Raw genomic sequence first — 284,717 nt, forward strand, 5'->3', positions numbered from 1 at the left:
ACGGAACTGAGGCACAGAGAGGCAAAGGGCCATCCTGAGATGACACTGCTGGGAAGTGTGGAGCCTGACTGGCCATGGCTCCCTGCCTGTCCCCAGGTACTAATCTTCCTACTTGAATTCCCAAACCCCAGCAGAGTCAGCTCCTGGAAGTGTTTGCCAAAGGGAACCCTGTCTTAGGAGAGCTGCTGGGGTTTCAGCACCATGGATAGAGCCCATTGACCACCGGGCCCTGAGAAGAACGAAATGGCTCTCAGCTATGGCTGGGGCCCTGGATGGCAGGTCGTCTTCAGCGGGGTGGGACCCTCATCCTCACCGTATGGAGATAGCAGGGCTCTGGATGAGCCAGCAGAGCCAAGGGTCCACCCCTTCCCCTGGCTCAATGAGTCCACTGGATACAGAGGCTCGCCTTCCTAGAAGGGAAGGAGCCAGGGCGCCACTTCAGGTCCCAGCATCACCGCATGCCCATCCTAGGCTCTAGCGTTACCATGGCAACAGGTGGCGGTTGCACACCTGAAGACCTGGCTCTAGGAAACTCAGGGTGACTTGGCCTTGGGAAACCCAGGGGCTGAGTTTGAAGGGGTCGCCACTGACTCAGCTCTCCCTCCAGCCCACTGTATAGATGGGGAAACCAAGGCCCAGAGGAAGGAAAGCTGGATTCCTGGGATGTGCTAGCTGGAAAGTTTCCAGGGATCAGCTGGCCCCACTCCTCCATTATATAGATGAGAAAATTGAGGCAAAGGGCAATCATCAGGGAGATCTGCAGTAAGTCCTCCTGCAGTTGTCTTCTGGAAGCATTGATTCTTTTCCTTCCTCATATGTGCCATAATTTAAAAGCATGTGTTTTTGTGTGTTTGGTGTTTCTTCCCTGCTGGCAGGCAAACTGGGGCCAGGGTCATTTGTTCGTGGCCATATCCCAGGGCCAGTGCACACCACAGTGGTCACCATGGTGTAGACTCTGGGGCCAGTTGTCCTGGGTTCAGATCCTAGCTCTGCCATTTACCAGGTTTGAGACCTCAGGCAGGCCACTTCTCTGTGAGCCTCAGTTTCCTCATCTGTGAGGTGGGGAGAACGATGGCACCTGCCTCACGGGGTTGCTTTGCATGTTTGCTCCGTTGGTAGGAGCACTGAGCCTTGTGGGTGGCAAGCGCCAGCCAATGTCAGCTGTTGTCTTTGTTACTAGTTTGCAGGCACTTCATGAGGGCTTTCCTTCAGGACATCGGGGCAGACGTTTTTCATTCCAGCATATATTTACTCCTCACCTGCCTTGTTAGAGGGCCTTGAAATTTAGCACATACTGAAATCCCTTGGAGAGACTTGACACTTCAGATTCCTGGCCCCATCAAAATTCCTGGGATCTGAACCTCTGTGGGCAGAGTCCAGGGTCTGCATCATTATGAACACCCCACACTTGTCATCACTGGTGGGAGACTGTTGTGGCTGCCTAGAGGGGTTCAGTGATGAACTGCCCTGCAAGCACGGGCTCGTGGGCTGCGAAGGCAGCCCTGTTCACCCTTAGCAGGACCTCGGGCCTCGCTCCACAGACACTGGAAGCCTGAACAAGGTGCTGAGCCCAGGGGAGGGGGGGTAAACCTTAAAGAGGAGCCATCAGGGAAGGCCTCCTGGAGGCAGTGGTGTTTCAAGCAGGCCTTGAAGAGTGGGGAGGATGTTGCCCAGCTGAGATTGGCAGATGGAATCATGGATGGGGGAGCAGCACACGCAAAGTGTTGGAGGTGGGAAAAACAGGTTGTGCCTGGTGTGTGGTGTGGGATGAGCTAGTAGATGATGTATTCAGAGAAGTGGGTGGGGTTTATGTGGCTCACCAAGGACCTCGAAGGCTACACCTTATCCAAGTCCTTTCACTTCCTTTCTCTGTCTTCCTTCCATCACTACAAGGTCTTAGGACCCATTTATTCAACCCCTGACCCCAATTATCCTCCTTCCCAGCCCCAGGTCTTCCCCATTCACTTTCTCCTCTTTCTCATCCATACCCTGACCTTGAAGTCTGTTCCCTATGAAATGGGAAGTCACAATGGCTGAAAATGGGTTGATTATGGCGGGAATGGGGTCCTGGCAGTGAGGGGGTGTGTCTTGTAACAGGACCTTTCAGTACTTTAGCCCAAGACAAGGGCTCTCGTGGTGGGAACTCAGACATGACAGAGGAACAGGGAGGCGGCCAGTGTGGCTGCAGTGCCTTTTCATGGGTCATTATGAGGATAAAGATTGATGATGCCCACTAAGTGTCCAGGGTTCACGCGGGCACATAGTAGGTGTTCAGTAATTAATGTGCCCATGTCATGAGTTTCGCAGGTCAGTTCTGGAGTAATTATTAACAGCTTCCCTTTCAATCTTATAAGCTCTTGGTTTGGAAGATAAATTATACAGTCATTGCATCTATCAATAATTGCTATTTCTTGGGAAGCTTAATTCCCTAAGGTGCTTCTGGGAGAGCAGCATCTCCGGTATCCCCAGGAGATGGCCGCCTTCCTCATACCGACATCCTCCCCGCCCTAGCCCCACTTTCCTGCCCCTGGAGGAGCAGCCCCAACGGGCACAGTGGTGCTCATGCCAGCCCCCCATCCCCAAGCAAACAGGAGTGTCAGCATCTCACAGTTGCCATATTTTCAGCATGGGAGTCCTGGGCGGCTGCGTGATTTCCCCAGCTGTGTCTCTGAAGGAGGTGCCTGGGGACAGGGAAGTGATCTGCTCAGGGAGGCAGGCCGTTGGCATGTGCACAGCCTGGTTTGTCCCCCTTGCTCGATTTGACCTTGGGCCTGGCTGGCTCCATCCCACCCTTGGACCAGTTTCTTATGTGCTGGAGAGGCAGTTCCCCTGTGGATGGTGGGGGCAGAGACGAGGTAGTGGATGAGTTTCTCGGGGCTGTGGGACTTGAGCAAGTGCCTGGGTTGTGGTGAAGACAGTCCCTCCTGGGCAGGGCAGTGGGGGTGGCCTCCTGCGATCTCAGCCATCATCCTGGCCCTGGGGACATTCTCTCTTCATGCCAGCACCTGCCCTGTCCTGACCCTTCTGAGACTCAGAATTCAGCTTCTTTAGATACGTGGATTGGCAGGTGCTTGACAAAATGTGGGCCTCACTTTCTTGGCCCGTAAATGGGCCTGATATTACTCAGCTGTTATTTCTATGGGGAGATCAGATGATATGATGGCTGCCAAGAGGCTTGCTTGCCCACAGTACCCGCAGGTGGGGAGGGAGTGGGTGATGACACCCTTTCGTTCCCACGGTGTCAGCACAGACCTCTGCACACAGTAGGTGATTACTCAGTGCGTCCCAGCAGCAGATGGCAGGGAGGTGACGTGTGCTGAGGGCTCTGTCTCCCCTTTGGAGAGGCCAGAGAGGGATGTAGTCACTGATGCCTGGGCGTGAGACCTCTGCTGCCCCCAGAGGCTGGTCTGGCGGGGAGAGGGGGGCACTGTTCCCATCAGGGTGACTTCACCCTACCTGTCACCTGGCAGCACCATGCGCCCCTAACTCAGGAACCCTGAAGAGCTGAGGGGTCAGATGCCAGGCCAGGGAAGCTAGAGTTGTGGTGGGGTGTCTGTGGGCCCAACAGATCTAGATGTTATGCCAACTCTAATGCATGCTGCCTCTCTGACCTCAGGCAAGTCATTTTGCCTCTCAGAGCCTACAGTTCCCTCTGTAAAATGGGGATAATGGAAGAGGGTTCGCAGAGTTAGGGAGACCCGATTACATTGGCACAGAGGAGCGAGTAGCACCTGCTGCTGCTGGGATTACCCTTATCTTCGTGTCAGCTCTGCCCGTTGGCAGGACCTGGCATGTCATTGTAATGATGCTGTAAATGGCAGATGCCCTGCAAGACATTAGGGCAGTGGGCTCCGCATCCCGGCTTAGGTAATACGCTTTCCTCTTTACGCCCCCCTCGCCTCGGCGCCACAGCCTCCCTTCCTGCTCGGATCCGGGTCCCCAGGCTGGGCGACCAGCACGCACCCATCGCCTCTCCGGAAGAGTGATGATGGTTAGGTTTCCCTTGATGCGAATGAGAGTTGTAACAAATTGTACAGGATTAAATTCAAATGACCAGAGGAAAATGTTATTTAATATTGCTTAAGCTGATGGCCCGGAGGGTGGGTGCCGAGTCCACCAGACGCTGCAACTGAAAAGCCAGGTTCAGAAATGTCAGGTATCCTCCGGGAGCTGCTCTGTGTCTCTGAGAAAGCTGCCAACATCGCCCGGGCGTGCAAGCCCTCTTCCAGCTGCTGATAGAAGAAAAGAAAGAGGGAGAAAAGAACAAGAAGTTTGCAGTTGATTTCAAGCCCCTGGCTGGTGTACTGGTACAGGAAGCTATAAAACAGAGTATGGAGAACAAGTTTCCAGGCTTGGGAAAAAAAATTTTTGGAGAAGAATCCAATGAGTTTACCAATGATTTGGGGGAAAAGATTATCATGAGACTGTGTCCAACAGTGGAAGAAACAGTAGATCTTCTCAACAAAGTCCTTAATGGTAACAAGTTGGCATCTGAAACGTTAGCCAAGGTTGTACATCAGGACGTTGTCTTTAGTGACCCAGCTCTGGATGCAATAGAGATCAACATTCCGCAGGACGCTTTGGGAGTTTGGGTGGATCCTATAGATTCAACTTATCAGTATATAAAAGGTTCTGCTGACATTGAATCCAACCAAGGAATCTTCCCCAGTGGACTTCAGTGTGTCACTATTTTAATTGGTGTCTGTGACATACAGACAGGGGTGCCCCTGATGGGAGTCATCAACCAACCTTTCGTATCACAAGACCTAAACACCCTCAGGTGGAAAGGACAGTGCAACTGGGGCCTTTCTTACATGGGGACCAATATCCATTCATTTCTGCCTCCCGTCTCTACAAGAAACAGCAGTGAAACGCAGAGCCAAGCGACCCAAAACCCCAGCTCTGAGGCGGAATGCTCCCACCCATCCTCAGATGTCATTAGTACAAGTGAAAAGGAGACCATCAAGGCCGCACTGTCACGTGTGTGTGGAGATCGCATATTCCGTGCAGCTGGGGCTGGTTACAAGAGCCTCTGTGTTGTCCTCGGCCTTGTTGACATTTACATCTTCTCAGAAGATACCACGTTCTAGTGGGACTCTGTGCTGCTCACGCCATCCTCAGGGCCACGGGTGGGGGAATGGTGGACTTAAAAGAGTGCTTGGAAAGAAACCCCAACTCGCGGCTTGACTTACCACAGTTGGTGTACCACGTGGGAAACAGAGGCGCTGCTGGAGTGGACCAGTGGGCCAACAAGGGAGGACTAATCGCTTACAGATCAAAGAAGCAGCTGGAGACATTCCTGAGCCTCCTCCTCAGACACCTTGTGCCTGTGGATGCACATACATAGACGAGCTCCATCCTCAGGGACTTGAAACCCAGCTGTGAACCTAGTTTCCACCTCTCTATCTTTTGAAGACAGCTTTGTCCTATTGACAGTCAAAGTTCACCTTCCTCTTTTGAGGAGCATTTTTCCATTATGTGTTCATAATGTTAATGTCAATAAATGACTGATATTCGTGCTGCAAAAAAAAAAAAAAAAAGACATTAGGGCAGGTGCTAGGGCTCATCCTGTCATTTGCTCAATAAGTATTTATTGAGCATCTTCTATGTCCCAGCCACTGGGCTGGGGGCTCCAGATACATCAGTAAGGAAAAGAGATAGTGTCTTCCCTGCTGGGCTTACTTTCGGGATGGGACTCATCGAACCAACCAGTACATATGATGTACTAGAATCCGGGTGGTGTTGCATGCTATAAAGCAGGGCAAAGGGACAGAGAGTGAGAGCACGGTTAGACAGGGGGGTCCAGGTCCAGGATGGCCTCTCAGGAGGTGACTTTTGGCAGAGACTTCAAATAAATGAGGGAGGGTGGGAGTCATGTGGATATCTAAGGAGCAGCGCTCCAGGTGGTGGAAACAGCAAGCGCAAAGGGCCTGGGGTGGGAGTGGATTGTGACAGAACAACAGCTGGGAGGCCAGTATAGGGGGAACAGAGGGTACTTGATGGGGAGAGTGGTAGGAGGTGAGGTCAGAGGGCACATGGAGGCCAGATGTGTTTGGCCCTATAAGCCAAGGCATGGTCTTTGTCTTTTCACTACTAGTGAGGTGAGAGCCCTGAGGGCTTTGAGCAGAGACTTGCATCGTAACAGGATCCTCTGGCTACTGTGTGGAGACCAGGCTGAAGGGATCAAGGTTGGAGGTAGGGAGGCCATGGGGAGGCTACAGCTCTAATCCAGGAGAGAGACGATGGTGGGTGGGACCAGGTGGCAGAGGTGGAGGTGGCAAGGGGTGGTTGGATTCTGGAGATGTCTTGGAGGTAGGGACAACACGATTTCCTGATGGATTGAATGGGAGGAGAGAGAGAATAGGAGGACAGAAGAGGAGGAGGGAGGGGCAGAGAGAGAGAGAGGGTGATAAAAGCCACAAGGCTGGGTGAGGTCACCTGTGTGGGCAGAAAGGGGACTGAGCCATGGTCACTTCAGGGAGTAGCATTTGAGTGACTGTAAATATGTCTGGTGAACTGAAAATCAGGATGTGGGTCTGAGTTATAAACATAACACAAAGACATGAAGAAGAATAAAATATTTTCTATCATAAAAACCATTGGAAGGGGCTACAGAAATGAGCTGAGTGGTCAGGAGGCCCAGGTTCCACGCTGGCCCCCCATGTCTGCTGTGTGGCCTTGCTTAGGCACCTACCCTCTCTGGGACTCTGATTCCTTTTGGAAGGTCTTGACTCTCTGACTTCAGGCATCGCCCATGGAGACACTAGGGCAGCTGTGAGGCTCCAGAGGGCCTGCAGTTGTGGAAGCAGGGAGGAGGGGTGGGCAGGGGAGCTGAGGGTGGGGAGAAAGGTGGCCTGGAGAGCTCCTTCGCTGGAGGATTGCAGACAGGGAGGCCACAGCTGAAAGGAGGAGAGACTCATGCAAAGTCGTGGCAGGTCCTGCTGGGATGACTGAGACGGGGCAGCTCCTGCAAGAGGCACAATGATATCAGGCTGGACCTTTGTCCCAGCGAAGTGCTGAGCCAGCATATAGGCTGGGCTTGACCATATTCCCTGGGTGCGGCTCCTCCAGGGCCTGGCCTGGGAGAGGAGACCCTTTTCCCCCCACCATGGCCTTTCCCTGCTGCTAACCTTCCCAGGGGCGTTTTTTTTGTTTCTACCATAAGGGCAGAAGTGTCTCCGATAAGCACCTGGTCACAGAACTCAGCGTGTGGCAGCCACAAGGGACCCAAGAGCTCATTGTACAGCTAAGGAAACTGAGGCCTTGTGTGGGAGAGTGACTCACCCTGGCCCCAGGAGCTGGGGCAGAACTGGGGCTCCAGCCTGGTTCACCACTTTGCCATTCAGAACTCCGGCCTCCCCTCCCCTCCCCCTCCTGCCGTCCTCTTTTGTTTTCCACACCCTTTGTCAAGGGTCAGTGGGGGAAAGGGAGCAGGCTCTTGAGGCAGGTTGACCTGGGTGCCAAACCCATTTGTGCTACTCACTTGCTGTGTGACCTTAGCTGAGCCACTCAACCTCTCTGAGTCTCATTCTCCTTGTCAGCCAGATGGATGTGATGATGACAACCTGTCAGGGCTGTGGGGAGGAGCCAACTGATAGCTGTGTGTAGAATTGGAAAAATAGGCTGAGCGGTACCAGTCTCATGCCCCCCGGGCTGATGGGCATCTGGGTTATCAGGTGGGGGGGGGTGATGCCCAGACCTAAAGTGAAGGTAGTGTCGAGAAGGTTCTCCCACTTGACATTTCTTTTTTTTTTTTTTTTAACCCTCTATTTATTTGTTTATTTATTTGGCTGTAGCACGGCTTGGGGGATCTTAGTTCCCTGACCAGGGATTGAACCCGGGCCATGGCAGTGGAAGCGCTGAGTCCTAACCACTGGACCACCAGGGAATTCCCTCCCACTTGACATTTCACACAAAGCTGTCACACAAAGCACTCCCAGAATTTGTCTTCGAGGGCCAGGACCCTGTGGGTGTGGTCTGGAGAAAAGGTCGGAGCAATGCCCGAGAGCCATCCTCTGCTCCTTTAAATGCCATCACCTCCATGTCCAGCCTGGCCACACTTGAGATGCAGCCACACTGCTGGTCAGCGGACAGCGGCCAGGGCAGCTTGGGAGCCAGCCCCAGCAAGAGCCGTGTCTCCCCAGTGTGAGTAGCTGGGGTGGCTTGATGGGGCGTGGCGGTGTGGGCGACGGGCAGGTGGCCCGGTTCCAGGAGTGTCATGGAGCTTGGAGTGGCTGCAGCTGCCCCACACCGCCCGTCTCCTCCTCTTGCCAGCCACACCTATCAAGAGTGTGGACTGTGCCCACTGCTTCTGCCTTTGGTTTCCGCCCTGCCCCCAGCTACCCCGCTTCCTCCTTCCCTCGCCAGCTGAGCTTCTCAGCGGTGTTGACTATGCTCACCGACCCCTTGTATTCCTCACCCACTGCAGCCTGGATCACATCTCACCCTTCCATGGTCGTTATGCTCTGGGCATTGGCACGTGCCCTGACTGGGACCTCTGCTAGCTTCTCTGGCTATCAAAGTATCTCATGCTTTTGCCGGTTTCCCTTCCTCTGGTGGTCCACGAGATGTTTCTGCTTCTCAGGGCTCTATCATGGCAGCCTTCTCTTCTCAGACCACACCGTCTCGGGGGGACTCATCCACTGCCACCGCTTCAGTGTCCTTCTGAACACCCACCATCCCCCAGACCCCCAGCTCCATCCCTGCCCTTTACCCGGAGCTCTGCTGGATGGCACTCCCGATGTCCCAGAAGCACCTCCTGCTCAGCCTGTCCAGAGGGACCTCAGCATTTGCCCTCAAGCCTGCCCTTGCCTCTCTGTCCCCTGATTCGTGAGTGGCACCATCGTTCTCTGCGTGGACCCTAATAGCCATAGCATCCTCTTTGCCCCCATTAGCCTTTTTTAAAAACAGCTTTATTGAGGTATAATTTACATACCCTAAAGTTTACTTATGTTATTCATTTGGATGAGATTTAATAAACTTGTAGTGTGCGACAGTTACCACAATCCCAAATCCCCTTGTGCACATTTGCAGTCAATCCCCACTCCCATCCCAGGCCCCAGGCAGCCACTGATCTGTTTTCTAGTTTTACCTTTTCTAGAAGGTTCCTATAAGTGGAAACATAATATGGAGTCTTTGTGTCTAACTTCCTCCACGCAGCGTATTGTTTTTTATGTTCATCTACGTTGTTGCATATATCGGTACTTCTTTCCCTTTTAGTGCTGAGTGGTATTCATCTTATGGATATATGACATTTTGTTTATCTGTTCACTGCTTGATGGGAATTTGGATTTGGGGCTATTATGAATAACGCTGCTATGTATATTCACGTAGAAGTCTTTGGAGGGGCATATACTTTTGCTTTTCTTGCATTCCTCCCTTTTTTCCACCATCCTGCCAGACCCTGATTTTCACTGGGAGGCCACGTGGTTTCCCGGAAACTGACTCTACCGCCCCCACTCAGGGATAGAGCACATGACCCAGGCTTAGCCAATCAGTGTTTTCCATCCCCCAGGCACAGTGACTGGTTCCTGGATGGGCATATGACAAAAGCAAGTCCAATCAGAGTGACACTTAGGACACTGGTGCCTCTGAGCCCAAGATGGGCCTCTGGGCACAGCTGCCCACACTAAACACGGGGCCCGAGAGTCGGTAAGCTTCTGGCGTGAACGGTTTCCCTCGGACAAAGGAGCTGACCGCAACCCTCGCCGGGCTGCATCCGGAAAGACCACCGTGAAGGAGGCGTGGAGACCAGGAGCTCTGCCATCTGGCGTCGCCCAGAGGCGCGTGTAGCCCCAGGAGGGGATCTGAGTCTGAGTCAAGTCAGCATTGTGTTAAAGCGAGTGAAAAGCCGTGTGGCTGACAGGGTCTTGGTGCTCCGGCCGGTGTCAGGCCTGTGCCTCTGAGGTGGGAGAGCCGAGTTTAGGACATTGGTCCACCAGAGACCTCCCGGCTCCACATGATATCAATCGGCGAGAGCTCTCCCAGAGATCTACATCTCAGCGCTAAGACCCAGCTACACTCAACGACCAGCAAGCTACAGTGCTGGACACTCTATGCCAAACAACTAGCAAGACAGGAACACAACCGCACCCGTTAGCAGAGAGGCTGCCTAAAATCGTGATAAGGTCACAGACACCCCAAAACACACCACCAGACGCGGTCCTGCCCACCAGAAAGACAAGATCCAGCCTCATCCACCAGAACACAGGCACCAGTCCACTCCACCAGGAAGCCTACACAACCCACTGAACCATCCTTAGCCACTGGGGGGCAGACACCAAAAACAACGGGAACTATGAACCTGCAGCCTGAGAAAAGGAGACCCCAAACACAGTAAGAGAAGACACCCCAAACACAAAATGAGAAGACAGAAAAACACAGCAGATGAAGGAGCAAGGTAAAAACTCACCAGACCAAACAAATGAAGAGGAAATAGGCAGTCTACCTGAAAAGGAATTCAGAATAATGATAGTAAAGATGATCCAAAATCTTGGAAATAGAATGGAGAAAATACAAGAAACATTTAACAAGGACCTAGAAGAACTACAGAGCAAACAGACAATGATGAACAACACAATAAATGAAATTAAAAATTATCTAGAAGGGATCAATAGCAGAATAACTGAGGCAGAAGAACGGATAAGTGACCTGGAAGATGAAATATTGGAAATAACTACTGCAGAGCAGAATAAAGAAAAAAGAATGAAAAGAACTGAGGACAGTCTCAGAGACCTCCGGGACAACATTAAACGCACCAACATTCGAATTATAGGGGTCCCAGAAGAAGAGAAAAAGAAAGGGACTGAGAAAATATTTGAAGATATTATAGTTGAAAACTTCCCTAATATGGGAAAGGAAATAGTCAAGTCCAGGAAGCACAGAGGGTCCCATACAGGATAAATCCAAGGAGAAACACGCCAAGACATATTAATCAAACTATCAAAAATTAAATACAAATTACTCAACATAAAAAGAAATGAAATTGAGTTATTTGTAGTGAGGTGGATGGACCTAGTCTGTCATACAGAGTGAAGTAAGTCAGAAAGAGAAAAGCAAATACCGTATGCTAACACATATATATGGAATCTAAAGAAATTTTTAAAAAATGATTCTGAAGAACCTAGGGGCAGGACAGGAATAAAGACGCAGAGGTAGAGAATGGACTTGAGGACACAGGGAGGGGGAAGGGTAAGCTGGGACGAAGTGAGAGAGTGGCACGGACATATATACACTACCAAATGTAAAATAGCTAGCTAGTGGGAAGCAGCCACATAACACAGGGAGATCAGCTCAGTGCTTTGTGACCACCTAGAGGGGTGGGACAGGGAGGGAGGGAGGGAGACGCAAGAGGGAGGGGATATGAGGATATATGTATAGCTGGTTCACTTTGTTATAAAGCAGAGACTAACACACCACTGTAAAGCAATTATACTCCAATAAAGATGTTAAAAAAAAAAAAGATGACACTTAGGACTTGGCTGGAAGATTACTCCGTCCTCATGCTCCTGATCGTGTGATTTGTCTGGAACAGCTGCGGCTGTTTGCACTCATATGGGAAGCCAGCCTTAGGATGGAGCTGACGCATGAAGAAGTACTGGGTTGAGAAGATATCAATGAGACGGAACTGGAACTCTGAACTGTGCCTGAAGTCCACCAATTCTGGACTTTTTCAATTATATGGGTTAATCCACTTTATGTTAAAGCCAGCTTAAAATGGGTTTTGTTGCTGTTGTTGTTTATAGCTCGGGTTGGCAAAGTATGGCCATGGCCAGCCTGTTCTTGTAAAAAAATTTTGCTGGAACACAGCCATGCCCATTCATTTCTATATTGTCTATGGCAGCTTTGGAACACCGAATGGTCCACAAGGCTCAAATATTTACCATTGACCTTTTGAGAAAACGTTTGTCAACCTCTGTTATAACCCAAAGCTTAGTATTCAATATGTACCCCAGTTACTCAGGATAGAAACCTAGGAGTCATCCCTGACTCCTCTCTCTACTTCATCCTCTACATCTAATCAGCCCCAAGTCTGATTGATTTTATAGTCTAAATATCTCCTGAATCTGTCTGCTGTCCCCCAGCCCCAGTACCCCCGCCCTAGGTAGACCACTGTCAGCAATCACGTGGGTCACAGCGCCCACCTCTAGGCTGCCCCACAGAACTGCTGGGTGATCCTTCTCCCACCCAAACTTGATGAGCCCTTGGGCTCCCCACTGCTCCCAGGGTGAAGGCCACACTCCCTGATTGACGCTGCAGGAACCTCATGATCAAGTCCCCACCTGCAGTTCCAGCCCTATCTCCCCTCCCGCTCTACCCTCTCTTCCCAGAGCACACAGACCAGCTCCCACCTGTGCGTAATTCCTCCCAGTTCCCCCAACATGGCATGCTGTGTCCCTCTTCCTTACACTCTTCCCCACTTTGTCCACCTCTGGACTCCTGTGCATCCTCCAAGGCCTAGCCAGAGCCTCACCCGTTTTTTGATATTCCTCTGATTCCCCCAAGCTGATCGGGGCTCCCGTGGGCCATGCCTGGGCTTCCTTCCACGGCAGCCCAGTCATATCCGCCTCTCATGTCTGTTCACACATTCGCTACCCCCGCTGACTAATTCATCTTCTCGCTTAGCTTGGTCCAGCTCGGGGCCATACACAGACTAAGGGCTCAAGAAATGTTTGTGGGGCACAATGTTCCCTGCCCTCTGCTCCAAAGCCACCGTGAGGAATCAGGGGTCTCCTGGCTGGACGAGGCTTTGAAGGAGGGACCATCTCGGCTCAGTGTTAACAGAGGTGATGGAAGGATTGGAACTGCCTGGGCCTCCCAGGCAAGAGCGCCTCCAGGAGGTGCAGAGAAATGCCTCCCAGGATTCAGAGAAAGGAAAAGTAGGGCAGGAGAGAGCGGGTCACTGCGGCGGCCCCTTGAGAGTGCGGAAGAGAAATGAAGGGATTACGAGGAAATGTCATTAAAATAAAGATCTTCCTTGGCCTCTCGAGGCACCAAGAGGAGGCCAAATGGCCAGTGAGGGGGCCACCGGGTCCCTTCAGAGCTGCCGGAAAGTTTAGGGATTTACAAGACTGGCCCTTTGGAGGATTTAGGGAACATCTGATTTCTAAATCCTTGACTGAAAACACATTTGGCCACCAGCTGGCTGGGTGCTGGGTGAACCTTCCCAAGAAGCTTCTGTGGAGGATTCAGGGGAGCACTGCCCTCACCCACTGTGGAGGTCTTGGCTTCCACATGCCAGGGCTTAGGGCTGTGGCCCCATTCAGTGCTCCTTCCAGAAGCGGGTGCTGATGTGAATCCAGTACACAGAAACCAGACCAGGCCTGAACTCCCTCATGGGACTAGAGTGAGGAGCAGATGAGACAACGGATGTGAATGTGCCTTGCAAACTGTAAAATGCTGTCACACCCTGTCAGTGTCTATCCTTGATACAGCCTTCCCAGAGACTCCCCCAGCTGAGTGAGTCACCCTGTTCGCCCCAGACTGTGTATAAACCTCACTCTTGCACCTATCCCCTCCGTCACAGACCCTAAGGTAGGACGTGTCCCCCGGCCAGACTGAGATCCTTGAGGACGGGGACAGGTACATCATTCTTCCACATCTGGCTCGGTTCGTGGCCCAGAGCAGGAGTTTGGCAGCTAGTTCTTGAATGACCTTGAGTTGTAGAGAAGCAGTTAACTTGAGGGTGCTGGGTAGCCTCAGTTTGTAAAAACAGGGACCAGGTGGTACGTGGTGGAAATCTTTCTAATAAAAATGACACAATGTTTTGTAAGTTGTGGCTCAAGCAGTGTGAGCGTCTGGAAATGCAGTCTCAGGGTTGAGGATGCTAAAAGCTGTCTGGTCCTGTGCTGTCCAGTAGGGTAGCCACAAAGCACGTGTGGCTATTTCAATTTCAATTTAATTTAAAATTCAGTTCCTTAGTTGTACTCGTCACGTTGTGGGTGGTCAGTAGCTGCATGTGGCTCTTGGCCGCTATAGGACAGTGCAGTTGACAGCATTTCCATTACTCCAGAGAGTTGTCTCGGACAGCACTCCTCAGTGCGGGGAAAATTCATGTCCGTGCAATATCTCAGGCCCTGATCATCTTGGGGGCTTACCTCCAAGATTTCTGGGAGAGAGCTGGGGGCTCTGGAGCCTGACCAACCTGGGTTTGGATCCCTGCTCAGCCATTGGCTTGTGCAGCCCGAAGCAAAGGGACTTCCGCCTCCTCCCTGAGGCTCATCTGCAGACTGGGTGACCGTGTGCCTGCACAGAGCCGTGACGCTTAGAGAAAAAAAGCTTGTAAAGGGCTTCTCAGTGTCCCGCGCAGGAGTGAGTGAACCGGCTACACGGCAGCTCTCAGTGGGGGAGCCTCCAGGCTCCTGGAGCTTGGAGCTCAACTGCCCAGGGGCAAGGCAGGCTGGAGCACTTCCGGGCACTGAGGGCCAGTCTGGGGCAGTGGCTGGTGGGCGTGTCTGGCTGGGGGCAGTCGGTAGGAGAGGGCGAGGCTGGAGCTGGTGGGGCTGAGGCTGGGCAGGGGCAATGAAGCTCACTCCTGAGCCCCTAGCTGTGGAGGAGGACGCTTTGCAGTCCGAGTTAGCATGCACTTCCTCTATGTGAAACTCTCCGCTGTCCACCAGCTGGCTAGAGGATAGTAATTAATAATAATATGAACATAATAGCAACAATGTTTACTGAGCATTTTCTATTTACCAGGCACTGTGCTAAGAGTCATAATACACATATGCATTAGCTCATTTCCTCCTCGCAACAGCCCTGTGTAATAGGTATATTGCTCTTACCATTTTACAGGTGGGGAACACTGAGGACATTTGTTCTAAGTCACACAGTTATGAGGTGGTGGAGCAGGGGTCTGACCCCCGGCTCCAGAGTCTGTGCTTTGGATAAAGTACAGACTCCTTACCTGGTCTTGAAGGGCCCTGCAGAGCCCTGCAAAGCCGGCCTTGGTCACCCTTCCACCTTCATCTCGGGTCGCTCCCCACCTGTCTGGTCAAGTTCCTCAGACACCCCAGGTGTCTCCTTCCTATGCCTGTGCCATTGTTTATTCCTCGACCTAGATATCCTCCCCTCTTCCCCTTAACCCTCCACAGAGTCCTGTTCATCCTTCAGGACCCAGTTCTAGTATGAGCATCTTGAGGCCAAGGACTGGGCCTCAGTCATTTCTGTGTCACAATGTCCAGCACATGGCTTGGAGCATTGGAGGTCTTGGTAAATTATGGGTGGTGGATTGGAGGGGGATGAGTGAGTGGATGGAAGGATGGGTGGAGTAGATTGATGGTGAGTCAAGGGGAGAGAGTAGAAGTTGGTGGATGATGGGAAACTGGATGGGTGGACCAATGGCTTATGCTTAAATGCCAAGGGGGAGATGGGGCCTGAGCTGAGTGCAGGGCAGTGGTGTGGAGAGCAGCGGCAGTTTGAAGACATTTCGGGGCAGAATCAGCAGGGCTTGCAGGGGGCTGAGGGGCGGGGAGGGGTCCAGAGCGATGGCCAAGTTTCTAGCTTGGAGACTTAGGAGGATCATGGTATTTTCAGGGAGGAGCAGGTTTGGGGGAGATGGTGATGAGGTCCATTTCACGTGTGGGAGCGTGAGGGGCCCATGGGGGGAAGGTCTGGGAGGCAGCTGGGGAGATGAGCCTTGGACAGGTTCAGGGGCAAGGCCAGACCTCACAGAGACTTGGAAGGTCATGTGGCTTCAGGACTGAGGGCTAGAGCACAAGCCGTCAGGAAAGGCGGAGGAACCACGGTCCCTGAGGTAGAAGAGCCAGGAGGGACACAGCACAAGGGGGGAGGGCACTGCCATGTCACAAACACCCATAAATCATTGCAGGCGGTGTGCTGCGGGCAGCCAGTGCCGAGGGGATGCGGGCAGGAAACTCAGTGCTGGAAATGGGCCTGAAGGGTGGCGAGGTTTTGACCAGCCCAGGGAGGGGTTACCCTGAGCAGGGAAACTGCACAGGCCGAGACAGGGAGCAGAAATAGGCAAGTTATGTCCACGTACCCTGAGGGCCTCGGAGCCTGCGGCAGCCAGTCAGCTGGAAAACAGGAGGCTCCACGCCTTTTCTCTGCCCCATCTGGCACCCTGTGACCACAGCCTCCAGGGTCTGGGAGGACTCTGGGTTAATCTGGGTGCTGTGCTACGTGGGACAAGTCACCTCCCCTCTCTGGGCCTCAGTTGCCTCATCTGGAAACTGGAATCAGTGCCACCTGCCTGGTTTGCTGAGAGGAGTGAATGAGATGTGGGAGTGTGAGAAGCCCCCAGTTGCATGAGGAAACTCCATAAATGCTATTTTTAAAACCTGTTTTTGCATTTCAATTCCACAGATATTTACGGAACTAAGGTTCGGTGTAAATCCATTTTGTTAATTAAATTTTCATACAATAAATACCATTTTGCCTGGGCCTGGGGTGGCAAGGTTGGTGAGGCCGTTCATTGTTTGAAGAGCCCTGAGTCAAATTCTTTTCTTTTCTTTTCTTTTATTATTATACATCTTTATTGGAGTATAATTGCTTTACAATGGTGTGTTAGTCTCTGCTTTATAACAAAGTGAATCAGCTATGCATATACATATATCCCCATATCTCTTCCCTCTTGCGTCTCCCTCCCACCCACCCTCCCTATCCCACCCCTCTAGGTGGTCACAAAGCACCAAGCTGATCTTGCTATGCGGCTGCTTCCCACTAGCTATCTATTTTACGTTGGGTAGTGTATATATGTCCATGCCACTCTCTCGCTTTGTCACAGCTTACCCTTCCCCCTCCCCATATCCTCAAGTCCATTCTCTAGTTGGTCTGTGTCTTTATTCCTGTCTTACCCCTAGGTTCTTCATGGCATTTTTTTTCTTAAATTCCATATATATGTGTTAGCATACGGTATTTGTCTTTCTCTTTCTGACTTACTTCACTCAGTATGACAGACTCTGAGTCAAATTCTTTTGAAAAGCCCCAGTCGGTTCGTTTTTCGAGTCAATGAGGATTTCAACTTTCCAGGCTCGCAGAGGGAGGCTTTCGTTTGTTCCTTGTGTGTTTTGAAAAGATCCTCCCAGCTGCAGTAAGAAGAGGGACCGAGGGAGACAGCGGGGCGTCCAGGGAGGGGGGCTGGTGCAGTGGTCTGAATGAGAGATCATGGTGGCCTGGACAGGGGGTGACTCTGGGGATAAAGAGAAGGGGATTCGAGAGATGTTGAGAGAGGAGGAAGGTGCATAGGAGTCCTTGGCATCTTGGTTACCGAAGAGCGTGAGCTGGTTCCAGGTACGTGGTTAGATGATGCTGTAAGAGACAAGATCTCTGGAGAAGAGACCCTGGACACGTGGCGTGTGACATGTCCACAGGGTGGCGGGCAGAGCTGCCCGTGGGAATTTGGCTTTGCGGACCTGGCCCTCCAAGGGGCAGGCTGGGCTGGAGAAAAAAATAAATGTCTGTGAGAGGGAAGAAGGGAAAACCCAGAGCTTGTGACAATTAGCCAATAAATATTTTTTCAGCATTGAAAACATTTGTCGAGCGACGCCTTCCCTGAGCACCTCCGTGTGCCAGGTGTTGTGGTGGGCACTGGGGACCTGGCAATAAACCAAGCAGACAAACTCTCAGCCTCGTGGGGCCGACATTTTAGTGGGAGGGGCAGGGTGTAATCAGGATAAATTGCTCATTTGCATATAAGCCTTACAACCTTACGAGGAAGATGCTGTAATTATTCCCATTTTAGAAAAGAGCAGCTGAGTCCCAGAGACGTTAAGAAACTTGCCCACAGTCACTCAGCTACGTAACTGGCAGAGCCTGGATTTCTACCTCAAGCTCATGCTTTTCTGTTAAGAGTCTTACCTATTGTGCTGAAATGCATCTCATTGACAAGGTCAGGTCTCAGCAAAGACCTGAAGGAAGTGACGGGGTAAGACTCACTGACATCTGGGCGACTGACATTCCAGGCAGAGGAAGAGCACATGTAAAGGCCCTGAGGCAGGAGCATACCTGGTATATTTAGGGAACAACACAGAGGCCAGGGTAGCTGGGGCAAAGGGAGTGAGCAGAGAGTGAAGGGGAGAATCGGACGTGGTGGAGGGACCACCCGTGGCACCTGTAGGGCTGTCAGCTTTTACTTGAGGTGAAGTGAGGCCATGGAGGGTTTAGAGCAGAGGAGGGGCAGGCTCTGACTTGTGTTCTAGCCCGATTCCTCTGGCTTCTGTGTCCGGAGCAAGGGCAGAAACAGGAGACAAGAGAGGACGTGACTAATCCAGGCAAGAGGCGATGATGGCTCAGTCCACAGCAGTGGTAACATGCAGGTGGTGCACCAGCTTCTTGATACGTCGTGAAAGTGGCTTCAGTAGGAGCTGCTGATGGCTTGGGTGTAGAGGGTGAGGGAAAGAGAGGCATCAAGGATGACTGCAGGGCTTGAGCCTGAGTGGCTGGTAGGAGGGGGTTCCATTGACTGCGATGGGGGCAGCCGTGGGGAAGCCGCTTCATAAAGTACTTTCCATGTGCGTTATCCCTTTTAATGCCCTGGCTACTCTCTGCAGTAGGTGTTGAAATTCTCGGAGGTTATGTGATTTGCTCAGGATCACTCAGCCAGAATGAGGTGAAGCCAGGACAGGAAGCCAAGTCGCATTATAGCGTTTGGAATTTTGATCCGTTCATTCAATCAGCAAACATTTCTGGAGCACCTTCTGTGTGGTAGGCACTGCACTGAGCGTTGACAATGATGACCAGTGACGATGGCCCTGCCCTCATGGAGCTCCCAGTCTGATGGAGAAGGCAGTGTCATCCAATGATCATGGAAATGATTTCCTCACATCAGCATGATAAGTAGCGAGAAACTGAGGGAGCCCTAGGAGCCAGTAACTGGGGACTTGGACTGGCTGGAAGGTCAGGGAGGGCTTCCTGGAGGAGGCAAATGTCAAATGCAAAGGCCTCTGGGACAGAGGGTCTGTAGGGGTGTTGGGGGATTCTTGGGAAAATACTCCCTGGTTTCCCAGGCCATAGTGGAAGAACCCCAAGGGAATCACAGGCTCCCAGAGGACAGCTGTCCATTGGGAAGTTGCAGAATCTTTCTTTTAGTGTTGGATTATTCTAACAGCTTTATTGAGATAGGATTCATAGACTGTACAATTCTAGATAGAATTCGTATACTGTACATATACTGTACCCATTTAAAGTGTACCATTCAATGGCTTTTAGTATATTCACAAAGCTGTGCATCCATCACTGCAATCCACTTTAGAACATTTTCATTATCCCAAAAAGAAACCACGAACCCCTTAGCTTTCACCCGCTCCCAATCCCCCCACCGGCAACCACTCGTCTACTTCCTGTCCCCACAGAGCTCCCTGTTCTGGACATTTCATATAACTGAAATCATACCCTATGTGGTCCTTTGTGACTGGCTTCTTTCACTTAACATAATGTTCTCGAGGTTCGTCCCTGTCAGAAGTCCCTGAATCTTAATCACCATCAGAGCTGACAAGAACCTAAGAGGCTGTCTTGTAGGCTTCTCCCACCTGTTGTAAAGTGGGCAGTCGGGAGGAGACTTGCTCTGGTCCCTCAGCAAGGAGGTTGGGCGGACTCCAGGGCAGGTCTTGGGACCCCTTGCCCCACTGCCCTGCACGGGATGCGTCCCTCTGCCGTCACCTCTCTTCCTTCCGCTTTGGGCTCCCACTGATTTTGGCTAAAAGTGACAACTTCATCAGGCACGCACTCTCCCAAGCACTGAATTTTCACGTACTGGCAATTTTCACACCCCATGGTGCATCTTGGAATCTTTTAAGAATTTGTGTCTGCTAATTCAGAATGTTTTGGAGGTCAGTGTTTTCTTTTCCTTCTAGTTAAACACTTTTCATCCAGACGGTTATGTTTTTCTGGGTTGGTGATTTCCCCACCTGGGGAGGCAGGGCCACACTGGGGTTAAGTACCAGGTCTTAGAATCAGATGCCCTGACTCTTCCTCCGTGTGGGTAATTACTGAAGTTCTCTGAGCCTCAGTTTCTCCTTTTGAAAAATATGGATAACATTGTAGCACTGTGAGGAGAAAATGAGGTCAAAGGAGGTGTAGATATAGAGAAGTTAGAGATTATGAGGGCTTTCCAGGGCTCTGGTGTAACCAGGAGAAAAAGATGAACCTCCCCCATCATCCACTGCCCCTTTCTCCGTTATTCCTACTGTGAACTGACCCCTGGACTTCTTCTCCCCGGGCTGAGGGGGAAAGCCTGAGTTCAGATCCCAGCCCAACCACTTGGATTCTGTGTCCCCAGATCAGGTAGATGACCCCTGTGTCTCCGTTTCTCCACCTGTAGAATGAGAGAACAGGGGCGGGGGCTTCCACTGAGGCCTCTAAAGCAACCAAGAGGCTCCTGGGAGTGGAGGTGTGGAATGCGGGGGGCCTTTTTCTTCTCCCAGGAGGGCCTGGTTCCTGCTGATTTAAAGATCCAATCAGGGGCTTCCCTGGTGGCGCAGTGGTTGAGAGTCTGCCTGCCGATGCAGAGGACACGGGTTCGTGTCCCTGTCCGGGAAGATCCCACATGACGCAGAGCGGCAAAAAAAAAAAAAAATTAAAATTAAAAAACAAACAAAATAAAGATCCAAGCAGAAGCAGCAGCACCTGTTCAGCAGAGGTGGGTGGAGAGGGACACCTGGCTTTCCTGTGCCTCTCACACGAGATGAGACCTGTGATGTAGGAGGTCGGGGGGCGGTGATGCAGCACCTCCTGCTCTGCGTGCAGAGCACAGGGACCGAGCCTCTTTGAAGGGTCTTTTTCAGGCACATACTCTGGGCCAGGTATTCTACTTGCGTTATCTTAATCCTCACAGGAGACCTCAGAGGTGGTTCTCTTATTTCCATTTGACAAGCAGGGAAACTGAGGCTCAGAAAGGGGCAGGTGCCTGCCCAGTGTCGCCGGGAGAGTGAGGGCTCAACTGGGATTCGAACTCGGGACTGTGTGACTCTGGCCCCTTTCCTGACCGCCGCCATTCAGGGAAAAAGAGGGAGAAGCAAGACGGGGAGGATCTGAGCCTTTGGAACCCCAGCTTCCCAGCTGCTGTGGGGATTCTGTGGGTGGTGGGGAAAGCATTGTAAATATGCATGACATGCAAATACCCCTCTGAAAAACAACGTAGGGGCCCTCGTGAGCCAGGATGCCAGAGTGCTTTGGAAAATGTAGTGCTGTACAAACACTTGGGTTTCTATGGTGATTGCTCCGTGGTGTCCCCCTCCCCAGCGTCCCCAGGGCCAGTCCAGGGGTCTCAGGGTGGAGGGATTATCCCCGGCCACTTCCTAATTGACGTTCTCCTTCATTCTTGCAGGCACCCGTGCCTCCCCGCTTCCAGGGGCCTGGTGGCCGGAACCTGGTCACTCCGGGTACTGGAGGGCCCCGTCCCACGTTGCTTCCCACCAGCACCTCTGACCAAGCGCCCGGAGGGATGTGTGTGCCAGCCCTCGGTCCAGCACCCGCTCCCAAGGTGACGCCTGCTGCTTCCCGACTGGTTCCCATTTCCCCTCCGCACGTAGCTCCGGGGTTGGTAAGTAACTGTGTCTGCAGCCTGGGCACACGGAATCAGGGCTGCTCATCCACAGACCCGTGCTTGGCACAGCTGGGAAATATCCAGCCTTCCCACCCAGCGACACCCACGTGCTGGTGAAGGGACCTCAGTGAGAGCTTTTATACGTCTGGGCTCAATTTATAGTTTAACCACTTGTCTCATCCAGTCCTCCCGACAACCCAGAAGTTGAACACAGTGATTGTGCCCATTTTACAGAGGAAACAGCCTCAGAGAGGAGAAACCACCTGCCTGAGGATGCACAGAAAGCCCAGCTCTATCCATCTCAAAGGCCAGCTCTTACCACACCCAAGGGGCTGGGGGGTTGGTGACACGGGCTCAGAAAGGGAAGGGGAACGTCGGGCTGGGCCAGAAGCCATGGAGCCTATGAGACCCCGGGGGCGGGGGCTGAGGTGAGGCCATCAGAGTTCCTGAATCTTGGGGAGCCCTGTTGTTCCTGCCCCTCCAGCTTGTTCCACCGGCAACCCTCCAGTCCCCAGCATGCCTGACCCCAACATGGATGAGGGGCCCAGCCCTGCAGCATCTCTGATCATCCTTCCCACAACAATGATCCCAACAGGGTGCCCCAACTCAGTGCCGGCCACAGAGCCGGACACCACTTTCCCGCATCTTATTCTCCTACCACCTCCCCAGGTTGTGCAGGTGTGACTAGTTCACAGTTGAGGAAACCGAGGCTCAAAGGAGCTCATGGGGGGACTTCCCTGGTGGTCCAGTGGTAAAGAATCCACCTTCCAATGCAGGGGACGCAGGTTCCTGGTCGGGGAACTAAGTAAGATCCCGCATGCCGCGGGAGAACTGAGCCTGCGCACCACAACTACTGAGCTGGCACGCCTCAACTAGAGAGCCCACGTGCCGCAAACTACAAAGCCCATGCGCTCTGGAACCCGCACACCACAACTAGAGAGAAGCCCATGCGCCGCCAGCGAAGTTCCCACGTGCCACAACTAAGACCCGACACAGCCAAAAAAAAAAAAGGGGCTCGCCCAAAGTCACCCAGCCACCACTCAGCGCTACATGGGGTTGTTGGTTTAAGATCTACCTCCTAGTCTGGCCTCAGCAACCCAAGGGTCAGGAAACATTGCTTCATTCCCTACCGGACAGCCAGCAGCTGTGCCTGGCACGTAGTTGGTATACGTGGGAGGAAGGAGAAACGGAGAGGAAGAAGGCACTCTCACCTCCCTCCACCCAGACGCTAGCAGGACCCAAGAGCCCACTGGCCTTTGGGCCAGCCGCTGGTCCCTGCTGACCCCAGAGAGCTGGCAGTCCACTCAAGCCTTCAGCAAGGCGGCCAGCCCCTCTGGTCCCCATTCTCTCATCTGCCAACAACTGACCAACCTCCCTAATGGGATGGTTAGGAGAAGGGAAAAGACTCGTAAATATGGATAGTGTACCAATGCCACAGGATAATAAAAACCCGGGAAGTTCGCTGTAGATAATGTATATAGAAGTGCTTCTTCAGGAACAAGGGCTGCACGCTCGTCCGGTGCCCCCTTCTTAGTACTAATAACTGTGAAAGGGGTCCTAGTAATTAGCTGCCCCCCGGCCCAGCTCCCCCGATCTGGCCTGGGCTGTTGTAGTGGCTACACACAGCTGTTACATTTGATGGAGCAGCTGTCCTAGGAAAAGACGTGATAAGGCCACCTGGTCTGAGAGCTGTGTCTGTGGGATTTAATCATATGCAGATACTCCTGGTGCTGCCCTAGGCCCTGCATGCCCTCCCTAGGGACTAAGTATGTGAGAGGAGTAACCTGAATGACAGCGGCTGTTTCGTGAGCAGTTACTATGTGCCTGGCATTGTGCTAATGCTTCATTTTCTTCATCATCTCAGTTAAGCTCCTAGTGACCCTGTGGGAGGTCGATGGGGAGACCGAGGCATGGACCTGGGGGAGAGGGCTCACCCGGCAACACTCTGCTCCTTCCAGAAAATTACCGGCCACTCTCCGCCCACCTCCCTGCCCCGCCCCGCACCAGCCAGGCCTGGCCGGAGGGGCAGGATCGTGGCCTCCAAGAACACAGCATAGCTGGCAGCCCCTGGCATGTGTGGCCCAGTGACGGAGAACGGGATTCCTTGGCACAAGCTGGGAGCGCAGCCGTCAGCACTGCGCCGAAAGATGGAGGACTGGGCGGCAGCGAGGGAGGTGTTACTGCTGCTGTTTTGCTAACGAGCTGGTTATTTAAAGAACAGCCCAAGTCGAAGTTGGGAAATTGGATGGGGAGTCTCCGTGCCCAGGGCAGAGGCAGCCAGGGGTCCGGGAGCCTGGCTGGGTAGGGACAGAGTAGCCACACATTCTTTCTTTTCACTTGCTTTCTATTATTAATAATGGTAACAGCACTATAAAAGTCGGGAAAAGGATTACCTTTGTGAAGAACAGAGGATATAAGGATTGAGAGTGGGGCAGGTGGGGTTTCTGAGGGGTAAGCGGTGTTCTATTCATTAACCCAGGTGGTTTTGTGATCATTTATTGCAGCAAACATTTTTGTTTTGTGTACTTTTCTCTATGAATTAGGTTTCACAGTAGAAAGGCTAAAGAGCAATGCTAACAGTAATAGTTAATACTTCTTGAGCACTTACTAAATGCCAGGCTCTTTGCAAAACATTTTACCTTATTTCATTGAATTCTCAGAGTCTATTATTCTACCCATTTTACAGAGGAGGAAAGTGAGGCTTAGAGGGGTAGAGTTATTTATCATGTTGTTGAAGAGCTCTCAGGTGGGAGAGATGGGATGAGAAACAGGACAGACTGACTCAGACCGGCATCACTGTCCCATGTTCGAGATTGGGGGCCAGGAAGTTCCCCCCAAAGGGCAGGGGATCCTCCATTTGTCCCTCAGATGTGTGTCGGTGCCATTGCGTTCTTAAGGCTTGGGAGGCCAGGCAGTTGTCTGTGGCCGTAGGCAACACATGAGGCATCTGAGAGTGTGACAAGGGGTCAGAGCAGACCATTTAGCCATCTAATGTGTTGACGGATAGGAATGGGACCTCCCTAGGGACAGACTAGGGGAGGAGGCCAGGGCTCACCCAGGAATCACTCAAGGTAAAAAGAGAGCATCCAGGTGAGACAGGGTCAGACCCAACCTCTGAACTAACTATACGTGGGGCCCACCTGCCATTTCCTGAGGACCCACTGTGTCCTAAGTATGTCCATTATCTTCCTCGGTCTTTAGAACAACCCCGAGAGGTCAGTGGTATTGACCCCATTTTATAGATGAAGGTACTGAGGCCTCCAGAGAGGAGATGACTGGCTCAAGTCCACACAGCCAGTGATGGGTGGAGCTGCTCCACCAGCTCTGCTGTCTCCAGGGCCCTGTGTCCTGTGTGTGCAGCAAGCACTGCTCGGGGCTGGGGTCCCGGCCCGGCAGGCACCTGGCATGGAAGCTCCAAGCAGCCCATGACTGGAGTCAAGTCCTAAGGCAGACCTGTGGGTCCCCAAACTTGTGCTGGGAACATGGCCTGGAGGGTGGCACGGCAGAGGGTATCTCCAAGCCCCAAAGCAGAGGCGCCTGCTTTGCAGACGGCACCAGCCCCAGAGGCGTTCCTGCATTCCTGGAACATTTACTGAGCACTAGTCCCTGCTAGTCTGTGCCCCTTGCGGAGCACACAGCCTTAGGGAGGGACAGATATTATACAAACACCCCAGCAAATAAACTATTACGCAGCGACTCCATCGATGCTTCGAAGGAAATTAATGGTGACGTGATAAAGATGAAGGGGGAAGGGGGCCTGAGTGACACAGAACAGCATCAGAGGGTGGCTGTGGTGCTTTACTGAGTTAAAACACGTAGAGGGCTGGAACAGTCCCATTGTTGCATCACTGGTGGCAGCTGCTGTCACCACTGTGACCTCCAGAGGTGACACCTACCTGCTGCGCGCTTGTCACGTCCTGCCTGGACCCTCAGTGGGTCCCAACTGGTCCCCCAGACTCGCCTTTCCCCTCGTTACAGAGAGTCAGACTCAGTTGGGGATGAGGCCCAGGGAGGAGGGCAGCTTAACGGGGTGCACATGGCTGGCTGGACCCCGGGCCAGCACCACCCCCCGCCCCCATCCCCAAGCCCCAGCTACATTCCCATCAACTCACTTGCGTCTTCCAATAAGCACTGTCGCCAGAGACACTGCTATGGAGACACCCTGGATTTGCTTTTTTTGATAACCATTTACCCTGCCTGGGAAGACAGATGCTACCTTACAGACACTCAGAGACTCTTAAATATCTGGCAGAGAAACTTATACTGGTGAAGTCAAACTCCCGCAATCACGGAATCTTAGCCATAAATAATCCAGCAAGAGCAAACATACGCGTTTTACAAGTAAGTTCACTGCACCTTTCCTGAAGACAGTGATAAATTAGAAACTACCCAATTATCTATCAGCAAGAGATGGTTAAATAAATTACGGTCCAGCCAGACAATGGTGTTCTTAGCGGCAGTGGAGACAGTGCCGTAGATCTATTCTTGTTGACATGGAAACATGTCCGTGGTGCATTGTTGAGGGAAAAATAGGAGGTTATAAAATGGTGTATGTTGTATGATCGTTTTTGTTAGGAAATGTATATATAAATATATGCGTGCTCCTGCCCAGAAGGACAACCATTATACTGTTCGTAGCATTTTCCTCTGGATGTGAGATATGGACAAGCTCTATTTTTATTTTTGCTTGTATCATTCAGGTACTTTTCAGGTACAAGTGACAGAAAACCCAACCCAGACTGGTTTAAACAAAAATGGAATTTATTGGCTCGTGAAAGTAAAGTCCAGAGGCAAGTCCAGCTTCAGGCTCAGCCGGATCCAGGGGCTCAGACCTTGTCACCAGGACCTGATTTTTTTTTTTCTACCACTGTTTTTTTAAAACATTTATTATTATTATTATTATTATTATTATTATTATTATTATGGGCACACCATGCAGCATGCAGGATCTTAGTTCCCCGACCAGGGATCAAACCCAGGCCCCCTGCAGTGGAAGCACGGAGTCTTAACCACTGGACCGCCAGGGAAGTCCCCACGACCTGATTTTTATTATTTTTTTTAAACACACTTTATTTTTTTTTCTATTTTTATTTATTTATTTTATTTTATTTTTGGCTGCGTCGGGTTTTAGTTGCGGCACGCGGGATCTTCGTTGTGGCATGCAGGATCTTTCGTTGCGGTGGGCTCTGTAGTTTGTGGCACACGGGCTCTCTAGTTGAGGCATGCGGGCTCAGTAGCTGTGGCGCGCAGGCTTAGTTGCCCCATGCACGGCATGTGGGATCTTAGTTCCCGGACCAGGAATCGAACCCGAGTCCCCTGCATTGGAAAGAGGATTCTTAACCACCGGACCATCAGGGAAGTCCCCCCAGGACCTGATTTTTAGTCACCATTTCTCAACTCTGCTTTCTCTGGGTTGTTCCTATGTTCTCATAGGGCTTTCTCATACAGGTGATAAGATGCCTGTCCAGAGGAACATGCAAGACTTCTTCCCAGATAGATCAGACACAAGTCCCAGAACAGAGTCCTGGCATTGATTGGTCAAATTTATGGACACGCCCATTCCTTAATCAAGTGCTCTGATTGACAGCCTGGGCCTATGTACCACCCCACAGCTGGAGGTGGAGTTGACACCCAGAACTTTACCAGTGGAGAGTGGGGAAGAGTAACTTCCCCCAAAAAAATATAGGGCTGTGGCCTAAAGTAGACCCAACAATAGCCAAACACAGCAAATTCCCCCTCCTGTATTTATCTGATTTTCCCGAGATGTATAACTTTCAAATCAGAAAAAAACAATACAACTATTGAAAGGAGTCCTGATCCCAGACCTTACAATCAGAAGCTCCCTGAGGCAGCTTTAGACTCTTGGAATCAGAATGTCAGAATCTCTGAAGTGCCAGTTCAGCTCAGGAGACATCGGCTCTCTCTGTGTCAGAGTCCACTCTGGGCCCAAGGGGGGGCGGGGGAGGGGAGCCGTCCTGGCCTCCAAAGGTCTTGTAGTCTTTGGAGGAGTGAGAGGAGCCCACGGATGATTCATCTGGAATGTGGGTGTGCATACCGGGGCTGAGGGAACACAAGGGCTAGCATGGGAACAAAGAAGGCTTCCTGGACGAGGTGACACCTAAGCTGAGTAGCCAAGAATACAGGAAGAACATTGTAGGTGGAAGAAACAATGAGGCACACAGAGGCACATGTGGTGGGAGAACAAGCAGTGGATGAGCAGCAGCGGGCCCTGATCACAGGGGCTTTGAATGCCAGGATAGAGCTTGGCCTTGATCCTGAAGGCAGTGGGGAGTCTCTGAAGGATGTTGTGGAAGGAGGAAAGTGTCCGCAAGCTCAGTCTGGCTGGTGCTGAGAGTACAGCCGTGGAGGGGTCAGGTTGAGGCTCCATGTGGGGAAGGAGAGAAGAGACCCAGTGGCCCCTTAAGAGGGGGCCTTAGATATCTACTGGTCTAAATTCCTCCCCATCCTGGGTCAGAATTCCTGTCCCGATGTATCCAGCCACTGCTTGCATACCCCCAGAGACGGGGAGCTCACTCTCTGTTCCCTCCACCTCTAGTTAGAAAACCCCTGCACAGGATCAAGTCCACAATCCTGCCATTGCCTGAGGCACACCCGGAACACTGCCCACCCACCTGCCACTGAGGTCTTTCTCCCGAATGACCTGCTGGGAGGGCTGCCAGGGGCCTGCATTTTCAGGCCAGAGGGTTCCAAAGCCATGGAGGTCTGAGTGTCTGCACAGCCTGCTGGGAGCTTGAAGAGGGACAGGCAGAAAGTGTCACATCAGCCCAACAGCAGAGCAGTGTTTAGGCCTTTGGACACACATCTGCCTCAGCAGTTCTCCAAATGCCCTTTGCATTTTACAAACAAGAAACTGGGCTCAGAGAGGCCAAGCCACTTATACAAAAACACAGAGCAAGTTAGAGGCAGGTCTGGGACATGGACCTAGTCTCTTCCACCCCTGCCCCCTCCAGGGCCCTCCTATCATCCTTCAGGTGAGCCCTGGTTACTTCATCTACTTGGACAGCTTTTTTCTTGGAAGCTCCAGCTACCTCAGATCGTCCCCTGATACCCTTCTAAATTCAGAGGCAGCCAGCAAAGTCTTCATTAACCAAAATTTTTGTGTCTGTTTATTTTGACAGCAGCATTTTTTGTCCCCGATACATCAAAGCTGTGATACACATGAGCCACGTTTTATGGGTCGTCTCTAATACTTCATTGCGTCCCACGGTCCCCATTTAATCATTCTCTCTCACACTCCACAGATATTTATTAGCACCTGCCATGTGCTGGGCGCTGTACTAGACAGCAGGCTACAAAGATGCATTAGAGCAGCCCCTGCCTGGGGGGGGGGCGGAGTTCACAGTTCAGACAAGGAGAGAGGCGCCTCCATCACCGATGGCAGGTGACACATGGCAGATCAGAGGGAGGTGCTGATCACTTGGGGATCTCTGGGGCCAGAGCAATCGATTCTGTCCCTCTGAGCAGAGTCTTGAAGGATGAATAGGGGTTCTTCATGAGAAACAACTGGGAAGGTTACATCAGGTAGAGGAACTGGGCTACACAAAGATCTCGCCTGCTTTCTGCTAAGCGTTTAGGCTACCGGGCATGAGGGGTTGGGGGGAGAAAGGCCTGGAGAGGTCAGCCCAGGCCAAAGCTTGGAAGGCCTCAACTGTTGGGCCAGGGAGTTTGCATTTGATCCTTGGAGTAGAAGGGAGCCAAGGGCAGAGCAGGTTTGGGTGTTAGAAAAGCCGGCACATTGGGCTGGTGACAGTTAGGGTGACAAGAGGCAGGGCAGGACCATGGGAATGGCTCAGAAGGGCGCTTAGCAAGGAGGTTTAAAAGGACTTGGGGGCTTCCCTGGTGGCGCAGTGGTTGGGGGTCCGCCTGCCGATGCAGGGGACGCGGGTTCGTGACCTGGTCTAGGAGGATCCTGCATGCCGCGGAGCGGCTGGGCCCGTGAGCCGTGGCCACTGGGCCTGCGCGTCCGGAGCCTGTGCTCCGTGGTGGGGGGGGGGGGGTTGGGCACAGCAGTGGGAGGCCCGCGTGCCGCAGGAAGAAAAAAAAAAAAGGACTTGGGGGCTTAGTGGGTGCTGCAGAAGGGGAGAGGGAGGGTTGAGTTTGATCCTGGGAGCGGGGGTGGTGTGGGCTCGGGGGCCCTGTGGACCAGATTTGAGGGAAATCCTGGCAAAGCCTGGCTCAGTGTCAGTGAGAGGGTCCCCAGGTGGGGCCAGCAGGGACCTCTTCCGCTTTCATGAGACTTAGAGCAGCAGTCCAGTGAGGCCTCCAGGGTCCCCATGTCCCCGCTGAATGACTGAGGTAAGTCCCTTCTCCCCATGGAGCCTCATTTTGCTTCTCTGTAAAATGGGGTGATGATAGTACCTCCCCAGGAATTATGGGAAGGGTCAGGCTTTGCAGAGAACCTGGCACACATTAAGTGCTGGGGGCTGCTCTGGTTATCATGGTCACGGGTGTAGAGGTGGGCAAGGGAACTAGGGTGTGTCACCTGCAGAGGGGAAACCAGAGACCTTGAGGGGGCCTTGCTCCCTGCCTTTCTCTCTCTGTGGGGGAAGGCAGGGGTCTTCCAGACCCTTGGGTCTGGCACTCCAGGGAAGGAGATTCCCGCTAAGGCTAGGAAAACCATTTGGATACAAAGAATTCTCTGCAGATGGGCTAACTTGGTGATAATGAACTCCCCATCACTGGGAGTAGTCAAGCATCAGCTGCATCACAACTTGGCCAAAATGTCTATAGAGTATTTGTAATTCTGAGGATCGGGAAGGTCCTTTCTAGTCCCGAGAGTCTTTGGCTTCATGTTTTTTCTTCTCTGAGCCTCAGTTTTCTCATCTATAATATAGGGAGAATAGCAGCCCCTGTCTTCGAGTTGATTGTAAAGTTTAAGTGAAATCATCCAAATAAAGTGCCTAACCCAGATTTGGCAGAGCAAGTGCTCTGTGAGTGGTTTTCATCATTGTTGATGTTTTACTAAATTCTGGGGTGTGTCACTTCCATCTGAGGACCTCAACTTGCTGTATGTGGGTCAGACGCTCGTGCCAGCCCAGCTTTCAGGACCCAGTCTCTGGCCTTCTCCTTGCCACTGTCTCTGTCTCCAGCTCCTCCCCTCCCCCCACCCCCCTGGAGGTGGTAGGAATTCCAGACCCTTCTGGGCCCCTTTTAGTTCCTGCTTGAGCGAGAGTTGGCAGGTTGGGGCGGCGGGCGCCATCCGCCTCCCATATGCTTCCTGCTATTTAGAGGAAAACTCTCCCCACGTTCCTGCAACCACACGGGCTGACATTTCCAGACAGACGCTGGAATCAGCTCTTCGGGGGACTGGCAGATAAATTTGGCTGTGGCTGTTGGGAAAATCTTCAGCCTTACCGGGGAGGTAGAGCCCAGGCTCACTGACTTCCGTCCACCCCACGTCTCCTCAGGCCTGGCCCTTGGTGGGGGCTAGAGCGCTGTTCTACAGCCTTGCAGATTAGGGTAAGTCTTACCAGCCCAGCTCTCCCCCTGGAGAGCCCCAGGTCAGGAAGAGTGGCTTCCAGCTTTGCATTCAGAGGCAGCAATAGTTTGCAAGTGGAAGCAGTGCGTCCTCCCCTATGCCGAGGCCCCTGGGTGTGGCCAGATCAGCCTCGCAGAGGAGCAGGTTTTGGTTTAGAGAGACCTGAACTCAAGACTACTAAGGAGCTTCCTTGGCGGTCCAGTGGTTAAGACTCTGTGCTTCTGCTGCAGGGGGCACGGGTTTGATCCCTGATTGGGGAACTAAGATCTGCATGCCTTGCGGTGGGGCCAAAAAAAAAAAAAGAAAGAAAAAGAAGACTACTTACGTGTCTGTGACCTTGGACAGGTGGCATAACCTCTCTGAACCTCTTTTTCTTCGTCTGTAAAATGCGGATAATAATAGCATCTGTCTGAGTAGAAGCCCTTAGGATGGTGTCAGACTCGTGCTAAGTGCTCAACAAATACTACCTGCTGTCATCATCATCATTATCACCATCGTCATCGTCATCATTATTATTTGGCCTAGAGCAGCGCCTGGCACATAGTAGAGGCTTAGTAAACATTGCTGTTTTTCTCTTCTTCTTTCTTACAGTGGCAGCTACCTAGGGAATATCGGAGCGTTTCAAAATGAGCTCCAGTAGTGGTGACCAGAGGCAGAAATGCAAGAAAAGGAACATACAGAGGCTGCCACATCCAGGGTAGAGTGTAGGTGGCCAGACACTCCAGCACGTATGCACATACACACACAAACACACACGCACGCACACACGCTCTCTGTCCCAAAGTTTCATTCACCCCCGCTGGAGTCTGGAATGCCCATCTGCTTGAATTGGTGTTGCTTGAATCTGTTGGTGTTGAGATATAAGCAACATCCTGAGGACATGAGACACAGAACAGCTTGGTTTTGATGGACGGAAGGGAGAGGAAGGCCCGGCTGGAGGCGGAGTTGGGGGGAAGCTCTGGGCATTGACAGCAATAGGAGGGTTCAGGAAGCCTGAGTAGTGCTGTTCGGCTGGAGTAGAAAGGGGGAGGCGGGAAGGCGTGGGAAGCAAGTCTGAGCTCCATTCAGCACCTCCTGATTGAGCCTGAGTACTGGGCCTCATGCCAGGCATGGGGAAACGGGTGGAAAAGATGGGCCTGCTTCCTGCCCTCAAGAAGCTCTGGTTCTCCTGGGGATGGGGGGAGGTTGTAGATGGCAGACAGCAAACTACCAAGATTGTAGGTTGTGCTCAAATTGACCAAGGGGCTGAGAGAGGAGGTGGCATGGGCTGGTGGTGGTGGGTACCTACTCGAGGCAGGGTGGGCAGAGGGGGCCTCTCTGTGATCTGAAGTTGGAGCTGACCCTGCACATGCTGGTCAGGGTAAAAGGACAGGGGGCAGAGGGAGTGTAGGGAAGGAGGCAGGAGCTAGATCCTGGAGGCCTTGGATACCAGGTCCAGTCAGAACTGCTCTTGCGGACGGTCATTCTGGTGGCGGGTGCAGGAGCCCGGTGGGGAAGAGATGGGAACCAGGACACGCGTCTGCAAAGACTGATTGACAGCCCGCTATGCACACTGTTCTGGGCCAGGTAGAGGTGGGTGAGCAGAGAGGAGGGAGAGAGCAGTTCACTGGGGTCAGGAGATGAGCAGAATCCTGGGACTTGAGACAGGACCGTTTGCAAGGGAGGATCTGCACCTGGGTGTACTTGAGAGGTGAAGTCAGGTGAGAGAGGAGACGTGGGGGAACTTAAAGCCAGACACCAGAGTGGTCAGGAAGAATCTTAGAGGAGAGCCAAGTGCTAGGTGTGGGGTATCAGGCCTGGGACTGACAGCATACAGGTGAGGGAGTGGGCACAGGCTGAGGCACTTACCTGCACTAGACCTAGAGGCCGATTCTAGATCTGTTTACCTGCTGTGTGACTTTAGGAAAATCAGTTGACTTCTCTGAGCCTCACTTGTTATAATACTGAATCAATTGGAATTGAATTTGGCTGCATTTAACAGAAGAAAAAAAGAAAATAACGGTGATACGAACACCCAGGAGATTATTCTCATGTAACAAGGATCCCAGGGGCAGGCCGGGGCCAGTGCAGCATGTCAAGCAAGTGATCAAGGGCCCAAGCCTCTGTCATCCTTAGTGTGTGTCTTTTGTTCTCATGGCTGCTCCACCTCCAGATGCATCTGAATTCCAGGTGGAACAAAGGAAATAAAGACTGCATGCTTTCTGAATCTACCCTTCTTAAAATCTGGAAAACAATAGATTTCCTAGAAGCCCCACTCAGTGGACTTTTGACTACATCTCATTTATCAGATGTGGTCACATGGCCATCCTTGCTGCAAGGGCAGCTGGTGAAGTGAGTATTTCTAACTGGACACTTCTGGTAATTAGGCAAAAAGAAACAACGGCTAGCAAGATAGCTAGCAGGATCCACTTTAAAGTGCCCACCTCACAGAGGCTGTTGGGAAGATTCTGTGAGATTATTAATGTGTATAAAATATTTAGCACCTGGAATAGAGCACCCTCTCAGTATATGGTGGCTTCCTTTATTATACTGCCCTACTGCATTCATTCACTCATTCATTGATTCAGCAAGCATATATTGTATTCTGGGCACCGTATACAGTCCTGGAGACATGACAGGGACAGCGTTTGCCGTTTCCACAAAGAGTAGGGAAAACAGGCGAGGAAACAGGCAGATTCACTCCAGTCCAATCAGCGTCACAGGAGGATTGGAATGTCCATTTACTTATGTCTGTTTTTTCTTACTGCTGTGGTCCCACCACCTGGAACAGTGCCTGACACACATTAAGCACTTAATAAAGAGTTCTGAATGAATGAAATAATTTAAGAGCTACTCATTAGGGGCTTACTGTGTGCAAGGCTCTTTGGACTGGATAGAGAAAGCGGGTGACACATCACCCCTCCCCGCAGAAGAAGTGGGGAAAGAAAATTGCTGCGGGCCAGGCCTTGAGGTGGGTGCTGGGGACCTAGCAGTGAGCAAGAGTGTTGTGGCTCCTGCCTCCACTGAGCCCACAGTCTAGGGTCAAGAGCACTGGAGAAGGAGTCTGGCGTCCTGAGATCATATCTGTTCGTGTATCCTGGAGTAAGTCCCGTCCCCTCCTTGGGCCTCAGTGTACTCATCTGTATGGCAAGTGTGACGGGCCCTATGTGGGATCTCAGTGATGCTGGGCATGTAGTCAATACACAGGCAGGTGGGCTAGTGCCATCTTGCCGTGTTAGGAGAGGGTGGGGAGGGGACTGCATCTGAGCCCCTTGAAATCTGCTGGGGGCCTGAGAGGGCAAGGGGTTTGGGTTCTGCTCCCATCCTCACCTACTCCAGTATCTGGGCCCAGCAGCTTGACAACAGCCAAGTAGCTGGGCATGGAGCGTCCAACATTGTATGTGGACAGGTAGCAAATGGGCTGTGCTGGGTCCCCCAGGTGAGAAGTGTGACTGTAGTTATCAGAGCTCTCCTGGAGGCAGGGGGAAGCAGCCTGGAGTTTGAGGATGGAGATCTGGTTCTGTCATTTGGTTGGTTATGTGACCTTCGGCAGATTTCTTGACGGCTTTGAGCCTTGGTTTCCTTATCAACAAAATAGGTATAATAATCCTTGCCTTTCCTGCCTCTGATGACCTTGACCCAGCACCTGGCATGTAGTAGGCACTCAATATTGGTAGTGATCATCGTTGCCATCGTTATATTTTCCTTCTTGGGAAGGGGGAATGGACATTTACTAAGCCCCCATTGTACGCCAGGCTCAGTGTTGGACACACCACCTCATTTTATCACAACTCTGAGAAGGTGGCCTTCTTCCTGTTTATCAGAGGAGGGCACTGGTATTCTTTTGTGGCCTCATCTTCCCCTTCTGCGGTCTCAGAAGGACTGAGTTTCTGGCTTTTCTTGGGTCCCTGCTGAACTGAAACCCTGCAGGTGTTTGAAGAAGGGCCCGAGGCAGCCCATGATGCTTGCTCTGAGACCATGTAGGTAGCCTATGAGGTCAGGGATGGAGGTGGGTAGGGCAGGAATCTAGCCCTCATCAAATGGACAAGGAGCCTATAGAAGGTGGCCTCAGAGATGAGTGATGGAGTGATTTTCCACTCAGAAGTGATTTTCCTCTTTATTCAGTATCTTGAGAGTAGAACAACGAGCCCAGCCCTTGAGATGAGGTGGCAATGGGCCTGGCCCTTGCTGCCACCCTTGGCCATGACACTCTGCCTGGTGGCCGTCACTACTTGTGTCTGAAATGAGGCCAGGAGTGAAAAAAAGGAAAGGCTTGGGAGGCTCTCCTGGCCTAGGGAGATGGATTTTCCCAGCCGAATACCCCTAGAAAGCCTTCCTGAGGTACCCCAATCACTGGGTGAGAAACAGGAAAACAGGCCATTGGCGTAGATGACTACAAATGGAAATAGAAAAAGAAGTAGCCTGTTCTGGGCCTTACAAATTCCGGAGCAGATAACAAGCTGGAAAACAGAGGCTTTCATTGCCCCCCAGCATAGGTGGTGGGGATTTTGTCACCGGCCTTGGCACTGGGCTGTTTGGAGTACATACCATATGGTTGCCTTGTCCCTGACCTGGATGGCAGGAGTGTTGTCCGTGGTGCTGAAGAGAGGGTTTGGCCCTGTCCCAGTGTTTGGGGATGCTGTCCATGGTTCTGTCTTCAGAGAGTTCTCATGAATCATTTCCAGGACTGGTTTTCTGGGAACCCAGTTGGGACATCAGAGGCTTTGGCCTTGGCATTGATAAAATCCAAGCAGTATCTGCGGTAGGATTCGGGACCATGTTACTGTCTACCAAGCACTCTTTTAAGAACTTAAACGTATTATGCTGTTTTATTTCTAAACATCAAACTGCAGGAAAGGTACTAATATGTATCCCCATTTTAGATGTGAGCTAACTGAATCCTAGAGAATTTAAGTGAACTGAGTACTCTGTCTCTCTCTAGCCTCTGTTTCCTCAGTCATAATAGGAAGGTTGTTGGTAGCACTACACAAGCTAATGGGTGGGGCTGGGCTTTGTAAACTGATGAGTGGATGGGGTGACCTTAGTCTTACACACAGAGGAAGGCAAGAAGGGATTGTTAAGTATATGCTTTTAGAATCTTATGGGGTTTCCTTAAAGGTGTGAGATTTGAGCCAGATCTGAAAGAGGGTGTGAGGGGCTCAGGGATTGTATGGAAAAGAAGGGGATGCCCATTTACTGAGCACCTACTACGTGCCAGGCCCTGTGCTGGGCACTTGACAAACCCCCACAAGCACACCAGGGAGGAGTGACTGGTTCTATTTTATAGCTATATGAGCAGAGAGGAGAGACTTCCCAAGGTTACTTAGCTAGAACGTGATAGAGCTGAAAAAAGCCTTGAAGACTAGAAACCACAAACTTGAACATCAAGGCTGGAAAGGATTCTGGGTGTCATCTGATCCAGCCCAGAGAAGGGACGTGACCCGCTGGGGGCATAGGGTCGGCAGCAGGACTCAGACGATGTTTGGCTTCCTTTAGTGTCTTTCCTTTCCCAGGACTATGGCACCACCACCCTCCCCTCACCACTGGCCTAGGCTCCAGGGAGGGCATTGTGTCACAAACAAGGACTAGATGTCAAAGAGGCCCAGAAATCAAGTCCTGGATCTGCCATCTGTGAGCTGTGTGGCTTCAGATAAGTCATTAACCCTCTCTGGGCCTGTTTCTCCATTTTTAGCAGAGCAAAATAGTGCTGTAATCACTGCCCTACAGGGTGGTTTTGAGAATCAGAAGAGACAGTGGGTAGGAAAGGGCTGACAGGTTAGTTGTTAGTAGAAATTAGACCCAGAGAAGGGAGAGAAGCTCCCCGCCTCCAGGCAGCACAGCAAGTATCAGAAGATACAGAGAAGGGCCTAGAACTACCCCCCTGAACCACCAGTGCTACTACCCAGCGGGACTGGCAGCCAGGCTGGGGCAGCCCTGGCAGCCCCAGCTGATGGACATTCCTTCAGGCAAGCAGACTCGAGCCCCAGAGCCAAGTGTCCCTGGGGGGTTCTGTGGCTGGGCCAGCCCTGGCTGTTCCTCCACCAGCCACCCTAACAGCTCCAAGCTTAATACGCCCACAGGGCTGCCGTCAATGCCCAATTAGTCCGTCCTCCACCACCCTCTCCCCAGGGCCCTATTGTGGCCATCTGAGGCCCTGGATGCGACCATGGCTGCTGTCCTTGGCACCTGTCTGGCTTTTGGGAAGAGGTAGCCACCTGCTCTTATGGCCACCTATGGCCTTAGGGATCTAATTCCCCAGCTCAGACAAAGAGGCATTAGCTCGTGGGCCCAGAGACTTGGCTGCACCCTCCGCCTACACCCTACCCTGGCTCCAAGGCATTAAAGCAAATGAAGAAGGAAAGAAGGGAAAGATGCAGGGATAACAGAGGAGGACGAGGTGGTGGAGGAAGGGAGGCAAGAGACTTAGCACCGGGCTTCCCTGGTGGCGCAGTGGTTGAGAGTCCGCCTGCCGATGCAGGGGACGCGGGTTCATGCCCCGATCCGGGAAGATCCCACATGCCGCGGAGCGGCTGGGCCCGTGAGCCATGGCCGCTGAGCCTGCGTGTCTGGAGCCTGTGCTCCGCAGCGGGAGAGGCTGCGGCAGTGAGAGGCCCGCGTACCGATAAATAAATAAATAAATAAAAGAAACTTAGCACCACCAGCCGCTCTCCTCGGTGACTCTGGTGTCGGCTGGTGCACTTTATGAGACACAAGCCCGCCTCATCCACACGCTCCTGTGAGGCTCTCAACAGCCTGGGAAACCAGCAGGACGCAGGATCGTGTCCATGTCACAGCCCCCGAGAGGTGATGTGACATGGGGTCTGAGGTGAGGGTTTAGTCTGGGGCCAGGCTCAGGGGTCATGGTGGGATGCTTTTCATGGCAAGGGTACAACCTGGGGCCTTGGCCTCATCTCCAGCACCTGTCAGCACAGGGCAAGCATGTCAAGGGAAGGGAGGGAGGGAGGGATAAAAGAAGGAAAGAAGGAGGGAAGGAAGGAAGGGAGGGAAGAAGGGAGGGAGAAAATGCTGAAAGTCTTCCCAGGTACTAGAGGGAGCTTTCACGGACCCAAACTCATGGGTGTTATTTGAATGATTTTCTTATATAAATTATGTCATAATAAGTGAATTATCTTTGCATTTTGCTTTGTTCATGTTTTTGACATCTGTCCAAGTTCAAGTGTATCTGTAGTTCATTCATTCTTCTGCTGAGCGGTGTTCCATTATATGTTGTTACCACATTTTGTCCATCCTCCTTCTGGTGGACATTTCAGTGTTTCCAGTTCTTCACCTCAAGCGGTGTTGCCATGAACTTCCTTGTAGATGTGTGTTAATGCTTCTCTGGAAGCAGGATTTTCTGTTTTAACAAACACTGCAAATTACCCTCCGAGGTGGTTATGCCACTTTGCACTCCTGCTAGTGACGTATCTGAGTCCCCATTTCCTCAGCACCTCCCCATCAGTTGATTTATCACTCTTGAACGTTGCCAATCTGCTGGAAGAAAACACCTCATCTTCATTATCATCACCCGACTGTCAGAGAGGCTGAGCTTCATTGTATGTTTAACGGTCATCTGACTTTCCTCTTCTGCAAAATGCCTGTTCATATACTTTGCCCAGTTTTTTACGGGTCACTTATCTTTTTCTCATTCATTTGTTAAAGAGGTTTATGTGTGTGAATCTCAGTCCTTGTCATGTTTGTTGCAAATATTTTCTCCCAGTGTGTTGCTTTTCTTTTAATTTTGTGTCTCCTTCATTCAGAAGTTTAAAATTTTGATGTAGCAAAGCATCATTTTGCCCTTTATTTGCTTTTGTTTACAACTTCCCCACCGAAGGTCATAAAGATATGCTATATTTCCTTCTAATGATTTTAAAGTTGTTTTTTTTTCATGTTTCACATTGAGGTCTTTCATCTATCTGGAATTTTATCTTTGCATGTGGTAGGAGGTAGAGAATCTAATTTCGTGTTTATATGGATAGCTTGTCCCAGCGGCATTAGTGAAATACTCCATCATTTTCTTGCTAACTTGAAATGCCGTCTCTGTTTAATGTTTAAGTGCCCATGTATTTATGGATCTATTTCTGGGAGCTCTGCTGTGTCTCATTGATCTCCTTGTCTACCCCTTTGTCTATTTGAATTCTATACTAATTACTGTATCATTGTTTTTTCAACAGGGACTTGTTGGTATTTGGGGGTAGAACGATTCTTTTGGGGGGCTGGACTACCCTTCTCATTATAGGTTCTTTAGGACCCCCGATCCAATCCTCGATACTCAATGCCAGTAGAACCTTCCCCTCATCCCCCTCAGTCATTGTTACAACCGAAAATTCCCCGATCGTTTCCAAATATACCCTAAAAGGGCAGTTCCACCCGCTGTTGAGAACCACCACAAATAGCTGTCTAATGTGGTTTGATCTCTGATAGGACAAGCCCCTCCCCCACTTCTTGATTCTTCTTTTTCATGATCTCTTTCCACTCTGCTTTGCTGTCAAGAATGGAATCCATAACATGACATTCTGTCAGGCACCTCTGGATTTTTGTTGGACACACTGGGTTAGAATTCCTGCCCTCCTACCTAGTAGCTGTGTGACTCTGGGAAAGTCAGTTAACCTCTCTGTGCCCCATTTGTTAAATGGTGATAATAGGTCCTCCATTTCACAGGGTCAAGAGAGATATAAATGATTAGGAGCATGACAAGTCCTGGGCCTGGTGGGATTGCTCAAGAAGTGATAACTGTTAACATTGTTCCTGTGATTATTCCTTCTCTGTGACTCTCGTGATAGTCACTGTCCCATGCCCATCCATCAGGAGAGGTGCCCAGAGCTTGAAAGGAGTACCTAGTTGGACTCTGGCCAGGGCAAAGAACACCATGGCTTCCTCTGCCTGGGAAACGAGATGGCAGGATTTGCTGCTGGGCTCGTTGTGTGGATAACAGAGCGGAGTCAAGGCTGAATCCAAGGTTTGGGTCTGATCAATTAGGAGGGTAGAGCTACCAGCACCTGGGATAGGGAGACTGTGGGGAGAGCAGGTTTGCGGGGTCAGGAGTGCAGGTTTGGACGTGTCAAGTTAAAGATGCCAGTTAGACATCCAAGTGGAGATGCTGAGTGGACAATTGGATACATGAGTCCAGAGTTCAGGGCAGGGATCCAAGCTAGAGATGTAAAAAGACCTTCCTAGGTCTTTTTCACTGCAATTGCATAGATGTTTTATTTTGTGTGCTTTTCTCATAAATGGAACCATGCTTTAATTGGCCTACAGCCAGCTTTTTTCAGGTATCCTGTGGTTTGGAGATTTCTTCTCAGGTCAGTACATAGAAATGGACCTTATTCTTTTTCATGGCTGCATAATATTCCACAGTATGGCTCGATGGAAATGATGTTCCCAGTCTCCTACTGTTGGACATTGGGTGTTTCTGCCTTCTTTTCTCACTCACTGTACCGTAAGCAACCTCACGGAGGTCTCTTTGTTCAGGAAGGGTGGAATTACTCTGGCTGGCCTCGGGGCTGTGGAGCTGCCGATGGCAACTCCAGGCTTACCCATTTTTAATATTTGGCCACTGCCCAACGGTTTATTTTTAAAGTTTCGTTGGAAAGTTTGAAAGCAAATATTTATTGAGTCAGGCCTTGAACTGGGCCTGAATTCACAGCTGTGGACACACCTGAGGACCCCTCCAACCTAGAGATCCCAGTGTTCTGTGGCTGGGGAGATAAAGCACAGTGGTTAAGCAGGCTGGTTTTACCTCTTCCTTATGGGAGTGGTGGGGATTGCAGGAGATAATGAATGCCAGGTCATGGGCTTCACTGAGGCCTGTCATGGGCAAAGCACTCCTACTGTATGAACTCAGTATTTATCATTTACAGCTGTGAGTCTAAGCCGTGATTTCCCCGATTCGTTCCTTTGTTCCTTTTCTTCCTCTCTTCTTTTTTTTAAAAATTCCCTTGTATAAGTAAGAAAAAGAAATAAATAAGAGATCAGATGAAGAGTAAATAGAGACAGTAATGAGATAATTCCAGGTTATACTTTGGAAATATCCAAAGTATAATTTTGGATAATTTTTATAGCAAAACTATAAATTTGCCTCTGAGCTTCTTAATAGACAAAAAAGAGAAATACAAGAAGTAGCATGACTCACAGTGCCCTTGAAAGGGAAAGAAGGCAATTAATCGCTCAGGTGTGTACAGAATGACCAAGTCTGCAGTGCCATTCATGCAATAAGTACAGTAACAATGGGAGCTGCTACAGCTCTAGTCTCCGAAGGATCTGAGGGTGAGGGCTGTGACTGTGGGACCCTGAAGGTCAGGATACCAAGGGATGGGTGGTGGAGCCTGAGGTCCTGGCCTCCCAGTCTGGTGGGGGAGAGAGCTGGGACCACGCCGACCCTACTGCATGGCAGAGTGGGCTCCAGGCTGAAATGGGGCCTCAGAGATGTGCAAACTGGACCAAGGGGCAGCGAATTTCAGTGGGGGGAGGCTTCATGGAGGAAGTGGTATTTGCCCTGGGGCCTCAGAGGCCAGGTCAGACTTTGACCACTGGAGATGAAGGTGGAGGTCATGAGATCCCCACCAGGTCCTGCCTGGGGAAGGAGCATCTATTCATGGCATTTCACAGATAAAGAGAGCTTAGAGACCTGAGTTCAACTGTCTTCTCCGCGAAGGGAAACCTGAGGCTCAGAGAAGGCAGGCATGAGCCTGAATTCTCACAAAGAGGCAGGGACATCGCAGGCCTCAAGCCCGAGCGTCCTGCCTCCCGGCCCAGGGCTAGTTCTCCCCCTCCCCACACCCTTACCCTCCATGACGCCTTCTCTGGATTCCGGCTCGCCTCCTACAGGGTCATTAACCACCTACTGCCTTCACGTGGTGTCCCCTTCTATTTAACTCCCACGCTGTGGCTTACAGAGGCCTGGAATAGCAGCCCCAAGAGAGGGGGGCTACCTCCGCTGCCCTCCCTTCTAGTCTAACTGAATTTCTCACAGTCACAGCTCCTCCCCTAAGACAGAGCAGAGTCCTGGCTCCTGGGCCTCTGTGTCATTGCAGGAGAACTGACTTGTCCCTAAGTAAGATTCAGGTATCAGAGGTGAAGTACCCACCTGGGGAGTCCTGGATACACACTGAGGCCCAACTTTGATCCCAGTCTGTATCCTGACCGTAGCCCCACACTGGGCCCTGACCTCACTCCAAGATTGAATCCTGATCCCTTTTCCAGACTGAGCCCATCAATAGCTGGGGTTGGCCCTTCCCCCCGAAACTGCCAGAAACTCAGCTGAGGATACCCTCCCCCCAAGTGAAGGCTAGTGGTTCCTGACTCAGACTGTGCCCTAAGGGTTCTGCCTAAAAGACCTGGCCCCCACTCCCTGGCCTTGGCCTCAGTGGCGTGGGCACCAGTATAGATGGGTAACGGACAAGCCATGCAGTCCCACCTGCTCTGACTGTGAACTCTGCTCCCCCAAATGGGCTGCCAGCACAGCTGAAACCCTCCCTCCCCCTCATCCCAATTTGCCTCCAAGCTAATTCCCCATGCCATGTGACCCATGGTGAGGGCTGAGATATTTATAAAATCTGTGTCCTTCATGACAAAGCCAGCCCCAGGGACCAAGGCCAGAGCCACTCTATTCATTCTCTAAAGCCCCCGAAACTTCAAACCACACCCACCGCAAGGGCCCTCATCAAGGTCCACCCGAAGCCACAGCTCCTGCATTTCGGAGCTGCCCCCTCTCTTGGGCCCTACCAGGCTTAGAACACTGTTCCCAGCAGCAACCAACCTTGGCAGAGCAGAAGGGGCCGGGCGCTGGAGGCGGGCAGCAACTCCCCTTCAGCCCGGGTGCACCTGCCAGTGAGTCACTACCCATCTCTAAGCGCAGGTCTCTTTGTCTTGCAAATAGAACAATGGCCCTTGAGTCTGTAGGCTGGGAGTGCGATTCAGTGAGGGGCAAATGCTCAGCACAGGCCTGACAGAGAGGGTCTGCTCGGTGTTAGAACTGTTCCCACCATAACCAGTGCCACGTGAGCAAGTGGGCAGGCCCTACTATCCCTTTCCCACAGCCTGTCACAGGGCCTGAAGGTGCACCATTTGGGTTCTCTAGAAATCTCAGTTAAAATACAGATCACCCCGGGAAGGAGGCAGCTTAAGGCTGTCCTTCCGATGAGTTGCAAAGGCTCCATGGTGGGCTTTAGGGCCTGGGTGATAGGCAGGGAGTGACTTGGGGTCATACCCCTAAACGGTCCCCTGTACTAACACCACCTTCACCAGTAGGTCAGAGACCTCAGAGGTCTTCCAGGCCACCTCTTCCTGGGGCAGAACCCCCTCCTCAAATTCTGCCAGCATTCCTCTGGCCTCTGCTTGCATTCAAGTTCACCATCTCTTGGGCAGCTCCTTGCACTGTTGGCATTTTTCTTAGATCTGTGCCAAAATCTTTCTCCTTGTAATTTCTGCCCTCTTATCCCAATGCTTCTGCTTGGAATGTTGATTGCTGAGCCGAGTCCTGTGTGCTGGGCTCTAAAGACCCAGAGGAAAAAAGCCTAACGTGATCCCTGCTGTCTTCACAATCCACTTTTAGAGTCGGATGGGCTTGTATCCTAATCCCAACTCCACTTGGTACTTGCTGTGGGATCTTGGGCAGGTCACATAACCTGTGTCCTCATCTGTAAAATGGGTTGCCGTGCAGATGATAAGAGGTGATACATGTGAGGCTCTGAGGACAGGGCCTGACGCGTGTTTGGAAAATGATGAATGGTTGGGTTGGAGGAAGCAGGCCGAGGGCAGCATGGCCCAGGGAAGGGAGACTCAGCCCACGCTTGGTCAGAACTGCGCTGAGAAGCTGGGGCAAGACAGGATGTGATCAGCCAGGCAGACAGAGGGGAAGGCTCTCCTGGCAGTGGGCACTGCTGAGTAGAGGTCTGGAGGCTTGACGCCCACGGGCTGTCGTGGTGTCAGAAGCCTGGGTGTGTAGTGGCCGTGGGTGCTGGAGAAACTGCCTGAGTCATGTCACGTGTAACACATGTCACGTGTTGTTATTGGGCCACAGAGTTTGGGCTGTACCCTGTGGCCACCGTGGAGGCTGTGGGGTGGTTAGGAGGCCTGACCAGGGGGGCATGGATTGAAGGGGCCGGGCTGCTGTGACCCTCCTGACAGGTGATGGTGGCCAGGTCCAGGGCTGAGGCAGCAGGGATGGAAAGAAACAGGTAGATTTGATAATTGGCTCAGAGATAGAACCACCAGACCTGGCCAGTGGGCTACAGGGAGGGGGGGCTATCGGAGTAAGAGAGGGGGAGCAGGGACACCGCAGCATCCAGCCCAGGTGCTGGAGACTGACCCTAGGATGGGGACACGGAAGGAACAGGTTTGCCAGAGGAGATCCGGATTCAGTTGAAATGTGTTGAGTCTCAGATGCCTGCCCATCTGCCCCTTCTCCCAAGCTCTGGTCACCGCCATCACCTTCATCCATCTGTGTAGTTATGTTTATGACCTCTCTTCCCTGAGAGACTGGTTGTCCCTAAGGGTAGGGGCCACGTTTCTCCTGGTTTCCACGGAGCCTAATGCAGAATAGGGCCACCGGAGCTCTGACTGGGGGAGTTGCCCAGCACCTCTGCCCTGTGCGGGTGTGGGGCTGCAGGGAAACAGAGGAGCCCTGGCCCTGCTGGTCCTCCTGGGCACCTGTCCGCCATCCTCCTCCTAAGACAGACTCCAGGCCCCCATCTCCTCCGGGGCGTGACGTCAATCATTAATTGCTTCTGAGATGTGCTGGGATTGCGTGGGTTCCGGGGTACGCGTGTGTGCACGTGGCCCTGGGTACACATACGTGTGCACACGGGCCTCCGTGAGTAATTCCAGTGGTGCTTCCAAATGCTGTCTCCATGGAGAGGCCTCCACCACCGCCCCAGCCCAGGTGGGTTGCCTCTCCACCCCTGCCGGCTCCCCTCCTGGCTTCTCCATGACCCAGATTCGACCCTCCCGCATCCGCAGGGCTCTGGCTTCTGAAAGCTTGGGGTTCAGGGACCTTTCCCCAGACATGCCTCTCATTCAGGACCAGCCACGCTCGTGGAGGCCACGTGGAGAGTGGGCGCTGGCCTGTGACTGCCTGGGCCGCAACCCGCTTCCTCCACCCTGGTGTGCGGCTAGAACATAATGACGGCTCCTCTGGGGGATCCAGTCACGGGACCCTGCAGGCTCTGGCGTCCTCTGCACACTCGGCCTCACTCCTGTACCAGCCACGCTGGCTGCCTCACAGTAAGCCCCTCACCCAGTACACACTCACGCGCTCTGACACCCACTCTCTTACACACGTTCTGACACGCTCCCAAGTACTCATGGTCTCGCACACGCTCACACGCTCTCTCACACTCACAGCACCAGCTGCATACCCACTTAGGCACCTGCCATTCCTCTACCTGGAATATTCTTTCCCCAAGTATCCACAGGGCTCACCCCTCACTGCTGCCCAAACGTTGCTTTTCCAGAAAGCCTGTCCTGACCACCCATCACACCTGTTCTTCTTCACCTGCTCTAATCTGCTTCCAAGTAGGTATCGTTACCTGACGTTACATTATGTACATTTCTCTGTTGTCTGCTCCCTACCCCCCCCCCAAGAATGTGAGCTCTGTGAGGACAGGAGCTTGGTCTGCGCTTCTATAGCCCAGAGCCTTGATTGCTCTGGGCTACAGGATTAGGATGAGTCAACAGATATTGACAGCATAGAAGGTGCTCAGTCAATATCTGTTAAAGGAACGAATGAGTGAACCTACAGCCCATAGGCCAGAGCCCGGCCCCTGCTGATGGGTACTGTAGTTCTCACGGTTGCTGCCTTTCTTCACTCTGAGCGAATGTTAGTCAGCTCCGTGCTGGGCACTTCCACACACCTTATTGCCTGTGAGGCTCCCAGTCGGTCCCGGGAGGAAGGTACAGATATGATTATCCCCACTTTCTAGAGGAGGCTGTGAGGCTCCGTGAGTTGCCAGGGGTCCCTGAGGCTGGCCAGGCTGATGGAGTTGGAGCCCAGGCCCGCCTAGTCCCAGCTCCAAGCTAGTGCTTCCTGCCAGCTTCAAGATCACCACCTGCAAATGCAGCAATCTTGGGAGCCCCACTGATACAGTATACTGGCAGCGGGCACTCCAGCCCACTGAGGAAGGAGGCGGCTCCGTGTCGGGGAGAAAGGTGGGCCCCAGAAACGGGAACCGCGAGTTCCCATCCCAGGTTGACTTCCTCGTTGCCAGGTGACCTTGGGCCAGCATCTGCCCCTCAGCACCCCGGGAGGTCACTCGGCCAGCTCGAGACCTCTTTGAAGTCTAAGAGAATGAACAGAAAGCCTGGGGCTGGGGGCCTCCCAGCCCTAATCCCCTCCTTCAGCACACACACACACACACACACACACACACACACACACACACACACACACTCTCACACCCCCGGACCCCACGAGCAATAGGGATGACGAGGTTTGACCTCCTTTGGGGGTAATTCCAGGGACCCATTGGAGACCATGCACCTCAAAGCCAGCCTTAATCAGCCTCAGTTTCTTCGTCTGTAAAATAGGGACCCTAATAAGCACTGCCTGCCCTCCCCAGGCTGTTGTATTCAAAGGATGCAGAGGAATGAGGACGGCCTTTGTGAGCGCTTTTGAAGAATGACAACTTACCAGCAGTAACCACGCCCTTCCCCACCCCACCCCCGTCCCTACCCCACTGCCCCGTATTAGGAAGTTGACCTGTGCCCCAGGGAAGATTTGCTAGGAAGAAAAATCCTGAGGCTCTGGAAGTGTAGGGAAGTAACCATCTTTATTCCCTTATTATAGACAAGTAAACTGAGGCTCGGAGTTGGGGCATGATTTCTCTAAAGTGGTAATAGAGCAGGTTATGAAAACATCGCTGGGTGGAGGGTCCTTAAGGGAAGAGCAGGTCCCCTTGACAGACACACCTGACCTCACACTTCTTCCTGAGGCTGCCCTGCTCTCCCTCACCTTGGGGCTCAAGGTCGATACACATGGGATTGCCCAAAAGCTTGTTAGGAAATGCAGGTTCTAGGGCCTCAGCTCATATAGACTTGGGTGGGCCCAGGTAACCTGATGCAGTTTTCACGTTGGGAACCCAACCTGAAAAATACTGACACAGAAAATGGAATAGTGAGAAACTAAAACTGTCGTACCCACAGCATGCATTCAGCTGACACTTAATACAATCCTCCAACACCGAGCCCTGGGCCAGCCTGTGCTGGGGACCCAGCGATGCCCCCCGTGTGATCAGGGGCACAGATGTGGACACTAGCGAGCATTCCCTCCTTTCCGCCTTCTTTGGATTTATTCTGGTGTTCTTTCTCAACTTCTCGAGTTGGATGTTCATCATACTATTTTTCAGTCTTTTTTTCCTTTTCTAATATAAGCGCTTAAGCCTATACATGTCTCTCTAGGTATTGCTTTAGCTGTCTCCCACAAATTTGGTATATTGTATTTTCATTATCATTCGGTTCTAAATATTTTCTCATTTCCCTTTCGGTTACTTCCTCAACCCATGAGTTATTTAGAAGTATGAATTTAAAATTTTTCAAACATACGGGTGATTTGAAGTTATCTTTTGTTATTGCTTTATGGTTTGTAAAAAATGTATGTATGATACTGTTTCTTTGGTACTTGTTGAGACTTGCTTTATGGCCTAAAACATGGCCAGTTTTTGTAAATGTTGCATACATGTTTGAAAAGAACATGTATTTTCTAATTATTCGGGTCAGAGTTTTCCACGTGTTCTAAAGGTTCAGTAGTAGTTCTGGTGCATTAGAGAGAGGAACTGGGGGTTGTGGGAGCCAAGAGGAAACTCCCGACGCAGGCTGTGTGTCTCAGTGAAAGCCTCCTGGAGGAGATGCTACGTAAAGATGTGTCAGCCTGGTAAGCAAGACAGGAAGAGCATTCCATCTAGAGGGAACAGTGTGGGCAAAGGAATGGAGGTAGGGAGTAACTTACAGAAAAACATGGAAACACTGATAGAACTTGCTAGGAATCCAGGGGAGATAAGATGAATCTGGCTGAGGTGGCAGGGTCAGGGAGTGATGTTTATTGGAGGACATATTTATCCTAGGATGGTGGGATGAGTCCAGTTTTAACTAACATAGACATGCAGAAGGGCATGTCCAGTGGCAGGAACTGTGAGAGCAATAATACTAATTCCAGTTGACATCTTACTACTTGCCCAGCACCATGCTAAAAGTTCTATATAAATTCACTCATTTAATCCTCTCAATAGCTCTGTGAAATAGACACCATTATCATCTCCATTTTACAGATAAGAAAACAGAGGCCAGAGAGGTTAAGTAACTTGCCCCAGGTCACTCAGCTCCAAGTGGTAGAGCCAGGATTTGAAGCCAGCCAGATACAGTCTGACTGTAGCTCCCATGCTCTTAGCCACTACACTGCTGTTTCCCAGGTATGATGGGGCTGGTGGGGAATGACCTGTGGCCCACTGTCACTGGGCTTGGATTACCTGAGACAGGACGGAGAGAAAAGCACAGGCTGGACAAGGTGAGGGTTTTACACTCATGAGAATGGGGTTCCATTGCTGACTACTTCCCAGCTCTGTGACCTCGGGCAAGTCACTTCCACTCAAAGAGCCTTGGTTTCTTTATCTATAAAATGGGCCTGCCCTCCTGCCCTGCCTGCCTCACAGTGATGTGTAAGGATCAAATAAGATCCTGTGTGCTTTGTAATCTCTAAAGTGCTCTGCATTTGGGTGTCATTGTTGAACCAACTCAGGGAGAGCTTGGAATGTCAGGCCAAGGGAGCAGAGCTGTCTTCTGTCTGTGGTGAGAAGCCTTGGGTGGGCTTGGAGCTGGGGATGGGCAGGGAATCCTGAGCCTGAAGCTGAAAAGAACCTCTCAGATCCTCTCTCCGGCTCTGTCAATTCAGTGAGTATTTGTAAGAGCTGAAGGTATTTCTACGCTGAGTCAAGTTTCAGCTCATGAGCAAGTTCCAGGGGGTTGCACAGAGTGCCAATTTGATGTCTTGGTGAGGAAGTGAGCTGCTTTTTTTTTTTTTTTTTTTTTTTTTTTTGTGGTACGCGGGCCTCTCACTGTTGTGGCCTCTCCCGTTGCGGAGCACAGGCTCCGGACACGCAGGCTCAGTGGCCATGGCTCACGGGCCCAGGCGCTCTGCGGCATGTGGGATCTTCCCGGGCCGGGGCACGAACCTGTGTCCCCTGCGTCGGCAGGCGGACTCTCAACCACTGCGCCACCAGGGAAGCCCTGGAAGTGAGCTTTTGATTAGCCATGTCTGCCACGGGTGCAAGAAACAGCAGTGGTGGCAAACCTTTATATCTGCCATTCAGGCTGTAGTCCAGAGGTTCTCAACGGGATGGCACTGCCCTTCAGGGACCATTTTTTTATTACCACAGTAATTGAGCAGACACTACTAAGCACATAGAGGGCAAAGACCTGGAATGCTCTGGCGAGCCCCTCACAATGAAGAATTGTCCCACGTGCATCCCACATGACTTTCAAATGTCCTACCAGTCATTCCAGCAGACAAAAAAATCTGTTTCTAATTCCCTGAGCCTGTCCCCTCAGTATATCTCATATACATGCAGGAAGTACTTTCTGCACAGTTTTAACATACCCTGAATTGTCCAGGAGCATATCTATCCCATATACAAAGGAAATGATATATTTTGCTTGTTCGTTCAGAACTTTGCCAAGTGTTGGTTGCCGTTTTGGAAAAATCGCACCCTCTTCTAACTTTTGGTTCTTGTGGTATTTGAGCAACTGATTCAACAGCACATCTCTGTCTGCATTCATAGCTGTCACTGACTACGTGTGTGTAGGGGCCAGCATCCGATTCCTTCATTATGCTTTCTAGTGGAGTTGTGGCCCAGCATTTATGCTTTATAATATACTCTATTATAAATTACTTGCCTTTCGCGTCTCCATTATATTTCAGTTAGGGCATTTTATTTTTTTTTAATTATGTGTGGGTAGGTAATATTATCTATGAATTTCATTTTGGGATAGTAAAGCGAGACATTACCAAATATTTGCTATACAAACGGGAATTGGAGGGAATTCCCTGGCGGTCCAGTGGCTGGGACTCGGCACATTCACTGCTGAGGGTGCGGGTTCAATCCCTGGTCAGGGAACTAAGATCCCACAAGCCGCGTGGTGTGGCCAAAAAGATAGGAATTGGGGTAAGATGGGTTTGGACGGGGTTGGGAACGACTGCTGGAGCCCAACCCCTTCCTTTCATGGGGAAACTGAGGTCCAGGGAGGGAAGAGGCTCGCCTTTGTTCATATGGCAAGTGGGAGGCAGAACTTGAAGCTTATGTTTTAGGAAGATTTGTCTCATTTTACAATGGGGGGAGCACGGAGGCAGGAGATCAATGAAGTGCCTGAGGCAGAAGAATGGGGGTGAGAGGAGGTGTTGGCTGAGGCAGTGGGGATGAAAAGACGGTGCAGAGTTGGGAGATGATTTGGAGGCCAGGCAGGCATGTGTCATAGGCCCTATGACATAAGGCACTGGGCGGGGGCAGGGGTGGGGAGTGGAGGGGGCATGTGCCTTTAGTTCTTTCTTGAGGAATTCCTCCCTTTGCTGGAAAAGCTGGCCATCTCTGGCTGGGAACATCAGAGGAAATCAGGCCACCCCACGGAGAGGCAAGACAGATCTCCTGCCATCTACGCCCAGAAGAACCTGAGACTCAAACTGGGTCCAGCCAATCAGGCAGCCTGAGGCCAAACCAGCTCCCACCCAATCCTGGGTGGCAGAGGCTTCCGTTCCCTGGGAAAATGATGTGTCTGTTCCAAGAAATAAAATATCCTACAATGAGTTCAATTAGATTTCACAGGCACATGAAAACGCGATCCATCTCAAATGGCCTCTGCAAACCTCCAGCCACAGATAAATATTTTATTCCATTCCAAGCGGTCCCAGGCAGAATATCAAGCAGCATCTAGCCACCTCCCTGGTGGGTCCAGACAGTCCTGGCCGAGGAGGTGGTTCTGAGCAGAGAGACGGAGCCCTCAGTCTGTGCCCTGTGCTGCTGCTTTAGCCCTCAAGTGACCTTGAGTAGTTTGCTTTTCCTTTCTGGGAATTGCACAGCCTCACTTGCAAAATGGGTTTGCAAAAACTCCTGTCCTGCTTCTCTCCTCCCCACACAGTGCTGACCAAGGTGCTAGGCACACTGGAAGCTCGTGTTCATCATCAGATAGTCACAAAGTAGCTGCTGTGGCCAGCATCGTGGTCGGTGTAGGGACACTCAAGACAGGCCAGCCCTCACCCTTGCGGAGCTCATGATCAGGGAGGAAATCGACACGTAAACAAAGACCGCTTTTGAAGGAGATGAGTTTTGCGAAGAACATAGGCTGCTATGTTGGAGAAAAACAGGGAGCACATACTGTAGACTGAAGGGTCAGGGCAGGTCTCCTGGAGGCCAAGATCTGAATTGGGAAAAGTATTCCCAGCAGAGGGCTCAGCAAGTGCAAAGGCCCTGAGGTGGGAAACTTTCCTTGGTGAGTTTGAGGGTCAGGAAAACTAGTGTGGCTGGAGCCAAGTGAGCGATGGGGAGAGAGGTATCAGGGTCATGCTACATCTCTGTTCAACAGATGAACTGTGAAGCCATTCACAACTGTGCACAGGGCCAGGAAGACACGCATCACCCCAGTGGGAAGAGCTCTGAGTCAGTGCGGTTCGGGTCCAGGTTCCCTGCTGGAGCTCTGCTGATGAGAACAGGCTGGCAGAAAGGAACTGTCCCTTTCTGGGCAGTTGGGGTTCAAATCTCAGCTCCAGCACTTACCAGCTGGGCAAGTTACTTCACTTCTCTGGGCTTAGTTTCCTCTGAAAAAGGAGACATGATCTCACCTCCCCTGCAGGACTGTTAAATGGACTAATATGTGTCAAGGGTCTAGTGGATCCCATGTGCCCAGTGAATGAAATAGTTGGTGTTATTATGCTGTCATCATCATTACATTACTCACATACTCCTCCTACTGACCCATGGTTACCCCAGAGTCCCCGAGGGGCACCAAGGTAGGCTGCAAGATGTTCCCCCAGAAGGCGTCATCCCTAAGCATCAGGCCACATCTTATGAGGCATAGCCGGAGTCCTAGGGACAGGTAGGCTGCAACTGGCGCATCCCTCTGCTCCCCAAAAAATCCCTCATAGATCAGATCCTATATCTTCTGTCTCCTCTTCCAGTGTTCTTTTTCTGAAAGCTTCTCCAGAGAGATGGCATATGAGGGGGTGGAGCAGAGTGAGGGTTGCAGAGCGGACGGACATACGCAGATGGGGCTCTGTGTGTGACGTTGGCCTCCCCACGAGACGGCTCTGCTGGTAAAAACTGGCCTAGCTCACAGGAGGTGTTTACAAATGTTTGTTGAATGAATGAATGAGCTACAAAAATGAGTACGCTGCCACCCCAACTTGTGGGGAGCCCCTGGTCCAGTGAGCACCCTGACAGCTCATTCCAGCACATGCAAGATGCTCCAGCAGCCTGGAGCAGGAGGTCCTGGAGGGAGAGACAGCTGACCGGGCTGCAGGCGAGAGGAGTGGTGGGTGAGCAGATCAGGGAGTGCCTCTGGAGGAGGTGATGTGTGAGCCAGGCCTTGCTCCAGGCCCAGGGGAGGGGAAGGGCATTCAAAGCTGAGGGAACAGCACACACAACAGCCTGGAAGGAGTGTGTCTTGGGAAGTGTGGATGGCGTGGGATGGAGATACTGCCGCAGAAGTGGGCAGGGACAGGATTGCAGAGGGCCTTGAAGGCCAGGGGAGCAGGCAGGGAAGGGTCTTTCTTTGGTAAGGGAGGATGTGATTGGAGTCAGGAAGACATGTAGAGTCATTAAGAGCAAGGATTCTGGACTTAGATGGCCTGGGTTCAAATCCCAGCCCTACCACAGACAGGCTCTGTGACCTTGGGCAACTTCTCATCTGTAAAATAGAGATGCTGATGATACTTAAGTGCCACGTGGGGCTGTTAGAGTTTAAAATGCGTTAGTATACGTGCTTGAAACAGAGTCTTAACACATGGTGAGGCTGTTTAAGGGTTCGTTACGATAAGTATATACACAGGTGAGAGAGACGTAGGCCATTTCTGAAAGAGCGCATGAGAAATTCCTTGGGGAGTCAGGTGGGAGGGAGACTTCCTAACTTTTGAACACATCCTGGGCATGTGCTATTTTAATAATGATGGTGGTGGGGGCTTCCCTGGTGGCGCAGTGGTTGAGAGTCCGCCTGCCGATGCAGGGTACACGGGTTCGTGCCCCGGTCCGGGAAGATCCCACATGTCACGGAGCGGCTGGGCCCGTGAGCCATGGCCGCTGAGCCTGCGCATCCGGAGCCTGTGCTCTTCAACGGGAGAGGCCACAGCAGTGAGAGGCCCGCATACCGCAAAAAAAAAAGAAAAAATTGATGGTGGATGAGCCAGGGAGGCTGGAGGGGGCTGGGGAATTGTTGGACCAGAGCTGATGAGTGTCTAGTCATGCAGAGGATGTGGGGAGGGATGCAAGGGCTAGACTAGGCTGTTGGATGCTGCCACCCTAGAACGGCCTGATGACCTGTTAAATGTGGAAGACAGGGAGAGGGTAGCCATGGTAGCACAGCCATGTTGGAACATCCAGACCCAAGTGGACACCAGACCAGGGGCCTCCATGGAGGGGAGACCAAGAAACCATGCCAGGCTGGTCCCTGAGAGAAGGGCCCAAGGTAAGAACAGTCCATGGGGCCCAGGGATGCTTCCTCGAAGGTGCTGAGAAAACGACCAAAGCAAATTATTGGTGTCCATGGAGGGGCTGGGGCCGCTGGCCCAGGTCACGGAGGTCGCTGTTGGGAGCTGGAGCCACAGTGGGGAGCTCACCCCTTGTCCTACCTGTTCAGCCCCTCACCTTGGCGAGGGACTGGGTGGGGGTGAAAGGTTCACCACTGAAGTCATGTTGGATGAGTCACCTCTGCTCTGCAGGGTGCACATGCCCTGTTTGTCTTGATCTCAGAGCTGGAAGGGGTGACGGGGCACCTATGGGGGGAGTATGGCTCATTGCAGGATGTTCGGATACCACAGATGGTTCTTGACCCTGGAACACAGCTTTGTAATTACCAAGTCCTGTACCTGACCCTCCCTTCCCATCCCTCCAAGAGGAGGGAACAGGGCTGAGTCCCCTTCGCCCAGGGCAGCCAGCTGGCAGACACTAGAATCTCAGACTGTGAGCTGTAGAGACCTTGAAGACTTCCTATTCCAGCCAACCCCCGTGTTGTGCAGATGGAAACACTGAGGCCCGGAGGCCAGCAGGGGCCAGCCTGAGCTCACACCGTGGGTTAAGGGCCCAGCCAGGACCAGGTGGCAGGCTCCGTGCTCCATCTTGCTGGAGTTGTGGGGTGGGGGGAGTGGAGGGGGGCACAGTGGAAAGCCTTCAGGAGTCAAGTAGACCCCAGTTCGAATCCTAGCTCTGCTACATACCAGACAAGCCCCTCGCCTCTGCCCCAGTGTCTCCTCTTTCAATCAGAATTAATGATGCCTCAGCCTTAGAGTGGGGGGAGACCCAAGGATACCATGTCTTAAAGAGGCTGGTGATAACAACAAGGTCCTACAGTACAGCACATGGAACTATATTCAATACCTTATAATAAACTATAGTGGAAAAGAATAGGAAAAAGAATACACACACACACACACACATAACTGGATCAGTCTGCTGTATACCAGAAACTAACACATTGTAAATCAACTATACTTCAATAAAAAATATATATATTTAAAAAAATTTTTTAAGAGGCTGGTGCACAGCAGGCCCTCAGTGAGCACTGTTCCCCCTTAACATGTGGTCCTAAATGGGTGTGCACTTCTTCCTGAATTTATCATTTATTAGGCACCTGCTGTATACCAGGCTCTGGGAGGTAGGTCAGACTCAGGAGCATCTTTGCCCTCAAGGAGCTCACAGTGTGTAGGAGAGAGGAGTCCAGGTTTGCTGGAGGGGTGACTAAAGCATCACGTGCCCCCTGAGGGTCAGAGAAATACTCCCAGAGGAGATGGCATTCGGGCTGGGCCATTGGGGTGAGCAGGAGTTTCCTGGGCAATCAGGGGCAGCGGGGGGACACTCCAGGCAGAGGAAACAGCGGGTGCAAAGTCGTGGACATCTGAATCTCTCATGTTCGGGGAGCCCCAAAGGACCCTTTATGTGTGGCTTCCAGGCGGGAGGCACGGATTGGGGCACGGGCAGCCTAGGAATCAGGCCGAGGGGCTTGGGTTTTATCTCAGTTGGTGTTTTCCTGGAGATCTAGAGACAGGGATTGCAGGGAGATCTTTTGGGGGGTGATCCCAGGAAAGCCTCACTGGGGAGTGGAGAAGGAAAGAAAAGGGAGTCGGTAAAGGATTGCTACCTAGGCAGGTACCGCTGTGGACGACGGGGGAGCCTGGGAGACGGAGTAGAACACAGAACTCACAGTTACCAGCACCCAGTGGCTAAGGAGGCTGGGGGGGTTATCCACTAGCTCCCCATCCATCATGGGTTGAGGGCTACTTCTGGGGGCATCAGCTCCCAGATATTTCCTGCTTGCCTTGTGCCCGGGCTGAGCTTGCTCCTGTAGACAGAGTCACAGTCTTTGCAGGAGGCAGCCTTTGGTGGGTGGAGGTGAGTGTCCAGGGGATATGGGCAGGGCTCTGCCGGCATCTGCTACAGGTTTCATCCTTCCGTTGTCTTTTGGGGAAAAGGGACCAGCAGATCCCTGTGCCGGGAAACCCAGCCCCTGTGTGCTGCTTGTACAGCCCCAGCTCACCTTCCCGCAGGCATCCAGGGCTGAGGCTCTGTCCGCTTACCCCGGGTCAGGTCATGCCAGCTCAGAAGCTTTCAGATGACTCCTGGGAGCTGCAGTTTATCATTGTTTTATAAGCTTTTGCAATATATAATATACTCGCCCGGATCAAAATTCTAAAGACTAAATGCAATGTGATATCCTGGATTGGATCCTGAAACACAGGACATTAATGGAATTGGTGAACTACAAATAAGGAAGTCTGGAGTTTCATTACCAGTAATGTACCTACGCTGATTTCTTAGTTTTGACAAATGTACTATTGTTATGTAAAATGCTAACGTTAGGGGAAACTGGGTGAAAGTTATACAGGAACTCTCTGTACTCTCTTTGCAACCTGGAATAATCTAAAATGATTCCAAAATAACAGGCTTATTTTTTCTTCATTCTAAAAAAACATAGTAGAAAAGTCCCCCTCCTACCCCGTCTTCCATCCACCTCATTCCTAGAGTTTTGGTTACCCTTCCACAGATAAGCAAAGATGAATAATATTCTTTTGCCCCTTTTTCAGATGATTGGTACCCTTCTGTGGCAGATGCCATAGGGGCCCTTGCCGCACCTCACTGTCTTGTTCACGTCAACTGCTTCTTCCAGGAAACACCTGCACCTCTCCAGCTGAGGGATTTCTTTCAGCTTTTTGCACAGGGAGGGCGGAAGTGCTGAGAATTCATGCCCCCAGGCAGTCCTCAGCCTGTGCAGGAGGAGGTGGAAAGTAAACATCCCTGCTCCCTTGGCCCTTGGAGGGAAGACTCTGAGATGTGAGTTCTCCCTGCCGTGCAGAGCTCCCCCGTGGGCCTGAGCTCAGTTGCCCACAGCTCAGGAACGCATCCTTTATTGCCTCTCCTTGCTTCCCACTCCTTCACTGTGCTTCCTAGAATCACCTTCCAAATAGACCCAAATCATTGGCTAGGGGTCTTCTTCTGAGAGAACTCAAACTAAGACAGGCCCTTGCTGTTTCCACTTACTGGTGCATTTCAGAGAGATTTTCATGTCAGTACTTGGAGTGGCGTCATTCCGCCTAGTATTACATAGTGTGCTAGATCATAATTTGCTTATCCAGTCTCCTAATGGACATTTGAGTTGTCTTCAGGCTTTTGCTAGTACAAACAACGTTTCAAGAAGGGCCCTGTGGGGAATTCCCTGTTGGTCCAGGGGTTAGGGCTCTGCTCTTTCACTGCCGAGGACCTGGGTTTGATCCTGGGTCAGGGAACTAAGATCCTGCAAGCCGCATGGTGTGGCCAAAAAAAAAAAAAAAAGACGAAGAAGAACCCTGTGCACCACCCTCATTTCTTGTGCCTAAAGCTAGGCTGCTGGAAAATTCCTGGAAGTGGAATTGCTGGTGGCAGTGGCCTTTGGGGGCCTGATCTGTTTTTTTGTTTTTTATTTTATTTTATTTTTATTTTTAACATCTTTATTGGAGTATAATTGCTTTACAATGGTGTGTTAGTTTCTGCTGTATAACAAAGTGAATCAGTTATACATATATCCCTATATCTCTTCCCTCTTGCATCTCCCTCCCTCCCACCCTCCCTATCCCACCCCTCTAGGTGGTCACAGAGCACCGAGCTGATCTCCCTGTGCTATGCGGCTGCTTCCCACTAGCTATCTCTTTTACATTTGGTAGCGTATATATGTCCACGCCACTCTCTCACTTCGTCCCAGCTTACCCTTCCCCCTCCCCGTATCCTCAAGTCCATTCTCTAGTAGGTCTGCATCTTTATTCCTGTCTTGCCCCTAGGTTCTTCAGAACCATTTTTTTTTTTTTTTAGATTCCATGTATATGTGTTAGCATACGGTATTTGTTTTTCTCTTTCTGACTTACTTCACTCTGTATGACAGTCTCTAGGTCCATCCATATCTCAACAAATTACCCAATTTCATTCCTTTTTATGGCTGAGTAATATTCCATTGTATATATGTGCCACACCTGCTGTTTTGATGGTGGATGGTCTACAGTCTAAATCTAGAGTCCCTGGGGTTCACCAAGGCCCCCCATGATCTGACCCCAGGCATCTGCCTCACCACCACACGGACAACTTGCTGTTTCCAAGATTTGCCTACGCTTTTCCCTTCTATGAAATGCTCTTTCCTAGTTTCATCTGTTGAAATCTTTCTGACCCTCAGAGATCTGGCTGAAATGCCACCTCTTCCAGGAAGCCTTCTGGTGCCCCAGTGAGTATGAATCCCTCCTTTCACTGGGCCGCACACTCTGGCTTTGATGCTCCTTGGAATTTATCTTTGTGTTGTCTGATTGCTGTGTGTATTTATGCTCCTGCACTTGGCCGCATGCTCTGTAAGGGCTGGAACCGTCTGAGTCACAGAGCAGGCTCCATAAATGTTGAAGGAATGTCCCTCAGCAGGGCCCAAAATGAAACAGGCTGAGGCAGGTGATCTCTGGGGCCCACCTGCCCACAGTCAGACCTCTGGGGCTGGAGAACAGGGCAATGTGTCCCTTGGATGACCTTTCCCTAACAGACCTCTCCCAGGAGGGCCATGGTGAGCAGGCAATTAGAGGTTGTGTCCCCTGATCCAAGCTTGGGGTTGCGTGAGCTGGTGGCAGACGGGACGTTGTCACCTGAAAGCTGAGAGGTAGCCCAGGGAGGTGACTGGAGGCACAGGCTCTGGAGCTAAACTGCCTGGGTTCAGATCCCAGCTCCATCACATCCTACCTATGTGACCTTGGACAAGTCACTTCTTTCCATGCCCTCTGTAAAGTGGGACTGACAATGGGATGCCCTTCCTAGGGCTTTACTTGAGGATCCAATGAGACAATTCATATAACGTGCTTGTGCATATGTAGGGAGCACCTGATAGATAAGCTTCAGAAAGGTTTTGAAAGGCTTTGGCGGGCGGGGGGGCGGCGGTCCCTGTAACAAGCACCTACAGAAAACTTTCCTGGGTGCTGTGCGGCACACTCTTGCTGAAGCTCACACGTACCCTACAAGTGAAGTATCTTAATGTTTTGAATTGTGGTAGGATATACATAAAATTTACCATCTTAACCATTTAAGAGTGTACAGTTCAGTGACATTAAGTACATCCACCATGTTGTACAGCCATCACCACTATCTATTTCTAAAACTCTTTCATCATCTCTAAGAAGCATCTTGCACCCATTTAATAGTCACTCCTCACTCCCCCCCTCCTCCTAGCCACTGGCAACCACTAATCGACTTTCTGTCTCTATTAATTTACCTCTTCTGGGTATTTCATATAAATGGTTTCATACAGCATGTGGGCTTTTGTGTCTTGCTCCTTTCATTTGGTGTAATGTTTTCAAGGTTCATCCATGCTGGAACGCGTATCAGTACTTTGTTCTTTTTATGGCTGAACAATATTCCGTTGGATAGCAAGTGAAGTATCTTATCCGTGCTTCCCAGGTGAAGAAACTGAAGCTTGGAGAGGCCAGCTGACCTGCATAAGGTCCCACTGCTGGGAAGAGGTGCCGCCACATTCAAACTCAAGTCAGACGGGATCTGACACCTGCTTTCTTCCTCTCTCAGCACCTCCTGGTGGACAAACGCTCTCCTATCCAACTAGTCCCATCTGGCCCTTCACAAGGGCCCCGCACAGTTGGGATAATCCTCTCCATTTTCCAAATGAGAAAACCGAGGTGGGGAAGGAAGGTGACTTGCCTGAGGTCACACAGTGAGTCAGCCAGGACCGAGGGTCCCGGCCCCCACGAGCACCAGTAATGCTTTGACATGACAGACAAGGGGGTTATTGAGGTCCCTCCAGACTCTGATGGAATGGGAAGGGGAGAAGTCCTGCCTTTGCCCCCTTCTTAGCCCTATATAGTCATCCCAGTGTGACCTTGGGGGCTGTCCATGGTGCTGATGGGCACCCTCTCTGCAGCTGTGGACAGCTGTCCCCCGCCATCCATCCCTGAGTGGTTTTTCGGCTTTTGTTCATCAGCAAAAAAAACATTTCTGTTGACCAGCACCTCAGTCAGACTGCTGACTGTCCCGCCTGAGCAGGGTGCTGGGGCACAGCAAGTACAGAGTCAGGAGACCTGAGCGCCTGGAAGCTTCCACCTGCTGTGTGACCTTGGGTGAGTCCCAGCCCCTGCCTGAACCCAGTCAGCAAAGTGTATCATGATGAGGTTGGACAAGATATGACAGATTCAGTGCTGAACATGCCACGATTAGCAGGCTTTAGAGAGGCTGCCATGGGCACTGCAGAGGGCGAGACCCCATCCCTATCCCCCTCCAGTCCCATGTAAGCATCACGGGCAACAACCACATGCAGTGATCCAGTTCCAGGCAGTGCTGTCCCAGCTGTCTGTGCTGGTGGAAGTGGTCTCTATCTGCACTGTGCCTATGGTAGCCACCAGCGAAATGTGGCCATTGAGCTGTGGAAATGTAGCTAGTGAGACTGAGAAGCTGAGCTTTCGTTTTTATTGAATTCTATTTAAGTTTAATTAAACGACTAGAGCTGGTCTAGACACTTGGGCTCTGGGGACACGAGGAAGGGAGAGGGCCACTCAGAAAGTGCCCACAGCACAGAACACACCCAGCCCTTGTTGGTTCTCGACCTCCAGAGTGCACTGGCCTAGGAGTCCAGAGGCCTGGGTTCAAATCACAGCTGCCACCAACATGATGTGTGATCCAGGCCAAATCTCATTCCCTCTCTGAGCTTCTAAGTAGCTAAACATGGATGGTGTCCAGCCCCGTCTGTCTGTGGGTATGTCCTGTTGATAAGGATAGCAATAGTGAATACATGTAGGACACTCACTGTGCCAGGTGTAGTGCCAAGCCATCTGGCTATATTAACTCACTTATCTCTCCCAACGATGCTTTTAGGATGCTGGACTCAGGGAGGTTCAGGAACCAGCTCAAGGTCACACAGCACCAAGATTCAAACTTAAGGAGCTTGCCTCCAGAGCCCACATTCTCAGCCTCCATATTGCACTGCATGCAGGGGGAGGGCTGTACTCAGTCCTCCCTAGGGCCACTGCAGGGAGTGGCTGGAGCAAGGCAACGAGGCTTGGAGTGCCAAGTGGTAGCCCCCGGTGAGGCCTGGAGGTGGAGGGGAGGGGCTAGTCATGATCATCACCCTCTCCTCTCCCCAACTCAGAATTTTCCTAGGTGAGGGTGGGCTGACCTATTAATTCCCCTAGGATTGAGGGGGTCCTGGCTTGGAACTTTGGAGCAGAAGCTCAGATGAGACCTCATTTACTCCATCTCAGCCACAGACACCTCTTCCTTTGCCTGTGTCCCCATGTTCCCTCTTGCATGGGGTAAGCATATGATTCATCCTTTAAACCGTGACACTTATGAGAATGAAACAGGGACTGGCCATCTGAGATTTAGGATAATGGCTAGAATCCGAGTAAACCACGATGTATGTCACCCTCTCCGTGCGTGAACATTTATGAGTGCTAGCTCTGTGCAGGGTCCTGCTTCTGGTACAGAGGAACACTCAGGACGGCCTGTGATTCCTTAGGGTGGTGGCTCCCATCACTGGGGAACCCAGAGGAGGCCTTACCCCCCACCTGCAAGGTCAGAGAGGACTTCCTGGAGGAAGAGGTATCTCTTCTGAGCTTTGAGGATATTAACTAGGGAAGGAGGCTAGGGACAGAGCACTTTTCAGGAAGGTTCTAGGGAATAGAAATAAACCAGCACATCTGGGACCCAGACATGGAGAAGAAGCAAGAAAGGGGAATGGGTTAGCCCAATGATCAACTCCCTCCTCTCCCATTGGGCAGCTCCAGCTCTCTCCAGCTGCTCTCCCTCTGAGGCTCTGTCTGTCCGGCCACCTCATTCGTTTAGCAACTGTTTACTGTGCACCTGCTATGTGATGACTCTGCCCTTGGTACTGGGGATACAGTTGAAAATGAAACAGGCGTGGTCGCCCAGCCACGTCTCAGAGCCCAGAGAGAATGGAGAGACAGATATTAATCAAGTACACAAGGAATCAAGCAGTATAACTGGAAACCCTTTGAGTGCTTTGAAGGAAATCGAGAAGAGGGTCAAGAGAGAGGAGGGTGGGACAGAGGAACCGCCTTGGACACAGGGGACCGGGAAAGCCTCTGAGGAGGTGATGTTTGAGCAGAGATTCGAATCAACAGAAGTAGCCAGATATGTGAAGAATTGAAAGGAAAAATGTTCAGTCGGAGGGAACAGCATGTGTAAGGCCCTGTGGCAGGAAAGAGCTGGGGGGGGTGCCGGAGAAATGATGAATGAGGGGACCAGTGTGGCTGAGGAGGATGGGGTTTTGCCTGAGAGCGAGGGGAGACCTTGAAGGGGTTTAAGGGAACTGGGTGAAGCGATTCTATTCTATGTGGGTTTCTCAAAGGATGACTCTGTGATTCTGCCCCTGTAGTCCCTTTGTTCTGAGGGTCTGGGTCTGTTTCCTTCTACCTTTTCTGTGTCTGCCACACAAAGGTGAGTGCTGCGTGGAGGGTGTGCCTGTGACCTCCAGCGCCCCTGCTGAGGACAGGCAGTTTAAATGGGTGTGGTCTCAGCGAGGCCCGGTAAGCAGCCCTGTCCGCACAGAGCCCCACAGAGCCCCTCAGCCCGAAATCTGTGCCCCTTACCTCAGAGGAGCTGCAGCGCCCACATCCTGGGCCCCGTGTCCAGAGTTCACCAACAGGATGGGCAGCCCAGGCATTCGGCTTTGAGCAGAGGAGGGGGCCCAAGGTAGGGACAGTGTCAGCCACATGTCCTGAGCAGCCTGATCCAGGGGTGTCTGCTGGAGCCCTCGCCTGCTCTCTTGTTGACCAAGCAACCAGTTGATTGAATGTCATGCTTTTCAAACAGTTGCTATGGACGTAGACTTAGGCTGGAGACAATTCAGACCTTGAATCCATCAGGATAATGGAGGTGTCATAGGTGGGAAGGATCCTGGAACCTCAGCTTGGAATGTGGGCTCAGGAGTCAGATTGATTTGCACCAGGCTCTGACCCCTACCAGCTGTGAGGCCTAGAGCATGTGACTTTAGCCATTTGAGCTTCTCTCTAACATGGATGTATCCGTTACCTATTTCTGCATTAAAAAAATTATACCGAAACTTAGCAGTGGCTTAAAACAACAAACATGCATTATCTCACACAGTTTCTGAGAGTCAGGAACCCAGGAACAGCCGCAGTGTGTGGTTCTGGCCCAGGGGCTCTCATGAGGTTGCAGTCAAGTTGTCAGCTGGGGCTGCAGCCATCTGAAGTCCTAACTGGGGCTGGAGGATCCACTTCCACGTGGCTCACTCATGCAGCTTGTAAATGAATGCTGGCTGTCAGCAGACTGCCTCAGTTCCTCCCCGCATGGACCTCTCCTTAGGGCTGCTTGAGTGTCCTCACAACATGGCGGCTGACTGCCCCCAGGGCCGATGATCCAAGAGAGCAAGAAAGAAGCTGCAGCGTCTGTTCTGACCTGCCTCAAGTTATACTCGGTCATTTCCACAATATCCTGTTAGTTATGCAGTCAACGCTGTTCATGACGTGAATATCAGGCGGTGGGATCACCGGGGTGTATGTTGGAGGCTGGCTACCACAGTGGGCTCATCATCTCCACCAGGAAGAGCTGCAGTGAGGCTTAAATGAGCTCAGAAATGGGAAGTGCCTGGTATCCAGTAAGCAGTCAAGAAAGGGTCACTTTGATTAGCGTGAGCTGAAAACAAACCACCCCGTTGCTGCCTCACTTTCTGCATCGTTTCTGGGCATCCCCAAGACCTTCTGCCACTCTTTCATTTAGCAAAAGCTTGATGAGTCCCTGCTGAGTCCAGGCCCTCTGCTGGGTGCTAGTGACACAGCAGTGACAAAGACAGATCCTGTCCCTGCTATCCCAGGTTCCACTGGCATAAATCTGGGTGATACAGAAGAAAGGGCTGGCAGGTAAGGGGCTGCTTTGGACGGTGGTCAGGGCTGGCTTCTCTGCGGAGGCAGCCTGTGTTGCTGAGATCTGGATGAAGTGAAGGAGGAGACACGTGGTCAGAGGCGGGCAGAACATTTCAGGCAGATGCACCAGTAAGGGCAAAAGCCCCAAGATGGGAGTTAATGATCTGTGTTCAAGGAACAGAAGGGAGGCCCAAGGGAGTAGGGGCAGGAAATAAGGTCGGAAAAGCAAGAAGTAAGAAGAGTAAAAAGATTGGCTTTGAGTCTAAGGGCCATGGGAGTTTAGATTGTCTAGGTGAGATCCAGTGGGGGCCTGGCCCCGGGCAAGGCAGTGGAGGTGGGGAGAAGTGGTGGGATTGCGGGATATCTTGAAGGTGGAGTTGTTTTTGAAGGATTTGCTGTTGAATGGGATGAGGGGGTGCGGTGAGAGAAAGAGGAGTCAAGTATGATTCCAAGGTTTTTCTTTTTTTTTTTTTTGGCCGTGCCACACAGCATGTGGGATCCTAGTTCCCTGACCTGGGATCGAACCTGTACCCCCTGCAGTGGAAGCGCGGGGTCTCAACCACTGGATCACCAGGGAAGTCCCGATTCCAAGGTTTCTGACCTGAGCTAGCAGGAGGATGGAGTTGTCGCAAGCTGAATTGGGCCAGAGGAACAGATCAGGGTGGGGGGGAGATCAGACATTCGATTTTGGACCCATCAGACATCCAGGGCGAGATGTCAAGGAGGCGGTTAGAGATATGAGTCTGGTGTTTGAGACAGTGATTGGGCAGAAGATGTAAATTTTGGAGTTGTCAGATATAGGTGGTGTTTAAAGCCACGAGTCTGGATGCAATCAGCAGGAGAGGGTGTGTAGAAAGAAGCAAGGAGCGCCCAGCTCCTCTAGAATTTAGAGGTCAGAGGAAGGGAAGCCAGCAAGAGATAGAGCATGTGTGGCAAGAGAGGTGGGAGGAAAATGGGAGGGTTACCCAGAGATGAAGCCACAGTGTAACACAGCCTGCCTCTGTCTACTTCCACCCCTACCCCAGGTAGCATCAAGGTCCTGGAGGCCCCACAGAGCCCGTCCTTCCCTTCCACACATCATCCCTTCAGAGTCCTAAGGCAGTGCCTCTATCCTCCACGGACTTCCGTTTGGCCAGAATGTTCGGCCATACCACCCACATCATTGCCAGCCTTTCATCACTCCATTCGCTCTCCCATGTCCCACTCTAGCTGTCTCTCTCTCTCTCTTAACAGCAGGGCTCAGCATTGAACAGGACTATCCCCTCCCTTCATTTAGACTCTTTCTCTGTTAATGCGACCTTAGACGAAACCAGCCTTTTGGGTAGCACCAAATTCAGATATAGGTAGGAAATAGTAAGAGATCTGGGCAGGTTAAAGGGAGGGGCTGTCGCATAGCACAGGGATATCAGCTCGGTGTTTTGTGACCGCCTGGAGGGGTGGGATAGGGAGGGTGGGAGGGAGGGAGATGCAAGAGGGAAGAGATATGGGAATATATGTATATGTATAACTGATTCACTTTGTTATAAAGCAGAAACTAACACACCATTTTAAAGCAATTATACCCCAATAAAGATGTTTAAAAAAAAAAGGGAGGGGCTGTGAAGAAGGGAAATGGGGCTGGTAATGTCTGAAAAGGGGTTAGATCAGCAAGGGTCTTGATTGCCACACCAAGGAGTTTGAAATGAGGAGGGAAGAGGATCCAGAGAAAGGTCTAGATTAGGGAAATGGCTCAATCAAGTGAGTTTTGCTTCAGGAGGGGCCGTGCTGGGTTGTGTTCTTGACGTTGTTCCTGACTAGCTCTCCCATGCTCACTGGCCAACTCTGGCTCCAGGGTGAGCTGGCATAGAGCAGGGAGGCCCCGCTCTGTGCAGATGGGGGTAGCGGCTGCAGACACAGAGGCTCTGTGGAGCTGGGAGGGCTCTTGGGGAGGCAGCTGCTCGGCTGGTTCCTCCACGTTTCCATGAGGGCAATGAGGCTTATATTAATGAGAGGTAATTATTGGCACCCGGATGGGCCTAAGTATAGCTCAGAGACAAAGGCAGTGCAAGGCAGCCAGCCGCTTCCCCTGCAAGGCTGAGGCCTGCCTATTTTAAGACTTCCCCAAGGTGAGTCTCCTGCCACCGCTGGGTGTCGGGTGACTGAGGGGTTGGCACCCAGAGTTCCAGGAATCCTGACCAAGAGAGCTCAGAGGGAATCTGTGTAGCCAGATGCCCAGACCACCCTCATGCAGACCCTCTACCGCCTAGAGGTGGAAACTGAGAGGGACCAGAGAGAGGGACCAGTCCAAGGTCACAGCAAATACAGAGCAGAGCCAGAGTTTGAATGCCGGTGCAGTTGTATGCACTTTCCACTAAGCTGTACAGCAGCCTACACTGGACACCTTGGCCTGCCCCCAAGAAGCACAGTGAGGTGAGGACTGGAGCATGACTGTATTTATCAAGCACCTAGAGGCTTTCTGTGTGACGTCACAATTCATCCTCATCGAAATCTTGAAAAGTAAAGATCCTCATACCCATGTTATAGAAGAAGAAACTGAGGCTTAGGAGGAGTAATTAAATCACCGAATGTCCCGCAGTAAGGAGAGAAAGAAGTAGAACCCAGTTACACCCTGTCTTAGGGTCAGATTCCCCAGGAAACAGACTCTGAGGTTTGCATGGGAAGTCTCTTGGGAACACCTGTGACAGGTGAGGAGCGCAGGATCGAGCAGGGGGAGGAGTTGAACGGAGATGCAGTTACAACAAAGGCCTCAGTAAATCCCAGGGGAAGCTCTGGAGCTGGGATGGCCCCCTTTTTTTTTTTTTTGCGGTACGCGGGCCTCTCACTGTTGTGGCCTCTCCCGTTGCGGAGCACAGGCTCCAGACGCGCAGGCTCAGCAGCCATGGCTCACGGGCCTAGCCGTTCTGTGGCGTGTGGAATCTTCCCGGACCGGGGCACGAACCCGTGTCCCCTGCATCGGCAGGCGGGCTCTCAACCACTGCGTCACCAGGGAAGCCCGGGATGGCCCATTTGTTCTGAATTGGACAAGGAGGCCAGACCTTGGGGCTGCACATCAATCAATTACTAGACATAGGCTGCCCCTGGGAAGAAGCATCACCTTGGGTGAGGCATCTCCCTTTGGCTGAGAGCAAGTCTTAACAGGTACCCGGCTGTGAACTGTCAGCAGCCAGTGCCCTTGGCAGCTGGAGACGTGAGTGCCTCAGTCCTGAAGCGAGGCTGAGGCTGGAGAAGCTGGCAGAAGCCAGAGCACGCTGGGTCTTTTGGACCTCCACTCTTCACTGAGGCACCTCTTCATGCTGCCCCACCCTCCTCACCCTCTACTCCTCAGCTGGCAACGCAGCCCCAGCGTGGTCCCTTTCCTTCGCACACCCTCTAGTTCAGGAGGGCCAGTGGGGTTAAGAGTAAAGAGCCCTGGGTTCCAGGCTGGAGCGACCTTGCTGTGAGGCCTCATGCTGTCCCTTCCCCAGGATGACACTCTTTGTCTCACAGTTCCTTTAGCTCCAGTAGGCCACGTGGCTGGAGCTGCAGAGACTAGCTCCCCAATGGCCTTGAATGCCAGGCTCAGAGCCGAGCGTTCGTCCCAAGAGCCATGGAAAGCCACTGAAGGGAAAGAACACTATTGCTTTGGCGTTTTAGAAGTATCACTCCAGCTGCAATTCGCAGGCTGGATTGTAGGGGTCTTAGAGTGGATGCAGAGAGACCAGGGAGAAGGCTGCTGTGATTTTCCAGGTGAGCGGTGGGGGTGACATAGGCAGAGGCTACAGAGAGGGGATGGCATCAGAAAATATAACTGAGGCAGAATTGCTGTGGCTGTCATAGTTGGGGTTCCTCAGAAGCATGACCAGGATAAGGATTCAAGTGCAAGTACTTTATTTGGGAACAGGCAGTACACAGCGGGAGGGGGGAGATAAGGCAGAGAAGGGAGGCGGCCAGTGAAGGGAACATTATCAGGCAAGTGATCTCTGTGCGTAACTGGAGCTCCATCCCACTGAGGGCCGTAGAGCCCATTCCTCAGTCGTCCCACCCAAGTGGGGAAGACCTGGGGTATTTATACACAAACTCCCCAACAGTCAATGGCTGAGAGCTGCAGCCTGATGGCATGGGGCAGGTGGGTAGGGTGGGTAATTCCCTGGCAGTTCCTGCCAGCCACGTGTGAGCAGAGCACACTCCAGCTGCTACAGAAAGCACCCCCTCCCTCCGGCAGGGATGCAGATGGTGACCGTTGGAAGTCAGCCTGTTGGGCATTGCAGTGATGAGGCCACAGGAGATATGGGTGGGGTACCCACAGCCACTGCTGTAGTGACCAATTGGACATGAGGTCTGTATCAGGCTCTTGTTGAAAGACACAGAAACCGAACTCAGACTTCAGCAAAAAAGTCTCTTAACTCTCATGTCGGAGACGTCGGGCAAGATCTTGACAGAGGACTCAAGGCTGACACTCAGACAAAGATAGCAGCCCTAACAGGAAGGAGGGCACTTCTTTCCCAAGAGTTCAGCCATAATCCCAGGGCCGACTCTCATTGGCTAACAAGGATCCTGTTCCCGTCTCTGAGCCAGTCAGTACTCAGGGATGCAGGACTCTGATTGGCCAGGCCTGGGTCATATGTCTACCCCTGGGGCTCTGGCATAGGACTGGCTCCACCTGGACCACAGGAACTGAGCCTGAATCATTTTCCAGGCACAGTGGGAGCTGTTACGAGGGGAAAGACAAGGAAGGTCAGGAGAGGGAAGAATTCATGGAGGTGCCAAGGTGTCTGGCTTGAGCCCCTACTGGGTGACATTGAAGCATTTTACTGATAGGGGGATACTATGGGCCTTCTCAGAACCCTGGGATGCACTGGCATTTAAGGTGGGGTAGAAGGATAGACACGCAGGGCCCCAGAAGTCAGAGACTATTTTAACAATGAGGATTCAGTCCCAGGAAGAAAAGCGGAGGTCACTTGTGGTCATTAAAGTTTCTAGCTGGTATCTAGAGGTCTCCCTGAGGCTGGCAACCCCCACTCGCCCTCCTTTAATCCCAGAGGCACCTCCAACGCAGGGACCTGTCTAACTCCTCCCCCCACAAGCCAAGCAAGGGACCTCATCATCAAGACCACCAGGACTGAGGGCAGGGTTTGTCCCCCAGGGAATGAGGATGTGCTAGCACTTCACAGCTCACCAAGCATTTTCCTACCCCCTCCCTCACTTCCTCCTCTGGCCCCACTTGGCAGATGCATAGTCTGAGGCTCAGGGCCCAGGTTCCCATGGTCCTCCTGGGGCAACTCTGGATTCCTGGGGTCGGGAGTGCCTGGCATATGAAATTGAAGCCAGCTTCTCCCTGGGAGGGCTGGAGAAGGTGCCCCGGTCTGGGAGGAAAAGTGTGTGCACTTCTGGGGCAGGGCTCTGCAGCTATCTTCTGCTCCTGGTGACCAGCCCTCTCCACCTCTGGTATTTCTAGGGAGTCAGGCCCCTGCCTAGCCAGCGAGCCAGAGGGCTGTGTTTGCAAACTCTCCTGAGTTTTCAGTATCATTGGCCTTACTTGAGTGGGCATCAAGGACATACTGCTGCTCACACAGCTCTCCAGCTGGAGAGCCAAGGAGGCTGGCCTCTGAGTCCAGGGACACTGCAGCCCTGAGGGGATGCAAGGAGGCCAAGAAGAGGCCAGGAGCAGGAGGGATATGCGGGTGGTTTTGCATTTGCCTGAAATTGTCTTCAAGAAGAGGTTTGCCCAGAGGGAGCTGCTGCGGGCTGGAATGGAGGAGGATACTTGACAGTCTGGGACACTGACGGGGTGGCTGAAGCCTGAGTTACCTATTTCACCTTGGCTAGAACTGCTTCTCTCAGGCTCAGTTTCCCCATCTGTAAAATGAAGATAATGGTGGTCCCCCACCACGTGTAGCTGTTATAATGAAGATAAAAATGTGAGTCGGCAGACTCCCTCTCCAGGCTGGGGATGAATGCTCTGACAAGCCGCCTGGTGGAAGCAGAGATGCTTCCGATGTGACTGTTCAGCTACAAGGGCCATTGCTAAAATGCTCTGGACTTCAGGAGTGGGGGTCCATCAGGCTCCCAGGGGCAGGGAGAGGCTCTGGCAGAGAAGGGGGAGAATTCCAGCCAGTGGACTCTGCAGAAGTCTCAGGGCTTAGAAAGCCTTGGGGCACATTTGGTCATGAAAATGGCTAGGTTCAAGGAAGTAATTCTCAGATCCCTGAGGGTCTTAGGGCCAGCAAGCTCCAAGTGACAGTGGCAAGGCAGCTAGCTGTGCAGAGGGATAGGAAGAGCTGTGGGTCTCAGCCCTGCCTCAGCTACTGAACCCACTGTGTGATCTTGGGTAAGTTCTTCCCCTCGGAGGGCCTCAGTTTCCCCATCTATAAGATGGGGGTTTCACCTAGGCCAGTGTTTTTCATGCAGTGTTTGGTGGGGTCTGGGCTTTGCCTTAAGAGCTGCCCTGCGGGGTGGGAGGGTGTCTCGGACACCTAAACTTATGCTTGGTGTATGAGTTTCCTATTGCTGCTGTAACAAATTACCACAAACTTAGTGGCTTAAAACACACAGATTTATTATCTTACAGTTCTAGAGATCAGAAGTCTAAAATGGGTCGCAGGGCTGCATTCCTTCTGGAGGCTCTAGGGGAGAATCTGACTCCTTGCCTCTTGCAGCTTCTAAAGGCTGCCCGCATTCCTCGGCTCATGACCCCACATCACTCTGACCTCTGCTTCCGTCATCACATCTCCCTCTTTGACTCTGACCCTCATGCCTCCCTCTGACAAGGACCCATGTGATTAGGTTGTGCCCCTGCAGATAATCCAGGAAATCTCCCCATCTCAAGATCCTTAACCATATCTGCAACGTCCCGTTTAACATGTAAAGTAGCATAATCACAGGTTCTGAGGATTAGGCCTGGGCATCTTGGGAGCCATCATTCTGCCTCCCGTACCTGGCTTCAGCCGGAGCCCGTCCACTCTGGCCCAACCCCTCTGAGATATCCTCTGTCCCCAGTGCCCTTGGCCTCACTTGCTCCGTTCCAGCCGTACCAACTCCTTGCAGATCCTCAGCACACCAGGCACACAGGCCAGACCAAGCCTTGGGACTCCTCCAAGCATGACTAGTGGGGTCCAGGGCTAAGAAAGCTTGCTGACCTCCCCCTGTGCCCCATGGTACAGATGGAAACACTGAGGCCCAGAAAGGAAAGGGACTTACCAAAGTTTGAGACTGGCATTTCCAGGATGGTTCTGGCTGGAAGGCCCATTTTACAATAGAGAAACTGAGGCACAATGGCTCCACCTACACACCATGCTGAGGATATGCTCCTGCTGTTGACTTGCTGGGAACTCTGTCCCAGGCCAGGTGTCATTGATTCATCCCAGTAGGAAAGGATGGGCTGATGGGCTTGTAGGCCTGTCTGATGACTGCAGCCCCCAGCCTCTAGCCCAGGGGTCACACTCAGTAGACTTTTGTTGAGGACAGAGTGGGTTTTTACAGAGGGTTTACATTTTGACGTAAGGATTCTTCTGCTAAAATAGAGGTGGACAGTACTACCCTCAGACCTGGGTAAGAGGGGCCCCGGCCCCAGGCCCCACTCTTTAGGAGGCCTCTCTGGCCCTCTCTCAACCTTGTTGTTCCCCACGAGGCAAGGAATGTTCAGGGGCCAAGGGAACATGCCCACCCAGAGCCTACATCCCCCTTTGGACCACACTCTGCACCCTGGGCGGACCCCAGCCTGGAATTCCCTGCCCCAAAGACCCCAGGCCTGCTTCCAGGGCCAGCACAGATCCTCCCATGGTGGCCTACACTGCCAGTGGGACCAGCCCTAGGGCTGAGGGGTGGCTGTTTGGGGGGCATGTGGAGTGAGCTGGGGGTGCACGCATGGGTGGGGCTCCTCGTGGTGAGGAACAGAGTCAGAGACAGGAGGAAAAGGGCGGACAGGCAGCTTCCCCCTGCCCACATGCTGCCACGGAATTCGGAGGAGACCAAGAAGTCTGAGTTCGAACCTGGCTCTCCAGGTTATTGTGAAAATATGTTCTTCAAGGTAGGAGAGTAGAACATATTTTGTTTAAAGTCTTGCTAGCCTGAGGTGTCGCTTTTATTTATCCACATGGTATGTGGGTCTCCATTTGTACCCGTGATTCCCTACCCACAATGTTAAGGGCAGGCCAGGAGTCTTCAGAAATCCTCCCAACCTTGAGATCTGCGGGGGTCTGGCTGACCTTCCCAGCATCCTGTCCCCTCCAAATCCAGCTAACGCCTGTCCGTCTTCTCTCCCCAGATTAGCTGCTGCCCGGGAGACGAGACCCGGGCAACGCGCTAGGGCGACGGCCCCTGCCCCGAGGGCCGGGATCATGAAAGGCCTCGGTGACAGCCGCCCCCGCCACCTGTCCGACAGCCTGGACCCACCACACGAGCCCCTGTTCGCAGGGCCTGATCGAAACCCCTACCTGCTATCGCCCACGGAGGCCTTCGCCCGCGAGGCTCGCTTCCCCGGGCAGAATGCTCTGCCAGGGGACGGGCTTTTCCCGCTCAACAACCAGCTGCCACCACCGAGCAGCACCTTCCCCCGCATCCACTACAACTCCCACTTCGAGGTGCCAGAGGAGAGCCCCTTCCCCAGCCACGCCCAGGCCACCAAGATTAACCGGCTGCCCGCCAACCTCCTGGACCAGTTTGAGAAACAGCTGCCTATCCACCGCGATGGCTTCAGCACTCTCCAGTTCCCCCGCGGGGAGGCCAAGTCCCGGGGCGAGAGTCCTGGCCGCATCCGCCACCTGGTCCACTCGGTCCAGCGGCTCTTCTTCACCAAGGCGCCCTCCCTGGAGGGCACGGCAGGCAAGGTCGGCGGCAATGGCGGCAAGAAAGGTGGCCTGGAGGACGGCAAGGGCCGGAGGGCCAAGAGCAAGGAGCGGGCCAAGGCCGGGGAGCCCAAGCGGCGCAGCCGTTCCAACATCTCGGGCTGGTGGAGCTCCGACGACAACTTGGATGGTGAGGGTGGCACCTTCCGCAGCGGTGGCCCAGCCTCTGGACTGATGACCCTAGGCCGCCAGACGGAGCGCAGCCAGCCACGCTATTTCACGCACGCCTACAACACCATCAGTGGGTACATGCTCAGAGCCGCCAAGAACAACGCCGCCGAGCTGACCGCCCCGCCACCTCCGCCGGCGCCCCCGGCCACCTGCCCCAGCCTTGGGGTGGCCGCGGACACCAACTATGTCAAGCGGGGCTCCTGGTCCACCCTGACCCTCAGCCACGCCCACGAGGTCTGCCAGAAGACCTCAGCCACCTTGGATAAGAGCCTGCTGAAGTCCAAATCCTGCCACCAAGGTCTTGCCTACCATTACCTGCAGGTGGGTCCCTGCCAGGGTCAGGGTGGGGTAAGGGATCGTGGGGAAGGCACCAGTCTGAGGCCCAGCTCTGTCACAGATTGACTTGGAAAGTCGTTTCACTCAGGCCTCTGTTGACTCGCCTAGGAAATGGGTGGCTGGTGGTATCTTGCTGGTAAGAGGATTCCTTCCACTGGTCATGCTCTCAGCAGACATTGATTAGGACCCTTCTGAGGCCAGCCCTGAGTAGGGACCAAAACATGTCCCTTCCCTTTAGAAGAAAAATATGGAAGCTGTGCCTTCTATCCCCTCCGAGGACCAATTGCATGGCATTCTGCTTGCCAGCCTCCTGCCTGGTACTGCCCCCAGACTGGGGGCTCCTTGAGGATAGGGACCATATCTGGTGCAGCTCTGTGTCCCCAGGGCCCAAGACAGGGTCTGTCATACAGGAAGTGCTCAAGAAACATGAGAGGAGAGAGGGGTAGATGAACAGATGGACCCTTGAATGAATAGAGTGAGAAATAAATAAGACATAGTCCCGATTATCAGGATGCTGGGAGAGAAAGACACATGAGCAGACACTCCTGTCAGCATGAGCGGAATGTGATGGAGATGAGCAGGGGGACTGCAGGAGCCCCGAGGCCCTAAATCAGTTTGGGGGACTAGCTTTTTTCTTTCAAACACTAATGTCTATTGAGGCACTTATTATGCACGAAGGCTGCACTCCTGGAAAGTGGCAGAAGGCTCAGAGACATCTCTGCTGCTACACTTGTGCTGGGTCTCTCAAGGGCAGGGTGAGTGGCTGAGAACTGGGTGGCTCCCGGTACCAGAGCCCAAGCTGTGGGTGAAAGTTACAGGAAGTAGATTTCGGTTCACCTGCAGATGGAAGGGGCTGTTTCAGTAGGTAGTGAGTCCCTCATCCTGGAGGGCGTGTCAGCATAGGCCTGGCCAACCTTTGGGAACCCATTAGATGCATTTTTTTTTTTTTTTTTTTTTTTTTTTTTGTGGTATGCGGGCCTCTCACCGTTGTGGCCTCTCCCGTTGCGGAGCACAGGCTCCAGACACGCAGGCCCAGTGGCCATGGCTCAGGCCCAGCCGCTCCGCAGCATGTGGGATCTTCCCAGACCGGGGCACGAACCCATGTCCCCTGCATTGGCAGGTGGACTCTCAACCACTGTGCCACCAGGGAAGCCCCATTAGATGCATTTTGAACCAGATGAACATAAAGTCTGACCTGAGTTCTTGTCATTCCATATAAAATTCCAAAGACAGTGAGACTGTGGGGGGAGGAGGCTATTTTTTTCAATAGGAGGGAAATGAAATCTAGGCAGTATTTTATATATTTAAGGCTTTTGTGGCTCTCAATCTACTTCCTTAGCTCAGAAACATCAGAGGGGGTGGTGTGTGACTTAGCTCCCTCTCAAATGATATGGTTTGGTCTGATCACGTGAAAATGCTTCAGAAACACCGTGAAACGGTGGCCCTGCAGGCCCTGGAGTGGTGCTGCCTCCTTGCTCAACAGGAAGTAGGTGGGTAAGGGCTGGGGAAGCAACAGGTATTGAGCAGGGATATACAAAGCCACCTTCCCAAGGCACAGGTGCAGGTAGGAAGGATGGACTAGCAAACGGTTTGGGGTCGAATGTGCAGGTCCTGGTGGCTGGCTGGGCAGTCAGTTGGGGAGGAGGGTGTTAATGGGAAAGCTGCAGGAGTCGGGGACCTGGGATGGGAATCCCAGGCAGGGACCCTCCCTCAGCCAAGAATCAGCCACTGGCAATGTGGGAACTGAGAAGAACATGGTCTCTGTGCAGGCGTGGTGACTTGGGGAGTGTGGTGTGTGTGCACTTGTGGGCATGGCGAAGAATGGGTGTGCTGTGTACACTGAGAAACATGTGTGCCTGGGTGTCCGCGGTGACATACAGACCCAGTGAAGGTGTGTGCTCTGTATGTGTTGAGGTGGGGACACGGTGAGGAGGGACAAGTTGAGATGTGTCCGCGGTGCAGTGGTGGCTGGTGTGCACGTGAGGAGGTGTGTGCGATCTGTGCTCACATTGTGCCCTCACTGAGGGGTGGGCCCATGATGAAGGGGGCTGGGCTGCATCCTTGGGGAGAGGGGTGTGTCCTTGGGGAGAGGGGTGTGCGGGGAGAGGGTATGCTTGCTCTCTGAGGTGCATGCACACGGCACGGCGTGTTCGCCCTGTGCTCGGGCTGAGGTACGTGTGAGTGCTGAGATGAGCGTACTCCATAACGAGGTGAATATCCACTGCGTGGACACATCGGTGGGTATCAAGTGAACAAGAGTGTAGACGGTGTGTGCTGTCCCGGAGCAGCTGGCAGAGCCTGGCCTCAGAAGGGCAGGGGAGGTCCCCTCAGTTGGTTTCTGCCACTGTAACCACTGAGGACCAGGGCTGCCCTCACAGCTGTGACCTTACCCTTATCACAGCCCCCTTCCACAGATGGGGTCCCTGGAGTTCAGATGGGAACACTGAGCGCTTTTTCCAGCTCACCACATGGCTGCCAGACCCCACAAAGCCCTTGTGCTCTCTGTACCTCAGTTTACCCACCTGTAGGATGAGGAATGTTGTTTGGCCCCAAAGACCTCACCTCCGTACTGATGTGCTAGGGTCCCCTGATTCATCCTCCCCCACCATCCTAGGGTCCAGGGACCTCTCTCAAGCCTGCTGTTCTTATCCGGGCAGTGGGGTCATAAGCCATCCACTGAGATAGCAGGGGAAGTAATGGGAACACAGGGGTTGCTCAGAAGGGTAGCTGCAGTGGAAGCCATTGTGATCACCCTGTCTGGACGGTTTTGCTGGGGCATACTCAGCCTGGGATCCACGGAGATCTGAGGCTCCGGAACCCAGGTATCCTTCCCAGCCCCGGCTCTGCCCTGCTCATGGGTGCCTTTAGTGGCAGTACCCAGCACCGAAGGCCGAACTCCCCGAGGTGGGCAGCGAGGGAGCTTCGGGGGCCTGGAGATGGGGGTTCTAGCGTGCAGCTCACTCCCCAGGTGATGAGCCCGAGGCTGGGTGGCCGGCGGCGCGCTGGGGGTGTGCGCTGCCCCCTGACCCACCCTTGCTGAGGGCTGTCCGCCCAACCCCAGGTGCCCGGAGGCGGCGGCGAATGGACCACCTCGCTGCTGTCCGCGCGCGAGGCGGACTCCACAGGCGAGGGCCCCATCCCTTGCCGGCGAATGCGCAGCGGCAGCTACATCAAGGCCATGGGCGACGAGGACAGTGACGAGTCCGGCGGCAGCCCCAAGCCCTCCCCCAAGACGGCGGCGCGGCGCCAGAGCTACCTGAGGGCCACGCAGCAGTCGCTGGGCGAGCAGAGCAATCCCCGCAGGTGAGCGCACGGTCCCGCCCCCTAGAGTCGCGCCCGCAGGCCAGCCCTGCCCCCAGAAGCCCCACCGTGGGAGAGCCTCTCCGAAGTCCAAGTCCCGCCCCAGGAAGCCTCTGCTCACCAGTGAGTCCTGACCCCTGGGAACCCAGCACCAGAAGCCCTGGTCACCTGTGAGTCCTGCTCCCTAAGGGGACCACTCCCTTAAAGTGAGCCACGCCCGCAGGCTTACCCAGCTCCACTGGGGCACCGCCCACTTGTGAGCGCTCCTCTGGGAAAGCCTCTTTACACTCGTACCGCCCTGGCTCACAGGCAAGCTTTGCCCTCTAGGTGAGCCCCTCACAGGTATGTCCCACCCCTGGGAACCTCGCCTTCCTCCTCTTCAGCCGCCAGCCCGGAGATCCCAGCCCCACAGATGAATCCTGCCCTCCAGCCTCAGACCCAGGTGAAGCCCCAGCCCCAATGATCCAGGCCCCCTAGGTGAACCCTCCTTCCCGTTAGCCCCCTTCCTGAGATCTTCGTCCTTAGGTTGGCCCCTGCACTTTGATGAGTTGACTCCGGAGAGCCCCGCCATTTGGTGAACCCACCCCATAAGCCCCCCACAGTTAAGTCCTGACCACAGGTGAGCCTTATCCTTTGGTAAATCATAAGGGGAGTCTCTCCGGAGTGATTGGCCCAGGTAAAACCTGCCCACGGGAGCTACATCCCCAGATGATTTCCACTCGTACAGGGGAACTGCCCCAGGAGACCCTCTTCTTCAGTTAGAAAACCCTGCCCTTAGTGAGCCCACCCCTTGTGCCAGCACTGCCCAGGGAAGGCCAGAGCCCCCTCTGCCAGTGCCCCTGTAATTGACCCCTGAGTTGAGCTCCGAGATTGGGGATGAGGGAGGATCCAGAAGTGAAAGGGAGATAGACAGCCTTCACCTGTCCCATCCCCCGGCCTGCATTCCACCAATGGAGCCCCATCCTGTTGCTTTAAGACTGGGAAGAGTTAGTGAAAGCATGGAACATGAAACAGGGCGCACACAGGAAGCAACAATTAACATGTTAGAGAGAGAAGTGAGCCTTTCACATGCAGAAGTCACCGTGGGGATTAGAACAGAAAATGAGTGCAAAACAGGTGAAAGTTGGTGTAGGTGATTCAGAACCCACTGAGGGAGAGAAGCAAAAGCAAGTCAGAAACAAAGGACTTGGAAGAGTTAAAGGAAACAAACTTAGCCCCTAGTTCTTCTACTCCTGGGGGTAAGAGCCAGAGTTTCATTGGAGGAGGTAGCCTGGGAGGACTGCAGCAGATGGAATAGAGCAGGGCAGGTGACAGTAGACTGAAGCAGGGAGTCTCATTGGCTGGGGCAGAGGCAGGGAATGGCCTCCAGGTGGGAATTCAGGACACCACCAGCCATTCCTAGGTCTCACCCTCTCTGAGCCTCAGTTTCCCTAGCTTTAAGTGAAGGGGGCTGAGCTAGATGATCTCTAAGACCCCTTCTACTCCTGAGATCCTGCAATTCCTTGAATGACCTGTGGGCATGGAGGTGGGAGAGGTGGGCAGGACCAGGGCCCAGGCCTTGAATGAGAGGGAATTGATAATAGTAGTACAGGCATACCTCAGACCACCGCAATAAAGTGGACATGGCAATAAAGTGAGTCACACGAAATGTTTTTGTTTTCCAGTGCATGTAAAAGTTATGTTTACACTATAGTCTAAGTGTCCAATAACATTATGTCTTTTAAAAAGTACATACCTTAATTTTAACATGCTTTATTGCTGAAAAATGCTAACCATCACCTGACAACTCCGGGTTGCCACAAACCTTCCATCTGTTAAAAAGAAAAGTAGAGAAAAACAAAATAAACAATATCTGCAGAACGCAGTAAAGTGAAATGCAATAAAAGGAGTATTCCTGTAGTAACAGTAATGCGGGCCATCTGTCAGCCCTTGCTGCGCTCTGGGCTCTGTGCCTGCCCCAGTGCCCTTGAATCTGCATCACTGAAACCTTACAGCCCCAGCAGGCAGGCACAGTGACATCCCCCACTTTATAGGTGAGGAAACTGAGACTTAAGGGGTGACGACTTGCCCAGGGTCACCCAGTGAGGAAGCTGGATTCCAATCCAAGTTTGTCTATGTCAAGGCCCTGAGCTATTGGCGGCTTGGACCTTATTTCCAGAGCAGGGGAGTTGGGGAGGGGGAGGCCCAGGGTCAGGTAGATGTGAGAAAGATTGAAGAGCCAGGGCTATGGGGAGAAGTGGTGAGTCTTCAGAGGCCTGGTGGAGGCTACCTGGACATTGTGTCAAAACTGATGACCTTTGGGCAGCCCTGGCCGGAGGTCAAGGCTGTGGGCCTGGACCCATCTCCTCTGTCCAGCCCCTGGAATTGCCCCAGGCCTGCAGAGGAGGGGGCTGTAGAATTGAGCTGGTGTGGCCCACCCCTGGTTTGAAACAGTCAAGAGCAAGCTTGTGCTGCCACCTCGCGGTTGCAGTGGGCATAACAGGTGAGGGCCATCGGCACCCTCCAGACTCACAAGGCCTCCAAAAGCTGGGAGCAGCTCTCCCCTTGCTCATCACCCCCCAAACTACCCGGGATGGCAGTGACTTCCATCTTACCCTCTGCCACTGGATAACCTTGGCCCGTTTTTCCCCCTCTGGGCCTCAGTTTCCCATGCTGAACAAAGGGTGGGCTGAGCCCCATCTGCTCCCCATCCCCACCAGGAGTCTGGACCGCCTGGATTCAGTGGATATGCTGCTGCCCTCCAAGTGTCCGAGCTGGGAGGAGGACTACCACCCCGTCAGCGACAGCCTCAACGACTCCAGTTGCATCAGCCAGGTAAGGGTGGCAGGCAGCTAGAAGGTCAGAGGGCTTGGGAGAGCCCCAACTCCCACCCAGGAAAAGGACAGACGTCCAGGTCCAGCCTCTGTTGAGTGGCCCCGAATATCTGCCCTGTGCTTCTGTTCGGTCTTTGTTCCTGAAGCTGCCTGTGTGTGTCTCTTCCCCACTGACTGTCCTGTGGCTGGAGAGCAGTCACAGGGCCTCACACTGACGGCCTAAGCTGTGGGCCCTGAGGAAGGGGCCATACCACTGCCTTAGACCCAGGAGCCCTGAGGATAGGGTACTGGAGACCTGGGTTTGAGTCCCAGTCTTGTCACTGACAGTATGAACCCAGGACCAAACACCCCCTCCCTGAGCCTCAGTTTCCTGATGGTTAGCATTGTCATCTTGCTGTGTGACTTCGGGCAAGTTGCTTCTCCACTCTGGACCTCCATGTCCCACCTGATCAGTGGATAGTTGGACTTCCAGGGCCCAGCCAGCTCTGCCACTAACAGCGGTGAACACGCTGTGCTGTACTATTAATTCTCTTGACCATCAGCTAGCTCCTTGATCCCTCACAGCCACCCCCAGATATCATCCATATGCCCATTTCAGAGATGAGGAAACTGAATAGGGGGGTCACAACAGCTAGGAAGAGGCAAAGCTGGGCAGAGATGTAGGGCTGTCAGACCCAGACCTGGACCTTAGCCCCTACCGTGTTGTGCACAGTGCTTTACAGTTTGCAAAGGGACGACCAGTCAAGGCTTGAGGGCTCCCCCCATGGTGTGGATGGGGAGACGAGGCCCAGACATCTGCCAATAGTAGCACAGTGGGGCAGTAGAGGCAGCCAGGTGCAGACCCAGCCACCTCTCTGGGCAGGAACAGGCCCCAGGTCCCGCCGTGTGCAGCCCCATGGCCTGGGCTAACGGACTGCTTAAAACTTTCGGATTCCAGCTCCTTACCACCCCATATTCCTGGCCCGGCCAAGCCCGCCCCAGCCCCCATCCTCAGCACTGTCGTTCCCACACTCCAAGGAGACTGACCTCAGATGTGGGGAGAGGGAGATCCCCCCACCCCCGGCCAGGGGACCCTCCACCCCACCATCCTCATCCAGGCCCCACCAAGTCTCACCTGTGCCGTTGTCCTGTCCTGGACTCCGGGCCTGCCACCTCCAATCTATTCTCAGCAGCCAGAGGGAGCTTGTAAAAGACAGAAGTCAAATCACGTCACCTGCTCCGAAGCCTCCCATGGCTTCCGCCTCACCCTAGTGAAAGCCAGACCTGTGAAGCCCGGCCTCCCTCTCAGATGTGCTCCCCGACTTGCTCTGTCACTCACTCTGCTCCAGCCACTCTGGCCCCCTTTTGCCCCTCACACACCTCATTCCTGCCCCAGGCCCCCTGCATTTGCTCCTGCCTCTCCCAGGAGCATCTCTCAGATCTTTGCACAGCTCGTTCTTCTCCGTGTCCCAGGTCTTGGCTCAAATGTCACCTCAGAGGGACCTGCCCTATCGCTTGCCTCAGGGGGTCTCCGGGGCCCTGTTTCCTTACTCTGCTTAATTTTCTTGACAGCACTTCTCACTATCTGGAATTATACTTGTTAGTTGATGTCTGTCTCACTCTTAAGACTGGGAGTTCCCTGCAGACGGGGACCTTGCTGTCTCGTCCCCACAGAGTCCCCAGCACATGCCACAGGGCACGTAGGTTTGCTGAATGGATGGCGTCCCTCCCTGTCTCTCCCATCCTGCCTGTTCTCTCATCCCTCAGTCTCCCTGTCGGTCTGTGTCTGTCTCCTTCTGTTTTTCTCTCCCCTCATTCACATTTTTCTCTGATTCTCTCCAGTGTGTCTCATTTCCATGTTTCTCTCTGGGTCTGTCTGTCTCTCTCACACCCACCGTCTCCATCCCCTGCCTGGCCCTGGCACCTGGAACAATTTTGTCCTTTGGCTACACGAAAAGGTACACGGAATGAGCCAGGCTGGGGACCCCAGCAGGTCTCTCCCACTACCCCCTGCCCAGCCCCAGCTCTCCCTTAACCCAGGGTCCTCTGAACTCCCACACCCTCATTCCATGAAGCTTGAGTGACCTGAGCCACAGATGTCGCCCCAAAGTCAGAGATGTCCAGTTCTGTCTGTGTCTCTGAGGCCTCAATTCCTGCCAGAAGAAACCCCGCTCCCAGCAGTCACTGGACTGTGTAAGCCCTGACCAGGGAAGAGAAGTCTCTGGGCTCTGTCCCTAATCTGTACATCCTGGGAGCTGCCTGCCCAGGTGAGAGGCAGCAGACAGGACATCCATGGTCCCAGAAGCCAACCCAGCAGAAAGACTTATAAACAGCAGATTACAAGTCTTCAACAACACCCAGCCCCAGAAGGAGTGAGCCTCCCACCCCTGGAGGAAGCCAAGAGCTCCCAGCAACTGGGCCTCAGCCAGTCTGGGGAGGAGGTTAGACCAGCCAGCCACAAGTTCTCTTGCAGCCAGGCCTGAATACCCAACCCTAGCCCCCAGCCTCGGTCTCCCCATAACCCTCCCCCATCTCTTTCCTGCAGATGTTTGGACAGGCCTCCCTGATCCCCCAGTTGTTTGGCCACGAGCAGCAGGTCAGTATGTTTGCCATTCTCTTGTCCCCCAACCCCAGAGGCCAGGGCTGCGTCTCAGGCACGTCAGTGGTCCTGGCCCCTGAGCCAGGCAGGTGCAAGCAGAGCCAGCACCAGGAAAGCCCCCTCCAGTGAAGATAGTGTCAGGAATCACATCGGTGCCTGGACCTTCCACTCTTTGGCCCTATCGCTTCACTTCTCTGTGCCTCAGTTTCCTCTTCTCAAAAATGGAAAAGAATGGGCTAGGATCTATGGATGGGGCAAGAATAACCCCAGGATATTGGCATAACATTGTAAATCAACTATACTTGAATTTAAAAAATGTTTTTTTTAAATAATAACCCCAAGATAAAGGAAGGTGTACCCTGGAGCTTCTAGCTCCCTCCTTCCTCTCATCCCCCAAAGCCTGGGAAAGCCCTGGGGAGACTTTTCCATTTGGACAGATCAGGGGCTGGGGTCATTGGCCTTCACATCCCAGCCACAAGATCCCCTGACTTATCTCCTTTCTTGGGTTCCAATAAGACCTTTAAGGATGTTAGGGTTCTGGAATGGATGCAGAGACTTTTCAAGCTTACCAAAGGTGGTGAAGACGACGCCGGACCTGGCACTGTCTGCCTGTCCTAAGGGTGCCCCATCCCACGCACACCCATCCTGCCCCTGGAGGTGGTCCTCTCCTCCCTCCCAGGCCCCAGCCCCAAGGCCAGATAGAGAGGCCGGGAAGGTGCTCTGGGCCCAAGTCCTCATTGGGGCCAGGAGTGGCAAGGGACTGATCCAAGGCCACATGGCCTACAGGGCAGAACTGTGACTGGCTCCACATCTCCTGATTCCAGCCACGAATGCCTCATGTGACTCCCACCTTCATATCATAATTCTTCTTGGGCACATTGTTGCAGAGGGTCTTTGGGGAGCCCACAGTGGGCCAGGTGACCTCTTCCTTCCTTCAACAGCCTCATGATAAGGGTGTGATGTGTTCACATATAAAACCCCCAGGGCAGTTCCCTGCACATAGTACGTCCTCAGTGATACACATACCAACAGCACTAACCAGCTGGCCTCTCCCTGGGAGCTTGGGAGCATCTTAACCGACACTGACAAATCTTTGCATTTGCCCCACAAAGTTGCCTGTAATAACAGGTACAGGTTATCCGGTGCTTAGTTTTCCCAACTGTATTCGAAGCATGTGATTATGAATGATCTCATTTCATCTTGACCACAATCCTGTGAAATCTGGTCTCTAATTAGCCCCCATTTTACAGATGGGGAAACTGAGGCACAGAGCAGTTAAGTGACTTGCCCATATTCCTCTTGTGAGAAAATGATGGAGCCGGGAATGAAACTCTGGCAGCCTAGCTCCAGAGGTGGGCCATTACCGTGCAATCCCTAATCAAGACCTCATCACCTTTGGCAATCACAGGGGCCTCTCAATATGCCTCAGGTTGCAGCTTTGGAGGATAAACACCTATCTCTTTAATACCCTCTCCAAGTGAATTTTGGGTATGTCACATGGACTACGTTTTAATTTATCAGTGCTGTCTGATAGAATTTTCTGTGATGATTGGAAGTGTTCTATCATCCATGCTGTCCAATAAGGTAACATGAGCAAGTGAAATGTGGCTAGTGTGACCAAGGAACTGAATTCTGTTTATTTTAATTAATTTAAACCTATATAGCCACGCGTGGTTAGTTGCTACCATATTGAACAGAGCAAATTTAGACCTTTCCAAACATATACTCCAAATTGGGTGATGATCAGGAATTCCCTGGCAGGCCAGTGTTCAGGACTCCGCGCTCTCACTGCCGAGGGCCCGGGTTCAATCCCTGGTCGGGGAACCAAGATACAACAAGCCACGCGGTGCAGCCAGAAAAAAAACTGGGTGATGATCCATCCAGTCGTTTTACCTGATGCAGTGCCAGACGAGTCCACAGGCATTCTAGTCCATTTAGATAGGGAAACACTGATGCAGAGAATAGTGCTGGCCTGCCTGAGGTCACACAGCCAGGTCCAGGGCACAGTGGCCCTATATCCAGCTTCATCTTTTCCTCCACATGGTGTTCAGTCAACTTTTGCCCCCTCCCGTGTAGCCCAGGTGTCTTCCCGGACCCCCACCCAGTGTCCATCTTTAGCCAGCTGACTCCTCAGCTTATACTCTGTGATCCCCAGGTACCAAGATGGCCTGAGACATGGGTCAGACAGACCCTTCCAGAACCATTGGAGAGTGTATGTATGGTGAGCCCCCTCTACACTCACACCCCCAGCTGCAGATTTGTAGGATCTTGTTTCTAGAGGGACACTTGGAAACCATCCAGATGAGGTTGAACTAGATGTGAGATGGCAAATAGCATATATACCTCCATTCTCCATACTGTCCGTGGCAGATGTGACTGATCAATCCTCACTGCCGCTACCCTCATTCCAGTATTATTTTCTCTCACCAGACTATTGCATCAGCTTCATCTCTGGCCTCTGCCTCCATTCCAGTACCCTATATCCAACGTCCATTCTGTACACCAGGGCTAGATTAATCTTCCTTAAATATACATTTGCAGTATTGATTCTGCTACTTCCTCACTGGGTACAACTGGCAAGTATCTTCCCCTCAGTAGCCCTCAGTTTCTTTGCTTATAAAAATGAAGGAATTGGACCATAAGATGGTAAATATCTAGCACACCTACTGCCACCTCCCCATTCCAACATCCAGGGCAGACGTTACTGACTATAGCCTTCTTTCTGGCTGAATTCAGATATGACCTCAAAATCTATTAGTTAATCAGTCTGGACACACAAGATATAACCTAGCTAACATCCTAGAAAGTATATTTACTAGTTTCTCCTCCATTGTAGAGATGGGAAGATTGAGGCCCAAAGAGGTGAGAGAGTCTGTATACTTCTTAAGGGCTCCATCTGCCCATCCCATGTCCTAAGTGAGACAGGAGCAGGAGGGTGGGCCGAGTTGAGGCCCCACAGACTCCAGCTCTGCAGCTGAGCCGACCACCAAGCACCCCATCCCTCCCCAGTGGGCACAGCCGGCCCCTGATGCCTGCTTTTGCCCTGACAGGTACGGGAGGCAGATCTGAGCGACCAGTATGAGGCAGCCTGCGAGTCGGCCTGCAGTGAAGCAGAGTCGACCGCGGCGGAGGCTCTAGACTTGCCGCTGCCCAGCTACTTCCGCTCCCGCAGCCACAGCTACCTGCGCGCCATCCAGGCGGGCTGCTCGCAGGAGGAGGACAGTGTTTCCCTGCAGTCCCTTTCCCCCCCTCCCAGCACCGGCAGCCTCAGCAATAGTCGCACGCTTCCGAGTGAGTACCGAGATGGGGGACCGCTGGGACCGTTCCTGGTGGACCGGAGGTGGGGAGGAATCCATGGTTGGTGAGCCAGGATTGGAGGGGTGGCTAGCAAAAGCAGGAGGCCTTGGGGCTGAACTTCCCACCGACTGGTGAACTGGAGCTCAAATGGCAGCAGTGGGGGGTGGGGGGCTGTCACAGAGGCAGATGTCAACACTGGGGATGGGGTGAGGGGGTCGTGAGGGCTGGAGCTTGCGAGATACTTGGTTGCCCCTGACTCTCTAGACCCTGGCTCTTACTGAAGCCCTACTTACCTGTTTGGATTAGTTCAGGTAGGCAAACCTGTGGGGAGGGTGGGCCCCTGCAGGGAAGAGGATGGGATCTGCATTGAGCCTTCTCAAAGGGGTGGGTTTGCAGGTTTCTCTCATATTCACAGTCGGGGACAACCTATCCTTTCTGATACTTGCTCTAAGTTCTCTGACAATAACCCAGGCACGATCAGAGAAAAAGGGGACCCTGCGTCCCAGAGCAAGCCATGACCATCAAGACCCAGGAAGATCATAGCACAATTTCTGGCTTAGTAGAGAGAACTTCGATCTCACTCTGACTAGAGAGTTTTCCTCCCTGAGCCTCAGTTTCCCCATGTATAAATTGAGGCATAAGCCAGACCCCGGCGAGCTCTCAGGGGAGATGAAATAAGGCTGTGCCTGGAGAGGTTTAGGCGGGCCCTTGCACATGGTGGGAGCTGACAAGTGTAGCTGTTCTTACTGGTTCTCAGACTTGACTCTGAGCCTCCTGACAATCAAAGGCACTGAGGTTGGATTATTGTAGGAAAACCACATGTTTCAAGCGGTCAATTGGTGTTTGATATAAATAAATGAGCCTGAATCTTATGGATATTCTATACACAAGAAACCAGCTTATTGACTGAAAACTGCAAAGGCAGGGGGCAGAGCAAGAAACCACTTTGTTTCACTATTGCCTTTCAAATCATGGCTGATATCTGGGCAGATCCCCGAGCTTTTCCAGGCATTTTTAGACCATAAGGAACAGTCTCATTTTCAGGTATTGAGAGTCTGGTCTCATTTCAAAACATCAGTCTCATCTACTTCAGACCTCATGCACCTGCAGCTAGGGCCTGACTGGGCTCAGAAGCCCACAGTGGGGAGCTGGGCGTAGTGGTGAGTGTCTTCTCTGTTCCTTGTTCATCAGTGGCCATTTCTGGTTCCTCCAGGGGGAGGGGAAGGTCGCTAGTGCAGATGTTGTCTGGCACCAGGAGTATCTGTGTGACAGGTGCCACTTGCTAGCTCTTTCTCTTAGGTGGTACTTTCAGAGTTTCTCCTATCTTGCAGGGCCCTTGTGGTGTCTTCTTTCCTAGCATGGGCAATCCCCCTCCAGGCCACTGCTGCTTATTCTGTCTCAGCTTCTCCAACCAGTGGTCGCCCTCCTCCGCACTCAGCCTCTTTTTGCCAGGGGACCTGGCCCTGCCAGGCAGGCATCTTGGGCAGACTCCTCTGATGACAACTCCAGCCCTACTGTCTCCCTCAGCTCCCACTTTACCCATGTGAAAATGAGGCCTGTGCCTTGCAGAACTCTGAAAGTATAGGCTGGTCTGCTACAGCCTTCCTTCTAGACCTGCTATCACAGCTAAGCCTGCCAGCCTCTCCACATTAGAAGTCTCCAAAGCAGGTGTCGGGGTCCAGTTTCTTTGGCCTCCAAATCCAGGGTATCCCTGCCAGGCTCTCCCAGGCACTCTGTTACAGTCTTGTAAGAGTCTCAGGTAAAGGATCAGATTCCCCACATCATCAGGCCCAGGGAAAGTTCTCTAAGCAGGAGGTGGGCCTGGGGAATCAGATAGCACATCAACAATTTTCTTCAAATAAACCTTCACTCACCGATCTCCCCCGACCCCAATCACTCGTGAATGGACTGAAGATGGGTGATGGGCTACATGTCCCAGAACTCTCTGGGTCCCTGTATTGGTCAGCTATTGCTACAATAGTGCTGCAAAGCAAACAACTACAAAATCAGTGTAATACAACAAGTAACATTTATTTCTTGCTCCCAAGGTTGTGGGTCAGCTGGAATGGCTCTCCTCCACATGTTTCTCACCCTCCTCCTGGGACCAAAGTGTCCTCCTGGGAGCAGTGGCTTTAGCAGGGCACGTTCTTCTCATGTTGATGGCAGAAGCACAGAGAGCAAGCCTAACTACACAGGCACATTTCAAGGTCCCTGCTTGCATAATATCTGCTAAAATCCTATTAGTTAGAGGAAGTCATAGCTCAAAAACAAGGGATGGAGAACTATCCTCCCACCGTGCGGACAGAGGAAGGGGTGAAGAATCAGGGTCAGTAATTCAATTTACTGTGGTCCACTTTCTTGGCCACATTTGTTCATGTCCCTCTCACAGAAAATACCCTTATCCCAAAGATCCTGAAAAGACTCATCCAATCATAACATCAGGATCTCATGGTACACCTGAAACTAATATAATATTGTAAATCAACTCTCCTTGAGTAATAAATAAATACATGCATACATACATACATACATACGTTTTGTTTTTTTTTTTTTTTTGCGGTACACGGGCCTCTCACTGTTGTGGCCTCTCCCATTGCGGAGCAATGGCTCCGGACGCGCAGGCTCAGCGGCCATGGCTCACGGGCGCAGCCGCTCCGCGGCATGTGGGATCTTCCCGGACCAGGGCACGAACCTGTGTCCCCTGCATCGGCAGGCAGACTCTCAACCACTGCGCCACCAGGGAAGCCCCATACATACGTTTTTTAAAAAGGAAAAAACGTCTCATGATCTGTGTCAGATATGGATGTGGCTCCTCTTGATCAAGCAACCTAAAATCTAAAATTTAAAAAAAAAAGGTATCTACCTCCCACCTCCCAACCCCCCGCACACACACCCAGCATACCTTGGTAAAATAGGGACAGGCAGTCCACACTCCTGTTCAGAAAGAGGGAGAAGGGGTTCAGAGACTTACTGATCCATGGCCATTCTGAAGTCCTTCTGGGCAGATGTTGGGCAAATACTCTGGGAAAGGGAATGTCTCTTGACTAGGCCCAAGCTCTATGCTCTGGGGTTGATTCCCTAAGCCATGGTTTTCCATAGCTCTTGGCCCTGCTCTCTGAAAGCCCTTCCTTTTCCATTAGCTTTGTTGGCATTGTCTAAAGAAAGCATTGGAGAATAGGCCTTTGGGCAGCCAAAGAGCCTTCTTTGTCTGCTTCCTGCCTGAAGAAAGTTAGGGACCCAGTTGTCTTTTTACATCTTGAGTGGTCTCGGTCCCTTGAGCCTAAGCTGATCATAGTTTTGGCCACACACTTCTCTCAAACACTTTATGGGTTTTCTATGTATTTGATTCCACTTAACCCCATGTACCAAAAAGCACACCCACAATTATTTTTGAGTCATGTCAGTCTCTCTCAACTCAATTATGATGACTTTGGGTGCATCAGGCTTCTGTGGGGCCATGCTCTTAAGCTTTCTAGAAGCTCTTTTGAGCAGCTGAGAGCATCTACTGAATGGTACCTTATTATTTTAGAGTATTAATAAAAGATGTCATAACCACATCCTCGATTTGATCTGACCCACATGCTGTATCTTAAGGCCATGACCTTGGTCTGACCTTTGTCCGCAGGCTGTATATTAATTTGAAACTGATTTACTGGCTGGAGAAGCTGGAGTTGACTGATCTCTTGTCCAACTCAGCGAGTTCTGGGCTCTCTGTATTCCCTCTAAACACTCCCTGTGGCACTCCCTATTTCTTTTATGAATTCCTCTTTCTTCTAAGTCCTTATCAAATTCAGCCCAAAGGAGCCAGCTCTTGCTTTCAACATTTTACCTGGAAACTCTCTTGCCCAAATCCATTGGTTCTCTTCAAGTTACTGTAGATTGACAGTTTTACCAAGCATTTTGTGTCTGCAGGGTATGGGTAACCTTTTTTCAAGCCTCCTCTAACAGTTTGCTCACTGCTCACCACTTGGTCCCAGAGCCGATGCTACATATTTTTGTTTTTGCCGCTTATACACCCCACTCTTGGTACCAATTTCTGTATCTATCAACTATTATCGCAATAATGCCGTGTAACAAACAAGCACATCTAATTTCAGAGGCACACAATAATGCGCATTTGTTCTCATTCATGAGTTTTTTGGTTGGCTGGTTCTGCTCTGCATGTCCTATATTCTCCTTCTAGAACCAAAGCGCACTCCTGGAATCAGTGCCCTAGCCAAGGCATGTACTTCTCATGGTGGTGGCAGAAGTATAAGAGGGCAAATCCCACAGTACAAGCTCATTTCAAGTCTCTGTGTCACACCTGTGAACATCTGGTTGGTCAAAGCAAGTCACATGAGCCCAAAGCCAAGGTCCAGGGAAATACACTCAACCTTTTGTGGGAGAAACTGCAGTTCCATTGCAAAGGGCATGAACACAGGGAAGGGTTGAGAATTGAGACCAAAAATTCAATCACCAAAAAAAAAAAAAAATCAGTCACGGCCCCTTCAGCACATCCTGTATGAATAATCCAGCATTTCTGGCTTTAAATGTAGGGATGTGGGGCTCCAATTATTCTCAGTTTGGGAGCTTAAGCCCAAACCAGGATACTCAAGAAAGTACTGGTAGCAACATCTGACACCTACCCAGACATGTGTGCACATATATACCTACTTATGGACATATATAAGGTTCTGTACCCTTAGACCTCTCTCTCCGAAAACATATAAAAACACATGTACACTGATATTCTCACATGCACAAACATACACCTAATCTCTACATACAGTTGCACATGCTCTCACATATGTGTGTGTCTCCTTCAAGGCTCATGCCACCTCCACACCCGTGAGGAAATCATGCCCCTAACAGATTGAAGCCACCAAAACAATCCCCCCTACCCCGTGTTTCCCCACTCAGCCCTCCCTCCAGGTCTCCATAGTGACTACTACGTACGTGCTCCTCTCTCCTCCAACCCCTGATCCCCTCACGCTCAGCAGGTAAACTCACCTGCCTTGCAGGGAAAACCAAAGCCACCAGATTTTTCAGACCTGTGCCCAGAGCTGCAGTGGGTCCCTACAGTACCTTAGTGCTGGGTTAGGAAAGACACTTAACTGTCATCTATTGGAAAATTATCATGATGCACAATTTTTATTAGAATAATGTCCTTTACTGCCATCTGCCACAGATATGTCATAATAAATATACAATTCGATTATGTCTGTGTTGTGAACAGCACCCCCCTTATACGTGGCACCCTTCATCAGTGTAAAGCTTGCACCATCATCCATGGCATTCTGGCCCGTAACCACCTCCTTCCTCACAGACACACCCCACCACCCACAGGTACACCCTCCCTCAGACACTGTCTCCCTGCAGGGGTCACCCTTGCTCAGAAGGCTGCCCCCTGTCCTCAGCATATGTCTCCAGGAAGTGAGCAGTCCAGGGCCTGTCCCCCACCTAGGGCTGTTCTGAACCCCCAGTCACTGAGGGGCATGAAAGCTCTTTGTCACCCTCACATGGGCACATATGCTCTCAGGCCATATGCTGGCAGGTGGGTGGATGTGAAGGCCACTTACTGAGACGGTGAGAGCCTGGGAGGGGCGGGCCCCTCCCGAGTGGCCCTGGGCAGGGCATGGAGCTTGCCCACCCCCCCCACCCACTTGCTGGGGGCTGACCAGCTTCCCAGCTGTCAGCACCCCCTCTGTCCCTCCCCTTCTCTGACCCAGATTCCACATTCCGGAAATAGCTCTGGCAGGTGACTGGCAGGCAGGGTCGGCCCCAGCCGGGATGGTGGGGGAAACAGAAGCTTCGCTACATACACATGCCCCTCCCCAGCCAAAGGACCTACCTGGGAGGGCCCACGGGGTGCCATTACCCCCTCAGTCTGACCCATCCTGACCCCCCTCTCTCCACTTCTGAGAAAGAAAAGAAAGAACAGAGAACGCGCTCCGTCCCACTCCTCCCTTCGCTGACGCTGCCCATCCCCCATTAGCGCTCATTCTCCTCTTCTCCCTCCCTTCCTCCATCCCTTTCTTCCAGCTTCCCCTCCCCTCCATCATCTTAACCTTCTGTCTGCCTGTCTCCCTCAGCCCTGTTTCTCCCCCCCAGCCTCTCTCCCTTTCTTTCTTCTAAATTTCTGGCCCTTCTCCCTCCCCAGCCTCCTTTCTGTGTCTCTCCCACTCCCTCTGAATCACAAGGGAGACTGTGACAACACCTAGGAGCGGTGGCTGCTGGGTGGTACCTGCCACCTACCCCTGCCCCGCACCAACTGCATTCCCCACAGGTGCACATGGGTACACGTGTGTACACGCGCACATGTGCACACACCTGGAGTCACTCTCTGGCAGCGCTTGGGATAGGTTTCTGGACTGGGAAACACCCTTGCTCCTTGCTCAGGGGCCCTGAGTTCTAGTTTCAGCTGTGCTGTGTCACTCGGGGTGGGTCCTGACCCCTCCATGTGCCTCAATTTCTCCATCTACGTTGTGAGGCTTGGGTTTGGGGATCCCCAAACACCTCCTATCTGAGTCACAGAATGCTCTGTCCTCCCTTCTTTGTCCCCTCTCCCCTCCCCGAGAACTCTCCCAGTTTCTTCTCTGATTTACTCTCTCCTCCATAGACACAGGAAGGGAGGCTGACAAAATTCCAGTAAGCAGCCAACCTTCCAGGTGGCCTTGTCCCCCAAGCCCTTTCCCAGGCCTAACCCTCCACAGTCTCCGGTTATTACACTACAGTCTCCTATCAGGCCGGACGCTCCGATCCCCAGAATATCAGGGCTGAGAGGAACCTGAAAGACCATCATGACCAGAGATGCAAACAGACTTCACCTCACATGTCACCTCTGATCCCTGGAGCTCAGGACTGAGATTGAGTTAAGCAGAGAAATGTGCCCCCATCGATTAGTTATGGCTGCTTTGTCCAGGAATGTTGCACTTACCTGACGTTCCTTATTTAGCCCAGTTAACCACACACACACACACACACACACACACACACACACGCGCGTTTACAGATACTTTACAAAGAAACTGTAGCCTAGAGGAGGTGAGTGTCAAGTCAGGGTCACCCAGTTAGAAGGTCAAGGAGCTGTTTCCCACCTCGGTCTGCCTGGCTTGAGTTCCCCATTATCCTGTGTTGGGGGGGCCATCCAAGGTCCTGGTAAAGAGATGCAGTGTGGTCACAGGAGTTTCAGGGAGAATTATCTGGCCACATGGGCAGGATGGATTGGAAGCTGTGCAGTGGTCCAGGCAAGGCACAGTGAGGCCTGGGCAGGGGCCATAGAGTCAGAGAGTAATGGGAGTGTCCAGGAGGCCTTCCTAGAGTGAGTGATGAGGAGCCAGAATTCCCACCTCCTGAAATAGGCACCTCTTCCCAGAGGGCACTGGGCAGAAGGTGGGCTTCCTCCCACAGCCCCACCCAGCCGTGGACCAGGAAGTTCCTGGTTAACTGAGTTACTCTCCTAAGTCCCATTTTAAGGCAGACCCACTGAGCCTTCTGGGGAAAACAGTGATTGGGCTTAAGAACTGGTGGGCAGGCTGGGAACCCCAGCTTTGAGATTCTTGAACAAGAATAATTCCTTACTCCCTCAGGGGTAGAGAGGTCAGGCCAAAGGAGGAAAGACTAAGGTGCTTAAGTTGAACCTCGGAGGCCCTGAGGCCATAGTTAAGGGCAAGAGCCTTGCAGTGAGGCAGCCCTTTCATTGAATAGATGCTTACTGATAACCTCAATGGGCCAGGCTCTGCTCTAGGCACCAGGGGACACATCAGTGAACAAAAGGGAAACCTCTGCCTTCATAGAGACTACATACTTTTGGGGGGGGGCATATGGGGGCAGGCAGACAAACTCAAATAAGTATGTGGTTTACTGGCAAGTAGTGTAGGGCAAGGAGTACTGGGAGTGCCGGCAGCAGGAAGACAGGGCTATTGCAGCATAAACAGGGTACCAGGATAGAACTCATTGAGACAGATGTTTGAGCAAGCACTTGAAGGAAGTGAGGGAAGGAGTAGTGCTGGGGAGGTACTCCAGGCAGGGGGAAGAGTGGTACAAAGGCCCTGAGGCAGGAGGGTGCCTAGTGCATTGGAGGAGGAGCAGGGCTGGTGTGGTTGGGACGGAGCAAGACAGAGTCAGGCCTGTGCTTTGGGGCTTCCTGAATTTTCCTAAGTAATCAATCTAAAGATAAATACTAAGTGAATGGTATAGGTGTAGCATAGTGACTGTGAGAAGGGCAAAGTAAGCTAGTATTTTCGAAGTGCTTAGTACAGCGCCTGGCGTCAAAAAAGGCTCAATAGCCCTCAATTGCTTTTGTTACTATTACCTTTATGCAAGACAGTGGTATTGGAAAGACTGTATCATCTTCTTGAGTAAGATGCTTTTTAAGAAAAACGTATTTTTGGTTGCGTTGGGTCTTCGTTGCTGCGCGTGGACTAGAGAAACTAGTTGTGGCGAGAGGTGGTTACTCTTCATTGTGGTGTGCAGGCTTCTCATTGTGGCGGCTTCTCTTGCTGTGGAGCACAGGCTCTAGGAGCATGGGTTTCAGTAGATGTGGCACACGGGCTCAGTAGTTGTTGCACATGGGCTTAGTTGATCCGCGGCATATGGGATCTTCCCCAACCAGGGATTGAACCAGTGTCCCCTGCATTGGCAGGCAGATCGTTAACCACTGCGCCACCAGGGAAGTCCCTTGAGTAAGATTCTTTTCTCCACTTTACATTTGGAAAAGAGATGCACAGAGAAGGAAAGGGACTTGCCTAGGTCACCCAGCAAGGCAGGTGGGGGAGCAGAAGCTGGATCTGCAGGTAGGTGCAGATGAGGGATGAGACCCCAAGGACCAGGACTGTGAGTAAGGGGACTCGCAGGGGAGAAGTGGGGAACTGGGAAGGCCATGAATCACGAAGGGAGTGATTTATGAATTCAGGCAGCTCCTACTGCACTTGGCTCTCCAAGGCATCCTGGATGTGATGGTTTTTACTATGGAGGAAATGAAGGCTTAGGAGGTTGAATGAGTATCTTGTCCAAGGTCACACAGCCCTCCAGAGTATGAGCAGGGATTCTAACCCAACCTGGAGGACCTCAGATGAGCACAGCAAAGCGAGGATGGAGTAGAGGGGACAACTAGAAACACTTAGGACGTACAGTCGATAGTACCTGGGGGGCTAATCTGACCACACAGAGATGAGAAGACCACCTCAGACTGCTTGCTCTGAGCCTCAGTTTCCCCCGGGAACAGCGAGGTGTCGCCACGGTAAACTGGTGCAGATTCTGCTGGCCGCTCTCGCGTCAGGGAGCATGCGTCTGGTTCCAGCTGGAACCGGTTTGGTGGGGGCGGCTAGAGGGGCGGAGTCCCCCATGCTTAGGCATGCGCGTGCTGACGTGGGCGCGCGCTCCCTCTCGGGGTCGGGCGGCCTGGGCGTAGGCTGGACTGAGCGCCCCGCGCGCTTGCGCACACGCCCCTCCGCGCGCGCGCTACGGCCACGTGCCGAGAGGGTTGCGCGCGCCCCCGCCCATCCCGGGAGTCCCGAGCGACGCGCGCGCGCGCGTGACGCGGGGGGCGGGGATGGGCGGGGCCGGCGCGGGGCTTTAACCCAGAGGCCCCGCCCCTCGGGCGTACAAAACCGGAGCCTCGGGCCGGGCCGCGTGAGGGAGGAGGGTGAGTGCCCGCCGCTGGCCGCAGCTGCCGCCAGCCCGTCCGTCACTTCGTCGGTCTGTCCGGTCCACGTCGTCGCCGCCGCCTCCTCAGCCCGGACGCCTGGGGCCCGCCCAGCGCCGCCCGGAGCAGCCGCGGCCCCGCGAGGAGACGGGCGCCGCCCCCGCCCGGCCCTGCCCTGCCCCCGCCCTCCTCCCCTTCTGTCCGTCCGTCCGTCCGTCCCCCCGCCCGCTCGCGCTTCCGTCCTTCTGTCCGGCCACCAGCCCTCGGGCCCGTAGCCCCGCTCCGCCCGCTTTGTCTCTCCCTGGCTCGCTGTCTCTTTGTCTCTGCCCTCGCGCTGCCTCCCAGCCCCTCCCTCGCTCCCCGATCTCGGGTCCCCCTCAAGGCGCTCGTCTCATCCCTCAGAGCCTACCCCCTCTGAGCGCCCCTCATCTTTGGGGACCTTTTTTTTCTGAACACCTTCCACACTCCCCCAAGGCTTTCCTCTGAGCTGCCCGCACATCCCTTGAGGGTCCTCCCTTCCATCTGTCCCCCCAAATCCCGGGGGTCTTGCCTCCTCTTAGCCCTCATTGCTTCAGGGTTTTCCCTCTTTTGGTGTCCCCTGTATACGCTGATACCTCCTAGATCCCTTGGGGTCTCTCCTTGGGACCCCCAAAGCTCCCCAGCTCCCAGACTTCAGCGCCCCTCCCTGCCTTCCCTTGGTTTTGTCCCCTGTCGCTGTCTCTCCTTGTTCTCTCGGGCCTCCGCGCTCCTCATTCCTCTGGGTCGGGGCCCCCTGCTTTGCTCTCCCTGCCTCTATCTGCCCCCGCATCTGTCTTGCTGGTGTCACCACTCGATGTCTCTTGCGCTGCAGACCCCTCTTTAAGGCTACTCCTTTGCCAGGGCTCTTGCCGCTCCCCCTTGCTTTCTCTGCCCCGGTCCCCTGTCTCCCCTTCTCTCTGCTCCTGTGTCTCTCCCTCTCCCCTTTTCTGTCTTTGCCGGTCTCTGGGTCTCTGACCCCCATCCGGCCCTCATGGCTTTGTGTCTGGAGCTCTTGAAGCAATGTGAGTGGTGGGGTGTCCGGGTCTGGCTGGAGTGCGCCCGCAGGCTGGCCGCGGCAGAGGCTCCATGGGGTTGGCGCTGGGGCGAGGGCTGGCGCTGGGGCAGGAGGCTCTGGGGCCTCCCCACAAAGGGGGCAAGGAGGGAGGGGCCAGGCTGTCTGGCAGAGGTGGGAGGGGGAGCCTTCCTGCTATGAGGCTTCTGCTTTAGTTGCTTGTGTGTGTGGACGGTGCCACGGGCTGGGCATCCCTGCCCGCTTGGCCCTGCATGGCCTGGCATTTTGTGATTGCTTGTGGGCAGGCCTGGGCTATTTTGGAGCCAGCAGGATGTGATATCACTTGGGCGTTTATTTAGACCCGATTGGGGGTGGGGACTGCGTTCTTGCCAACTTGAGTAATCAAATTTTGCATGGGGGGTGCGGCCTCCTAGGCAGCTGGGCTGTGCGGTTTGTGGCCAGAACTTTGCCAGCCACCAGACTGGGCAGGTGAACCAGGGTCTGTGCTGCCTTGGTCTTGTGGAGACTGTCAATCAGGGTGTGGGGAGAGAGGGGTTGTTTTTAACCTGACCACCCTTGAGGATTGGGTTTGGTGGTCTAAGACCTCTGCGGCCAGCTTCAAGCTGTGTGACTTTGAATGAGACCTTCAACCTTTCCAAGTCTCAGTTTCTCCATCTGTAAAAAGGGAATAATTATGGCAGCCTCACAAGGTTGTCATGACAATCAAATGAACCATCTGTAAAGACACTTTGGGAACTGTCAGCCTGTCTTTAAACTGAGCCCCACAGAGGGAAAGCAGCTTGCCTGGGGCACACAGGCTAGTTCATGGCAGAGTTGGGACAGGGATCCAGGCCTGGGACTCCCCAGCCCAGAGTTCTTTACCCTCCCCCCAACTCCATTGCCACCTGGTTGTTCAGAAATGCACCTGCCCTTCCAGTAGGGCAGGGGGCAGGCTGCCCCTTTTTATGCCCCCATTCCTGGTTGCTCTTTGCCAGTCTGTAAAGATAGGTGGGTGTGCCCAGCTGGATGTCTGTGCTGGAGACAGTTGGATTTTCCATGTTCCATCCTGTTGTTTTTTAAGGGTGGGCCCTGCTTGGCCAGTGGCACTTGGGAATAAAGTCTGTCAGTTTGTGGCTGTGAGCCCCACCTGCTTTTCCAGCTTCCCATAGAGTGGGGGAACAAAGGCTTCAGCTGAGAGATGCTCCACAGACAGCTGGGGTCTGCTGTCAAGGAGCCTCAGATGTCCCAGAAGTTTGGAGCAGGAGATAAGATCAGCTATTGTAGCCCCCTCGTCTTACAGAGAGACCAGGGACCCACAGAGGATTTCAGCCAGGACTCCTGTGTCCTCTGCCGTAGCACTGCCTCTGAGGAGGTCGCTGTCTGGCTGGTGTCACCTGCGCACTGGTGTATAATGACAGTTTCCAGCATCCGTTGACCTTTTACTGTGGGCCCTGAGCTTGACACGCTACACAGACTACTTGCAGCAGGGAGGAGAAAGGGCTTGGTCTCTGGCCTGAAAGTGGAGGGAATCAGGGTTGTGGTCCCCACATCTCACCTCTCAGGGAGGCTGCTTTCGCCTGGGCTTCAGCTTCCTTATCTGTAAAGTGGGAATGATAATCCTTGTCCTAAGGCTGATTCTGAAATCATGGAATCCCTAGAGAAATTGTGTGAGGCAGAGTGCCAGGGTTCTATTCTCGGCTCTGATGCTAAGATGCTGTATGACTTCAGACAAGTGTCTTCCTCTGTCTGTATTTTTCCTTCGAAAAAATGAGGAAGCTGGTTGTTGTGCTCTCTTAGGTGCTTCCAGCCCTGACATTTGAGGATTTTAAGGTAACTGAAATGCCACCTATTTGTACCTACATCTTATCTTACCTGTTAAAAGTGTGCTTGATCACAGAATAAGAGGCAGAATATGTTGAGTGCTGCCAGATGTGTGCTGATAATGTGCTGTGGGGTTTCATCGGAGAGAGATCTTGTCCGGGCAAAGGGATCAAAAAGGCTTCCAGAGGGAGGCCGTGCTTGAGCTGGACCCCTATACCAGACATGTTCTGCCTCTTATACAAACTGTTCCAGAGAAAGAGTGCGGGTTTTCGGGCCGCAGACACCTGGTCGTGGTTGGTCTGCATCACTCGCTACCTGTGTAATCTTGGGCTAGTTACTTTCTTTGAGTTTCAGTTTCCTCATCTGGACGCAAGATAATCATAATTACACTGCAGGGTTGTGGTAAGGACTAAGTGAGATTCTACATTAAAAAATAACTGGTACACAGTAGGCGTTTAATAAATGTGAACTTTCACCTCGAGATAATATCTGGATCCCTTTTTGCTTTGTGGGAACAAGGCAGAGGCCCAGCCTCTCCCTCTACCCGCTGTGGCTGGGGTTCAGGTAGCAAGGAAAGCACCTCCTGGCTGTTCTAATATGTTAACAGCAGTGATCCTCTAACCTCTTGCTATGTGGGACATTGTGTAATCTGCCAGGCTCTTTCCTTTCCATTGTTCCTCACAACAGCCCTGGGAGGAAGTCAGAAGCCAGTGGAGTTCTCCCTGTTTCATGGGTGAATGAAGAATAGGGGCCCAGGGAGGGCTTGCGCCCAGGCCTCTTGACTTGGCTCCCCCTGCAACCCACAGCGTTGCTCCACATTTATTGCTGCTGCCCGGTAGCCTATGGCTCGGGCTGCCTTCTCTGGATCTGGCATCTGTTCTGCAAGGAGGGTTTGTTTGGCATTTCCCCAGCCTCTGAGCTCATCTCAAATTTAAATGGGACTAGCTTGAGGTTGGGTGGGGACTGAGTCACCACCTTCCCTGGCTTTCTCGTCCTGAGCAGCAGCCAGACACACCCAGAGGGCCACTGCCGTAGACCTGCTGGTTGTAGACGCTGCACACAACAGGCTTTCCTCCCAGAAGCTCAGATGGCTCAGGAATGTCTCCCTCTGGGCTCTCAGGGGAAGGCGGCAGTGGTGGCTCCATATGTATTTCTTCACCTCAGGGATCTGGAAGCACAAGCCACACTGAGCTGTTGTTGCCTGGCCTCTCCTGCTCCAAGCCTTTATTTGTGCTGTACCCTCCCCCGTGGTGCTGTCTCTTCCCTTTGAGGCCCACATTGTCAAATGCCACCTCTTCCAGGAAGTCTCTGATTGCTGCCTCTGGAGTCAGACTGTGAATTCGGTCCCAGGTCCATACTTGCTGAAAGTGTGACCTTGGAGATCACTTTACCTCTCTGTGCCTCAGTTTCCTCGTATATAAAAATTAGGCTCCTCATCTTTACAAAGTTCAGGTTCCTGAGCTCTATCCCCAGAGATTCTCATTTGGCAGGTCTGGGGGCAGGAATCAGCTTTTTAAACCAGCCCTCTGGAGGAGTCTGATGCTGAAAGCCTGTGGGCCACACTCTGGGTAAAGCTGAACTGAGAGTTTCTCGGGTTGGTGTCACAGTTTGGCTTGTCCCTGCTGCTGTGTGACCTTGGATTGGTCGACTTTCTGCGCCTCAGTTTTCTTCCCTGTCAGACTGGGATGGAAATGCCTTCCTCACAGGTTGCTCTGAGGATGCAAACTCGTGTTGTAAAGGCCCCTCAAGAAATGGGAACCTGTCTGCTACACTGCCGTTCACTGGGTGTCGGGGACTGTACTAAGCACTTTCTGGCATTATCCCACTGCATTATTGCAACAATCCTATGATACAGGTCCCAATATTATCCCCATTTTACAGGTGAGGAGACTGGCCCCTCATCATGGTCTTCGTTTCAGGCAGAATTGGTTGTTTCCAGAAGCAGATTACCCTTCCCCTGCTCAGTCCCAGCAGCAGACACTGTCAGACCTGGCCAGGGTGAGGGCTATAGAATTGAACATCTGGGCAGGAATGCAATCCAGTCGTCAACAGGAACTTAATGAGGCTATCGAGGTGTGCGGTGTGAGTGCCTCTCAGGTTCCCAGGTTTCCCTGTCCTGGCTGTGGCTGCCTCGCCTCCCTCAGCCTGTGTTGGAATCAGCTGGTTCCTCACCTACCCACTCCTGGGAACCAGGGCTACCTTAAAGACAAATAAAATCCATATTCTAGAGCTAAAAGGTTATTGTTTCTTGTCTCACTATAAGAAGCATGCTAAGGGAGGAAAAGGGACAGGGATGTGCCTCGGATCCCAGAAGAAGACCATGTCAGGGCCAGGTGAGAGCCATAGTGCTGTCTCCCCACCCAGGTCTCCCTCATTTCTCTGTCCCTGGCCTGGGTCACCCTGGGGAGAGCTGGTGCATGGAGGTCTGGTTTGGCCAGTGAATAGGACAAAAGGAAGAAAAGTGGTCCCAAGTGGTTGGAGCTGGACTTGGCTCAGCCTGGAGCTGAACTGGGCTTGGAAAACACTTTCTGTCCAGGAACCTGCCCTTCCAGCCCTGGGCCAGGCTCTGAGAGGATGGGAGAGACCAGACAGACAGGGCCTCTGCCCCTGGGAACTTAGGATCTGACAAGGGAGACAAGGCCTACAATTATGAGAGTCTGTGTGACAGTCTGTAATTAAGCATCTGCTGAAGGAAAGCATTGTCTGAGAAGGAAGAAGTGAGCATGACCCAGAGGAAACAAGAGCCCTCGTGAGGGGGGCTGGGTTCGCAGAGGCCGACATTGGGGCTGACGTTCCTGAGAATGGTTTCTGCAGAGGCACAGGTGTGGGGGCTAGACAGGGTAAGTGCATATTATGGAAACAGTAGACTAGTTTTGCTGATGCATCGGGGCTCAGGGAGGAGCCAGGAGATTGTAGGCAGCATAGAACGCGAGCTGAAGAGCAGAGGCTTTGGAGAGCCATGGAAGATTTTAGAGCCGGGATGGCACAGCTGGAGGATTTTTTCAGGATGAGTCAGGCTGGGTGAATTGGAATGAATGAAAGTGACAACAGGGAGGAGCTTTGTAGGCAACTCGGAGAAGGGAGAGGACAGTGTTCGGGTGGAGCCCTTGCGAGAGGGAAGGGCCAGTTGGGGTAGCAGAGGATGTTGTGTTCTCTGAGGAGAGCCTGACCAGGGGGCCTGATGGGCCAGCGGGAAAGATGTTGGGTGTCGCTACTTGGAGCAGGAAATAATAGTCTGAGCACATTGCTCGCACACCTGCTCTGTGCCAGGCTCTGTGCCAGGGCCTCCATGGATGCTCTCATGAAATCCTTACAGCAAGCCCGAGGCAGGTGGACTTACCGTCCCCATTTTACAAATAAGGAACATGTGGCTCAGACCCAAAGCTGACTGTCTGCAAATGCTGGCTCTTCGCACAGTTCAGCTCTGCTTCTTGGAAAGGAACCTCCTACTGTTAGGATCCCAGGAATCTGAGCCTTCTTGCCCCTTGAATTGGGGGCACCTAATACATCCCCTAAAGGACAGAACCCCCTACTTTCTAAAGACCTGGGAGATTGGGGCTGGGTACCAGCTCAGAATTGCTTCAAGGTGGGAGAGTCAGGGAATTGAGGGGCCTTCACATCAGCAGTTTTACTCGCCAGGCTGTGAGCAACCTCCAGAGCGGGGCCTCTTGTGTGTCTAGTGCAACAGTGGGCATGTCCATGACTGGGCCCGCTGGGATTCGCAGCCAGCCCCCACCGGAGAGGGTGGGCCCTGGCCCAGCCACAGAGGCAGGGAGGGACTTGACCGAGGTACTCGCGACACAGGAGAGCCAGGTGATGAAGGTGATGAAGCCTATTTCCCAGGCTGCAGCCAGGGATAGCCACTGGGCAGAGGGAAGGGGAAGGGGAAGGGGACTGGTGCTTAAGAGCGGCTAGCAGGGGAGGCAGCAATGGTTGGCGGCAGTGTGCAGCTAGGAAGCTGGTGGCCAGTCATTCTCGGTGTGCCGCCCTGAGCAGGGCCTTGTCCTGGGGTCGTGAGGCCACATGGCAGGCACAGCCTCTGTGTTCCGCTCACCCCACTCCTCCCTTGTCTCCAATAAACACCCCCAGGATCCTTCTGCCAGTCTACTTTGGCAAATTCATACCAAAATCAGGACAAAGGTTTTGATGAGGGATTTTTGTGCTCCTTTGGAACAGACACAGCCTGAGAAATGTTCGGATATTGGAACAGTGAACTAGACTGACTGTGCTGTCCCTTTCAATTGTAGTTATTCACTTGATTAATGCTTTACCATTTGCCAGGTGCTTTCTTGTAAATGTGATCATTCTCATATGTATTCATTCTTTTCATTTCATTTATAGCACATTGTTTCTGGATCATTAATATTTGTGTAGCCTGTTTTTTAATTTCAAAGCACTTACATCTACTTTATCTCATTAGGTTCTTATACAACCCTAAGAGGATTGCTATTCTTGTCGTCATTTTCCAGAAAGTGACTTGCCCAAGGTCACTCTGGGATTCACTGGCTGAGCTGTTGTTCACTTATTCAACAAATATTTATTAAGTGCCTGCTGTGTGCCAGGCAATGAGCTGGCCCTGGGGATACAGTGGCAAGCAGAGCCGTCTTAGAGACTTAGCTTCTGACCTCCCAGAGTCCACAGAATCATCAAGGTGTAGCCAGGATTCACCCTAGCGCTCCTGACCCCCACCTTGGGCTCTTTCCACTGCAGACCCCTGGAGTTTGGGCCTGAGGCTTAGATCTAGACTGTTGTAGCCTGTGAGCCTTCAGCCTGGAGCATCATGGTAAAGCAAGCCAAGGCAGCAAGTCTCTGCAAACTGAACTTCAAAAGTGACAGAAGAGGTCTTTGGTAATGACTTAATTATTAACGAGAAGGTGAAGAAGGGCATCTCTACAGAAGGCCATCTGCTCCTCCCCAGGGGGAGGAAGTCGCTCAAGGGCTGCTGTACCTAAGATCCGGGCCTGAATTTTCTGCAGCCTCCAAATATTTGATTACAGTCTGCACAGGTGTGGAGCCCTGTGGCCATGTGCTAAGCTGGGGACCCTCCTTGCTTCCTTTAATATTAAATGAGATGAAATAAAGGCATATCTTAGGATAGCAGTCTGGAAAGGACTCTCCCAGCCCCCTCATTTCCCATGAGTGGGAACCAAGTATTGGAGGGGACAGGATCCCATATTGAGAGAGACATTATTCTTCCCCTTCACCTGTCTTACCAGCCTGACTTAATTTCCCCAGTCCTTCCTGTAGGAACCCTCCCCTCTCAGCTGAACCTACTGAGCATTCAAAGCCCTCTGGAAATCCTTCTTATGCCGTAAGGCCAAGTTTTTCTGAGTCTTCCCTGCTACTTTCTGCCCTGCCCAGAGGCCTGTGCTGTCCAGGCTGCCTCCATCTACTGTCAGAGGCTGACCACCTGTTCTGCAAGACTAGACCAGCAGCCCTTGAGGAGACTTCAAAATCCAGGTGTCTGGGCCCTGCCCCCAGGGAGTCTGATGCCTGAGACCTAGAGGGAAGCTTCTTGGGGTACATTTTGCTGGAGTTATTTTTTTATGTGCAAAAGTTATGCTTTTATTGAGAAAGCAATACATGTATGTGGTTAAACATTTCAAACTTTGTAGGAAAAAAAGGGGTCCAGTGAAAAATTAGTCTCTCTCCCACCTAGGCTCCTAGGTAATGACTGTGAGCAGTCTTGATGTTTCCTTCCAGAAATACTCTGCATACACGGGCAGCTGTGTCAATACATCCCATTTTATTACCTACTGCCTGCTGTTCTGTACCTTGTCTTCTTCACACAAGGATGTCTCTGTTGTCGGTATTCCCTGTGGGTACACACGTGGCTGTGTGGCAGTCCATTGACGGATGGACCACCCATTGTTTGTCCAGTCCTCTGCTCAGGGACATTTAGGTCGTTCCCAGCCTTGCTGCTACGAGCAGCGCTGCAGCCAGCACCCTTCCCACCTGGCTGTATACATGTGAGCAAGCATCACTGTGGGAGCCATTCCTTCCTGCAAGTGAAATTGCTGTTTTGAAGAATCTGTGCACCTAAAAGTTTACCTTCTTCTGCATTCTGAAAATCTATCTATATATATATATTTTTAACATCTTTATTGGAGTTTAATTGCTTTACAATGGTGTGTTAGTTTCTGCTTTATAACAAATTGAATCAGCTATACATATACATATATCCCCATATCTCCTCACTCTTGCATCTCCCTCCCTCCCACCCTCCCTACCACACCCCTCTAGGTGGTCACAAAGCACCGAGCTGATCTCCCTGTGCTATGCAGCTGCTTCCCACTAGCTGTCGATTTTACATTTGGTAGTGTATACATGTCCACGCCACTCTCTCACTTCGTCCCAGCTTACCCTTCCCCCTCCCCACGTCCTCAAGTCCATTCTCTACGTTTGCGTCTGCGTCTTTATTCCTGTCCTGCCCCTAGGTTCTGAAGAACCTTTTTTTTTTTTAGATTCCATATATATGTGTTAGCATGCGATATTTGTTTTTCTCTTTCTGACTTAATTCACTCTGTATGACAGGCTCTAGGTCCATCCACCTCACTACAAATAACTCAATTTCGTTTCTTTTTATGGCTGAGTAATATTCCATTGTATATATGTGCCACATCTTCTTTATCCATTCACCTGTCTCTGGACACTTAGGTTGCTTCCATGTCCTGGCTATTGTAAATAGAGCTGCAGTGAACATTGTGGTACATGACTCTTCTTGAATTATGGTTTTCTCAGGGTATATGCCCAGTAGTGGGATTGCTGGGTCGTATGGTAGTTGCATTTTTAGTTTTTTAAGGAACCGCCATACTGTTCTCCATAGTGGCTGTATCAATTTACATTCCCACCAACAGTGCAAGAGGGTTCCCTTTTCTCCACACCCTCTCCAGCATTTATTGTTTGTAGATTTTTTGATGATGGCCATTCTGACTGGTGTGAGATGATACCTCACTGTAGTTCTGATTTACATTTCTCTAATGATTAGTGATGTTGAGCATCCTTTCATGTGTTTGTTGGCAATCTGTATATCTTCTTTGGAGAAATGTCTGTTTAGGTCTTCTGCCCATTTTTGGATTGGGTTGTTTGTTCTTTTGATATTGAGCTGCATGAGCTGCTTGTATATTTTGGAGATTAATCCTCTGTCAGTTGCTTCACTTGCAAATATTTTCTCCCATTCTGAGGGTTGTCTTTTTGTCTTGTTTGTGGTTTCCTTTGCTGTGCAAAAGCTTTTAAGTTTCATTAGGTCCCATTTGTTTATTTTTATTTCCATTTCTCTAGGAGGTGGGTGAAAAAGGATCTTGCTGTGATTTATGTCGGAGTGTTCTGCCTATGTTTTCCTCTAAGAGTTTTATTGTGTCTGGTTTTACATTTAGGTCTTTAATCCATTTTGAGTTTATTTTTGTGTATGGTGTTAGGGAATGTTCTAATTTCATTCTTTTACATGTAGCTGTCCAGTTTTCCCAGCACCACTTATTGAAGAGGCTGTGTTTTCTCCATTGTATATTCCTGCCTCCTTTAACAAAAATAAGGTGTAGGGCTTCCCTGGTGGCACAGTGGTTGAGAGTCCGCCTGCCGATGCAGAGGACACGGGTTCGTGCCCCGGTCCGGGAAGATCCCACATGCCGCGGAGCGGCTGGGCCCGTGAGCCATGGCCGCTGAGCCTGCGCATCCGGAGCCTGTGCTCCGCAATGGAAGAGGCCACAACAGTGAGAGGCCTGCGTACCACTAAAAAAAAAAAAAAAAAAAAATGAGGTGTATATATTTTTTTCAGGGCTACTGATTTTTTTTTAATTTTTTTAAAATTTTATTTATTCATTTTTGGCTGCGTTGGGTCTTTATTGCTGCACAAGGGCTTTCTCTAGTTGCAGCGAGTGGGGACTACTCTTCGTTGCAATGCGTGGGCTTCTCATTGCAGTGGCTTCTCTTGTTGCAGAGCACAGGCTCTAGGCACACAGGCTTCAGTAGTTGTGGCACACGGGCTCAGTAGTTGTGGCTCACGGGCTCTAGAGCGCAGGCTCAGTAGGTGTGGCACACGGGATTAGTTGCTCCGTGGCATGTGGGATCTTCCCCGACCAGGGCTTGAACCCACGTCCCCTGCATTGGCAGGCGGATTCTTAACCACTGTGCCACCAGGGTAGCCCAAGGTGTATATATTTTTTAAAGCACCTTGCCCCCACCCCTGGATTCAAATTCCTTTCCTTGGTTAAGTACTGACAGTACTAATCCAGCCCAGAGAGGGGGAGGAGGCTGGCCAGTCTTCGCTCAGAAGCCCTCAGCCAATGAGATCTCTCCAGAGTAAGGTGCAGATGGGAGGAAGTGAGGGATGAAGGGAAGAAATGGGCTGGAGGGACATCAGGAGTGGAGCCAGGACTGGGGGGAGGGGATTCTGTTACAGGTACCTGGGGACCTGTTTGTGACTTGGTCTCCAGGGAGGGATGCCCCCCCCACCCCACCCCACCCCCCCCCCCCAACACACGCACATACACTGTGTCCTGTGCTTCTCTGGTGTGTGCCGCACCTGCTTGGCAACGGCTGGGCCATGAAGCTCAATCATCCAGCAGATATTTACTGAGCTCCTGAATCCAGTGCTGGCTTGGCCACAATGTCCCTGTGCCTTTCCGAGCCTCAGTTTTCCTCATCTGAGAGGCAGGGAGGCTCATCCCTGCCTCTCTCATGGCACCAGCCTAGAGGGGAGATTTGGTAAACCAGCCCGTGGGAAAACACCATAAAACAGATTACAGTGGTCTTAGCTAGACTGTGTCAGGCACCCTGGGGTCAGCGGAGAGTGAAGTTCGGACCAGTCCTGGGTGGGATGCTGTCTTAGTCCTGGGTCTTAGCAGATGGCCTGGTCGGCCCTCAGGCGGGGAGTTTTCAGGCAGCTGTTGGTGGCTCCTCTTGCTGTGCTAAGACCAGGTCAGGCTCGTCCCTGGGGTCTTCCTGAATTTGCTCTGCCCCAGGGGCTGCTCAGGATAAAGGAGTTGAGTTGACAGGTTGGGGAGAGGTAGTCAGAGAGACCAGGAAGGTCTCCACACAGCGGCGAGAGTTTGCCTCGTCCTCCAAGCCAACAGGAAGGCCCTTTTGGGTCCCGCTCTGGTCGTTTCTGCAGCTCCTTTTTAGTCCTCAGTGGTGGCAGGGATGAGGAAGGGGACGTTCCATCATTTTTCTAATTTAATGGCACTTTAAAGCATTAGCCAAGTTCCTCCCTCCTATTTTATCAACGGAGAGACCGAGGCAGGAGGTTGAGGGCCTCCTGCCACGTTTCCCAGCGAGTCAGCAGCCTCACTGGGATGAGAAGCCAGGTGTTCAGGCCTTAACTCTCACCATCTTTCCCACATCGTCCCAGTCTTTAGTTTCACTTTGGGGTTAAAAACCAAAGTGAAAGGAAAAGGTAAAGCAGGAAGCAGCCGCTTCAGACCCAGCCCAGGCTGGGGTGGGCCCCGGGGGACCTCACTAGGCCTCACTAAGAGAGGAGCAGACCTCTTCCCTTGTTCTGGAGGCCCGGCCGGGGTGGGGGCCGGGTGGGACCCTGCAGGGAGAGGCGCCAGGCTGCAGACCAGGGTGGCCTTCTGGCCCGGCCTGCCCCTGCGTGGGAGAGAGCCAGTTCCACGGGTTCCCCGGTAAAGTCAGCCTCACCTGGGTGTGGCCCCAGGTGGGGAGCTACTGCCTTTGAAATTCCTGCCCTTCTGGGGCAGTGCTGGGCTGGAGGTGGGCCTGGGACATCAACCCTGGCTTCTTCCCGAATCCAGCTTTCACAGAACAGTTCCACACTCCCTGAAGGTAAGAGCTAACGTCCTGTCTCCGCTGAGAAAACTTTTAAACTTGCGGTCACTGTAGGCACTTACCTCACCCCCCGGCGGTTTCTTCTTAAGGACGCAGATGGCCTGAAAGCCTTTTGTCCTGGTTGCAGTCCCAGGGACTTGGAGAGCACAGGGCGTAAGGGAACCGGAGCCGTGCTTCTCCAGTTGATAGGTGGCCTCCGACAAGCCCCTTCCTGGCTCTGGACCTCAATCCCCATTTGTTTCTTGGCAGGAGCTCTAGCTCTGCTGTTCAGCCGAATAGATTTTGGTCCCCTGGTGAGACTAAAATCATAACACACGTTTGGTTCGCCTGTGGACTTCAAAGATTAGCCGTTGCCAAACTAGCTGGGGTCTCAGGTTCCTGTTTCTCTTGTGCTGTTTCTAAGGAAGTTCTCAGCCTTGCCAGAGCAGATAATGGTAGCAGTTTTGTTGCTTCAACGAATAGGATTTTTGTCTACCTCTCCTCTGCTCTGCGTAATCCCAAGGTCCCCAGGCGCAGAGCTGTGTTCGTTCAAGTCCACTCCCTGACGGCGCACGCTGAGCACACAGTAGGTGCCCTGAAAGTTGTGGCTGAGTGACTGCACTGATGAGCCACACCGAGCCACGCTGCTCCCCTGGGTGTCAGAACCTGGCACTTATAAAGCCCGACTGTGTACGAAAGCCCTCACACCGATGGTCGGGCAGCCCCGTAGTTAAGAGCATAGCCCTGGAGTCATGCTGCCGGGGTTCAGATCCTGAGATGCCACCTGGAGCTGTGAGGCTTTGGCAAGTTGCTTAACCTCTCTGGGCCTCCGTTTCTTCACCTGCAAAATAGAGGTGATGATATTACCTGAGTCACTGCGCGAGGACAAGAGAGAGAATGTGTGTGTGTGTGTAAAGCACTCAGGACAGTGCCAGGCACAGAGGAAGCACTTAAGAAATGTTTGCCCCTGCTCTTCTTGATATCCAAGGGGAGACAGAAGACTTGAAATATTTAAAGACTGTGCATGTCCCATGTCTGGAAAGATGCAGGTGCACTTGGTATTTGGAGAGGAGTTAATCATTCGATGGCTCTTTGTTGAGTGTGGGGCCCTGATGGGGAAGATGCAGCAAATCAAGGCAGGCTTTAGAGAGGAGGTGATCTTCAGGACCTCAAAAGCTGGGTAGGCTCCAAGTGGATGGAGATTTTTAAGGGGAGGCTTCCCTGGGGACGGGAGGGGAGGCAGGGGCTGGTTGTCCAGGGGCCTGGGGAGCTGAGATCAGGCTAGAGAAGCCTGCCCAGGGCTGTCAGAGTCCACCAGGCACTCAGAGTCAGGGTTTATCTCGGCAGGGTCATCACTCCATTGGGCAGTATCCTGCTGGGGACTGCAATGAAGAGTCTGCTCTTGAGTGTGTTGTGAATACAGTAATAGTTCAAGGCTCTCCTGGAACTTTCTTGCCTTCCCAAGCTTCCCACGCTTCATGACGTGACTGTTGGCCCAGCACAGAGCATGGTAGCAGTCAGGAGGTGTTTGCCTGTGGGGTAGGGGGAGCGGGGCTTGTCTGACAGCACCTATAAAGGCAGGGCTGCCACTGCTACTGCTGCCCCAGCAGTCTTCTCAAAGGGGGTGCACGCAGCAGTGCGTGGGAACAGCCCAGGGGAAGAGGACTTGGGTTCATCCCAGCCAGCTCCTCCCCACCCCACCTCCACTTTCTTCCCAAACAATCAGCCATTCATCCCAGGTACTGAGCCAGGGGAAGGAGAGGGAACAAGACAAACCTGGTCTCTTTCCTCATGGAGCTTGGAGATCTCATCCAGCTTGGAGACGCCATTCAAGCAGGTACAGACACACAACATACTGTCTAATTGGGATGAGTCCTGAAGGAAACATAGTTGCCGAGAGGGACTTATTCAGAGAAGATGGGGAAGGCATCTCAGGGAAGGTGGGGTGGAGGATGGGAAGGAGGCAGTTAAGGCAGACTGGGAACAGCAGGGGGCAAGACCCCAAGGTATAAAGTGTTTGGTGTATTTAGGGAACTGGGAGAGGTTCGGGTTATGTCTGGTAGGGTCTGCAAGGTCAGGCAGGGCCTGGCTGGGCTTGGCAAGCCTGGGTAGGTCTGAGGCCAACAGCTTTGCTCACCCAGAGGTGTGATAACGAAAGTATTACAAGTGATTTTTGTTTTCAAATTAACATCAGAGCTTCTGAATACTTGCATCGTCATCATTATTATTATTGTTATCATCATCATCAGATTTTCATACTGATTATTAGTCATCAAGAAAAGGCTTCTTTAGCACTCCCTACTTATTGCTAATGCCCTTTCACATACTACTTCACAATTCACAAAGCCCTGTTGCTTCTGTTGCTGAGGGAGGCGGGTTGCAGTTATTACTGCTGTTTTTAGAAATGATGGAACAGAGAGGTAAAGTGACTTGTCCAGAGTCACACAGCTTAATCAAGATTTGAAGTCCTGATTCACTACTCTTTCTGTACTACCAACTGCTTTTGTTTAAGAAGGCCAACGCGGAAGTTGCTATTTCTTTTTAGCCAGATTGCTATTCCAAAATGATCACAGTTTAAAAGTTTGGGTATAGAATGATGTAACAGTAATTGTGTTAGGGCAATGGGATTAAAATCACTTTTTAACTGTTTTCTATAATGTTATACAATATATTTATAGTTCTTTTTTAAGTTTTAATTTTTTTAACCTCCACACAATCTCCCATCCAACTCCTTTCCAAGGTTCTAACACATCCATTTCCACCCTTGTAGATCTCCAGTCTTTTTGATTTTCTATTTAAATTCTTTCTTTTTCTTTTATTTCTATTCCCTGAATCTCAGGAAAGAGATTGTAGCAGATTATAAATCAGCCCCTGCTCACAAATACGTTTACGTCAAACCAGAAATCAAACACTTCATGCTTAAAGTAGCTTTCAGTATTTTATTTTATGACTTATGGATTTGGGGTGGAAAATCAGTTTGATAGCTGGGACTCGTTTTTAGAGAGTTCCTCAGTAGACTCCGCACTAGCCCACTTTTTAAAAAACTGTGTTAAAGTGCACATAAAACTTTACCACATGGACTTCCCTGGTTGTCCAGTAGTGAAGAATCCGCTTTCCACCGCAGGGTTCGATCCCTGGTTGGGGAAGTAAGATCCCGCGTGTTGCATGGCGCGGCCCGAAAATAAATTACCGCTTGTACTGCCTTTAAGCATGCAGTTCAGTGGAATTACGTGCACTCACATTGGTTTACAACTATCACCACCCTCCATCTCCAGAGCTCTTCTCATCTGGCAAAACTGAAACTCTGTACCTATTAAACAACTTCCCATTCCCTCCTCCCCCACCCCCTGGACACCACCCTTCTACTTTCCGACTATATGGATTTAACTACTCCAGGTAACTCATTCATTAGTCCATTTTAAGGAGGTATATTTGAAAGGGAGAGTAGGTTTCATCTGGAAATAATGAACTCTTGGTTAACTCTCCAAGTTAATGCAACTCTCAGCTTTATGTGGCTGTGTTCCAGCAGAGTTTTTAAAAGGCTGCTCGTCTCCCAGGAGGGCTCTTCCCACAGAGGCAGTGTTGGTTCCAACGCCCGTGGTGGCTGTGTGGAGCCTGGACACAGCTTTAGGATCCTTCTTAACACAGGCAGGTACTACCAATTAACCAGAAGTAGCACACCTGTTGGAACCTGTGCCGTCCACAACCTAGTGCAGTACCCAACTTTTACAGATGGGTGTCAGTCCTAGGAGGGGAAGCGACCATTTGAGGGGCAAGTGATATCACAGGTCTCTTTGTGAGAGACGAAAAGGGCCTGGTAGGACAGCCCGAAGCCTGGGGAGGTGATTAGTATGCTTGTAAAAACATCAGGGCAGAGTAGCTCCTGGAGGGGTAGAAGTTGTCAAGGTAAAGTCCGCTTTCTTCAGATGCTCTTTGGGATGCTGGCTTGGGCTTGAGATCTTTGTAAGAGTGTATTCTAGTCAGAGTCTGCCAGCAGAAGGGAGAGACCAAATTCGTCTTTGTACGGTGATTTCTAAGCTTTGTAGGAATGTGTGTGTCAGCCTCCTTGTCAGCCAACTTGTATTTTTGTTGTGAGACCAGATGCTGTGAAGGTTGGGTTCCGGAGACTGAAACCTGGAAGGTTTGCACTCACTTAGCAGATAGAACACTTGCTGTGTGACGCTGAACAAATCCCTCAAACTCTCTGAGCCTCCATTTCCTCAGCAGCACAAGGGGCGATGGTGAAAACAACTCTTTGTGGGGATCAAATATAAGGACCTCGGACAGTGACTGGGCCAGGGCAGTAGCCAGCGATGCCTGAGCAGGCAATAAACACCGGTAACTATGACGATTAGTCGCTAATATTCAGCGAGTCCTTACAGTTGCGGGGTGCTGGTGACTTTCCCTTGGGGAGGTCTTCTTTTAAAAAGACCTTCCCAAATGTCACCATGTTGTGCTTTTAGAGGTGGTTGGGAGAAAACTCGAGTATGGAGGGTATGGAGGTGTGAGGGGTAGGCCTATAGTCCCTGCTTGTCCCAGCACTTCTGTCTTTTGCTTGCCAGGTCGCCCCTCACAGACTTCCCTACTGCTGCATTCTCAAGTCTTCCAGGGGAAGGCCCTGCAGGCCTGTCTAACTTTTGGGGTGAAGTCAGAGACAGGGTCCCACGTCGTAAGTGGCAGCAGGATTTGCCTGGCACCCCTTCTGGGTGCCACAGGCATGGGAACCTTGCAGTCCCTGCCTTCAGGGGACTCAGGGTCTAAATGGAGAAGGAGAAAAGTAAATAGGCCTGTAAAACAGTGTGATGGCAGGGGCCTGTGGCACCTCTAAGCCTGGGGCGTGACCCAGTGAGGGGTGCCTGGCGGTGCGGAAGGACAGTCAGGGAAGGCTTGTAGGGAGTGATGCTGGAACGGAGACCCGGAAGAGGCGGTGGGATTAGGGAGGAGGAGGGGCGTTGCAGGCAGGGAGCAGCCTTGCCAAGACCCGGACGCTGGGAACTTGGGGCGTTGGCATGAAGAGGGTGGCAGAGAAAAGTTAGGGGGTGCTTGGCAAGGCAGGGACACAGAGGCCACTACCCTAAAATGTTAGAGTAGTGACACAGGTGCGGCATGGGGTGGGGGTCGGCTGCGGTCCTCAGGGCACCTGCCCCAGGCCAGAAACCCCCAGCTTCTGGCGCATGGAGTCCTTGGAAGGCCTAGAATCAGGCAGCTGCTCTGTGGGCCCCTTGCTCAGATATTTGGGCCCCTCAAGTGATTGTAATGATAGTTCCTCACCTGCCAAGCCCTTTCCCGCCTGTCTTCCCAAGAGAGTCTCACAGCAGCCCTAGGGCAGTGAACAGGGCGAGTCAGCATTGTTCCCATCTTACAGATGGGTGAGAGTGAGGCCGGGGAGCCTTAGTCGTACAGTGAGTGAATGCAGGAACAGTGCTTACTCTCAGGGCCTCCTGACCTACAGGCCACTTCTGTAACTCAGCAGCAGGTATGGCGGGGGGCGGGGGGGAAGGGAAGCCAGTGTCGGCTGGTCTCTTGTTCTGAGGATGAGTTTATCATCTCAGGCAGGAGCTCTGTGCTGCCCGGCTGTACAGAGGAAGGTGTGTTAAGCCCTGACCGTGCTGCCTTAGACCTTAGATTTAGTCCTCCCATCATTTCCCCTGTAGTTAGGCCATTTGAACCTTTTCCTCCCTCTCCTCTGCTAGTTGGTAACAATTCTCTGGAGGCAAAAAAAAAAAAAAGAAAAAAAGAAATTGAACTGTGAATGTCACACACACAAAAATGATGTCTGATGTCACCTCCATTACTGAGTGTGAAGTAGGAAGACAGAGAAAAGAGGAAACATCTCAGGCCTGGAAGGAATCTTAAAGGTCACCCGCGGGGGCTTGAGCCCCTCCCTGCATCCATCGTGCCTGTGTCTAGCCTAGCTGATCACCTCCTAGGCAGCTCTGCCCCTTAGAAACTGCCTCCTTATAATGAGGCAAAACCTGCTCCCCCTTAACCCCCACCTTCCTGTCACCCCTCTGGTTGTGCTGTAATGACCTGGACCACATGGACAATGTATGTGACAGTCTCCTAGGTATTTGAAGACAGTAGCCATGCCCTTCTGAATCCCCTCTTTTCCAGGCTACTACTCCCGTCTCTCTAAGCACCTCCTGCCTTGTGTTAGACTAGGCATGGCTCATGGCGCATGTGCGTCACACCCCATCTGTGGCAAATCTGTGACAGACGTCACCAGTCAGTCGCAGCACTCTTGTTCAGTCAGTCCCAGGCTTTCTCCTGCAGTAGTCCCTGTGGCTACGCCCAGTCGGTGGAGTTTTACTTTATTGTGAGTTTCTTGAGGTCTGAGGACTACTAACACTGGGTGGGTCCCTAGTGCCCACCCAGAGCCCAGTGCGTGGCCTACTTGTCGTAATGGGAGGATGGATTAGAGACTTCTCCCTGTGCGATTGCCCCCTTCTCATCGGGCTCCAGTTTGGCAGTGTCCCTTGTCCAGAATCGCCAACAGTACCCACAACATTATCCAGAGTTCAGTGGGGCTGCCCCCTCCCTGGTCCTGCACCTTCTCTGTCAGTGTAGCCTCAGACCGTGTCTGTGATCAACTAGAGTCGCTAAGACATTTTCCCACGTGTCTGTTTTCTGTGTAATTGTCCAAGTTGGGGTCCTGAACTCAAAATCTTAATATAAGCTCTGAGGACTGGGCCCTTGTCCCTGTCCCCAGGCCTGGCACCAGGGAAGGCGACCTGGCCTGGGCTGACCTGAGCTGAACTCACGGTTTTCCCCATTCACTTCTGCTCTGTTCATTTCAAACCATCTCTTGGCCGCCCAGGATTCTTGGCTCCGGGTTCTGACACCCGATATGCCACCTGTCACTGCAGGCACAGTGAATGAGCCTGTTAACACCGTCTTTCTATTCTGGGATCCGCTTGGTCATTCAGAACAATGAAAGAGGCCAGCAGTCGAGGTGCACAGGGCCTGGCGGTGTCTGGCTTTGCACACTGGATGTGGGCCCCTGTGACAGCTTGTAGAAAGCTAGGCTTTTGTGACCCATTACTAGGGTTCGACATCAGCCCTCCAGAAGTGAGGGTGGTTTTTGAGGCTCTTTCTTCTAAGTAGTACTTCCCAGGCTGGGCTCCTGGGACCTTAGGGCCTTAGAAAGACCACAACAAGGTCCACGTGCTAGAGCCAGTATTTGAAAAGTCAAATAGTATTTGAAAAGCCAAATCTTGGATTCTCCACCCCCGACTCCTCCACCAGGCCAGACAGGGGCTGTACACATCAAGTTTTTGTCTTGGACTGGAACCACCGTAGCAGCCCTGTAACTCTGGCCATCTTCTGCTCATCAGCACTCCCTACTAGTGTTTATAGCTTTAATGTATGAGAAAATCATGATGCAGGAACTGCTGCTTGGAAGCTGGCGTCTCTTTCAAGCTTGGACTCCCAGGGGTGGGGGTAGTAAGGTATCCTGAGGGGTAGGATAGGGGCCTCAGCAGAGCTGCCAGCAGAGCCAACTCTGCCGGCAGGTCTCTGGGGATAGATAAAAGGACATTTGCAGCAGACTCCAGCACAGAACAGGCGGCGAGGGGTGAACGTTGCCTGACAGGTTGCTTACTGGATTATGGTCGCAGTGTTCGTGGAAATGTTTTTTGAGAAACAGCATGCCGTCTGGGGTCCCCTGGTCGGGCTGGAGGAGGTGGGGCTCAGCCACACGCGGGTGCCTCCCTGAATGCCTAGGGCTGGTGGTCTCCAGGCTGGGAGTCAGGTGGCCAGAGGGAACACACCCACACTCAGAGCCCCAGGCAAGGTCCCTGCTCTGCCACCTGATCCTCAGGGAGTACATTTGCCTTTCTGATCCTCAGTTTCCTCATTTGTACTATGAGGAGGTTGAATTAGTCCGGTGGATCCCAAAATACCATATGGAGGAAAAAAAGAAAATGGAGGTGCTCTGAGGGCCCTGGCGGGGGGTGGGAGTCAAAAAGCCTCCCCAGGCCCTCTTGAGGGCCCCCAGAACCTGGTTTGAAAGTCACTGGAATTACTATCTCCTCGGACCCTAGAATTTAGAGGTTTACACATCCTTGTTCCAGTCCCAGTACCCCATCAGCCAGCTTTGTGACCTGGGACGAGTGGCCTCACCTCTTTGGGCTCTGCCTTGAGGCTGTAGTGAGATTTAGCCAAACTGGGGAAGTCCTGAGTGACTGGGAAACCACGTCAGGGGTTCTGGTGTTTCTGGTGGAGGGTCAGAGTGTCCAGGACTGCACATCCAGAAGAAAAGGGCCTGAGGAAGGGCGGTGGGTGGCAGTGATCACAGGCAGAGCGGGCCACCTTTTTCTTCCACGTGCTAGGGTTCTGGTCCAGGGGCACCAGGCCTCTGACCCCATGGCCAGCAGAGCCAGAGGCAGCCACCATCTAACCCACGCAGAGGATATTGCCAAACCCTGCATGAGGACCCAAGATTAGGGTCCTGACTGGGAAACTGGCCTGGCCAGAATCTCAGCCAGGCCCTGCTAAGTGCACCTAACTCCAGCCCTGGTCAGTGTGGTGAAGCAGCAGCTACAAGTGCTGGCTCTGGAATCAGAAAACCTGAGCTCAAATCCTGGCTATGTGACCTGGGGCTGTTCACTTCTCTCTGGGCCTCACTTTTTTCCTCTTTGAAATGGGAGTGATAGGCCTGGTGAAGAGTTGATGAGCCAATACAGTTAAAGCTTTTCATGCTAGGCCAGTTCACGGCCAGCCCTCAGTCGGGAGATGCCCGGGAGCTTGTGAAGGCTCCTGACCGGCAACTTCCTGTCCTCAGAGAATCAGCTGACCTGAATTGTGGGTCCATCTGGAGGGCATTGCTTAACCCTGTCCTCCAGCACCTCTGGCCTGAACATGTCAGGACAGAGCCACCTCATACCTTTGACCCCAACTGGTGTGTGAACAGGGCTTCTAAGGAGCAGCTGTCTCTGGAGGGGGCGAAGGGTGTTGTCCCAGCAACCAAGCTGGTCCCTCTCGGGCAGCTGCTCCAGGCCCATGAAGGGGGGCGGCCATCTGTGCTCTGGATGGGGCTCTCCCGCCACCTGTGCCCTGGTGCCAAGAGCCTGCAAGCAGAACTGGCCTGCCGACCAGAAGGGGCTTCTCTGCTTTTGCCCAACAGACCTGAGACACCACCACCAGAAGGGCCTCCTGCTGCCTCGATCTCAAGGTTCCCAAGGGTCTCCTGCCTTTCCAAGGGGGAGGTTCTAGTGGACCGGCTTCCCGGGGAGCAGGGGGAGAGGGGCTGGAGCTCCAGAAGGAGCAAGGAGGCCTGAGGACAGCTGTTCCAGCAGTCACAAACCTGTGTGCCACGGGCCACGTTAGCAGGCAGGCACGTACCTGCCCAGTGTTTTTTAAAACTTGGAATTGACTAACTCCATTTTTAAAAGAATTAACTAACTCCACTTTTAAATTTAGAGGTTTTATTTATTTATTTTTAAGGCCAGATTTCTGGCTTCTCTCACCCAGGTCTTCCACGTGACAGCTGTGGGCCAGAGGGGTTACATGCATGGTCTCCTGTAGACGTTTAAACTCGTGATGCCCATTCAAGGCCAACCCACTTAGCTGGGGAAACGAAGGCCCAGAAAGGATTAGACCCTGTGCAAGGTACACAGTCGACCACAGCCTCACAGAGCACGGCCACTGTTAAAAGCTAAAAGCCTGTTCTCTCATCTATAAAACATCAGTGATGATTATCTCCCCTCCCAGGCCTGTGTCTGGAATAAAGTAGTACCTGGCCCAGGACTCACTCAGTCATGATTCTTTTAAATCTGTACATATGATATGCCTTGCCTGGAAGATGTTGCCGGAAGCACTGCTTGCTTTCTTTCTCTGCCACCTTTCAGAAATGGTTATTTTTCAAGTTGTTTCTGATGCCCAGTGCTTAGGGTTTATTGAGCTCTCGTTCCCACAGCTTCATTGCCGAACTTCAAGCAGAGCTGCTCCAAGCTTTACCTCCCACCAGATTGTGCTCCTGTAGTGTGTGTGTGTGTGTGTGTGTGTGTGTGTTGGGGGCTGACCTGAAGGGAGCTTTTCAAAGCGCTCGCACTGGCCATTAGATTCCGACTCAGAGTCAGGAGTAAATCATTCTTCCCTGAGCTTCAGTCTACCCAACTGACAAATAGGGGGTTGTTCATTAATTCAATAAATACTTACTGAGCCCAGCCATGTATCGGGCCTGGTGCTGGGAAAGCATCTTAATTCTATAAGGTATTCAGGGTCCCCACCCTCAGGAATCTATATTAGATACTCGGGATCTCTGTCTGGTAGGGGAGAGAGACAAAAGACAAGTGAACCAGTAAGTTGATCAGTGCTCGATGAAATAAACAGGATCCTCAAAGGAAGAACAGCAACTTTAGACAGGGTGGTCTGGGAGGCCCTCATTGAGGGCATGACCCCTGAGCTGAGACTTGAGTGGGAAGCAGAGATGAGAGCAGGATGGGAAGGAGTAGGTGTGCAGAGGTGGGGGGTGGGGATCATCTCAGACAGGGAAACAGCAGGTTCAAAGGCCCTGAGGTCGGCGCATGCTTGGAGTGTTTGAGGAATAGCAGTGTGACTGGAATGGAATCAGCAAGGGGAAAGTGCAGGAACTGAGGCTGGAGAAGGGGTCAGTGCCTGTAGTAGGCCAAGGTGGGCAACTTCATGGAGTGGGGAGCCTTTGAAAAGCTTTAGAAATGGGAAGCATTAATCCAATTTGTACTTTAAAAAAACTCCTCAGGCTGCTTTCTGGAGAGTGAGTGTGGGTGAGTTGGATCACTGACAAAGCAGGGAGGCCAGAGGGTAGAAAGTGGAAACCTAGACCAGGGTGGTGGGGTCGAGAGAAGCCCGGCTCTGTGACATGTGCTTTTGTGGGGGAGGGGCAAAGCCTTACAGATGGGGGAGGCCTGGGAAGCAGGGGGCAGGACTCCCCAGGCTTCTGGAGTGTGTGATGGAGTGCGTGGGGGTCCCCTCTTTAGAAGAGCAAGGCCGATGGCGGGGAGGAGAGGCTCAGATTCATTCTGGACACACTGAGCTTGAGATGGCCTTGGCACCTCACACAGAGCTGCCTGGTGTGCCGGGCTATTGAGAAAGGAGGCAATGCGCCCTTCCAGCTGCAGTCAGGTCCACGTGCTGTACATCCTCTGACTGCAGGCCAGTTTGGAGGGACTTTGTGAGGGATGCTGTGGGCAGGAAGAAGATACCACCGTTCCCGGTGTCCAAGCAGCCCCAGGAAGCCACGGACCCTGTCCAAGAAGAGGCAGCCCTCTCTCAGGCCTCCCTGGCTTCCCTTCACCAGCTAAATTACCTAAATGCCACTTTGCCGAGCCATGCCCTGCTCAAATCTGTCTTCCCACGCCTTGGGCTGTGCTGCCCCGCTCCTTTGCTCGGAGCATCCCTCCACCTGAAAGCCCTGCATCTCCTTGCCCCTCAGTGACTCTGGTCCATCCTGCCGGACCCAGTCAACCTTCATGTCTTCCAGAAAGGTCCTCAGCTGTCCCCCAAAAGGTGATCACTCTCTCCTTCATCGAGAAACCGTGGTAAGTGGAATCATAGGGGCCACCCCAGCATTACAAACATCTTCATGTCAGCCATCTCTTTGAATTCTACTCAGAGCACATTGGGAGTCACACCCCATTTTCTGGGTGAAACAGCTAACATGTTCAAGGCTGTTGCCTCTACATGACCCTTACAGAGTTGGCACAGTGGGCGGGACATAGGGTAGGGGTCAGGCTTCAGGCAGCCTGGGTTCAATCCCTGGCCCCAACACTGCCTGGCTAGAAGGTGAGCTTGGGCGAGTCTCCCCACCTCTCTGAGCCTCACCTGGAAAACAGGGCAGTGAGAAACCTACCTCACATATCTTTTCTGAGGGTTCATCTGGCCAAAGTACAATCCATTCTCATTATTCATGGTGCTCACATCCATAATGTCTCACAAACACTGAATTAGTGAATACTGAACCATTGCTCCTATGGGAAATGCAGAGTCCCTGCGTTTCTACCTGCTACCAGCACAAACCACCAAGGTTGCTGTTAAAGATGCCTTATTTAACATATTGTTGATTTATTAACACTGATCTAAGCACTGTAACTCAAGCCTGAGCAAAGCTTATCTGACACACGTGTTTTCTCCATAAGGCACATCACAACCTTCTTGCACTTAGGAACGTTGGACAACACTTCAGCATTATACTTGGGGGCCATTTCAAGCAGAGAAATCACCACCAACAAAAAAACACACAAAAATGTGAAAGCACAGCACTAAATAGACCAGGAAAAGGGTGCCTGTTTACAGTATGAGCTGAAACAAGAAGGCAGTGTTGCCTTGTTAACAGCCTCAGCCGGGAACCTGTGTGTTGGGAAACTCAGATTTTCAGGTTCTGCTCGTGGCTGCGAAAAAAGCCCCACCAGTATGAGCCTTAGCAAGTAGGCAGATTCGCAGATACAGAATCAAGAAGAGTGAGGACTTAGTGTAGATGGAGTGCTTGCTCAGTAGCACTGTTAACTTTGGCACTGATACCAACAGGAGGGCGTCCTGAGTGCACCCCTTCTGGGCAGGGCTCCAAGGGTGTGGCCGGACTCCCTAAGCTTTGTGGCTTCGTCTTTCCCAGACACCTTTGTAACCTCTTGGCTCCTGTGGACTTTGGGGTCTGAGGCAGGTACAGATTCTGGAAGCCCTGAGTGCCCCCACTGAAGGGCTTGTTCCACTTCCACTGGGTGGGTGGTGGCACCATCGGAAGGTTTCAAAGCAGTGGCGTGATGGGATTCCTCAAGTGGCCCATTGGCCAGGGTGGAAGAGGGACAGGAAAGGTAAGATAGGAGGGTGAGGGGCCAGGGAGCGGCGGTGTGGGGCGTCTAGGGGAGGCTGGCTCTAGAGGGGGGGAGAAGGGAAGGATGGGGAGGCAGGTAGGGAGCCCCTGGTTGTGGGCAGTGGGGAGGAGCCCCAGGAGGATGCTGGGGTAAGAGGTGCTGCCAGTCTTTCTTGCTGGCATTTGCAATTGAAGTTTGATGTTGTTACTCTTAAGGTACAGTGAGGGAGGTGGTTTCCAGGCTGGCAGAGGGGGAAAGTAGAGGGCACATGGGCCGTCGGCAGGAAAGTGGCTCTGAGAGGTCAGTCTGTCCCCGATCCTGACTTAGGTCCTTGGAATTCTCTCCCAGCTTTCCCTGCTTTGGGGGAAGAAACAGGGAAGGAGGGAGGAATTTGAGGCTAGGTGGGCGGGAGCCGTGAGTTCTGCTTTAACCGTAGCACACAAGTGAGCTCCCCGATTTAGCTGCGTGGTTTGACCGGTTACTTGTTGGGTGAGAGAAGGAGGGCTCTTACAGGCTCTCAGCCCTTCCTCCGACAAGCCGGGCAGAGTCAGCAAAGGAGTTTAGGGGGTTCTGGCTCTGAGGCCAGCTCCATTCACGTGGGGTCTTGCATGGGTCCGCTGCCTCTTATGTAAAGCCTGCAGCCATGGCTCCTACACTGTTTAGGCTGCTTCTCCTTCAGCACCCCTGCCAAGCTCGGGCCCTTGGGAGCCAGCAGACATGAGGACTAGGCTGGGCCTCCAAGGCACTTGCAGGAGGCTATCATGCTGGGGCTGCTGGGGAAATGGAGCCACAGCCAGTACTCTGAGCACCTGAAGCTCTGATTGGCCATCTTATACACCTTGACATTAAAAAAGCAAGATGTGGAAACAAATTCATTCTGACCTGAAAAATAGAGTTTGCAGGATAAAATCTAGGGCAGAAGGCGGAAATGAGACAGAGGGAGCTTCTACTTAGAAGAAGCAAGGACTTGTGCACAGTGGGGCAGGGAGGCTGGGCTGGATGTCTGGGGCCGGGGGCAGGTGGCATCACACAACCAGCTTCTGTCTGAGCCTTGGCGTGATGGACCGGCATGGCCAAGGTGAGGGCAGGGAAACATGCAGCCCCCGGGCACAGCTGTGCAATGTGCAGACAATGCTGTGTCTCAGTGATGTGTCACTCAGGATCTTTAAAAATATGCACAAGGACCAGCTGGAGGAGACAGTCACCCTGGAGTGATGTTCACCCCCAAGCTTCCTGGGCAAATCTGAAAGTTTTCCAAGAATGAATGGACAGAGAGTTGGACCCATATGCCATTTTGGTGTAAATTGTGGCACATAGAATATCTCCCCAGGGCAGGGAGGACCGCAGTTACATCCTGGCCGGGCCAACATCTTGGGTCTCGGGGGCACTTGCTTCCCTCTAAGGTTTAATTGGCAAATGATGGTTGTGCACCCTCTGGACTGGGGACCGGCTGCTGACCCGCATGGGACACACGCTCAGTCGGAGACCTGGCCACAGCCCTGAGTGCTCCAGAGGAGAGGGTCGGACTCTGCCTGGGCCAGAAAGGGCTGAGAGTGGAGGGACTGGCCGGAGGACAGGAAGCATGAAGGATGCGCAGAGGGGTTCCGGCAGAAACGGTGCACGTGCAAAGGCTTTGGCGCCTGAAGAGTGTGGTGTGTTTGCAAAGGGTGTGTGGGTTCTGTGAAGCTGGAAGGGGCATGCTGAGTGGGTGGGAGGGCAGGAGGTGAGGCTGTAGGGATGGGTGGGTGGGACCAAACAGCAAGGGCTCCAAATTTGAGATGGGACTAGAACCTTGGGTTCTAAAGTGTTGAGAGCCTTCACTATGGCTAAATCTTGATTTTTGGCAACCGAGGGGTTTTTGTAGCGATGATGAGGTTCTTCTTCTTATTCAACAAATATTTATTGAGAGCTTTCTATGCTTGAGATATTACCCTGGGCCCGGGACACGACCTGCTGTGCCAAGACAGACAGAGCCCCCAGCCGCCTCAGGCCTGTAACCATCAACAAGTAAATGCCTCGCTGAGCTGATGACAAATGTGATGGGCGCTCTGATGGAGATCCTGAGTGATGGGAGAGTAGGGAGCAGTCAGGGGAGGCCTCCTAGAAGAAGTGACACTTGAAACATGTGAGGTTCTGAGAGAAGCCTTCCAGGCAGAAAGAACAGCTTGTGTAAAGGCCCCGAGGTGGGAGGAAGTGTGGTGGGCGTGAGGAACACAGACTGCCTGGATTGCCACATTGGAAGGGGCTGGGGGAGGTGTTGGCCTATGTTTCTTGGCATTTCACGCCTGTGAAATGAGAGCTGTCCTGTGGATTCGGGCCCCATCCCCCTGCCCTGGGGGGGACAGTGCTCACAGCTGAGAGATGCCCCGAAATCCTCTCCATTAGTCACACCGCTTGTCTGGCTGTCACCTGTGCCCCAGGAGACATAGAGAATCCAAGATGAGTTTACTTTTTCTTCTTTCACTTCTGGCCATCTGGCCTGGCCTCCTTCTAGTTCACTTTCTCTCTAATGAGTGGCTGCGTCAGCAGGACTCTGGCCTACACAACCCTGAGAGAGAGGCTGGAGGGTTAGTCCTCTGTCCAGACCCTTGGACAGTCACATTATCTCCTGGGTGGGGCAGGTCCCTGCACAGACTGACTCCTCCAGGCCAGTGTTAGCCCCACCACAGGTGGGGACAAGGACCCTGACTGGGGTTACACGGCCTCCGCCAGGCTTAGAGCCCAGTTCTGGGTCCTCATGCTCACTGCCACCCCCTTTAGGGGCATATTCCCCCCCTTAAACATTTTGAGCAGATTAGGGCTTCGCTTTTCTAATCTGGGGCAGAAGACTCCACTGAATCTTTCTTGGGATATTTAGGCCAAACAGACAAACAAATCCTGAAATCCCCAATGAGTCGTGTCTCTGCTGGGCTCTGGTGGTCATGGGCTTCGACGGGCTTCTCTACGTGTCCAGCTCTTGGGGGAGACTGCCCCTGGCTGGTCAGAGAACCAGTACAGCCTCCCCACCAGTGTCTGGGGAGTGGTAAAATTTTGGCTCACCCCCTGTCCTCCAGGCCTGTCTCCCTCTGTACCAGAAACTAGTCAGAGCCACGCCAGCACTGGGCTGTCTGAGCCTTGACCTCTGTGATGTAGCCTATGTAATCACTCCCTGTGGCCACGCAACTGGTATATGACAGAGCTGGGGTCTGAACTCAGGCTTGTCTGGTTCTCTTCTGCCTTCTGGCTTTTGGATCCTCACTACCAAAGGAATGACTCTCAAATGGTAGAATTTCAGGCAATGGGGAGGAGGGATTCCTAGCAGGAGTCTCCCTTTCAGTCACAGTGAGGGGAGCCTCCATACTTACCCTAAAATGAGAGCATAAATGGGAAAATGCTGTGAGTTAGTCAAGAGCTATGTGAATACGGTGTGCTGTTAGAACTCCTCCACCCCCACTGAACAGATAAAGGTACTAAAAAGTTCACTGGGGGACAGGGACTTCGGTGAGGCATTGTCGGGGCCTGGAAGCCAGGCCCCTGGCTCCTGCCCCTCCTCCTCCAGCTGTCAGGTCTCAGCTTGGATGTGCCCCTGCACACTGGCTCCAGAGTCCAGCAGGATGCTGAGGGGCAAAGTGGTCAGTGAAAGCCTCAGACACCTGCAGCCCCAGCCCAGCAAAGGTGGGGGGAGGCCCGAGGCCCGGGGAGTGGAGTGTGGTGGGCTGTGCAGCCGAACAGATGTGGTTGTCACTTGCTGTTGGCAACTCTGGGCAAGTTATCTAACTTTCTGAGCCTCGTGTGCCACATCTTTAAAATGGGCGTAATCATACCCCCACCTCACAGAGTCACCGTGAGGTGTGAATTACAAAGCCACAAAGCTGCTGAGCACAGCTCAGTAAGCGGCCCAGCTTTCGGCTGTCAGCCTGTGCCTTACAACCAGCTGAACACAGGAGCTCATCTTCCAGAGCAGGCCTGTTCCTTTCCACGGGGCAGGGCCCTGGAGGGTCCTTCTCCCGCAGACCGAAGCCCCGCCTCCTGCCCCTGCACCACCCTTCTTGGGTTGGGGAGTCAGAGACTGTGGGTGTGTCTGTCTGGGGGGATCCCTGAGCAGAACTGGGAAATTTTGAACAGAGGAGGAACAGTGCTCTTGGCTCTGAGCTCCCAGAGCACTTGGTCACCCAGACTAGGTCAAGCACAAGACACGGCTCCCAGTTCCTGGGCTTTTCTACTGTGGCCTCTATTGCTGTTGAAGTAGTTGTGTCACGGCTGTTTCTCTGCTGATGGGGCTCCTAGCTTTCCTGGACCCCAGTACAGGGCCTGGCTTAATACACGTCTATCAGGTGAACAAACAGATGGATGGGCTTTTTATATTACATTTTTTATTGTTAGGTAATTGTATATGATTTACATACAGTTGTAGGAAATAATACAGAGGGATCCTACGTACCCTTTACCTGGTTTCCCTCAATGGAAAAATCTTGCAAAACTGTAGTATAATTATCATAACCCAAATATTGACATAGGTACAACCCACCAATCTTACTCAGATTTCACCATTTTCACTTGTATCACCTTGTGGTTTTTTAGTTTGATGCAGTTTCACTGCATGTGTAGGTTCATGAATCCACCACCACAGTCAAGATATAGAACTCCCATCCGGGGTCCTCCCTGTCGCCCCTGTATAACCAAGTCCCTCCAGCCTCCCCATCACTCTCTCCCCCTAGTCTCCCCACCAACCACTAATCTGTTCCCATCTCTATAATTAGGTCATTTCAAGAATGCTTTATAAATAGAATCATGTGGTTTGTAACTTTTTGAGATTGCTTTTTCCCTCGGTGTAATTCACTTGAGATTCATCCAAGTAGTTGCTTGTATCAGTGGTTCATTTCTTTTTGTTTCTGAGTGGTGTTCCGTGGTCTGGGCGCACCACAGCCATTCACCCATTGAGTGGTAGGTCTCTCGGTGAGCTTGTTTCCACTTTGGCCTATATCAAATAAAGCTGCCGTGAACATTCCTATATAAGTTTTTTGTGAATGTGTTATCATTTCTATGGGATAAATGCCCAAGGTGCACTTGTTGGGTTGTATGGTAATTGCATGTTTACTTTTCCATGGTTTTATCATTGTATACTCCCACCAGCCGTGAATGAGTGATTCCAGTTTTCCACATCCTCGCCAACATTTGGTGTTGTCACCGGTTTTTATTTTGGTCATTCTGATGTTTGCGTAGTGATATCTCACAGGAGCAGATGAATGGATTCTGCTGTGCCTTGTCACTGCCCCTGTGGCACTGGGCCTCATTTTGAGGGTTTCCATTGAGCCATCACCATCACTGTGATTGGCAGTCCCTTGAAGGCAAGGCTTAAAACCACTCCTCTGGCTCCTCTTCTGGCCCGGGCCTCACCCGGGGAGAGGCTCATTTCAGTCCTCACTGGGGAAAGGGCAGTTGGAGTTAAGATGCTGAGAAAAGCCGCTGGATGTGACCCAGCCCCTCACAGCAAGTAGCTACTGCTGTTTGAAAAGCACCTCCTGTTTCAGAACAAAAAGTTCAGCGTTTACGAAGCCAGCTGTGGGCCAGCCCTGGGCCAGATTCAGAATGGGACTCTGAGACACCAACTCCCACCTATGGCGGGTCCTGGTTCCCTGAATCTTGGTGGAGAACAGAGAGTCTGACCGGGCGTGATGGAGTCTTGGGGGAGGTAGACTGGTGTGTGGGGTTTTCACATAACAAGGTGAGGGGTGGGGTGGGAATGGCAAGATGTGGGGAAGGACAGCTGAGCCCTGAAGGATGTGTTGGTCTCTGACCAGACAGGGAGAGGGCATCCAGGCAGAGGAAACAAGGGTGGAGGGAAGGTAGGGTAGGAGGAAAAGACCTGGGCAGGGGAGTGGTAGGTCTCTCGGTGAGCTTGAGGACAAGTGAGGTTAACCATTCCTTAGCTGTCCTGACCGTCACTCTGCTGTCACCATCCAGCCCATGCCCCGGACGGGTAAGACCTTTGTGTGGGACTCAGGTGGAGGTTGTGTTTGGTCCATGTGGGCATCCCCCACTAGGCTTGACCTTGGCTCAGCATGAAGGTGGGCAGGGCCTGTGTGTGTCTTGGTCATTGCTGTGTCTGACCCCCATTCTCCTGCTCCAGAAATCCTCACCGAGGCCAGAGCTAGGGTCAGGTCAGGTAGAGCCTCAGCCCTGAAAGGGGCTCGAGAGGGCTGGGGCCTCACCTTCTCTCCTGCCCTCTTCTCACCCATCTGCAGGTTCATCATGCCTAGTGGCGTATAAGAAGACCCCGCCACCGGTCCCTCCGCGCACCACATCGAAGCCGTTCATCTCCGTCACGGTCCAGAGCAGCACTGAGTCTGCCCAGGACACCTACCTGGACAGCCAGGACCACAAGAGCGAAGTGACGAGCCAGTCCGGCCTGAGCAACTCGTCGGACAGCCTGGACAGCAGTACCCGACCACCCAGTGTGACACGGGGCGGAGTCACCCCAGCCCCCGAGGTCCCTGAGCCACCCCCAAAACATGCAGCTTTGAAGAGCGAACAAGGGACGCTGACCAGCTCCGAATCCCACCCTGAGGCCATTCCCAAAAGGAAACTGTCGTCTATAGGAATACAAGTAGGGGCCCCTTTCGCACTCTGTCCTCGGCCCACGCCGTGCACCTGCCTGCGTGTAATTACATCTGGTGGAGGCCCACTAGGTCTCTTGGGCAAAGGTGGTTTGTCTGTTTTGGGGGGTCGGCCCCAAGTGGCCAGACCAAATTCCACCCATAGTCACGTCTTCCTCACGTTCACCCGAACATGCTGCGGGCTCTGCAGCTGTGGGCAGGTGTCCCTGCTCCAACGATGGGTTGTCCCAGTGAATGTAGTTACACTCAGCCAGCCATCTCCTGTCCACTGTTTGCCTGTCCACTGTCTGTCTGTTCACTCCACCGTTTGCCCTGGCAGCTGACGCGTGGGAGGCGGGACTGGCCTAACAGTTCTCTGATCCAAGGTCAGCTCCGGTGCGGAGGCCACAGCCCCGCCTGGCGGTGGGAGCAGCGTGGAGCGTAGACGCCGAGGGCCAGGGGCCCAGGACTCAGGGCCCTGGAGCCTTGGGGGTTGCTCAAGGGGAACTTTGCCCAGAGCCCTCTCGGGCCTTGGGGACAGGTAGGTTGCTTGAGGTGCCAGGCCCATGTCAAATTGAGAAGTGGGATGTCGGTCCCAGTGCATCCCTCTGTGAGAAAGGATCCAGGCAGATAATTCCCCGGGACCAAGTGGCCAAAGCCAGCAGACCCTTCAGGAAGCCAGGCTCACTGTGCGCCCATGGCCAGGGCACACAGCAGGGCAGGGTGCGCCAGCTTCCCCTCCACTGCTTCACTGCACCTCCTGCATGCACTTAACATCAGTAATCTGCCTGCTGTTAGCTGAGTGGGGAAAACTTGGGCCCTGCCTTGCAGCTTTCAAGAGTTGCTCTAAATCCAGACTAAAGTGGAGCATACTCAGGGCAGGGAGGGAGGGCAGCTACAGTGAGCTAAGAGCTTGTGGGAGGCAGAGCCCCTCCAAACCCAGAGGGCGATCAAGGAGGTCCAGCTGGTGTGCACTGTGGCTTAGATTGGACAGGATCTCCGTTTCCCCAGCCACCCCTGCGCAGTGGGGCATGGCCGAGTAGATGACAAAGCACCAAAATTACAGAAGGAACATGGGACTCAAAGGGGGGCAGAATGGACCAGAGATGGCTCACTGGCCGATTTCTTGCACTTGCCTCTTGGAGAGGAAAAATTTGGGCACATATACAAGAAGAAAGTTGGCCAAGAGACTATTCAGTTTTCTGGGCTCCTTCATAAGGGGTCCGGCCCCTGTCCTGTACAGCTCTCAGGAGAGACTAAGGAATACAGAAAATAGTCTAGTCCCAGGGTCTTTGTTTGGGCAGCCCCACCCTCTCCTTGGCCAAACCGGATGTTCTTATCTTTCCAGAAGACCTGAGAGAGTTAGACTCACCCTGATCCTTTCACTCGGCAGTTCACACAGGGCTGAGTACTCTGACTCTTGGGCTCATCCAGGCTGCTCCCCCGGGTTCACCCCACCCCCACTCCATGCTCTCCAGGCAGCTTCTTGAGATCCGGTGATATTGCATCCTCTGAGCTGGCTCTTGCTGAAGGAGAAATGCAGCTGCACCCCCCTGGCAAGGAGGAGCCTGGTGCTCAGTCCCTGCCCGGGAAAGCCTCCCTGGCCTCTGTGAAGCCAAGAGACGAGAGTCTTCTATTTCCAAGGACACCCCTACAACTCTCGTCCCACCCCTTGGTGCCTCGAGCCCTGGGTCAAGTGTGTGTTCTCCCTCATTCATGAGCGGTGGCGGAGGGGCTGACCTGGCTGCTCTGTGGCCACGTACCTCTGTCCCGGAAAAGAAAGGTAGGCCCAAGGAAAAGAAAGGTAGGCCCAAGGCATCACTGGTATAGAGAAAGAGTGCCAGCTTTGCACGTGGCTCCCCTGGCCCATCCAGCGCTGAAGGTAACCTCAGCCAAGTGTGATCGAGGCCCAGGGCTGGCATTCCATAGGGCCCAGGGACTTGGCCGGCTCTTGCCTTGGTTGCAGCTTTCAAATCCAGAACTGCTGTCCAAGGTGTGCCCCTAGTGCCGGCGCCTCCAGCCTGCCCTTCACCTGCAGGGTTGGGGGAGCGATCTTTGCCTCGAGACAGCCCCGCTTCAACTACACCAGATAACGGCTGTGGCTTTGTGTGTGTGTGTTTTCTTTCTCTTTCGTTGTCCTTTTTTTTTTTCTTCTCTCTGATGCGTGTGAAGGAGAGGACTAGAAGGAACGATTCCCACCTCTCGGAGGACAACGGACCCAAAGCGATCGATGTGATGGCACCCTCCTCAGAGTAGGGAAAGCCAGTCATCTCCACCCCATCCCACCTCCCACCCACCTGCCCGCCCGCCTCCGCGCGAATGAGCAGTGCCCGGCTTAACCTGGTCTGGCCTCGGGCCCACGTGCAGTGTCCGCATGCCTCGTGTCTGTCTGTCCACACGTCCACACGTCCGTTTGCGTCGTCCCACTAACGTGAATTTCAGCAGCAAGTGTGGTGTTTGTTCTTTATTTTTGTCTTTGTCTCTGTGCCGTTGCTGTCGTTGTCCTTCAATAAGGTTGACTGCATTCAGCCGGTGCCAAAAGAGGAGCCCAGTCCCGCTACCAAATTCCAGTCCATCGGGGTTCAGGTAGAGGACGACTGGCGGTAAGTGGCACCGAGGTGTTGGCTGCCTCTCCCCTCTCCTCTCCCTCCCTCTGCTCTCCCCTCTCCTGCGCCTTCTCCTCCTGCTCTCCCTAACCCACTTCTCCTTGCTGGATTTCTAGTAACCGAGCTGGGTTTGGGGTGCGGGCGGTGGCCCAGGTGTGGGAGGCTGGGCGGGCGGGCGTGCTCGCTCAACGAGCGCTTGCTCTGTGAGATTAATCAGCCACGGGGGCCGAGGCCGGGTGGAGACATGGCCTGGCACCCCGATGTTGGTGGGCGTCCTGGCCCCAGTGCAGTAAACAGGCAACCTTATGACCTTGTCTGTGTGTGTGTGCGTGTGGGCGGGGTGGGGGCTGAGCAGAGAATGAGACGGGGGCTGTGGGACCCGCTTCAGGCGCATGGTGAGCAGACGATGCATCCGTTTCTCTGTCTCCCGTGTGTCCGGGTCGGGGTGGCCTCTGGTCTCTGGCCCTCTGGGTGACTCACCCCTTACTGTCCCCACCCCCACTCCACCCCGCACCCACAGAAGCAGCGCCCCCTCTCACAGCATGTCCTCCCGACGGGACACCGACTCGGATACCCAGGATGCCAACGACTCGAGCTGTAAGTCATCTGAGAGGAGCCTCCCGGACTGCACCCCACACCCCGACTCCATCAGCATCGATGCCGGCCCCCGGCAGACCCCCAGGATTGCCCAGATCAAGCGCAACCTCTCCTATGGAGACGACAGCGACCCTGCCTTAGAGGCATCCTCGCTGCCCCCGCCCGACCCCTGGCTGGAGACGTCCTCCAGCTCCCCCGCGGAGCCAGCACAGCCAGGTGCCTGCCGCCGGGACGGCTACTGGTTCTTGAAGCTGCTTCAGGCAGAAACGGAGCGGCTGGAAGGCTGGTGCTGCCAGATGGACAAGGAGACCAAAGAGAACAGCCTCTCTGAAGAAGGTGGGTGCTGTGAGGCCGGCCCCGGGGGCGGGGCGGGAGGGGTGCGGGTGCCAGCCCCAGCCTCCGAGGTGGGGGTGGGGGTTCTTAGGTTCTCTTCCTGGGTCGGTTGTGATTCCACCCCTTACTCTCATTCTTTCCTTTCTTCCATCCATCCACCGACCCAACCAAACCTTTTTCCAGAAAGGATTTACGGCAGCAGCTGCTAGTTGCACTGGCTGTGGGGTCAGCAGCCCCCGGGTTGGAATCCTAGCTCTTCCCTTACTAGTGAAGTGACCTTGGGCAGGTGCCTTGAGCCTCAGTTTCCTTACCTGTAACGTGGAGATAATCCTACCCTCTGATGCGGCGGTGCATGTTCAGGGCCCGACGAAGTGACGGACACAGAAAGTTGGCACCATAATTATGCCTTTGGCGGCTCCTTATTGAGCACCTACTGTGTACCAAGTGCCAGGGATTTAACTGTGAACCTCAGCAGGGTGTGAAGAACTATGAATGGGTTAGACAGAAGTCATCTACTTTCCCACTTAGGCTTCTGTCTATACCATGCCTGTTTCCAAAAATTCCCCCGAGAAATTAGAGAATAGTTCTAGAAAGAGCTAGAAATATGTAGGGAGCCTAGATTCACAGGTGTTTGATACAGGGGAAGGGTGGTTTGGAGGCAGGCCCCTGGGAAGCTCCGGCCCCTAGATGGCTCCCCTTCACAGACCGTGCAGGAAGTACAGGTCTCCGGAGTATCCAGAAGGGATGGAGCCAGCATCCCACCGACCCCTGGTGGGGCAGGGCCTGAGGAAACCACCCCTTGATGACTCAGAGGCCCTGTTTTCACTCTCTCTAGGCCAGTCCCCAGCTTTGATGTCACACCCACTGGTGTGCAGGGAACTGTTGTGAGGTATATACCTAACAACCTTTTACAATACTAGTATTTACAAAATCAGAGCAGAGGCAAGGATCAGAGAGAGCACTAAATGGCTTCTAACAGAAACCATCCAGCCCTCTGCCCTTCCTCAGCCTTCCCCACTTTCAGCTCTCATCAACTGTGTATTCTGGTATTTACCTTCATATTTCTTTTTCATTTTTAAGTGGGATTACCTTTTATTTCCTCTCAAATTAATCATTATGTATTGATCTCTACTATAATAATAGCTCAGTATTTAGCTCTGTCACCTCTGCTTCCTGTGCCCCACCCTCTGTATATTACATCAGTTTGAGGTTAAAAAACAACCAATATTTCTGTTTGCTATGAGCATGTAAATGCTGTTCACTGCAGAGCCTTGTAGTATATTAATGATTTCATGTTCTTATACATTTTGTTTTTCCTAGAATGAATGGTTGCCTCACTTTTTTATACACTTTATTTTCTAAGCTCCTATTTGTAATTTTTTTCACATGCTCCACCAGATTGGCCAGCCCCTCATCAATATTATTTTCCAGGTGTGCAAACGTATCAGATAATCTCATGATCTCCTATTTTTCCTGGTGCCCTCTGTCCTCTGCCCTGATCTGGCCAGCTTGCTTTCTGGGCCTGCTGCCAGGCTGCTGTCCAGAGACTTCCCTTTTCGTCACCTGGGACTGCCCTTGGCTACTTTACTGTGATGGACACCCTGCTTTTTTGGACAACGTGGTCTTCCGCTTTCCTGGTTTTAGCCCCTCGCTTTACGGGAGCACACCTTCAGTTGGAGATCAATTTTTGGAAACTATGTCTTTATTCAGACCTCATGTAGTTTGGCTGGGTGTAAAGAAAATAGTAAATACAAATTATTTTTGTATATAAATATAGATATAATTTATATATAAATATTAAAATAAAGTTGAAAGTAACTTTCCCTCAGAATCTTAAGGAGGCCGTATTATGTTTAGCTTCCATTACTTGCGATGAAAAGTTTGAGGCCATTCCAGGTCTCAGTCCTTTGTATTATTTTATCTCTGGAAGCTGTTAGGATCTGTTAGGATCTTCACTTTTACCTCTCTTATGAAATTTCTCAGTGATGTGCCCTGGAATGGGTCTTTGTGCCAGTAGTTAATAGGCCACTTTTATGTGGAGACTCAGGTCTTTTGTTTCTTGCAGAAATAGTCTTGAATTAATTTTTTTAAATAATTTCCTCACTTCCACTTGTTCTGTTTTCTCTGTCTGAAATTCCTGTCACTCACATGTTGGATCTGCTGAGTTGATCCTGTCTCTGATCTTTTCTTTCTCTTATCTTTTTGTTGTCTCTCTTTCTGGGAGGCTTTCTTTTTTTTCCCACGCTATAACAACTTTATTGAGATATAATTCACATGCCATAAAATTTGCCCTTTTAAAGTATATAGTTCAGTGGCAGTTAGTACACTCATAATGTTGTGCAACCATCACTGTTATCTAGATTCTGAACCTTTCCATCACTCCAAAAAGAAACCCCGTGACCATAAGCAGTCACTCCTCATCCCCTCCTCCCCACTAGCTCTTAGCAACCACTAATTCTGTCTCCGTGGATTTGCCTATTCTGGACATTTATGTAAATGGAGTCATACAGTATGATTGTATGACAGGTCTTTTGTGTCTGGCTTCTTTTGCTGCATGTTTTTAAGGTTCATCCATGTTGTAGCATGTATCAGTTCTTCATTCCTTATTGTGGAGTAATATTCCATTTTATGGATAATACTACATTTTATTTACACATTTATCTGTTGGTGGACATTTGAGTTGTTTCCACTTTTGGGCTAGTATGAATAATGCTGCTGTGCACATTTGTGTACAGGTTTTTGTGTGGATCTATGTTCATTTCCTTTGGGTATATAAGTAGGAGTGGAATTGCTGGGTCATATGATAATTCTGTGTTTAACTTTTTGAGGAACCTGCTAAACTCTTCCACAGTGGCTGCACCATTTAACATTCCCACCAGCAGCACACGAAGGTTCTAATTTCTCCACATCCTCACCAACACTTGTAACTATTGCTCTTTTTGATTATAGCCATCATGGTGGGTATAGTAGTACCTCACTGTGGTTTTTGTTTTTTTGTGGGTTTTTTTGCGGTACGCGGGCCTCTCACCGTTGTTGCCTCTCCCATTGCGGAGCACAGGCTCCGGACGCGCAGGCTCAGCGGCCATGGCTCACGGGCCCAGCCGCTGCGCGGCATGTGGGATCCTCCTGGACCGGGGCACGAACCCGCCTCCCCTGCATGGGCAGGCGGACTCTCAACCACTGCGCCACCAGGGAAGCCCCTCACTGTGGTTTTGATTTGAGTTTCCATGGTGGCTAATAAAGTATAGCATCTTTGCAAGTGCTATTTGTGTATCTTTTTTTGGAGAAATCTGTTGAGTTTGAGAGGTTTTCTTGAATTTATCTCTAAACTCTGTACATCAGATGTTTACTACAACCATTCGTATAAGAGCTCTTTCTTACTCTGTTCCTTTTTTCATAATATTTTGTCCTTGTTTTATGGATAGAGTATCTTCTCTACCTTTTTAAGATTTACATATATATTTAAGTTTTCTTGTGTCCCTGTGTTGTCTCTGTTTCCTTTAGGCTCCTTTTTTCTATGTGTCTTTTTGGGTTGGAGTCTTTCCTGGAATGTCCAGTGATCTTTAGTTGTTTATTCATATTAAAAGTGAGGAACTAACTCAGGGGTAGGAAGGGATGGAGTAGAAGATTTCTGTTTTGGTTGTAAGCCTAGTAGTTCCACTTGCTGTTTTTTAATTTTATGATTTAATTTAAAATAAAACTTTGGAATTCCCTGGCAGTCCAGTGGTTAGGACTCGGCACTTTCGCTGCTGTGGCTCAGGTTCAGTCCCTGATTGGGGAACTAAGATCCCGAAAGCTGTGCGGCGCAGCCAAAATATTAAAATTAAAATTAAATAAAGGACTTACCTGGTGGTGCAGTGGTTAAGAATCTGCCTGCCAATGCAGGGGACACGGGTTCGAGCCCTAGTCTGGGAAGATCCCACATGCTGTGGAGCAGCTAAGCCCCTGTGCTACAACTACTGAGCCCACATGCCACAACTACTGGAGCCTGTGCTCTGCAACAAGAGAAGCCACTGCAATGAGAAGCCCATGCACCACAACGAAGAGTAACCCCCACTCACCGCAACTAGAGAAAGCCCACATGCAGCAGCAAAGACCCAAAGCAGCCAAAAATAAATAAAATTAATTTATAAATTGCATGTTATGTTCTTTAAAAAAATTAAACATAATAAAATAAAACTTAATTTTAGAGTTAGCAAAAGGAAACTATATAATATAAAAATAGCAAAAGTCATGGTAATATACTGGTATGTTGATAATATATGGTAATAACATCAAAAATGAAGACATAATTATTTAACTATCATGATAAAAACTCTTTGGGACTTCCCTGGTGGTGCAGTGGTTAAGAATCCGCCTGCTAATGCAGGGGACACGGGTTCGAGCCCTGGCCCGGGAAGATCCCACATGCTGTGGAGCAACTAAGCCCATGCGCCACAACTACTGAGCCTGCGCTCTACAGCCTGTGAGCCACAACTACTGAAGCCCACACGCCTAGAGTCTGTGCTCCGCAACAAGAGAAGCCACCACAATGAGAAGTCTGCGCACCTCAACGAAGAGCAGCCCCCGCTCACCGCAACTAGAGGAAGCCTGCATGGAGCAACGAAGACCCAATGCAGCCAAAAATAAATAAATAAATAAAATAAATTTATAAGGAAATAAAAAGAATGGCATTATTTTAAAAAACCTCTTTAATAGCAGAATAAAACTCATAATGTACAAGATTTTGTTTGAATACCTCTGTTCAAGTCTTTTGAGTACATACATAGGAGTGGAATTGCTGGATCATGTGGTAATTCTATGTTTAACTTTTTTCCATTTTTTTATTGTGGTAAAATATATATAACGTAAAATTTTCCATTCTAACCACTTTTAAGTGCATAATTCAGTGGCATTACTTATATTCACAATGTTGTATATTACCAACATCTATTTCCAAAACTTTTTTATCACCCCAAATATTCTGTTTCCGTTAAGCAATAATTCCCCATTCCCTTCTCCACCCAGTCCCTGGTAACCTCTAATCTACTTTCTGTCTCTATGAATTTCCCTATTCTAGATCTTTCATGTAAGTGGGAAGATACAGTGTTTGTCCTTTTGTGTCTGGCATATTTTCGAGGTACATCCATATGTTGTAGCATATCAGAACTTTATTCCTTTTTATAGCTGAATAATATTCCATTGTGTGTAAATACCACATTTGTTTGGTCCATTCGTCTGTTGATGGACACTTGGGTTATTTCTACCTTTCAGCTACTGTGAATAATGCTACAGTGAACACGATATGAGAACCTGTTTCAGTCCTATTTTCAGTTCTTTTGGGTTTAAACCTAAGAATGGAATTGCTGGGTCACATGGTAATTAATTCTATGTCTAGCTTTTTGAGGAATCGCCAATGTTTTCCACAGCAGTTGCACCATTTTACATTCCCACCAACAATGCATAAGCGTTCCCATTTCTGTGTATCTTTGCTAACACTTGTTATTTTCCATCTTTTAAAAAAATTATAGCCATCCTAGTAGGTATAAAGTGGTATCTCATTGTCCTTTTAAAAAGATTTTTTTTTTTAATTATTATTATTTTTTTACAGCTGCGTCGGGTCTTAGTTGTGGCATGCGGGATCTTTCATTGCAGCACACGGGCTCTTCAATGCAGTGTACGGGCTTCTCTCTAGTTGGTTCTTACGGGTTTTTTTCTTCTCTAGTTGTGATGTGTAGGCTCTGTAGTTTGCGGCACGTGGGCTCTAGTTGAGGTGCTGGAGCTCAGTAGTTGTGGCACGGGATTAGTTGCCCTGCAGCATGTGGGATCTTAGTTCCCTGACCAGGGATTGAACCCACATCCCCTGCATTGGAAGGTGAATTCTTAACCACTGGACCACCAGGGAAGTCCCCATTGTCATTTTGATTTGCATTTCCCTAATGACTGATGCTGAGCCTCTTTTCATGTTCCTATTGGTCATTTGTATATCTTCGGAGAAACATCTATTCAGTCTATTTAATTGGGTTGTTTGTCTTTTTGTTGTAGAGTTTAAGAGTTCTTTACATATTCTGGATAATAGGCCCTTGTCAAATATATGATTTGTAAATATTTTCTCCCATTCTGTAGGTTGTCTTTTCACTTTCTTCATAGTGTCCTTTGATGTGCAAGTCTTTAATTTCGATAAAGTCCAATTTATCTATTTTTCATTTATTGCTGTGCTTCCATTTATTTTTAAAACTATGAGTATATATTAATTTAATAAAAATTAAAATTAGGACAAAAAAACAATTGAAGCAGTGAGAGACTAACTGGCAGCTCTGTGGGCAGGGCTTCTATAGACACCTTCTCAGAAAACTGGTTTTAAATAACATACAGTAAAAATTATATCCAGGGCTTCTCTGGTGGCACAGTGGTTAAGAATCTGCCTGCCAATGCAGGGGACACGGGTTCGAGCCCTGGTCCGGGAAGATCCCACATGCTGCAGAGCAACTAAGCCTGTGCGCCACAACTACTGAGCCTGTGCTCTAGAGCCCACAAGCCACAACTACTGAGCCCATGCACCACAACTACTGAAGCCCACACGCCCAGAGCCTGTGCTCTGCAGCAAGAGAAGCCACCTAACAAGAAGGCCACGCATCATAATGAAGAGTAGCCCCCACTCGCCACAGCTAGAGAAAAGCCCACGTGCAGCAACAAAGACCCAACACAGCCAAAAATAAAAATAATTAATTAAAAAATACTATATCAGGGCTTCCCTGGTGGCGCAGTAGTTAAGAATCCACCTGCCAATGCAGGGGACACGGGTTCGAGCCCTGGGCCGGGAGGATTCCACATGCCACAGAGCAACTAAGCCCATGTACCACACTACTGAGCCTGAGCTCTAGAACCCACGTGCCACGACAGCTGAAGCCCACGCGCCTAGAGCCCTGTGCTCCGCAACAAGAGAAGCCACCACAATGAGAAGCCCGTGCACCGCAACGAAGACCCAACGCAGCCAAAATTAAATAAATTAATTAATTTTAAAAATTATATCAAGATAACAAAGGGAACCAATTACATTAATATGCAGTTTCTAAAATAGTGAATAAATTTGTGATATGATAATACTATATATACTTCTTTGTTAAGGCATTAAGTAATACAGTCTAGCAGTCAGTCTAAAATTACTATAATTTTAAAGTAATGATGACAGTAAACATTATTTCAAGATAACTGTGACCACTGTAATGTGATACGAAATTATCTTTGATTTCTATTGGTGACAATGTGACAGGTTCTGCTGACATTGAACTAAAGTGGTTTGTTGCCCATCTAAGTTTAAGGGCGTCCTGCTTTAGGGTGATTGGGTGACAAACTGGCCTTTGCCTTAGAAGATCTTGAAATGTCAGTATCTTTTCTCTAGAATCCTTCAGAATCTTCTTCAGAAAAGAATCCTCTAGTTTCTTTGGGGGCATGTGTCTGGTTGCTGGCATTCCAGGTGCAGGGTAGAGGGAGGGAACTCGCAGACTATCATTCACTCCATGCTGTCTGCCATTGACCCTGCTTGGTGGCCTAGGGTCAGAGCATCTAGAGCAGCGCTATTTGGTAAAAATATAATGTGAGCCACGTGCTTTAAATGTTCTAGGAGCTGCATTTAAAAAGCAAAAAGAAATAGGTGAAAATAATTTTTGTAAGTTATCTTACACAGTATGTCCAAAATAGTAGTGTTTCAACATACAGAATTATTGAGGTGTTACATTCCTTTTCATGCTAAGTACTTAAAATCCAGTGCATATTTTACTTTATCGTACATCTCAATCCAGAGAAACAACGTTGCCGGTGCTCGCTTGCTGCAAATGGCCGGGGGCCTTTGTATTGGACAGCGCAGATGAGGAGAATAAACCTGGGTGGGCATGCGCGGATACCTTAGTGACTCAGTGTTGGTGCAGCAGGTTAAACTTCTCTGTACTACACTTAATTCTAATTCTTTCTGGATTGAGAAGATGCTTACCTGCTAAGCATATGTCACGTCAAACAGTATTGGTATTACCTTCCTGTAATATTATGGGGGGAGGGGTGCTCTTTCAACATGATGACATTTCTTAATAAGCAGCCCTCAACCCCTGCTGTTGAACCCAACCTCTGGATGGAGCCCTTTTCACAGCCCTACATCAGTGACTATAACTTAAAGATAAATGTAGTCACATTGCTCTGTCCCTTAGATTCAAGATAAGTATTCTGACTGCTCAGGTAAATCAGTAACACCCATGCGGGTGGCTGCATCTCTTGAGTGGATTTTGTGTTATACCACCATCCATCTCCAGAACTTTTCATCTTCCCAAACTGACACTCTGTACCTATTAAATGCTAACTCCCCATTCGACCTCTCCCAGCCCTTGGCAACCACCATTCTACTTTCTGTCTCTGAATCTGACTACTCTGGGTCCCTCATACAAGTGGAATCATACGGTCTTTGTCCTTCTGTGAGTGGCTTATTTCACTTAGCATAATGTCCTCAAGATTCATTCATGTTACAGCTTGTATCAGAATTTCGTTACTTTTTAAGGCTGAGTAATATTCTATTGTATGGAGAGACCACATTTTGCTTATCCATTCATGTGTCCATGGATGCTTGGGTTGCTTCCATCTTTTTGTCTGTTGTGAATAATGACATTTCCTATCTCTTAGGACCACAATTCTTCGTTGACACCACCATGCTTTCTGATCAAATTGTGTACGTCCACCCAAGGCCCTGTCTGACTTATGGCCACAAGTTTTAATGTCACTGTTCTTACATATGTGGAAGAGCTTCACCAAGGAGGTACCTCAAGGAGACCATGATACCTTCATATCGTGCAGAAGCTTGGAGGATATTTACAGGCAGGGGGAGAGGACAGGGATTCCAGAAGCAGGAAGGGCAGGGCAGGTCCAGGAATCACAAGTGAAAAGGAAGGGGTGGGAAGAGGGGGATGGTGGGTCACAAGAGTAGGAAGCTGACTGAGAAGGGCCTCAAATATCAGATCAAAGTATTGGGCATTACCCTCCAGGCAGGGGAGAGCAGCTGGGGGATCTGAAGCAACAGTGAGATGGTCAGATTTTCTTTTCAGAAAGATCACCCTTGATTGCTGTGTGGAAAAGGCTTTGGAAACAGGGAGACCAGGGTGGTGGGGTGGAAGAGGAAGGAATGGATAAACAAGAAATTTTCTGAACGTTCTGAATGGACCGGCTAAAGGGGCACAGGGTTGGAGTCAGGTGAATCCCTCCAGCTTCCCTGGTTTGGGCCACAGGTGGATGGAGAGGTCATCAACTTGAAAGAGGGAGGCGGAGGCAGGGCGTGCTTTGGCTGGATAAGGAGGGGCTCTTGGGGAAGCAAGATTACAGAGGTCAGGTTGTGCAGATGTCTTTCTTGCTGTTGAAGGAGATGCGGATGAAATGAACGCTTCAGCGTAGTCTGTGGGAACTCCTGTGGCCAGGGGGTTGATCAGGATCGTTCCAGAGTGAGTGGAGAATCAGAGAGCCTTGAACGCTGGGCGGCCTGCCATGAGCCAGCACTCAGCATTCATCGTCTTGTTTACTCCCGGCTATCCAGTGAGGTTGGAGCTATTAGAATCGTGTCTTGAAGAAGAAACAAACAATTGGAGGTGAAGTGCTCTGCCACTCAACAGCTGTGTGACCTTGGGCACATCTGAGCCTGCTTCCCCCCATTGTTCAGTGGCGATAATGACCCCACCCTCAGCCTGTGGTGGGGATAAGATGAGACCCTGTGTATGCGGAGTGCTTGGTGGTGAATGGCAGCAGCTGTGCCTGCTGCAGCTGCTGTCACCATCACCCTAATTTGTGGATAGACGCAGCCCAGGCCAGGAGCTGAAAAGGCCACACCTCTAGCCTCAGTGCTGGGAGATGAGAGGTGAACAAGGGTAGACATAGAGCTAGCAGCCTGAGGGAAGGGGCCTGCCATCCCATTTCCCCAGCTCTGGCGAGGAAGGAAACTAAGAGACCTTGGGTGAGTCACCTCAGTTCTCCAGGCCTCCACTTCCTCACCTGTGAATTGGGTGGACCAATACCAACCCCACAGGACTGTGTATTAATGTAAGATTAGAAACACAAAGCCCTTGGCAAGAACCCAAGAGGTGGTAGCATTTATTACAGTTGTTGTCGTTAATGTTGATATTAGTATTACTAGAAACAGGCATTGTAGCCTCCTCCACTTTCACCAGTGGGCAGTTCTGAGTGCAGGTCTCCTTTTTAGGACCTCCCCTAAAGAACTAGTTTGTGTGTAGAGGCGTATACAAGGATGTCTTTGCTGTATTATTTGTAATAAAGCAGGCCCCTCACTGCCTATCACTAAGTGTTCAGTTACCTTTGTTGCATAAAAAGTGACCTCAAACTTAGTGACATAAAACAACCAGCATTTTATTATGGTTATGGCTATAACAGGAGGTCAGCAGTTCAGGAGGAGCATGGCAAGAACATCTCACCTCTGCTCCAAGATGTCTGGGGCCTCAGCTGGGATGACTCAGGGCCTGATATCCGAGGGAAGGAATTACCTGAAGGTAGTTCACTCACATGCCTGGTGCCTAGACCAGAGTGACCTAAAGACCAGGACTGCTTGCCGGAGCCCCTGTGTAGGTCTTCTCCACGGGACTTTGCTTCCTCACAGGCAGCCTCGGGGCAGTCAGACTTCTTACCTGTTGGCTCCGGGCTCCAGGCTAACAAGGCTGCCTTGCCTTTGATGACCTCGCCTCAGAACTCACCTGGGATCTCTACCGCTGTATTTTACTGGCGACAAGAAGTCACAAGCCCACCCAGGTTCAAGGATGGGGAGAATTAGACCCCGCCTCTTGATAGGGGAGTGTCAGGGTTCTAGAAGAACTCGAGAGACAGGAGACACTGCTGGGGTCATCTTTGGAAAATACAGTCTGCCACAATACAGAACCAGTTCAATCTAATATGCGGCAGTTACGAAGAGCGCTTTTACTACTGAACAGTATGTTGTGAAGTTCTGTCTAGTTTGACGCATACAGATCTGCTTCAGTTTGGTTAAATTCTGTGAAGTGTTCAGTGAGATACATGAAATACTGCATTTTCTTTGCCCACGTTCCTGACGATGGATGTTTAGGTGTTTTCAGGGTTTTATCAGCATCTTGGCACATGTCTTTCTTGGCATCATATGTGAGAGAATCTCTCTAGGATACTTACCTTCCTTGGACAGAATTGCTGGATGGATGGAAACACATTTTATATTTTAATCAGTTCTGCCTGATCGCTCTCCAAAGGTTATACCAGTGTGTCCTTACATCAGCAGTGTTGGAAATTTTCCATTTCTCTGATATCCTCACTGATGCTTGATCCTGTCAGACTCTAAATTAATTATTTGGTAAGTGGAAAAGTATATCTGGTTGATTTATTTTGTATTTACTTTGTTATTTGAGAAGCTATGCATATTTTCATTAGTTTATTGGCTCTTTCAACTTTTTCTCCTGTGAATTGCCCAGATAGTTCATTTTTCTATTGCATTGTCAGTGTTTTTAAAATTGATTTGTAGTTCTTTATATATGTGGATACTTAATACTATGTCATATATATATTGTTTTATTTTATATATTTATATATATATGAATGCTTGTGGGATCTTAGTTTCCCAACCATGGATTGAACCTGGGCGCCCTGCAGTGAAAGCACCGAGTCCTAACCACTGGACCGTCAGGGAATTCCTAAAATTAATGATGTCTTTATTACTTTTTTTTTGCTTGTTTTTTTGGCCATGCCACGCAGCTTGCGGGATCTTAGTTCCCTGGCCCCCTGCAGTGGACCACCAGGGAATTCACGAAATTAATGATGTTTTTATCACTATTATTTTTGTTTTTGGGGGGTTTTTTTGTTTGTTTTTTTGCGGTGCGCGGGCCTCTCACTGTTGTGGCCTCTCCCGTTGCGGAGCACAGGCTCCGGACGTGCAGGCTTAGCGGCCATGGCTCACGGGCCCATCCGCTCCATGGCATGTGGGAGCTTCCCGGACCGGGGCACGAACCCGTGTCCCCTGCATCGGCAGGCGGACTCTCAGCCACTGCGCCACCAGGGAAGCCCCATCTTAACCATTTTTAAGTGTCCAGTTCAGTGGTATTAAGTGCATTCACATTGTTGTACAGCACAGCAGCTGTGCTATTTTACATTCCTGCCAATAGTGCACAAGAATTCCAGTTTCTCCACATCCCTGCCAACACTTGCTGTTTTGTTTTCTTTTGATAGTGGCCTTCCTAATGCGTATGAGGTGGTATCTCATCGTAGTTTTAGTTTTAATTTTTATTTGAGTATAGTTGATTTACAATGTTGTGTTTCAGGTGTACAGCAATGTGAATCAGTTATACATATACATATATCCACTTTTTATATTCTTTTCCCATATAGGTCATTACAGAGTATTGGGTAGAGTTCCCTGTGCTATACAGTAGGTCCTATTAGTTAGCTATTTTATATACAGTAGTGTATGTCAATCCCAATCTCCCAATTTATCCCTTTCCCCCTTCCCCCCTGGTAACCGTAGGTTTGTTTTCTACATCTGTGTCTGTATTTCTATTTCGTAAATAAGTTCGTTTGTACCATTTTTTTAGATTCCACATATAAGTGATACCGTATGATATTTGTCTTTCTCTGTCTGACTTCACTCAGTGTGACAATCTCTAGGTCCATCCGTGTTGCTGCAAATGGCATTATTTCATTTTTATGGCTGAGTAATATTCCATTGTATATCTGTACCACATCTTCTTTATCCACTCCTCTGCCAATGGACATTTATGTTGTTTCCATGTCCTGACTATTGTGAATAGCACTGTAATGAACATTGGGGTGCATGTGTCTTTCTGCATTATGGTTTTCTCCAGATATATGCCCAAGGAGTGGGATTGCTGAATCAAAGGGCAGCTCTACTTATAGTTTTTTAAGGAAAAAATTTACATTCCCACCAACAGTGTAGGAGGGTTGCCTTTTGTCCACACCCTCTCCAGCATTTGTTGTTTGTAGATTTTTTGATGATGGCCATTCTGACCAGTGTGAGGTGATACCTCATTGTAGTTTTGATTTGCATTTCTCTAATAATTAGTCATGTTGAGCATCTTGTCATGTTTGTTGGCCATTTGATTTTTTTTTTTGGAGAAATGTGTGTTGAAGTCATTTGCCCATTTTTGAATCAGGTTGGGATTTTTTTGGTTGTTGTTTAAGTTTTAGGAGTTCTCTATATATTCTGAATATTAATCTCTCATCCAGATATATGACTTGCAAATGTTTTCTTCCATTCTCTGAGTTACCCTTTTACTCTGTACATAATGACTTTTAATGAACAAAATTTTTTAATTTTCACGAAGTCCAGTTTTTCTATTTTTTCGTTGTTTCCCTGTGCCTTTGGTGTTAGAGCTAAGAAATTGTTGACAAATCCAATGTCCTGAAGCTTTTGTCCTATATTTTCTTATAAGAATTTTGTTGTTTTAGATTTTAAATTTAGGTTCTTGATCCATTTTGAGTTATGGTATCACATAACAATCTAACTTCACTTTTTTGCATGTGGATATCCAGTTTTCTCCACACCATTTGTTGAAAATATTGTTCTTTCCCCATTGAATGGGCTGGGTACCCTTGTCAAAAATCATTTGATCATGTTTGCAAAGGTTTATTTCAGGGCTGCAATTTTATTCCATTGATCTATATGTCTGTCTTTAGGCCAGTACCACGCTGATTTGATTATTGTGGCTTTGTAGTAAGTTCTGAAATCAGGATGTGTGAATCCTCCTGTTTTATTCTTTTTTAAGATTGCTTTTAATGTTTGGGATGCCCTGAGATTCCATATGAATTTTAAGATGGATTTTTCTATTTCTGCAAAAAACATTATTGGAATTTTGATAGGAATTGTATTGAATCTGAAGATTGCTTTGGGTAGTATTGACTTTTTTTTTTTTTTTGTGGTACATGGGCCTCTCACTGCTGTGGCCTCTCCCGTTGCGGAGCACAGGCTCCAGATGCGCAGGCTCAGTGGCCATGGCTCACGGGCCCAGCCACTCCGTGGCATGTGGGATCTTCCCAGACTGGGGCACGAACCCGTGTCCCCTGCATTGGCAGGCGGACCCTCAACCACTGCACCACCAGGGAAGCCCAGTATTGACTTTTTAACAGTATTAAGTCTTACAGTTCATGAACATGGGACTTGTTTCCATTTATCATATTTTCTTAATAACTACAAAACAGCAGTGTTTTGTAGTTTTCATTGTGTAAGTCTGTCACCTTAATTAGTTAATTCCTAAATATTTTATTCTTTCTGATGCTATTGTAAATGGAATCATTTTTGTAATTTCCTTTTCAGGTTGTTTATTGTTAGTATTAGAAATGCAACTGATTTTTGTGTGTTGACTTTGTATTCTGCCTACTTTGCTGAATTCATTTATTAGTTCTATCAGGAGTTTTTTGGTGGACTCTTTTGGGTTTTCTATGTATAAGATCGTATCATCTGCAAACAGAGATAATTTTAACTTCTTCCTTTCCTGTTTGGATGCCTTTTATTTCTTTTTCTTGACTAACTGCTCTGGCTAGAACTTCCAGTCCTATGTTGAGGTAAAGTGATGAATGTGGGCATCCTTGCCTTATCCTCGATCTTAGAGAAAACACCCTGGAGTATGATGTTCGCTGTGGGTTTTTCATGTATGGCTTTTATTTTGTTGATGTAGTTTCATTCTGTTCCTAGTTTGTTGAGTGTTTTTCTCATGAAAGAGTGTTGAATTTTGTCAGACGCTTTTCCTGCATCAATTGAGATGATTGTGTGGTTTTTTCCCCTTCATTTTGTTGATGTGGCATGTTACACTGACCAGCTTTCATATGTTGAACCATCCTTATAATAAATCGCACTTGGTCGTATGTATGATCCTTTTAATAAACTGCTGAATCCTGTTTGCTAATATTTTGTTGCGGATTTTTGCATCAGTGTACATAAGGGATGATGGTCTCTAGTTTTCTTGTAGTGTCTTTTTCTGGCTTTGGTATCAAGGTAATGCTGGATTCATAGAATGAGTTAGGAAGTGTTTCCTCCTCTTCAGTGTTTTGGAAAAATTTGAGAAGGAGTGGTGTTAGTCATCTTTAAATGTTTGGTAGAATTCAGCAGTGAAACCACTGGGTCCAGAGCTTTTCTTTGTTGGGAAATTTGTGACTACTGATTCAAAACTATTCGGATTTTCTGTCTTTTCATGGTTTAGTCTTGGTAGGTTTCGTGTTTCTGTGAATCTGTCCGTTTCATCTAGGTTATCCAATTTGTTGGTGTACGGTTGTTCTAGTACTCCCTTATAATCCTTTTTATTTCTGTAGAATTGGTAGTAACGTCCCTACTTTCATTTTTTATTTTAGTATTTGAGTCTTTTCTTTTTTTCTTAGTCTATCTAGTTAAAGTTTTGTCAGTTTTGTTGATCTTTTTGAAGAATCAACTTCTGGTTTTTTGATTTTTCTTTATTGTTTCCCTCTTCTCTATTTCATTTAGCTCTGTTCTAATCTTTATTATTTCCTTCCTTCTGCTAGCTTTGGGATAGTTTGTTCTTTTTCTAGTTTCTTAGGTTGTACAGTAGATTGTTGATTTTAGATTTTCCTAAGTTTTTTTTTTTTAAAGGGTACATAGTGGTGACTTTTTTTTTTTTTTTTTTTGCTGCATTGCGTCTTCATTGCTGCACGCGGGCTTTCTCTAGTTACGGCTAGCAGGGGCTACTCTTTGTTGTGGTGTGCGGGCTTCTCCTTGCGGTGGCTTCTCTTTGTTGTGGAGCACAGGCTCTAGGCATGTGGGCTTCAGTAGTTGTGGCATGCAGGCTCAGTAGTTGTAGCTCGCGGGCTGTAGAGCGCAGGATCAGTAGTTGTGGCGCACGGACCTAGTTGCTCCACGGCATGTGGGATGTTCCCGGACCACGGCTCACTGGAGAGATGTTTTGAAGTCTCTGCTTTCCTCACTGATTAGTGATGCCAGTCAGTCATAGCCACTGCCAGATTGCTACACACACAGGGGTGTGTTTCTCAGTTCTGTTCTGCTGCCCTTTTGTCTATTTCTGTGTTAATACAACTTTTAGTTGCCATAGCTTTTTAACATGCCTTGGCATCTGATAGGGTGAATCCCCTTCCTTATTCTTTTTGTTCAGAAAGAAAAAGTCTATTATCTTCATTCTTCCAATACCAATTTGAGAATTAGTGTATCAAGTTCCTCAGAAAAATTTTCCTGGGTTGCTGACTAGAAATAGAGTTTATAGATTACTTTGGGAAAAACTGATACCTGAGAAATATTGAGTCTTCTTAGCTATGAATGAAGTTTATCTCTCCATTTATTCAACATCTCCATTTTATATCCTTCCATTCAAGTTTGATTAATATATCTAGGAAGGCCTTATGTATTTTTATTAGATTTATTCCTTGGTACTTTCGAGTTTTTGTTTTGGTAGTAAAATGAATTTTTATATTTGCATACTCTCATTAGTTATGTTGAGACTTCTGCATTGATCTTGTGTCCAGCAACCTTGTACAACTCTCAGTCCTCTTAGGTTTGCATAATAAATGATCATATTATTTGCTTTAGTGGCAATTTTATGTCTTTTTTTAAAGATTTATTTAATTTATTTTATTTTTGTCTGCATTGGGTCTTTGTTGCTGCGCGCGGGCTTTGTCTAGTTGCGGCGAGTGGGGGCTACTCTTCATTGTGGTGCGTGGGCTTCTCATTGCAGTGGCCTCTCTTGTTGCGGAGCTCGGGCTCTAGGCACGCAGGCTTCAGGAGTTGTGGTGCGTAGGCTCAGCAGTTGTGGCTTGCGGGCTCTAGAGCACAGGCTCAGTAGTTGTGGCACACAGGCTTAGTTGCTCCGCAGCACGTGGGATCTTTCCGGACCAGGGCTCGAACCCATGTCCCCTGCAATAGCAGGTGATTTCTTAACCACTGCGCCACCAGGGAAGCCCTGTGTTTCTCTTTATAATCTTACTGTGTCTCATGCATATCTTGTCTAACTGCAAGAGTGTCAGGACATTGTGTGATAGTGGGAAGAAAGCAGCATCCCTCCCTTGGTCCTGACCTTCATTCACTCAGTGAGTATTTACTGAGTTCCTACCGTATACTGTACAGGCACTATTCTAGCTTCTGGGGATGTAGCAGAACAACACAAGGTCCCTGCCCTCGTGGAGCTTACATTCTCACGGGGAGAGACAGAAAATAACCAAGTAAACATATAATATGCAAGGTGGTTAGACATGCAACAGAGAAAACAAAGCACAGTAAGAGCAGGATGAAGAGTGCTGCCTGGCTGGGGGCAGTGTTGCTGCCCCACACAGTGTAGTCAGCGAAGGCCTCCCAGGTAAGGAGACCTTGGAGCAGAAACCTGAAGGAAGGAAGAGAGAAGTCTTAGAGCTCTGGAGATCAGAGAACTCCTGTGGTGGGCAAGCGCCTGACGTCTTCTAGGGCTGGAGAAGATGGCCAGTGTAGCTGCAGGAGTGAGCAGAGAGAGGTGGGGAATGGAGTCTGTGTGGTGGGGCCTCAGAGGTGTCAAAGGCTTGGCTTTGATTTCCAAAAGAGAATGTGTTGGAGAGTGCAATGTGACATTCTTTCTTACAGGATTAATCTAGTTTCTCTGTTCAGAAGAGAATGGGGGGAGGGGCACAAGTGGAAGCTGGGAAATGAGTTAGGAGGAAGTAGCATAATCTGGGAAAGAGGAGATGGTGGTGGCCATGGAGCATTTAAGGGAGGGGTCAGATTCTGGGTATACTTGGAAGGCAGAGCAGGATTTCCTGATGGATTGGATATGGAGTAAGAGTGAAAGGAGTCCAAAATGGTTTGGAGTCTGAGTGACGGAAAGGATGGCATTGCCACTGTGATAGGGAAGACTAGTGTAAATGTTAGGAGAAAAGTCAGGAGTTCAGTTTTAGACATGTTTAATTTGATACACATTATTAGGTATCAGAGTGGAGAGGTGAAGCAGGCAGTTGGTATATGAGTCTGGGGAGAGGTCCAGGTTGGAGATCAATTTGGGAGTCATCAAAGTATAGGCAGTTCTCAAATGAGACGAGAATTCTCAAGAAGAGAGAATCAACCGTGTCAAATGCTTTTCTGAAGGACACAGCAGGTCAGACTTACACATGCAAGGTCATTACAGACTTGAAGAGCTGGTCTGCTTTGGAGATGGTGGGGAGCAGAGGGAGGGACAGCCTGATTGGAGAAGGATTAAGAGAAAATAGGAGTGACCGGGAGACCACAAGTATAGACAACTCCATTGATGAATTTTTCTGTATGGGAGCAGAGAAATGAAGGGATATACGGGTCAAAGGGGGAGGGCTGGAGTTTTTGTTGTTCTTTTTATTTTTAAATGGAATGATACAAGCATGTTTCTGTATTGTTGAGAATGAACTTGTAGGGAAGGGGAAATTCATCATGCAGTAGAGAAAGGGGATAGCTGTTGAGTGATATTCTTAGGTAGGTGAGAAGGAACTGAATTAATGCCCAAGTAGAGGCTACATAGTTCCTCCATAGTGATAGGAGGAAGGTGTTTGGGGAGCACTCTCGCGGGAGAGCAGAGTTATCACTGCAGAGTGAGAAAGCGGGAGGGGGCATTGGGAGGTTTGAGGAGCAGCGTCTGAAACGGTCGTCTAGGAGACAGTCATCTAGGAGAGCGCAGGGGCCACTGAGATGAGGCTGTAGAGGGAGAACTGGGCAGGGAGGTGTTAATCCAAAAGATTAGCTTGTTTTTATTTTGTCATCAATGTAATTGTGTTGTATTTAGGGAATGTGTATCACAGCACTTTCTGTAAAATGGTGAATTTGTCCATTTCTCCTTAAAATTCTGTCAAATTTTGCTTTATATTATTTTGAAGATATCTTAGACGCATCAAGGCTAGAATGTAATATTCCTGGTGAATGTTTAGTGATCTACTCTCCCTATTTTTCTGGATGTCTGTTTGTGTTTTGCCTCAAAGTCTTATTTTATGTGTTATAAGTATTGCTGTACCAGCTTTCCTTGGGTTAGTGTTCATCTGGTACACTGCTTTCCATCCTTTCACTTTCAATTTTCATGTGCCTCATAATGTCTCTTATAATCAGCATATACCTGGATTTTGTGTTTTGTTCAGTGTGTTGATTTTTATTTCAGAAGTAGAAAATGTCATCCATTTACAATGGGATTTCACTGTTTGGATTTATTCCTACCATGTTATTTTGTGCTCTTCATTCTACTTTTTTTGTTTAATTTATTATTTATTTTTGGCTGCATTGGGTCTTTGTTGCCGTGCGCGGGCTTCCTCTAGTTGCGGCGAGCGGGGGCTACTCTTTGTTGCGGTGCGTGGGCTCCTCATTGTGGTGGCTTCTCTTGTGGAGCACGGGCTTTAGGTGCATGGGCTTCAGTAGTTGTGGCACGCAGGCTCAGTAGCTGTGGCTTGTGGGCTGTAGAGTGCAGGTTCAGTAGTCGTGGTGCACGAGCTTTGTTGCTCCGCAGCATGTGGGATCTTCCCAGACCAGGGCTCGAACCTGTGTCCCCTGCATTGGCAGGCGGGTTCTTAACCACTGTGCCACCAGGGAAGACCCATTCTACTTTTTTGAGGTTTCTTTTATTCCTCTCTCTTTTCTTGCTTTCTTTTGCATTAACACACCTCTCTCTCCATTCCCTCTGCTATTTTGAGGCTGTGTTAATTGGGATTAGGTTTGCCTATAAATAACATTTTTAAAAAAAAAGAAAAGAAAAAGTGGTTTGAACACGACTATTTATTTCTCTCACATTCAAGAATGTCTGAGATAGTAATGCTGGAGCCCCAGGCTTCTTTCTTCTTGAGGTTTGATGTCATAATTGGCTTCCATTCACAAGATCTTTTCATTTTTCCAAGTGGCTGCTGGATTCCAGAACCCCAAGTGCATTCCAGCAGCAAAGGAACCATTTGCAAAAAAGAGGAAGCCGGCCCCGCACACCACTTCCACGTCCCCCGCTTTGACCAAGCTACTCACAGCTCGTTGCAAGGGTAGCCTAGGAAATGCCTGAGTTGGGGCTGCCATGTGCCCAAGTTAAAAACCACAGGTCCCCACAGATCACTTGTTTTCTGACGCCTGTGCAGTGCTTGGTAGATAGAGTGTGCACATCATAGAGATATGACATCACACTAACAGCAGAAGTCCTTATTCCAGTCCCGATGCTAGTGTAACTTATTCTGTGATTCTAATACTTTGCATACCATACCTCATATTTTCCATTTGACAATACTTTGTCTTGGAAAATTCACAGTATGCCTGAGAAATTTCTGTGTTTTATTTCATCTGAAAAAAGTTGCTATTTGACACGAAGAAAAAAAAAAGGTTCTACTTCTGAGGGAGAAGGAGACAACTAGCCATATCTGCCACAGAAGTTACACACTGTATTTCTGTTCTTTGAACCCTTAAAACTTTAAGTTACTCAACATCTTTACCTTTCTCCCAAACAATGCAAGAACCTTAAAATATGATTTATCTAATTGTTTTCTTATGGTTTAAAACCTCACAAATTATTATATAATTTTCAATTATATAATTACAGATAAATCTAAATAAATACATGTATAGATAATAATTATATGTTTATCATTTTCTTTGCTCACCCTTTCTTATCTCAGATCTTCCTTCTTGGATCATTTTCTTCTTTGCTGAGTTCATCCTTTAGAACTTTCTTTAGTGAGAACCTGACAGCTGGCATTAACTCTTTTTATTTATCTGAAAATATTTATTTTGCTCTCATTCTTCTTAACCTTTATTTTCATTGTGAAATATACATGCAAAGAGTCAACAGAGTAAAGGAAAATAATAAAAAGAACACTCCTGTACGCACCAGCTAGTTTACAAAATGGAATATTACCAGTGTCTTTGAACCCAGTGACACATCACCTTCTTTCTGCCATGGCAGAACGCACTATCCTGAATTTTGTGTTAATTATACCCTTGCTTTTCTTTATACTTGTACCACATATATGTGTGACCCTAAGGAATATGCTGTTTAGTTTTGCCTGTTTTTGAAATTTATATTAATAGAAGCACAGTGTATGTATTCTTCTGAGGCTTGCCTTTTTTGATTCAGCCTTGTTTTTGAGATCCATCCATAATGCGTGTACCTGTAGTTCATTCTTTTCATTGATGCCACGTTCCACTGTATGAATATGAATATACCATTGCTTATCCATTCCACTGATGAACACTTGAGTTGTTTCTAGTTTTTGGTTGTGAATAATTTTTTATAACAGTATTGAGTTGTAATTTATATACCATAAAATTCACCCCTTTAAAGTATACAAAACAGCTGAAGTGGTTTTTAGCACATCCACAGAGTTGTGCAACCATCCCTGCTACCTAATTTTAGAACATTTTCATCACCCCAAAAAGAAACCTTGTACCCATTTAGCCATCATGCTGTATCCCTCTAAAACACTAATCTGCTTCATTCTCTATAGATTTGCCCATTCTGTACATTTCATGTACATGGAATCATACAATACGTGGTCTTTTATGTATGGATTCTTTCACTTTGCATAATGTTTTTGAAGTTTATCCATGTTGTAGCATGTTTCAGCACTTCACTCCTTTTTTTTTTTTTTTTTTTTTTTTTGCGGTACGCAGGCCCCTCACTGTTGTGGCCTCGCAACCACTACGCCACCAGGGAAGCCCACTTCACTCCTTTTTATTGCTGAATAATATACTCCATTGTATGGATATGTTGCATTTTGCTTATACATTCATCAGTTGTTTCCACTTCTTGGCTATTATGTATTCTTTGAAACACAGCAGTTCAATTTTAGTGAAGTTCAATTGGTTTTTTCTTCTCTTGTTGCTTGTCATTTGGTGTCAGTTCTAAGAAGCCATTGCTAATCCATTATTGTAAAGATTTACTCCTGTTTGCCTTCAAGAGTTTTATAGCTTTAGCTGTTACATTTAGGTCTGTGATCCATTTTGAGTTAATTTTTGTATATGGTGTTAGGTATTGGTCCACCTTCATTCTTTTACATTTGGATATCCAGTTGTCCCAGCACCATTTGTTAGGGAGACTGTTCTTTCCCCATTGAATGGTCTTGGTACCCTTGTCAAAAATCAGTTGACCATAAATGTAAGGGTTTATTTATGGTCAACTGATTTATTTAAGGGTTTATTTCTGGACTCAGTTTTATTCCATTGCATTGATGTACATGTGTATACTTATGCCAGTACCACACTGTCGTAATTACTGTAGCTTTGTAATATGCTTTGAAATTGGGAAGGGTGAGTCCTCCAGCTTTACTTTTTAAATAAAAATAAAAGAAGTTTATTGCCAGCTGTCAGGTTCTCACTAAATGAAGTTCTAAAGTTCATATTTCATTCTTGCATTTCCATATGGATTTTAGAATCAGCTTGTCGGTTTCCGCAAAAAAGGCAGCTGGGATTTTATTAATAGGGATTGTGTTAAATCAGTAATTCAATTTGATGAGTGTTGCCATCTTACTTTAAAGTCTTCTGATCCATGAACGTGGGCTATCTTTCCATTTACTTAGGTTTTTGAAATTTTCTTTCAATAATGTTTTGTAATTTTCAGTGGACAAGTCCTACATTTCTTTTGTTAAATTTATTCCTAAGTATTTTATTCTGTTTGATGGCATTGTAAATGAAATTGTTTTCTTAATTTCGTTTTCAGATGTTCATTGTTACCATATAGAAATACAAATGACTTCTGTATGTTGATCTTGTATGCTGCAACCTCACTGTTTTGGGGGGAATTCTTCAGAATTTTTTACATACAAGAGTATTTAATCTGAGAGTAGAGATTGTTTTACTTTTTTCTTTCCAGCCTGGATTCCTTTTATTTTGTTTTTTGCCTAATGGCCCTGGCTCCAACACAAAGTTGAATAGATGTGACAAGAGCAGGGGCATCCTTGTTTTTGTCTCATTCCTGATCTCAGGGATAAATTATTCAGTCTCACACCATTAAGCTGATATAAACTGTGGGTTATTATGAACATATTTGACCATGTCTCCGCTATAAGAGTTCTCTAAGGTATATACTGGGAAACGTCTGGGTCACAGAGTATGCCTATGTTCAGATTTATAAGAAATGCCAAATTGTTCTCCAGTGATTACACCAATTTATTAGTCCCTCAGCACTGTGTGAAAGTACCCATTGCTCTACATCTTTGCTTACACTTAGTATGTAATAGGTTTTTTCTTTCCCCCAGTCCAGTTATAAAATAGTGGTTATAATTTGCATTTCATTGGTTACTAATGGCATGGAGCATCTTTTCACATATTAGCCATTTATGTTTCCTCCTCTGTGAAATGCCTGTTCATATGTTTTGCTCATTTTTCTGTTAAGTGGTCTTTTTCTTAATTGCCTCATCGGTGATCATTACATATCTAGATTCTGGAACCTTTGTCAGTTATATGTATTGTAAATGTCTTCTCCCAGTTTGCAACTCATCTTTTCATTTTCTTTATGGTATCTTTTGAATGAATGGATACTTTTAATTTTAATGTAAATTTATCAATCTTTTCCTTTATGGTTTATACTTTTTTGTATGTTAAGAAATCCATCCTTCTCCCAAAGTCAAAAAGATATTTTACTGTTTACTTGTAAAGTTTTCGAGTTGTCTTCCACATTTAAGTCCTTGATCCCTTGGAATTAATTTGTCTGCATGGAGTGAGATAAGGCTCTATGTTAATTTTTTCTCATTGGACAATAATTTATTAAAATGTTCATCCTTATCCTGTTGATATGCAGTACAGCCCTGACAAATATCAGGTTTCCTACATGTGTTGATCTATTTCTGAGCTTTCTATTCTGTTCATTAGTCTATCCCTAGGCCCAAATCTAACTTTCTTCATTGTTATAACTGTCTAATGAGTCTTGATAACTGGAAAGACAAGTTCCCCCAACCTATTCTTCAAGAGTGTCTGGCATAGGCTCTTTGCTTTTCCATATAAATTGTAAGACTCAGCTTTTCAAGTTCCATGTTGAGATTTTGATTGGGATTATATTAAATGTGTAGATCAGTTTGGTGGGAAGTTGACATGTTTATGAATAATTCTTTTCTATCCAAGAACATGATTATGTCTCTCCATTTATTTAGGTCTTCTTTAGTGTCTTACATTTAAATTTTATATTTTCCACATAAAAGTTTTACACATTTTTTGAAGATTTGTTAGATTAGTATTTTAATTTTGGAGGGATGTAAGTGGTATTTTTTTTTTTTTGTAAGTGGTATTTTTTGTTACTGTATTTTCTGTTTATTGTTGATGAAATGCTCTTGGCCTTTCTATTCATCTTATATCTAGAAATCTTGCTGTATTCTTACTTTATTTGTAAATAAGGAATTGCTTTTAACCTTGTACCATTGAGTATGATGTTTACTATAGGTCTGTTGGAGATACGCTTATTCTGGTTAAGAAAATTTTTGAATTTAATGAAATTTAGTGTATCTATTTAGATAATTTTTAATCTGTAATGTGGTAAATTTTATTGATAGTTTTTTCTCCTTTCTTGCCTTACTTTTGGATTAATCAAGTATTTATTGCCACTTTTTTCATGTTAGCTTATTATTAACAGTTACTCTCAAGATTACAACCTGCATCCCTGACTTTGTAAAGACTAAATTAGTACCTTTACCACTTCACAGATGATGCAAGGACCTTAGATCACTTTTATCCCCCTCCTAACCTGTGTACTATTGCTGTTAAGTATTTCAGTTCTATATATATGTTCTAAATGCCACAAGACATTATTTTTTGTTTTATACAATCAGTATTACCCACATATTTACTCTTTCTGGTACTCTTCTCTCCTTTATTTCTTTGCTTCTAGTTAGGATCATTTTCCTTCTGCCTGAAGAACTCCCTTTAGTATTTATTTTAATGCAGTATTTATCTCAAAATGTATTTTCCCCTCTTTTTCTATTTATTTATTTTTTTTGCGGTACGCAGGCCTCTCACTGTTGTGGCCTCTCCCGTTGCGGAGCACAGGCTCCGGACGCGCAGGCTCAACAGGCATGGCTCACGGGCTCAGCCACTCCGCGGCATGTGGGATCTTCCCGGACTGGGGCATGAACCTGTGTCCCCTGCATCGGCAGGCGGACTCTCAACCACTGCGCCACCAGGGAAGCCCTCCCTCTTTTTTTGAACAGTATTTTTTTAAAACTGTCCTCAAGGAGGCAGGCTTTTGTTTGTCATTATTTTTAAATTTATTTTATTTACTCTTTTGGTTGCGGCATGTGGGATCTTAGTTCCCTGAACAGGGATCAAACCCGTGTGCCCCCTGCAGTGGAAGTGCGGAGTCTTTAACCACTGGACTGCCAGGGAAGTCCCTGAACAGTATTTTTGCTAAGTATAGAATTATAGGTACGTATTGATCTCCTTTCAACACTTTATAAATATGTCTTTATGTCCTGGTTTCCAGCCTTTCTATTGAAAAGTCAACTGTCAGTCTTCCTTCTGCTTCTTTGAAGAATAATTTGTTTTCTCCCCTTTGTCTGCTTTTAAGATTTCTTCTCCTGTGTTTGAGTTTTATCCATTTTACTGTGATACCTAGGTATGGTTTTCTTTGTATTTTTCCAACTTGATGCTCACAGGGTTTCTTGAATCTGCAGCTTTAATAACTCTCATCAGTTTCAGAAAAGTCTTGGCCATCATTTCCTCAGATTTCTGCTCCATGTTATTTCTTCTCTACTTGTGGACTCCAATTACACATATTTTAGACTGCCACATCTTACGCTTCTTCATTCTCTCTTCTGTATTTTCCCTTTTTTTTTTCTTCCTCTGGACCTCAGTCTGGATATTTTCTACTGGATTATTTTATAGTTCAGCTGTAACCAATCTATTAAACCTATCTATTGCAGTCTTTTTTTTTTTTACATCTTTATTGGAGTATAATTGCTTTACAATGGTATGTTAGTTTTTGCTTTATCACAAAGTGAATCAGCTATACATATAGATATGTTCCCATATCTTTTTCCTCTTGTGTCTCCCTCCCTCCCACCCTCCCTATCCCACGCCTCCAGGTGGTCACAAATCACCGAGCTGATCTCCCTGTGCTATGCGGCTGCTTCCCACTAGCTATCTACCTTAACGTTTGGTAGTGTATATATGTCCATGCCTCTCTCTTGCTTTGTCACAGCTTACCTTTCCCCCTCCCCATATCCTCAAGTCCTTTCTCTAGTAGGTCTGTGTCTTTATTCCTGTCTTACCCCTAGGTTCTTCATGACTTTTTTTTCTTCTTAAATTCCATATATAAGTGTTAGCATACAGTATTTGTCTTTCTCTTTCTGACTTACTTCACTTTGTATGACAGATTCTAGGTCTATCCACCTCATTACAAATAGCTCAATTTCGTTTCTTTTTAAATGGCTGAGAAATATTCCATTGTATATATGTGCCACATCTTCTTTATCCATTCATCCGATGATGGACACTTAGGTTGTTTCCATCTCTAGGCTATTGTAAATAGAGCTGCAATGAACATTTTGGTACATGACTCTTTTTGAATTATGGTTTTCTCAGGGTATATGCCCAGTAGTGGGATTGCTGGGTCATATGGTAGTTCTATTTGTAGTTTTTTAAGGAACCTCCACACTGTTCTCCATAGTGGCTGTACCAATTCACATTCCCACCAGCAGTGCAAGAGTGTTCCCTTTTCTCCACACCCTCTCCAGCATTTATTGTTTCTAGATTTTTTGATGATGGCCATTCTGACTGGTGTGAGATGATATCTCATTGTAGTTTTGATTTGCATTTCTCTAATGATTAGAGATGTTGAGCATCCTTTCATGTGTTTGTTGGCAATCTGTATGTCTTCTTTGGAGAAATGTCTATTTAGGTCTTCTGCCCATTTTTGGATTGGGTTGTTTTTTTTTGTTATTGAGCTGCATGAGCTGCTTATAAATTTTGGAGATTAATCCTTTGTTAGTTGCTTCATTTGCCATTTTTTTCTCCCATTCTGAGGGTTGTCTTTTTGTCTTGTTTATGGTTTCCTTTGCTGTGCAAAAGCTTTGAAGTTTCATTAGGTTCCATTTGTTTATTTTTGTTTTTATTTCCATTTCTCTAGGAGGTGGGTCAAAAAGGATCTTGCTGCGATTTATGTCATAAATCACAGAGGAAACATGCCTATGTTTTCCTCTAAGAGTTTGATAGTTTCTGGCCTTACATTTAGGTCTTTAATCCATTTTGAGCTTATTTTTGTGTATGGTGTTAGGGAGTGATCTAATCTCATACTTTTTACATGTAGCTGTCCAGTTTTCCCAGCACCACTTATTGAAGTCTATTGCAGTCTTAATTTCAGTTACTCTATTTTTTAGTTCTAGAATTTCCATTTGATTCTTTTTGATAGATTTCTGGTTCTTTGCTGAAATTCCTCATCATGTCATATATTTTCTGGGACATATTCACAGTCATTTTAAAGCCCTGGTCCTATACCTCTACATCCCCTACAGTTCTTTTACTTTTTGCTGATTTTTCTCTTTTGGTGTGCAGTCATTTGGTCCTACCTCGTGGCATGCTTGGTAATTTTTATTCAATGCCAGAAACTGTATGCAAAAACTACAGAGATAACTTGAAGCTCAGGATGATTTTTTTTTCTTCTTTTTTTTCGAAGACGATTTTCTATTCTTTGAGAATGAATTTACTTTTGCTTCTTGCAGACAGTTAGAGGAGGGCCAGACCAACTTAATCTAATATGGGATTGAGCTGGTTCAGAGCTGGGTTTGGGGACAGCCCGGGGTATTTCCAAGCCCTTCCTCCTTGGCAGACACTGAGCTCCAATTTTTGTTTCTCCCCCATCGTAAGACTGCTGGAAGCTTTGCTCAGCCCGACGCACTTTCCCCCAAGTCCTGTCTGCTCCGGTAGCTCCGAATTCCAGTTTTGGTCTCCCTGTCCCCATGGAGCTGCCACAAGTTCTGCTTAGCTTCTCAGGCTCTGAACCACCACTTTCTGCTTGGCTTCCTAGCCCCTCAGCCTTGCGCTGCTTATAAACTGGGAGATGCCTTGGGGTAGAAGGCGGTACAGAATATCAGACTTGGCTGAATATCGTTTCCGTTCTCACTGACATCTTATCCTCTCAAATTCTGGTTGCCTTGGTAATTTTTTAATACCTTGAAAGAGATTTTTTTGTTGTTTTTGGTATTTTATTTAGGTTTTTTTTTTTAATTGTTCTTGGTGGGAGGGTTCAGTTTGTCTGATAGTAACTGGTTTTTCATAGTCAGAATCAGAAGTCATTAGAATTTTCTAATGTTGAATCAGTCTTGTATTACCAGAATAAACCCAGCTGAGTTATATTATTTTAGTACACGGTTGTACTTTTGTTAATATCTGATTTAATAATTTTGCCTTTCTTCAAAGGCAGGATTACTTGGCTGGTAATTTTCCTTTCTCATCCTTGTCCTGTTTTAGTACCAAGGTTATCTAGCTTCATAAAATGAGTTTGGGATGGTTCCTTTATTCATATTCTGAATCATCTCTCTGAATAAATTTCTTTTCTTCCATTCTCTCCGTCCTTTTAGAACTCTGATAGATGTATTTTAAGTCTCCCTCTCGCCTCCATGTCTCTCAGTCACGTTTTTAAAAACAGTCTCATCTTTTTAATACATCTAGTTGCTTCCTTTATTTCTTAAAAAATAAGGTACCTAAGTGCAGTCTTATGGTTAGGAATTCTCAGGAGAGACTTTTCCTCTTATTCCCATCCTACTTTTTTTTTTTTTAATTATTTTATTTTTGGCTGCATTGGGTCTTTGTTGCTGTGTGCGGGCTTTGCTCTCATTGCAGCGAGCAGAGGCTAGTCTTCATTGCCGTGCGCAGGCTTCTCATTGCTGTGGCTTCTCTTGTTGCAGAGCACAGCCTCTAGGTGCGCAGGTTCCAGTAGTTGTGGTGCACGGGCCTAGTTGCTCCGCGGCATGTGGGGTCCTCCCAGACCAGGGATCGAACCCACATCCCCTGCATTGGCAGGTGGATTCTTAACCACTGCACCACCAGGGAAGCCCTCCTATCCTACTTCAGACCAAGCCAGGCACATATACCCACTACCTTCTGCGGGTGGGGGGTCATTTTATCCTCAGCAGCTTAGCTATTCATTTAAGACGCCTTGCCTTGTTAATCTAGCAGTGCAAGTGTTTTGTGCCAGGAGCTTTTGCACTCCTGTCCTCCTTGTCCTTATTGGTTTTCATCAGGGTTTATTCTTTGTGCTGTGTCCATCATGGCCCTTGTTTCTGTGATGCCTGATTTTTCTCTTGCACTAGTTCCAGAGCTCATGTTTTATCCCCTTCCATTGTCTTGCATCTCTTTTCAGAGTACCTTATCTCTGCTTTGAACTACTGTTTAAATATTTGTGGCTAAATGTCACACTTTTCATCTGCTCTCTGGCAACAGCTTTCTGGTGAGCGTGCATCTGCCATTTACTGCTCCTATAACATATTTAGCTCCTGTGTTGGTTCCTTTTTAATAACTAATTTCTGAATGAGGTGGAATTCCTCCTTCATGAGCTGCCGTAAGTAGACCACTGTGGGAGAGGAGCCAGGACTGTGTCCCAGGCTGGCAGGAATTCCTCAGGCATGGTGATGGGTGCAGGGTGTGTTCTTCAACCTAGTGTTCTCCCCAGGCAACTAGAGGGCGGTTACCATGCAGTTTCGTCCTCGTCCCCCTGCCCCCCACCTTTGGTGCTGAACCAGGTCCAGGAACGCTCCTGCTGCAGTCCACACCCCCTTTTATTTCAAATAAGAGATTATTGGCTTCTCCTCTCAAGTTATGCTACATTTGAGAACTCAGAACTGCCACCTTTATCTGAGCCTTTCAATCCCAAGAAGCCTCCTGTGTGGCTGTCACTGCACGTGGCAGCCTTCCTCATACACTGCGTTCGAGAGTTCTGTCAGGAGACAGTTCGCATTTTTATTTCTTGTTTATACTGTTTTGCTTTTCAGTGATTTCTAAGGGGGCTAGGAGGTAGTACCGTTTTCCTGCCACCACTTTAAAACTGGAAATCACACTAAAAGATTTCAGCCTTGTTTTCCTGGGCTGAACACTTCATGGTGAACTCTTCTGTTGGATTCTCTTTGCTTTAAGACTTTTATGTGCATAACGAAAGTGCCCTATTCTTGGCATGTCCTCTGTTCTCTCGGCTCCTGAAATTTGCTGTCATTTTCTGTTCATTTACTCTCAGGAAGAATTTGAATGTATAAAACAAGGATTATCTATTCCTGGAAGGTTTTGTAAAACCACACCTGTAAAACTACATAGGCCTGGTTCCTTTTTCTGGGGAAGATTTTTAACTCCTGCTTCAGTTTTTTAAAACAGTTATTGGCCTAATCAGATTTTCTATTTCTTCTTGAGTCTATGATTGATAGTAATTTATGTTTTCCTGAAAATTTTTTCCATTTAAACTTAGTTTTTAAATTTATTGCCATAAAATGTCCTTAGCAACTAGGGGATGGGGCTCACTTTATGTGTCTGGTTTGCATTTTTCACAGTGAGAGTGGGTTAATGTGTAAATAAAATGAAGACTGACTGCCATCACCAAATAATGATTGGTGTCCTAATGCGGGGAGGGGAGGTGGAAGCCATGACCCTGATCCTGTGTTCCACCCCAGCAGACCCTGTGCTCTGCTCAGTCTTTTTCCACCTTCTCTTTCTCAGTCTTAGGGAAAGTCCTCAGTGCTGTGGGCAGTGCCCAGCTACTGATGTCACAGAAATTCCAGCAGTTCCGGGGCCTCTGTGAGCAAAACTTGGTGAGTGTGATTCTTCTTCCTCCACAGTGGGTCTTCTAGCCAGATCCCCCAGCTGGATTAGCCTCTAAGCCTCTGTGACCTCCTCTCTAACGTGGAGAAGGTGCTGCTTCCTCATGGCATTGGAAAGATGACAGTGGTGTGTGTCAGTGCCTAGCACAGGAAAAGGGCCAGGAATGGTCCTTTCAGAGCTCTACTACCTTCTAAAATAGAAAAGTGAACTCTATGTAAAAACAGCCACATGAAAGTTAAAAATCAGTTGGCACTGATTTATTTATATACAACATACTCTATATCTAAGAAGACAGTCAATCAAGGTAAGAACTAAAGAAATAACCACCATGACACTTGGTGGGTTTCCCTCGCCTTCACCCTTGCCGCTAGGCAGCAGCCTTTCCTGTGGAGGCCTCTTTCCATCTGGCAGGGGTGGGGTAACCCCCAGGGGTGGAGGACAGTGGCGAGTGTTTGTCTCTAGGACTGGTAGGCGTTTGGGTGTTCACTGGGGAAGTCCTGATGAGGAATGTGCTGTCAGAGAACAGAACGATGGGCTGGAAACCACACGGATTCTGGAATCACACCCACCTGGGAGCCATCCTGCCTCCTCCCTGTAGCCCTTCAGTGGTGGCGAAGGCCTCAGTCCCCATGTGTGTGCAGGACCCACTCTCATGATAGGACTGTCTCTCTCTCCCAAAGCTCTCCACCATCAGGGCCAGCAGTAATCAGGAACTGGGTTCATTCGCTCATACAGATACTGACCCGACCCTGGGAACAGGAGAGTAAGACCAGGCCTCGAGAGAAGCCAACCAGGGCTGGCAGAGCTAGGAGACAGTACTTGGGATGGGGTGCAGGACAAGCCTCTGCCCTCCTTGCCCCACTGATCCCCGTCTGTCCCACAGAACCCTGATGCCAACCCACGTCCAACAGCCCAGGACCTGGCAGGGTTCTGGGACCTGCTGCAGCTGTCCATCGAGGACATCAGCATGAAGTTTGATGAACTCTACCACCTCAAGGCCAACAGCTGGCAGCTGGTGGAGACCCCCGAGAAGAGGAAGGTGAGCATGGAGCAGTGCGGAGGGGAAGTCCAGGGACAAATTCCTGGTCGGCAATAACGCTGGCCACATCGGTCAGTGCTGCTTGGCTCCCTTCTCTGTGTGTCGTCTTTGAGCTGGGGGCTCACGTCCATCAGTGTGCGGGGTCCACGCTCGGCGCTCGTCCAGCATGCCACTCGCTCTGTGTAGTTGAGGCTGCCCCCCGCCCCCCGAAGCATGCCTTCCTGCCCTGCACGTTCAGAAAGTGGGAGACACATGCCCACGGCCCAGAGCACTAGCGTAGACACAGCCGTTGGAACCTTGGAGGTAGAAAAATGGTCCTTCTCCTAGGACCACGCTGCCAGGAGTACAGGGGTCTGGACCCGATTCTGCCTCCTGGGCCAGCCTCTTCCCTGAGGCTCAGGCTTCCATCTGTAAAACCGTGGCACCCAATGACCCCTTTGGTTATTGGTTACTGGACTGTGGCCCTTGTGAGTTCTGATCCCCTAGAATAGCATGTGAAATGTGACCTGGGAGTCGGAGGCCCTGAATTTAAATCCCATCTCTGGCTATACGATTCCTGTGTGAATTTCAGGCTCTCAGTGGTTCAGAGCAGGGGTGGGAAGAGGTGATCTGTCTGTCCCTTCCTACTAGAACATTCTAGGATTGTAAGCTTGCTTTTTGCTCCTATGCCTTGTGCTATTCCCACCATCATCGCTTCTTGTGGCTTCCTGATTCCAAATGTGTGTTGCTTGTGCCCGATGCGGGGAAGCTGGGGTGGAGGCTCCAGCTGCCAGCATACGGTGGGTGGTAGCACCACACAAAAGGTGGCACCTCTATTTTATTTTTCTTCTCTCCTCACTGTCTCACTAAAGGAAGAGAAGAAACTACCCCCTCCGGTCCCAAAGAAGCCAGCCAAATCCAAGCCGGCAGTGAGCCGTGACAAGGCCTCTGACGCTGGGGACAAGCAGCGTCAGGAGGCCCGCAAGAGGCTCCTGGCGGCCAAGCGGGCAGCTTCCGTGCGGCAGAACTCAGCCACGGAGAGCGCGGACAGCATCGAGATTTATGTCCCTGAGGCCCAGACCCGGCTCTGAGACCAGGAAGCAGGAAGCAAAACAATTTTAAGTCATTAAAAAAAGAAACCTACAAACTAAATGCGAAAGGAACAAAATTTTCTCAACCTTCAGTGTGGTTATTCTGTCTAGAGACCCTGAGCCAACTTTCAAATTGACGCATACAAGGGCTCACAATTTGGCTTTCTTGGGTCCCTCCCAGCTTTAGGTTATGAAGACTTCACAAAAAAATCAACAGAAACACAAAACTATAAAACTTTTTTTTCCTCTTGCTGGCCGTGGTGGACTAGATAGATGGACTTCGGCAACGCCCTGGCCCAGCCTCCAGACTACGGTCTTTTTACTTGCTCTATCTAATGAGAACTTAAACTAGCTTGTTTACAAGATGACGACAGCCCAAGGGCAGCCTTGGGCACCTGCCATGTCCTTCCTCCTTTTCCTGGCTACCCCAGCTCTGACCTTGGAGTTTTCATTCTTATGTTTTTCTCTTTTCCCTTAAGAGCTCACACAGGGGTCACCATCCTGACTATCGGCTTTCTGGTTCTCAGCCCTTTTTGTGGGTGAGCCCAGAGGACAGAGAGATGGACACGCGTCCCCTCCCCCACCGAGTGCTCGCGCACGCGCGCACACGCAAATACAGGTTCCTCTCAGCAGAAGCAGCCCTCCCACTGTGATCTGCCAGCCCTAGGCAGCGTCAGGTGGGTGACTCGCCTCTCTGAGACCATAAGGAGGGCTGAAGTCTTTGGGGGGGGTGGGGGTGGGAATGAGATAAAAACCACAGCTTACCACACTCCAGACTCCCGCCTTTTTCTTCTCTCCAGCCCCTTCTTCCTTCAGCAAAATGTATGACCTAGAGTGACTTGCAGGGGCCACTCAAGAGAGGGACCCCATTTTCCAGGGGTCATGTGTCCCTGGCCGAGCCTGTGTACAGTACCCGAGGGGCGGGCGGCTGTGTCTGTACGTATGTGTACATATGCACATAGACCTTAGAGTGTATATTTAACAAACGCCCCTCTGCTCACCCATGCCCACCAGCGCCACCGCTGGCTCTCGGGGGCACCTGGCAGGAGGCGGGTGTGTGAATAGCATATATTTTTACATGTACTATATCTAGGTGTGTGTACAAGTGTGTGTAAAAATATATACCTTGTGTGTAAGCAGCTCCCCCTTTTTTTGTCTCTCACCTGCCCCCCGCTCCCCAGCCATGGGCCCATCTGCCTGGCCTCTGAGTTTTCTATTTTTTTACCCCGGTCATCCTTCTCTCTCCCCTGCCCCCCAGCCCCACTCCCAGGGTGTCATGAGCCCTGAGCTGTGATGGCCCAGGCGTGCAGGGTGAGGTGGGGGGCAGGGAGGGAGAGGGCGAGGCCAGGCCTGCAGCAAGCTCCGTGCACGACGACTGCTCTCCTGTGGCCACGGCTGCGGCACTGGAGACGTCCTCGTGTCCAGCACCTGCCACAGGGGCCCCGGGTGAACTGTGGGCCTGCTCTAGGGCCCATTCCAGCTTGGCCGCCGTCTGTGACCTTGGGCAAGTCACTTGACCTCTGTGTGCCTCAACTTCCTCCTCTGTAAAATGGGGACAGTCCCCGCCCCTCCCTACCTCACAGGCATGTTGTGAGAATAAATGAGGTAACGTGCACCACGGGCTCATGGTGTTATTGCAGCGGGGCGGGCCAGGCTGGGATGAGGCGGGTGGAGTAGACGCCCCAGGAGACAGCCAGACCCCTTCCAAGTGGCAGCTCCTTGGAGACAGGCTGACGACGGCAAACTGTAACGCCAGCGCTCTCATGCACCAGCTCTTTGACCCCCAGCAAGAAAACTAAGCTCTCGGTTCCCTTCCCGAAAGATGAGTGTGTAACATCTGCCTGACCAGCTTCCTCCAGAGAAATAAATGCTTCTGAGATGGGCTGCTCACGCTGACAACTCACGCCCCCTCCGTAGACCCCGACTCTGCGTGCGCTTCACCCAGGACGGGGCACTCGGTACCCCAGCAGCTGCCTGCACCCTGACAGTTACATGCACTGGATGTACTTCCTGAGCACCTACCCTGCTCATAGAGCTCACGCCCCGGTGGGGGAGACACGGAACATGCCATAGGTGAGTTCCAGTCTACAGCAGATAGCAGAAAAAGAGATGCAGCACAGTGCGGCTGTGGGAAGCCATGACAGCTCCGCCAAACCCAGGTCAAGGCTGAAGGACAGTGGGTATTAACCGGCTTTGGGAGATGAGGATGGGGTGCAGGGGAGAGCAGGCGGAACAGTAGGTGCCCATGTCTGGTGGTAAGAACATGTGTTTCAGAAAGTTCTCGGGCCCGGCCGAGCTGCAGGCACCTGGTCTCCTCCCTTGGCACAGCACAGCGGAGGTGCTGGTGACCTCAAGCCCAGGGGAACTACCTTCCCAGGAACTTTGTTCGGGCTGCCCTGCCTTCCCCAGAGGGGCCGCTCGTGAGCTCATCTGAAGCCTGTGGGCCAGACCCCCGGCGCTAGGAGTGCTGTGCCCTCATGTCTAGATCCTGGTAGTGGTGGCTGAGCGTCCAGTGACCATGGATGGCTCAGATTAACTCCTGGGGCTGGCACCTTCCTGGACCTACCCCCTGCCCTGAGACATGGCTGAGGGTGACTCAAAGGTAAGTGGATGGGTTTCAGGTTGCCTGGGCACTGAGCCAGATACTCAGAGGTGTGAGTGAACGCAGGAGGCAGTCACGCTGGACTTGACCAGCGAGCAGCCCAGCTCTACTCCTGATGGGCCTCGGGGAACTGGGTGGACACTTTTACCCCTTCAGAGCCTGAGTGTTTCTGCGGCAGCAGGGGAGGGGCCTTGAGGGTTAGATCAGGGTCTCAGGGAGGGTCCTGCACTCCCTGTATCATAGTACCTGGGCCCTCTCCCAGCCCTGCTGGTGTAGCAGAGGAGAGGCCCACCCTCCCCAAGTTGAAAGAAGAGTTTAATGTCCTTTACCCAGAATCACCAACTGTCAAGATTTTGCCATATTTGCATTGTTCCCGTCAGGGACATACACAGACACCCCCCTCACCTTGAGCCATTTAGAAATAAGCTGTACACACCATGCTGCTTCACCCCCAAATACACCAGGCGACACCTAAGAATAAGGGCATTCCTACATGAGCACAATACCACTATTACTCTAATTTAACACATGAGTGACCCTCGAGCACCTCCCCTACCCAGGAGGGCACTTAGTGCCCAGACATCAATACCAGCTAAAGCAGGGCCATACTCCAAGTGCCAGAGGAATGTCCTCCATGGCTTTTACTTTGTATCCATCCAGGATCCAGTGAAGGATCATTCGCTGCTTTCAGTTATCAAGTCTCTTTAGTCTCCTTGAATCAGAAAAGTTTCCCCACTTTTTTTTTTTTTTCATGACACTGACATTTTTTAAGTATCCAAGCATCTTAGAGAATGTTACATAATTTGGATTTCTGTTTTCTCATGACTCAGATTAAACAGTCTGAACAAGAAGATGGCTTAGATGATGTCCCATCTCCTGTACTCTGTTCTATCAGGGAGGCATTTGTCATTTCAGGGAAAGGCCGACAGCAGCTTCCTAGAAAAGCTGGGAGTGAGTCCTCGTTTTCTGCATTTCCAAAGCACAATCCTTGAGGGAACAGGGCCAAACAGAGACAGAAAGCACCCTCCTGAGGGGTGCTGGGGAAGAGGAAAGGGAGCAGAGAAGGAGACTGTTCACTGTCCCTGGGTCCCCGAGAACCACCCAGAGGCTGCAGGTCAGAGAGCAGGGAGGCCCAGGTTCCCCTGTAAACCTCCTGCTCCCCAAAAGTTTGTGGGTCCCCAAGCCTTTCGGAGTCCCCACCCCATAGCCTGAGAGCAGAGAAAGAAGGCTTAGCCGTAGCCAGGAGCAGCACAGGGCTCAGGGGCCTTGTGGCCAGGCCAACAGGACAAAGCCATCGTCACCAGTGGCCTGAGATCCAGAGACCATGAGGACCCCCAGACCAACTGAGATGAAGTTCCTACCACCAGCACTGGAATGGGGTTTATAAAAGAAACTTAAAATGAAGTTGTATCGGGACTTCTCTGGTGGTCCAGTGGGTAAGACTCTGCGCTCCCAATGCAGGGGACCCAGGTTCGATCCCCAGCTGGGGAACTAGGTGCCGCACGCGTGCCGCAACTAAGAGTCCACGTGTCGCAACTAAGAAGTCTGCATGCCGCAACTGAGAGATGCCATGCTGCATCTAAGACCTGGCACTAAATCGATAAATAAATAAAAATAAATCTAAACCAAAACATGAAGTTGTATCTCCTACTGATGTGAGTCTGGCTGATCTGAAACGTCAACGTGACCCCACTGCCTCCTCCTCACGGCGGCCAGAGGGGCTCCTCGAAACCCCCTCTGCTCAGGACCCTTTGAAGCCTTCCCAGAACCAGCAAGAGAAAATCCAGCCTCCTCACCTTGGCCTTGGAGGCCTGTGCCCACCTTTCTAGGTACGTCTCCCACGGGAGCCCATCCCCTGCCCTCTGCCTTCCAGCCTCACCTCAGGCCTTGCACAGGGAGCCATGGCTCCCCCACCAATGCATCTATTCTTGCCTCAGCTCACAGGCCAGCTGGCATTTCTGCAGTGAAACCTTCCCAAAGCACCTCAGCCAGGCCAGGTTGGTGCAAACCCCCTGCTCTAACTCTTGGAGCTGGACGGTCACTTCACTTACCTTGCTTTGTTGCTGTCACTGATGCTTAGATCTGTGAGATTACTCATGAATATCTGTCTCCACCAGGAAACAATGGGCCCCCCCGAGGGCAGGAATAGAGTTTTTTTTCACTAGTCTCAGTGCCTAGCACAGAGGAGAGCCTCAAGAACTGTTTTCTAAATGAATGACCTTGTTGCGGGGAGTAGAGGTGGGACTTCACAGAGAAGGTAATATTTGAGCTGGGCTTTGAAGGATGAGCGGGAGTTCCCCAAGCTGTGGCAGTGAAGGGCACAGCAAGCAGAGGCAGAAGTGTAAGACTGTGCCGCTCAGGGAAGGGGTGGTGCTGGACAAGCCTTGAATGCCAGGTTAAGTAGTAAGGGCTTTTACCAGCTTTGAACAGAGCAAGGACACTTCCTTCCACAGAACCAGCTTCCCATAAGACAGGAGCCCCCAGTCCCAGCCTCCATGGAGCCATGGTACTCTGGTGACCCAGTCAGCACCAGGGTTTGTCTCTAAAACATGTCAGCGGACCCCAGGCCTGGTGAAGCCCTGTGACCAACAGGGGACATGGGCCCTTGGAGACCGTCAGCTGCTAATGGCTTTAACCTTCTACAGACTGATAACTCCTACCTCTAAATCTACAACCTGTACCTTTCCTTGAACTTTGCACTTCCCTCTCACCACCTCCACTTAGACATCTAACAGGTAATCTCAAAGTTAACACGTCCACCAACCAGTAAAAGGAAGTGAGAATCGTTAGAAAAATCACCATTTGACAAGCATCGTAGTAACAACTGGATCATCAGTGCGCGTTAAAAGCCACGCGTAAAAGTCTGATGAGGAACAGAATATTTAGTCTCAAAGGAGCACCCCACAAATTACCTATTAATGAACATATTAATTACAAAAGGGAAAAACAGTAATTTTCTGATGAATAAATCTGGCAGACACTAGATGGCCAAAGTTAATTTTTTCCCATCACTGGTAATAATAACATCATACGTGTTTCCTGATAAGATGCACTGGGAAGAATACAGCATCACTTCTGTGATATCCCTGTCGAAAGTCCATAGCCTGAAGCTAATCATGAGGGAGCACCAAGAAACAGGCTGGGACTCTCCAAAAATGTCAGTGCATGAAAGACATAGAAAAGCTAAAAAGGACAGTTCTAAGGGCCAGAGATTAAAGACATTTCAACAGATGCAGAATAAACATTTGATAAAACCCAGCACCCTTTCATGATAAAAACGCTCAACAAATTAGAACATCCTCAAGCTGATAATGGACATCCAAAAAAAAAAAAAAGAAAATCCACAGCTAACATGTTTAATGGTGAAAGACTGAAAGCTTTCCCCTCAAGATAAGGAACAAGACGAAGAGGTTCACTCTTGCCACTTCTACTCAATATTGTACGGTAGGTTCCAGCCAGGGCCTTTAGGCAAGAATGAATAAATGAATGAATGGATGGCATCTAAATTGGAAAGAAAGTTAAACTACCTCTATTTGCAGATAACATGATCTTTCATATAGAAAACCCTAAGTTATCCACAAAAAAATTATCAGAGTTAATAAATTAGTTCAGCAGTGTTCCTGGAAGCAAGATCAATATACAAAAACCAATCGTGGGCTTCCCTGGTGGCGCAGTGGTTGGGAGTCCGCCTGCCGATGCAGGGGACACGGGTTCGTGCCCCGGTCCGGGAGGATCCCACATGCCGCGGAGCGGCTGGGCCCGTGAGCCACGGCCGCTGAGCCTGTGCGTCCGGAGCCTGTGCTCCGCAACAGGAGAGGCCACAACAATGAGAGGCCCGCGTACCGCAAAAAAAAAAAAAAAACAAAAACATTGTATCTCTACTGTGATGTAATAAACAATAAATATTTGGTCTTCGCCCCTAGCTCCTGGTACACAGCTCCTGAAACCCTTGGACTCTCTGGAGTGATGAGAATCTTTTGTATGCTAATGGCAGGACTGGTGGTTGGGGGCCCCTAGATAGCTTCAGGATAGGGGCTGGTTGCTAGAAAGACAAAGACATGGTTAGAGGGTTAGAAATTTCAGCCTCATTCCCCAACTTCCAGGGAGGGAAGAGGGGCTGGAGATTCAGTCAGTCATAATGGCCAAAGATTTAATCATGCCTCTGTAATGAAACCTCCGTAAAAACCCCTACACAACAGAGGTTGGAGTCCTTCCAGGCTGGTGAACACGTCAAGGTGCTGAGAAAACGGCATCCCCGGAGAGCGCATGGAAGCTCCCCCTTTCCCCTGCCCCCACTTTATCCTGTGCCTCTCTTCCATTTGGCTGTTCCTGAGTTGTATCCTTTATAGTAAACTGATAATAGTAATTAAACTGCTTTCCTGAGTTCTATGAGCAGTTCAAAGAAATTATTTATCCTGGTGTTGCAGGAAGGGGGACCCCTTCCAGGGCCCGAGAGTGGGCTCTTGTCTAACACTCAGAGAGGAACTGTCCAAGGAGACACACGTGCTGACAAAGCAAAAGAATTTATCGGGAAGGGGCGCCCAGGCAGAGAGCGGTAGGGTAAGGGAACCCAGGAGAAGTGCTCTGCCACATGGCTCAAAGTCTCAGGGTTTGTGGTAATGGGATTAGTTTCCGGGTTGTCTCTGGCCAGTCATCTTGCGTGGCCCATAGTCTCACTCGGGATCCTTCCTGGTGACATGCTCATCTCTCAGCCAAGATGGATTCCAGTCCTTATCGGGACTTCCTGTTGTGAGACAACTCAGGCAAGTGAGCCTGGCTAAGGCTGGTGGTTTTGGTCAACAGTTCCCTAACACTGGCGGGGAGGGATGTGTAGTAATCCACAATTCGTAGTCAAGTTGGACAAAGGTGTGGGTAACCTGGGTCTGATGTGAGGGAAATCTTGTGGGACTGAGCCCTTAAACCTGTGGAGTCTGACACTAACTCCAAGTAGTTAGGGTTAGAATTGAACTGAATAGTAGGACATCCAATTGGTGTCCAGAGAGTTGGAGAATTGACTGGTGTGAGGAAAATACCCACATATTTGGTGTCAGAAGTATCGTGAGTAAAAACAGTTCAACTACCAGTGAACACACTGAAAATGAGTTTAAGAAAACAATTCCATTTACAATAGCATCAAAAAGATCAAAACACTTAGGAATACATTTAACAAAAGAAGTACAAGACTTGTAAACTGAAAACTACAAAACATCATTAAGAGAAATTTTAAAAGATCTAAGTAAAAGGAAAGGCACTTCATGTTCATGGATCAGAAGACTTAATATTGTTAAGAAGGCAATGCTCCCCCAAATTAACCTACAGGGTCAGCACAATCTCTATCAAAATCCCAGCTGCCTCTTCTGTAGAAATTGACAAGCTGATCTTAACTGATATGGAAATGCAAGAGACTCTGAATAGCCAAGCAATAGTGAAAAAGAAGAACAAAGTTGGATGAAACACTTCCTGATTACAAAACTAAAGTAATCAAGATTGTGTGGTACTGCCATAAGGGTAGACATATGTATCAATGAAGTAGAATTGAGAGTCCAGAAATAACCCATACATTTATGGACAACTGATTTTCAACAAGAGAGCCAAGAAAATTCAATGGAGAAAGAATAGTCTTTTCAGCAAATGGTGCTGCGACAACTGGATATCCACATGCAAAAGAAGGAAGTTAGACCCTTACCTCACTCCATATACAAAATTAACTTAAAGTGAATTAGAGACCTAAATTGAAGAGCTAAAACTACAAAACTCTTAGGATAAAACATAGGTATAAATATTTACAACCTTGGATTAGGCAGTGGTTTCACGGATATGATAAAAAAAGGCACAAGAAACCAAAAAAAATAAACTTCATCAAAGTTAAAAACATTTATGCATCTTTAAACAAACCAAAAAATGAAAAGATAACCCACGGAATGGGAGAGAAGATTTGAAAATCATATACCTGGTAAGGGTGTAATAGCTAGACTATACAAAGCACCTTTGCAACCCAACAACAAAAAAAGAAATTTTAAAATGGGCAAAATATCTGAATAATCGTTTCTTCAAAGAAGACATACAAATGTCCAATCAGCACGTGAAGAGGTGTTCAAGATAACAAGTCTTTTGGGAAATGTTAATCAAAACCACAATGAGATACCACTTCACACCCAATAGGATGACTAGAAGACTAGTGTTAGTGAGGATGTGGAGAAACTGGAACCCTCACATTTTTGGTGGTAATATAAAACAACGCAGCACTGAAGAAAACAGTTTGGAAGCCCCTCAAAAGTTTAAACATAGAGTTAACAGATGACCCAGCAATTCCACTCTTAGATATATATCCAAAAAAGTGAATATATACATCCACACATAAACTTATACACCAACATTCATAGCAGCATTATTTATAATAGCCAAAAAGTGGAAACAACCCAAATATCAATCAACTGATAAATATGTAAACAAAATGTGGTATAGCAATAGAATGGAATACTCTTCAGCAATGAAAAGAATGAAGTACTGATACATGTTATAACGGAGATGGACCTTGAAAACATCATGCTAAGTGAAAGAAGACAGTCACAAAAGGCCACATATTATATGATTCCACTTACATTAAATTTCCAGAGTAAACAAATCCGGAGACAGAAGGTAGATTAGTGTTTGCCAGGGGATGAGGGGGAGGGGAAGTGGGGAGTGACTGCTAATGAGTATGTTGATTCTTGGGGGCTGATAAAATGTTCTGGAATTACATGGTGGTGATGGTTGTAGAACTCTGTGAGTATTCTAAAACCACTGAATTGTACACTTGAAAAGGGTGAATTTTATGGTATATAAAAATTATATAAATTTTTAAAATTATTTTAAACAGAGAAGTCCACAGCATGGAAGAAAATGTTTGCAAATCATATTATCTGATAAGGGATTAATATCCAGAATATATTAAAAAACTCTTACAACTCAACAACAAAAAAACAACCTGATTTTTTTCTGGGGGGGGCTCATGTCATTTAGCATGCGGGATCCTAGTTCCCTGACCAGGGATCAAACCCGTGCCCCCTGCAGTGGAAGCATGAAGTCTTAACCACTGGACCACCAGGGAAGTCCAACAACCTGATTTTTTAAATGGGCAAAGAATTTGAATAGACATTTCTCCAAAGAAGATACACAAATGGTCAATAAGCACATGAAAAGATACTTAATGTTAGTTATTATGGAAATACAAATCAAAACCACAATGAGATATCACTTCACACCCATTAGGATGACTATTATTTTTTTTTTTTTTTTGCGGTATGCGGGCCCCTCAGTGTTGCGGCCTCTCCCGTTGCGGAGCACAGGCTCCGGACACGCAGGCTCAGCGGCCATGGCTCACGGGCCCAGCCACTCCGCGGCATGTGGGATCCTTCCAGACCGGGGCATGAACCCGTGTCCCCTGCATCGGCAGGCGGACTCTCAACCGCTGTGCCACCAGGGAAGCCCAGGATGACTATTATTAAAAAGAAAGAAAGGAAGGAAGGAAGGAAGGAAAAAAGGATGGAAGGAAGGAAGGGAGGAAGGAAGAAAGAAGAACAGAAAATAACAAGTGTTGGCGAGGATGTAGAGAAATTACAACCCTTGCGCACTGTTGGTGGGAATGTAAAATGGTACAGCTTCTGTGGAAAACAGTATGGCGGTTCCTCAAAAAAATTAAAAACAGAATTACCATATAATCCTGCAATTTTGCTTCTGGATATATACCCCCAAAGAATAAAAAGCAGGGACGTGAAAAGATATTTGTACTACACCCATGTTAATAGCAGCATTATTCACAACAGCCAAAGATGGAAAGAACCACATGTCTGGTGACAGATGAATGGATAAGCAAAATGTGGTCTCTCCACACAATGGAATATTATTTAGCCTTAAGAAGGAAAACAATTCTGACATATGCTAAAAAATGGATGAACCTTGAAGAAATTATGCTAAGTGAAATAAACTGGTCACAAAAGGACAAATACTGTTTGATTCCACTTATATGAGGGACCCAGAGTAGTCAAATTCATAGAGACAGAAAGTAGAATGATGGTTACCTAGCAGCTCAGGGAAAAGAACAGGGAGTTACTATTTAATGGCTACAGAATTTATCAATAGTTCTGGAGATGGATGGTAGTGATAGTTGTACAACAATGTGAATGTACTTAATGCCACTGAACTGTACACTTAAAATTGGTTAAAATGATAAATTTTGTTACTTTACCACACACACACACACACACACACACACACAGAGAGAGAAGGAGATCAAAGAAATATGATAACCTTGGATTGGCTACTGGACCAGAAAGAAATTTTTTATAAAGGACATTATTGGGATAATTGGCAAAACCTGAATATGGATTGTAAATTAGATAATAGTATTAAATCGGGACTTCCGTGGTGGCACAGTGGATAAGAATCCACCTGCCAATGCAGGGGACACGGGTTCGAGCCCTGGTCTGGGAAGATCCCACATGCCGCAGAGCAACTAAGCCCGTGTGCCACAACTACTGAGCCTGCGCTCTAGAGCCCGCGAGCCACAACTACTGAGCCCGTGTGCCACAGCTACTAAGCCCACATGCTTATAGCCCATGCTCCGCAACAAGAGAAGCCACCGCGGTGAGAAGCCCACACACCGCAAGGAAGAGTAGCCCCTGCTCACCACAACTAGAGAAAGCCCGTGCGCAGCAATGAAGACCCAATGCAGCCAAAAAATATATATATATAGTATTAGGGCTTCCCTGGTGGCGCAGTGGTTGAGAGTCCACCTGCCGATGCAGGGGACACGGGTTCGTGCCCCGGTCCGGGACGATGCCACGGAGCGGCTAGGCCCGTGAGCCATGGCTGCTGAGCCTGCACGTCCAGAGCCTGTGCTCCGCAATGGGAGAGGCCACAACAGTGAGAGGCCCGCGCACCGCAAAAAAAAAAAAAAATTGTGAATCACTATATTGTACACCTGTAACTTATAATACTGTACATCAACTATATTTCAATAAAAATTTTTTCCTGATTTTAATCACTGTAACATGGATATGTAATATAATCTCCTTTTTAGGAGATACTCACTGAAGTATTTCGGGGTAAAAGGGCTTGATGTGTGCAACTTACTCTCAGATGGCTGGGGAGGAGGATACACGCACGCACGCACACACACACACACACACACACACACACACACAAGACAGTATAATAAAGCCAAATGTTAACAATGAGAGAACCTGAGTGAAGGTATATAGGAGCTCTTTGTACAGTTCTTATAACTTTACTGTAAGTTTGAAACTATTTCAAAGTAAAGTTTTAAAAATTTAATATGTCCAAAACAGAACTTCTGATCTCTCACTAAACCTGCTCCTTCCATAAGAGACTCATTTTAGAAAATGGCAGCTCTTTCTCTCCAGCTGCTCAGACCAGAACCCTTGGAGTCTTCAAGTCTTCCTTGACTCTCACACACATACCAATCTATGCGAAAATCCTATTGGATGCAACTTCAAAATATGTCCAGATGGGAATTCCCTGGTGATCCAGTGGTTAAGACTCCACGCTTTCACTGCCGAGGGCCCAGGTTTGATCTCTGGTCGGGGAAGTAAGATCCTACAAGCCGCACTGCATGGCCACCCTCCCTCCCGAGCCAAAAAAATATGTCCAGAATCCCATCACTTCTCCCACTGCCACCACACTAGTCTGGACACCTCATCCTGTTGAATAGCTCCTCACTGGTCTCCCTGCTTCCCCCTCCCCAACCCCAAAGGGGATTCAGTTAGAACATAAGCCAGATCACGCCACCCTTCTGCTCAGAACTCTCTGATGTCTTACAGCAGCCTCCGAGTGTAAGCAGGTAGGTTAAGGGGTCCCTGGAGAAAGAGAACCGGGAATGGCTTTCTTGACATAAGAGAAGTCATTTTGGCCTAAGTCATTCTGTGATCTAAGCCTGACCACAATGCTTGCCCTTGAACAGATCTCAGTAATTAATGATCTTAAGAGAACAAAGGAATGCAGGAACAGAGAAAAGGCAGTCAGACAACAGTGCACTGATAGAGCAGAGTCCTAGCTCCTCCTCAAGGGACAGGCATAATAACTTGTCTTTGCGCCCTGCAGGGACTAAGACCCCCACCCCAGGCGGAGGATAACGCTGACCCTCCTGACTTCAGCTAAAGCTTGGACCTTGGCCCCATTTCCACGCGGATTTCTGCTCTGCTCAAGCCCCTTCATGAATATGCATGTACCCTTAGCTTAAAACTTCCCCCGTTTTGCTGTTCAGGGAAACACTGCTTTGGGAAAGATCACCAGTAAGATTCTCCTTACTGGCTGCAAGTAATAATAAATCCTTCCTTCTCCAGATCTTTGGCGTGTTAGGGTCTATTGGCTTGACACCCACCAAGAGGCAAATCCAGTTTTGGGGTAACACAAGGATCCCCGGGCTAGGTCCCTAGTGCTTCTCAGACCTCCTCTCCCACCCCCCTCCCCTCAGTCACACTGACCTCCCGCTGCTCCTTGACCGTGACCTGGCCAAGCTCCCCCTACAGGGCTTCTGCCTCAGAGGCTCACTGGGCTGGCTCACTCCCTCACATCCTTCAGCGCTGCCCAGATGTCACTTCCTGGGAGGCAGCCCCACCTCCTGTTACTCTCTCTCCCCTCACCTAGTTTTATTCTCCCTCAAGGCATTTATTTCTACCCTCCAAGCCATGGAGCCACTTGTTCATGGTATTTCCCTCCACAAGAACAAATGCTTCCTGAGTGCAATTACTTGAGTACTTACCCCAGCACCCAAGCACAGTGCCTGGCAGGTAGCAGGTGTCAGTTAATATTTACAGAGTAAGTAACTGGGCGTTGAAAAGTTCCTTGGGAACGTCCGTGTTGGATCAAAGGGGAGAGAGAGCAGGACGGCAGTCCAGGTAGGGGCTGATGGGTAAGGTGTTGCCTCACGGGTCAAACTGATGGACCTGATGCCCGAGGGCAGAGGGGATGGGTCTGTCCTTCCAGACTCCATCCTCCAACTCAGGCCAACAAGAGGGGGACAGGGGGTGCAGCCCCTTTGGCAAGGATGCTCCGGGGGTCCGCTAGCCCCTGCTCCTCTCGCTGGCTCCCCAGGGTCTACGTGGGTCTTTCTGGCCACTCTTTCACTGAATTCTCACCACCACACTCCCATTTTACAGGTGAGGAAACTGAGGGCACCTAGAGAGAAGAATGACTTGGCTGAGGTGGGCTGTCCCCAGTACGGTCCTACCCAGCTTTCATGTGCGCCCCACACCCCAGGAGGCTGCCTGCTGGCTCTGTATGAGGCTAGTGGGTTCTGACACGCCTCTTCTGTGGGACTGGAAAAAAGCCATACTTGGCCTGGTGGAAGGAGGCCCTCCCCCGGGAATGGGCTGGGCAGCGCGCCTTTGGGGGAAAGATGGGGGTAGGGTCTGAGGACTAGAGGCCCCTGCATGTTCTGCGGGCCTCGCAGGAGACGAAGGGCCGGCCCATATAAACCCCCTTCCCCGGGCAGTCCAGGCCCCCTACTCACCCCCGTCACCTCCCCGGTCCACGATGGGGAAGGCCCTGGCAGCCTGGGGGTTCACCCGGGAACACCCCGCCTCCCGGGGCCGTGGGTCGAGGCCAAATAAGGCCGGGGCTGCCGCGGCCCCGCCCCCATCCCGCCGCTGCCGCACATTCTTCTGCCTTGTAAGGCCCGGCGCCGCGCCCCGCCCCGCGCCCCCGCCGCGCCCAGCCCGGACCCCACCGACGGCCCGCCAGCCCCGGCTCCGCACCCGCACCGCGCACCGAGCCAGCGCCTTCTCCGCACCAGGTGGGAGCCCGGCGACCCGGGTGGTCTAGTGTGGGCGGTGTGACGGCCACGGCCCGAACTTGGGGACGCAGGGAGGTGTCGGAGGGCCTCTGGGCAGGGACAGCTCGTGGGCCTGGCTGGGGCTGCGAGGTTGCTCGGTCTGACGGGGATTCTGGCTGGGTCTGGGCAGCAGGGAGACTGTTCCCGGCTCTGGGAACCAGTAGGCCTATGGCCAGGGAAGACTGTCCGGGCCCTGACTCTTTGCTGTGCAGTTAGAGGTGCCAAGCCCAGGACTCGGGATGCCCGGGAGGACGGTAGGACGTGTGGCTGCTGGTGTTCCCTGTCCTAAGGGACCCATATGTGTCCTCCAGAGCGTCCGTGTCCCATCCCCCATCTCCTGGGGCAGGAGAGAAGGATGGAGACCGGAGTAACCCCCGTCCACACACACACACACACACACACACACACTGAGGCTGTGTGCCGCGCCCTGGGGCTTGCCCACTCTGAGCCGTCTGCCCACCTGGGCCTGCTGGGTGGGGAAGTTGCGCCAGGGGCCCTCTGCGGGCTCACCCCGCCCCCCGGCTGGACAAGGACCTGGACTTCAGGACCTGGTCCCCGCGCCTCCCCAGCCCTCCAGCTGCTCTGGCTGCTCTCAGGAAAGGGTCAGATAACTGCCTCAGATGAGGTGACTTTACCAGCAAGGCATCTGGCACTTCCAGCCATAGGGACCATGAGGTAATGGGGGACACAGGCCTTGTCTTTGCTGTTACGGTGGGATTTCAGGCACCAGAAAGGGGGAGGTGGCACCTAGTTGCAGCAGGCCAAGTGCCCGCTATATGGGATCGCCGGTGGCTAGGATCCCCAGAAGGATGAGGGGACGGCTCCAGGGCTAAGAGGCCAGCCTGTCTCTGACCCAGTCCCTCAACCAAGACTGGAAACTGCCTCTGGTCACAAAGAGTCCTCAGCCCCTCAGTAGCCATCCACCCACCATGAAAGGCCATTTGCCACCCCCAGACCCACCCCTAGCCCAGGGGTCCTGGCTTCCAGTTGGACTCTACCCCTCTCATGGACACACCACTTCACGGGCCTCCGTTCTTTTAATTGCACGGTGAGGGGCGCCCCACTCTCCCCACCCTGCTTCCCAAGGCTGCTGGGATGGACAAACTGTACAGTTCAGTGCTCCAAGCCCTGTCACAGCCCCTCAGCACAAGAGGACGGGGATGGGGTGGCCAGGGAGGCAGGGGAGCCCCCCTAGTATCAGAGCAGTGGGTGAGCTCTTGGCCACTCCCGCCTTTGGTCGCGGCTTTCTCTCTCATCCTGCCACGTCTGCCCTAGAACTTTACGGGGGCGGGGGGGTGGTGGTGACAGTGATGATAACCATCACAGCCTCTGCTGGGCACAGTGGACTTCTCCTCAGCTGCCTTCTGTGGGTGCCATGAGTCAAAGTTCCCAGAGAACACCTGGCTCAGTGAAGGAGTGGGCCCCTCGAAGCACTAACCACAGGACACGGTGGCACTCCCTGCCGACAGCACCATCCCACTCCCACCCAGGTCAAGGGTGGGAAAGGCTTTTGTCTACCCACCCTCAACCACAGGAGAAACCCTGAGGGCCAGGTGTGTCAGTCCAGTGGGACCCAGTGGGACAGTCTATAACTATAGGCAGCTGTGGCTCTGGGGAAGGACTGGGGCTGGCCAGCACCCCAGCTCAGGGCTTAAGATCTCAAAGGCCAAAGACGGCAAATGGCTTGAACAAGGTCATGAGATACAGGCCTGGCGACAGATCGAGGAGCACTTAAGGCTTCCTGCAGATCCTCAACAAAGGGACTCAGGGCAGAGGAAAGAGGGCAGCAGTCCTGGGGCCTCGGCCAGGCCCACAACTGCCCCAGCTGAGGGCACATGGCCCTAGGTCTTCAGGGGCACAGTCCCCACTAGCCATGACAAGGGTTCAGGGAAAGAGCCCCTTGCTGGGCCTCAGTTTCCCCATCTGTACAGTGGGGCCAGCAGGCTGGCTGCAGTTGCCCTTCACAGTCATTCATTAAACAAGCATCTATGAGCACCACGATGGGCTTAGGTTTAAATCGGGGGACTTACACCAGCCCTGATTGATTGTGAGGGAGAAAGACCTTTAAGTGCTTACTGTCAAAGCCAGTGTGGGGGAACTGCTCCCCAAGGGCTGCCTGAAGAACTGGGCTGGAGAAGGAAGGGCATTCCAGGGGGAAGGACCAAGAAGGAAAGTCGGGGTGGGGGGGATCTGGGGAGCAGACATAGATGGCAGGAGGGACGCCATGAGGGATGCCATGGCCAGTCAGAGAGCAGGGCAGGAGGGGTTCACACAGGGCCTTTGATGCCAGGCTGAGGGGCCAAGACTTGCTGGGGGAGGGGAGGAGATGGCGGGCCCTCAAGGGTTTCAAGGTGAAGTGTCTGGGTCTGTATGCAATGGGTGAGACAGGCTCGGAGGCCAGGTCTAAACAAGGGTGACAGGAAGCTGGGCTTCTGAGACGGGGGGAGCTCTATGCTCCTATAAGCACTGAGGAGTGAGAACAAGGGGTAGGGCCCAAATCAGGTCTATCTCCCACCCTAAGGGGCTGGTCAAGTGTGGACAGGTGGGGGGAAGGGAGACTGCCCAGAGCACTGGCCTTCCAGAACCTCCAGAGGAGGGAGGGCAGAGGGATGGGGAGGAGGAGAGGATGAGGAATGTCAGGAATGCGTGCCGCTGACCCAGCTCCTTCCTGCTGGTGGGGGCAGGGAGCCTCAGAGCCTCTTACAAGGCAACCCACCTTGTAAGCCGGAGAGAGATGGACAGTGTAAATGCTATTGAGGCTTAAAGGAGATAAAGCATGGAAATGGTTGGCACCGAACCCAATCCTAAGTGTCTTACCCAAACAGTCACAGCAAAAATAGCTTCCTCTGTGCCGGGCACCATGCCAGGGGCTTCTTGGGCACTAAGTCAATTAATCCCTTCGGCTGGGCACTCCTATCCCATTCCCAGATGAGTATACTCACTCAGAGAGGTACAGGAAGTTGTTTCAGATCACACAGGGCCAACACTGTATGCTTCTGTGATGAGCTGGGTGGCAGAAGCCCCAGGCCTATGGGAGCAGGAGACCGGCCCAGGCGCTGACAGCCGAGCAGGGGCAGGCCAGAAGATTCTCTGGCCTGGGGTCACAGGAGGCTCTCCCACTTACACCCACTGCCTACAGGAAAGCCCCACACGCCCGCAGCCAAGATGTCCAGTAAACGGGCCAAGGCCAAGACCACCAAGAAGCGGCCACAGCGGGCCACATCCAACGTCTTCGCAATGTTTGACCAGTCCCAGATCCAGGAGTTTAAGGAGGCCTTCAACATGATTGACCAGAACCGAGATGGCTTCATTGACAAGGAGGACTTGCATGACATGCTGGCCTCGCTGGGTGAGCAGGGGCGGGGTGTGGGAGTCCAAGTGGGCCCAGCAAGGGCTGCAGCTGGAGCAGGCAGTGGGGCTGCTCATCCCTTACGGAACACTTCCTGTGCACTGACATGAGGCACCCACCCTGGAGAGTAGCTGCCATCACTTTCTCCATTTAGCAGGTAGGGAAACTGAGGCACAGAGCAGTTTGCCACTGGACTTGAACCCAGACAGGCCCACCCCAGGGCAGGACTGCCTCAGGCAGATTTGTGGATTGGGCTGCCCGGTACCATTTACTTTAAAGAAAGGGATCAGCAACTACAAGAAAGTTTGAACTGCATGGACTTTCCATTGTACAAGGGGGAAACTGAGGCCTTAGAAGGGAGGCCAGGGTGTCTGCCCCCCTCCTTCAGAGGTCACCTGTGTCAGGCTCCGAGAGGCTGACTCCAGTGATTTCCCCAGAATCAGAATCAGAGCTGAAAGGGCTCAGGAATCTAGTGCATCTCACCATTGCTCAGATGGGGAAACTGAGGCCCAGAGGCCAGGCCTCCAGACACCAGCCCCCAGCCTGTGGCTCTGCTTCCACATCCCTCCCCATGTGCTAGCCACAGACAACCACCCTCAACCCAAGTTCCTGGTGCCCCCTTCATCCAGGTGAGAGCATCTAGGCCAGACACTGGCTGGGGGAGGGGGTGGTCTCTGGCAGTAGAGGTGGCAGCCTATGGCCAGATAGGCCGGAGTCAGTCCCTGGCATTGGCCCTCACAGCTGGGCAGTCCTGCTCTGTGCCTGTTTCCCCTCCTGTGCAATGGTGACCGTGGCCCTTGTGTGCACCCCCAGGGTGTCTGGTGGGAGGAGCAAGCAATGTAGAGGGAGCAGGAGGGCTGACATCACACACTGCCCCCACGCTCGGCACCACACCCCTCCCAGCTTCAGGTCAGACTCCCCTGAAGGCTCCCTCCCTGAGGAGGTCACCAGCAGGAAGGAGGACTGAGGCCCGGCGAGGGGAGGAGCTGTGAGTCCCGATGTCACAGCTCTTCAGGCCTCAGCCATCCCATGGGGACAGAGCAGAGTGTGTGAGGCTCAGAGGAGACAGGGACACGAAGACTCCTTTCCATTTATGAGGCAGCGCCTGCACCCGGGGCCCTCAACCCCAGAGACTTGATGACAGGCCTGGGCATCTACCCAGAAAAATCCTCACTCCTGTTTGTAGCTCGTGTCAGTGAGTCCACAGATCAATCATGGCCTCCGGTTAAGAACATCATCCTCTGGGAATTCCCTGGCGGTCCAGTGGTTAGGACCCCACAATTCCACTGCAGGGGGCATGGGTTGGATCCCTGGTCAGGGAACTCAGATCCTGCATGCCGCACCGGCATGCCCAAAAACAAAAAAAAAGGAACATCCTCCTCAGGTTAAAAAACAAGAGCAGGGCTTCCCCGGTGGGGCAGTGGTTGAGAGTCCATCTGCCGATGCAGGGGACACAGGTTCATGCCCCCGTCCGGGAAGATCCCATGTGCCGCAGAGCGGCTGGGCCTGTGGGCCATGGCCGCTGGGCCTGCGCGTCCGGAGCCTGTGCTCCGCAACAGGAGAGGCCACAACAGTGAGAGGCCCGCGTACAGCAAAAAAAAAAAAAAAAACAAGAGCAGCAAATAATAACAAGAAGCAGCTCTGCAGGTATTATCTTAAATCTCAAAGCAATCCTATTAGGTAGGTGTGATTATTATTCCCACTTTATAAATGAGGAAACAGAGGCTCAGAGAAGTTAAGTAATCTGCCCACGGTCACACAGCTACTAAGTGGTAGAGCTGGGATTTGAACCAGCAGTTGATTCAAATCCACAGGGCCAATGCCAATCATTGTTCTGCCCATTTTACAGCCATTGCCTTCTTCACCTTCACAGTTCTCCTCAGAGGCAGGGGAAACAGGCATAGAGCTGGGATTCAAACCCTAACCTGTGTGGCACCAAAGCTCACTGGTTTAACTACTTGCAAAACTCTGCCTGGGGGCTTCCCTGGTGGCGCAGTGGTTGAGAGTCCGCCTGCCGATGCAGGGGACGCGGGTTCGTGCCCCGGTCCGGGAAGATCCCACATGCCGCGGAGCGGCGGGGCCCGTGAGCCATGGCCACTGAGCCTGCGCGTCCGGAGCCTGTGCTCCGCAACGGGAGAGGCCACAACAGTGAGAGGCCCGCGTACAGCTAAAAAAAAAAAAAAAAAAGAGAGAGATAATGATGGAAAAAAAACTCTAAGCTGAGTAAAGAGAGAAATGTGGGCATAAGCAGGGTGGATAGACTGCAAAGATGGTGGAGTCTGTTGTTGGGAAGTCCCAATGGGGTCAAAGGATTTTGGAGGTGGCATAAGGGACCAGTCTCAGAGAGTAGAGCAAGTGCTTAAAAAAAAAAAAAAAACTCTGCCTGGGACCTGGGGTCTGGCTGCCTGGCTTCAAATGCGGGCTCTACTCCTTACTCGCTGTGTGACTAAGGACAAGTCCTAACCTCTGGGCCTCAGGTCCCACACCTGTGAAGGGGGATAAGACGGCTGACCTCACAGGTGGTGAAAGTTAAAGCAATAAGGCACATGGAGCACGGGACGCCGTGAGCGGTCAGCAGATGGGGGCCCTTATACTTCAGTGAGCATTACCCATGGCGGACATCCAGACCCCAGACCTGAGGAGGAAAGTGGTCAAGGCCACCTGCCAGGAGAGCGGGGAGGGAGCAGTCAGAGAGCTGGCCGTCCCAGAGACATGCTTTACTGTTTACAAAACGTACTGTCACCTGTCTGTGGGGCCATGAAGGGAGGGGACAGGGAGGAGGGAGGGGACGGGAGGGAACAGCAGGCACAAATGGCCCTCCCATCACAGGGAAGAACCCCACGGACGAGTACCTGGAGGGCATGATGAGCGAGGCCCCGGGGCCCATCAACTTCACGATGTTCCTCACCATGTTTGGGGAGAAGCTGAATGGCACGGACCCCGAGGACGTGATCCGCAACGCCTTCGCCTGCTTCGACGAGGAGGCCTCAGGTCGGCAGCCTCTGGATGGAGGCCTGGACAGGGCTGGGCCTGCACACCTCCCCCAGGGCACCCCCACGTACGCCGGGGGGACCCGGCCACGCTTGCCCCCAAAGGCCAGAACAGAAACCACCCGTTTCTGTTGCCAGAACCATAAAAGCTATGCTACTTTCTTGTTTTCTCCCCCAAATGCGAGACTAAAACAGCCCACATCCACCAAGCTTTTCCATTTCCTAGTTCACCTGTTGGCCCAACACACCAGGCCTCTGCTTTCTACCCTTCCGGACACCAAACCATTTCAGGCCCTCTGGCCAACGAGGTACAGAAACCAGCCCCCATCCTCGAATCTTCCAAAGGGCTTCTATGTCACAGCCGGTGTCTCCCAGGGACAGGCCAGAGCGATGCTGGTAGTAGCTGCTTCAGCAGTTTCTCAGGGGCCACAGGCACACCCCTGGCCTAAGTGTGTTCGAGCATTTTCCTGCCATCACAGTCCCCTACCAGCCTGGCATATTCTCATCCCCATTTTCCAGATCAAACAGGCAAAGAGAGGTTAAGTAACTTGCCCAAGGTCACACAGCTAGAAAGAAGGGGGAGATCAGCATTCAAACTCAGGCAGTGGAACTCTGGGGCTCAGGCTCTTAAAGCAGGACATAGCCAGCACCGCCCCCCAGCCCCAGGTCCGCTGCAGAAACACCTCGCCGACAGTCCCACGGCGGAACTCTTCCCTATGGGCCCTGGCGACCTTGAACTGAACATAGACCAGGGCTGTGGCTTTTCCTGGCCTCTCTGGGGTCTGAAAGGGCTGGTGGGGGCCCCGGGGGTAGAGGGTGTTAGGTGTGTCATGGCCCGAGTCCCTGTCTCATGGCCCTGGCCCTGCCCCCCCCCACACCCCCCCCCCAGGTTTCATCCACGAGGACCACCTCCGGGAGCTCCTCACCACCATGGGCGACCGCTTCACAGACGAGGAAGTGGATGAGATGTACCGCGAGGCGCCCATTGATAAGAAAGGCAACTTCAACTACGTGGAGTTCACCCGCATCCTCAAACATGGCGCCAAGGACAAAGACGACTAGGCCAGGCCAGCCCCCCGTGCCCAGGCCCGCGTCCCAGTCACCTGCTCCCTCAGCCACTGTCTGCCCCGGCTCTGCCCACAAACCCGCGAGCCCACAGGCCCCTCTCTAGAGGATCCTCTCTCTGAGGGGCTAGGGTCCCAGCTCCTAGTGGAGGGAACAGGTTGAGAGAGTGCAGTGCCAGGCAGGGGGCGGAGCCAACGTGAGGCGGGGGTTCCCCCCGTGACCCTCCAAGGAAACCCCATCTTCTTGGGAACTGGGCCAGAAGCTGGACCTGGAAGCACCAGGGGAAGGCCCCTCAAGAGAGCCCAGGCCCCAGCTGTTGCCCGCCCACTCCCAGGCTGCTCCCCACGGGCAGGGCCCTGCGTCCTGGTCTGGGACACCACTGCACGTGCAACCCTGTGCAGGGCATGAAAACCCTTCCCCAGCCACTGCCACAAGCACGCGAACCTCACCCAGGCCCCCTCTCAGAGGACAGGATGCCAGTCCTGTCCCCTGCACCCTGCCCAGCCACCAGAGCACGCGCCACCCCGCCGGGAGTGCGCTCCAGAAGATGCATGTAGGGTGGGTGTTTGTCTCGGTGAGGCAGAATGTCAAATAGAAGGCTGAGCACTGCCTTTGGTCTGTGTGTCTGTGACTGGGGTGAAATAAAGGAGCCCCCATGCCCCAAACGCCCTCCCACCCTCTCCTTCCATCCCCCGGGGCCGCCCTGATCCTCTCCAACCCGGCCCCTGGCCCAGGGAAGGCTCAGCTGAGACCAGACGAGCAGTGGGGAGCAGACAGAGGTGCTGAGGGGAAAAGCCCTCCTGGGAGGGAGAGGGCAGAGTGGGGAGGACCCACAGGAATCACCACAGCAAATCCCAGTGGGGGGCCTGGGCCTCTGAGGGGGCAGCGGTCAAGGTCACAGCGTTCAGGACCACAGCCTGGATCTCCAGGGTCACTCAGGTGGTCCTGGGAGGACAGGGAGGCTCTGGGAGCAGTGAGAAGGGCTCATCCCGTTAGCTCAGGGATGGAGACGAGAATGAATGGACTCCTTGCGGGCAGCTCCAGGCAGCTGCCAGGTGTGTTCTGAGCTGTACCCGCCACAGCTGGAGGGTCAGTTCAGCCACAGGACCAGGAGCACAGCAAGCCAGAGCTTTTCACATCCCACAAGTGCAAGAGACAGGCAGACGGGGTCCCTGTTACATCTGAACGATGGGGACACTGACCACGGTGCCTGGAGCATAAGAGGAGGGGAAATAATGGTTGAATGAACAGAGAGTCAATAGGGACAGGGACTGCCTGAGGTCACCCAGTGGGTCTGGGGCAGAAAGAGGGCTGGACCTTGGCCTCTAGACCTTCCATGGGGCTCAGGCCAGGGCTGGACACCTCCCGCTGACCCCAGCAGGGAGGAGGTGCTGGGCCCCGATTGGGCCTGCTGCCTTCCCTAAGGGTCACCCAGAGCCAGCCAGCCACAGTGCATGACAAAGGTCTGAGATCAGAGACAAGGGAGCACTGAGCACTACGGGGATTCTGCACTGGCCCAGGAGGCCTAACCTCCCACAGGCCTCTGCCCCTATCGGGGCTCCAGGCCCCTTCCAGCCGAGCCCTGGTCAGAGCCCCATGAAACCCCTCCTCTTGCCTCCAAATTGAGCCCAACAAGTCCCAATCGCAACTTTAGATGGAGCCAGCCCCGAATGAGTCCCAACCAGGCCCAAACACTCCCCAGACTCAGTCCCAACCACACCGCACCCTTGATCCTGACCCCAGACTGTGGGCCCCAAGCAACCCTCGCCCGAACCCCACGCTGAGCGTGGCCACCCACTCACTGCAGCCAGCTCCCAGGACTCCCAGAGCACTGGCCTGACACCAGGGACACAGATCACTCGGCGGGGCCACTGTGGCACCAAAGGCCTTCCTGGAAGAAGGCAGGGACATGCGGTCAGGAACAAACCTCCTCGATCCCAGCCCCCAGTTTTTTTGTTGTTTTTTTTTTTGTGGTACGCGGGCCTCTCACTGTTGTGGCCTCTCCCATTGCGGAGCGCAGGCTCCAGACGTGCAGGCTCAGCGGCCATGGCTCACGGGCCCAGCCGCTCCACGGCATGTGGGATCTTCCCCGGGGCACGAACCCGTGTCCCCTTCATCGGCAGGCAGACTCTCAACCACTGCGCCACCAGGGAAGCCCCCAACTCCCAGTTTTGTCACAAGCCTACTCCCCCTCTGCCCCAGAGAGAGAAGGCTTCACACCCAGGTGTGGGTGGGACAGAACCAGTGCAGCCTCACTGGTTTCAGAGCTGGCCTGGGGCTCACAGGACCCAGGGGATGGGAAAAGTGAAGTGTTCTGTGTGGAAGGGCAGGCCAGCAGGCCAGGGGGAATCTGCAGGAGCCGCTAAGAGGGAAAGGGTGTTGCAGGGAATGGAAATGGCCTGAACAAAAGTCTGGGAGTAGGAGTGCATGTGGTACACACTCAGGAGCCAGGGGGAAGGCGGTTTTTCACTCATTAATTTATTAACATCTCACAGCAGCTTTTCAGAAAAGCAGCAGCAGCAGCTAATGTTTTATTTCTCACAGGCAACATTTAGAGGTAACAGTGAAGCACCCCCAGAACTTTCAAAGTCTGGCACAAAACTCAGAAGACACACACACACACACACACACACAAAGACCAGTGGATTTAAATGCATGAAGACTAAATGCTTCTGTAGGGCTAAAGAAACCATAAGCAAAGTTAAAACCAAATACAGATCGGGAGAAAATACTTGTAGTGTGATTAATAAAAAATGTCAATGACACTATCCTATAAAAAGAGCTTCAACCATTCAATATGAAAAAGGCAGAGAGTCCCCTCGCAGTCCAGTGGTTAGGACCTGGTCAGGGCAGCCAAAAAAGAAAAGACAATGGTAGGAAAAAAATGAGCAAATAATATGAAAAGAGAATCTCAGAAGAAATATAAACACTTAATAAACATGTTTTATTTTATTTTATTTTTTGGCCATGCCACACAGCTTGTGGGGTCTCAGTTCCCTGACCAGGGATTGAACCCAGGCCACAGCAGTGTAAGGCTGGAATCCTAAACACTAGGCCACGAGGGAACTCCCTTTTTTTCTTTTTTCTTTTTTTTTTTTGCGGTACGCGGGCCTCTCACTGTTGTGGCCTCTCCTGTTGTGGAGCACAGGCTCCAGACGCGCAGGCTCAGCAGCCATGGCTCACGGGCCCAGCCGCTCTGCGGCATGTGGGATCCTCCCGGACCGGGGCACGAACCCGTGTCCCCTGCATCGGCAGGCGGACTCTCAACCACAGCGCCACCAGGGAAGCCCCGCACTGGAATTTTTTTTTTTAACATCTTTATTGGAGTATAGTTCCTCTACAATGTTGTATTAGCTTCTACTGTATAACAAAGTGAATCAGCTATATGTATACATATATCCCCATATCCCCTCCCTCTTGCATCTCCCTCCCACCCTCCCTATCCCACCCCTCTAGGGGGTCACAAATCACTGAGCTGATCTCCCTGTGCTATGCAGCTGCTTCCCACTAGCTAGCTATTTTACGTTTGGTAGTGTATATATGTCAATGCTACACTCTCACTTGTCCCAGCCTACCCTGCCCCCTCCCTGTGTCCTCAAGTCCATTCTCTGTGTCTTTATTGCTGTCCTGCCCCTAGGTTCATCAGAACTATTTTTTTTTAGATTCCTTATATATGTGTTAGTATACAGTATTTGTTTTTCTCTTTCTGACTTCACTCTGTATGACAGACTCTAGGTCCATCTACCTCACTACAAACAACTCAACTTCTTTTCTTTTTATGGCCATGCACTGGGATATTATTCAGCAATAAAAAGAATGAAGTACTGATTCACGCTACAATATGGATACACCTCAAAAAAATTACACTAAATGAAACAAGTCCATAACAAAAGACCACATATTGCATGATTCTATTTATATGAAATGTCCAAAATAGGCAAATCTACAGAGATTAAGGTAGATGAGTGTCAGCCTAGGGCTGGGGTAAGGACAGTGCAGACGGAGAGTGAAATTAGATCATGCTGATGGTTGTACAACTCTTTAAATCTACTAAAATTAATTGAGCTGCATACTTTAAATGGGTGAATTTTATGATATGTAAATTATATAGCAATAAAGCTGTTAAAACAAATAACTAGTCCAAAAAAAACCCTCTTAAGCTAACATTTTTGTAAAGCTTAGTTGTTGTCGTTTATTTTCTCTTCAAAGGCTAGCATATTTAAACTGCTAAACTTCCATTTCTTTATTTTCTTGAAATTTTTGTATTTCCTTAGATTTATGTAAGCCCCATTAGCTCTGATAAACCAATCAAGACAAACCTTCTTAAATTTAAAAGGTATAATTTGACTTATTAATTAACATTCTGTGGAGGTAATAAAATATTTCAGACTCATAGAGAAACACCGAAAACTTTCCGCTTCAGTTCAACAACCTCAGCCAGGTGCCAAAATAAACCAAAAAAACACAAAAACCCACTGGCCTGTATCTCAGTGGGCAGCTCCTTTCAATGCTTTCTATTTCTCTCAATATTTTCTTAACCGATTTGAGCTCACAAATAATAAGCAAACTATCAAAAAAAAAAAAAGAAGACTAACAAATCAGATTCTCCCTCTTTTCCCACTGGATAGAGAATAGACCCCCAGTGTCCTGACAGAGATCAACAAACAGACCATAAAACCAACTGTCAATCATTGCTGGCCACCATGAGAATAGCCTGAACTAAAATAAAACACAGAGTCAGAAAAAAAGCAACCAAGAAAAAAGAAAGTTAAAAAAAAAAAAGAGATGGTATGAGGGGAGAAACAGAGAGTCAGTGAAGGTAAAGTTTTATAGACGCTTAAAATTCACTCCAGGCGCCAGAAAAAAGGTGTGCCTTAGACAATCCACGAAACCCCCTTCACAGACAACAGCTTAATTGGCTCCGGCAGGTGAGTGAGGTCCACAGAGCATCATGCCCTGCAAAACTCAAAGCACAGTGTTTAGGAAGTTAGACGTTGCGCAGAATACCCAATCAGGACTACTCAAAACTGTCAAGGTCATCAAAATCAAACTGACACACTTGGAAACAATCCAAATATCCTTTAAACAATAATCAGGGACTTCCCTGGGTGGTGCAATGGTTAAGAATCCGCCTGCCAATGCAGGGGACATGGGTTCAATCCCTGGTCCAGGAAGATCCCACATGCCGCGGAGCAACTAAGCCCGTGCGCCACAACTACTGAGCCCGTGTGCCTAGAGCCGGTGCTCCACAACAAGAGAAGCCACTGCAGTGAGAAGCCCGCTCACCACAACTAGAGAAAGCCCGCATGCAGCAACGAAGACCCAATGCAGCCAAAAATTTAAAAAATAAAAAACAATAATCGGATAAACAAAATGTGGGTTGTTCATCCAATGTAATGCTATTCATCAAGGAGGAACAAACTGCCTACTGATACACACACAACAGAGAGATGAACCTCAGATACATTATGCTCAAAGGAAGAAGCAGATTCAAAAGGCTGTATCTTGGACTCCCCTGGTGGTCCAGTGGTTAAGACTCAGCGCTCCCAATGCAGGGGGCCCTGGTTCGATCCCTGGTCAGGGAACTAGATCCCACATGCCGCAACTAAGACCTGGCACAGCCAAATAAATTTTTTTTTTTTAAAAAGGCTATATACTATATGATTCCATTTGTACGACAGTCTGAATATGACAAAACTATAAGACAGAAAACAGCTTAGCGATTGCCAGAAGCTAGGGGTGGGAAGAGAGACTGACTGTAAAAGGGACATCAGGGAATTCTGGAGGTGGGGTGGGGGTGGGGACAATAGAACTGTTCTCTGTCTTGATTATGGTGGTGATTATATGATTGTTTATGTTTGTTAAAACTCATTTTTTAACTAACATTGTAAATCAACTATACTCCATTAAAAATTAATTTTAAAAATTTCATTTTTTATTTTTAAATTTTTCTTAATTTTTATTTTATATTGGACTATAGTTGATTTATCAATACAATGTTGTGTTAGTAAAACTCATTTTTTAGAAAGGGTGAATTTTTACTATATTAAAGTGAAACAAGGAATTAATTTCTAAAATATTACAAGAAAAAGTTATAGAATCTAATAGGCGAATGAGCAAAGTGTATAAACAGGAGATTCACAAAAGGGGAATTTCAACTAACAAGAACAATAAATCAATCTCACTGGTGTCCAGAAAGCAAAAGCAAGAGACCACTTTATACTCATCAGATTGCCAATCAGAGAGATGGATAATACCGAACATTGGCAAAGATGGAGACAAAGGGGAATTCTCCTACGCTGGGTGATCAGGGATGGACTGGTCCCCCATGCGGGACAGCACTTGCCAGTACTTGTGAACAAGTAAAGCCCCTCTGGCTCAGCAACTCCACACCTGGAAACATCTCCCAGGGAAACTGGGCAAGCCCAGAAGAGGCAGGACAACATGTCCACTGCCAGCAGCACTGATGGTAGCAGGGTGTTGGAGGAAACCCCCATGCCTGTCACAAGGAGAATGAGTAAGTGAAATGTGAGGATGCATGCCATGGAATACCATGCAGCGCTCTGATGCAATGAACTCAATGTTCCTGCATCAACATAAATAGATATTAAAAACAATGTGTGTGGCGGGGGGGAGAAACAGAATGAGAGCGATCACCTAACAACTTAAATGTAATTTTAAAACGTGCATAAGATTTTAAAACCAGCATAGGATTGGACAAGGACCCAAAGAAAATATTTTAGAGGGGATTTATAGGGTGGGGGAGGGGCACAGGAGACAGGGAGGAAAAGGAGGTGGGAGTCACCTGGATTGGGGAAAGAGAAACAGAGTGAGACAGAAAAGAGCACCTGAAATTAACAGGGTGCTACTTGATGGATGAACGATAAATCTCCACAAGGACAGGCATGCAATGATATGTACACAAGAAATGAGTGAGGTTAATCTGAAGTTCAGAAGGAAGCTTGGTCAACTTAACTGAGAAATAAAGCAAGTCAAACAGGGGAAATGACTTTGCCCACAGTATCAGTGCTGGAGTGTGAGGCAGGGTGGGGAGAAAGACGCAGAGCCAGATCTGAAAGGACCTGAATGTGAGGTGAGAGCATTTGGTTTTTCCTCCTGCCTGCCCCCAGAGCACCAAGGAGTCTTTGATGCATCTGAAGCAGGACAGAGCTTGATCAGATTTGCCCAGGAAAGACCAATGTGGATGTAGGTGAGGGGCCTCTACTGGAGATTGGATACCAGGTACAACAAGCATCTATTTAGAGCCTATTATGGGAGGTTGCAGGTGCTGGGAGATTCCACAGTGAACAGAACAGTTTAGCATTGAGCAGGGGAGAAAGAGAGAGACAATAAACAACAAAACTAACCATCACCAACTAGGTTAAGTGTGAGGTAGGAAAGAGATTAATGGGGGGAAGGGAGTCCTGAGTGGTCAGGGACAGCCTTCCTGAGGAGGTGACATTTAAGCTGAAATCAGAGGAAACAACAAGAGGTTAAAGACAAAATAAAACAAAACAAAAAACAAACAAGGGACTTCCCTGGTGGTCCAGTGGTTAAGAATCCACCCTCCAATGCAGGGGACGTGGGTTTGATCCCTGGTCGGGGAACCAAAATCCCATATGTCACAGAGCAACTAAGCCCACGCACCACAACTACTGAGCCCGCACGCTGTGGAGCCCACGTGCCACAACTAGAGAGAAGCTCACGTGTCACAACAAAGAGCCCGCGTGCCGCAACGAAAGATCCTGTGTGCCGCAACTAAGACCCGATGCAGCCAAAAATAAATAAATTAAAATTTTAAAAAAGAATGGTCTTGATATTCAAAAAAAAACCCCACTGTATACATATGAACTTGGCATAAAGTAAGTGGGGTTGAGGCTGGTATGAGAGAAGGGGCCAAGATGGCAGGGGCCAAATGATGAATTCAGAGTCTTCTAGGATCCTGCAGGAGTTTGGATAGGACTATAAATGCCATGGGAATCACTGGAAGGTTTCAAGCAGGGACAGACTTCCATTTTTATTGGGCACTTACTATGCGCCATGTGGCAAGCTCTACATTTTACATGGAAAATCATATTTTATTCTGTACAACTCCCCCATAAAGACAGGCTGTTATTAACCCAATCCACACCCAGGAAGCTGAGGCAGGAAAAAGTTAAGTGACCTATTCAAGTCAAGGTCCCACAATTAGAAAGACCCACACTCAATCACTGTATAAGATGTTGCTTAATAAAATAATGGCCAGGCTTCCCTGGTGGCGCAGTGATTAAAAATCCACCTGCCAATGCAGGGGTCATGGGTTTGAGCCCTGGTCTGGGAAGATCCCACATGCTGTGGAGCAACTAAGCCCGTGTGCCACAACTACTGAGCCCACATGCCACAACTACTGAAGCCCGCGCGCCTAGAGCCCATGCTCCACACAAGAGAAGCCACCAAAATGAGAAGCCCACGCACCACAACCAAGAGTAGCCCCCGCTCACTGCAATTAGAGAAAGCCCACGCGCAGCAACAAAGACCCAACACAGCTAAAAATAAATAAATAAATTAATTAATTTTTTTAAAAAATTGTGAGTAAAAGCAACATGTGAACAAAATAAAATAACTTTAAAAATAATGGCCCACACTTAATGAGCAATTACTATATTTAGGTAGTCTGATTTCAGGGGTGAAAGGGATCTTTTTAAGAATCCCTCTGGCTGTAAAATTATACGGGCAAATCCCTGTCCCTCTCTGGGCATCAGCATCCTCACACATAAAATGGAAATGCTGGGAACACCACAGCTCGATGGACCTCCAGTATCCCAGCTGCGGCCCAGAATAGGGCAGAGGCAAGCATAAGGTTGCCCAGATAATTTGGGACAAAGAACTTGGAATTCAAGCAATAACACTCCAATAAAGATGTTAAAAAAAAAAGAACTTGGAATTCCCAGCCTAGTCTGCTATCCTGATGTTAGCTGCCTCTAAAGGACCTCCAAGGTCCCTCCAGTTCTAACCTGTTAGGATCCCACCTCAATGAGCCAGCAGTCTAGGTCCATGGAGCCTGCAAGAGCCTCTGGCTGGCTCTTGGACACTCAGGCTGAATAGTCCCTTTCTTCAAAGCTAGCACTCAAGGTGGGGCAGCAATGGCCACAGGCAATGACTATAGCAGCAACCAGAAAGGACATCACAAGGACTAGAGTCTCACCCACCCATAGCCTGGCCTGATTCCCACTCACATTCACTGAGTCACCTGCGAAAAACCATTGACCCCCCCTTTCCCACCACATCTGCCAAATAAAGGAAAACAAGAGAACCAGCTTCATCAGTCATTGTGAAGTTAGGAATTACTTTATATCACCTCTTAAGGTGGGACTTAATTCTAATAAGAAATTACCAGCAATTACCATAGAAATTACCATAGAAAGAAATTACCATAGAAATTATCAGCAATTTTCCCCTGGCTAGAAATTAACTTCCAGGAGAGGAAAGGTGGGGATGTTCATTAGAGCTAGTCTTCCCTTCATCCCCAGGACATTTATGGGAGGACCACTGTGTATAAAATCCTGTGCTAGGCTTGGGGGCGGTATATGCCAGACCTTCTTTGTGCATCAACATGGATCTGAGGAAAGAAATATAAGTGTAAATAAATCAAACCTTAAAACAATTCAGGGCTTCCCTGGTGGCGCAGTGGTTGAGAGTCCGCCTGCTGATGCAGGGGACACGGGTTCGCGCCCTGGTCCGGGAAGATCCCACATGCCGCGGAGCGGCTGGGCCCGTGAGCCATGGCCGCTGAGCCTGCGTGTCCGGAGCCTGTGCTCCGCAGCGGGAGAGGCCACAGCAGTGAGAGGCCCATGTATCGAAAAAAAAAAAAAAAAACCCAATTCATATAATTCTTCACATGCCCATCCCCATTTTACAGATGAGGCCTAGGGGGCCTGGGGTCACTGCGAAGAGGAACTGAGGCTCAGACTCGAGGTTAAGTTGGGTTAAGTCCAGCTGTTAGTACCATCTTTATTAGTTTATAAGATACACAAGTACATAAGATGCATCCCAATTTTACATGGAAAGCTTTGCAGAAATAATTTTGAGGTCACAGGTAACACAGGAGAATAATTAAGAGAACAAAATTAGGTTGCAATCCTGGTTCTGCCATGTATTAGCAGCATGAACTTGAGCCCGTTATTTAACCTCTCTGAGGCTCAGTTTCTCAACTATTAAGGGGATAATAACATTCACCCTCATAGAGTTATTATGAGGATTAAATAAGTTTATAAAGTACACAGAACAGTGCCTGATAAGTAGAAAGTGCTACTTTTTTAAAAAGTGATTACATAAAATTAATTTTTAAATACATGCACTGAATGGGATCTTAAAATGGTTTTATAGGAGAAAACACTTTTGTTATGTAAATACAGTTCAGAGGATTCTAGTAGGAATTCACCAGCTCTGGAAAAGACAAAAATCCCAAAAGCTAAGGAAAAAATGACATCAGTAACAAGGTATACTAGATTTGCCAGTAAACGAAAGGCCCTTCCATACATACATTGGTGTAACTGAGAACACAGGGCTGAATCCAAGTGAATAAAAAGCAAGCCACAATGCAAAAATACACCGAAGGAATTTCTACCTGGGACCTGCAGCAAAAGCATGTATTTTCAGCAAAATCTGGTACAAAGCTGCAAAACCCATCCTTGCAGGCATGTTGTGTGTTGTCACACTTCTCCACTAGGGGTCGCCCAAGGTCACCCAGAGAGTTCCAGACAGAGAAGTCAATTCCCAGCCCCCTCTGCTTTCCGACACGCCTGCTGCCTCCCCAGAGCTACCTTCTGTTCTAAGACGCTCAAGGGACTGGTGGCCCCAGGTTCATGGAGCCCTCAGGAGCTTAAATAAAGGAATTCTTCACCCAGGTAACCAAGAACCACCCTTTGCACCATCCCCGTCCATCTACGATATGAGCACATTACAAGGCAACAGGGAAATTGCAAATTGCATTTTCCTGGGGAAAATGGGGCAAAAGTCATATGCGAGCAAATAAGGTATTATCCCCATTTTACAAGTGAGGAAACTGAGGCTCAAAAATGTTAAGCAACCTGTCCAGCGTCACACAGCTAGGGAACTTCAGAACTAGAATTCACACCCAGGTGGGTCAGACCCTTATCACTTGGTTACTAATCCCCCACCCTCAGATCTGGGAGGCAAACAGGTAAGGAGGGTGTACGAAGGAGGGGTCATAAAGGGACATCTACTTCCTCCCCCAAAGTCCCTCCATGCCTTCCCCAACCGGCCCAAGAAGGCTATCCCCTTTCCCCACTGAGCCATGACAATCGAGGATGGGGTCTAGGTCTTTTCTCAGCTCCATCCTAGCAGAATCCGAGAGCTACAAAGTAAGTTTATTCACTCAGCCAGGGCCCCTGAGACCCACTCAGAAATGCTCATCTTCAGTGCTCAAATATGACCTGGCTGCCTCCCTCTCCTGGCCCCCCATTCCTCCCCCAGTACTTCCTCTCAGTTTCCCAACCTCTCCTCAAACCCTGTCAGTTCTACAATCAGAATCCTACTCAAGTCCCTAGACTTGTCCCACTGCTCTCAGAATGGCCTGGAGCCCCTTTCTCTGGCCACTGGACTTCATGTGGACTATTGCAACAGTCTTTTTGTTCTCATTTTTTAAAAAAGTGAATATAATATATAATTTATATATAGAAATCACATTTGAAGCGTACGGCTCCATGAACTGTACCAGCCTCTGAAGCGGCCTTCCTGATTCTCCCCCCACATGCCTCTCATCCATCCTCCACAGGGCAGCTTCCAGCTGCTCTTTCCAAGTATATGGGACCATGTCACTGCTCTGGCCGAAACCCGCCAGCACGTCCCCCCTGCTCTAAGGATAGAGACCTACAGAAACAGAATATAAGTGTTCCTCACCTCTGAGAAAGAAAAATATGAAGTCAGATATAAATCCTCCCTTAAGAAAGAAATTCACCTCAGCTAAAGGGAAACTGTCAGGCACAAGGTATTTGTATATCTTAAAGGATTTTGTTTATCCAGACGCTTAGCTGTAAAATGTCCCCAACTGGGATGATGAGAAAGTAAATTTACAACCAAGCGAACAAAGAACATGTATGTAAGCTGTTGATCAACTTAAATTTATTTATTTATTTTTTGGCTGAGCCACACAGCTTATAGGATCTTAGTTTCCCGACCCGGGATCGAACCCATGTCCTCAGCAGTGAAAGCATGGAGTTCCAACCACTGGATCGCCAGGGAATTCCCAACTTAAAATGTTTTCTTAAAATATTTATTTGACTGCACTGGGTCTTAGCTGCAGCATGTGGGATCTTCGTTGTGACATGTGGGATCTTTAGTTGTGGCATGCGAACTCTTAGTTGCAGCATGTGGGATCTAGTTCCCTGACCAGGGATTAAACCTGGCCCGCTGCATTGGGAGCTCAGAGTCTTAGCTGGACTGCCAGGGAAGTCCCCCAACTTAAATTTAATGTATGATTAAATTTAAACGTTTGTTGTTGCATTTGTTTCTCTTTACTATTGCTTTGTCTGTGTCCCATTCGTTTTTTTTTTTTTTTTGGTTTTAAATAAAACTTATCCACTTTAAATGCAAAATGAAATTCGTTTTGGCAAATGTTTGTTCATTCCCCTTTTCGGTTGAGCCCTTCTTCCTATCTCTCAGTTCATGCAACCACTGATCTACCTTTTACAGATTTCTCTGCCTTTTCTAGAATTTTTAATGAGTAGGTCATACAATACTTACTCTTTTGTGTCTGGCTCCTTTCACTTGGCTTTTTGTTTTTTTTTTTTTGCAGTACACGGGCCTCTCACTGTTGTGGCCTCTCCCGTTGCGGAGCACAGGCTCTGGACGCGCAGGCTCAGCGGCCATGGCTCACGGACCCAGCCGCTCTGCGGCATGTGGGAGCTTCCCGGACCGGGGCACGAACCCCTGTCCCCTGCATCAGCAGGCGGACTCTCAACCACTGCGCCACCAGGGAATTCCCACTTGGCATATTTTTGAGATTCATTTCTGTTACTGCATGTACCTGTGGTTCCTTTTCAATGCTGAGTAGTATTCCATTGTAAGGATCTAACACAATTTATTCTTTCACCAGTTGATAAACATTTGGGTTGCCTACAATTTGGGGCCATTATGAATAAGGCTGCCATGAACATTCATGCACAAATTTTTGTGTGGACATATACTTTGGTCTTTACCAAAAATAACATCTTTCTCTGTGGTGCTTCCTGCTATTCCGTGCAAAAAGTAAGTATTCTCTTGCTATGGATTTACTGCAGAAGCCTGTCTTGCCCATATGAAACACATACACACTTATTTGTGAAACATTAGAAAATTGTCAGAAGTCATAGAATGTGACTAAGTGAAGATTTTTTGTGTAACTTTCCCTTGCTATTTGCCAAGCATTAGGCAGAGCATGGCATAAGCATTTTGTCATTTATCTCTCACAATAGTCTTGGGACGAGACAGTGCTCTTATTCCCATTTCCCAATGGCAAGTTGGGCTCAGGGATGGGAAGGGAATGACCCAAGGTACATCCAGCATCAAGGTCCACCGGGGTCAAGGTACATCCCAGGGCTGGGGCTTGAGGACTGGCTCCACCACTAACCTGCTGTAGGCACTCCCTGGGCCTCAGACTGATGACTCACTCAGCATCACATATCTCGAGACTCTTCTGAAAACTCCTGGCTTTAAATATTCTGCTCCCACAAATAATCAAAATGTCCAGGAAATGCCAACATTTCACCCAACCACAGCAGAAAGGCTGGACAATAAACCCAGCAAAGCCAGGTGAAAAGTTTTCTTATCTAACTGCTGGCCCCACAATACTCTTTTTTTTTTAAATATATATATATATATATATATATATATATATATATATGTTTTCTTTTTTAATTTATTTATTTAGCTAGCTGCACTGGGTCTTAGTTGCAGCATGTAAACTCTTCATTGTGGCATATGGGATCTAGTTCCCTGACCAGGGATTGAACCCAGGCCCCCTGCATTGGAAGCACGGAGTCTTAACCACTGGACCACCAGGAAGGTCCCTCCCACTACTCTTAAGTTAGTCTGGGTTTAGGGAAATTCCTTAAGGGGCTCCACCAAAGCAGACAAAGCCTGACCCTTGAGAATCCAAAGAAACAAAGACAACAAAAGCACCCATTAAGTCACTGGGCAGAAAGCAGAGAGGGAAATTTGTTTTTGCTACAGACAGGAAGGGGGTGAGGGGAGAGAGAAGAAGGACCTCGAAATAGAAGGGAGAGGAGACCAGAGCCTGGGACAGGTGATGGAAGGCGGGATACTGTTGGGCCATGACAAATCTTCCAGGAGCTGAGGCCCCAGAGGATGCCCGTGGATGGAGAACATGGAAATGGAAGTCTTCTGTGTTTCTGTAAAGTACGCCTTCCCTCTCACCTTCCTACAGTAAATGGCTTACTCCACCTGTGTAAGCAAGGTTTGGTGAGGGATGGGGAGACTGTGAGGAGACACCGGGAGAGGTGAAGGCGAAAGTGATTGAACTGTGAAGACTCTACAGAACCAGGGCATGCTCGTGGGCAAGCAGGCTCCAGGGCCCAAGATGAAGAGTGAAAACGTCTAGTAATCTGCAGGCATCCTGGGAAGGGTCTGGGACTTGCCCAGAGCACAGAATGGAATTTCAGCTGTCTTATTAAGACCCAGGGCAGGAAGATCCAGCTGACATAGAACACTTGGGTGAGTCTGGAATGACTGAGAACACAAGAGCTGGAGGAATACCTGAAGATGCACCTTCCGGAAGCAGGACAGTTGGTATGAGGTTAGGAACATGGGCTTGCGAATCACACTGACTGGGTTTAAGATACTATCCCCTAGGGAATTCCCTGGCGGTCCAGTGGTTAGGACTCCACACTTTCACTGCCGAGGGCCTGGGTTCAATCCCTGGTCAGGGAACTAAGATTCCATAAGCTGCATGGCTAGGCCAAAAAAAAAAAAAAAAAGAATATTATCCTCTACTAGTGATAAAGAAGGACATTTTATAATGATAAAAGGGTCAATCCATCAGGGAGATATAAGAATTTTAAACATATATGTACCTGACAACAGAGCACCAAAATATATGAAGCAAAAACTGACAGAAATGAAGGGAGAAGAAGACAATTCAACAATAAAAGTTGGGCACTTCAATAGCCAATTTTCAATAATGGATGGAGGAAATTCCCTGGCAGTCCAGTGGTTAAAACTCCACACTTCCACTGCAGGGGGCACAGGTTCAATCCCTGGTCAGGGAACTAATATCCTACAAGCCATGTGGCACAGCCAAAAAGAAAAAAAAGAGGATGGAATAGCTAGGCAAAAGATCAACAAGGAAATAGAATACTTGTACAATACTATAAACCACCTAGACCTGACAGACATCTATAGAACTCCTCACCCAACACCACGATACACATTCTTCTCTTGTGCACATGGAACATTCTCCAGGATAGACTACATGCTTGGCCATAAAACAAACCTCAGGGCTTCCCTGGTGGCGCAGTGGTTGAGAGTCCGCCTGCCGATGCAGGGGAGAAGGGTTCATGCCCCGGTCCGGGAAGATCCCATATGCTGCGGAGTGGCTAGGCCCGTGAGCCACGGCCGCTGAGCCTGCGCGTCTGGAGCCTGTGCTCCACAACGGGGGAGGCCACAACAGTGAGATGCCCGCGTACCGCAAAGAAAAAAAAAAGAAAAAAAAGAGAGCATTAAAGAAAAAAAAAAAACACACAATAGATTTAAAAGTGCTGAAATAATACAAAGTATGTTCTCTGAGCACAATGCAATGAAATTCGAAAACAATAACAAAAAGAAATTTGGGAAAAAATCACAAATATATGGAAACCAAACATATTCCTAAATAACCAATAAATGAGGGACTTCCCTGATGGTCCAGTGGTTAAGATTCCGTGCTCCCAATGCAGGGGGCCCGGATTCAATCCCTGGTCACGGAACTAGATCCTGCATGCCACAACTAAAGATCCTGCATGCAGCAACAAAGATCCTGCATGTTGCAACTAAGACCTGGTGCAGCCAAATAAATAATTATTTAAAAAAATAACCAATAGGGCTTCCTTGGTGGCGCAGTGGTTGAGAGTCCGCTTGCCGATGCAGGGGACGCGGGTTCGTGCCCCGGTCCGGGAAGATCCCACATGCCGCGGAGTGGCTGGGCCCGTGAGCCATGGCCGCTGAGCCTGTGCGTCTGGAGCCTGTGCTCCGCAACGGGAGAGGCCACAGCAGTGAGAGGCCCGCGTACCGCAAAAAAAAAAAAAAAAAAAAAAAAAAAAAAACCAATAAATGATGCAAAGAAGAAATTACAAGGGAAATTAGAAAATACTATGAAATGAATGAAAATATCAAAACTTATGGGATGTAGCTAAAGCACTGCTTGAAGGGAAATTCATAACTGTAAAGGCTTATTTTTCGAAAAAGAAGAAAGATTTCAAGTCAAAAACCTAACCTTCGAGAGAGTGGCATGGACATATATACACTACCAAATGTAAAACCGATAGCTAGTAGGAAGCAGCCGCATAGCACAGGGAGATCAGCTCGGTGCTTTGTGACCACCTAGAGGGGTGGGATAGGGAGGGTGGGAGGGAAGGAGACACAAGAGGGAAGAAATATGGGGATATATGTATATGTATAGCTGATTCACTTTGTTATAAAGCAGAAACTAACACATCATTGTAAAGCAATTATACTCCAATAAAGATGTTAAAAAAAAAAAACTAACCTTCTACCTTAAGACACTATAAAAGAGGAAAGAGGAGAAAATTAAACCTAAATCAAACAGGAGGAAATAAAGATTAGAGCAGACATTAATGAAATAGAGGACAGAAAAACATTAGAGAAAATTAACAAAATCAAAAGTGGGTTCTTTGAAAAGCTTGTAAAAACTGACAAAGCCTCAGCTAGACTGACCAAGACAAAAAGGGAGAAGACTCAATTACTATAATCAGAAAGAGAAGGGACATTACTACCGACCTTACAGAAATAAAATCCTATCTCCTCCAATGACCAGAGTATAATCACAGGCAGGTTACTTAAACTATCTGTGTCTCCTTTCCCTCTACTCTTCAAAAAGGTATAATTTGTCTCAAAGGGTTATTTTGTTTATTTATTTTTGGCTGCGTTGGGTCTTTGCTGCTGCGCGCGGGCTTTCTCTAGTTGCGGCGAGCAGGGGCTACTCTTCCTTGTGGTGCACGGGCTTCTCATGGCGGTGGCTTCTCTTGTGGAGCTCGAGCTCTAGGTGCGCAGGCTTCAGTAGTTATGGCATGCGGGCTCAGTAGTTGTGGCGCACAGGCTTAGTTGCTCTGCAGCATGTGGGATCTTCCCGGACCAGGGCTCGAACCCGTGTCCCCTGCATTGGCAGGTGGATTCTTAACCACTGTGCCACCAGGGAAGCCCCTCTCAAAGGGTTATGAAGAGTAAACGAAAGGATTTGTGTCGAGCACCCAGTCAAGCTCAATCACTGCAGCTCCACTAGTTGATGAGGTCAATCTTTTCCTTTCCACCTATATCCAGTCCTTCAGCCCACCTGTTCTGTTGGCTCTACCTTCAGAATATATTCCAGAACCAATAGCTTCTCACCTGTCCACCCCACCTCCCGTTAGTCCAAGGCACCTCTTTCTCAGCAGGTTAGGACAATAGCCCAACTGTTGCCACTCCTGCCTCCTCCCCGAAGTCTGTTCTCCGCACAACCGCCACAGCCTTGCTTTTAACACGTAATGATGCTTATGTCTCCATTCTTCTGTTCTCAACACTACAATGACTTCCCGTTGTGTGTGGAATAAAATACACACTTTTGGCCACGGCCTACCAGGTCCTGCAAAATCTGGCCCCAGGTACCACTTCCCCCTTTGCCTCCAGGGCTCCAGCCACGACTGTTCTTGTTATTCCTCAAACTCACCCAGCTCATTTCTTTTTCTTTTTTTCCTTTTTTGGCCACATGGCATGCGTGATCTTAGTTCCCCGAGCAGGGATTGAACCTGCGCCCCCTGCAGTGGAAGCGTGGAGTCTTAACCATTGGACCGCCAGGGAAGTCCCTCACCCAGCTCATTTCTGTCTTAGGGTCTTTGCTCTGGGTATTTCCTCTGCTTGCGATACCCCCCTCTCTAAAGATCCATGCATGGCTGGAGTTTCCCAGTTATAGAGATCCTATTCATCATCACCTCCTGAGATGGCACTCCTCTGCTGGTATCTACAGCAGCTCAACCTCTCACTCTCTGTGCCTTATTCTCTTTTTCTTCCTAGTACTTACCATTACCTGACATTATTTATTGCCTGTCTCCCTTCACTAGAATGGAATCTCCAGGAGGTGGAGGTTGTACTTTATACACTGCTTTTATCTCCAGTGCCTAGATCAGAGCCTGGCCTAGATCAGAGTCTGGCACATAGAATATGCTCAATAAAGACCTGTTGAAACAGAAGACAAAGCTCAGTAATAGGATCCACAGACAAATGGGACCTGCTATTTGGTGTACGATAAGCCTGGCATCTCAACCCGGAGGGTGAAAGGTAGACTATACAACACAAGGGTGTTGGGACCATTGGGAAGCCATGTGGGAAAAAAATTAAGTTGAAGATGGTAGATGTATCACAGGTATGTAATGTGGCTCCCTTTTGAAACTCTACTTTCAAAATGCATAAACCCACAAGAAAGAGGAGAATGGGAGAGGGGAGCACTACAGAACTGTTAAGGGTAGAAAGTAAATGGACAAGGGGACTTCCCTGGTGGCACAGTGGTTAAGAAGCCGCCTTCCAATGCAGGGAACATGGGTTCGACCCCTGGTCGGGGAACTAAGATCCCACGTGCCTTGGGACAACTAAGCCCACGCGCCACAGCTACTGAGCTCGCACACCTCAACTAAAGAAACTGCGTGCTGCAAACTACAGAGCCCACGTGCTCTGGAGCCCCCGCGCCACAACTAGAGAAGAGGAAAACCCCCACGCCACAACTAGAGAGAAGCCCATGCATGCGCTGCAGCTAAGAGCCTGCAGGCCGCAATGAAAGATCTCGCATGCCACAACAAAGATCCCGCGTGCCACAACCAAGACCGGATGCAGCCAAAATAAATAAATAAATAAAATTTAAAAAAAAAAGAATATGGTCTCTGCTTAAAAAAAAAAGTAAATGGACAAGTACTATCAGATAGCAAAACCAAGCAGGCAATAAGGAAAGGTGAAAATTTAACCTGATTTATACCACAGAATCCTCAAAAAATTCAGAAATCAGTTGCACCTCTAGAAGGGGGCATGAAGGTGAGGTTGGGGGAGGGGGTGCTATAACAAGGACGATGGGCAGAAGAGGGCTTAAAAAGCTGCCTAAATATAAAATAATAAGGCTTCCCTGGCGGCGCAGTGGTTAAGAATTCACCTGCCAATGCAGGGGACACGGGTTCGAGCCTTAGTCCAGGAGGATCCCACACACTGCGGAGAAACTAAGCCCGTGCACCACAGCTACTGAGCCTGTGCTCTAGAGCACGTGAGCCACAACTACTGAAGCTCGCGTGCCTAGAGCCTGTGCTCCGCAACAAGAGAAGCCACCGCAATGAGAAGCCTGCACACAGCAATGAAGAGTAGCCTCTGCTCGCCACAACTAGAGAAAGCCCACATGCAGCAACAAAGACCCAATGCAGCCAAAAATAAATAAATAAATAAAAATACTTTAAAATATATATACATATAAAATAATAGACTCTTAGATCCCTTTCCTTACATTACTGCCCACCCACCATGGCTGCAACCCAGACCCTGGCAGATCAGAAGTTTATTTTTAGGAGAAGGTAGAAGAACGTCTCTGGACAAGTAGCCACTAGGGACAGGAGACAGAGAAGATACCAACAAGGGGATTATATGGAAGTTCACGTACTAACTCTTGAAGATGTCCAGACCCTCAGCCCTCTTCCTCCGCCAGCTCTGGGAACACTGCCAGCGAGGCACAGAGCTCATAATACTAAATGGTGAGACCCTCCCACCCCCACCCCACTGGCTTTCACCCCACTCTTGACTCCCAGAACTCTCAGCAATAGGGGAAAAAACAGACTCATATCAGGACATATCAAGAAATTCCAGTTCACTAAGGATTCGAGGACATTCTGGAAATTTCTAGAGAAGAAAAAGTAGGTCATATACAAAGTATCAGTATTCAGAATGACTTGGGATTTCCCAACTGCAATACTAAAAGCTGAGAGACAGCAGAGTAATGCCTTCAAAATCTGATGAAACTTCTCGGTATCTACCCCAAAGCATTGAAAACAGGAACTCAATGGATTTCTGCACATCCATGCTCATAGCAGCTATTCCCAATAGCCAAAAGGTGGAAACAACCCAAGCTTCCAAGGACAGATGAATGGATAAGCAAAACATGGTATACATATACAGCAAAATATCATTCAGCCTTAAAAAAAAAAAGGACATTCTGACACAGGCTCCAACATGGATGCACCTTGAGGACATTACTCTAAGTGAAATAAGTCAGACACAAAAGGACAAATACTGTATGATTACACTTTTATGAGGTATCTAGAGTAATCAAATTTATGGATACAAAAAGTAAAATGATGGTTGCCGGGGGCTAGGGAAAGTGGGGAATAGGGAGTTACTGTTTATGGTACAGGGTTTCAGTTGGAGAAGATGAAGAAATTCTGGAGATGGACGGTGGTGATGGTTGTACAACAGTATGAATGTACTTAATACCACTGGACCATACACCTGAAAATAGTTAAAATGGTAAGCTTTATGTTATGTATATTTTTCCACAATAAAAAAATCTGAAAAAAAAGAATCTGAAGAAAAATTTTTTCCAACCTAAACTTTTCTCATACACTCATGGGAAGACAAATCCTGAAAATTTATCCTACGACTGTACTCTGTGAAATGACAGATGTATAAGGTTACTTACTGCAGCATTGTTTGTGATAGTAATACTGGAATCAACCTACATGACAATCCACGGGACAGCAGTAAGATAAATATGGTATATCCATACAAAGGAATAAGAGGTAATTGCTGAAAGGAACAGGGAAGTTCTTCACATATGAAGAGAAAGGCCTCTAAGATATACTGTTAAATGAAAAAGGCAAGGTGAAGAACAGAAGGCATAAAGTATCATTCACTTAATGACCCTTTTAAAAGTTTTATTTCCATGTCGAAATCAGAGTAAAGGGCAAGAAATTTCATTTCCAAAGGGCCAGAGGGGACAAATTATAACCAGAGCTTCTTAAGAGGTAAGGAAGGCTTAATCTTTGCCAACATATTCATCCTAAGGGTTGAAGGCAGGTCCAGGTTTTGTAGGAACTGAAACATATAATTTGGAGAGGAGCTTCATTAAGAAAAAAAATGTAAAATCAAATATATAAAATTTGGCACAAATGTGACTCTTTATTCAAAATGAGAAAAAAAAGATAGCAAACTACATATTTTAAAAAAACTAACATATATCACAAAAATGACAAAGTCCAGAAAAATAACGTAATATTTTTATTAATTAACTGCCTGAAACACCTCTCCAAGTATTTTTTCCTACTTTTGGGGGCATTTTCTTTGACCTTATATGATAATAGTTTCATAATATGGTTCTATAGAGAAAAATAAAGATGATTCAGTCTTTCTTATGATGTGTACATTTATAATTGTGTACATTGCATTATCAAGTACATTCTTAGAAGAAGAAAAGTTCCTTTATTTTTCCCAATTTAATTTAATTTTATTTTTTGGCCACACCACACGGCTTATGGGATCTTAGTTCCCCGGCCAGGGATTGAACCCAGGCCCTTGGCAGTGAAAGCGCAGAGTCCTAACCACTGGACTGCCAGGGAATTCCCAAAAAGTTCCACTTTTAATAAGTGTTGGTAAAAACTGAGTCCTCGGGACTTCCCTGGTGGCGCAGTGATTAAGAATCTGCCTGCCAAGGCAGGGGACACAGGTTCGAGCCCTGGTCTGGGAAGATCCCACATGCCGCAGAGCAACTAAGCCCATGCACCACAACTACTGAGCCTGAGCTCTAGAGCCCGCAAGCCACAGCTACTGAGCCTGCGTGCCACAACTACTGAAGCCCGCGTGCCTGGAGCCTGTGCTCCACAACAAGAGAAGCCACCACAATGAGAAGAATGCGCACCACAACGAAGAGTAGACACCGCTCACCTTAACTAGAGAAAGCCCGCACGCAGCAACGAAGACCCAACACAGCCAAAAATAAATTTAAAAAAACAAAAAACAAAAACTGAGTCCTCTGCTTCCATTTTTACAATCTTCATGATTGGAAGAATTTGCCACAGACCAGCTTCTGATCCATGTTTCCAACCTTGTTTATCTTCCTTTACTTATATACTTCTGGTGTGGATGCTATAGGACACCTTTATATGGTGCCACTACCTCTGTTCCTGCAATTTTGTGTCATGAAAGGCTTTCCTCTACCAGGACAGTTGTCAGTATTTGAACTGTTGGTGGAGGTGACTACAAGCTACATAAATAGATAAACCCAACCTAAATGCATTCTAACTCAACCCTTAGTCAGATCCAAAAACATGTCCAGAGCCAACAGAAGGCCAGTTAGCAGGAGGGGAACAGTGAGGAGGGAAGTCATAGTGGAATACGACAGTGGTCTTAAGTGATTACAATGACAATTGCTTAATTTGTACGTTTTATGAAAACATATGACCTCTTCCAGGGCCTTGGAAGAGACAGGGGCAGGTAAGGGTCCTTAAAGCCCAAACACCATTAGCTTCACAGAGGAGAATCTGTCTCCACTACAGAAATTCAAAGGCTTTCCTTCCCTGGCCAAAATCTGTCTTTTCATCATCTAAAGTAGTAGTAGTCTCAAGATACCCTCCCCTTGGGATATACCATGAAAAACCGTGTAATAACTCAATGCCTTGGAAGAAGTGGCATCGCACATAGGAAAGACGATAAAAATTGGTATGCCATTAAGAAAAAAAATGTATTGGGATTCTTACTTCACACTGTAAATCAAAATAAACTCCAGATGCAGCAAAGGGTTAAGTGTTAAAAATTAAACCTTAAGAAACAAAATCAACAAGAAAGTCCAGGTGAATATCCTTGGATCATTGATATTCTTTCTGAGCCTAAAAGCAATGGGCAACATCACAAAGACTGACACTTGACCAAACGAGAAGTTAAAAAAAAAAAAAACAAAGAAGAAACAAGCTTAGAAAAGTGTTAGGAAAAAAGTAAACAATAATCTTGGGGGAAAAAACTACCTGCAACCAATAGGACAAACAAGGATTAAGTATCCTTACTACTAAAAAATTTGCGGGTCAGAAAAAAAACTCATAATGACCTGAAAAGATGTGGAGATAATTCACAGGTGACAAATGTCCAATAATTATGAAATTTTAAGATATCCAATCTCGGTACTTGCCTGGTGGTGCAGTGGTTAAGAATCCGCCTGCCAATGCAGGGGACATGGGTTCGAGCCCTGGCCCGGGAAGATCCCACATGCCATGGAGCAACTAAGCCCATGAGCCACAACCACCGAGCCTATGCTCTAGAGCTCGCGAGCCACAACTACTGAGCCCGCGTGCCTAGAGCCTGTGCTCCGCCACAAGAGAAGCCACCACAATGAGAAGTCCGTGCATTGCAACAAAGAGTAGCCCCCACTAGGCACAACTGGAGGAAGCCTGCGCGCAGCAATGAAGACCCAAGGAAGCCAAAAATAAATTAATTAATTAAAAAAAAAGATATCCAATCTCACCAATAAGAAGAAGAAATGCAGATTAAAAGAACCAAAGGCGATTCTTCAGCCATCAAATGAGCAAAGATTAACATAAAACTGCTAACACTTGATGTGGCTAAGGACGGGGCAAGACAAGCACTCCAACACTACAAATGCTGTCATGGAGAGCACTTTGGTAACCTGCCTTACAAATATTCATTCTTACTCTTTGTTCAAGTAATCCCACTTCAGAGAATCTATTTCAGGAAATTCTCAGAATTGCAAACATCTTTATGTAGGAAATGTTATTTGCAATTGTTGAAAATAAATAAATAAATGTACTTTAAAAAAACTACTACAAGACTTTTAAAGTAAGATGTTGATACACTGAAATCCACATTAGATGAAAATGCACAACCTCATGGGAAGAGAGCTACAAATCTCCTAGACTTCAGAGACAGGTCTCCATCTGTTTGGTCTCAATTACCCAGAGCTGCCTCACCTGATCACCCTACCTCCAATCTCTTCCCAGCTCTCCTCAGCCACTGTCTCAGCAGCCCTGCAGGGGCTCCCTACTACCCCACACCGCCAAATCCAAATTCTTCACTTCAGCCTTCAAGGCCCTACCAGCTGATCAAATCCAGCTTTTTCCTGAATTACTGACTGACCCTGGCCTTTGCTGGACTCTTCCCCTCTACCCCCCAGAACCCTATCTCCTTTGTGCTACCGGATCTCGCCTTGGCTCATGTTGGAAGCCAAGTGAATATAGTGAATATCAGTCTCTTTCCCCATTTCCACCAACCCCAGGTAAAAAGAGTAATGGCTGGCCTTTTTTTCCCCCAATGAAAACAGATTTGCGTAACATTCATTTGAACCTATGCATGCAATAACCAAGTTCACTAGAAACAGGCACAATCAAGAGAGAGCCCCATCATCAGGAGCCTCTAATTTGGGTTTTCAGGTACAGAGGCAGAATTGCCTTATGCAGCCTATCCAGTCCCTTTTCTGGCCCAAGGGATCTTGAGTTCCTGGATTCTTCCTAAAATGGCCTCCTGGCAGCCACCAGGTTTGCATGGGCTCTGATGCCACGCCCACCTCTCTTTCCCCTCCAAGCCCCACCCCAGATCTGTGCCAGGAGTCAGGACCCCAGGCAGATCATGGGGCAAGTCCCTTCTTCTCTCAGGGACCCAGTTTTTTCATCTGTGAAAAAGAGATCGGGGGGCAAAACTGGATGAGAGAAAAATGACAATAACTTCCCAGTTGGAAAGTTTTCCCACGAAAGTTCTCACCAAGTATACCCAAAGCCCCTTCTTGCTAGGACATTGCAAAGTGTCATAATAAATATTCTTTGGCCATCTCCTAGGTTAGTGCTCACAGACTTACCCCATTACAACATCCCGCTGTGCAGAGGTCCCAGAGTGCCTGTAAGCAGTCAGCTCCTGCTGAGGGGCATGTAGCTGTTTGAAATTTTCCAGCAAAATAAATAGTGCTGCAAAGAACAAACTTGTGTAAGCATTCATCTTTGTTCTACAATTATTTCTCGATATACATTCCTAGAGGTACACTTACTGGCTTTTAAAGGATGCACATATTTTAAATTCTGATAACTTACCAGTTGAAAAACACGCGGTAATTCTCAAATTTGTTTACAACGCACAATCTAGACATACTACCAGCCTCCCTCTACCTCCCAACTTTCCCCCTCCCCCTCCAGGAAGTCTGGGGAGGGGCTCCTGAAGCTGCTTTGTTATCGGCTCTCAGGTGGCTCCACTGCAGGCTAAAAGGAGGACTGAACAGCTCTCTTCCATTTGCCCAATGCACCTTGTCTAGCATAAGACGTGCAAAGCACTGGCCTAGGGGGCTGCTGCCGGCTGAATTTGCCGGGAGGTCTCTGGGCTGCAGCCCAGGTCCTCTGTGGCTTCCCCAAAACATGCAGTCTGGCTCTCATGCACTGACACCAAGTGCTGGGAACCGTCACATCAACAGGCTTACCTGGCTGTACCCGTTTTCCCTTCCAGGCTCCCCCTTATGTAGGCCCCAATCCCACACATGTTCTGTGAGGGTCCGGAGGTTTTTCTTTTTTTAATTTTTTTTTTGAATTTTACTTATTTTTTATACAGCAGGTTGTCATTAGTTATCCATTTTATACATATTAGTGTATATATGTCAATCCCAATCTCCCAATTCAACCCCTGCCACTTTCCCCCCTCGGTGTCCATACCTTTTTTCTCTACACCTGTGTCTCTATTTCTGCAGGGCCCGGAGGTTTTACCTTTTTTACCTGAGACTCCCCAAGCCTCCCTTTTTCTCTCATAAGGCTGTGGACAGAGCGCTCCAAGAAATTGTTCGGGGCCTCCACTCAGGGCTCTGGTTTCCCCGTCTGTGACACGGAGAGCGCTGGGCTACAGCACTGACACTCTGGCTACTGCTGTGAGGAAAGCAGTGTGGCCAACTAGCTTCTAAGCATTTGCAGGTTAGTGTGGCTTCAATGGGGAGTCCAGGTGCACCTTAACAGTCATTTAATCAGCATTCTGATTGGCTTAGGGTCTGGGGAGCAAACTAGATCTTTGTTCTGAGTTCACCATAGCTAAAGGGCAATTAAGACCAAAAACCATTGCAAAGCTGCTGATTTCCAAGCTCGAGGGTCCTACATATCTGGGACCAGATGAGGAACCAGAGGCCCAGAAAAGGCCTTACCCATTTCTAGGCTGACTCTGTGCTAGGCTCTGCGGGGCACAAAGTCTCCCCAGAAGGCCAAAAGGTTGGTCAGCAGGTATTTTACAGTACATGGAACAGAGAGCAAAGAGCAGGGAAGAGAGTGCTGGCAGGGTTGGGGAAGACCAAGGGAAACGTCCTGGAATTCGGTGTTGAGGGCAGAGGAAAAAGAAACCAGGGAGCGCTGAGAGCTCTTAGACGGTGATCTGCCTCCTTCAAGGGCCCGTCTCAATCAGATAAGCGCTCGGCCTCCCGCTATCGGACCCACCTGGGCTGAATGACACTGGTTGACTGTGTGACAAGAAGCAAAGTCAAGAACAGCTCATGGGCGAACCAGGGACTGACATATAACAGGACCTACCCCATAACCCGAGGGTGATACACACGCTTAACGTCACTGCCTTAAACATTGGCTATTTTTACCTCTGGCTGCCCCTTGTGTGACAGACCCTGGGGCTACGTGCTTTGGGGCTGTGTCCGAGGGAGACTTCTACCCAACTCTACGCGACCTTGAGGACAGAACAGGGGCCGCATTCAGAACTTAGTCCTTACCAACTGGGGGTAAATCCCCGGACTAACTGGGCCTCAGTTTCCTCTCCGGAGATTTGACTAACAAACATCGGTATTTGCATTATTTCTCCTCTGGGTAACGACCCCCACCCCCTGCGTGGAGCACACAGTAGGCGCTCCGGAAATGCTCTCCGAAAGGAGGAGCGGGCCACTTCCTGCCCCCAAGCGCACTATCCCGATCCGGGTTCCCACCACTCCTCTTCGGAGGCCATGTGGCATTCCTGAGGGTGGGGGTGGGCGCAGGAAGAAGGTGCCCTCCCGGCTCCGCCCCCTCCGGGCGCGGTGGGCGGGGCGAAGCCCCCAGCCTCCGCTGGCCCGCCCCGCGGGGGGTGGGCGTCGCTCGCAGCACTTCTCACAAAGTTTGTTTTCTCCCTCCGGGCGGGTGGGGGAGGGCGAGGAGAGCGCGGAGGGGAGGAGAGGGGATCTGACGTCAGGCCGCGAGGTGCTTTCCAGCCGCGAGCTGTCAGGCCGAGTGTCAGGGCCGGCAGGTACGCGGCGCGCTCCCCCGGCGCCTCCCGCCCCCTGCCGGGACGCTCGGGACCGAGCCCTAGGCCGCGTGGACGGAAAAGCTGCTGGGAAAAGTCAGTGCGGGGCGCAGGAGGGGGGCAGATGGGGGCGGGGGGCGCGCGGGCAACTTGGAAAGTTTCTTTTTCTCGGCCGGGCGGGGGAGGGGGCGTCGTCCAAGCGCGTGCGATTGTGGATGGGTGACCTCGGGTGTGTTTGAGTCCCGACTGCGGTATGCTGACTGGGACCGGCGTGGGGGGGGGGGCTGTGCCACCTCCCCGGAAAAAGCTCAATTGCGGCCCTTTTGGGGGACCTAACTCCCTAGGAGCCCACCCCGGTAGAGGGCCGCCCCTGCCCCGGGCCGGGGTGAGCGCGCGGGGGGCGGGTTTGTTTGGTTTCAAAAGTGCACGTTGCTAACCGCCGGTAGCCCCCCCAACCCCCCGCCGCGGCCGAGCCGGGGAGGGGCCCCCCGAGAGTGACAGCTGCGGGTGGGGGCAGCCGGAAGGTCTCGGAGCTGGGGGAGCCGGGGAGCCCGCGCGAGTTCCCTTTTCCTTTGGAACAAAGGAAAGTCTGTCTCGGAGGCATCTGTCACTCCCAGGCGGGCCAAGGAAGCGGGGCGCGTGGGGCCGGCGACCCGAAGAAAGTTTGTGCGCGCCGGGTCCCTCGGGCAGGCCGAGCCTGAGCCGAGCCTCCCGCGGGCGAAGCGCGCAGTCTCCGGGGCAGGGGGCGGCCAACATGGAGTCTGGGCGCAGGATTGGGGGGGGCGGTGCGGAGATGGGAGCCCAGCCCCCTCCCCTCCCCCTCTGGGCCGAGTTCGGAGCACAAAGCGGAGCGCGCAGGCTCGGCCAGCCTCGCGCCCCGAAGAGTCAGGAGCGCTGAGCGGCTGGGGAAGGGGGTGGGAACCAAACTTTTTCCTGCCCCGGGACAGACACGTGAGTTTTCTTTCTTCCAGAGCCCCCGCCCCACCCGGATTGCAGGCCCGCGGGGGAACAGAAGCGCCGAGTCTGACGCGGGGTGGGGGGCTGAGGGGTGCAGGCGCCCCGAGCGCAGGCCGATTCCCCGCCGCCCCGGGAGCCATGTGCTCCGACTCGGGTCTGGGCCGCGGGGGAGACTGCGCGCTTTGTGTGAACTGCTGGGAATGCAGCGTGAGTGCTCGGCCCGGGGGAGTGTCGGGCCGAGCTGGGGAAGTTGTCAGAAAGTTGGCGCGGGAGTGGTTGCAGGTCAGCGTCGTGGCGTGTGTAGGAGGGTGCCCTGGGTGTTATGTCGAGAGGGTGCTACCACAGTCCAGTTAGGGTAAGAAGTGACCCTTAGTATGATGTCGTCGGGAGTTGTCCCAGTCTGAGAGATCGTGGGTGGGCATATATCCAGGAATTGGTTGCGTGGTACCAGTTGTTCGTGCTAGACGTGGGGTTTGTAAACTGTGTGTCTGCTGAATTTGTCGGTGAAAGTTCTGGGGGTTCCAGGGGCTGAGTGATGGGTTGGTGCCAGTTATCTGAGTGCTCTTAGAGAGTTGCCTGGTGTGAGGCTGGGTGGGAGTGTGGGGTGTGTGTGTGGGAAGCCTCCTGGATTGGGATTTGTAAACTGTGTCTGCTGTATTTGTCGGTGAATATCATGGCTGGAGTGCAGGACACCGGTAGAGAGGTCTGTGTAGACAGAGGGGGTCACCTCCACACGCCACCCACTGGAACCCTGCAGACTGGGACTTGACTGGCAGCCAGGGTGGAATCCGTACAGATAACCTTGAGTAAACTTCTCACAGCCTGCCAGGGCTGCATCCCTGCCTGAGCTCAGATCCCAACTGCCCTGGCCAGCTAAACCTCAGAAACCTGACCTCAGAAAGCAGCCTGCTGTTGCTGCTCTCTGAGGAGTGGCACCTCTAACCAATGCCTGTCTCACCTCCAGGTGGCCCGGCTGGGAGGGTAGACCCTTCCCTCGAAAGCCTGGCTTAGCCAGCCCGGATATCTGGGCTCAGGCCCAAGTCGAGGAAACAAAACCTGGGAGATGCCAGAGTCTGTTGGCCCAGCCTGCTAGGGAGCTGTTAAAAGGCTGAGGAGGGAGGGGCCTTGAGATTCTGGCATCAGCTTGTCCTGGAACTTTTGGTTTTAAAATGTGTATCTCTTTTGCGTGTGCGAACAAGAAGTTTGTCGGGGATAAGCAACTGAGTTGGATTGTCTAGTGAAACACCTTCCTTCAATTAACATATGAAGAGGAGGCTCAAGCCCAGAGAGGGAAGGATGCTTGCCCAAGGTCACACAGCCAAGTTGGAGGAACTAGAGCCCAGCCTTGCTTATTTATCTGGATTTCTGAGGCACTGATTCTGGGACCAGGCCAGGGGCTAGATGACAAAGGAGAATGAGAGACAACCAGTAGGGATAACTCAGCATCTCTGCAGGGTATACATAGTAGGTACACAGTAAATGTTACATGGATTGCTGTAGGACTGTGGAGACTGATAAGGTTTCCAGACTCCTCACTGGGTCCTGGGAGACCCTGGAAGCAAGATGGGATGGGGGTGGAGGACAGGGCAAGCCATCTGGGTCCAAACCCTGCTTCCATACCATATCCTGGAGATGAGATTTTTTTTTTTTTATAACAGCTTTATTGAGATATAATTCACATACCATACAACTTTTTTAAAGCAAACCAGTGTTTTTTTTAGTATATTCACAATTATGCAACCATCACCACAATCAAGTTTAGAACATTTTTATCACCTGGAAAAGAAACTTCATACCCTCTAGTTATCACTCTTCTGTCCCCTCCAGCTCATTCTGGACATTTCATAAAAACGGAATCATATAGTATGTGTCTTTTGTGACTTGCTTCTTTCACTTAGCATCATAGTTGCAAGGTTCATCCATATTATAGCGTGGATCGGAACTTCCTTTTCATAGCTGAATAATATTCTACTCTATTATGGATAGGCCACATTTTGTTTAACCATTCATCTGTTGGAGGACACTTGGGTTGCTTCCACCTTTGACTATTATGAATAATGTTACTATAAACATTTTTGTACAACATTTTGTGTGGACGTGGGTTTTCATTTCTCTTCGTAGCTTAGCTACCTTAGGAGTGAAATTACTGGGTCACGTGGTAACTCTCTTTAACAGCCAGAGTATCTTGGGTGACTTTCTGAATCTCTCTGGGCCTTGGTTTTTCTCATCTGTAAAATGATGATGATGTTAGTGTCTCCCTTACGAGGGCATTTGTGAGGACTGAATGAGATAATAAAGGTGAAATGCTCAGTACAGAGCATGGAAAACAGGCCTCAGTGGTAGCTGTAATTACTTCTAGTCTGGTTCTGCTTATTAATGATCTGCCATTTATTTCAGTAGTTATCTACCAGCCTGATGAAGTAGAGGCATTTTGGACCTTTCCTTCTACCTTGCCCAGGCTTTGGTATGGCCTGAGACTTTGACTTTCGATTACCCCGTTTCTGGTGTCCTAGGCTCTAGTAATGATGTACTCGAAGACTAGGGAAAGGGTCAGAGGCACCGCATGGTAATAATGTTCCCCTCCCCTTTGTCACCTGTTTTAGGCTTGCCTGAGGTCCAGCGTAGCCCCTAGACACCATGTCAGACAGTGACCTGGGTGAGGATGAAGGCCTCCTCTCCCTGGCAGGCAAGAGGAAGCGCAGAGGGAACCTGCCCAAGGAGTCGGTGAAGATCCTCCGAGACTGGCTGTACCTGCACCGCTACAACGCCTACCCCTCAGAGCAGGAGAAGCTGAGCCTTTCTGGACAGACCAACCTGTCGGTGCTGCAGGTAAGGAGCGGGTAGCAGGAGACCTGGATTCTGGTCCTGTCCCAGCCCTGTCATGGACTCAACTGTGTGGCCTTGGGCTGGTCACTTCTCCTCTCTGGGCCTCAGTTTCTTCGTAGGTCAGATGAGAATACCCACCCTCTCTGCCTCAAGGGAAGACAATTGCATGAAGTCATTGCAGCTAGATTTCAGATTTTGGAGAGTTATGAAGAGGCAAGGAATTGTTATTAATGTCTAGGTGTCGCCATTAACACCAGACGCTAGGAGAGGGTGAGAAGGCATTGAGTGTCTGGGATTTGGCCTTTAGCCCCAGATTGGTTGGCAGTTTGGTTTCATGGGGCAGCTGGTGATCTGCAGAGTGGTTAAAAATGAGCTGGAGTCACGGTTAAGGAAAGGGCAGGAGTCAGAGGTTCTGGGGTCAAAACCCCATTCTGCCACGCAGGAGTTGTAAACCATATCTTGATTTCCCATCTGTAAAGTGGGATTAGACTGTCTGACTGAACCGTTGGGAGGAATAGATTCAGAACTGGATGTGAAAGTGCTCTGTGAACCACAAACATGAACACGCCCAGAAGATCACGTTATCCACTTTTGGTCAGAGTGAGAGGTATTACCCCCTTTGAATTGCCCCAGCTACTGACCTACAGGTGTTTTTGTTCTGTTTTCCTGGTGCTGAGGTGAGACCCCCCGGACTGCCGCTGCCTTGCCTCCAGTTGGGCTCTCACCCACCTGGGAGACACAGAACAGGCCCCCAGCCTAGCAAAGGCCCACCCTCTGCCCCGCTGGCGCCCCACCCCCCCCCACCCCCTGCTGCCTCCCCTTCCACCTCTGTTCTTTCCTGGCCCACTACTCCGATCCCTGGCACCGTCTCTCTTTCCCTTACCCTACTCTGAACCCCCCATCTCTTCCAGCTGCGTCCCTCTTCCACGAAGCCGCATGGTGAGTATTCGGCCCTCAGAATTCCTGTCACCTGACTTTATACTCGCTGGGCAGTCTTTCTGTGAGAAAGGCTCTAGAGCTACTGACCCTGACTCAGATCCCATCTTCTCCACAAGAGAAAGCTTGGACATTGGCCAAGTCACTGCCTCCTCTCTGAGCTTCGTGTTTCCTCACCTGAAAAGGGGGGCTGATTGTAGCACTTTCCGGGCACGTAAGGGTTGGGGGGCAGGACAGAGAAGAATTCAAGGCCCACTGTGAGGTGTTTGGCACAGCATGGGCACTTCTCTCCCTTTCATCCTCATCTCTCCTAGATCATAGGTCTCGACTAGCAGTTCGTAGAACCTCACAAGTTTACCGACAAGCGCTGCACTGTGCCCAGCTCTGTGCGGGGCAGGGTTGGGATCCCAGAGAGGATCCAGGCACATTCCTACCCTAGGGCGTGTCTAGTCTGGGATGGGAAAGCAGGGGAAGACCTGGCCACTTAGGTTTGCAAAAAGTGATCACCGCTGGGGCAGATGGCAGCAGAGACTCAGGGCAGGGCTTCTGAGAGGCCTGGAGCCTCAGAAGGCCTTCCAGAAGAGGTGGACTTGAACTCACAGGATGCAGAACAGCACAGGCCAAAGTCTTGGTGCCTAAGAGCCAGGATTACCCAGATAGCCTCTTTGTTAGTCTTACTGCCTGCAGCCTAGTTCGTTCTTCCTGTCTCTGGGGCCCCTGAACGCCCAGGCCTCCGGGCCTTCTCCCTTGGTTTCTTGACCTCTCTGAGCCTGGCTCACTCTGTTTAAGCATTTTCTCATGAAAGCATTCTCTGATTCCCCCAGCTGTGTATTCCAGTGTGCCTCTTACCTGTGCAACCAAACCACTTCCACACTGTATCGAAATTGCCTTTTATCAGGGACACTTTCTCAAGACTGAATAATGTACTGACTCCTCTTAAAGAAAATCTTTTTCACAGACTTGCCTCCCTCACGTGTACACTGGAATAATTTTTATCACGTCACTTAAGCATGTACAAACATAAAACTGGGTAAAAAAACCTCTTGCTTTTGCTCTTATACACAACTGAAATAACCAAACAGTTTTCCAAAGTAAATAGATGTAAAACGAATGAGATTCCATCTAACTGCATTAATAACAAATGGTGGATGGTGTTTTGTTGACTGCTCTGTGATGTGTAGTATGACAGAGGCACTGGCTCCAGAGTTGAGCAGACCTGTGTTGCCAGAGGCCACGGCACTCCTACTTGTGATCAGATTGGAAACACAAAACCAAAACATTCTTGTGGGGAACTAGTGGGCCCCTAGGACGGCATATCCCCAGATCTCACTTACAGAAATGTAGGTCTGGGGCTACAGCTAATCCATTTCAGGATTAGCTGCTGGAGACTTCTGAGGAAGGGCCGGCTGGATCCTGGCTTCCCCTGGTGGGAGGGGTTCCACTGGTGGCCACCCTGTTCTAGAGGCATGCTGAGAGTTAAGGAGCGGTGGGGGGACTTCCCTGGCGGTCCAGTGGTTAAGACTCCACATGGGTTTGATCCCTGGTCTGGTCAGGGAACTAAGATCCCACCTGCTGCACAGTGCGGCCAAAAAAAAAAAAGAAGCAGTGGGGACCATCTAGTACTCCTTGATGGAAACTGTACCATGAACCCCAAGCAGCACCAGCCATACATCCGTGCTTGAAGGTCTCACAGGCACCCCAGATTTCCTGACTGATAACAGGTAATTTGTCCCAGCTGGGTCCTTCCCTTTTGAAGGGACTCCCCTTGATAGCCCTTTCTCAGCTCCTTTGGTCTCACCAATTCCTATACATTTACCCCTTAAATATTTCCAGAATATAGCTTCTTTCCTACCCTAGTCCAACCTGTCATCATCTGATCACGTGTCACTCCCCTACTTAAAACCCTTCAGTGGCTCCTGCCAACCTATTGACAACGTCATCTTTCCCAATCTGTGTAGCGGACCTCATCCCTGGCCCCCCATATTGCTGCCACACTGATAGATAACCCACACCACTTTGCTCCCACCCCTGACCAGGGAGACTCCTGACCCCTAGAGGAGCTCTGTGCTCCCACAGCACCGGGACTGGGTCAGCATTTGGACTTGACTGATTGCTTTTTAGAACACACTAAACTCCAGAGGCCTAGACTTATTTATCACTACATCCTCAGCGTTAGCTCAATGCCAGGTATCTGGTAGGTGCTCAGTAAATAATTGTTGAAGTGACAAAATGAAGATAAAAGTGCTAGAGGGAATTCCCTGGTGGTCCAGTGGTTAGGACTCTGAGCTTTCACCGCCGAGGGCCCTGGGTTCAATCCCCGGTCGTGGAACTGACATCCTGCAAGTCGCGCATCGGGCCCCCCCCCCAAAAAAAAAAAAAGTGTTGGAAATGTCAATGGGCAGGACCTCAGAAATAAAGGAAATGTAGTGGCTCCTCAATCTGGACAAGCTGGTTTAAGTCACTCCCTGGAGGCATCTCTTTTTCCTGTATCTAATTTTTTTAATTTCCATTGTTTATTAGGAACATTTGCAGATAACCGCAGAAGTAAGAGAATATTATAACACACCCCTGGCACCAATCGCCTGGCTCCAGCAAGCATCAACGTTTTGCCAAGTTTGTTTTCTCTCTCCCTGGGGACCTCCCTTTCGATTGTCTCCTTTAACTGGCCCAGCAGCAATTCATTAGCAAGTCAATGAGTTATTTAACTAACTGGTTAGCTGGTACTTGCCCGGGGCGAGGCAGTTGGGAGGGTAAAACCAAAAAGTCATTTGTGAAGGATTTTCACGGGTCCCAGTGACACCCTGTAAGCCCACTTTATTGCTGTGGTTTCTGTTCTAAGGGGCTGCCAGTTGGGCAGGGGAAGTAAGTGTGGTGGGGAGAGTTCGTGCCCATTCCTTCTCTGTGTAATATTGATTGGGGGTGTGCTCTGTGCCAGACCCAGCGCTGTGTGCTGGGAACACAACAATAGAACGGGCACTGTCCCCCCTGGGGGAGGGAAGACATTGAAAGGACTGAGAATTCAGTGTAATTAATTACCCGTGTATGTCAGCTGAGCTGCCCTGGTAGGCAAGGCTTCTCCAGAAGCTGTGTACGCATGGAATCCTGACAGACTTGAAGGATTGGGGAGGTGAGGGGCAGCAGTCCCTCTGGTACTTGTACTGGGCAAGAAAGGAGCCTGGTGCAGAAGCTGTAGTGGCCTGCTGTGTGGTGAGTTCACTTGGCCCTGCCCTCAGTGAACTTGTATCTCTCGAAGCTGCTCTCCTTACTCTGGCTCCAAAGATAGCTGCCTCCCGATTCTTCCTCCTGGTAACCACTGTCTCCCCACCTTAAGGCCTTTCATTTGTATATTTTTTGAGCTTTTGGGTAAGCTTTTTTGCTTAAGTAAAGGGTTTGGCCCGCAAGGACAAGTTAAACCAGTGGGTTAAACCATTGGTTCCTAAGCTTGGGTGGCAGAACTCTGGAGAGCTTGTTTAAAAACACATTCCTGATTCCACCCACCCCTCTCCCCTGCCCCCCATCTCTGAAGCGGATGAGACAGAGCAGTTTTTTAAAATCACCCTCAAGGTTGTTCTAATACAGCCAGCAGCCTTTAGGAGCACCTGGATACGGGTGGTCACAACACTGGGACCGTGACGTTTGGGAAAGGTCTCTCCATGCCCTCTCTCTCCCCTCTTTTGCTTCTGTCTTTCACAGTTGAAAAGACATTACAATTAAAGCACTTGTGTCGCCTTCAAAAGCCCTGCTCTGGTCCTCATGGCCTTTATCTGCTCCCTAGTGCCCCTCCCACTCCCATTTGCCACAGTGATTCCTCCCGTGTCCTTCATCTCAGCCACTGATTAAAAAAAAAAAGAAAATACTGACAGGGCAGCAGCCTTTCAGATAGGGCCCTGTTTTATGGTAGAGACAGGCTTTCAGGCACCCAGCCTGTGTTTTGCCGTATCAATCACAGAATTCACCTTGGCATTCTCCTACCCCCTCCCCGAGGACCTTGAATTGGGGCAAGTCACATGCTTTTTTCCTGACTTAGGCGTGGGTCAGGCTGCTGGAAGCGGCTACAGAAAATCCGCAGAGCCCATTATCACAGCTGGCACTGGTGGTGCACTCGGGCCTTGTGCCCTTGCCCGGCTGCCCTCAGCTGTGCATTTCTATCGGATGAGAAGACAAAACAGTAAGTAGGCTGCCAAGTTTTCTGTGGACCAGGGTGAGCACGTGGGGGGGTGTTTTTCTGCTGTTCTCTTCTCAGAATTAGAAGCCAAAATGGGAGGTGCAGCTAGAGGCTAAGTGCCCACGCATCTGCTAGTAAACGCCAGGCTCCCCTCCCCAAGACTGCTCTCAACAAAAGCACTGGTCACTACTCCTCTTGACCCAGGTCACGTTTCCCCTGCATCCTGGGCTGAGGTGGAGAGGTGTAGTGCTCTCCTGTAGCGCAGGTAGCCAAGGAGGCAGCTGCAGGATGGAGAGATGGAAGCATCTGAGCAAGGAGAAAAGGCCTCGGGCTGACTCTCCTCCGTCTGTTGTCTTCACCTGACAGCGGTCCGTTGCCTGGAATCAGGCTGTGTCTGGATCCCATCCTAGCCCTTGCCCTTGTGACCTTGAGCAAGTTGCTGAATCTCTCTGATCAGGGTCTCCGTTTCTTCAGTGGTTCACATAAAATGGAGATCATCACAGAACCTCTCATAGGCTGTTGAAGATTAAGTGAGTGAGTTAGATGGGAAGTGTTCAGAACAGCACCTGGTATGTTTTGTGTTCAGCAAGAGTCTGCTTTTAGGATTATGGTGATGCCTTGCAGCTTTCCATTTTGTTCCTCTGTTGGTAAGATAGCAGACCAGAATGAGAACAGCAGCAGGAGACCTGAGTTTGAATCCCAGCTCTGTACTCGGAGGCTGTGTGACTTTGGGCAGGTTCTCTCATCTCTGAGTTCCAGGTCTCTCTGTAGTACTTTGGGGACACTGCTTACTACCGTCCAGGCTTTCATGCAGATTAAACATGCAAGTGAGATGGTTGGCGTGATACCTTGTGTCAAAGATCCTTAGTTCCTTCGTCCACTCAGCTGTTCAGTCTTCCTTCTCCCTTGGGGCTCCCCTGCAACTCCAGCCAGGATTGGAGTGAGCAGCTCAAACAGTGTCAGCTGATGCCTGCTGGGGTGTGTGTGTATGTGTCTGTGTGTGTGTGTCTGTGTGTGTGTGTGTACTGAGAGGACCAGAGAGGTAAGGGGTAAATGAGAACCCCAGAGGCAGGGTCCTTCCAGGCTGGAATGGAAAGGGAGAGAAGCCACAAGAAGGCTCTGGCTCTGCCCTGCCCATGAGCTTTCCCAGCCTGACAGGACCTGGAGCCTGGTGCTATCCTTGGGTCACCTGTGGAACAGGTACAGCTGCAGGCTGCTGGGCAAGGAGCCATGCCAACTCCAGGCGCCTGCTCTTGTCATAGGTGGCCATCCCTTTGGCTGGGTAGTGGTACTCAAGGCCTTGCCCAGGTGTCAGCTAGGGAAGGTGATAGGCAGGGGTAGAAACTGGTATGGGAGCCCTGAAGAGAGTTGGGCCTTTGATCCAGTCACCCATTAGAGGAATGTTAGGCATTGCCGCAGCCCACACAGTTCCTGGCATCTCAGCACAGGAGAGGTGTGGGGGAGGGGTTCCTGTCATTTCTTCCCCTACAGCAGCTACTACATGCTCTGTAAGCTTCTGTTGATGAACTAAGAGGAAAGCAAAGACAGGACCAGGAGAAGGACGTACAGTGTGAAAACTAGCTTAAGCCACTGTTTGGGCCCCTTTGATGGTTAAGCATGGTGTTCTGGCCTAGTGGGATCAGCCCTGCCTGCTTCTGTCTGTTCCTTAAACCAAACCCTTTCCTGCCTCAGGACCTTGACATTTGCTGTTGCCTCTGTCTAGAACACTTTTCCCTCAGCTTTCTGTGTGGCTGGCTCTTTCTTATCTGTTAGGTCTCTGCCTTCCCAGACCCCTTATCTACGGAGGTCTCTCTTATCTTTATATACTATCTTTTTATTCCTGTCTCTTTCCTTCCTGGCACTTCTTGTTGCTATAGCGATGTTCATTCATTGCCAGTCTCCACAACTAGATGGACCATAAGCTCCGCAAGGCAGAGTGCACATCTATTTAATTCACAGAAGCATCCCCGGCACCGAGAACTGGCCTGGCACATAACGAGCATCAATAAATATCATTTGAGTGAGCACGAAGCCTTGAAAGGGAGAGCGACAGGAAGGTGAGAAGTTCTAACTTGACCATTGTAGTGAGTAAAATAAGCTGGGCTCTGGGGTCCTGTGATAGTCTGAGAGAAAGATTCAGAGAGTAGGGGTTCTCGTTCCTCCAGATCCAAAGGTCCAGGCTTGGGGATCCCTGGCTAGAGGTAGAATCCTGCCTGACTTCTCCAGGCTCAGCTTTGTATATGTTCATCAGTAAAATGGGAGCTGATCAAACTCATGGGGCTGATAAAACTGTTAGAAGAAAATCGCGTAGCTGCACAGTGCTTAGTAAACGGCAGCTATCGGTAAAGCTGCTCAACGAAGGCTCCCAGAAAGATGCCTGGATATGCGGGGGCATACCGTGCCACACCCAGGCCTCGTCACCAATGCACTCCCACAGTTTGTCTCTTCTCTCCAGCTACTTTTCTGTTAGCAAGAAAGTGATCAGGCAACTTTTCCCCTGTGGCAGCTCCTCCAGTGGAGGGCAGGAGGGAGGGAGACATGGAAAAAATGATAAAGGCTTGTATTTGCCTGTTGAAGGAAAAACGGGTTTTGTGTTCCTGAGCCTTACACCAGCCACGCAGCTAAGAACCTGTTCTCTAGTCTAATCCATAACTTTTTAAATAATGCCCAGGCGAGCTTGTTAAAGGATTGGTCTTGTCACATCTCCAGGCTGTTAGGAGTAAATGAAAGGAAGGAGGGTGTAAGTGGCTGATCTTTTTGCTTGATCAGTAATGATGCCATGATTAGGTGCCTTCTCTGGGGTGTGAAGAAACTATTCACACTCCTCCTGAACGGTTACCTACCCTCATGGTGTCATTCATTCAAGTATGAAAAGAAACTGCCAGGCCCTACAGCAGCTGTAGGTGAGGAGAGATGTGTTCTGAAACCATTTCCTCTGCCTCTGCCCAATCTCTGATATCTTAGATCAGCCAAGACTTAGAATAGTAGGCATTCTCCAGGTAGAGAAGAGGGTGTTCCAGAAAGAAGGAATGTGATGTGCAAGAGGCATGGAGTTTTGTTTTGTTTTGTTTTTTAAAGCACAGGGCCTCAATGAAGGCTGGTGAGCAATTTCACATGAAGAAGAATACAGGGGCTTCCCTGGTGGCGCAGTGGTTGAGAATCCGCCTGCCAGCGCAGGGCGACATGGGTTCAAGCCCTGGTCCGGGAAGATCCCACATGCTGCGGAGCAACTAAGCCTGTGCACCACAACTACTGAGCCTGCACTTCAGAGCACACAAGCCACAAGTACTGAAGCCCACGCGCCTAGAGCCCATGTTCCACAACTAGAAGCCACTGCGATGAGAAGCCCACACGCAGCAACGAAGACCCAACGCAGCCAAAAATAAATAAATTTAAAAAAAAAAAAAGAAGAAGAATACAAGGGCTGGAAAGATAGGCCATGAACAGGGGAGGCTTTTAACACCCAGGCCCAAGAGTCTGGAGTTGTTCCTATAGGCAGTAGGAGACAAATGGCAGTTTTCTAGAACAGGAATAACAGTAATACATTTTAGAAAGTGAGTGACAGCCAGTGACGAGGCTGGATTGGAGAGCTGTGAATCTGGAGGCTATTGTAAAGGGTCCAGACAAATATAGGATGGGTGCTAGATATGCCCTGGCTTTGCAGCAGACCACTTAACAGTAAGAAACGTCATGCCTCAGGCATAGGCCCAAGAGGATTGATCTAAACAATCAGCTGGACAGGAATGGGGTCACGGTTAATGGTAGCTTTCTCAGCAGTATATAGGAAAAAAGGATTTAAGGATGTTGGTTGAATGCACATTCAACCACTGACCTTGGTTTTGCTTGGAAACAATAACTTTTCTTCTACCTGAGAGTCCCTTTAGTGTCTTTGTGGCTGTTTCCCTGGCATACAGCAAGACACTATTCTAGAATCTTAGGAGTGAATGACCCTTGGCCCCATCCCCTCTCTTCTCACACACCCATATCCAACTGGGCACCAGGTCCTGTCATTCCAGTTTCCCAGACAGATCAAACGTTTGTCGTCATCTCATCACCTCCCTTAACCTAACGTGAAGTACTAACCTTGCACTCTGCTTCCACTCTGTTCTCCACATAGCATTTTTAGCATTCTTGGCCTAAAACCCTCCTGTGGCTCCCCATCTTCCTTAGAATAAAGAACCAGATCCCCACCATGAGGTAAACCTCTAGTTACCACTCTGAGCTCCATCCAGACAGGACATCCTTCTCTGAGCTCGTCATAGGCACTTTTCAGGTGTTGATCCTTCTCAGTCGAATGCTCTTCTCCCCTCTGGCCTCCCACCTAACCTACTGCTTATCCTTCAGATCTCAATTCACAAGCCGTTTCCTCAGAGAATACTACCCCGAGTCCACAAAGACTGGATTGGGTCTTCCCATTACTGTGTCCAACAGCACCGACGTACCTTCCCTTCATTGGCTGGATCACAGTTGCAGTTTATTTTCAGTTACATCATGTCTTCTTTAACTCTCTCTGCCCAGCATAAATCTGAGGGCTGCGATTGTGCCTGAGTTGTTTGCTGCTGTGTTTCTGGGGCCAGGAACGCAGGTGCTTTGCAGCCGGTTTCGAGAGAGTAAACTGATCACAGTCTCTCAAACTCATTCTCATTCCAGATTTGTAACTGGTTCATCAACGCCCGGCGGCGGCTTCTCCCAGACATGCTTCGGAAGGACGGCAAAGACCCCAACCAGTACACCATTTCCCGCCGCGGGGGCAAGGCCTCCGATGTGGCCCTCCCCCGAGGCGGCAGCCCCTCAGTGCTGGCTGTGTCTGTGCCGGCCCCCACCAGTGTGCTCTCCTTGTCCGTGTGCTCCATGCCGCTCCACTCAGGCCAGGGAGACAAGCCGGCAGCCACCTTCCCACAAGGCGAGCTGGAGCCCCCCAAGCCCCTGGTGACCCCTGGTAGCACACTCACCCTGCTGACCAGGGCTGAAGCTGGAAGCCCCACAGGTGGACTCTTCAACACACCACCACCCACACCCCCAGAGCAGGACAAGGAGGACTTCAGCAGCTTCCAGCTGCTGGTGGAGGTGGCGCTCCAGAGGGCTGCTGAGATGGAGCTCCAGAAGCAGCAGGACCCGTCACCCTCATTGCTGCGCACTCCCATTTCTTTCGTCTCTGAAAACCCCAAGTAGGCATCTGCCAACAGGGGTGCTCGAGGCTCGAGCCAGCTGTCCTGGGTTTCCGTTTTGGTTCCCCTTCCTACAGAGGGTTTTCTTTGGATCACTGCCAAACATCGGGATCATCTCTGTCCAGAGGTCTTCAGCAGGAAGACGCCAGCTGGTGTCACTGCACTGGGATGGGACCTCTCCTCTGCTGACTCTGCCGTTTCTCCAGGCCTCCTCAGCGATGAGACCAAGAGATTGGAGACAGGCATGGTGCTGCTGCTGCAGAGAATCCCCGGGACCCCTTCGTTCCCGCCTGCTTTCCTGAGCTGGGCACAGGAACCCTGCCAAGTTCACTCACCTGTGCTGGGTCCCAGTTGCCCCTGACAGGGCCTCTTTTTGTTAAGTGTGGACATTCCAGGTTCATAAGTGTGAACAGAAGAAAAGAGGAGACCAGCAGATGTAACAGAACCGACTCCGGTTGAATGTTTAAGTTTTTGCTAAACTTTGTGTTTATTTTTCCCTCTTTGCTGTGGTTTGCATTAACAGGAGTAGTCAGCCCAGGTGTGGGGAATGAGAGTGCATTGCTTGATGGAGTCTGATAAACTGAGAAGAATCCACCACTGCAATTGGTGATTGTTTTACAAGGAAGAAGTATTTTCATTTGGGGGACCAGCTAAATCTCTGCAAAATTCCAAATGGTCGTTTTATTGTTGGTTTGGTTTACAAAAAAAAAAAAAAGAAAAAACTTTTATGGGCTTTGGCTTTTCTGCATCATGCACAGAAGGGAGAAGAGGATAAAGCCACAGCCAGAGAGAGGGTCCAACAAATCTGACCAAACCTTCTAGGTGCAGAGCAGAGAAGGATGATAGAGGTGTTTTTCTGGTTGGTTGGTTGGTGTTTTTACTGTATTGTGGGGGAGGGGAGGGGGAGGTAAACTAGGCTGAGCAGTGGGGTGGTGTTTTTTTCTCTTTCATGTTTTCCCCTTCTTTATCTTTGAAAGCTTCACCCCGCGGCCTGAGTCCTGAATTCCTTCTAGGAATTTGGCTTAGTGGGGCCAGAATGTCAAAAGCTCCCTGTTGCTCCTACTTGGAGAGAAGTGAGCCATCTAGTGGTCAGGAAGGCCGTTTAGCTGATCCAGACGGGCAGCTTTTCCCATGATGGTGGCCGGAAACTCTTCCTGGAGGAAACATGGACTAGTGCCCCCAGCTGCCTGTGGAACTGCCCCGGGAGGAGGCTGGGGCTGGGAATCGGTCACGAAGCCTGTTCGCTGTGAGTGTCTTTCTGTTGCACCTCTCTTTACATTGGAGTTGCAGAAGCCCCCGCCCTGAACTTCACAGTGAAACGGATCACAGTCTTATTCTCCTCCCGCACCCCCCACCCCCGCCCTGGGCCCCGCTTTTTTTTTTTTTGCTGTTTCATTGCTGATAGCATTCAACAGCAATATACCCCATCTTTCTAGTATATCCTAAGAAACACTAATCATAGGTTATTAGGTGAAATATTTTTGTTCTGAATAACATTGTTACTGGGCCAAAAGACAGGTCAAGATCCTCAGCCCGTAGTTTCCTGAAGTTGCCATGCTGGGCGCAGGGGGAGCGTTCCTGGGTATTGGCTGACTTGGGTGGGCTTGGCTGGGAGAAAGGCAGCAACATGTGTTCTGTCTTTTCTGGGATGATCCCTGAAGACTTCAGGGAGGCTCCCCAACTTCTGAGTGGCTTGGCCCACCCATTGCTGTGGGAGTGGGGATTGGTTATTTAAGAAAGGGGGCTTTGCTCTCTGTTAGTGGGCAGGTTTTCTAGGCTCTCTCTTCTGCCTCCCCTCTCTGTGCCCTCTCCTGGCATGCCCCAGGGGGATCAGGGACCCTCACCCTCCTGAGGCCCAGCTGGGGAAGAATGAACACGGCAGCTTCAAGATCAGTTGAAGCTGCTGCTTGCCCGGCCTCTTGCACCCCACCCGTGTCTCTGAGCCCAGGTCTGTTGTCACTGTTGCAGGACACTTGCAGCAGGGGACTGTGGGAGCGCGTTGGGCTGGGGTGGGACTTTCCCTCCCACAGTGCACTGAGCAGTGGAGGGTGGTGAGGGGTCAGGGAGCCATGCTGCTGAATTCTGGTTGGCACTCCCCCCTTGTACAAGACGGGGAGGCTGGGGGCAGGGCAGCCTCTGCTTGGTTCGGTTCTGAGGTAACCCTGGAAGCACAGTTATCCCGTTGGATTATTTGAGCAAAAAACTACTGTAAATAACTTTGGTTTTTGTCTTTTGTCAAATAAAGTTTTTTTGTTTTTTGGTTTTGGTTTTGTTTTTCAAAGCAGAAGGATTGATCCACTATGACCCTCGGCCCAGCCTGGAGACAGGACAATTGCTGAGTTCTTACTCTGCCCCACCTCTTTCACCCTCCCTCTAGTAGCTGCCTGTAAGCGTTGTGTACTCTGCATCCCTATTTCCTGGGCCTCACGAGTATTCCACATCCTCTTCACCACAATGTACAGGGGGCATACGTACCCCAAGCTGGACCCGTCTTCCTTTGCGTCAGCAGTCAAGCTTTGGGGTTGTTAAGTGGTAAGGGAACTTAGTGAGCTGGTTAACTTTGTCCCCCGCTCTCCTAATGAGGAAGGAGCATGACTACAGTATGAAGCCGGCACAGAAAGAAGCAGAGATGTTACATGGATACTCTAGACATGTCTGAAACCAGTACCGTCTCTGGACTTCCCTATTATGTAAGCTAGTAAATTCCCCTTTTTGCTTAAGCTACCTGTGGTAGCATTTCTGTTGAAATGACTGTACATTGTAATTGCACCCCAAACATCTCTTTTTAACTTCTGTTCACACAAACATTCACAAAAAAGAAAAAAAATGAGAGGGCTTCCCTGGTGGCGCAGTGGTTAAGAATCCGCCTGCCAGTGCAGGGGACACAGGTTCGAGCCCTGGTCCAGGAAGATCCCACATGCCGTGGAGCAACTAAGCCCGTGCGCCACAACTACTGAAGCCTGCGCACCCAGAGCCCATGCTCCGCAACGAGAAGCCACCACTATGAGAAGCCTACGCACCGCGATGAAGAGTAGCCCCTGCTCGCCGCAATTAGAGGAAGCCCACGTGCAGCAACGACCCAATGCAGCCAAAAATAAATTTAAAAAATGAGATACTCTTCTCATAGGTAAAGAAACTGGGGATTTGTTAAGTTACTTGCCTGAACTTACACAGCCAGTACTAAGTGGAACTAGGATGTGAATTCCAGTCTGTCTTGCTTTAAGGTCACCCTGAGGTCTGTCCCTCTCTTATATAAACTAGTGATAGGCAGTTCACTGCCTACTGGCATCCAGCTATCTAACATGGTTTCGGCTAAGCACTAGAAGTTTCCTCCATTGAACCAAATTGGCTTCTTTCTGATTTCTCCCCAGTACCCTGGATGGAGGATATTGAATATCTCCCACAGATCACTCTCCTTTAGGACTTTGGAGATGCAGCCTCCCTGCTCAAGTTCCCAGATTAAAGTGCCCGAGCTCCTTTAGCCATTCATCCGGGGTCCTGGTTTTCCCACTCTCTCTGTCGGTATCCCTCAAGCTGGACACTTGGCCCTGGGGTTTGGCAGAACAGGAACATGCTGGAAGGCTCTTCAAGAGTGACGCTCATTTTACATGTGGAAAATGAGTACTAATATTCCCCTAAAAGGGGCAGTGATTTGGACGGTTCAGCTGCCTCAGGAGAGATGGCTTCTTACAAGTACTTTTCAAAGAACTGAAAATAAAAGTATCTTCTGTAACCGGCTTCCGACTGATGAGCCCTGGAGTGAGCAAACACTCTAGACAGTGAAAGGTGACAGGGACAGTGTGGCTAGGGCCCCTCTCCTCTGAAGCTAGGAATGTTATATAAGGACATCTGCCTGTTCTGTAACACTCTCATTTAGGAAATAGCTTTTTAAAGGCATTTCTGCTCCTTAGTCTGAGTACCTGTGGTTGGGTTGGCTGATTCTCTGTCTATGCCCCTATTCTTCACAAGGGGGCCATGATGATGCTTCAAGTCCTTAGTTATCAATGTGACCTTAGGCCCTGTGTCCAGTAGTAAAGGAAAAGGAAAAGTGGTAATGATGAGGGTGGGGGGTATGCCTTTAGACTGACAGTCAAGGAAGGCTTCTTCCTTGCCACTGTTTTTGGGAGTGGTGATTTCTCCATGGACCCCCAGCCTCACGGACCCCACTGGGAAACTTTTCCCCAACTCAGCCCCATGAATAAGAATCCCTAGGGAGGGCTTCCCCGGTGGCACAGTGGTTAAGAATCTGCCTGCCAATGCAGAGGACACGGGTTCGAGCTCTGGTCCAGGAAGATCCCACATGCCGCGGAGCAACTAAGTCTGTGCGCCACAGCTACTGAGCCTGTGCTCTAGAGCCCGTGAGCCACAACTACTGAGCCCGTGTGCCACGACTACTGAAGCCTGTGCGCCTAGAGCCCATGCTCCGCAACAAGAGAAGCCACGACAATGAGAAGCTTGTGCACCGCAATGAAGAGTAGGCCCCGCTCACCGCAACTAGAGAAAGCCCGCACCCAGCAACAAAGACCCGACACAGCCATAAATAAATAAATTCTATTTTTTTAAAAAGAAGAAATATAACAATAAGACATTCATTTATATATATATATATATATATATATATATATATATATAAAGAATCCCTAGGGATTCAGGACTCTGGATTATTTATTTATTTATTTGTTTATTTTTATTTATTTAGGCTGCACCAGGTCTTAGTTGCGGCACACAGGATCTTTAGTTGCGGCATGCGGACTTCTTAGTTGCAGCATGCATGTGGGATCTAGTTCCCTGACCAGGATTGAACCCATGCCCCCTGCATTGGGAGCACAGAGTCTTACCCATTGACCACCAGGGAAGTCCCTGGATTTTAAAACTATACTCTAGGGACTTCCCTGGTGGCACAGTGGTTAAGACTCTGTGTTCCCAATGCTGTGGGAGTGGGAGGGGGTGGGGAGGGTTCAATCCCTGGTCAGGGAGCTAGATTCCGCACGTTGCAAAGATGATCCCATGTGCTGCAACTAAGACCTGGCACAGCCAAATAAATAATAAATAAATGTTTTTTTAAAAAATCACTTGCCCAATACCACACAGCTTTTAAGTGGGAGAACTGGGACTAATTACCCAGAGAAGTAGTTCTCATGCATCAGGAGAGCTTACAAAAAAGCAAATTCCCAGACCTTACCCCCAGAGAGTCCAGGACACTGACTGATCCCCAGTGTCAGGACAGTGACTTATCCCCAGGAAACTGCTGGGTTGGGAAGATAGCACCTCATCTTTCAAAGTTACAAGGTGAGAGGAAGACTACTACCAAGTAGTCCCCCAAGACCATTTGACTTCCCTCGGCTCCTAGGAGTTTATAGTGTCCTAAAGGTCAAGTGTAGCCTTCCTGAGGTTGTCATTTTAATTACATAAGTAGTCAACATTCACTATAGAAAAATTTTAAGTAAAGGTACAGTAGTCCTTCACTTTCCACAGTTTCAGTTACCCATGGTCAACCTCAGTACAAAAATATTAACTGGAAAGTTCCAGAAATAAACAGTTCATAAGTTTTAAATTGCATGCCGTTCTGAGTAGCATAATGAAATCTCCCACCCTCCGGGCCGGGAACGTGAATCATCCCTTTGTTCCGCTTATCCATGCTGTATATGCTCCCCACCCCGCCTATTAGTCACTTAGGAGCCTGCTCTGTTATCAGATCCAGTGTTGTTATACTTAAGTGCTTGTGATCAAATAACCCTTATTTTACTTAATCATGGCCCCAAAATGCAAGAGTAGTGATGCTGGCGATTCAGATATTCTCTTACTGTGCCTAACTTACAAATTAAACTTTATCATAGGTACGTACACATAGGAAAAAACATAGTATACATAGGATTTACTACTATCCATGGTTTCATGCATCCACTGAGGGTCTTGGAACATGTACCCTGTGGATAAAGGAGGGACTACTGTAAAAGGAGAGGAGTTCAGTATAGTGACTAAGAGCCAGCCAGCTTTTGGAGACAAATGTATGAAAAACATTTAGTAAAGTTGGGACCTGGTAAGGGCTCAATAATGCTAGTAAAATATTTCTTGTGAGCAAAAAGAAGAGGGCCGGGGCTTCCCTGGTGGTGCAGTGGTTGAGAGTCCGCCTGCCGATGCAGGGGACATGGGTTCGTGCCCCGTTCTGGGAAGATCCCACATGCCGCGGAGCGGCTGGGCCCGTGAGCCATGGCTGCTGAGCCTGCGCGTCTGGAGCCTGTGCTCCGTAACGGGAGAGGCCACAACAGTGAGAGGCCCACGTACCACACAAAAAAAGAAGAGGACCAGCATACAAACTCAGACCTCTACTTCACAACCAGTGCTCTTTCCACAGCTCCTTCGTTTTCCCCCACATGGCTCCTGATTTCTGTGATTCCATCTATCTCTGTCTGAGGCCACAATCTTACCCCTCAGAGCACATCTTCCTCCAAAGCCTGCTATAGGCAGCTGGCAGTGTTATAGGGGCATTCAACTGGAAGGGACACCCTCAGGCCCAAGACTGACATCATATGTTTAACTGGTGCTAAAAAGCCCCAAACTCACAAAGGCAACATTTCTCCTACTTCCAAATCTGTCTCTCCCGCTTCCAAATCTGACTCTTCATTAAGTTCTTTTCCATCTTAGACCACCCAAGACGTTTATTTTAACCAGATGGATGCACTGGGTTTCAGCCAAATTCCCCACTTCCTAAGATAAGGAAAGCTTTGGGTAAAAGCAGAAAGGGAACACGTCTCAGTCCCATGAATACCTTCTTGGCAAGGGCTTTCCAGGCTGCCAGCTTGGCTCTGTCTGCTCCTAGAAAGCTAAGAGGAGGGACACAGATGAGGTTTCAGATGGCTGTTGGACCTCTAACTTTGCTGTGTGACCTTGGGCAGGATCTAAGCACCCTTCCAAATACAACTTTCTGTGACACTCTCCTCTCCTCCCATGTAAACCCAAACTTACAGAATCTTGGAGTTAAGAGCAGAGCTTCAAAATATGATACAATATGACATATAAAGAATTAACTTTTGCGGGGCGGGGGGAGGCGGAGAAATAAAGTTATCTCTGTTTGCAGGTATGATCGGGTATGTAGAAAACCCTAATGATTCCACACAAAAAACTGCTGAACTAACAAATGGATTCAGCACAGGTGCAGGATACAAAAATCAGCACCCAAAAAGCAACTCTGTTTCTGCAATGAAAAATCTGAAAAGGAAAATAAGAAAACAATTCCATTTACAATAGCATCAAAAAGAGTAAAATACTTAGGAATTAACCAAGGAAGTGAAAGACTTATATGTCGAAAACTACAAAACATCACTGAATGAAATTAAAGAACATACAAATAAATAGAAAAACATTTCATGCTCATGGATTAGAAGACTTGATATTGTTACTACCAACGCAATCTACAGATTCACCACAATCTCTATGAAAATCCCAATAACTTTTTTTTTCAGAAATAGAAAAACTCATTCTAAAATTCATATGGAGTCTCTAGGGATCCCCAAAACAATCTTGAAAAATAAGAACAAAGTTGGAGGACTCACGTTTCCTGATTTCAAAGCTTACTACAAAGCTACAGTAATCAAAAGAGTGGTACTGGCATAAAGACAGACAAACAGACCAATGGAATAAAAGAGACAGCCCTGAAATAAACCCTTGCATATATGGTCAAATGATGGTGCAAAAAAACATTCAATGAGGAAAGTAGAGTCTTTAACAAATGGTGCTGGGAAAACTGGATATCCACATGTTGAAAGAATGAAGGTGGACCCTTACCTAACACCATATAAAAAAATTAACTCAAAATGAATCAAAGAGCTAAACATAAGAGCTAAAACTATAAAACACTTAGAACGTGGAAAAACTTGATGACATTGGACTTGACAATGATTTCTTGAATGTGGCACCAAAGGCACAGGAAACAACAACAAAAAATTAGACAAATTTCACTTCATTAAAATTTAAAACTTTTGTATATTAAAGGACACTATCAACAGAGTAAAACGGCAACCCACAGGACAGAGAAGGTATTTGCAAATTACATATATGATAAGGGATTAAGATCTAGAATATACACAGAACTCCTAAAACTCAACAACAAAAAACCAAAAGACTAGACTCAAAAACGGGTAAAGGTCTGGAATGGACATTTCTCCAAAAGAGATATACAAATGGTCAGCAAGCACGTGAAAAGATGCTCAACATCACTAATCATTAGGGAAATGCAAATCAAAAACAATGAGTTACCACTTCATACCCATTAGGTTGGCTGTTAAAAGAAAAAAAAAAAAACAGAAAACAAGTGTTGATGAGGATGTGGAGAAATTGGAACTCTTGTGCACTGTTGGAATGTAAAATGGTGCAACTGCTATGGAAAACGGTATGGCTATTCCTCAAAAAATTAAAAACAGTATTATCATATGATCCAGCAATTCCATTCTGGGTATATACCCAAAAGAACTGAAAGCAGAGACATGAACAGATATTTGTACACCCTTGTTCACTGTAGCATTATTCACAATAGCAAAAAGGTGGAAGCAGCCCAAGTGTCCCTTAACAGATGAATAGATAAATCAAATGTATATACCGTGGACATTTAACAAAGCTATTATTCAGTCTTACAAAGGAAGGAAATTCTGACATGCTATGACATAGATGAACCTTGAAGATGGTGTGCTAAGTGAAATAAGCCAATTAGAAAAAGGCAACACTGTGATTACAGTCTTATGAGGAACTTAGTCAAATTCAGAGACAGAAAGTAGAATGGTAATTGCCAGGTGCTGAGGGGAGGGGAGAACGGGGAGTTAATAGTTTAATGGGCACCAAGATTCAGTTTTGTAAGATGAAAGTGTTCTGAAAATGGATAGTAGTGATAAGCCACACTACAAAGTAAATGTACTTCACTGTGTCACAGAACTATAGACTTAAAAATAGCAAATTTTGTTATGTATATTTTATAGCAAAATTTTTAAATTTTTTTAAGTTTTAAAAAAGAATTAACTTCTATTATTTTAATAATAAAAGTTTAATAATTAACAATAAATTTATTATTTAAATTTATTTAATAATAAAATCATTAAATTTAATAATTATTAATAATAATCATTATTTATTATAAGTTTTATTCCAATTTTCTCCATCTTCACTGCCCCCGCCAAATTTCACCTGGGGAACTTTAAGTCTTTAAACTAGTCTCCCGGGGCTTCCCTGGTGGCGCAGTGGTTAAGAATCTGCCTGCCAATGCAAGGGACATGGGTTCGAGCCCTGGTCCGGGAAGATCCCACATGCCGCAGAGCAACGAAGCCCGGGCGCCACAACTACTGAGGCCCGCGCGCCTAGAGCCCGAGCTACGCAACGAGACGCCACTGCAATAAGCCCGTGCACCACAGTGAGGAGTAGCGCCCCCCTCGCCGCAACTAGAGAAGGCCTGCGCAGTAACAAAGACCCAACGCAGCCAATAAAAAGAGGAAAAAAAAAATCTTATCTAAAAACTAGTCTCCCACTGTGATCCAGTCCTTCAAATAGCAGCCAGGGTGATCTTGTCAAGATGCAAACCTGAAAAGTGAAGTGTTCCCTGCTAAAATCCTTTCTGTGGCTTCCTCCACGCTTGGGATAAAAACAAATTCTTCGGGCTTCCCTGGTGGCGCAGCGGTTGAGAGTCCACCTGCCGACCGATTTGTGCCCCGGTCCGGGAAGATCCCACATGCCGCGGAGCGGCTGGGCTCGTGAGCCATGGCCGCTGAGCCTGCGCCTCCGGAGCCTGTGCTCCGCAACGGGAGAGGCCACAACAGTAAGAGGCCCGCGTACCAAAAACAAATTCTTCACGGCCATCATCAAAAAGACAAGAAATAACAAATACCAGCGTGGTTGTGGAAAAAAGGGAATCCTTGTGCACTGTTGGTGGGATTGTAAATTGGTACAGTCACTGTGGAAAACACTGTAGAGGATACTTAAAAAATTAAAAATAGAAATATCATACAATCCAGCAATTCCACTTCTGAGAATATACCCAAAGGAAATGAAAACACGAACTCAAAAAGATATCTGCACCCCCATTTTCATAGCAATATTATGTACAATGGCCAAGACATGAAAACAACCTAAGTGTCCATCGATGGATGAATGGATAAAGAAGTTGTGAGATACATACATACAAACATACACGAATATTATTCAGCCATAAAAAAGAGAACATCCTACCATTTGCCACATCATGGATAGACCTTGAAGGCATTAGGCTAAGTGAAATAAGTCAGACAGAGAAAGCCAAATACTGTATGACCTCACTTACATGTGGAATCTTTAAAAAGTATAATAAAAATTTAAGAACTCGTAGCAAAAGCGATCAGACTTGTGGTTATCAGAGGCAGAGGGTGAGGGGAGAGGGAAGTGGAGAAAGGTGGTCCAAAGATACAGACTTTCAGTTATAAGATAAGTAAGTACTAGGGATGTAACATACAACATGATGACTATAGCTAACACTCTGCCATACAATGTATAGGAAAGTTAAGAGAGTAAATCCTAAGAGTTCTCAGGACAGGAGAATTTTTTTTTCCTTTTTCAGATTCTTCTTTCTTTTCTTTTTATTGTATCTATCTGAGAAGGTGGAGGTTAGCTCATCCTACTGTGGTAATCATTTCACAATATATGTAAGTCAAACTATCATGCTGTAGACCTTAAACTTATACAGTGATGTACATCAATTATTTTTCTATACCACCGGAAAAAATTATTCAGCATAATTCTCCTAGTCCTTCCCCAACTTGTGGCTTTAGACCTCACCATTAGCCGACATGGTTTCATCTCCTGGAATGCCCTCTTCCCTTCCCCTCCCTCTCCCTCTTCTTAATTCCTATTCTTCCCTCAGAGTTCGGTCTTCCCTAACCCCCAGATCCAATTCCTCATTACAAACCTTTGCCACCAGACCCAGCAGACTAAAAACTTACCTCTTCTGTCTTTGACTCCAGGCTAGGTATTTTCCCAACATTCTATGACAGAATGATCTGTCTGTCTCCAGCACTGCATGCCACCAGGGAGTCTATAAAAAATAGGCTTTATATCAGTGGTGCACATCCAAACTGGAGTGAGCTGGTTAGGCTTTACCACAGTTTTGCATATGGGAGAGAAACTGTTCAGAGAAGGGAGGGCTGATAAGAACAAGATCCATGGGAAAGTTAGTACTAAAGTTCTACGTCCATGTCAGGTATATGGCTGTCCCACCAGGTCCAGACAAAGTAATGTCTGTTGAAGTGTGTATCATCTTTGGGGTCCAGCCCCACTCAACCTACTGAAACAGGATATTGGGATTGGGTTATGGGAGAAAACAACAGCTATGGTATTCTGAAAAAGTTTCCTAGGAGATACCATTGTTCCCCTAAGGTGGAGAACTACACCTGAATGTTGACAGGTATGCAAAGGATGTTCTGACCTTATTGATATTCCTTAAGACTTCAAGTGTAAGAGTGCGGATTTAAACAAACAAATAAAAAAAGGGCGGATTTTCTTTTTTTTTTTTTTTGGCCTCACAGCCCGGCTTGCAAGATCTTAGTTCCCTGACCAGGGATTGAACCTGGGGTCATGGCAGTGAAAGTGCGTGGGGCCCCAACCACTGGACCGTCAGGGAACTCCCCAGACTGCAGATTTTGAAGTCAGACAGACCCAGGTAACAGTCGAGTGATTCTGAGCAAGTTTCTTTGCCTATATAAACCCACCACGTAGGATGATGGGCCTTGCTACATAGCACAGTGTAAATGGCACCACCTGGAAGGCTTACTGAAACGCTGATTATGGGCCCCACCCATAGAATTTCTGATTCAGTAGGTCTGGGATGGGGGTCTCAGAATTTGAATCTCTAATCAAGTTCCCAGGTGATGCAGCTGCTGCTGGTCCAGAAACACACTTTGCGAACCACTAACCAAGCCCATAGCGAGGCCACGATAGATGAATACCCAGATCTTCTGATAGCCAATAAAGTACTCTCGCAACTTTACTCCCCCGAGGAGTCCTCAGCTGGTTCCAACATGCTATGCAGCCTTAGAAAATCACGTCCCCATTTTGGATCTCAGGGCTCACATTTGTCAAAAGAGGGTGCTAGGCATGAGGAGACACTAAGTTATTACAGAAAAGAATTAACTCTGCGAACAAGGTCCTACGGGACTTGAAGGGTTAGGGGAGAAAACGAGCAAGGGCTAAATCCTGAAGGGCAACTTGGGGCTTCCGGGGAGCAAGGTTTGGGCTCGAAAGGACGCCTCGGGGAAGGTAACGCCGCGTTCTGCCCCGCTGCTCGACGGGACAAGCTGTGGTGGATTGGACGACGCTCCTGTCCCAACCTCTGCTTTCGCCTCAGCCACCATTCTTCAGTCTCCGCAGCACCTCCTCGCACTCGTGTCGCCGTCCCTACCAAGATTGTCCCTTCCGTCTCACTCTACCGCGGGGCTGGCGGAAGCGTGCCGTCACTTTCCCGCGCGTAGAGCGCTTGCGCCGAAGCGACGGCTGCTCTTCCGTGTAGACGGCTGTGCGGCCACCGATTGGCTGCGTGGGCACGTCGGCGGGAGGACGCGCGGCGCTGCGTTGTTCCGCCCTACGCGGTCCTGGTCTCGGCCGAGCTAGCAGAGCCAGGGTGTTCGGGTAAGTGGGGGCAGCCGCAGGCGCGCTGCCGAACCGATCCGCTGAGCCTGTTGCTGCCGCCGCCGCCACCGCCACGCCCCGTGCGCCGTGACCCGCGACCCCAGACCCCGACCTCTTTTAGATCGGCCCGCGCGCCCCAGGCCCGGCCCGGGCGGCGCGACGGGAGGATGAGCGGCGGGCGGCGGAAGGAGGAGCCGCCTCAGCCGCTGCTGGCTAACGGGGCCCTGAAAGTCTCCGTCTGGAGCAAGGTGCTACGGAGCGACGCGGCCTGGGAGGACAAGGTGCGGTGGGGCCTGGCGAGGGCGCATGTTCGAGGAGCCGGCTGGGACTCGGGGACGAATAGACAGGCCCGAGCCTGCCCCTGCCCCCGTCCGGGCGCTGCCGAGTGTTCGGGGTGGTGGGGCGGGTGGCCCAAGGGTGTCGGGGCGAACTCGGAGGGCCCGGCTGTCGGGCTCCGGGCTCACTACGGAGTGGCCTAAGAGTGAAGTCGCCCGGGTCACGCGGGAAGCAGCAAGGAGGGGGCGGAGCAGTTGCCCCCCCGCGGGCAGGTCGGGTGCCTGAACGGCGAGAGCGAGCTGAATTCGATTCGATCTCCACCTTTTACTCCCAGTAGGATCTTGAGTAAGTGACTTGTCGAATTAACAACTTACCACCGTGGTTAGCACGAACAGTAACGGTAACAGACTTCTACTGAGTGCTTGTTGTGTGTTGGGCGCCCTCTGTGCGTCATCTCACTCAAGTCTCCGAACACCTCTGAAGTGGGGTACCGTGGTGCGGTAAAGCGTTTAACACATGGTGAGGCTCACTAAAGGTGAGCTGTCAGTGCTTTTCTGTTGAATGAGAAAACAGAGTAAGTGTGAGAGTTGAGAGGGGAGAATGAGACCACCTTTCAGGGGTGAGTGTGGTGTGTGTGTATACACGCGAGGGAGTGGGGGAGAAACCACCAAATGTGTGTGAGGAATGGTTGGGGGACTTCAAGATGTCCTTACTGGCCACACGCATTCAGAAGATCTGAGTGTAAGCACTTCCCCAACTCTGCTCCATCGCGTGGAAGGAACCATCACAAATAGCTTGATTCCAGTTGGCCTGAAAAGAATTTAGATTTGCAGTCTTTCCCCCCCGCTTTTTTTTGGACTGATGAAGTAGTTTTTCATCAGTTACTTTCATCAGAAATAGTTTTCCCTAGAGTTCCTGTAAAGGGGGGGATGGGAGGTACTTCCTGAAGGTGCCCTTGTCCTGCCCCCAGTGCTGCCCAGCTCTTGTAAAATCTTTCTGATTTGCTGTGTCATTTCTTTCCTTCTTTGTGTAAGGACTGGTTTCTGCAGTCCAGGGCAGGTCAGAAACCTGAATCTTCCGTGTTCTTGTATGAAAATTAAGATATGCTTGCACCTGCCTCCTGCACTTTTTTTTTTTTTTTTTTTTTTTTTTTTTTTTGCGTTACGCGGGCCTCTCACTGCTGTGGCCTCTCCTGCTGCGGACGCGCAGGCTCAGCGGCCATGGCTCACGGGCCCAGCCGCTCCGCAGCATGTGGGATCTTCCCGGACCGGGGCACGAACCCGTGTCCCCTGCATCGGCAGGCAGACTCGCAACCACTGCGCCACCAGGGAAGCCCCCTCCTGCACTTTTGTTTCTAATTTCTTTTCTCTTTTGTGACTTACTCAAAATTCAGAGTGTGGGAAGGTGGTACTGAATTGGTTAACAGTCAGCCCTTCTGCCTGTGGATAGTCTGTTCATGTCTCTCCAGGTCAGATAACTGGCCAGTAGCTCAGTTACTATCACAGCAATTTCATTTTTGTAGCTTCTGAAAAAATTAAGTAAATGATTTTTCTAAAACTTTTTATGTAGAGCACAACGCCCTGGAAGCCATCACTTAAGATAACTAAATGCATCATTTTTTAACCACATTTTAGTATAAGAAGATGTGGAGATTCAAGAACCGTATACCATTGCTTTTGGGGAAAATTCCTCTGGAAGATGAGTTTAGCAGAAAGCTTTTCTGTTCCTCACCTATCACAAGAGGCTCTCTTGTGGCACCCACTCCAGATTATGCACACATTCTCTCTCTTTTCTACAGGATGAATTTTTAGATGTGATCTACTGGTTCCGACAGATCATTGCTGTGGTCCTAGGTGTCATTTGGGGAGTGTTACCATTGCGCGGTTTCTTGGGAATAGCAGGGTAAGTCTTGGGTTTTTTGTTTTGTTTTTTTTCCCTGTGTGTGTGTGTGTGTGTGTGTGTAATGACTAAATCAATGGCCCCGTGATGGCACTCCTGGGTCTGATACAGCACTCGTCAGTTCCACAGGCTTGGGAGCAGCTTGGGTCAGGCATGTTACCTTTATGAAGATCCGGGTTAGTTTATTCATTCATGGGTCCATAGTGACCTCATGCAAGAGGTTGCCATATTGCCTGTTGGCAGCAGGTATCTAGTTCTGACATGACCTTTGTTGTCTGTGGAAGTTTGGAAAGTGGAAGAGCTTCTAATACTTGATGACCACTCCCTTGTGCACTGTGCTGGATGTCCAGAATCTTGGACTTGGCAGAAGTTGTTTTAGGTCCCTCCTTTTTTTCTGGCCGCGTCTTGCAGCATGCGGGATCTTAGTTCCCTGACCCCGGATGGAACCCGTGCCCCCTGCAGTGGAAGCGCGGAGTTCTAACCACTGGACCGCCCGGGAAGTCCCAGGTGCCTACATTTTAAAGGCAGTGAAGAAGTAGGAGATTAAGCCTCAGTTTTTTATTGTGTGCCTGTGGCAGCAGTTGACACCAGCTCCCAGTCGTGGCTCAGCTTGCTAACTAGTCACTGAGAGCAAGTCCGAATGCCCGCCAGGTTGAATTAATAGGATTTGTGGAAATTGTGTTTTTCTTTTTTTTTAAGATGTATTTATTTTATTTTATTTTATTTTATTTATTTTTGGCTGCATCTGGTCTTAGTTGCAGCACACAGGATCTTCGTTGAGGCACGTGGGATCTTTTGTTGCAGTGCACGGGCTCTTCGTTGTGGCGTGCGGGTTTTCTCTTCTCTAGTTGTGGCACGCAGGCTTCAGAGCATGTGAGCTCTGTGGTTTGCAGCACAAGGGCTCTCGTGTTGAGGCGCACAAGCTTAGTAGTTGTGGCGTGCGGGATCTTAGTTCCCCAACCAGCGATTGAACCCAAATCCCCTGCATTATAAGGTATATTCTTTACCACTGGACCACCAGGGAAGTCCTGGAATTGTCTTAGGATAGGAGTTGTGGGCAATTTATAGTAGAAATGGACAGGCAGGCCTCTGGGAATACAAACTGTCATACTCACCCATGGAAAATCACATATATTATTTTAACCGTGATCACATACATCTCTTATTCCTTACTCTGGGGTGAAAAGTGTGAAACAGTTTCAAACTCATTTGAGTTGCCTGTTTTTTCAGAAGATAACCCAAAAGGAATGTACAGTTCCCTCTCCTAACTAAAGAGTTGTTGTTGTTGTATTTATGTATGTATGTATGTATGTATGTATGTATGTATGGCTGCATTGGGTCTTCGTTGTTGAGCGTAGGCTTAGTTGTGGCGAGAGGGGGCTACTCTTCATTGCGGTGCGTGGGCTTCTCATTGCAGTGGCCTCTCTTGTTGTGGAGCACAGGCTCTAGGCACACGGGCTTCAGTAGTTGTGGTACACGGGCTCAGTAGTTGTGTCTCGAGGGCTCTAGAGTGCAGGCTCCGTAGTTGTGGCGCATGGGGCTTAGTTACTCCGCGGCATGTGGGATCTTCCCAGACCAGGGCTCGAACCTGTGTCCCCTGCATTGGTAGGCAGATCCTTAACCATTGCGCCACCAGGGAAGTCCCTAAAGAGGTTTTTGATTTATGATGCTGATCAAAGCATTTGTCCAAGGAAACCGTAAGAGTTTATCCTCTGACTTTGACAGAGTGGACATTTGATGAGGACTCATTGAGGGTGATGAGACACAGGCAGGACCTGGCGTTCACAGAGGTCTTCTCAGGGTGGAAATGGTATGTAGATACATTTTTAGAATGTTGGTCACCCAGTTTTAGCTTTCTATGAGAAAAAAGGCAGATATAAGGAAAATGCCAGAGAAGGCAGAAGGCAATCTAAAGGCAGAAGGCAATCTAAAGGCAAAAGGTAGTCTCCTGTCTTCCCCAGATCACTTTTCTAGGAGAGGATGACACTGGTTCAAACCCCCAGCACCTATCTTGTCTTGTAGGAGTCCTACGGGATTTTTCCGAAGTCACCAATCTGCAAATAATATAGCAAAGACTAGAGCTAGTCTAGTATCCTTCCCACTGTGGCAAATGAGTAAGGCTGCCCAAACAGATTTTTTTTTTTTTTTTTTTTGTGGTACGCGGGCCTCTCACTGTTGCGGCTCTCCCATTGCGGAGCACAGGCTCTGGACGCGCAGGCTCAACGGTCACGGCTCACGGGCCCAGCCGCTCCGCGGCATGTGGGATCCTCCCGGACCGGGGCACGAACCTGTGTCCCCTGCATCGGCAGGCAGATTCTCAACCACTGCACCACCAGGGAAGCCCCAGATTTTTTTTTTTTAACTTTCTAGAAAGCTCTGGATTCAAGTTCCAGCTCTGCCACGTTCAAGCTACATAATTTGGAGCTCACTTTGTGAGACTCAGTTTCCTCATTAAAATGAGGGCAATAAAGAAGTGCCTTCCTCATGAGATTGATGTGTGAATTAAATGAGATGGATGTGTGAATTAAATGAGATGATTCAAGTAAATTGTTAAATGTAGGGCTTAGTACATCATAGGTACTCCATAAGTGGTTCACTGCAATCATATGATTAGCTTTACAAAGAGTGATAAAATATGGCTCGCTACTGAGAAAGCAAGAAACAGGGTGTCTGCAGTGAATTCACCTTGGAGTGGCTTACCCATCATGCCACTTTCTCAGGACTGCCTGTTTTCTAGGGTTCAGTCCCACACTGTCCTGCCAGAGCCAGTTTCTCTCCAAAGGAATCCCTTCCCTCCTTTGGTTGGCACCTTTTTCCCAGCTCTTGGGAAGTGCCCAAGGACCTTGATTTTTTCCACACACACCCCCTTTCCTCCATCTGTCTGACTCAGCTGCCTGGTGCTCAGTTGTGGTGACTGTCTCCTCCCCACTTCCCGCCTTCGCTGCCCTCTGTCTGGACCCCCACTTGACTTCTCTTCATTTCTGGTGTGGGCACCAGCTAGGACCTAAGGTAAAGCCATTTCCTTGGGTCTCATTACTTCAAATGTGCCTGGGAACTGAGTGTGATGGTTCTGCTCTGTCTGCCGAGGTTTGACGTAAGTGGAGGGGGGTTCTATTCATCCCTTTCTGCCTCTGCCTCTCAGAGCTTGGCACATGATTAAGAGGTGCTCAGTGAATGCTTGTTAAAATTTTTGAAAAGCTGAAACGAGTTCCCATTGACCCTTGGAAGCAGAGTCATATATTACCTTCCAGCCCTGAAGTCAGTATTTGTTAGAGATTCATTATTTTGTTAAGACCGGAGTTTTTAAGATAGAATTGTTAAAAATCCATTTGAGAGTCAGTTTTTTTTTTTTTTTTTTTTTTGGCTGCCCCATGTGGCATGAAGGATGTTAGTTTCCCCACCAGGAATCGAACCCCTGCCCACCTGCAGTGGAAGCCGGAGTCTCAACTGCTGGACTGCCAGGGAAGTCCCCAGTATTTTCATTTCTTTGTCCACCCATTTGCTATGTCATTCTCTCCCATTTCCAATACAGAATTTATGCCCATCCTTAAAGCTCAGTGTGAGCCTTTCCAGTCCTTTTCCTGACCCCTCCCCCTTGTACACCAGACTTTTAAATGCCTTTGTGTCTGTGAATTCATTTTCTACTTAATGTGTGCCCCTTGGAAGGCAGGGCCTATGTCAGCCCTTTTCTCTCTCCCTGTCATCCTTTATTTATCTCTTTCCCTTATATTTCCCTTTCTCATCTCACTAAGCAACCACCTTACAGCTGGAGACTGTCAGAGTCTCCAGTCACTGTCCAGCCCTAGCTTATTAGCTGAGCCCCAGAGTGACATTGCTAAGTCCTGATAGTAGGCTGTCTAGAGCCACTAACTCAGCCTGTCCAAAATGGAACTCCTGTCAGAGGGAGGTGGCCAGATTGGCTGGGTCCCAAGATTTCTAGTAGACAATCAGGATATGGCCATGACATGACCATGACATAGCCAAGCCAAGGACTGTATTTCGTGTGAAATCCAAGAAAAACCATCTGTCCTTCCTGACTCCCTGCTTCTGTTACTGGACCCATGGTTCTCCCAGGTCCTTAGGCTTGAAGCCTTTGGGGATTCTCGCCTCTCCATTCAACCATTTTCCCAGTCCCCGTCCTCAAACTTTATTTGTACTTATGTCCTGAAACAGGTCTAAACCAGCCTCCCAGCTCCTTTTCCTTCCACTCATGAGAAAGCCCATACTCTTGACTACTCACAAACTAGACTTCCTGGTGTATGTACACCCTGTCTCCTTGTTAACCTTGCACAGACAGCCTCAGGGTCTGTTCCCTGCCCCGCCCCCCCATATACACTCCTCATCACCATCATACTGCCCTGCCCTACACCAGCCCACACTTAACTGATAGGAGGAACCTGTTCTCTTTGCATTTTCTACTGCAGCCTTCAGAAGGGATGTGGCCTAAGGCATATAGTCCCCCATTGGATTAGGTGCCGTAACTGGAAGGATCATAAAAAGAGTTTTGATCCCTTTATGAATATTACTTTTACATAGAGATCAGTAGAGCAGAGTGATGTGTTACTACTCATGGTATTCTGATTCCTGCATCAGTTAAATCATACGTGATAGGGGTCAGAGACCTTCCTGGAAGTGCTCACAAACCTCTGGTTTCAATTCCACTCTGCCTGCTGTTTCTGGCTCCTAATAGGCGGTGAGCTGAGGGCAGGAACTGTCATGTTCACCTCTGCATCGAGTGCAGTAGCAGACAGTGGACATTCAGAAATGGTCTCCCGTTGGCAATTATGCAGAGGCTGCTTTACTATGCCCTAGCTTGCTCAACTAGGCCATGAAGCAGCAGCTTAACATGTGTTTTCCCCATGCCCCCCCCCCACCCCCCAAGCTGGAGCTACCTGGAGGCCCATGTCAGGTACTGGACCTATTTGGGGTTGTTCAGCAAACAGCCTTCTGTCTTACTTCAAGGGGACTTGGAGAACTTATATGTGCTTCATTTTTATTTTATTTTCTGCTTTTGCTGGTCAGCTAAAAAGAGTTGCTCCTTTTTTAAGTCTCTGGCACAACCAAGTGGGCAGCTCCATTGAGGGCCTAGGCGTTTTTATGTATTATTTCATTTGCCCCCATAATAGAGTTAACTGTGCAACAGCAAGTGCCCTGATAGAGCTGGACCGTGTTGGTGGGAGTTCTCAGTCTTCCAAGCTTACAGTTTGTGTTTGGTGCTTGTTCTCCCTTGCTCCAGATTCTGCCTGATCAACGCAGGTGTCCTGTACCTCTACTTCAGCAACTACCTACAGATAGATGAGGAAGAGTATGGTGGCACGTGGGAGCTCACAAAGGAAGGGTTTATGACATCGTTTGCCTTGTTCATGGTATGTGTAGCTGGTAATTTCACAGCAGGTTTTGTCATTTCCTGAGATGTCAGTTATTCAAGGGGAGCCCCTTGACTGAGTTACAGTGTGTGATGTGGGTACCATTTTTCAAGACTCCTGAGGCTGGAGGGCATGTCCTTTCTTGAGTTAATGTCCCAAAAGATGTGTTGTGATACACTGTACAGTCTCCCTGTGGTGAGCAAATCCAGAGCTCATTGTCAGTTTCTACATCTAATTCTCAACTCTGGCTGCATACTGAAAACTGGAAAACATTTAAAAATATATTCATAACAGCCCAAAAATGCAAACAGCCGTCACCCGATGAATGGCTAGATAAAATGTTATATACCCAAACAGTAGAATATTACTTGGCCATAAAGAGGAATGAAGAACTGGTACATGCTACAAGGATGAACCTTGAAAACATTCTGCTAGGTGAAAGAATCCAGACACAAAAGACCACATGTTGTGTGATTCCATTTATGTGAAATGTCCAGAATAGGCAGATCCACATGGATAAAAAGTAGATTAATGGCTGCCAGTGGCGGCAGGGAGGGGAAATGGGAAGTAACTGATAATGGGAATAGATTTTGTCTTCAGGGTGACGCAAATGCTCCAAAATGTTTTCACAACTCTGAACATACTAAAAAACCTCTGAATTGTATACTTTAAAAGGGTAGACTTCATGAAATATGAATTATATCTCAAAGTGTTTTTTTTTTTTTTTTTTTTTTTGCGGTACGCGGGCCTCTCACTGCTGTGGCCTCTCTCGTTGCGGAGCACAGGCTCCGGACGCGCAGGCTCAGCGGCCATGGCTCACGGGCCCAGCCGTTACGCGGCACGTGGGATCTTCCCGGACCGGGGCACGAACCCGTGTCGCCTGCATCGGCAGGTGGACTCTCAACCACTGCGCCACCAGGGAAGCCCTCTCAAAGTTATTTTTAAAAAATTATAGAACCTAGCCCAAACAATGAAATCAGAATCTCTGGGAGGTGGCGCCCAGGCATCTCTCCGTATGTTTTTAAAGAGCCCACAAGGTTGCAAAGGCGAGTCAGGTTTGAGAACCTCTGCTTTATTTGATAGGAAGCTGACAGGATATGATGTAGTTTTGTTTCCACGTTTGTTGCTAATGCTGACACTTAATAGCAGTACAGTTTGCTTTACCTGTACCATTTCCACACCTATAACTGTAAGCCCTCGCACTCTGGTCTCTGTTTGGCAAGGGGAGAGACTTGTCCAGGGTCCCTTTGGGAGCACAGGACGATGGTCCTGGGCACTATTAGACAGCTTGATTTCGGTGCTCTTGTCGCAAGCAGCTTGTGCATTGGCTAGCCCCCGGGAAGTACACGGTGCGCACACTTACGATGCTTTTGTTTTGTGGAACGGGAGCCTATGTTGACCCTGTTGGTGAGGGAGCCCATGAACATTGCTTGTTTCCTCTCTAGGTCATTTGGATCATCTTTTACACTGCCATCCACTATGACTGACGGTGCACAGTCCTCACCTGCTCCCTGTCTGGTCCAAAGGACCCCCTTAGTTACACCACAGAAACACGATTGTCGGGGGGCACCCTAGCCACGCGGAACCTGGAAGACCCGTGTTTCCTGGACCGAGAATCAGTGTGTTGGGCGTCAGTGTTTTCTGCAAGGGTTGTGACCTGAAACTTTTTAAAGAACCATCCACCTTTTGGGGAAGCATTTCTGAATTGTCCGCCACCAACCGTTTCTTCTTGGATACCATCATGAAACACCTGTTTGCCGATTGGAGCTGTCCTTTAATTTGGTGCACATCTGGATCCGGATGAAACATTAAATTGTCTTCCTTTTCCATCGGGTGTACGGTTTTTAAACTATATCAAACATTGGCATTTCAAGTCTTCTGAAAACAGTATGGCAGTATGTGCGTGGTCCATAGCACAGTACAAGCAGCATCTAATAACAGTTTTCGTTGTAGAATGTTTTCAGATACTTGAATAAATCAGATCTTTAATTGAGCCCCTGTTGGTGATACCTGGTAAAGCCTTTCCCACCTCACCTCTAGCCTCAGAATCCAATAGGAGCAATAGAGGTGGTGCCCTCCCATCCCCTTCCCTCTCCCCCCTTCCCTTTTCCTCCTCTCCCTGCCCCCTTAACAGCTCTATCCAGGCTTCTTTCCCTTAATGTGCAGCAGGGAAGTCAAGGGCTGGAGTTGGTGTAGGCTGTGGCCTTGACTTTGTGGAGGGAGGGCTTACCACCTGATGCGCTGATGCCCCCGCTCAGCACTGAGAGACGTGACTGAGCTCACTGCGGTGTGCTAGGCTTGGGTGGTGTCTTTTGCATTTGGCTACAAGACGGCAAGGCTGTTGTAGCCAAGAAAGCTTAGCCAGGTTCAAATGATGAGCCACAAGATGAAAGATCTGAGAGCTAGGACTGTCCAGAGAAGGGGCTTAATGGGGACGTGGAGGACCTGGACGGCCAGAGGTCCTGCTCTTTGCCGTGGCGGTCAGGTGGAAGCTGGAGAGCCCAGGTTCTGCTGCCGTCTAAGCCACCCATCCCCTCTTCTTCCTGTCCCTTCTAGGCCGTAGTTCTACCTTCTGAGATGCGGTGGCATTCTGAATGAGACTGGTCAGTTTTCCTTAAATGATTATTTTTTTCTCCTTGATGCTAGTGGGCGTTCTCTACCTTGTGGGAGTGGTTGTGGGGATGTAGAATGAGACTCGACAGGCAGAGGGAGGAAGGTGGTACTGGGACTCCCAAACTCGGGAACTGGCTGGGTCACACCGAGGACATCTAGTCTCTCTGGAGTCCTGGCCCTGTTCTTAACTGGTCTTTACTTGAACTAGAGGCTGTAGGTCGGGTCATGGCACTGGGAGGAGGTTAGGTGACTTCTTAGGGCTGAGAGAGGAAGGAACAGAGGATAGAGGTGGGACTCTGGCTGTGCCTCTGTGTCCCAGCCCTTCCCTCACTCTGCAGTCTTTGCCTCTGGGGTGCTCAGTCAGGCTGAGCTGAGTTGGGGTTCTAGGTGCTGCAGCCTTGGTTCCCCTTTCGGCCTCTGCTTTGGGCCTTGGCATCGTCCAAGGAGATGTCATAAGTCGTCAGGCTGATGTAGGAGCTAAGGGCCTCCCGGAGTCCCTCACTGAGGGGGGACTCCTCCCCTGTGGCAGATGCTTCAGAGAACAGGAGAGAGCTGTGGAGAGGGGGAAAGAGTTGCATCAGGGAGCCTCACCCTCCTCCATGCACCTACCACATGGTTCCCTGTTCTCAAAACCTGCTGAAAAACTCACAGTGGTTCCCTGTTCCTAGTCAGATCAAACTCCCCTTCACTTCACTCAGGACTGGTGCTCTCTGTTGTACCCCATCTTGTCTGACCTTCCATCCTGGCCACCTTGGTGCCCAGGCATACCCCATATCCATGCCTACTTTGGCCTCCCTGCTAGTCCCCGCAGCAGACCTGCTGAGCCTGGGCTGGCCTGAGTTCAGTCAACGCTTATTGGCTCCCAGGTGTCCCTGAAGGTGACAAGCTCATTCTGGGTTCCCAGGGGTGGGTCCTTCTAAGTCTCCTTTGTTCTGCCTTCACGTTCCAGGGGCTTCTCACCTGTCCAGCTCTTTCCAATTGAGTGGTGTCCTCTGCACAGTCACAGGTAGAGGTATGGAGTTGCCGGGGGGTGGGCTGGCCCTCCGCAGGGCACAGGGCTCCTTGAGTATGCAGCAGATGTCATCCGCCAGCTCTGAGGAAGAGACCTAGACCCCTGACATGGCTGGCCCCAGCCCTGCCTTCCTCCCCAACAACTCCACCCTCACCCTGACAGCTTTCCACACTTGGCAGGTGGGAGCATGAGCCCCAGGCTGTTAATCTGGAAGCTGACATGCGGTCAAAGGTCATTCTTGGCTAGGTTTCGGGAGACTTAATTTACCGTGTGATTTCAGGTAAGTTGATGGACCTCTTTGAGCCCCAGTTTCTGGTTAGAAAAGCGCTTTGGAAAGAAGAAAGCTAAGGGATGATCAGTCTCTACTTGTTCTGTCAGTATCTGCTGCATGGAATGACTGTCCTGAAATCCCCCGATCAGTTTTCCCAGTAGTAGTCTTTCCTCTCTGCTTCTCTGACACTCTGCTGTAGTGGCTGCAGTGCCTGTTACAGAACAGGCACCAGAAAATGCTGAGAATCAACTGAATTCCACGATAGCAACAGCTCTGGGCCTTGTTCCTGTGGAGAGAACTGTGCCAACCATTAGGGACTTTGACTCAGAACCACAGTGGTGGGTGAGGCACTGGCCTGCACTAACACGGGACACCTCCGTGGCTCTGTTGGCACGAGATGAACTTGGGGCTTCCGGGCTGTGTGTCTTGGCACAGGGACTAGCATGGAGAGAGGGGAGGTCCCTCTTCTGCCTAGATATTCTCCGGCAGGCAAAGTGTCCGAGGGTATGACTATCTTCCCCAAAGACCCACATCCCAGTCTGTTCTCACGGAGGTAGGGGATGGCCATACCAGAGTAATGGTCCACCAGGGCCTGGAGTGAGGGGAAGGTGAGGCGTGGTGAGATGTACAGCCAGCCATTGTCAAGGCGTTGGATCTTGTAGTGTCTGATCCGGTCCCAGGATGCAGGGCGGCTGAGGCGGACCGACAGGGAGTAACAGCCTGAGAAGGAAAGGGTCCGGGGTGGGATTAAGGCCATGCTGGGACCAAGCCCAGCCCAGGATGGGAGAAGGAAGACATGAAATGGCCACAGAGAGTGGGCACTGGGCCCAAACGAGGGAAGGGGGAAGGGAGGGACAGAGACTTGCTCTCTTGCTCATAAATGACAACACACTCATCATAGCTAGGGCTCTCGTGAGGAGGAAACAAGGTCATGCACACAGGGCTCAGAACAGGGCCTGCCACAGTTTAAGTGAGCATTAAGTGTTGGCTGTTATTATAAAGACTCAAGTGGGCAGAAGTGTTAGGATGTGAAAATGTGTCAGCAGGGATGTGGAGAAAGGAATTCTTACCCTGCTGGTGGAAAGATAAATTGTATAAGCCACTTTGGAAACAGCTGGCATTAACTAGTCGAGTTGAACATGCTCATAGCCTCACAACCCAGCCGTTCCATCCCAGCGTGATGCCTTGCAAACACATGAACAAAAGTATTCAGAGCAGCATTGTTCGGAAAAGCCCCAAACTGCAAACAGCCCGTATGGACTCGAGAGGATGGTAGATTCTAGAATGTGACACTGTTCAGCAGTAAAAGTTAATAACCACTACACACATCAGCCTAGATGAAGGTTTAAAACAACGAGCAGAAACAGCAAGTCACAGAGGCATACGTTCAAAGTTCAGAGGCAGCCGAGACTACTGCATCGGGATGCGTGTATGGCAGAACTATGAAGAAGGGACTTCCCTGGTGGCACAATGGTTAAGAATCCACCTTCCAATGCGGGGGAAGCGGGTTCAGTCCCCGGTCAGGGAACTAGATCCCACATGCATGCCACAACTAAGAGTCTGCATGCCACAGCTAAGGAGCACATGCGCCGCAACTAAAAGGAACTGGTGAGCTGCAACTAAGGAGCCCACCTGCCTCAAGTAAGACCTGGCACAACCAGGAAAAGAAAAAACCATGAGGAAAAGTAACTGATTAACACAGTGAAGCAGGCAAAGGGCTTCAAAGGGACTGGGATCTTAGTTCCCCAACCAGGGATCAAACCCACACTCCCTGCAGTGAAAGCACAGAGTCTTAACCACTTGGACTGCCAGGGAAGTCCCTGTTATTAGTCTTAAACCTATACATGAATATTATACTCACTGATGCAAGTGACAGAATTTTTCCAGTTTTTAGTTGTTTCTTTTTTTTGGCCGAGCTGCGTGGCTTGTGGGATCTCAGTTCCCAGACCAGGATTGAACCCGGGCCTCGGCAGTGAAAGCCCAGAATCCTAACCACTAGGCCACCAGGGAACTCCCTGTTTTAGTTTTTAAAATCAACTTTATTGAGGTATAATTTATATAAAATAAAATGCATATGTTTAAAGTGTACAGTTTGATAGGTTTCAACGAAATTTTTAATTTAAAAAAAGGATAACTGGCTAGAAGAGGAAAAGCACATGGCTGAAAATGAATAGAGAGAAAAGACTATAAAATCATAACTATATAACTACATAAAATCAGGCCTCCAGCAGTAGCTTTCAGCAGATGAGTGCTCTTTATAACTGTCAAGTGGGATTCATTTCTTAACACTTCATCAAAGCCAAATGGGAAGAGGGTGCTTAGTGGAATAACAGTAATAACCTATTATTACTATCTAATTATTTAAAGCTATCTGTAGCTTTCATTTATTGAGTGCTTACTATGCACTTTTTATATGGACTATCTCGTCTAATTCTCATAACCACCCTGTGAGGTAGGTACAGTTATCCCCAGTTTACAGATGAGAAAACAGGCACAGAGAACCTGGAGGAAGAGCCAGTGACCCTGTCACTTAACCTTTCCCTGTGGAATGCCAACAAAATGCAGGAGTGACTTTCCCAAACCACAGGCAGTGCTCAGTTTTAGGAAGCTTTTACTTTGAGGAAGTGGTCTAAATACTCCATTAAAAGGCAGAGATTTTCAAACTGTGTTTTAAAAAGCAAGACCCAACTACATGATAAACACACTTTGAATATTAAAACACAGGCTAAAAGTGAAAAATATGTATCATGCACACATTAATCATAGGAAAACTGGAGTGATAATATCAGAAAAGTAGAACTCAAGACCAAGGGTATTACCAGAGATAAGAGGATATCCTGAATTTGTATGCACCCAGTTATAGAGTTTCAAAATATAGAAGCAAAGCCAACAGTATTAACAGAAAAAATAGATGTCCATAATCATAATTGGAGATTTCAACACTCCTCTCTTAGTACTTGATAGGATAGAAAATCAACAGGCATATAGAAGAGTTGAACAATGCAGTCAGCCCATTTGACTTAATTAACAAACCTTGGGCCCAACAAGAGCCCATGGAATATTCAAGGCAGACTATAGACTGGGCCGTAAAAACAGAAATGTAAAAGGATTGAAATAATTAAAGGTTTGTTTTCTGACCACACAGAATTATGAATTAATAACAAAAAGACATATGGAAAAGCCCCAGATGCTTGGAAATAACCCAGGGATCAAAGAAGAAATCATAAGCAAAATTAGAAAATATTTTAAACTAAATAAATAAATTTAAATAAATTTGTGAGCTCAGCTAAATCAGGACTTAAAGGTATATTTTTAGCTTTAAATCTTACACTTGAAGAAAAGAAGGCATAAAATAAAGTTTCTACTTTAAAAAGCTAGAAAAAGAATAAATTTAAGTGGAAGGAAATAAAAATAAAATAAATAGAAGACAATGGAGAAAAATCAAATGCTGATTCTTTGAAAAGGTTGATAAAATTGATAAAGCTCAAACTAGACTGATGAAAGAAAAAGAAACACCACACACACACACACACACACACACAAATTACCAACATCAGGAATGAAGAGGGGACATCGCTATAGATCCTACACACATTAAAAGGATAAGGGCATACTGTGAACAGCTTTATGCCAATAAATTCTACAACTTAGATGAAATGGACAAATTCCTTAAAAGACACAAATTACTAAAACTGACACAAGAAATAGAAAATTTGAATAGACCCATATCTATTGCAGAAATTGAATTCATAATTTTAAAACTTCCTAAAAAAAAACTTCCTGGAAAGATAACTCTGGGTCCAGATGGCTTCACTAGTGAGTTCTATCAAACATTTAAAGAAGAAATAATAACAATTTTATACAAACTCTTTAAGAAAATAGAGAAGATAACATTTCCCCACCCATTTTATGAGGCCAGCAATTAACTTGCTAAAAAAAAAGACAAAAACATGAGAAAACTATAGACCAATATACCTCATACATGTAGACACAAAAAATCTTTAACACACTGTTAGCAAACTGAATCCAGCAATGTATAAAAAAATACATTATGACTAAATTGGCTTTATCCCAGGAATACAAGTTGATTTAAAAATTGGACGTCAGTGTTAACTCACTAAATTAGTAGAATAGAGGAGAAAAAGCATGATCACCTGCAGAAATGTAGAAAAATTTGACAACATTCAACACGCATCATGATTTTTAAAAAACAAAGAAAAAGAAAACTACAAATAGAAGGTGTAATAATTTCCTATTGCTGCTATAACAAATTACCATATATATAGTGGTTTAAAACAACAAAAAATGTGCTATCTTACAATTCTGGGGGTCATAAATCTAAAACAGGTTTCACTAAACTAAAATCAAGGTATCAGCAGGCCTGTATTTCTTCTGCAGGCTCTAGAGGAATGTCTGTCTCTTTGCCTCTTCAGTTTCTAGAAGCCCCCAGCATTCCTTAGCTCATGGCCCCTTACTCCATCTTCAAAGCCAGCAGCATAGCATCTTCCAATCTCTCAAACTCTTACCCTCTTGCCTCCATCTTATAAAGACCCTTGTGATTTCATTGGGCTCATCTGGATAATCCACGACAGACTTCCTATCTCAAAATCCTTAATCACGTCTACAAACTCTCTTTTGCAATGTAAGGTAAGTCATATTCACATGTTTCAGGGATTAGGACCTGGACATCGTTTGGGGAGGCTAGTCTGCCTACCACAGAAGGGTACTTCCTCTTAACCTGACATAGAGCATCTGTGAAAAATCTATAAGTAACATCATACTTAATGGGAAAGACTGAATTTTTCCTTCTAAGAACAAAGCAAGAATGTTCTTACCACTTTACTTGTTATACTAGAGGTCCAGTGCAGTAAGGCAAGGAAAAAAAAAAGGTATATGAATTGGAAAATAAGTAGTTAAACTATATTTATAGATAACGTGTGATCATAGATGTAGAAAATCCTAAGGAACCTACAAAAAAGCGACGAGAACTAATAAGTGAATTTAGCAAGGCTACAGGATACGAAGTCAATATACTTTGAGAAGTATGGAGTAAGGTCCTTGCTTCCTTTTCATTGTTTTCTACATGACTCTGGAGACTCCTTGACTCTGTACCTTTAAGAAGAATCTCTTCTGGAGCTGTGCTGTGACACTGAAAAAGCTCTGTGGTTCGGAAAGGGATACATATCTGAAACTAGGCCCTGGAAGCCAACCAACCAGCTGAACTAAGTGACCAAGTCCCTCTATGGGGCCTGGTTCTCCAGCCACCCCACCCTGGCCACTGTCATCACAGTTACTAGAACCAGGAGGGATCCTCACAGCTACACTGAGGATCTGACTGGTAGACTCAGAGATATAAGCAAGCTCTGTTAAGCCCATGTGGGGTTGTCTACCCTGCTGTGGGGACAGGTCACCTACCAAGGCCACCTTTGACTGCCCTGTGTGCCTGCTATCCTGCTGTTCCTTCTCACTGCTGCTCAGCCGGCCCCGGATATCTATGGCTGGCTCCCAGTTCCAGGACATCTTTTTTTTTTTTTTTTTTCGGTATGCGGGCCTCTCACTGCTGTGGCCTCTCCTGTTGCAGAGCACGGGCTCCAGACGCGCAGGCTCAGCGGCCATGGCTCACAGGCCCAGCCGCTCCGCGGCATGTGGGATCTTCCCGGACCGGGACACGAACCCGTGTCCCCGGCAACGGCAGGCGGACTCTCAACCACTGCGCCACCAGTGAAGCCCTCCAGGACATCTTTTAAACTCAGACTCCCTGGTTTCATATCCCACCCAGAGTCACACACTATAACACCCCTACATTCTATAACCCTACCTGTGTGTCTAAGACACATTAGTTGACCTCTCAGATCTGTTTCTTCCTTTCTAAAGGGGGATAATGATTGTCCCCGCCTCAATAGATTGCCGCAAAGATTCAGGTGGTAAAGTAGGTAAAGCATTTAGCAGTTTCTGGCGCATAGCAAGCATCCAGTGCCCCTTATCAGTTCTCTGGTTCTTTGTTCACGCTGTTCCCTTTATATGGAACACTCTTCCACCTGCGTAACCGCCAGCCTTCCTTTTACAACTCAGTTCCTACTCAGACAACTCCTCTCCAGAACACCTTCTCTGCCTGGTAGAAACCCCAGCTCTAGGCTTGCCCAGACACAACTGCTAGCACCAAAGGTCCTATTCTCCCATCCTCTGTCCCTCAACACTACCCCACCCCACCATATAACCAACTGTGAGCCTCACAAGGGATCGTCCTAATTTATCTGCCCACCATCTTCCCATCTCAGAAAACAGCAGCACAATCCATTCATTACTAAGCTCCTAACCCCGGCATCATCCCTGGCAGCTTCCATTCTCCCTCACCTCCCATCCAGCCCCACAGAAAACCCTACTGGCTGCATTCAGAACATATCCGGAATCTAACCACTTCTTATTCGCCTGCAACAACTTCCCGTGTGGCTCCCCACTTCCGCCTCATCCCCTGCCAAATCCTCTCTTTGCAGCGTAGAGGGATCAGATCATGTCACTCCCCTGCTTAGAACCCTCCCTGTCAACACTTAAAATAAATCTGAAGCTCTCACCCTGGAAAGGCCTTGCATGACCTGACTTCCGGTGACCTTGGATCTGCTCCAGGCACACCTGCCTCCTGCTGAGGATGTTCCTCTGTTCCTCTTAACTGTCGCTTTATTGTTTCTTTGTGGCACTTGCCTTGATCAGTTGCTCAATTACTGTTTGTTCACTATGCACATTGCCAACTAGATTGTGGGCAGGGATTTTGCTCTTTTTTTAACCTCTTTATTGGTGCTTTTTATACTGTTGAATCCCCAGCACTTAGAACAGTGGCTGGCACAGAGTCACCATGCAGTATTTATTTGTTGAATGAATTACTGAGTCTCTGTGATAAACACTGGACACGGCCATGATACAAGCAGACTTGAGGAGTCCTTGCCACCATATGCACTCCTACCGCTGTGAGCACAGATGGTGTTGGGGGTCAGTCTACCCTACCCCAGCTCTTCATCCTCTCTCCTCCCCTCAACGTACATACATGCACTCATTTACTCATCCATTTATACAGTAAACATCTGTTGAACACTTACTACAAGCTGGCACTGCACTAGCCCCAGACACAGGTAATCAGATCTTCATACTCCGGGGAAAGAAATACTGTCCCTCAGCACATCCCTCAGCCAGAATCTTCCTTTATGGTCCTCATCTCAAGTATTTAGTTCCCCTGCTGTTAGACCGCATACCCTGACTTTGTTTTAAGAAATAAGTTTATTGCAGCTACAGAAGAGGTCTTTTCAGGATGCTGTGGGAGTTGAGAGCAAAGAGTGACAAATAACCTGGGGAAATGGCATGGCAATGGGTCGAGAAGGATCAGTGTGAGTTGGCCAAGTGGAGGACTGGAGGAGAGGGCTTTCCAGGCCCTGAGGGAGGCTCGTGTGCAAGGATGCAGCAGTGGAAAGAACAAGGTGTGTTCATTCAAGGAGTGTTCTGGTGGGCAGTGGGCCAGAGGCAGGCTGTGGGAAGGAATGGTAGGAGCTAAGGCTGGGTGCAGGGCCTGGAGGGAGACCCAGTGGGAAAAAGGCAAGGAAAGTATGAGGTCGCGGATTCCAGAAAGCTCCAGCAGCCTTAGCCAGTGTCACACCCTGGCCTGCAGTGACCTGTGGGCTCAGGAGCCATGTTCTCCCAGGTGTTCTGATGAGGATGCCGGGAGGAGGGGAGGGGTCCACAGTGGTGTGAGGGAGCACGTTAAAACCTGTTTGGGGGACGTAGGTCTAGCAGGACCCTCTGAACTTCTTCTGAGACCCCTAAGAAGCTGATAGCCTCGAGGATGCTGCACCTTGGACCCTTGACTGACTGAAGCCTGAGGGCAGGAATCACAACTTATCAGGCCTGACTCAGAGGAGATGCTTTGAAGTGCTTCTCCGCCTCCGACAGGATCATAGAGGTGAGTCCCTCAGGGGCAGGAAGCGTGTCTTGCTCATCAGTCTCTCTTGCAGTGCTCAACACAGCACAGACACATAGTAGGACAGCAGGAAGGCAAGAGGGTGACGCTCTAGGGGTCTGGCCCTGGCGCTGACCTCTGGAGCAGTCCTGGGACCTCCACAAACGCTTTGTGCCCCTTCACACACCAAGGTTTTCGGCCTGACTTGGGCCCTGCCATGGCTCCCCCCAGGCCTAGAACACAACCAGGTATGCCAGAGGGACTCTGGGGAAGATGGGGGTTCTTCCCCTCCCCCTCCAGACTCTTGAGTAGTGTTCTTGGGAGCTCAGTGGCCCCAGGCCTTCCGCCTTGGTCCACCCACAGGCTCAAAGCCCCTACAGAATTTTCTTCCCACAGGTACGTCTGGATCTTGGGCCAAAGAAGAGCTGATCCTGATATCACTCACTCGGTCAACAGTTAATTACCGTTATATATGACAAGATGCATTATGTAAACATGAAAAACATTGTCTCTCATTACTTAATTTGGGTTCCCTAGACTGGAACTGTGTTTTCAAACTTAAAAGAACATGAGAACCATCCGGAGAGCTTGTGAAGGAAGCAGATTTCTGACCTCTGTACCCAGCAGTCTGATTTGGCAGGTCTGCGGCGGGGCCTAAGAGTGCATCAGCAAGACGATCCCCTGACAATTCCTGTGAACCACCATCCTGTGGCGTCACGCGGGCCCGTACAGATTTAGTGTCAAACTTTTTTTGACCACAAACCACATATGAAATTTTACAGTGACCCAGAACACACTTAAAATTATCGGAAACAAAAAGTTTGGTGAAGCAACATTTTCCCCAACCCCAGTGATGCATCCTAATGTTTTCAGCTATATTTCACTTTCAACGCTCCCTGGTCCAGATCCACTAAACCAATGGGTCTCAACCTTGGCTACACATCAGAATCACCTGGGGGGCTCTTGTAGCTTCCAGGGCCCAGGCCACACCCCTGACCAATTAAATCAGAAACTCTGGGGGTGGGGCGCAGCCATCAGTAATTTATAAATCTCCCCCAGATGATTCCAACACACAGCCAAGGTCTAGATCAGTGGTTCTTAAAGCTGGACCAGTTCTTTGTTTTAACAAACGCTCCAGGTGTTCTGATGCCCACCCAGGTTTGAGACCCACTGGTCTATGACCACTGAACCAAACTGATTTCTTGGTCCACAAATGGGTTGTAACCTGCAGCTTAACAAACACTCTCCAAAAGGAAGCCCAGGATGAGAGATTAGAAATTAGTACTGGGAAATTGCCTTTCCTGCAGAATTGGCAAATTCTTCCTTTTTCGATAATGAGAGCTGCATTCTGATCTATCCCTTTTTGGTGTTGCTATGGGGAACCTCAGAGTCAAATCTAACCTTAATCCCAGCAATTTTGTGGATCCTTAAACATCCTATGGATTCTTTTTTTTTTTTTTTTTTTTTTGTGGTACGCGGGCCTCTCACTGCTGTGGCCTCTCCCGCCGCGGAGCACAGGCTCCGGACGCGCAGGCTCAGTGGCCATGGCTCACGGGCCCAGCCGCTCCACGGCATGTGGGATCCTCCCGGACCGGGGCACGAACCCGTATCCCCTGCATCGGCAGGCGGACTCTCAACCACTGCACCACCAGGGAAGCCCCCTATGGATTCTTTACACCTTGAACTTATGCAGTGCTGTGTATCAATTATGTCTCAATAAAACTGCAAGGAAAAAAAAAGATCCTATGGATTCTTATCTGCTTTCTCTTTTATTTCTCCACCAGTTCCTCTTGTATATGTGCCTTCTTAGAAAAGGGGCTCAGAGAGGCAATAAGTTTCGGTCACTATGCTCTTGGGGTTGAACCAGGCCAGAGAAGGGGTGTGGGAGGGGCAGCTGAGCACGGAGCACTTCCTGTGGCTTCTCACACTCACTGGGGCCCCGTCTACAGTGCCCCCGCCCCCAACAGCACCGCTATGGTTTCCTGTTTGTAGCTGTTGCACTTGAGCCAGCCCCCCACCCTGGCCTGCCTATGGGTGTATGTGAGAGATGCTGGCACTGCCTGGAAAATAGTAGGAGGGGCTGGGGAGAGGTCAACCCAGGGGGCTCCCAAAGGAAGGGAAGGAGAGGCAAAGACACGCACTGGAAGGGGCCCCAGGAGGGAGACTGAGTAGAGAGCAAAGGACCCTGATGATGCATCAAAGTGAGTTCAGTTAAGGGAAGCACAGGCAGCCCGTCCTCACTCCTGAACAGCTTCTCCCTAGTCTGCCCCTGTGCTTGTAATGCTACCATTACTGTCACAGGTGGGCCTCTCTTGGGTGTCTGAAGTGCGATGAACCTCAGCGGGGTTTGAATCCCAGCTCTGCACTTATTAGCTGTGTCTCCCCAGGCAAATCCTTTCTCTTCCCCAAAATCTCCAGTTCCTCATCTGTAAAATGGGGACATTGGAAGTACAATCCCCACAGGGTTGTTTGAAGGCATTTACAGAGCCTAACATAAACGAGGGCACTGCCACTCCTTCAACGTCCCTCTCTGTCCCTGCTGTAAGGGACTCAGGGCAGCTCAGAGAGAAGCAGGGGCATCAGAGACAGACTCGACTTCGTGTTTTGTTTGCACCTGGGGTGGGAGAAGTCCCATATGAACGTGCAGTGTGACATGTCCCTATCCCTCTGTGGGCCTCTGTTTCCCCATCTGCACAGCACAGAGAGGAAGGTCATGAGGTGACTCCTAGTGGGTTTTCTGGCTCCGACTGGCTGGTGACCCAAAGCACAGAGACCTGTCAAGAGATCAGGGTCATGCTGTGTCTTGGGGAGGGAGAAATCATTGCTGGTCAAGGCAGAGAAATCCTGTGACTATACTCTGTTACGAGTCCTGGTTGCTAAAGTGTTGGCTGAGCTGGATCCCTCCCGTGGGCAATTCACACCACTTTTAGAAATGCAGGTTATTGCCCCATTTTTTTTTTTTTTTGCAGTACGCGGGCCTCTCACTGTTGTGGCCTCTCCTGTTGCAGAACACAGGCTCCGGACGCGCAGGCTCAGCGGCCATGGCTCACGGGCCCAGCCGCTCCGCGGCATGTGGGATCTTCCCGGACCGGGGCACGAACCCGTGTCCCCTGCATCGGCAGGCGGACTCCCAACCACTGCGCCACCAGGGAAGCCCTGCCCCATTGTTGATAGGCTCTCACGGCAGCAACATGTGGTCAGTCAGCCAGACTGCCCGACTCCAAGGCCAGGTCTCCAGCCCTCCACATGTGGCCTCCTACCTCTATCCCCAAGTCACATCACACCTGGCTCTTGGCATGAAAGGGAAAAGCCCATGGCAGGCTGAGCTTACCCACCTCTCCTGGTCTGGCTCTCCCGGATGAGGAAGGCCCCTCCTGGGTTTCCAGGCAGCAGCAGAAGTTCCTCAGCTTTCTCCCGGCTCAGGCCCTCATACAACCACCTGGGGGCGGGGAGATGAGCAGAGAGAGGGTCGGGGGTCAGCCTGGGGCTGGGTGGCCCAAGACTCTACTGGAACCTCTCTTCCCTCTGTGGGCCTCAGACTTCCAAACGTCCCATGAAGAGCTGGCCTCAGGTCTCTCAGGGCCCCCAGCTTTGTCCTTGTCCTCCGAGGTCCCTGGAGCCAGGACCATCTCATGGGGTCAGCCCCAGCCTTTTCTAACTAAAGATCTCATTCCCAAGTGGCCAGGGTCTGGGTGATCCCAGACCCTCTCCTCTCACTGCCCAGTCCCCCCAGCACCCCTACACCATCCACTCACCTGTCTAAGCCTTCACCTCTCCAAGAATTGCCTCTCTCTTTTTTTTTAGTTTTGGTAAATATTTTATTTCAACAGTTTAAAGTTTAACTTTGTAGCCAAAAGGTATGCAGGTGAACATCTACTCATTATCACTGAAATCTAACTTCCACTGTAGCTTATGTGTGGGTAGAAAGTTTGGAACTAGAATGTTCAAGACATTCTAAAATTTTGGAAAAAAATCACGTAGCCCATCAACAGCCATACGTGCCTCTTCCAATGCTGGGACTGTTGATAACTCCGAGCCCACACCTTCCTTTTCTCTCTTCACTTAATCCCTCACCTATGTGCGTCCACGAAGGACTTCACTGCAGTGAGAAGTTCACGGAGTCGCACAGGAATGTTTTGGTTTACAGTCCCTCAGCTTCTCACTGTCCCCAGAGTCATGTCCGGGGGTCCCAGGCAAAGCCTCCAGAAGCCAATTTGATGGAAATGGTTGCCTCCCTGTCATTTTGTGAAATGCCAGAGTCAGGGCTGAGTTGATTCCAAGTAAATAAAGTAGAGAAGCTGTGATTCTCTTGGGGCCAGCAGCAAACTGAGCCTAGTTTTATAGTAAATAAAATACACCATTCATACGACTTATGAAAATCGAGGCTATAAATGAAGCACAGGCAAGGAAAGGGGACTCTTAGAGGTAGTCGGTGTTTCCTCTGTTTAAACTTCACGCCAGGCTGTGGAGGCAAAACCCTGCCCCGCAGGCCCAGACCACTGGGAGACGCGAGCTGATTCTGTGATGTGTCCACATGTCTCAGGATCCTATGTTGCTTCAGAGCCAGACATACCACGAGCTTCAGAAAGGAAGGCCATCCAGTGTGGGAGCCGTGCTTTTCCTCAGAACTGAAGCGTGGCTGTCACAGCACACACAGTGACATGTCCCTGGCTCCAGGTTATTCACTGCCTTTCTCTCTTGACATAGAATTTGCTCTGGAGTCAGTCTGTCACTTACTCTGGGCAAGGGATGGCTCATACTTTTTGAGAGACCCTGCGTCCCCGAGTCCAGCCCTCCTGAGGAAGTGCCTCTTGGAAGGGCAGCCCGAGGAGGCTCTCTGGGGACATTTATGCAGGCTGTCCCCACCTCCTGCAAGTCCCTTCCAGCATTCTCCACCACCAGATTCCCGGCCACCCTCCAAAGCCCAGGTGCCACATCTCCATGAGGCCTTGCCAAGCCCTCTCCTCTGGGCTCCCATGTCTCACAGGCTGACCTGAGTCAGTCGTCAGCTCCTCTGGAGGGCAGGGTCTGGGCCTGATTTTCCCCTGACCCCAGCTTTGCTCAGCATAAGACTGGGTGTGAAGAACTACACTTGTGGGAGGAGAAAGCAGGAAGCTCCCCAGAGGCAGGGCCTGGGGTGTGAACTCACCCATGGGAGATTTTGGCCACGTGGATGCTGGGGAAGATGTACTCTCTGCCTGAGATGTCCGACAGCACCGTCCACCAGTCTCCATCCCTGGAGAGAGAAGGGCGAGGGGACCCCTCTCAGAAGGGCCAAGGCCCTGGGCACCGCTCATCTGGGATTCACAAGGACCCTCCAGGTTAGGTCCTGCGGCCACCCATCCCTCCTGAGTTTCCCAGGTTTCCTTGCACCAGCCAGTCTGGGTACCTCCTGGGCAGTGAATGGCCTGATTCAGGGCCCCCTGCAAGGCCCTGCACACCCACTGCTTTTCCCAAGCTCAGCACAAAAGTCCATATGCTCTTTTCCCCTGGAAGGGGCCCCTCCTCCCACTGATGCGTCTTCGGGGATCGGGGGAGGGGAGAGAGCACCCCACCCCGTGCCCTCGGGGGGACTTACTCAGAGATGATGGTCAATGGCTCCCCCAGTCTCAGAGACAGCTCTGCCTGCTCGCCTACCGGGAAACTGCCCAAGGCCACAGCTTTGGCCTTGCTCCTCTCTGGATGGAGGGACAGAGATGGTCACCCTCTGGCCAGACGTGAGTTCCAGTGGAGGCTGGGCTCCCACCATCAATCCTCCCACGGGCACCCTAGGGCGGCATGTCTGCTGGGATCCTGGGATGGCAACCCGGAATCTGATGCTTTTCCATAGGGCTCTGCAGAGCCCTGGGGGTGCCCAGACATCTCTTGGGGGCCCCTCGGGGAAAGGGTTGGTGTGGCAAGAGGAGTGGGGCTCCTGGCTACAATCCCATTTTTATACAGATCGTCACAGGAGATTCTGATAAAGGAATTCAGCAAGCTTAAAGCCGACAGCTCTAAGCAGGTATCAGCCTGGATCTCTGAGCTCAGCTTCTGAAAGGCACCGATGAGGTGGCCACCAGATGGACTAGCTTTGAGGGGCTGGGAGGCGGCCATGGGAGGGGGAGGGCTCCCAGAGGGGCCCAGGAAATCACTGACCTGGACGGGCTTTGTAACTCTGGAGTGCCGTGTACGTGGGCAGAGCGGCTCTCCTGTGACCTCTGTCCAGAGCGACAGGCGTAGGTCTGTGCTGCCCCCTCAGAAGAGGTGCAGCCCCAGGGCCCACTGGGACAGGCCTGGCCCAGAGCAGACGCCCAGCAGGAATGTGTGTCTCAGTCAAGTGTCCTGGTCACACACCTGCCACCTCTTCCTGAGCACCTGCTCTGTGTCAGGGCCTGACGGGTGCTGTATGTGTCACCTCCATTCAGCCCCATTGCACAGCAAGGCAACCGAGGCTCCACGGGGCAGTCTGCCAGGGAGGGCGGGCACAGCTCCTATGCCACATCACCCTGTCCCTGTCCTCCCACGGGCCCAGGGTCGGGGGACTGGGCTGGACAGCAGCAGCACGTCTCTGAAAGGCCCAGACTCCCCAGGAGGCTGGCGTTCAGAGAGGGAGTCACAGAGACAGGACACCAAGCCGCCACACCCCACCCCATCACACCAGGACTGGTCCTGAGCACGTGATGGCCTTGAGGTCCAATTCAGAGGTTGGACAGCAGGCAGGAAGCGGCTCCCTTAGCACAGAATGCTCATCCCCTCGTCCCCAACTCCGGGACCAGCCTGCCCCGACCATCTAGACCTCCTGATGCCTGTCCAGGCCTACTTGTCCTGAAAACACACGGGCTGCAGAGCACCCTTCACCCACCCCTCAGCGCCCTCCCTTCTCTTCCTCCTACCCCATCTCAGTAGGGGTCTCTGCATTAGGCCCCATCTCAGTAGGGGTCTCTGCGTTAGGCTATGAGAAGCAGTGAGGTCAGCAAGAAAGGTTTATGTGCCTCACAGATGCTCCTCAGAGGCTGAGAGGCCTCTGTGAGGCCCTCTAGACAGAGCTGGGGCCCCAGGAAGTGAGGGAGGGAGAGCAGAGGACAGACAAGGACCCGGGGGACGGGTGGGGCAGACACAGAGCTGGACACTATGTGGGCTGAGGGCCTCTGGGACATGGGCAGAATGAGACTGTGATTCTGGAAATGGGCCAGTTCCTACATGTCCTCCCAGACACACATGGAGACCCCCGACAGGAGCTCCTCAGAACGTAGGGCCTGGCCATCCCTCGGTGCAGGGAAATGCCTGCCTGATGCCCAAATACACGGTACAAGTAAGTCTGGGGAGGGTGTCCTCTGACAAGAACAGAGCCAGTGGCCAGAAGGGCCCCTCGCCCTCCTGGAAGCCCTGGCCTTGCACCCCAGGAGCCACGGAGCTGCACATGCTGTCCCCCTGATGGGTCCCCTCCGGCGGCTGAGTCACCTTCATCCTTCACTCCTTGGATGAAACGTCTCTTCCCTGATGAGCCCCTCAGCACACCCTCTTGGTCAGGGTCCCTTAAAACACTGTCCTCAAAATCTAACACAGTTGTAACTGATTATTGGTTTAGCACCTGTCTCTGAGGTTTGACTGTCCCTGAACACAGGGACTGTGTCCGTCTTGTCCACTACTGTGTCCCCCGGCCCTGGCACAAGGCCTGGCATGGGGTAGAACCTTCGTAGATTTTGGATGGATGCAAGGCTGATGGACAAAGGAGTTGCCCAGAATCCATGCTCCTGCTGGGACCAGGGGTAGAAGTACTGAGAGAAGCCCATTCGTCCCCTGGAGACCCTGACAGAGAGGGGAACACAGTGCCCCTCAGTTCCCACAGGCAAGGAGGGCCCCAGGACACCTGCCGGGGGGTCACCCCCTCAGCATCCTGGGCATGACTCAGAGCAGCCCTGGGGCTGCTGCCTGTGGCTAGATTCAGAGGAAATGAGGTGGGGGTCTGTGTGGTTTCCAGATCTCTTCCTGCAGGGCCTGCTGGGCCCCAGGCTCTCGGTGCACACTCTCGGTGTGGCTAGGAGGGAGCTGCCTCCCCAGCAGGAGCCTACAGGGTCCAGGGTGCTGATCGATGACCAAGGGGGCTAGGGGAGGCTGCCGTTAAAAGAGAGGAGCAGGATATTGGGGCTTCCCTGGCCGTCCAGTAGTTAAGACTCCACGCTTCCAACACGGGGCTGCGGGTTCGATCCTGGGTCGGGGAACTAAGATCCCACGTGCTGTGCAGCATGGCCAAAAAGAAAAAAAATTAATAAAAAATAAGAGTATTTAAGAAAAAGAAAGGTGGATATTGGGGATGGGGGCTGAGGAGCAGAAAGGAAGCCCCAGCCATTGCAGAGGACTTTTCAGTTTGGGGGAGAGCCTGCCAAACACAGATATCCAGTGTGGCTCTGCAGTCTTCTACTTCTGTTAACTGTGTGTCTGTATCCTTCCTCCTAGAAGTGCTGCTTGGTTTAGAGTAATCTTGTTATCTCTGATGGCTGATTTTATGCGTCAACGTGGCTAGCCCACAGTACCCAGATATTTGGTCAAACACCAGTCTAGATGTTGTTGTGACACTATTTTTGAGACGAGATTAACATTTAAATCAGTAGACTTTGAATAAAGCAGATCACCCTTCACAGTGTGACTGGGCCTCATCCAGTCAGTTGAAGATTTTAAGAGAAAAAGACTGAGGTCCTTTGAGGAAGGGAGAATCCTGCCTCCAGACTCCACTGTGGAATTCTGCAGCACCAACTCTTCCCTGGGTCTCCAGCCCTCTGGCCTGCCCTGCAGACTTCAGACTGGCCACCCCACAGCTGCGTGAGCCGATTTCTTAAAATAAATTCTCTCTTACACACACGCACACACACATTCTACTGGTTCTGTCTCTCTGGGGAACCCTGACAAATACATTATCGAAACCAAATCAGAATGTGATTTGAGAAAGGATTTGTGGGCTGTTTCAGGGAACAAGAAACAAACTGGGGCTGTAGCTCTGACATCAAAGTACTAGATATTGCAGGATACTTTGATTGTCTAGTCGTCCTAAAAACTGGCATTTTTTTAGTCAGGACTGCCTCAGAAAACCACAATTACAGGTTCAGCCCATGCATTGCATGAACTCATTTTTTCCAATCATCATAGCTCTATTTTGCTTCAAGTATTTCACAGCACCTCTCAGGATAAGAGCATTTCTGTCCAGTAGGACTTTCTGCGATAGTGGCAATGTCCTATAATTGTACTGCCCAATAAGGTAGCCACTAGCTTCAAATGGCTGGAGAGCACTTAAAATATGGCTGGTGTTACTGAGGAGCTGAATATTTCATTTAATTTTATTTTAATTAACTTCTGTTTAAACTGAAATAGCTACATAAGGCTAGTGGCTATCGTAATGGACGGTGCAGCTTTGGAGAGCTATGGATGTGGGTTGGTCTTAGGGTTGCAGCTCAGGCTCTGGATAAACTGGTTTAGGAGGAGGGAAGCCATGGGAGATGGCTGGGGGACCATCACACGCTCCTGGTTAGTTCTGGTCACTCTCACATTTTCTAGTTCATCTGGTTTAATGTTCTGACCACTAATATGTACGCTTCATAAGAGCAGGGACCCCGGTTGTGTGGTTCATGGGGAGGTCCTGGTATACAGCAGGTCCTCATTGATACTTGAGGCTGGAGTGGCTGCTCAGGAAGGGCCTGGCTGCCCCGGGGCCCTCGGCCTACCTGCTTGCATGGGCTCAGGCCCCTGGCCTTGCACACAGGGGCTCAGGCTTGGGCTTGGAAGGGCTTTGCCCCTGCTGGGCTGACTTCCCATCGTTCCTTAGCAGAACACCCAGAAGTGCATCACCGAGAGAAATCTGAAAGAGATGCTGTGATGGGGACAGAGCCACGGCTCCCAGCCTGGTGCCCAGACACCCTCCCTCCCCAGCTCAGCCCTCCTGACCTCCTTGCTGACACAAGCAAATGAGATCCCTCCCATCAGGACCAGGTTCCAGCCCCTCCACCAGACTGTTAAGGCTTTCTGCAAACCGGACCCTGTTTTCTTTGCCTCCCATCTCTTCTACACTGTAGCCGTGCTCCATTCTTTGTTCCTGGGCCTTTGCGTGTGTGAGGCCCCCTCCCATTACTGGAAGACCCTTTTTCCACTTCGGGCCTGTCTGGATCCCACCCTTCTCCAGGAAGCTTTCCCCGAATCCCCCCGCCCTAGCTGATCATTCCTATGGCTACTCAGAACCACTGCCTGACCTGGGATCACATTCTGCCACTGGGTGGCAGGGGCCAGTGACAGGACAGAGTTCACTCTAGGCACACCGGGACCCACGGCTAGGTGGGCAAGGGGGATCTGAGGGGGCTTGGGAGCTGGCTGGCATGTCTCACGTGCTAAGGTGACACTGAACACACTGTTACTGGAGTCACAGGGCAAAGTAAGACGCCTGGGCGACTGTACGACAGTGATGACTTGCAAGCCTTTACAGGATTGGTTGTCGAACCACTTCCCTCTCTTTGCCTCCATTTCCCCATCTGAAAAATGGGGATAACAACACCCACCATACGGGTCTGAGAGATAACGCATGTGAAGAGCCAGGTCAGGGCCTGCTTTTCCTTTTTCACGCTCCGAGTGTCACTTCCCCAGAGGCCATTCCTGGGGACCTTCCCTTTTCTCCCTCTCGGGGCTCCCTGTTGTGCTCTTCCCAAGTTTTAATTATTCACATACTTGGGTGCTTGTTTAATGAGTCATTATCTTATAGCTTGTTGAGAACAAGGACCTCTCTGCCCATTTCCTCAGTATTTTCACCCACGGAAGGTACTTGATACACATTATCTAAACGGATGAAGTGATTATCAGCTCTTTGGACAGGTGTCTTATCCTTAGAATAATTTAAATTCCCAGGTTTCCAGGGTAATGCCAATTTTTTCAAACACTATACGTATTAAGATGTTGTAGGGAGATGGTTTCATTCTTTCAGACAGTTTTCAGTCTCTTCGTTAGAGACAAGGCATAATTATACCAGTTTAGGGACATAGCAGGCTCCGTCCTTGCCTTTGACCCTTTTCCCACACCTGGGTGAGGACGGGTGTCCGTCATGATGGTGGAGTGACTCCCATGGCCTCACGGGCCTTCCTGTCTGAGGAGCAAGGATCCGGCCCTGGAGAATGGAACAGCTGTCTGTAGTCTCGTGCCATCCACATGCGGATGACGGCATGTTTGCTCCTGCCTCCCGGGGGAGTTCCGTATTCACGGGACAGGAGAGCTCTTTAACACAAAACAGGCCCACAATTAGGGAATGGCTCCCGGCAGCCACTTCCTGCTCCGACTTTGGGATCCTGAAGCCTTGGCGGCCCGAGATGGCGCTGCTACCTCCAGGGGTCTCTGCTTTCCTCAATGCCAAGGCACCCCTTCAGGCCAGCTTTTCAATAGTCTTTTCCCCTTGGGTATGGGGCACATGCTCTGTGCTTAACTATGCAGACAGGGGTCCAGAAAATCCCTGGGAGAGATCACTCCTGGGGAGCACGAGTGATTCAGACCAACCAAGCTCGAGCTGTGTGACCTCAGGCAAAGCGTGTAACTTCTCTGAGCCTCACTGGTGAATCTGGGATAATACCGACTCCACGGGGTTATGAGAAGCAGCTGAGGGGCCTGGCACGGAGTGTGCGCTCAGCAGAGGTTAGTCTCCTTTCCCCTGCTTCAGCAAGACAGTCACCAACCACACTGAACCCAGAGACTTCTCCCCGCTACAGCTGGTGCCGAGGGCTGGGCCCGAGAGGCAGGAGAACCCTGCACTCAGGCCGGCAGAGCCCCCAGCACTCTGCCAGCTCCCTTCACCTGGTCCCATCAACGTCAGGAGGCCTTCTAGTGAAGACCGTGGGCGGGCAGACCTAGAAGGGGGGGATAGTACTGGCCCCAACTTTTAAGAGTCTAATCATAATTGTCTAAGTATCTGAACAACTTACTACATGTTAGGTAGGCACTTTCTAGGGGACCCAGGCATGGGCAGAAGCGAAGAGTTAAAGGCAGCCGCGGTCAGCACGTGGAACATCTGGTGTTTCGACCACAGTACTTGACCCTTTGAGAGGTCGGCAGGGTTTGAATGCCGTTCAAAACAAGGGCCAGGGCCCAGGGAGAGCGACCTCGTCTCACTGTTCGGAGCTGGTTAGTGCAGAGCTGGATCTAAAATCCGCGTCTTTTGTGTTTTTCTGAAGATAATTTTCTGCAGATAATTTCTCAGTGGTGGCGTAAGTGATAAATTTGGATTGAGCTGAAAGGAGACCTCCCTCCCTTTCAACTGAGAAAGATCACCCTTTTAAGAATTGTAGACTCTAGAGCTGAACGTGTCTTCAGAAGTTATAATCTAGACTCCTCTTATCCGCTGACGCTCTGTCCCAACCGTAAAGCCCACTCCCAGTCTTGAGGGGACCATCCTTCCTCACAGTCCCAAGGCCGTCGGAAAACAAAAAGCAAGCATACTTACTGTTTTCCTGTCATCAGAGGCTTGGGGCAGGGGCTCGGCTAAGACGCATGCTTTAGCTGAAGAGGTTAGGGCTTTGGGCGGCCCCTTCTGGAAGTCCGCCAATGTCCTTAGTCCTAGGTCACCTGGGACCCTCTCAGCCTGGGAGTCTTCAGGGAGAGGCTCTCGATATTGCTTTGGGGAGCTTGGCATCTGCCTGTGGTCAGCAGTCTGTACCCCGGGGATGGGACAGGAGCGCCATGCTCCTTAGAGACCTCCAACTGGCTGGCCAGGAAGCAGGCCCAGGGCTCTTCAAGCTCTGTCACAGGGTCCTCGGGGCTCCCAGCTCACATCTGCAGGCTCTGTGGTTCTCACAACCACCCGTTTCCTCTGACGGCATCACAGACCATCGAGGAGCCACCTTCCCCAAGTTCCTGTTTGTGGGGGAGAAGCAGCTGCCTCGTCATGATCCTGGAGGGAGAGGTTTCTCTCTGACTTTGTGGCTTGGTCTGATCCAAGGAACACAGAACCAAGCTAAACGAGCAGGAGTTTCCCATGCTTACCCGGTCTATTATAATCACCTGAGGGGCTTGTTAGTCTGATTCCTGGGATTCCCCCACATCTTCTGAATCCAAGTCACCAGAGGAGCAGCCCCAAAATTTGAACCTTAAACACTCCAAGAGATTCCTTTGACTAGCAAGTATGGGAAGCACTGCCTTGGAGTGTCCCAACCTTTATAATGTGTACAGGAATACCCCGGGGATCTGGTTAAACAGATTCTGGTTCAGTGGGGTTCAAGATTCTGCACTGCTAACAACTCCTAGGCGATACCCATGTTGCTGGTTCGGGAACCATACTTTGTGTAGCAGGACCTGGACAGTGGTTCCGCAAGTGTGGTCCCTAGGCCAGCAGCCTCAGCATCATCTAGAAATTTGTGAGACATGCCAGTTCTCAGGCTCCATCTCTCATCTACCCAATCAGAAACTCCATGGTAGGGGGCCAGCAACCTGTTTTCACAAGCCCTCCGGGTGATTCTGATGTACACCCGAAACTTAAGAACCACTCGGCTAGGATAAAGAATCTCTGATAGAACCCCCTTTGATTAGTATGTTTAAATCAGTCATTAAAATTTAAATTTAGGGAATTCCCTGGTGGTGTAGTAGTTAGAACTCCACGCTTCCACTGCTGAGGGCCCGGGGTTCCATCCCTGGTTGGGGAATTAAGATCCCACAAGCCATGTGGCGTGGCCAAAAAACCAAATTTTTTTTTGAATTTAAATTAATAAAAATCTCAGTTCATTAGTATCTAAATAACCACCCATTCACTGCCTCCCCATTCGGGGCTTAGCAATCCTGGAGACAGATGCTTTTAACGCGAAACCGCTATTTCACAGGCAATGCAGCCTTTTCTGGGGCCTTGAGCACACCTGGGCTCAGGTTCTCCCTTTCTCCCGGGAAAGGCTGGTTTGAGATTTAACTCCTGCTGCACCTGGCGTGGAGAGCTGACGGAGCCAGAGTGGAGGTTCTAACCAGGATGTTAGGGTGGGTGACGGCCACTCAAGGATGTGGCCTGTGGCTGGGAGGGAACTGATCACAGGCCCACCCTCCTGCTCTTGCCTCCACACCACCGCGATGTCCATCTTTTCATCTGACAGGCAGACTTTTGGACTGGCCTTAAGGAGAGGCCCATGAACGAGGAAATAGGGAATGACCATCTATGGTCTCAAAAAAATCCCACCATATCCTCTCCCGTTCCACTCAGGGAGGCACCTGAGAATTAGAGAGTTTAAAGCCTAGATCTGCTGCTTTGTTAGTTTTTTGACCATTTGTAAATTGGTTACCTCTGGGCCTGTTTTCTCATCCACAAAACTGGAATAGGGTCTACCTTACTGGCTCAGTAGGAAGAACATTCAGGAAGGTGTAAGGGCGCGGCCTGTAGTTAATAAAATATGAAAATGCATCGATTTTGGAAGAACTGGGAACTTTTTCTAGCTAGGTGCCCTTGGCCAAATCACTTAACTTTCCTCAGCTGTTCTTTGTCTGTAAAACACACTGCCACTTTGCAGAGTTGCCACGAGACCTGGGTGAGACAATTTATACGGAAAAGCTTCACACAATCATCTTGGGTAGGGAGCATCTACCTGGCCACTTCCTTGCCTCTCACAAAGCAGGCACCCCCAATTTTTTTTTTTTTTTTGGAATATATTGAATAGGAAGAAAGGAAATGAAAATGAGAAGAGGATGAGTGTGGTAAGGACCAGCCAGCTGGGGCCCGACTCCAGGCACACAGCCAAGGTGGGAAACAGGCAACCATCCCTGCCAATGTGTAGCCAAGGCAGCTGGAGCAAGGTGGGTTCGTAGAGCAACTGTGCCCATGAGACCACCTCCAGCTCTGGAACTCTGCTTCTGCCTGTTTTGTAAGGACCTCAGCACGGTCACCTGTATCGGCCCACACGCATTTGTTTCCTGTCCTCTACCAGGATGGACAGGGTCGAGTCATTTTACAAGCGTCTGCCACAGACACAGCAACCTCGATGTAGTGGTAGCCGCAGCCCCTGGACCGTTCAAAACTGACCTGAGACGGCTGCCTCCTGAGATTGTCCTTGGTGGGTATGAAGACAGCCCCTTCTGGCGAAATACAGTCTGGTCTGTTGCAGGAGCCCTGGCAGGTGGCTGCATGTTACTACATGAGGGGTGGGAGGTGGCAACTGTGCAAAGAGGGCAGAGCTGAGATGCCGAATGCCTTTCCAAGATCTCGGCTTCTCCCGCATCACCTCACGGTCAGGTTTTCGGTTTGAGAGGAACATAGGCGTGTCAGATGGACTCAGGGTTCAATCTCGGCTGGCTTACTGGTATGACCTCGGGCAAATTATTTATCCTGGGTCTTGGTTTCCTCACTTTAAATGGGCAGTGCTGCTGAGTGGATAATCAGGTATGTGAGGATGCCCAGCACGGAGCCCACACGCAGTCACTCGGTACCCCCCTGAGCCCCAGGAAGTGGCCTGAGAGAAGTCACACCAGCCACCGTGTAACAATGAGACATATACAGCTTTATTTCATCATCCGTAAAAAGTTGTCCTCTGACAGAGTAACGCATTCCGTATCTCAGCAGAAAGCAAATGCTACATCTGAAAAGCCCCTTCCTAAGATCAGAACTGTGTAACCCTTCTCTATGTAACATCTGAATGCCCTCAAAGCTGGGCCCTTACTGGGTGGCAGCTGCTTTCACCCTCCTCCTGGTGACACTCTCTGGGTGGCTGTGACTCCCTCACATAGCAGCGGACTGAACAAAATTCTACCCGGACAGGCTGCCCTTACAGATTGGCCCCTTCCCTCCTACAAAAGGGAGTTCACAGGAATAACTTCCTGAGAAATGGGTTCTATCTGACTTTCATTTACCTTCCATTAAGTCTGCTGAAATCAAGTCTATACTGTTCCTCTCTCCCCAGCCATTTCCTCATCATCTACATAATTTTCAGGCTATACCTCTCCCTTCTGGGGCAATCGAGGGATGGAGAGTGTTCCTCCTGGGTGGCGCTTCCTGCAGACGTCTGGTATGTGGTATCAGACACTGCAGAGACTCAGTTTTGTTCTGACAGAGCAGAGGCCTGGAATTTCGTTTTCCCCTTCCTGTGCTGAAAAAGTCCAGTGATTAAGCCACACTCACTCCTTGGGAAAAACTCCACGTTGCATCAGAACCTCATCACTCATGGGCTTCTAAGAGAACATATCCCTCCCTTTTATTCACAGAATAGTATATGTGAATTCATTTGGAGAGGAGAAGGTGGCTAGCCACCCGGACTGCTTCTCTATGTAACAGGCTCCCTTCTGTCGGTCACAGTCAACAATCCAAACAGGAATTATGATCTTCCACATTCCTCAGAACTGCTCTCTCCTGAAGTCACTTTGCAGATCTTGTTGACCAATATGGAAGCGAAAGAGGATGCAATGGCCTACCCAACCTAGAAACCTGTTCTGCATATTTCCCCTAAAAACACCACCGAAAATGCAAAAAAAGAGTCCCTTTTTTTTTTGTTTTTTGCAGAAGCTCTACAAGAAAGCCTGTCTAAAATCACAGAACTATGCACACACAAACACAGACACGCGTGCTCACACACATACATCAGGATCAAACAATCTTAGCTACACAGTTGGGAAAGCACAGGGAAAAGCTGGCAAGAGAAGATGTGGAGATCTGATCAGCCGAAGGTGTTGGAATGCTACAGTAATGGCATGGAAGTGGTTCTCGGTACATACAAAAAGGGGGGCGGGCAGGCAGAGAGGATGATTAATCCAGGATACCAGAAAGAGAGAGTCAGTGGCCATGCAAGACTTAAAGATAGATAGATGCCAGTTTGCTGGATGAAGTGTTATATTATGGAGTGGTTGTCTGAAGGAGGACGGACTTGCATGGTCCAGGGGAGGAGCGTCTGCTTAGCAGGACACCTCCATGGTCTGGTGTCTGTCCAGAACATCAGGAGACTCAGAGGATTCTTGAGCTCCATCTGACTGATTGCTGGTGACAGATCGGCTGAAGGCACTTTCTCCAGAGCCGATGCTACTTGAGGTGGAGTGGGTCCGTGATCGGGCGAGCCGGGTCATGCTGGCAGATGGGACTGTAAGAAAGAACCAAGAGGACTATAGGAGGGAGCCCTGGTTAAACTCAGCTAATCTAGAAGTTTCACCAAAAGCTTTACATTTCGCTTTCCCAACCCATTTAAGGTGACACCGGGACAAGACATAGCCATCCCCACTTTGCATTACTGGCTCTAGGTGAGGGGCTCTAGGCAAGGCTGCTTTAATCCTCCAGTTCTGGTTGGAATCTCAGCTGATTCTAGTCCACAGCAGAACAAGGGGAAACCTAAGTCCAGAGTATTGCCTCTTAGCTATGCCCATGCCATTCATAAGGTGATTAGGAAGGAGGCTTTGGGAACCCAAGTAGGTAACCAAAACCTGCAGTGCATGCAAGACTAAACCAAAGAAAGACAAACCACACCACACAAGTATGAAGGTGTTTCACAAACACAGTGCAAGCCCGATACAACAAGACTACCATCCGTGTCCACAGGCGACCCTTGCTACCTGGGGAGGAGACATGTAGGAAGATGAGGTGTAGGGAGGGCAGGCGGGCTGGTCTCTGCACAGGGGGTGAGGTACAGGCTGCCTGTGAGCAAGGGCACGGGAGGTGGCTGTTCAACTCAAGACTCCTGCCTACTGTCACTGCTCTGTCTGTAAGGTACCTCCAGCCTGGCCGGGAAAGGGCCTTACCTGGCACACCCCCCCTGCCTATCTTTCTGAGACACGAGCCACTCCCCCAGCTGCCATTTCAACGCAGGGGTCCGAAGATGCCATCACCTGCAGTTCTCCAGGCACAGGCTCTGACGCTCCTAATTGAGAATCCAGTGTCTGGGGGTTAACTCAAGGATCAGTAAGTAGGTGGTGGTGGTGGAGGGGCCCTGCCTATAAAGTTTCAGCTGCCGCTGTGACCCTGGCTGGTACAACCCGCTCCTTTACTCCTGGGGGGACCTGCAGGCTAACTTGCACAGGGCACAACGAGCCACGTTCTATCGGGCTCTCACTGCACAGGAAAACCACGGACATGCTGCGGGCAGCCAGTGCAGCCAGGAGAGCATGGCTGGGAGGCAGGGGCAGGGGCCAGGAGAGCACGGCTGGGAGGCAGGGGCAGGGGCCAGGAGAGCACGGCTGGGAGGCAGGGGCAGGGGCCAGGAGAGCACGGCTGGGAGGCAGGGGCAGGGGCCAGGAGAGCACGGCTGGGAGGCAGGGGCAGGGGCCAGGAGAGCACGGCTGGGAGGCAGGGGCAGGGGCCAGGAGAGCACGGCTGGGAGGCAGGGGCAGGGGCCAGGAGAGCACGGCTGGGAGGCAGGGGCAGGGGCCAGGAGAGCACGGCTGGGAGGCAGGGGCAGGGGCCAGGAGAGCACGGCTGGGAGGCAGGGGCAGGGGCCAGGAGAGCACGGCTGGGAGGCAGGGGCAGGGGCCAGGAGAGCACGGCTGGGAGGCAGGGGCAGGGGCCAGGAGAGCACGGCTGGGAGGCAGGGGCAGGGGCCAGGAGAGCACGGCTGGGAGGCAGGGGCAGGGGCCAGGAGAGCACGGCTGGGAGGCAGGGGCAGGGGCCAGGAGAGCACGGCTGGGAGGCAGGGGCAGGGGCCAGGAGAGCACGGCTGGGAGGCAGGGGCAGGGGCCAGGAGAGCACGGCTGGGAGGCAGGGGCAGGGGCCAGGAGAGCACGGCTGGGAGGCAGGGGCAGGGGCCAGGAGAGCATGGCTGGGAGGCAGGGGCAGGGGCCAGCATAGAGAAAGGTACCTGACTCGGTGCTCAGGTGACTGAGGTGCACATACGGGACTGGAAGCAGGATGGACACAGGAAAAGGCAGGTTAGTGACCCGACAGTGCCAAGCGGCAACCTTGGCTGCCTAGCAGACACTGACAGAACACTCTAAGCCAGGGGTGAAGTTTTATTTTAAGGCCCCAGAAAGGAGGTGAGGCCAACTGATGCTTCAGTAACATCTCAGATGTTACTTCTCTCAACTAGTCAAAGGTTTTCTCCTTCACTATAAACAGCCAACCTGCTTGGATCAGAACAGCTGCTTCCTAGGAAAGGAGAGGGACTTCTGCTCCTCCCAGAGGGATATGGGTGTGGGCTCGGTTGGTAGTGGCTCACAGACGGGGATGACACAGCCACTCTAGACGAGACATACACGAGCTGCCTGCCAGGTACAGGGCTGTACCCAGGGGCCCAGCTGCTCAATGGTCATTAAACACACTGATACCAAAGACAGGAGAAAAACCACCCTACTGGATAAAGAGCTCTGTACCTGGGCAGAAGAGTTTTCTTTTTTATAACCCCAAGAAAGGAGCAAGTGTGGATATTCTGTGACAAATGAGAAAGCTCAGGGGTCTCACGATACAAGAGACCAGGACAGTGGCACATGATACGGACACATCCTTGGATTCACTCTAAAATATTCTGCAAGTTCATCTCCTGTGGTGGAGCAGACTTAACGGATTTAACTCCTTTTCATCTGGAGTCTCTATTTTGTTTCTCTAGTCCAGGAGTCATTAACCAGCTGAGTTCAGATGCAAATAACAACTTCAGATTCATAGCTAGGTCTGGCTAAGCTTCAGTGGTTGAAAATGTGGGCTCTGGAGTCAGACTGCCAGGGTTTGAATCATGGCTCTGCAGCTGAATCGTTACCCTGGGAAAGGTGCTTAGCCTCTTTGAGCCTCAGTTTCCTTTTCTATAAAATGGGACTAATAACAGAACTTACCTCTCAAGGTTAAGACTATAGAGTGCCTGGCACAAAGTAAGTGCTTAATAAGCATTAGCTCATCTTTATATATATGCACAGATGAATGTTCCATAAACATGTTGGTTTCTACTTGATTTCAGGCTGGCTAGCACAGGGGTTAAGCCCTAAGAATTGAGTACTCATCAGATGCCAAAATGACCCCATTATCAATAAATCTTTGGTAGAATAGAAAGTTGTGTACTACTCACTGTAGCCCATTCCCTGCAAAAAGTACTTGAAGGCCTCGGTGAGCTTCCCGGGCTAGGGGGACAAAATAAGAAGGCATTAATCCTTGCACAGTCAGAGAGCTGGAATCAAATGGGTGCTTTTAAAAAAAATCTCCTTACCTGAACTACTTGGGGGAGTCCACCACAGTCTGCCATCTAGAAGAGGAAAAATATGTAAGTCAGCTGAGACTCACGCTTAAGGGGAATGCTCTGAACATCCACGGGTCCTTTCAAACAGGACAGGATCAAATTTTAGGTTCCTTAACTTAATGTTTAACTACATCCAAGTGTCCATCTCCTCAATGCACTCTTTCTTTCTTTAAAATTTATTTATTTATTATTTTTGGCTGTGTTGGGTCTTCGCAGCTGCATGCAGGCTTTCTCTAGTTGCGGCGAGTGGGGGCTACTCTTCGTTGCAGTGTGCTTGCTTCTCACTGTGGGGCACGAGCTCTAGGTGTGTGGGTTTCAGTAGTTGTGGCACGTGGGCTCAGTAGTTGTGGCTCGCAGGCTCTAGAGCACAGGCTCAGTAGTTGTGGCGCACAGGCTTAGGTGCTCCGCGGCATGTGGGATCTTCCCAGACCAGGGCTTGAACCCGTGTCCCCTGCACTGGCAAGCGGATTCTTAACCACTGCACCACCAGGGAAGTCCCCCTCAATGCACTCTTACACAAAGACATAAATCCTAGCAATAACCTTGGATGTAATTTTGAAAGATTATTCAACATTTACTAATCAGTAATGCAGGGCCTAACTTTCAGGCTCATGTCGGGAATTTTCCATTTGGGTGATAGTGAAGTTAACCACTACCTTCAACCATGGTTCTGCCTCCACCTGGAGAATGTTACTTTCTGAGTCCTCTAACAGTGTGATCCTAACTTCTCAGGGTGCCACACTTTTAAGGTTCTGTCTCAATTCTACATTGTCTTCATTTCACGATTAAGGGGATGTCTCCAATCAGGCACTGAGGCTGAATTCAGCCAACCTACTTGGTCAGCCACTTTCATTTCATAGTTGGATTTGGTAAGGCTGTCTCTCACTTCATAAATCTTTACAGTTGGTTATTCTCACCTGTGCAAAGATTTCTAGAGTAGAGTTTTATTAGCATGCATTGGAATTACCAGGAGGGCTTGTTAAAACTCAGATTCTTGAATTCCTGCCCTAGAGATTCTTTTTTTTAAAATATTTATTTATTTATTTTGTGGCACGTGGGATCTTCATTGCCTCGTGCAGGATCTTTAGATGTGGCGTGCAGGATCTTTAGTTGTGGCGTGCGGGTTTTTTATCTGCAGCATGTGGGATCTTTTAGTTGTGGCATGCGGGATCTAGTTCCCTGACCAGGGATCAAACCTGGGTGCCCTGCATTGGGAGCACGGAGTTCTAACCGCTGGACCACCAGGGAAGTCTCTAGAGATTCTTATTTAATAGGTTTGGAGCGGGTCTCAAGAATTTGCATTTCTAACAAGCCAGGTGATGCATATTCTGCCAATCCTCAGAGAACACTGCTTCTAGGGCATGATGGCCAACCATGAGGCCACCCTCCTCCTTCCAGCTGTTATGCATTCCACACTCAGATAGTAGCCTATTCAGGCTGACTGGCATTTTTTAAAAAAGAGACATGAACCTCATGGTCTCCCTTCACTAACATGAAAACTTTCTTTGAGGGTGGACTGTTATTCAGCAGATGGGATGCCACAGGAGACACAGGAATTTGAGGTTAATAAGGAACAGTCAGTTCCCTGAAAATTCTACGTGTAAGATCAGGAACAAATTTTTTTTTTTTTTTTCGGTACGCGGGCCTCTCACCACTGTGGCCTCTCCCGTTGCGGAGCACAGGCTCCGGACGCACAGGCTCAGTGGTCATGGCTCACAGGCCCAGCCGCTCCGTGGCATGTGGGATCTTCCCGGACCGGGGCACAAACCCGTGTCCCCTGCATCGGCAGGCGGACTCTCAACCACTGCGCCACCAGGGAAGCCCAGGAACAAATATTTAACCTGAATAAGTTCAAATAGACCTAACTAGCCCAGACTGTATTTTCATGAAGGTTAGGAGTCAAAGTCTGATTAGAACTGTAAAACAGTTCCCGTAGCAGAGAGAATACTGGGAAAGACTGTTTCCAAGCTTTCTCTCTCACACAGAGAATCAGTTCCATCATGCTGTTGTGGATGGGCATTTTTGCCCAGAAATAAGCACATCTATGGCTACTGTAAAGTTGTTTTGCGCTTTTGGAAAACGGATTCAAACCTGCAACGAAAGCTAATCTGAAACCACATGCTTTAAAAACAAAAAATTCGTATTTTAGACTAGTTCACCATCACCTGGACCCCAGAACACTCTGAGTTTTGTCACCTCAGAGCATTAACCTCATGTTATATTTCCAGGAACTACGGGCTGCTTCTGGTGGCAGCACTTCTCTTTTAATCTCACTTCAAAGAGAAAGGGAAGAAAGCAGAGGTTTTTCAGGCTGAGAAAGTAACAGTCAGAAGCATAAGATCAGTACTTAAATCTACGGTAATCCAAATTCAAAGCAGGAGGTCAGGCCCTTAAATATGTCACTAGAGGCTCCAGAAAATGTGAGCCTGGGGTACAGTCAAAACGGGGAGAAGCTTGATATTTACCCTAGAAATTCAGTACAAGAGTTACTCTCTATGTGCCCTAAGAGAAAGAAAAAATGCATCTACCCTTATCATGAGAATGTTACTGGAAGCTTCCTTACCCATACAAGGGGATTTAGCACGTCAAGAATTTCCATTCATTATCTGATTTCTCACAACAATATTAAATAATGCTTATGACGTTTTTAATGACACGGGAAGATGTTTAAATGTCAAAAAGTTGAGGAAAACAGACACAGGGCTAGAAACAGCCTATGATCTTGATGATGTAAAACTGTATAGGAAAAAGACTGATGTTTTTACCAGAAGGTTACCTTTGGGGGGCAGGATTAGGGTAACTTTTATTTTATTCTTTTTTTATATTTCCATTTTTTCCCCTATTTTCCAATTTTCTACAATGAGAATATATTCAGGAAAAGAAATTTTTTTTAAGAGAATGAGAGAATCAGACAGAGAAAGAGAAGCTTTCCTTCTTTCTGGGCAACTATTCCAGAAATAAAGTAATTTGAACCACGTATAATTTACTCACTCATGGTTGGCAATGAGGAAAGAAGACACATTACCTTTAGCAAAGTTGTATTTACAGGATTCAGGCGAGAATTGCATTCAACCTTAAAAAACAGAGAGAGAGAGAGAGACAGTTTTATGAACTGCTAGAAAAATAAGAAATAGCTTGGCATGAGAATGATCTTCCGAGATCAATGGCTCATTTGGAGACGGCTGAATCAGCCAAATTACCAAAATACAAAGTGGGAGACATGTTTATATGAAGTACTTTATATCTCATATTTCTTAGTAGATCTAAAAATCTGGCAAAGTTCATTTTCTGAATCCGTTACAAGTAGAGTCTTTAAAGGACTACATGTTGAATCTAATTCCTCCTACTTGCTACATAACATGGGGACAAGTTACCTACTTTAAAAAGTGAACTGGACCATGGCCCTCACCTGCTGGGGTCTTGATGATTTCCCAGCACGACTGGCCCTTATACCCCTCCCCTGCCCACTTCTCACCCCTTTCCCGTGCCCTGGATGTAGTGGGTTTGCCACTCCTTACACCCTGATTCTCTTCTGCCTCAAGATCTTTGGCTATCCCATGTAAAGTTGAACCCTCTACGGTTTTTCTCTCACTGTAGCCATTACAATTAAGAATTACAACCTTGTACATTTACATGTATCGTATCTCATACCTTTGTGTCCACAAAGGCAGGGACCTCAAAGAAAATGTTCTGGGGAGATAATCTCCAGGTTCAACAGTGTTTTATGGTTAACTTGATTAACTGGATCTCTTCTTTACACATGCTTGCCCAAGCACACATATAAAGCACTGTGCTAAGAGCATGGAATCTAGTGGGGTGGAAATGTAATAATGTAATATGAGGCAGAATGAGATCACTTGAAAATTTCACTTCTGAGCTGAGTGAGAATAGAAGAATGAGTAGAATTTCTATAGTTAGAGTAAGAAGGGGCGGGCATTTGAAGGCTTCCAGAGTCAGGGGGAAAGCATAAGCAAAGACCCAGGGGTTGCGAAGTGAGTGTGCAGAGCATGTGTGGGGTTACAGAGACAAGCATGGCGTGAGGGTGCACTGTGGGGAGAGGTTGGAAAGACTTGAACTGACTGTGGAAGGCAAAAAGCCACAGAGGGTTTCTGGGGTGACAGGATGTGAGTTGTTTTAGGAAAATAACCAGCAGTGGCCTGTATGACAGACTGCAGAGGCAGCAAGCCAGTTAGGGAGTTATTAAAATTACCTAGGCAAGAACCAGTAACACAGCTGAAAGTTTACTCTGGGGATTGCTGATGGATAGGTATTCAAAACTCTTCTAAAATCACAGGATGATCTAAAAGCCAGAATCACCAAATCAAGGTTTTTGCTCTACACAAATGACAATGCAGGCAGTGACAAACAAATGCACCCGTTTACTTACTACAGAAGGTGCTCTAAAGGGCAGAATGTAAAAACCGGATCCCTAACTGCCAGGCACTGTGCAGAGAACACAGCAGACGTACAATAAATATTTTCTGGAAGAATGAACTCCCAAGTCTGCATTTAATATAATAAAGCATGCTTTCCTTGGTTCATCACTTTGTAATTTCTGTAACTTTATAAGAAGTCTCCATTTCTGGTAGGCCAAGAACAACAGTTGGTTTTTGACATGTCCACTCTCTCCCCAGCTCCAAGTGCAGAGACTCCGTCTTATTCATTTTTGTATTCTCCACAGCATCGTGAGAATAGGAGATGCTCAAAAAATGATGCTGAATGAATATGTGAGCAAGAATAGCTAGCAACAGTGACCAGAATTTGTGGAGTTTCTTCCTGCTCTTCCATGCATGGATATAGCCCTTGAATCCCTACCAACTTATGGGATAAAAGGCTCTGGGGCAGGGGAGCTGGTTTTGAATGTGTCTAGAAGAGCATCTAGTTTGTGGTACAGATGGGGTTCCTGAAGTTCTTCTCTATAAACACTGAAGGTGTGGAAATCAGAAAGAGAAAAAGATCTTATCTGTATTGGCCAACTTACACAATCTTGAAAAATAATTGGTAATGTTGCTTTAAGTCCATGTAATTTCCAAAAGGCAACTCAGCGTGATTAGAGAATTCTGATTAAGGGTATTTTCTATAAACGATACTATTTTCATAAACACATTGTTTATGAAAAAACGTTTTTGATATTTTGTAGCATGTATCTCTACCTTTTTAGCCAAAAAAGATGGACCTTTACAAAACTCCTTCTTGATGAGATCTTCACTATAACTTTATTACCTTTGGGGATTTTTTTTTTTGAGTTGAGTTGAGAGTTATTTGCCTCTGTGCTCAAGCCACACTATGTATTTTACACTAGACACAGAATGTTTTACAGGGTAATTCAGGGAAGTATGAATATATTCTACTGTCATACCTATCTCACCCTACCAACACTCCCCCTGCCCGCCAAGCTTCTCATCTATGTCTGCAACTCTGATTAATTATTAGATTCCCTTTCTAAAAGCTTTACTTCCTAATGTTTTGCTCTAAATAGGGTAGAAGTGAAGTAGGCCAAAGAAAACCAGATAATTTCACGCAGATACTTAAGTTATATATGCTGTGGGAAAGACAAGCAAGTGATAACAGACTTATGAAAAACTGTCAGCTTCATCTGTAAATACAGAAGTGCAAATTAAAACAGTGGGGTACCATTTTTTTTTTTTTTTTTTTTTTTTTTTTTTTTTTTTGTGGGGTACCATTTTTAATCAAGTGAACTACTAATGAAATTTAGAAGTCCAATGCTGGACAGAATGCTGTGAGACAGGCACTCTCACACATAGGCAGTGGCAATAACTGTTATGTCTTTTCTGGAAAGGAAACTGGCAAAATGTATTTAAAAACCTTACAGAGGTTTATGATTTTTGACACATTATTTCCATCTCATCCCAGGGAAATGATCAAAGATTCAGGCAAAGATTCTATAAGGATGTTCAACAGCAACATTATTAACGGTGCAAAATCAGGAATAATCAACAGGAGAAGGGGGTTACACAAACAAGGGTATATTTATAAGACTGAGTATTATACAGATATACTGACTTTATAGTATGGAAAAATGCTCTCAACAGTGCTAAGTCATGAGGTCCCAAAACACTGTATAGCTAATATCACCCCATCTATTGTAAAGAAAAACATAATGGCTTGTCTTTGAGTAATGGGATCATGACTTCTCCTCCTGTCCTCCTATTTACCAATTTTATACAATGAACACATATTTTTTTTGCCAGTGTGCTATGTGCTCAGGCAAGTATACAGGCTCCTAGCAGCCTTCTATATCTGTGGTGGCTCAGAAGGCCAAGGCTGTCAGAAGTCTGACGATAAGCCCGTGGCCTTTACCTGTCCTGCTTGCCACAGAGCGAGCTCCACCACCCAAAGCACTCAAGGGCAGTCCTGAACCCTTCGGATGAAACACAGTGATCAACGAGGAATTCTTCCTCCACACTGGGTAACAAAGTACAAACCCTGGTCTGT

General features: G+C 49.8%; 6 protein-coding genes and 1 pseudogene across 11 annotated transcripts in view; 5 read left to right on the plus strand and 2 right to left on the minus strand.

Annotated features, from left to right (window-relative positions):
* Window positions 1–4,149: 4,149 nt before the first annotated feature.
* On the plus strand, window positions 4,150–5,347 carry LOC136135606 (inositol polyphosphate 1-phosphatase pseudogene; annotated as a pseudogene).
* A 66,529-nt stretch (window positions 5,348–71,876) lies between these two features.
* DLGAP4 (DLG associated protein 4) lies at window positions 71,877–162,889 on the plus strand. Of its 3 annotated transcripts, none has more exons than XM_065893539.1 (11): window positions 71,877–72,875; window positions 75,952–76,193; window positions 78,890–79,004; window positions 81,528–81,578; window positions 84,632–84,872; window positions 126,129–126,490; window positions 128,652–128,731; window positions 129,606–130,018; window positions 160,593–160,684; window positions 161,578–161,733; window positions 162,585–162,889. In XM_065893539.1, the coding sequence occupies exons 1-11, from the start codon at window positions 71,877–71,879 to the stop codon at window positions 162,801–162,803; spliced, it is 2,970 nt and encodes a 989-aa protein (XP_065749611.1). In that variant the 3' UTR covers window positions 162,804–162,889. The 3 variants fall into 3 exon arrangements, with proteins under 3 accessions (XP_065749611.1, XP_065749610.1, XP_065749612.1); XM_065893538.1 differs by lacking the exon at window positions 128,652–128,731 and adding an exon at window positions 128,994–129,082; XM_065893540.1 differs by lacking the exons at window positions 81,528–81,578; window positions 128,652–128,731 and adding an exon at window positions 128,994–129,082.
* A 14,178-nt stretch (window positions 162,890–177,067) lies between these two features.
* Window positions 177,068–185,252, plus strand: MYL9 (myosin light chain 9). 2 transcript variants are annotated; one of them, XM_065893628.1, is made up of 4 exons: window positions 177,068–177,199; window positions 180,378–180,587; window positions 183,417–183,578; window positions 184,467–185,252. In XM_065893628.1, exons 2-4 carry the CDS (start codon window positions 180,404–180,406, stop codon window positions 184,637–184,639), a joined length of 519 nt encoding a protein of 172 aa, XP_065749700.1. In that variant the 5' UTR covers window positions 177,068–177,199; window positions 180,378–180,403; the 3' UTR covers window positions 184,640–185,252. The 2 variants fall into 2 exon arrangements, with proteins under 2 accessions (XP_065749700.1, XP_065749701.1); XM_065893629.1 differs by lacking the exons at window positions 177,068–177,199; window positions 183,417–183,578 and having other exon boundaries at window positions 180,404–180,587; window positions 184,467–184,639.
* Window positions 185,253–215,689: 30,437 nt separating this feature from the next.
* TGIF2 (TGFB induced factor homeobox 2) lies at window positions 215,690–227,316 on the plus strand. Its single transcript, XM_065892284.1, has 2 exons — window positions 215,690–215,881; window positions 225,630–227,316. The coding sequence occupies exons 1-2, from the start codon at window positions 215,690–215,692 to the stop codon at window positions 226,149–226,151; spliced, it is 714 nt and encodes a 237-aa protein (XP_065748356.1). The 3' UTR covers window positions 226,152–227,316.
* Window positions 227,317–238,772: 11,456 nt separating this feature from the next.
* RAB5IF (RAB5 interacting factor) lies at window positions 238,773–248,317 on the plus strand. 2 transcript variants are annotated; one of them, XM_065892286.1, is made up of 4 exons: window positions 238,773–239,064; window positions 240,858–240,961; window positions 246,195–246,324; window positions 247,770–248,317. In XM_065892286.1, exons 1-4 carry the CDS (start codon window positions 238,951–238,953, stop codon window positions 247,809–247,811), a joined length of 390 nt encoding a protein of 129 aa, XP_065748358.1. In that variant the 5' UTR covers window positions 238,773–238,950; the 3' UTR covers window positions 247,812–248,317. The 2 variants fall into 2 exon arrangements, with proteins under 2 accessions (XP_065748358.1, XP_065748357.1); XM_065892285.1 differs by having other exon boundaries at window positions 238,951–239,064; window positions 246,195–246,352; window positions 247,770–247,807.
* A 1,003-nt stretch (window positions 248,318–249,320) lies between these two features.
* Window positions 249,321–267,948, minus strand: SLA2 (Src like adaptor 2). The gene is made up of 7 exons (XM_065893534.1): window positions 267,858–267,948; window positions 263,741–263,840; window positions 263,312–263,398; window positions 261,498–261,601; window positions 250,791–250,940; window positions 249,898–250,030; window positions 249,321–249,489 (listed from the first exon to the last, which is right to left on the minus strand). Exons 1-7 carry the CDS (start codon window positions 267,946–267,948, stop codon window positions 249,321–249,323), a joined length of 834 nt encoding a protein of 277 aa, XP_065749606.1.
* Window positions 267,949–274,614: 6,666 nt separating this feature from the next.
* The window catches only part of NDRG3 (NDRG family member 3), an 83,335-nt gene continuing 73,232 nt past the window's right edge, over window positions 274,615–284,717 (minus strand). For both annotated transcript variants that reach the window (XM_065892814.1, XM_065892815.1), the window contains 4 exons: window positions 281,287–281,334; window positions 278,232–278,267; window positions 278,094–278,145; window positions 274,615–275,195 (listed from right to left, as the gene is read on the minus strand). In XM_065892814.1, the coding sequence (XP_065748886.1) occupies window positions 275,014–275,195; window positions 278,094–278,145; window positions 278,232–278,267; window positions 281,287–281,334 (318 nt within the window). In that variant the 3' untranslated portion in view covers window positions 274,615–275,013. The remainder of the gene's footprint in view (window positions 275,196–278,093; window positions 278,146–278,231; window positions 278,268–281,286; window positions 281,335–284,717) is intronic.

The sequence above is a fragment of the Phocoena phocoena genome, chromosome 15 (assembly GCF_963924675.1).
Source record: "Phocoena phocoena chromosome 15, mPhoPho1.1, whole genome shotgun sequence".
Lineage (NCBI taxonomy): Eukaryota > Metazoa > Chordata > Mammalia > Artiodactyla > Phocoenidae > Phocoena > Phocoena phocoena.

Excerpts from the sequence above, each read along its gene's own strand:
- DLGAP4 (XM_065893538.1), top strand. The coding sequence starts at position 71,877 with ATGAAAGGCCTCGGTGACAGCCGCCCCCGCCACCTGTCCGACAGCCTG. Across the intron at positions 72,876-75,951 it reads TTGCCTACCATTACCTGCAG|GTGCCCGGAGGCGGCGGCGA; the intron begins GTGGGTCCCTGC and ends GCCCAACCCCAG. Across the intron at positions 130,019-160,592 it reads GAACAGCCTCTCTGAAGAAG|TCTTAGGGAAAGTCCTCAGT; the intron begins GTGGGTGCTGTG and ends TCTCTTTCTCAG.
- MYL9 (XM_065893628.1), top strand. The coding sequence starts at position 180,404 with ATGTCCAGTAAACGGGCCAAGGCCAAGACCACCAAGAAGCGGCCACAG. Across the intron at positions 180,588-183,416 it reads TGACATGCTGGCCTCGCTGG|GGAAGAACCCCACGGACGAG; the intron begins GTGAGCAGGGGC and ends CTCCCATCACAG. Across the intron at positions 183,579-184,466 it reads CTTCGACGAGGAGGCCTCAG|GTTTCATCCACGAGGACCAC; the intron begins GTCGGCAGCCTC and ends CCCCCCCCCCAG.
- TGIF2 (XM_065892284.1), top strand. The coding sequence starts at position 215,690 with ATGTCAGACAGTGACCTGGGTGAGGATGAAGGCCTCCTCTCCCTGGCA. Across the intron at positions 215,882-225,629 it reads CCAACCTGTCGGTGCTGCAG|ATTTGTAACTGGTTCATCAA; the intron begins GTAAGGAGCGGG and ends TTCTCATTCCAG.
- RAB5IF (XM_065892285.1), top strand. The coding sequence starts at position 238,951 with ATGAGCGGCGGGCGGCGGAAGGAGGAGCCGCCTCAGCCGCTGCTGGCT. Across the intron at positions 240,962-246,194 it reads GGTTTCTTGGGAATAGCAGG|ATTCTGCCTGATCAACGCAG; the intron begins GTAAGTCTTGGG and ends CCCTTGCTCCAG. Across the intron at positions 246,353-247,769 it reads AGCTGGTAATTTCACAGCAG|GTCATTTGGATCATCTTTTA; the intron begins GTTTTGTCATTT and ends TTTCCTCTCTAG.
- SLA2 (XM_065893534.1), bottom strand. The coding sequence starts at position 267,948 with ATGGGAAGTCAGCCCAGCAGGGGCAAAGCCCTTCCAAGCCCAAGCCTG. Across the intron at positions 261,602-263,311 it reads GTGGCCAAAATCTCCCATGG|GTGGTTGTATGAGGGCCTGA; the intron begins GTGAGTTCACAC and ends CCCCGCCCCCAG. Across the intron at positions 250,941-261,497 it reads GGAGAGCCAGACCAGGAGAG|GCTGTTACTCCCTGTCGGTC; the intron begins GTGGGTAAGCTC and ends TTTCCTTCTCAG.